Here is a 288,358-nt window from a genome sequence, read left to right as displayed (position 1 = left end):
TGCTCCGCGGCATGTGGGATCTTCCCGGACCAGGGATAGAACCCGTGTCCCCTGCATTGGCAGGCAGATTCTTAGCCACTGCACCACCAGGGAAGCCCGGGAAGACTGACATTTAAAGTGGTGCCATAAAACATGACAAATGCAACAACAGACCAATGTGCTGTGAGCACAGAGAGGAAAATGCATCTAACTGCCTCAAGCACCCAGGCCAAGCTTAGTGACCTGTCACCGTGAAGTGACTCCAAGGAGAGTTCCAGATTTGCTGTTCAAAGACCCCCATTCCTAGGCTCCATCCGAATCTTAATTATTGTCTCACTTCAGGCTCCTTGTTTATTTCCACAAAGAATTAATTTCTCCCTATGAAAAATGGGAACCATAATAAGGTCTGTCCTACCTACCTCTCAGAGTCGATTCAGGAGAAAGCACTGCGGTGCGCTGTGCGCATGAGTACTATAGCAGGGATTCGAATTTGAAGCTAATTTGTCTTCTCGGCTGGGAATCAGGCATGTCTGGAGATGTCAAATGACTTGGTGGGGCAGGCAGCCTACTGGCATCTGTTTTTTAAGGAGTTGGTTTCCCTGAATTTTCATCTGAGCCCTGTGGCGAGACAGGTTGTTTGCAAAGGTTGAAGAGACTGTTGTCACAAGGGGCTCTGTGAGACACCAGGGCTCACGTGATGCTACGCAGGTACCCAGATAACAAAGTGAGGCCTGGAGCTGGGAGCTGGTGGGGTGGAGGTGGGGCAGGAAACCCTCTCTCCATCTCTGCCCCAAACCCAGCACGTCCTTGCTCCATGAGGGCTGCTGAGTCCCCAGTTCTGCCTTGGCCCTGAGTACAGATGCCAGGACCCTTGCTGGCACCAGTAACAGTGAGGAGATGCCTACTTTTGGATGCTTGCACAGGCAGGAAACATCAACCAGCAGGGCCTGGAGCAAAAGATAACCAGGCAATTGACGACTGGTAAACACAGATGAGATACGCCCCCCCCCCCCCCCCCGCAAACCCACGAAATACTCACCGAGATCCGACACCGAATGAGGGCATTAACCAATGAAATCTGATTTATTGTTGTTCATGTGACCTCATTTGTACCCACAGGCTAGGACAACTTGGCTTACGGTTATTTACCACAGTAATAACGTATGTCTCCCTGACAATAGAAGAGGCGATGTCTGTCCAAAGGCCAGCTCCCAGCATGCACTGCCTGCCTCCCCAGGCCCCAGGTACTGTGGGAGGAAGGTATTGAGATGGAAGCCCACTGCCATGACAACCTGGGTTTGGGATTGCTCTTCCTCTCGGTGAACGGGGTAGAGGAGAAAGCAATTTTCCCAAGACCACCTCATTCTTAGTAAAGGTGAAATGACTATGAGGTGTTTATTGAAAGTGGTGGTGCCTGGAAATCAGTACTTGACTCTTGATTTCATAAAGTTTTATGAACCCAGTGACTTCATAACGTTAATGGGCACGAGGGTAGAAGTTCACCTCCTGGGGCCTTCCCAGGTATTATAAGAGCTAATAGTCGGTAGACTGGTCTCAGGCTGATTAGGCGATTGGAACAGTTCCCCTTTTCCTACCGTGAACTTGCTTTTCCTACCGTGGTAGTCTGTATTTTCCCAAGATGGCTACAACAACATCTCCCATCCACATGCTTTCCTTACAGTGTGACTTGACATTTCTCCCATGGAGTGGCAGGGTCTCTGTCCCCTCCCCTTGAGTCTGGGTGAACCTTTGTCACTGTCTTAAGTAGAGAGTACGGTAGAAGTGGAGCTATGTGACCTCTGAGGTTAGAGCATCAAAACGCCACGCACTTCCGCCCAGCTCTCTTGGAACGCCACTTCCTGGAACCCAGCCCCTCTGTTCTGAAGAATCCCAAGGAGGCTGTGGAGAGACTCCTGTGGAGAGAACCAAGGCTCCCAGCCTCCAGTCGAGCTGAGCCTCCAGACAATGGCCGGCAATGACCAGCCAGCCATGTGAGTGAGGAACCCTGAAAGTGGATCCTCCAGATTTTGCTGCCATCCTTTCTTCACGTTGCTAACATACTATTGTCAGCTCCATCCGGGCTGCTCATGATAAGCTCCGCCTTTGGTCTGCGCTATTTTGTTTTATTATAAAATAGGTTTCTTTGCTTTCTAAATCCTACTGGCATTTGCTTTAGAATTTGTCTCATCACCAAAGATTCAGTTTGGTTAATTAATCCCAGCGCTTCTTGAGGGAAAATTGCAGAACTTGAGAATTCCAAGACATTACTTCAATGCCCGTATTCTGAACACCTTTACAAAATTATCAAAGACCTAAAGAGTTGGACTTTTCTCTAAGGGTACCACACCCTAGGACTAGAAAATGACCCCTTAAGTTGACCTGCTGTGTTATATTGGGGGAGATAGACAGAAGGGGGGTTTTTTTATCTATCATCCACGTCCCCTTCTCTTTCCGCCACATTTAATGCGATCCTCAGAAAGCTACGTCCCTGTCTTGCTCTTATTTAAAACAGAGACTCCTCTCATCAATTTCCCCAATTTTAAGTTTGTGAAGTAGGACAAAAAAAAAAAAGGAAGGTCTGCTGTTACACTAATTTCACTTATTCTCACCTCATTTCAAAACCATGTTATTTTCCCTACTGCATTTCTACCAGCTATTTTCTTTGGCAACCTATGGGTTTCCTGCAGAGAGGGGACAATGGGCAAGTTAAGTGAGAGAGATGATTTACGAGGCTTTTTTCCTTTTGCTCTAATTTATAGGAAAATTGTCCTTGCATGGATGACAGGCTACAGCCCACATCACTGAGGGATTCATCATTATGGGGAGGGGGAAGGAATAAATAGAATAATATTTTATATGAGTAATACCAAATATATTTGATGGTAATAGTTCACTTATACCTTGGATATTAGTAAAAATGCCTTTTTTTAAAAACTGAAAGAATATTTGCCTTTATTTCAGACAGTACTTCACTTCTTTTGTAAGCGTTAATTTGTATCTGTTTCAGCTAGGATTATGTTCTACCGCATAAAATAGAGAACCAAAATAAAAGAGGTTTGAAACCACAATCCTGTCCTTTCATGTAAAAGGCAGCCAGCACTGAGCAGTCCAGGGCTGGTAGAACAGCACTACAAAGGTATCAGGACTCAAGACTTCTTCTCTTTCTGCTTTATCATTCTTAGCACATAGTTTCCATCCTCAAGCTGCAGGTGCACCAGCATCTTGTCTGGGATCCCGGAAATCCAAGGAGGAAAAGGGAGAGGAAAACCCATACAGCACCCAGCTGAGTCACCTCCCTTTAAGAGGCATCCCTGGTAATTTCATACAGTAGTCTGCCTGCATCTCGATGGCCAGAATGTAATCACATGATCACCTGTAGCTTCAAAGGAAGCTGGGAAAACATTAGCACCACAGCATGCAGCGGTCTCTCCCTTCTCCAGGCTCCTCTAATGCTTTTGTCTACTCTACACGATCTAATACCCAACTATAGCCTTCTTCTATTGTTCTGGTTCCAGGAGCAAGCAGAGTTCTTTACTAGAATTGGAAGCTCCTTGCGGTAATTACCACATCTCTTTTACTGCACCCTTTACAGTTCCTGGTATGAGGCTCCGACATATTGCTACACCCCAGAACTGTACACGTTCTATTTCTCATTAAAGGAGGAGAATGGAGTTTGGATTGGTAACCAGCAGTCTGATACAATATCATCAATACATGAATCAATACATGATACCTCATTCATCACAGATATTACATTTCAATTTTATACAGTTGAATAACTATTTTTGGATTGCCTCCTCTGTTCCAGCTCCAAATCAGGTACTACGAAGAGTGTGGTAAAAGTATGTCACATGGTAATTAATTCCCTTCAAGGAGCTTACCATTTTATAAAGCACTCTGCTTGCTCATGAAATGCAGGACAGTAGAAGAGAGCTGTCATCAGGTCTTATAGTATATAGTGTAGATAATATGCACTGGAGGAAATTGGAGAAGGGAGGAACTTCTGAAATCTGTGATGCTAATGTTTTCCTGAAGAAGATAGAACCTGCCATGGGAATTGAAAAATATGGCGGACACACATGATGTCAACTTGGCTGGACCCCAAGGCTGAACACTATTCTGGGTTTGTCTGTGAGACGGGTTCTACCAATTCAGCATTTGAATCAGTAGACCGAGTAAAGGAGATTGCCCTCCCCAGTGTGGGCAGGCCTCATCCAATCCTTAGAAGGCCTGGATAGAACAAAAAGGCCAAAGAAGAGAGAATTCTCTCTCTCTGCCTGTCTTCAAGCTGGAACATCAGGCCTCTACTACCCTTCGGACTCAGACTCAGACTGGAACTTACACTGTTGGCTCTCCTGGTTCTCGGAACCCCTGGACTTGGATTGAAACTATCCCATCAGCTCTTCTGAGTCTCCAGCCTGCTGACTGTAGATCTCGAAAATTCTCAGTCTTCATAATTGCATCCCTCAAAGATTCCTGACTATTACAAGTATGCAACAAAACTTTCAGTACACTTAGCATCTTCTAAGCCTTAGGCATAGTGATAAGCACAGGAATACAGAGCTGAAAGACGCATCCCTGTTCCTGAGTTAACTTATGGACCAGTCGTGGGAGAGAGAGGAGAGAAGACAGCCCATGATGATACCATGTGAAAGTGCTATGATGCAGGGATGTACAGAGTGCTGTGGGAGCACAGGGAGGGACCCTTAACTCAGCCGCAGGGAAGGGGGTCTTTAGGGGACAGGGAATGTGTGTCTCAGAAGACTTCCCAAAGGAAGGGTGGAGGCATGTGGGGTATGTAGGGTAGACTTGAAGGAACGTGTTTTCGAGTTTGTTTGTTTTGTTGGAGAGACTTGCATGTTTTTAAAGACTGGGAAGAAAGTGTTGATAGAGAAAGGGAGACACTGAAAGTATTAGAGGGAGGGAAAGTGGGTGAAAGAGAAGGCAGGAGGAGAAGAGATTCAGAGCTCGTGGGAAGAGCTGCGCCCTCATTCAGAATGAGAAATGATGAGGCACACAGGGCTCAGAGCTGAAGGGGCCCCTCCAGCTTCCTCTGGTTTAGCAATCCTAGATTCCCAGTGTGGAAAAGGAGGCACAGAATCTGGGATATGGGGGGAAAAAAACTCACCTAGGGGATAAAGACTGTGGATTTGTCCTCAGAGTCACAGGCACCTGATCATGACCTCTGCAAACTCTCCCAGTGGTAGGACCCAGCAGAGGCCCACGGGGACCCACATTGCCTCTGTTTCCTCTCTATGCTTGCCCATTATGTCTCCCTTTCCCCTCTCTGCTTGGTTTCTGACTGTCTCCTCTCTCCTCTCTTATACACAATTCACTCACTTTTTTGCAGACTCACAAACCCAGTGAGTTTCCTTTTATCATCCAGTTGTTGTGGTTTGTCAACCATTTGTCACCACTGACCTGAGTGGTATAATCCATTCTGGGCCCCTGGATGCTGAAGCCAACCACCTGGGGTCCCCAGACCGCCCCCCGCCCCCCACCCCCCGACTGTAAGTCCATGGATGCTGGTGCCTTCTGAAGTCCCAAAGCAGATGTGAGGGTTCCTACTCGCTCTTGAAACCATCCCATGCAGCTTCTCTTCCCAGGTGCTTCTGCATGTCCAGGGCAACTTGGGAAGGTAAGAAGGGTCACAGAGGAATTCAAAATATTCAGTTGATACATAGTTTCAGTCTGAGGTGGTTTGATTTGTGTGATTTGAAATAAATGCAGTAAGAGCACCATTTATTTCCAACTCTGCAGTAAGATTATTAACTTTTCCTTCCAAAGATAAACTTGATTACATTACTTATTTATACTATGTACATTGCATCAGAGGTAAAAAAATAAATGCATCAGGGTAAAAAAAATCTTATACAGTTTTTTAAATGAGTGTTTTCTTATCCGCTGCTAATAACAGATTAGATTATTAAAAAGGAAGAATTTTAAACATGCAACTCAGCCTCAGGTCTTAGTACTGCTTGTTTACTTTTTCACATTTTGCTAAACTTGACAGACAATCTAGAAATATCATCTCTGCTCACTTTCAATTCCTCATTTTTATCCCAATGCTGTACTTTTGTGTTGAGGTCTATGACATATCAGGAGAGGCCGCATCGTATAGGAGAAAAAAATGGGAGCTTCGCAGCTGCATATATTTAAGTTTACAAGTCTAGTGTGCCTTTTACTAGTTGGGGACTGGGGTTATATCATTAAAGAGCAATTCAGATTTCAGCTGTTTGAATTAGTATATTCAATGACAAATTTACTGGGTGCTCACTGTGAACCAGGCACTGTGCTCTGTGACCACAGTTAATCTGGACAGCAGTCCGATGGAATGGGTATTACTATTTTCTCCATTTTACAGATGAGCAAGGTGAGACTTAGATTAGCTAAATTAAGGATATTCACCAAATAAGCTAGAAGTCAAACCTATGTGTCTGACTCTAAGACAACCCTCTTAGCCATGGTCCCACACTGCCTGGCATGTAGATCAGCTCCAGGCCTAGTAATATCAATAGCACCTGCACAGTAGGTGTCATCTCTAAAGGAAGATGAAGAAATAGAGGTTAGAGAAAACCCCACATCCTCAGAAGGCAAGACCATTCAGCTTTATAGTCCTTCAGCCTTTTCCCTGTCCTGGCCGTACTTCCTTTCTTGCAGGAAGGCATGAAACATTGACCCCATCAGTTCTCTGAAGGATGCAGCCCTCTGTCATTGGGATGGTAAGAGGGACCATGATGCTCAATTTAATTCATGCCTTCCTTATCCCTAAAGGATTTAAAGTAGACTTATCAATTCATATGGCATGTTTCCCTGTTCCTTTATCTTTCACAAAGTGCTAGCATATATTATCTCATTCAGATCTCCCAGAAACCCTGACGAAAATGAGGTTCAGAGGTTCTAAACGGTAGGCTCAAGTCAACAGGGTAATTATTAGTAGCACGAGGGGAATTGGACCACAAACCCTCACGTCTATGTTAGTTACGATTCTTAGCTATGATGGTTTCTCCCTGAGTCTTTAAATGAAACCTGAATACAGTAAGAAGTGGGTGCTTAATTATGGGATCATGACACTTCCTGGCTTGGAAGCCTCTTAGGGAAGCCCACCACTGATGAGGTCTAGCACAAAAGATGCAGGCATTGCCACCTATCTATCCCCAGCCTAAACTTTCTGCATCCTTCACCCCTGCCCTAGCCACACTGTTGCTGACCCAAACTTGAGTCCACTTGCCTGAGTGCAATAAAGCCAATCTACTGACACTCAGTAGTGGTGAAGGAAAATGCAGTGTTTATTGCAGGGCACCAAGCAAGGAGTCCAAGGTAGCTAGTGCTTAAAGGGCCCAAACTCCCTGAAGGCCTTCAGGGAAAGGTTTTTAAAGGCAGGATGAGGGAGGGGGTTTTCGGAGTGTGTGATCAGGTCACGGACATTCTTCTGATTGGTTGGTGATGAGGAAATCAGGAGCCGACATCATCAACCTTCTGGTTCCAACCAGTCTGGGGTCCACATGCTTGTGATCAGCATACGGTGGGGGTTTCAGTATCTGCAAAACAGCTCAAAGGACATGGCTCGGAGTATTATCTATAGCCCTTGAGGAGGAGCTAAAAGCCCTTGACTTTGTCAATGGCTAAACTATCATTGTCTTGCTTGACTGTTTTCCTTTCTTTCTGCATTTTCTCACTTCTCTGATTAAATTTACTCTTTGGAACTCGGGGAAGGCCTAGGAAGCTAAAGTTTTTTCTACAGGCAAGAAGCAGGTGGAGGACGTTTAGCAGGGGTGGGAGGCAGCCTGTTCTGAGAAGGCCCCATAGGGTCCTACTTGGTTAGGACGCTGCCTCTACTCAAGTGATGTCAGAGCAGCTGCTGTTGCAGAATGCAGTGCCCCTTCATCTATCCAGGTTTGCTCTGCTGTTGCTTCTTCAAGGAAGCACTCTTGTCCCCTGCCCATTCTCTGCGTAGAACACACTAACTACTCTTTCGAAGCCCCACGCAGTTATTACCCTCTCTAGAAAACTTCTCCCAAGTTCCTATCCCGCAAAAAACGATTGTGCACCACTTTGCAAATGCTCCACCATGATTATTTGCTTACACATCTTTCTTCCTACTAGAATGAGAGTTTCAAGACCAGTAACCTCCCATTCATTTTAATGCCCACCACCCAGCTAAATGTACCCGGCACACAGAAGTACCTACAAATGGGTTTAGAAGGTTTGGTTATTGCTTTTTAGCTAACTGTATTTGAGTTTCTGCTCTGTGCCAGGACATTTATCGAAATGCTTTGCCTATAATAACACATCCAGTCCTCACAACAACCCATGAGGTGGGTTCTACCATTTTCCTTACCCTACTACTGAGGAAACTGTAAAACTCTACCTAAAAGGAGAGAGATTGGGGAACCTCACTAGTAAGAGCCTGATTTCCCAGTTTCACCAAAAGCAAAAACTGCGATCGTTCTCTTCCTCTACAGAAAGAGCATGGCTGCACGATCGCATCCCCACGATCTCTTTACAAAGGCCTTTGAAACAACACAGTCTGCTTGTATCATATCTTCACCACAGCTTGTGACGGCAATTGTTTTTCTTTACCATGCCTTCAAAGGCCATGTATAAATCTTATAAAACCTATAATTAGACATAGAAGCCCTAGTTGCCTTTCTTTTTTTCCTGGTTTTACTGAAGGTAGTATTTCAGGTGGGAAAAAAAGGAATTGGAAAACACATCCCCTCCAGCATCCTTAGGGAGGTGGGTAAGTACGGAACCCCAGGGAATTTCCTCGAGGTGCCTCCTAATGTGAGCAGAAGGATGGGGACCACTTTCTCTTTCTTAAAGTGGCACAATGAAGATTATATCTTTGGATTGAACAATGTTCCCCTGCCAAGCAGAATTGGAGGGTGAATTAGGATGAATTTTCTTTCCTCTTCCAAGTCCATGAGAGCACCTTATTGCATTCTCTATCAAAGTCAATAAATGTATCTGGTATTGTCTGTGGAAAAAAACAGAGCTGAGCCTCCCTCAAGGAGCTTCAAATCTGCTGGAGAGAGTCATCTAATCCACAGACTGCAATACAGTATTTACTTAAATTGTGGCTCAGATAGGGATAGGAGCAAAGTGTTGGAACCGGTCATAGAGAGGAAGACATTTTTGTGGACAAATGGAGAATGCTTCATGGTTGGGGAATCCTTTCACTATTCCATGACTGAAAAGGAAATGAGCTCACTGGTGTCATTAATCCTCATAACTTCTTATCAGGTAGTTTCGAGTCTGGCAGAATCACACCATTTCACAGAGGAATGCAATATTGAAGGATATAGAAATGTAGAAGGGAGGAATAGAGGGCATAATAATGATGTACAGCATTAAATAAATGCCTACAAAATATCAGATGTTTCACATATATTATTTAATTTAATCAGTCGGAACCCTGCCTGGCCCATTGCACCGTTGAAGAAACTAAGGCTCAACGATGTTAAGTCATCCGCCCAAGTCACAGAGTTCCCAGTTGTCAGAGCCAGGATTCGAAACTAGGTCTGTCTCTTCCGGCTTTGGGTTTTTTTTTTCTATTTCACTATGCTGCCTTTAAAAAAATCATATAAAAGGCAAATAAATGATTGATGTTGTTCTTCCTCAAGGACATGAAAGGAATGTACAAACAGCACAGTCATTTTCTGTAGTAAAATCTTTTAATTATGACCCAAATCACAGCACTGCCGTGCTAAGCTGAATGTGAGCTTACCTGAAGTCAAAGCACTTCACAGCAAGTTCAGTGGCAACAATTCAGCTCTTTTTCTATTAACAAATAGAGAACCCTGGGAAGGAACGTTTTATCCAACTTAGACCAAAATCTTATAGAGTGAGACATTTACAAGGATGCCCGCAGGAGGGGAAAGAAAAGGGAAAGGTAGAGTTTGCAACTTACTAACTTTAAAATTTCACTTGGGAAGCTACTGTTATTAGGTTTTAGAATACAGTACACCCCTTTTGAGGACTGTTTTAGGGAATATTTGCAGGGAGTATAAAAGCCTGAATGCACAGGTTAGCAGGATTGTGTGGCTAGGACCATCTGTCCAGCTTGATGGGTTCAGAACCAAGTCTACAGCCCAAAGGAAGAGTCCATGTTTCAGGCGATGCTCCTGATTCACCAATGGTTGCTTTTCATAAGTAATGAGATAACTCATCTCATTTGTTTCCCAAGGTAGGCGATGGATTCTGTCATTACTTTCAATGATGTATTTACCCTCCATCATTTTTAATCTTTGAGCATTGTGAATATCTACAAAGCACTTTAGAATCACCTGACCCCGACGATTCTAAAAATGCAGAATATCCTAAGCTTTTCTTCTTTTAAAAGGCTCTGAATCAGGCAACGGCATCACAGAACTTTAGTTTATTACCTTGTTATTCTTTGGTGTTACCTTTTTTTTTTTTTTTTTGCGGTACGCGGGCCCCCCACTGTTGTGGCCTCTTCCATTGCAGAGCACAGGCTCCGGACGTGCAGGCTCAGCGGCCATGGCTCACGGGCCCAGTCGCTCCGTGGCATGCGGGATCTTCCCGGACCGGGGCACGAACCCGTGTCCCCTGCATCAGCAGGTGGACTCTCAACCACTGCGCCACCAGGGAAGCCCTGTATTACCTTTTTAATCTTTTGTATGAGACGCATGTGTATAAAATATATGTGATAAACACACACAAGATAGGAAAATTCTAAAAAAAAATACCACTGGAATTGAGCAAAGGCTTCCTCAGTTCCACCTGTGCTCCTGAGTAGGTGACAGAGAAGAATATGCTTGAAGATTCCAAGTGAAAGAATCTTCCAGCACACAGAAGAGGCAGACACAAGGATGATGAAAAAGAGGGATGTCCTGAAAGAAAGTATCCTCCCAGGAGATCCAATAAAACACTGCATTTAAATTAAGTTCAATATTCCTACTAAGTCACTCGTGACAACAATATATCCCGTCTTGAACTAATTTCTCTGTGACAAGATGACAGCCAACTTCATCACATGTAGGGGCAAGAAAAATTCACCAGGACTGTGGAATTCATTGATTCATTTCTTCAACATTTCCTGAGAACCTTCTCTTGTTACTTTGCTCATCCTATCCTTCCAGTTCTGAGCGATGAAAACAGAGGATTGAGCAAAGGGTAAAAACAATTTAGTCCCCAACCTTCATAGTTAATTTGTTAATTATGCATATTTATCACCAATATGAGTATAGCTTCTGCCTCTCTCTGGAATAGATCACTTCTTCACTCAAAAAATTTTGTCAGTGCGCCTTCAGGCCCGAACCAGTAAGTATATCCCATAAGTCTAAAAAGAAATACAGGCGTGCTAAGTCATTTTCATCAAAATCCCAATATATAACTGAAGGAAATTTGGCTTCCAGTGTTGTCTCATTAAGGCAAATGAAAGAAATGGTGACTTACCATAACAAGGTAAATATCGAAAGATAGACGCTAAAATTTTAATGAAAATCGTTAGAGTTTGCACCGTAGGAAATTTAGTGGATATATTCTGAGGATCGGGCTCATGCTTTAGAGTCACGTTGAGGCTAATTAATTTTGTTCATTTCAAAACGGAAGAGGCTAGAGAACAGGGTCCCAGTGACCGATGGGGTTCTTCCAAGTGTGAAAGACATGAGAAAAATGCAAAGATAACCTGGTAGTTTTCAGGGAGCATTGCCATGTTCCGTTACTATAATTTCGTCTCAGCAAAGGGCATACTCAGCATCCAGTGGGTATTTATTTAATCCCTCAGTAAAAATGGAAGCAAATGGCTCTGCTGAGGACTCAGGAGCAGAAGATCTGACCGCGTTGACCGCACAACTGTGCCTCTGAAATCTGGGACGAGATAAATACCAGGGCTTTGAGGTCAGCTCTCAAATGGAGAGACAGGTATGTATTAGGAATATTCAAAATAGTCTTTGAAGCGAGATGGTCTGGCTGTTTGTCTATTGCCCCCAGGTTTTAATCTGCAGTTCCATGTCCCCACTGCCTGGAGCTGGAGGACAAGTAGGCAAAGGGCAAAAAGGGCCAAAGGGCCAAAGCAGACAGACCCTCCTGTCTCCTACATAAGGAGACTACCAAGTTGAGAATACTACAGCGTTTAGAGTTTAGGAGTCAGGTGGGCCGAGATCTTTTGGACAGGTGACTCTTAGTGTGCAATCATAACCATGACATTTTCTTGGGAGCAGCTGGTCTGTACCAGCGCCCCTGAGCAACCACAGACTGGGAGAGTAATATGGGTATTTCCATGAAGCTGAGTGCTGACACTCGTCATTTTCATAATGACTGTATTTCTCATCTCCATTTCCATGGGCCAGCCATAAAGTGTGTAGTGTAGCACAACTACCTGTATGTGCTTCTACTTACTCAAGTTTACAGCTTCTGTACAATACTGGTTAATCCTCCCTTCTCCATGACACTCAGGCAGTAACATTCTAATGCCATCTTTATTATTGTGCAGCAGATGCCATACTACTGCCTACAGAAATAGTGTAGATCACGGAACTAGGGTTTGAGGTCCATAAAATGCAAGGTTATGAATATTTCATTACTATACATTTTATTTCCCTGTCTATTCTGCATCTCCCAAAATGTTGTTTGTTTATTTATTGGCTCACTGTTCACCAGGAATACTTAATTTTTTTAATTTATTATTTTTTTTTTTTGCGGTATGCGGGCCTCTCACTGTTGTGGCCTCTCCCGTTGCAGAGCACAGGCTCCGGACGCACAGGCTCAGCGGCCATGGCTCACCGGCCCAGCCGCTCCGCGGCATGTGGGATCTTCCCAGACCGGGGCACGAACCCGTGTCCCCTGCATCGGCAGGCGGACTCTCAACCAACTGTGCCACCAGGGAAGCCCCTTAATTCTTACTATAAAGTATGGACTGGATCACCAACCCCAGCCGTGTGGTCTGAGCTACATTTGAAAGTAATGATAGATGGTTTTGGTTTTTGTTTTCCTTTTTACATCTTTTTCCAACACGCAAATACTTGACTGTCAGATGACCTCACTAACAGGAGTTTGAACTGCTTCGTCATAATTGCATTGATTTGCAAGCCCCACAAATTGACTCGCACACATATCTCCTGTGAACTACGGCTACGTATTTAAATTTTTCTCAACGCCCCATTGTATCCATCTTTGGCTGAAGTAAGCAGTTAGACTTGGGCTGCAGATCTTGGCAGTGAAAGACACATTGTCCAAGTGCAATTAGCTTCATTCCCTGTGCTGGTACAAATGATTTGTATGAATCAGTGGTCCTGCAAGAGATGCAACCATTATCACCTGCTTCTGAATTTTCCTTTAACTACAAAATTCATATTAGTAAATAGCCAGGGGGATTCAGTCTTAGCAAAATCAGAGCCTGAATGCCATGCATTAAGGTGCTAACTTCTCTCCCGCTATAGGGCATAGTAGATATTAATACAACTCTTTGGTACAGGCTGAAAAATATATAAAATATCATAATTATATCTGCGATTCAGCAATGAAACAATTTTCCCCCTTTCTTCACTGCCATCAGCATAATAGCAGCCTATGGGATTTGTATTTTCTGGCTCTGATCCCTTTTATGGGCTGTAGGGAAAAAAAAATACAAGCAGGTTGGTTTCACAGCTCTGAGAAGGCCTCATGACAGAAATATTGCTTTTAATGTTATTGTCTCTTTCTAGCTTGTAATCCACTCTCTTTGGGTGGAGAGGCTTCTGTGCTGATGTAGTATCACTTCTGTTTTTCTGATAAACCTCTGTGTTCCCTCCTTGCTTCCCCCTCCCATCTGGATGGGGAAATAATTAACCAGCTTTCAGGATCATGCTATGTCATCTATAGGGAGGGGGTTAGTCAGAGGAGAATGAAGTCAGAAGGAGGCATGTCTCCCAGGTTTCTCTTGGAGACGTAAAAGAACATAAGAAAGATACATTCTGAGTGAATATTCACATCCCATTTATTTTGCTAGCCAAGACAAATATCACAGCTCATATCTAACATTTGAAAACATTTTTTTAAATACATTAGAGAAACTTTAATCCATCCAAGTAAAATGATGGATTAATAAGTCAAGGACAGAATAATAGAAGGAAAATATATTATAGAGAATGATGCCTGTGTCAATCTGAAAGGGGCGGAAAAAAAGCTGAAATAGAAACGGGGAAAAAAAAGTGTACCATAGCAACCTTAAATAAAAAACCCTCCTGTAGTTATGCTAAATGTTAATTAATGTTACCCAAGACCCCTATGGTACTGTTACTTCAGAAACAGGTATCTTCAAGCCATCTGAGATTCTTTTTGTTATAACCTACACTGTGAGCATCATGGATTGAACACTAGGATAAATATTCCCTCTATAATTATTGGTAATAATATTCTGTGCACATTTATGTCCCCCTTCATCATCTGTGATGAGGGTAATCCAGTACTTTCTGCATGAACTGTTATAATACCCAAAGCAGCAGGACGGAATATTATCAAGCTTGGGTGTACCGATAGAAAACATAATGTAATAGAGTTCATTTCTGGAAAATAGGCTAGGGATGGAATTTGTTAGAATCAGCCATACAGACGGACACCTGGACCACTCCGAGGTGACTCACTGAAGTGACCATTTCCCAGAACAGTATCCTGTCAGTCCCAGAAAGCCATCCTCAATACAGTTCCTCAGAACTCAGAAAATATTCTGTAGTCGCGATGCATTCTTTAATAAGAGGGGAGGTGATATGAATTCTGTTGTCATCTCAGCCACAGACACTTGTGTAGTTGTGTTCTGCTGGCCATTCTGTGACTCCATTTCATAAATGGTAAAAGGTAGAATAGAACCTTTTTATATTAAGGGAAACCCTCTAGGAATGAAGAGGATTTTTAAATCTGCAAGTTGCCTAGAGATCCCTGGAGACAAATATTTTCTCTAATGTATTTTTTTTTAAAAAGTGAGCACACCAATAGTTTCACAAGCAACAAATCATTATTTAGATAGAATTGTTCAAGATTTCCTATAAAAGGAATTAACTGAAGGGAAAGCCTGGAAGTCACTAAAAAGGACTCAGTTGTAAAATAGAAAAACTGTCATACATGTTGTATGACATTCTTGAACTCTAAGGTTATAATGAAGAGACCATAGTTCTGCCACATTTAAGGGAAAAAAATGTAGCATCTGAAAATTCAAATTTACAAACCAGATCAATTAATGGGTGATTATTCACATTATAAAAGGATTTATTGCTTTACAAATGGATTCCCTGCAGGGTTCCATTTTAATAACTGAGCTCTCTCTGTGTTAGGACTCACTGCCAATTAAAAGTCAATCAGAAGCAAAGATAAAGCGCCCCTGAAATTAAAATGTATGTCAATGGGAAATCATCAGTAGAGTTACAAAAATTCACATTACGTACAACTTCGCAAGGACACGGAATTTTTTTCATAAGCCTTTATTGATCACCTAGTACAAACTCAGCTGGTCCCAAAGAGTCACTGCCAGGAGATCTCAAAAAGTGGAATGAATGACCCCTGTCTTCGGAATTCCTACAATGTGATTGCAGTAGTGTGAAGAGGTTCCATCAGCATTTCTGAGGGGAGGGGACAATGCTTTCTTGCGGAAGTAGATCCTGCACATTGTCAATTCCCTTTCACTAATTGCCAAGGAGGCATCTCTGTCATTGCATAACCACAAAATGCCCTTACACATTCCCAACATCTTTTGTACCACCTACCTACACACCTCTTTGGAGAACCTTTGTGATGCTCAGAAGTTCTGCTTGAATCCTAGGACGTTAGTGCTAGAGGACATCTTAGAGGCCAGGTTCAACTCTTTTGTTTAGGTGAGGGAGATATTGAGGCAAAATGAAGTGAAGTAGCAAGTCTTCCAATGGCCCCTCCAAGAATCTTTCTATCAAATAAATCTCTTTGGAGAAAGTGAGGACATTGGATGTCTACTATCTAAACTCAACTTTTTTCTACATCAAACTCTCTCCATATTTCCCCATGTTTTCCCTTTCTATCTCTGTCCTTTTCTGTCAGTTTTAGGAAAGGAGTCCTCTTATTCTCACTCAGGTTCAGCTTCCATCTCTTTCCTGGAACCTCTCTTCCCAACGGCTTGGCTTCTTCCACTGGTAGGATTTTAGAAGAGAAAGGGTGATAAGTGGAAATCTAGCCCAATGATTCTAATGGCTTTGTGGACAAAGTTCTCTAGCAAAGTAAGGAAAGTCCTCTGCTGGGGACTTAAAGAGGGGAGAGGGTTTGGAGCGGCTGTGATGGGTTCGATAGGGTGTCAACAACAAGATGAGTCAGAGAGATTCTTTTTTATTGTGCTTGGTTCTGTTAAGGTCCAGCTGATGAGATGACACAACACGTTTACTGACCTAGTCAGCATGTTTTCATTATTTTATGCAGCAGCTTGCAGCAGTCTAAGGATGTGAGAAGCGAAAGCGCTCTTGGAAGTCATTCATAGTGGATGAATGATGCAGTATAAGGAGAATGAGGGATTTGGATTTGATAGCAAACGTATCATTGAAATGGCTGGCTGCAAGGTCCATCCCGGAGAAGCAAGGTGACTCAACAGGTGATCTGGATTCCGCAACCTGGAAAGCTTCAAGGAGCCAGAAGGCATTTGACATGCTGACTCTGGTGGTGAGAGAGTGGAAGAAGTGGAGGTGGTGTTTCCGAGGGAAAAGGTCAGAATTCCAGATCTCAAACGTGCAACAGTTTTGCGTAATTGTGTTGTCTCTGGTATGGGCAGCTGGTGTGGTTGAGGCCTGAGGCCAAGTCTGAACCAAGTTATTAACAGAAATGTTAAAGCCTCTAAAAAAACGGTATGGAAAGAGAGAATGAGACAGGTGCTGAAGCCATTTTGTAAAGTAAATGGAAGTGAATTTGAAAAGAATGATTCAAATTTCCATTAAAATGCCTCTGGGACAAAAGATTACAAGAAGATATGCAACAGTTCTCAACTCCCTTCATATTGGTAGAATGCATTTGGGAAACCTAAAATAAGGCTTCATTTACTCACTGAATTTATATTGATGTCGTTATTCAATCGATAGGTAGGTATTTTGGATACAGTGTGCATAGTATAAACAACGGGAACATCAACCCTGTGTCAGACACTGTGCTAAGCAGTGCTTTGCAATTGGGAATAAACAAGTAACCTGTAAAGGTATTTACAGCCCAGTGAAGGAGGAAAAAGATTCAATCTCAGCGGACTGTATAGTAAGTACTAACGGTGTATGCTCACAGAATGAATGCCTGCTCCAGTCTGTAGAATCAAGGAAGGGTTTCTGGATGAGGCAACATCTAACCTGGGACTTGAAAGATAATATGAGTCAAAGAAGTGGCAGGTGATACTGATAGGTGCTAGCAAAGGAAACGGCAAGAACAAAGGCTCAGGCACAGAAAGGAGCAGCACACACAGAGTTAAAGGTATGGAGGTGATGGAAAGTTAGGCTGGGAGGAAAGCAATAGCAGGCACTATGTGCACAAGGACCTCTTATCACTCTAAGGCGTTGTCATTTTATCCTGAAAGCATAGGAAGCAATGAAGAAGTTTTTATACTGGAGGAAGGAGGTGATCAGATCTGCATTTTTAGAAAGCTCCTTCTTGTTGCCATTTAGAGAGTGCATTAGCCTGAAGAGGTGGGCATGGACATATGAAGTCCGGTCATACTAAGTCATTATACCAGTGAGGGAGAGAGGAGACTGGAAGGTGACACCCAAGACTTCTGGCTTGTGCAAGAGAAAGGCAGTGACCCAGATCTTGCATGTTGGAGCAGTCGGTTTAGGCAAAGGGAATAGGAAGATAATAGTCCCGTCTTAAGCATATTGAGTTTGAGGTGTTAGTGGGCTATGCAAGGGAGTGTGGTCAGTTGGCAGATGTGAAGTCAGATCGCGTGAGAGACCTGGGCCTGCAGATGGGGATGTAGTTCCTTCTGGTAACTGAAGCCTTGAGACGGGGAAATCCATGGGAGACAATGAGAAGAGGGTGTGGCAGGAAGCCTGAGGAACTCCACGTGTCACAAAACGCTTGCTTTAATTCAGGTATAAGATTATGCTGGTCTCGCAGTCTAAAAGATCGTAGCCGTGGGAGCGAAAGGATATAGGTAGGTTTCTGGAAATGATGTAGAGGTGATTCCAAACTTAGCGTTTGTGAAGCCCCAGGATGTCTTTCATTACAACAAATCCTTGGTCGACCCAAATGCCTTAGAAAGTCATCTTGTTGTGTTTTCTTTTTGGGGAATGATGAAGCCAGTTCAGGTATCCCAAAACAGAAGACACTGCTAGTTACTAGCAGAATTCACTGCTAGTGACTCTAACTGCCACTAGTCAAGGGAATTTTCTGCAACATGTAGTCACGTAGGGCCTGAGGTTAAATTCTTGAAGTGTAAGCAAGTCTTGAAGGTCCAAGCTGTAATCAGATGGATAGTTTTATAGCAAAGACAAAATATTCATTGACACCCCAGTATCTCAGTCTAATTCAGTAACTGGCTCTTCCTACTTGTCCTCTATTTGGCTGAATATCTGGTTCACTCGGTCTTTTCAACAGCCCTAGGGGAGAGCCTATGCATTCCAGAAAACCAGGGATGTTCTCTCAATCTGGGGGTAAAGGCACCATACACATAGCTTCCTAAAGTCCGGGTTGCTGCATCTCTCTTCCCCGGGTTCCACCCAGTACCTCATTAGCAATTCTCCTTTTTCGGAAGTATTTTCTCAGTCTGGAGAAATGGCAGGTTCCCATTCTCCAGTCACTCCTAAGTGGCCTGACTCTGGTAGACAATGTGTCTCTGGCACTCCCTGTCCCTACCTGAACTAACTCACCTTGGTGTTCTGCCTCCAGGCCCTATGCAACTAGCTTTCTTTACTCTCTAACTCTCTTTCAACTACTAACTCACTCGAAGCTCCCCAAGACACGTATAAATTTTAAGATCAGCATTTTTAAAACTTTACCTCTTCATTCGATAGCAACTTGGGCTAAGAGAGCTCTCAGTTTTCTCATCCATAAAATGGGAATAATAATAAGCTTACTACAGTACCTGACACATGGTTATGGCTCAGTAAATCTTAGCTATCATTCTTATCATTACTAGGGTTGAAGTCCCAACTCCCATATTCTGTGTAATAAAAAGTAAGGTACCTTCTCTCCGACCTCAGCGTTCTCATTTGACAAATGGGGATTATAATGCCTGCCTACCTCCTAAAGTTAAGAGGCTCCTATGGGAGACCGTAAACAAAATTACCTTGCATGTTACAGGAATCTACGGAAATACTACGTTTTTGACGTTTTCTTTTAAGGTAGTACCTTGCCTAGGTGTTATCACCAGAAAAACAACAATAATTGTGTTGAATCCTAGCTCAGGCTATAGAAGATACGAGAAATAGGAAATCTGACTTACAATTCTGTCACACAGCTGCCTTTGATAACGTATGTGAAGGAGGCTCAAAGATTCTCTGACTTTTATTTGAGGTTGAATTCTCGAAATGCTGCATACCTGAACCATGAATACTTAGTTCCCAGTAAAATGTCTTCTCTGAATTATTTCATAATACAAGGCTATTACAGTTAAGAATTAATCTAAGAAATGGCCATGTGAAGCACGTTCTGCCTCATTTATGAAGTTCCCATTGAAAACATTTGTCCATTCTTCTGCTCAGCATTAATAAGGATCTACACAATAAATACCAGCAAAAACTTAATACTAGGACTGAATTCAGTGCCTTTTTACGTACATTTATGATTCTACCTATGATACAGTGAGCACTATGTATCCTAATTTTTATCTTGGTTTATTAAAGGGATTGCACATGGTCTGGAACTGGTCAGCTGACGAGGATTTAGGCTAATTGGGGACAAGCTGATCATTTTTCCCTCTTATAGAATATCTCCTTCAGTTACTTAGCACAGCACTCTTGTCCTCTGCTTACTCATGATTTCTATTTATGTTACCTGGCCCAGGTGTTGCCTCATTTTAACTTCACCTCTCATCACTAACTGGACAAATTCTTTCTTTCCTGCAGTTCAAATCCCTGAGGGAAGGGATGTGATTGCCTCAGCCGAGCACTTGCACATCTGTTTGGGAAGAGCCCCTCGTGGCAGGCCCAACTCGTCTGCTGGCAAACTGGAGACAGGCCACCTGGAACAGGGGACCATTCTCAGTCCAGCCAGGACAGGGCAGACCTGCTGATTCCAGAACATGCTGTCCAGACAACTTCCCTGACTGAGGTTTGCGCTTTTATCTTTTGTTTTATTTTGCTTGTTTGTTTATTTTTTCCTGGTACATAGGAATGTCAATGTCTAAGCCTTCTTTGAGATAAATAGTTTTTAAAACTTAATTGATATATTGACTTAGAAACCTTTTTGAGCAGGCACTAAATCAACATTACAACTCATTTCTCTTTCTAAAAAATAAAAGGAAAACCTAGTTTACTGAGAGGTTTCTTAAAGAATTCTAATTAATTGAGATTTTATTAACAAAAGGCCACTCTGGCACATTCCACAAATGAAGAAGTACCTCTATTTGCCAGTGTTAGTGGTACAAAGTGGCACGGTACATTGTCTGTGCCCTTCCTATTTCTAAGGTCGGGTCTTACAAGTCCTGAGCGATCCGGTGTACGTGGTGGTGTGCCGAAGTCATCTAGGACCAGCTCTCAAGAGTTGGTTGTTAAACTTTCAAGCATTCTGTGAGCTGCTTGTTAAACACAGCCCTTGTTCAAATTCCGTTAAATCAACTCATAATTAAATCACTTATATTAAAAGCATAGGTAGTTAATATTCAAAACTCATCACTTTCTTATTAGTTTATTACATTATCTCTTACCTCTGCTTTTGAGGTTTGTGATGCCTCTTGTACCTGTGCGGTTAAAAGACTGTATGATTGTGTCCTCCTGCAAATCTCTTTCACCTCCATGTGCAGAGACATCATGTTGGCAGCTTGAAATCCCAGATGATGGGAATATTTACACCATGGAAATAGACACACACACACACGCTACAAATCTGCCCTTCCCCACCATGCCTCCTTCCTGGAGAGCCAGTTGTTAAACATTTTCTACCACATCACTGGGTATCTGTTTTACACATTGAAAGGAAAACTTTTATATGTGCTCCAATTGGCAGCAATCTTGGAGTCAGAAAAAGAATACTTTTAAAAAATGTTGGGAACCATTGCTCTAACCCTGTCAACTATCTATCAATCCATTAAACTTGTTCTCCAATAACACAAGCACTGAAGCCTTTCTAGATCACCTCTCTCGTTTAACAGCCCTTCTATAACGTAGAAAATCTCAGAATGCTTTATTTTTTTGAAGGGTGTGGTTAAAGTTCTCTGAAGCTTAGACACAGAAACCCACACATATGCACCTGTACAAAATGCCCAAGTGAGAACGGTGGTACATTCACCACTATGAATAAACTATAATAGAGTTTAAGCTTCTTGAAACAATTACAACTTACGTTTAAATTCAGATGTTTTACTGTCTCATCCACTCTACATATTCTTGAATACAAATGAAGTATCCTAACGTTTTACTCCACATTTTTGATTCATGATGACCTCATTAACCGTCAAGTAAATTCATCCTAATTATAACCTTTTGAGACATTACTACATTAATAGGATGTGGAAGAGGCTTACTGATGGACTATTTCGTTAATACATTTTGCCACTTAAGAAATTGCCAGCGTGGTTTAATGTTTCAAATTCTCTTACAAAACGACTGGACAGAGTGATGGCAAAAGAAAAAAATATATATATATATATATACACACACATACACATATATGACTTAATAACTCTTGGAAAATATATGTACTTGGGACTCAGGGAGGGGGGAGGTTTGTGAGTCTGGCAAACAGGCAAGGTGGGCCTGCCATAAGTTGATTTGTATGATGAGCTAAGGAGCTTCCTAGGCAGACCTCATCCGAATGGAACAGAGAACCAAACACGAGCTCAGTCAGGAACAGAGCCAGGGAGGGGTGATTATGAATACATCAGAGCATCTGTCACTTGGATTAGCTCCTGGCCTAGACCTCTACCCTATGTCTGAGTCCTGAGGCAAGTTGGGATAATATAAGTGAAAATGATAGGACTGCTCAGGAAATCCATTCTAAGATGTTAGAGCACATGCGTTATTGCTTTGGGAACCCTCTAGTGTAACAGAAGTCTAAGAAAAAGAAAAGCACCAGTTCCCCCGCATTTCACAAGGGGATTCTGAACAGCTGTGGCATCTCATGGGTACTTGAGCATTGGTGGAGGAGGAACCATGGAGGTGGTAGCCTGCCAAAGCAGCGGCAGCTGGGCCCATCAGAGGCCACGGTCCCCCCGGTAAGGCAATTGGGATGGGCAGAAATGCATCCATTATCTAGTGGAAGAGGTAGAGGTAGAGATCAGACGTGGTCCACACACCAAGCGCAGGACCTAGAGAGTTGTATCAGAAGAACAAAAACAAAGGTGAAGCATGGTAACTAACTTGACTGACTCCTGAATTCATTGGATATACTACCTAAGATTCTGAAAACTTTGGGGGGAAGGGAAGAACTTGCTACAATTTTGCCTTAGTGGGTGGTGACGAGCTTATCAAAAAGAGTTGCATCTTTTCCTGTCTTGTTAGAAGATTCCTGATGCAGATATAACTCGCACCAAGCCAAGAGCACTTTCTCAGCGAGCTGCTAGGTGGTTGATGCCGTGGAGGTGCATATCAATGTTCATGGATTGTGCTGGTCATTGGGTTACTTCCTCAAAGAAAAGTCACTGTGATCATTTCAATAGGGTTTCTGAAGGGCATGTGAAAATGCTCCCCGTTCTAGTTGTGGAACCACAAGAGTGCCCACTTCTAGGGCTTCCCTGGTGGCGCAGTGGTTGAGAGCCCGTCTGCCGACGCAGGGGACGCGGGTTCATGCCCCGGTCCGGGGAGATCCCACATGCCGCAGAGCAGCTGGGCCCGTGAGCCATGGCCGCTGAGCCTGCGCGTCCGGAGCCTGTGCTCCGCAACGGGAGAGGCCACAACAGTGAGGCCCGCGTACCGCAAGAAAAAAGAAAAAAAAAAAAAAGTGCCCACTTCTTGGGCTGAGGTGCCAGCCTGAAGATCTCTTCCACTGGAGAATTCGGATACCACCTTGGGTACTTGAAGTAGGAGCCACCCCAGCTCCTTGAATGATAAACTCTTTTAAGAGCCATGGGGATGGTCTGTTTTATCTCTGGGAATTAGCGAGAACTGTTGGGAGAACAAAGACAATGGAAACTCTAGGCCAGCTCCCAGATGACACAATTAGGATGCAGAAATAAACCACTCCTACCAACACCTGTCAGGACACCACAGTGTCTTTGTGCAAATTACAAAAAACGGCAGCCTCTCTGAGTAGCTGATTGGCAAGGAGACACACCTTTTTCGGGCTGACAGCCCCTCACTGGGGCACAGCTTGCCAGGCAGGGAACAGCTGCCCATCCCTCCACGCATTTGTGCATTGCACAAAATGCACCGCCCTATGGCCCAGCCCACCAGGACCTGACACGCCGTGAGGGGGAGTTCATGGAATGTACCTCGTGTTAAGTACCAGGAGTAAATCTGGAAGGATGTGCTTTTGGAGGTCTGAGCCAGAGGCTTCGCCTGAACTGAAGCATAAAGAATGTGTGGCTGGAGCAATAGGCTGGGGAATTAGCCCTTCCATCTGGCCCGACAGTATATGCATAGCACTGCTTTGCAGCCCCAAACAGCTGCCAGTCGTAAAGGACACAAAAGGCCCAGAAAATAACTTTTTAGAACCAGAAAATGTCACATCCATGACTGAAAAATTTATTGCAGGCCCGGAAAAGATCCTGAAATTGATGGAGGTCATCTCCTCACAGGAGAGGCCAAAAGATCCTCAGGTATCCTGGCTGCCATACGCTGCTCCAGGGACCTAAGCAAAGGGCAAGCTCATGCATTGCTGGGCTCCACCGTGAGAGTGACCCTGACAGTTGAACCCAGAGGAGATGGAGACTTGGACAGAGATAACATGGATACACAGGGAGGGGCGGAGGGTAGCAAACTGAGACAAAGTTATGTCTGAGTCCTGGGGATCTGGCCTGTCTGGCATATGGGGAAATTGGAAAGAGTGGGCTTGTCAAACTCATATTTGAATGACTCCAAAGATAGAGACGAATATAGGGGAACAGAGAGCTGGACACCAAGCATCTACAGTTAGGGGAGAGGAATAGTTCTGAGAGCAGAGCACTGATCCCCATTGCATTTGCTCTCCTGGCTAGAACCTCATGCACAGGTGTAGGAGTCTGAAGCTGGTGGTAGGGGGACGGGAAACTGGTGGCATTTTCAGTAGGACTTGAAAGGACTGTCCCTGAACTGTAAGACAGTGGTCACAAGTAGCCGTGTTTGTGAGCCCCTAACCAGGGCAGTGTCACAAAAGGGGGCATTCCTCCCTACTTTGTAGAAATCCCTGGCATTTAAGGCATTCCAGGGGGTTGTGGACGTGCAGGTCTTTGGTGCCTTTTGAAGGTGCTGGTGCTGTCCCAAGACAGTGAAGGAGCCATACCTAGCAGAGGTGACCTCAGGCCTAGGGGCTCAGTAGGGCCAGCAGATAGGGCAGTACCCATAGAAGCAGCCACGACTGTAGGAGAAGGTGATCACAGAGCCTCATGGTAAGGGATGGGTTTATTTGTGAGCATATGTGACCTTGGACCTCCAGAGATGACTGCACAGGAAGGTGGAGACTTCGTAGAAGCCTGGCATCCAGCATTCACAAGCCACAGCAAGAGCCAGCAAAACCCAGGGGATCATAGATCTTACTTCTGAGAAAACACATTTATTCCCTGACAATTGGGAGAACAGGCAAAAACTATTATATCCATCATCAGAAATGGTTTCCAGTATCTGAAAAGGGCTTATTACCTTTTTGAGCTCAAACTCTAAAATCCAAAAATATGCAGACCGCTTAAATAAAGATGCCTCATTCCCGGCATGAACAGGCCTCACTCCTCACCGGCCTTATTTGTCCCCTGAACATGCCAAGCTTGCTCTACCTGAGGGTTTTTGCATTTGCTCTTTCCTCTCTCTGGAATGTTCTCCCTCAAGGCTTTGCAAAGTTGGCTTCTTCTTGTCATTCAGATCTCAGCTTAAATCCCTCTTCCTCAGAGAGGCTTTCTCTCCACCCACAGACACACTCTCACATTATGTAGTTTTATGTTTTTAATGACACTTGTCATTAGCTGAAATTATCTTGTTTGATTTTTTTTTTTTTTTAGTTACTTGTCTATTGCCTGTCTCTCTCCAACAAAATGTAGGTACCCCAAAGTTCAAGACATTTGTCTGTCTTATTCCCAGGTGCTTACCCTAGCATATAGTAAGTACTCCTTAAGAATTGTTGAATCAATTAATTTTAAACATTCATTGGCAATTTCTGTGCAATGGCGGGGGAGGAATTACTCACTACAGGTCAACATGAAAAACAGTATCTCTAGACTCTTTATCTTACTCATTTTCTAGGTAAATGAGAACCAGGAAAACTTCTGCTTCAAACTTAGTATATAATTTGCTTATATGCGTTGACAAATCATATTCAAATTCATGTCTCTAACATCTTTGTACACTAACACTTTCCACACATCAATACTTTAACGTTCATTTTGCTAGAGCGTCAGATGTCTCTACTGTTTGGAATTTGCCCATGCTAACCCAGTGCTTTTAAAATGACACACCACGGGCTTCCCTGGCGGCACAGTGGTTGAGAGTCCACCTGCCGATGCAGGGGACACGGGTTCGTTCCCCGGTCCGGGAAGATCCCACATGCCGCAGAGCGGCTGGGCCCGTGAGCCATGGCCGCCGAGCCTGCGCGTCCGGGGCCTGTGCTCCGCAACAGGAGAGGCCACAACGAAAGACACATCACTAATGAGAATTTGTGATCTATGAGCAGTGTGTAGGATAGCCTTCTACTCTATAGGAACACTAAAGCCGTCTGTATACTTTGAGGAAACTCTGATCATCAAAACTGTGCCTGCTTTAAAGATATTTGTATCAGGAGACTCCGTTTCAGGCAGAATTCAAGTTCTTGTCTTGTGTTTTAGCAACTTTGTATACCCACTGGGATTGCTGTCTAATATTTTCCAAGTCCTTTTAGGTGGCTAGTTTGACACCAGATGAGCTTCTAAGACACGCTGCCGAATCATCTTCACTGGAAAATGTTAAGAACAGAATAGGTAACTGCCTACATTAGATTAGCTGTCACATCACTTAGAAGCTGGGGATAGAAACCAATGCAGCCCCTGAGATTTGTCCCAGCAAGGTGATTTTTCTACCTTTGGATAATAATTGGTCCTCCAAAACTGTCAAGTTTTGCTATTAACAAATGAAATAATCTTGAGGGGAAAGAGACTATATTAACCAATATTAGGGGTTGTCTATACATATTTTTTTTCCACTAAGCATATAGCAGAAGGATATCTTGAAGGGACATTTAAGACCAAAAAGACCACTGACTTTTGGGGACATTTCCTGATGTGTTTGGCACTTTTAAAATTTTTGCTTTTTTTCTTTTTTTATGTAAATCACCCCCTAGTAACTAGCATGGGGTATTTCTGAAATTCATTTACTGCGATTGTGTTGTATTGTCCAACAGATTGTTTCTAGTACCTTCTGATGTGTGGCAGCTGTGTTTTAACAGTTCCAAGTGTACCATATGAAAGTAATCAAAGACATTAACACACTAGTGTCTGCAGCTCTGGAGGTATTTCCTGAACGTGGTACTGCTGGGCCGTGCAAAGTTGTACGTAAATTACTTTTTTTTTTTTTTTAGCATGCCGATGTGTTCTCTTAATATATGTAGAACAATCACATGTTTGTGTTTGTATCCCTGTCTTTGTGGCATAGCTATCGACAACGGGCAAGCATACTAAAATCTGTATTCAAGTGCCATTTTTACAGAGCATAGAATATATAACACATTAATCTGTGCAAAGTGATCTCGCAGATTCCCAAAGGAGGAAACAGTTAAAGTTTAGTGTTTTCTCTGATATAGTGTACCCTGGGTAGATTGGTAATGGCTAAGTACGTAGCATCTTAATGTAAGCAGTTATTGGGAAATGTTTCACATACAGTATTTTATTATAGTAAGATTGCGCTGTACTTAAATATCCCTGGATCCCCTCCAAAGCTGAAAGAGTGGAGTTGGGCTACAGAATCTGCTCGTTCAGCAATTGTGTATTATAATGAATGAGGGGAGGGATTTGAAAAAAGTGTTGCTTTGTTTATCGTAAAAGGTGAGGAGAGGTAGGATAACCTGAAGAAAGTATACTTTCAAAGTACTGTTTGTCAATAAAGCAATCAGTTGCACAGTCCTGAAAGGAGATATCGGCATTCCACGTATATTACATAAGCAAGGGATCTGAGGATGAAGCTTAAAAATTAAGACTCCAAATGTGGCAGGTGCTGTCATAAGTCATATTCTAAGATTGAAGTCTAGCTTTTCACATATCCAATGTCAGCACACTTTTGCAATCTTTATCAAGAAATGTAAACTCTTTTATCATTTGACTATGTTTTCCAGTATTTCAATGGACAGAAATGTTACAGATACAGATTTCCAGAGAACATCCCGCCTCTCATTTTAGTGTACCAAGTTCACTGTCCTGGCTAGATGAAGTAATCTTTTCAAACATGCTTTAAATAAGGGGTTCTAGGACTCTGTAGCCAAGAGCCTGCATTTACTTGGCATTCCATTTCTCCCCAGTGACCACTCGTAACAGAGTCTCAGTGTGTCTGGCCCATGTAGGACTTTCACTCTTAATTAAAACAGTGATACCAAATGCTTTTAATGATTCCCCAAATGCTAGTATAAGGCACAGGGTAAATGTTAGAGCTGGGGCCCATCCTGGGGGAACAGCTAAAGTTTGGAACTAACATTTTCCGCACTGCTTCATCCACTGCCTTCCTTTGGCCTCCCACTGGACCTTGCTAGGCACTGGGCCACATCTAACCTTAACTCCTTGCTGAAGGAATCTCTTTGGAACATCAAACACCGGAAGAGTACATTTTCCCAATCAGAAAAAGGAAATGGTTTAAACTTTCATTTCTATCTCTCCATTTTCTGGCTTTCTCCTGGGTCCAACTGTCTTACTTCTTTACCTAGGTAAATATGGAGAAACTATGAAAGAAAGTGTCCCCTCCCCGACAACACCTTGAAAGCTTACACATTATCAGTCTTCAGTGGAGTCTGCATTTAATGAGCACTTACCACCGGCAAATGGCAATACTGAAGATTTCTTTTTCATCTAGACTGAATCCCTATCCTTAGAGGTGTGCATGAATGTGGTCTCCCAGAGAGATGGAGATGAATCTCTTGATAGACAAATAGATGTTGCTTTGAGAGAGAAGAGTTAAGGATTGTCGTACAATACAGAACCCTTGCTGCTTATGTCTCTCATTTCTGAGCCTTCACTTTGTCTGTTCTTCTCAAACAAAGAAAATCAGAAACAGTTCCTGAAAAGTTGCCATTTGGATCAGCTACTTTAATGTACTCCACAAGCTCTTTTCAGGATACTTAGAATGTGCAAGGTACACGTGCTGTGCAGGAGGGAGGCACAAAATGAAAAAATCAAGCACCCTTTCCTCCAAGAGCTCACTAGCCAGTGGGAGGGCTGGGTGTGTAAAGGAATGGACTGAGCTGGCAGAAAAGCTTGGCAAAAGCCCTGAGGTGGACCACGTACAAGGTGGGAACTTCGCAGCACGCTTGGAAACGATGGAGTTGCTTGATTTGGCTGAAGATTAATCTCCATGGAAGAATAATGGGACCAGAGATGGAAGAGGGGCTAGGAATAGGAATAAGGCTGACAAGAAAGCCTAGATCCAGATGATGGGAATTTGAATGCCAGGCTAAGGTTCGACGTTGCACCTGAAGCAATAGAGGGCCACTGGAGACTTTGGAAGAACAGTGACCAATGTGATCTCTGTCTTTCCTGTGAACTGCTGAGGCGGTCTTCAACTGAAAAACTCAGAAATTATTCGGGATAAGCTTTAACAGCATCACCAACATCACGCAAATTTTGTGAGAACACAGTGGTTTTAAAACTAACAGAGTTACACAGAAGAATAGATATACCTCTACATATCTATACATGTATATTGAATCACTTTGCTGTACACCTGACACTAACACAACATTGTAAATTAACTATACTTAAATTTTAAAAATTGTTCAAAAGAATTATGACAGAGAAGGCAGAAATCACATTGAAAACCTGTATTTTCCACCTCTAGATGCTGTGTGTTAGAGTAATGGCTGATCTTAGCACAATCACAGAAGAGAAGAGGTTTGTCTTGGTGTGTCCCCTTCTAATCCACCTCCATCCCTCCTCCAGCCCCTGCATCTCCATGTATTCATTTTCCATCTCAAGTGCAACAGGAAGAAGGGAACTAGCTGTCCACCCTCACCTAACCTAATGCTTTAACGGAAGTAAGGGGCAGGGTACTATATGAAATTAGTGTTCAAATAAGTGGAAGACTCCTTTTGGGTGTGATTCATGAGGGTCAGATTTAAATTTTCTTGCCCTTTCCTCTCCCACCAAAGCAAACTCCATCTGATTGTTTATCCTTGAAATTCATAGGGACCAAAGCTCTTCTGGTGTGCTATGGTTGGACTTAAAATCAGAAACAGTGTAGAGAAAACCCTTGAGCAAATTTATATTAAAATGTAAATAACCAATAGTGTAGAAATCTGCCAGGTTCTCAGTAGGGAATAGATGGCGTGCTCAAATTAGGATCATTTCATGAAATTTAATGAAGAGACTATTTACAGAGTTGTGGGGAAGCCACAAGGGTTAGTGCAGCACTCTGGGATGATGGAAACACAGCTGTTATCAGACCTAGACCCAAGAAAGGAGGGTAGGGAGTGCTTCCTGGGACCCAAAATGAGAGAGTCATACAGAGAGGGCTGTCATGAGGGGAGCTCAGAGCTTTAGACAAGGGACATCATTGGCCCAAGGTGACTCTGCAGAGAGAAGGTCAGGGGAATAAATACCCTGATCTCACTTTTTCCCCTCCCTTCAATCTGTTTCCAGGGCTCCCCATTGGCTGATCTCAACCAGAGCTGGAGGGCAGGGGAGTCCATTGATAAATTTCTTGTAAATCAGCTTTCCTGCGCAGAGTTGGGGAGAAAGTGCAGAATACATTTGGACGGGTGAATGGCATACCAAGCGTGAAGAGGGAGGGAGAAAGAGAAAGTAAAAGCAACAAGCTTGCGGTGAGGGTGGGAAATGTTGCAGAAGGAAGGGCTGAAACTTATTGTTCCAGAGAATTGACCATGTTCTTCCACACATGCGCGTGCGCGCACACACACACACACACACACACACATCATTTTCAAAACTCAGTAAACAGTGTTCGGACTTCCTTGTTTCTTCTAAAGTCGAAGGAAGACATTTTTAGTCGCCCCTCATTCCACAAGATGGACACCCTTCTTGCTGTGAGGAAAACAAGTTCATTCAAATCCAGACACTAATGAGATCATAGTGTGGACACAATTCACTGTGAGGTGCATAGACAGTCTTATTTTTATTAACCAGAACAGCAGATAGAACAAACTATTTCTTCTCTCTTCCTGTAGGGCTGCCTTTCAGGGCATACACAGCCAGCCTCAGATGGAAACCCATGAGTTCGAGTTCCTGGAGTCTTTCCAACATTCCTCTTCTCTCCTCTACCCCTTAGTCCTTCCCCCAAGCAAGGACCTACTCCTCTAAGTCAAAGTTTTAGAGATCCTCATTCTTGGTTCTGTCCAGGGGAGGTGTTTTGAAATTTTTGTTCTATACCTCTTTAATTTTCCTGAGGAGTAAGATAAGATTCTTATGCCTGAAGTCTCTACAAGAGGAAACTTTCTCTTGCTAACAATGAACATAACGTTGAGACATTATTATTCTAAAAGAACCTCTTCCCTCCTGCAGACCTCTCACTCCTCACCTGTACTCATATCCCCACCTCTTCCCCCAAAGGAGTAAAAGAGGCAAAAGGAATCTGAAACCTTGTTTTGTCACATTAACTTTAGGGGATTCTTTTTTCTGATTGTAGTTGGACAATGGATTCCTTGGTTGATTTGACTGGTTTCATAAAATATGTTCATTTTTCTTATATATAACTAAATTATCTTTTTATTCCTAAACATTTTTTTGGTTATCTATAGCTGCAAAGGTCTATGAAAAATGCGGTGGCTTGAAACAATAATGTGTTAACTTCCACAATTTTATGGGTTGTCTGGGTACCTCCTGCTCGAGATGTCTCATGCAGTCATCCGACGCCTCTAGTGGATTGACTATCCAAGATGGAGCTCTCACATGGCTGGACATTGATGCTGGCTGTTGGTTGAGAGATGAGCTGGGGACTTGGACTAGACACCTGTCCACAGCCTCTTATGTGGCTTTCATTTCTCACAGCATGACAGCTAGCTTCTGAGAGAGAGTATCTCAGGGTGAGCCTTCCAAGAGACCCAAGCGGAGGCTGCCAACTTCTTATACCCTAGTGTCAGAAGAAGTCCCAGCATGGCACTTCCACCTTCAAACCTGTCCCCACATTCAAGCAGAAAAGAATTAGACTGTGTCACCCACTTGACGTGAGGAGTATCACGCAACTACAAAAAGGGAAGGAATTGATAATGGCCACTTTTGGAAACCAAAATTTCATCTCTTCTTTTGTGTTTTCCTAATGAAATTATAACCATTCGTTTGTGCCATCATTACTCAGCAGTAGGCTTAATGAGAAGAGTGAGAAGAGTGACAAGGCCAAGCCAACAGTCTCAGCCAGGGGCAGAACCAAGCCAAAGCAGCAGCTGGGCTCTGAGGTACCTCTGCATCCACGTCTAGCTCTTGGACTCTGGGGCATTTCCATGCCTTCTAATCCTGCTCCAGATGAGTGCAGAGTTAAAAAGATATAATCTGCAGTTGTTTCATTTCCATTTTAGATTCTCCTACCCACTAACAGATTAGGGGAGGGGAACTGAGCCAGCAAGTTTACCTCAAGAATTCAGGAGCAAATGGAGTAGGGCCAAACAAAAATGACCCCTCTTCAACCACGGGAGCTGAAAGATAAGTGGGTCTCTCCTCTTTCGATGGCAGATTGGTTCCCCTGCTCGCCACAGGGCAACCTTTGGAGGGTATGAACAGATGAATTTGTACTGATCCCAACTCTTTCACGTACTACCTGTGTGATCATGGGCTAGGCACTTTCCAATTTTCTCATTGTAGAATGAGGAGAATAGCATCTCCTCCAGAGGTGCTAGAGGATCAAGATAAATCGTGTATGAAAATTTTGTGAACAGTAAAGCCTTAGGTACAGGTAAAGTACCGCTAACAGACGTGCCTAAATCAACTAAGGCAAACTTCTCCTGTAAAGGGTCAGATCATAAATATTTTCAGCTTAGTGGACTTCATGGTCTCTGTCGCGACTATTCAACTCGACAGCTTTAATGAGTGTGAAACCAACCTTAGAGGGACCTAGAGATGATCATACTAAGTGAAGTAAGTCAGACAGACAAAGACAAATATATATGATATCTCATATGTGTGGAATTTAGAAAAATGATATAAATGAACTTATTTACAAAACAGAAACAGACGCACAGACATAGAAAACAGACTTATGGTTACCGAAGGGGAAAGGTGGGGGGGGAGGGATAAATTAGGAGGTTGGGATTAACATGTACACACTGCTGTGTATAAAATAATCAGCATCAGCCCCGGTAGCCTAATGGATAAGGCGTTGGCCTCCTAAAATTATCAGCAAGGACCTCCTGTATAGCACAGGGAACTCTACTCAATATTTTGTAATAATCGATATGGGGAAAGAATTTGAAAAGGAATAGATATATGTATAACTGGATCACTTTGCTGTCCACTTGAAGCTAACACAACACTGTTAATCAACTATACTCCAATATAAAATAGAATTTTTTTTAAAAGGAAGCCAAAAAAAAAAAGAGGTAACAAATGGGTGTGGCCAGATTTGACCCTGAGGCCAAAGTTTGACAGCCTCTGGTCTAATGCAGAAGCACCTGGGAAAAGAATGGGAGAAAATTTGGGCCAAGTAAACTGTTAATAATATGTTTATACCTTAAGCTATGGTTCAGATACTAGACAAGGTGAATTACAAATGTAAAGAAATGGGAAAATACTGTTTGATACTAGCCGTTGATACCTGATTTCCTCCTAGAAAGAGAAGAGTAAGAGAAAATACCCTGACCAGTGCCCAGAAATAAAAAGTGAGAATGTGGGACCTTGGCGGTGAGGAGATCTGGTGTGTCTGGTGTGTCTGGGAAGGGAGGAATAATATTCCATTTATTCCAGACAGGAATTGACAGTGGGAGTCTGCATGATTCTCAGTGTAGCCTGACCCTGTGAATGCCCAAATCCTCAGTAGGGTTATTTAACTCATGAAATGTTAAGAGTGAATGATTTGGGTTTTATTTTTCTTTTTGTTGTTTTAGAAACCAGTGAAGAGGCTGGGCCCTCATACCTGATTCATTTGGAGCAGACCCTCAATAATGTTGGATCTTGGAGCATAGAGGCAAAGAAAATCATAAAAGGGTGAGTTCTAGAAATCACAAGGAGCCCTCTGCACTGTCACAAACCATGGAAATGGGGTGCAGAAGCATTTAACCAGGTGACCGGAGGGCAGGGACCCCAGCTGGAGTCTCTGGCAGGAACATTGAGCATATCATGATGTAAGTAACAGTGATTACGGCAGTCTTATAAAACATACCAAACACTTTCTAATAAAATCATAATTAAAGTTTTTGAAAGGTCACTAACCACCCCATTCCATTGATTACGAAGATTTTTTTTTTAAAGAAGAGATGTAAGTGACTGGCAATTTTACATGGCTTTAAATGAAGGTTTATCCAAATTTTACCTTTCTGGGATGAAACTGTTTTCTTAGGTGATCAGTTCTTTTTGTGAAAAGCTCTCTCATAGATCATATTCTCTGCACTCAGATTTCCAAACAGCCCAGTGCCAATTTTGTTTTTTTTAAAAAATTAGAAGTTAGCAATTAACACTGAGCACTTGAAGAAAGAATGTTCATAATAATAAAAGATTCCAGATAACCCTCCATAGAATAGTGACACGTAAATGTGTGTGTTCACGTCTCTGAGAATAAATGGTGCTAAAAGTGTTATGGCCAGCTCTGTGCTCACATATTCTGGCATATACTTGGCATATTATATTTAATTTTTGGCTGTAAGATTGGAGTGAGCCACTGCTAATTGTGACTGAAGAAAGCATTTCACAATGTCTCTATTGTATAAGAAAGGCACTGATAGAGGAGAAAGACTTCTTACTAGGACATGGGTGATCGGAATTTAAGTGTGAATTCTGCTACTTCTTACCTCTGTATCCAAAGTTCCCGCTAGGACTTTACTGGTGGCACAGTGGTTAAGAATCCGCCTGCCAATGCAGGGGACACGGGTTCAAGCCCTTGTCCGGGAAGATCCTGCATGCCGCAGAGTGACTAAGACCGTGCGCCACAACTACTGAAGCCCGCACTCCTAGAGGCCCGTGCTCCACAACAAGAGAAGCCACCGCAATGAGAAGCCCGCGCACTGCAACCAAGAGTGGCCCCCGCTCGCCACACTAGAGAAAGCCCGCACGCAGCACTGAAGACCCAATGCAGCCAAAAATAAATAAATAAATAAATTTATTTTAAAGAAAACCTCCCACTAGATTTCTAAATTCTTACTTTTTAAAAAAGTTTTTATTTCTTTTTTTAAATATTTTATTTATTTATTTATTTATTTATTTGGTTGCACCAGGTCTTAGTTGCAGCAGGCGGGCTCCTTAGTTGTGGCTCATGGGTTCTTTCGTTGCAGCTTGCCGGCTCCTTAATTGTGGCTCACAGGCTCCTTAGCTGCAGCACGTGGGCTCCTTAGCTGTGGCATGCGAACTTTTAGTGGCAGCATACATGTGGGATCTAGTTCCCTGACCAGGGACAGAACCCAGGCCCCCTGCATTGGGAACAGGGAGTCTTAACCACTGTGCCACCAGGGAAGTCCCCCAGTAGATTTCAAAGAGCCTCAATTTCATCGTCCGCAAGATGGTAATTGTACCGATCCTTCATACATCACCTGGTTGCTGTGAGAATTAAATGAGAAAAGGCAAATACAGCTTTGCAAATTGATGTAAAAATATAAGTTCTTTTAAACTGTTGTTTGGGATGATGTTGTAACTAATCGTTAGGTATTTTAAATATATATTTTCAGGTTTCACTTAGTAGGATTCATGAATGTGTGTATTTCAGTATATCACTAATGTATATTCAGCATGATATTGTCTTTCCCTCCAATTCCTTTTCCCAACGTTACCAAAGTCTGCAAACTGATAATGAATGGAATGAAAGCAAATAGCAAGTTGTGCATTGTGTGGTCAACACTACTGGTTGCCTCCCCAAGAGCCATCTTCTCCTCTCCCTGTCAATAGAGCCCAAGTTTTATTCATATATCTGTATATACATGCACATCTTTAGCCCACATTTCAAGGATAAATATTAAGCTTTCAAAGCCAATCATAGTAACCCCATTCCTTTTCCAGTGACTAATTAAGGGATGGGCATGTAGCTCAATTAGGATTGTTGAATGCACAGTAATGAACACTTACTGAGCACTTATTGCACGCCAGGCACTTTTCCAAGTACTTTATATATATGAATGCTAATTCCAACAACAACCCTACGAGGTAGGTTTTGTGAGTAACTTTTGCAGCTCAGAAAACTGAGTGCTAGAGAGGCTAAAAGTACTTGCCTAAGGAAGTACAAAATAAGAACTAGAATACAAACCCAGGCCATATAGCTCGCTGTCCACATTCTTTACTATTATGTGATGCTGAGGTGGAAGTCTCCTGAGGGCTTTTGAAAATGGTATCCTCAATAACAACAAAAAAATATTAAACAGGGTATGTGCTGTTTCATTCTGCTAGACGTCTAATGATTGCATGTGATGCCCAGAGTACTGGCGGCTATCTTGTGACGATGAGGGGGGCTAAGCTGATACACTAAGGATACAAGAATAAAAAGATGGAAAAATCCGGGGTTTTGATATTGTGTTGAAACACTGATTTTACAAACTCTGAGACTTGCCTACTTGAGAACTTTCTATTAGATGAAATAGTATATTTTCGTCTTTGTTGAAACAGTTTTGAACTAGAATCATCTATTGCTTGCAGCTAAACATATCCCAGCTGAATTTACACAGACATGCTGTTAGATATGGTATGTCCAACCAAAGTGATTGGCTTCCCTTTGAAGTAGCAGTTTACTATCACTAGAAATATGTTAAGGATGCTGAAAGGGAATTACAACTTTGGGAGAGTAGTTGAGACAGATTGATCCAAGATGTCTTCCAATTCTAGGTTACTGATTTCAGTGAAATTCTGGTTTTCCCTATCAAGTAGGATCAGTAAGATGGAAAGTGTTAAAACACAATTGAACAACTTTCTGGAAAAAATGTAGATATTTAGAAGATAAAAGGTAAATAAAGAAGAAAAGATAAATTAGTAGAAATGTAGGCAGATCCTATGGTTCAGTTAAGGAAATACAGTAAAAAATAACTTGGAGATTCAGGATGAGCCCAACTTGATTTGAGGACTTGCTTCCTCAGTTCCATCCTTAAAAATCAAGCAAACAAAATTCCTAACTCTACATCAGCTACCTACACACTTCTCTTTTCCCTTTGCCTCTGGCTTCTAGAAGAACACAAGGCCTCTTTCCTAATTTCTCCCAAAATCCTTGTTACTTGGCTTCTACTCCAACTGAACTGGAAGTCCTCAAACAGTGGTCGCTAATAATTTCTTATCTTGCAAATCCTAAGCATGTTTTCAGCCCTTGACTCATCCAATTTCTTTTTGGCGTTTGGCCTCAAATTTCACTTCTTGCTCCACCTTTCATAATCTCTCTGAATAACCTCACTGTCTCCCATTTACACGTGCCCAGTTCTATTTCACCAGCCCAGAGTTTTCTCCTAACCTGGAGACTTCCTATTTACAGCTGTCTCCTGGACAGCTTCTGTATACTCCTGAAAAACAGGAGTCATCTTGGTTCCTCTGTCTCACTCGGCCTCCACATTTCTTACATCTCTTGTCAATTCAGACACCAAACCATGTTCTCCATTTGTCCCTGATCCAGTTCCATTGCCCAGCTCCAGATCTTCATTTCTCATCTAGGCTTCCAAATGGCCTTCCCTCAAATTCTGTGTGGACCACCAGTGTAATAAATCTGAAGCACAGGTCTGATGATACTTTTTCAGTTTTAATGATTCCTCATTTGGTTTGGTTTCCTCAGAATAACACCCATTTTTCTTAAGGTATTGCTGCAACTGGCCCATCCTACTTGGCAGCCTCAGCTGCAGCTATTCCCTCCATGTACCCTCTGGATTACTTATGTGAAATGGCCTGCTTCTCCGTCTCTGTGCTATGCACTCATGCTGTTTCCTTGAGTGAATTGTTTCCATCTACCATTCCTTGGCCTGGCAAACTTATCATATCTCAAGGTATAGCTCAGATTGCACCTCTTCCCTTTATCTTACCCACCACCAGGCAGACTTTTAGGTCCCTATCTGTTTCTATAAACATACCAACACCCAAGCATGCTTGGGGAAAGCAGGAGCTACCTGGATAATGCAATGTATCATCACACCAAGTTCCATGGAAGTGCCCAGGCCTGAGGACTTAACTGCAGCTTAGCTAATGTGTCTCTTCTGGACATCTTTTGATTTGAGACCAGAGAGAGATGGCACTAAATCTCTCTGCCATTCGGGTAGGGGGAAAATGATTATTCTACAAAGAAACAAACTCATCCCAGCGTCATACTGCTGTAAAGGGCAGCATCAGTGGAGCAACTATTTAAAGATTTTTTATAAGAAAAAGTTGTGACCCAATAATTTTATACCTTAACACATTTTTTAACGTGTGTATAAAAATCTCAGAAATCTGGGCTTCCCTGGTGGCGCAGTGGTTGAGAGTCTGCCTGCCAATGCAGGGGACACGGGTTTGTGCCCCGGTCCAGGAAGATCCCACATGCCGCGTAGTGGCTAGGCCCGTGAGCCATGGCCACTGAGCCTGTGCGTCCAGAGCCTGTGCTCCTTAACGGGAGAGGCCACAACAGTGAGAGGCCTAGCGTAAAGCAAAAAAAAAAAAAAAAAAAAGAAAATCTCAGAAATCTGAGGGCTAAAATTAAAGTGCCACCCATATGTTTGTCCAGAAAAATTCAAGAGAAGAAGCAAAACTAGAAGTCAGGACTCGAAAAACTGAGTCATCAAGGACCAATTGTGATCCAGAATTATTGTTTTTTTAATCAAAATTGAACACAAATATCAAACTAACTTGATAGAGAAGATAAAATAATGACTTATTAACATTGATCTGGATATAAAACCACAGAAGACAAAGGCATTCACATTAATATTTTGATTAAGCATTATATGCAGTTCTAGCCGATGCAGTTAGGTAAGAAAAATAAATGAAGTATGAATGAGAAATTTATTATGGCAATCTTAAGATGTCATTATTTATGTGAAAAACTCAAAAGAATCTTTTGAAAGTAATAAAGCTTAGTAAGCTTATTATATATGAAATAAATGTACATGTTAAGCATACAAACTCCAGGACTTTTTCCTATGTATCAGAAATCACTGATTCCCTGTAATAGGGAAATAAACTGTAGTAGTTATAATGCTTGGAGATACAAGTTGAAGAAAGGATAGTTCCTAACTAGAGGGTATTTTTCCCAAAAGCAGAGGTAATACTAGGCATGCAAAAGTAAGAGTCTCCAAATCATTAATAACAGTAAGCAAAAAATACATATAATAGCTAAGAAAAAATCTGCCCAAAAAAGGAAACTATTTCCAGAAAACTGTAAACTTCTACTGAAGAGCATAATGACTATAATAAATGGAGAAACACAACAACAGAAAGACTTAACATTAGAGAAATGGCAATACCTCCTCAAATAATCCTTAAACTTAATGCAATTCGATCGTTCTCAATACATTTTTTCTTGAAACTTAATGATGATCTAAGGCTCACATAAAATCAAAACAAAACAACAAACAAAATATTTTGAGAGATCAGAATAATGAGGTGTGGCTTTGCATTAAGATATCAAAATGTGTTACAAATCTATAATAATCAAAATAATATGGCACTGATGTTATCTTCTAACTCTGATTATTTTTTCCTCTCCTTCTATTCCTCCATAATCCTGAACTGCTCAAAAGCATTATTTTCTGTGAAACTTTCTTGGACCACCCAATTTGGAAGTCACTTCCTGTAACATGTCTGCCCTTCTTTTTGGTCATTGATCTCTTATTCTTGGCTATATAGCAAAATTTGTACATGCCTTTTCTCCCACGAAGTTTAAGTTCCTATGTTTTTATCATCTTTGTCCTAATATGTTTATACCTGCAAGATGCAAACAGTAGTTTTCAATATCATCAATGGCAGAGGGCAATGTGAGATTTAATAAAACAATGATGCCAGGCCTTCAAGGTTAGATCTGAGGACCACGCAGCAGCACCTAGGAATTTAGAACTGCGGAACTGCAGGCCCCATCCCAGATATACAGAATCTGAAGCTGCATTTTAACGTGATCCAAAGGTGATTTATGTGCACATTAAATTTTGAGAATCACTGCCCTAAAGAATTTCATGGAATAAAAATATTTCACAACTCTCCTAAAGCAGTCAAACATAGTTGGAGATCTTCCTGTGCTACAAACGAATAGAATTATTCAAATCTTACATTTCCCTGATAGGCAAAAGTTTAGCGACACCAAAAAGTGCACGAAAGAAATGTGGGTTCAGAAAATGGGATAAAACTAATGATAACAGCAGACTCAGAGGGCATGTATATGGTCATTGTGAAGAGAGCAGTTCATAATTTGGAAATGATTTGATACCTGATTACTTCTCCCATAGGGCTTTCTAATTTCTCTTTCTAACTCTGATCTCCCTACTACAATATTTCTTTATTATCACCTGCCTCATCTACATCTTAACCTGGGCTACCTTAATCTCACCTCCAACTAATTATCTTAACAAAACTGATTCTCCCTTGTCAGGTTCCCCCCGCCCCCGACTCCTATCAACCTAAGTGATAGCCCTCGGATCATCCACTAGAAGGTACGTCCCCTAGCAGCACAGTGCATAGCTATCTGGTTCACTTGTTATATCTCCAGAGAACAGAACAGAAGCAAGTGTACAGCAAGCTTTTGACAACTGAGCAGTCAACAAGTGAAACTAAGCAAAACAAATTGGACAACCTTTATCATTCCAGGTCCTTCCACCTGGAATAATATCTAAAATGATTTGCAGTCAGTCACCACATCTCTTTGGAACAGTGCTTACTTTATCTTGTAAGTTTCTTTTCGTCTATTTTCATTATATCACTACCATCAGCATTACCACCGCCTGGACGATCATAGTGAAATCCCAAAAACTCTCCCTGTCTCCTTCCTCTGGTCCTCTAATCTATCTCCAAGTAACTTTTTTTTTTCAGGCTACTCTTACCAAAAGTATTAAATCCAAACCCTTTACCCTGGCATTGAATTTTTTAAGAGTCCAAACCCAAGCTTCTTCTGATCTTGTTTCATGACTTCCCAAAAGACACCTTCCTTTTTAGCCAAGACGATCTACTCATGCCTCTTTACTATGCATCCCCTGCTAGGATCTATTTTCCCAAAATAAAATGTCTTTCCCTGTCATATCTACCTGTCAAAACCTGCCCATTCCTCAAGACATAGTTCATCCCACTCTCAGTGCAGCCTGTTTTCTGACCACTCTAATCCACAGGATTCATCATTGATTCATTCTGGGGGGTATCAATGATCTCTCCTCTGAAGTGTCATGATGGGTATTATCTGTAATGCCCATCACTTACTATGTGTGTTCCTTTGAACATGTATCCGTCTGCATATATGTTGCACATATGGGTAAATAAAGAGGTCAAATTAGGGTAGCCTGAAATTAAATCCTGCCTTTACCACGTGAGTAACATTAGGGAATGTTCTTCCCTTCTCTGAGCCCCAGTGTCTTTATCTGTAAGAGTACCTACTTTACAGGGTGAAGATATTAAAATAAATCAAATACTTTAAAATCCTCATAGCAAGGTGTCTGGAACATAAAGAGTACTCAGCAATGTTGGTATCTCTTCCCCAGAATCCCTTCCTTACAGTTGGTGCTAACTTATATTCTTATGTATTTCAGTACATCAGAATACTTATTTATTCACTGGTGAATTGATAAAGGTCAGTCTTAGATATCAATACAGACTTTCCACTGGAGGATTTTAGGAGCAAAATTTTTCACTCCTTTTGGACCATAGAGTAGATACTCTTCTGTAAAAGAAAGGTATTGGGAATATGTGAAAGAGAAAGAGAATGTGATTAGAGTCCTATCTTAGATCACTTACTCTATCTTTGATAATGTATCTTGTAAGGGAGTTTGGTTTTGTCATTACAGCTATACTGAGATATGGAGTATGCTGTAAAGAAACTTCCCTGTGTAGCCATGGACAAGTGCTCAACCTCTCTAAGCCTCTCTCTTCACTTAACACTGAGATTAGACCTGATGACCCCTATTGTCCTTTGGATGCTATGAGGATATAGTTGCTTTGCTGTGGAATACTGAGATTGCATCATCTCCTTTATATTTCATCTGTGTAGCACCACTAAAAGAAACACCCTTCATTTGAGTAACAAATTATTACAAGATTTATTTGAGATTATAGAAGAACAATTCTACCAATTGTAAGATATTAGGTTGTAATTCAATTATTATTAAACCCCTAAATTTCCACAGTCATTCTGTAAAAGTATGATGCCTTATATTTTACCAGTAAGGGATAACGATACTTAGTCTGACTTTATTTTGGGAAAAGGCAAATTATTATGTACAGGTTGTGCAACTTACTCAAAATTAACTATTAGCTTAGAGGCCAAAATAAACACAGCCCGTGGATTTCCTAATTTCTATTTCTTAATTTTACTAAACAATACACATGCCCTTTGAGTCTGAATTAGAATTGTTTTAATATGGCAATTGTCAAGCATGGCAGGGTTCAAGTAGGATACTACCACTTTTTATTCAGCAATACAAAAAATGTTTGCTGTTTTTCTATAGCATGCCCTGACATGACAGGTGATACTGTGCTTAAAACTCACACACACATATATTTTCCAGCCAATCAACAGCCATGCTCTAGGTGATACGAGATATGAGGGCATGTCTACACTTGCCTTCGCATAGATCTGCTGGTATGTGGGGGAGGGGAGTAATCCATTGATATTTATTTCCCATCAACCTTATTTCATTGTTCTCTTTAAGAGTCTGTTGAAGGCCAGCGTAAGGCCACCCTGTAGCTGTGGGAGCCCATTTGACAGCCCGTTGGGTAGGAGCTGCAGACAGTCTCCTGTCCCAACACAAGTCCCCAGGCTTCAGTAGGGAACTGCTGAACAAGCCACATGGGATGTGTGGGCCTTCAGAGAGTCTGTAACTCCCAAGTTCACTAGCACTGGATTCAGGAGCTGGGCATCCCATTTACCCCAAAACCTTGGTCACTGTCTTTTCAGCAGTGGCTGGATCTTCCTTCCCCATCTCATCTGTCTCTCGATAGAAGTGTTCAGGTATGAACTCTCCAAGCTTCACACAGGAGCTTGGGGGGCATATGCTCTGCTCACACAGGACTGCCTGGGCCAGCATCCCCTGCATCAGACCCACAGGTAGCCCCCTTAGTATTGCACAAGGTGACAGGGTCCATGTGACACAGGAACACTGCAGGGCACCTGTGCCACAGAGCTACGGGGCACGTAAGATGCCCCTGAGAGAGTCTAGGGGTCTGACCTGGGATTGCTATCCCCCAAAACAGAGGCTCTCAGCAAGGTGCTTGGAGCTGGCCACACAAGGTTCTAGGTGCTGGTGGTTATATCAATGGGCAGGCCTCCTCCAGCAACAGCCAGCCTCAGAAAACCATGTCGGCTGGTCCCCCCAGGAATGAGGCATGACATCAGCTGGGTTTTCAATGTCAACAAAGGCCCCAAGTTGCCATCAGAAACATCTCCCAGCTATCCTTTATCTCTGCAGAGGTATGTGGTTTCCTTTTATAGGTACACTGTTCCACCTAAAAGTCAAGGCGGGTAGTGCCCAAGTGGGTTCTGCAGCAGAGAATTTGAGGGTACTCTTCTCCTTCCTCTGCAGGACACAGGGCCCTGGACACTGGGAAGGTTTTCCTTTTAGTCAGGAACCAAGGACCTTGCCATGTGAACCCTGCTGGGCAGTGTGGAAAGGCTTCTGTTCGTTTTCACTCACTTTACTTGGACCATGCTCTCAGCAGGCTTGGATGAAACCTGAGGTTGTGGACCAGACAAACCTATTAGAGTTGGACCATGTGCCCTCAGCCTCAATGACAGAAGCTGGTTACAGAGGCTAGAAGCACCCGCACGTTCATGAGACCCTTGCCTGTCAGGGTATAGGTGTATCTTAGAACCAACCAGGATAATTCTTGAATGGATAAAAATACTGTCTCTGTCCCTAGAGATTCCTGGATCAGAATGCAGGAAGGGGTGGCGGGGGAGGGGGGCGTCGGGGGGCCGTCCTTTCTTCATTCCCCTCTGCAAAGAAGGGTCAGATCATCAGTATGCTTAAGGAAACAGTGACTTGGCCAATTTCTCTCTCCTATCCTGTGCTGGGCACAGGGGCAAATGATGAAAGAGGGATAGGGCAGACTTCAGCGTCATCACAGATGTTGGCCCACCAGTGGTCAGCCTTGTCTCTCCCTCATCGCCCCCTTCCTTCTGCCAAAGTTAGCAGGCTGGGTGAGTAGGACCCAAAGTTGTGCGTGACCCATCCTTGGGCTGGACACTGTCATCTGGCCAGATAAGCTAACAGGCTAGGAAATCCAGCTGGGCTTGGTTGTACTTTGCCCGCATCTGTTACAACGTATGGTGCCTTCACTTGAAGTGGCTGACAGAGCTATTTAATGTTACAGTTTGTTTGTCTGATGCCCTCACCCAAATACCGCACAGAGTGTCATGTGCTAATGCAAAAAGGCACTGGCAAACAGTCTCAACTTCGTTACAATTCAGGAATTTCGTAAGAGGAACACTTTCAAATTGCATTTGAATGCCACCTTCCCGGGATGGCAGAACTGGATGGAAACATTTGGAGACATACAAATAGGCTTAATAGACTCCATCATTTTGTTCAGGAAGAAATGGGGGCAGAAAGATGAAATGACCCCCAATGACTCACACAGCCACTTAGAACAAGGACTAGGGCTAGAACCCTCGGCCCCTGCCTTCCAACCCAGGGCTCTTCCAGCCCAAGCTGTTTCCACATCTTCAGTTTTACTTCAGCTCCAAAATCTGGCCCCTCGGAACCTTTCCTGGAATTGGACTTCTGAGCCTAAAAAGGTTTAATGCACACTTTTGGGAAGGGAGAGCCACAAGCCCTCTAAGTGATTTTGATCCAGTTTGCCAATGTTTTACACTGTAGGATAATCTGCGTAAACTTCATCAATAATGTAAATTCCTCCAAAGTGAGTTAACCATGAGCTCCATGGTCTTTGGAAAAATCCATGTTATGCCATCACCCTGGCAAAGTTAACAATGCCACAGAGGACGGATGGTAACCACTGATTGCAGTCACCGCTACTGACCATTTTAAGTGTGACTATTTTTAAAATACTGTATGCTTCATTCAGCTGCGCCCTGAAAATGAGAAATTTGCTTTAACTGCATTGTTTTGAATTGCTGAGAGAAGAATCTATCAACCGCAAGGTGCCCTGCTGCTGAACTCAGCCAAAAAGCTGTTAATAACTCCAGCAGATGTTTCAGCTTTTTAGGCCAATAGACTCCCTCCTTCCCTGCCCTCCCCTTTCCAGAATCCGATGCCAGTATGACTGAACTCCCGTTTTCGTGGTTGCCGCCACTGCGGCCGCCGCTGGGGCCAGTGGTCCTGCCGCTGCTGAGGAATGATTCTTTCAACAGCCAGTGGCAGCACAACCTCAGCCCTTTAAGGTCAGGACATTATTGCTTTTACTGTCACAAGTCTAAACCTTCAGGGGGGAAAGGAAGGTAAGGGCAGAGAATCAGGATTTCTGGTTGGTTGTCTGTCTTCATGGCCAGTCACCTTGTTTTGCTTGTCGGTTTCTCCCAGCACTAGAAGTCCATTTCTCAGACTAATCAGAGTGTTGGGCTTGCTAGGCGGAGGGTCGTTCATACACTAGTGACCTTCTTGGTCCTGGAGAGAGGATGTTGGGTTAGCAACTTCACGAAGGGGGCCTCTGCGTGAAGCTCAGTTTTGTGGGGTTGTTTGGCTGATACGTGAGGCTCAGAATGCCTTGACCCTAGCAGTTCTGCAATATTAGGAGTGTGTATTATAAATATAGCTGCATCCCTGTGAGGTAGGTAGAATATGAGGGCATACAGAGCCACCGCAGTCCCATATGGGGATTTGTCAACATCTCCGGACTGGGATAAACCTGACATCTTAACCTGAAATTAAACATATGTTCCAAGGCTTTCGAAATGAGAAGAAATTAGAAAAAAAGAGGAAAGGGGAGACCATAACCCCTCTCCCCACACTTCCACCCCTGCCTCTTACCTATTTGAGAGAGAATGCTTTAAGGTACCCCAGTGGCAGCAGGGTGACCAAGAAAACACAGGTGCACCACATTTATGGAATATCACATTGGCTAGGAACACATCTGAACTGCATCTCTCTACATATTATCACGCAGAGAATTGCCATTTCAAAGGGGGAAAGAATTGAGAGGCAGAATTACGTTCATAAATATTTTGTTTCCTTATTTTGATGCAGCACAGAGGCAGAATATCCAAGACTCTGTGGACCTCTATTGTCAGCTTCAGCGTTTGCCAGCTGTGGTAATTCAACCTCAAAATCTCTGCTCTATGCCGTACTGGCTATAAAAAGTAAGTACTTTTTCTCTGGTGCCACTGTCACCACACTGTTTACATTGTCTCAGCACTGTGTATTTCTCTTTCTCAGGAAAAGCTCAGGAATATGATGCAAGTCTTAAAAAAAAAAAAAGTAATAGATTCCACTGTGACCTGGTTCACATCCTCTTCAGTACACATGCAGCGCGCTCATTAATGTTAATGGAATTTGCATGTATGTACTGAAGGGAAAATACAGTTGCCCACGCCTATGTATTCTTTATTTTCCCATCAGACCAAGCACAACACTGTACATTTAGGAGTCCAATGGCATCTATATCTTTTAATTCTGAAACATAAGTAACTCAGATTAAAAATTATTCATTCTGAAATGTGGTGTTCCCACCAGCAAATGGGATGGGCATTTCTGCTTAGATAACTACGATTCCAAGAAGCCAATACCAGATGATGACTCTTTAGTAAAATAAACAACCAGTGCTGTTATAATAAAATAGGCTAAAAGAAAAACGCAAAAAACTCCCTACTGAATCGGTAGAGAATGTAGTCTCATTATTTTTAAAAATTCCATATTAATCTTCCCATATGCATCTCCAGAGGAGTGAAAACACAAGATGAGAAAAAGAGAATTGAAAATAATCATTGTTGAGTTGAGATTCCAGATCAGCCAGCAGTGAATATTTGTACTAGGCATTACTAAACTATATGGAGATGTCTGAGACCCATTTAAATCCAGACCATATACTTCATTAGGTCTTGAACTTTACCTGGAATCTTCCACTGCAGGAGATGATTTCCAAGCTATTTTGTTCTTGATTATTTCCAGTCCAAGTAAAATGGACAATAAAAAAAAGATGCCTCTATACTATTTCCATGATGGATGTTCATGACCAAAATAACTTCACCATCTGATGTATTTCACAGTTTTAAGTTAAAACAGACCTAGTATAATATGCTCATACATCTGGCTCAGGTGCTGCATTTGCCATATGTTTGTGAAATAATCCAAGGAGATGTTACAATTGCACGTTCCCCTTGGGACCTGAATAAAATGTGCCCACAAAGAGTTACCTAATTATTCATTCTTGCCAACAACATCCTTTCCTAATAATAAGGGGGTGCTTAAAATGAGACAATAGAGCTTTCAATCTTGAGAGATGTCAGTGCCACTTATTGTTTCAAAAACAGAAAGTCTTTTGCATTTTCTTAAATAAGAAAAAGATCCTTGGCCTTTAAAGCAAATAAAATACTCTGCAGGTGGTATATTTGGTATTCTTATGGGAGCAAACTCTGAAGTGCCATCAAGGCCAGTGCTCCCCGAAAGCCATTGGCTGAAAGCCCATGTAGCCACAATGGAAATTAGTGACCCAAAGGTTGATGGTCCCTAAGAAATGGCCCCTCAGGTAATACTACATGTTCATGGAGAACTTTATAATTGGCAAATTGCTTTCATATATGTTACCACATTTAATTTTTACAACAACCTTGTAAAAGCCGGTAAAAAGGTATACCTTATTTGGTCTTGCCAGTTGTAGTACTGATTCTTCATAGCACTAATTAGCCAGAAAGGTGAACATCTTTTTAAAACTTAAAAAAAAAATTTTAGGGCTTCCCTGGTGGCGCAGTGGTTGAGAGTCCGCCTGCCGATGCAGGGGACGCGGGTTCGTGCCCCGGTCCGGGAGGATCCCACATGCCGCGGAGCGGCTGGGCCCGTGAGCCATGGCCGCTGAGCCTGCGCGTCCGGAGCCTGTGCTCCGCAACGGGAGAGGCCACAACAGTGAGAGGCCTGCGTACTGCAAAAAAAAAAAAAAAAAATTTTAGTCTCAACCCATGAGCACTAGTTGCCATAATGCACAATTCTCACTTTGAGCCATTGACAATCTGCTTTCTTTCCTCTTTTCCTGCTGCTTACATCCTTTTATCCCATGACTCTCTCTCTCTCTCTTTTTTTTTTATGATTCTCTTTTGTTTCAAAAGGAATAATTTTATTTTCTTTCAAGGGTTAAAAAGAGAGGAAATTAGTTTAATGATTAAAATACAGGCTAGCCATGAAAATATAAATTTTAATGTAGGCCAGAACAAAGGTCAGATAAATAAATCATGCTCTAGGCCTAGCTTAATCCACCATTAAACCAATTTAAAAGAATGTGGCAAAGATGAAGATATCAGCCAATAATCCTCTAATAGTGTGTTAATTGTATATTGACTAAAGTGACAAACTATGTGAGAGCTGTGTTTCCATAGGATTAGGCTAAAAGACCCTACATAGCCAGATTAGGTTAGAGGTTCTTTTTTCCTGGAATATAAACCTCAGAGTCAAATAGGATACAAAGGATGAGAAACGGGGAGGAGATTGGCCTCTGGTTTCCCAGTTTGTAAATGAGTGTCAGTGCCCAGACGTCTGCATTCAGCATGCGGGTTCAAAACAACAGTTTGTTTGTTTGTTTAAGTATAGTTGACTTACAATGTTATGTTAGTTTCAGGTATACAGCATGATGATTTGATATTTTTATAGATTATACTCCATTTAAGGTTATTATAAAATATTGGCTATATTCCCTGTGCTGTACATTACATCCTTGCATCTTATTTATTTTACACCTAGTAGTCTGTACCTTTTAATCCCCCACCCCTATCTTGTCCTTCCCCTCACCCCTCTCCCTGCTGGTTACTTGTTGGCTGTCTGTAACCATGAGTCTGTTTCTGTTTTGTTACAGTCAGGGTATGGAAGCAACCTAAATGTCCATTAACAGATGAATGGATAAAGAAGATATGGTCAATATATGCAATGGAACATTACTCAGTCAGGGAAAAAAGAGAATAAAATTTGCCAATTGCAACAACATGGATGGACCTGGAGGCTATGCTTATGCTTATTTCACTTATTCTTAGTGAAAGAAGCCATACAGAGAAAGACAAACACTGTTTGTTTTCACTCATATGTGTAATCTAAAAAAGAAAACAAATAAATATAACAAAATCTTAACAATTTTTGATTGCTCAATATATAATATTTTCTGTATATATATTCCCCATGAGAGGAAGAGACAATTATTATACGGAAGTGACTGACTGTTGGTCTCTTGTTGGGGTGAGAGAAATGAAAAAGAAAGTCCATAGAAGAAGTGTGACAAATCACCTTGAAAAACAATACTCCACAAAATATTCCTTGTTCATATACGCTGAGGCCAGGGGGAGAAGACTGTAATAGTTTAAAGGGGCCCATGTATCCTTGGCCTTGTCATATGATGAATCTCAGATGAGTGTCTGAAGAGTCCATGAGAGCTGAGGGGTCTATTATCAGAAATACTGAAACCTATCTTCTTCTTTTTTTTTTTTATTGAAGTAGAGTTGATTTACAGTGTTATGCCAATCTCCGTTGTACAGCAAAGTGACTCAGTTTTATACATGTAGACATTCTCTTTTAAATATTCTTTTCCATTATGGTTTATCCCCAGAGATTGGATATAGTTCCCTGTGCTATACAGTAGGGCCTGTTGTTTATTCATTCTAAATGTAATAGTTTGCATCTACGAACCCCAAATTCTCAGTCCATCCCTCTCCCTCCCCCACTCCCCCTTGGCAACCACAAGTCTGATCTCTATGTCTGTGAGTCTGTTTCTGTTTTGTAGATAGGTTCATTTGTGTCATATTTTAGATTCCACATATAAGTGATATCATATGGTATTTGTCTTTCTCTTTCTGACTAACTTCACTTAGTATGATAATCTCTAGTTGTATCCATGTTGCTGCAAATGGCATTATTTTGTTCTTTTTTATGGCTAAGTAGTATTCCATTGTATGTATATATATACCATATCTTCTTTATCCATTCCTCTGTCCATGGACATTTAGGTTGTATCCATTGAAACCCATCTTCTTGAAGAAGAGTGTCTCAGCAGAGCATATGCACAGACCTCATCCAATCCCTTTCCCAACACCTACTTCAGCTAATTCATTGAAGTAGTTAGACCCTCCTGGTCAAGGATATTCACAACCATGATCTAGAGTTCTGAAAAATGTATGCACGTTCTAGTAGTGTTTGGCAAACACATTCTTATTATAGCATAAATTGTGGTCAGAATGCATTCCAGTCTGTGTCAAGTTGTATGTGTAATCAAGTGGGTATTCCTAATTTTAATTTTGGCAGGGCATGCTTTGAGATTCCACAGGCAAATTTTTTCCCGTTCTTTGAATGATATACCTTTCAAAAATATATACATTTCCTTCATTCACTAAATGTTTGTTGAGCGCCTACTAGTATACTACAAGCTATGCATACAAAGTTGAGAAAGCCAGGTCCTGCTCTCAAGGCATTTAAACAAATGAAGAATCAGACTTGCAAACAAGCAAATACAATGAGATTTGCTGAACTGGGTGATCCACAAAGTTGAATGGCAGATTAAGATAATGCATTTAAATCTGTCCTGGAAAACCTCCCAGAGGAAGAAGAAACATGAATAGGTATTTTCCGGGTAGACAGACGATTTGAAAGTGTATGTTGTGAGTCATGAGAGGCCGATGATCAATTGTAAGCAAGGGAGTAACATAATCAAATTTTTGTATTTGAACTCTGGGGCTACTACAGAAGGGGGATTGGAAATGGGAATTTCTGGAAACTGAGCAAATGTCAAGAGTTGCATTGCAGTGGTTAAGGGAGTTGATGGACCTACTCAAATAGACTGGTGGTCCCATTAGAGATGAGAGTTACGCAAAGAGAAGAATAAATAAAATACATTGTTTGGAATGTGAGAAAGAAGTCAAAGGCTTCCAGGCTACTGGCTTGGGAAACTGGAGAAAGGGTCTATAATTCATTAATATACAACACATAGGACAGAGCGCAGGTTTTGTGGAGTGACTAGGGATGAGCACGAAAGCAGAGAGGAGCATGTTCAGTTCTGGATGTACTGAGTTTGCAGTGCCTGTGGAATGCCCAGGTGGAATGATTTTGAAAACAGTTTGGAGACATGGGACTAGGGCTCAGAATCGACAGTGGTAGGGACAAGATCCCCCCCGAAAGTGACTAAAGTGAGAAAAGAAAATACTTATTTTTAAGAAGGGGTGGAGAAGTAGAAACCAATCAAGGCACCAAGAAAAAGGAGCCAGCAGTGCAGAGGTAAATGAGGAGAGAGAGAGAGAGAGAGAGAGATGTCATGGGAGGCAAAGCCAGAACTTCCAAGAACACGAGAATAGTCAACAGAACAAGCCATGTAAGATGAGAACTAACCATGCTTATTCCATTGGGCGAGTACACGCACAGGACAGTCTCAGTGCAGGGATATGGGGGAGAGCCAGGTTAGAGTGGACCAAAGATACAGAGTGCTGTGAATTCAGAGAGAATAAATCTAGGTTGCACTTTGTAGAAGAATAGCCATCAAAGAGAGAAGCATGAGGATGCTTTAAAAAATGGCCATTAAATGGGGTTTTTTTTTAATTCGTTTGTTTTCTAAATGAGAGGGGTGACCGTATTTTTATGCTAAAGGGAACAACCAGTAGAGCATTGAAGGTAAGAAAAAGACATTATCGATAAGGCAAATTTCCTAGGAAGGCAGGGTGGAATAATATCCACTGCACCAGCGGATGGAGTTGCCTTTGATAAGAAAACTGTTCTTTGCTAGAGATGAGGACAAAGAAGGGATGGCTGCAGATGCAGGTCGGCTTATGGGAAAATGGGTGGAAAAATGAAAAAAAGCCACTCTTGGTAGCTGCTGGTCCCTAGCTTAGAAACAAGGTCATCCCAAAGAGAGAAGATTGAAAGCTTTGAAGAGTGGTGAAGGTTTGGAATCGCAGCCCAGGGAAACGGGAGAAGCACATGTAATAGGACTGCTGAGGAACATTGCGGGAACAACCGAGATTAGTTTTACTCCAGATTTATGGCCTCCGTTCTATATGGTTGTGATTTTTCTTCTTCCTGCAGCAGAGCAGTGCTCAAGAAATGTTTACAGCTGAGGAGGCTCCAAGGGGTTTGCCTGAAGGACATGAAGTCCATCCATCTCTCCAGGTGGTTTGGAATTATACCTCAAGATAGAGGTAAACCATCCAAATTAAAAATAGTTGAACCGTATTGCTCTGGCCCCTCTTATTTGCTTTTACTGAATTGCATTTTGACTTCAGGCCTCAGCTCCTTGGAGGGACTCTGTGACAAACAGCCATAGGCCTACCTGCGTTGTTAGCACCATAGGGGATGTTGAGAAAAAGCAGCCTCAAAGCCATTCATGTTCCACTCAGGAGGGCACAAAGAGTCATTTCCTCTAAACCCAGACGCCAGGAGACAATTGGGTTTTCACGAGTAACAACAATGTGTTCACTTGGTATAAAGCTAGGAATGGTCAAGAGCCTGGTCTTGACATCAAGAATGCTTGGGTTCACATCTAGAATCCATTGCCTATTAGCTGGTTCACCTTGAGCCTTTTACCTTCTCTGTGCCTCAATTTCCTCGTCTGTAAAATAACGAAATATTCATACCTACTTCACAAGGCTGCAGTGAGAAGTGAAACAATCAATGTAAAAGTGTTTAACACTGTGTCTGGCAAATCCTAAAAGTACTCACTACGTATTAGCCAGCTTTCTTGTTGTTATTATCTTCCAACTGCTCTTTTTTGGTTTTGGTTTTGTGTTTTGTCTTCATTCTCAGTGTGGCGTGCATTTGCCTGTATTAATTTACCTCTGGTCTCCACTTGATATTATTTTTTCCCTTTTTCTTCTTTACCCATACTTCACTTATTTCTTATCTGATATCCACCTATCACAGTTTTAGAATGAGGCAGAACATAAGAAAGTGAATTCAAGGAGGTCTTACACCAGTCAATAACTATAATTCTATCTATTTTTGTCCATGTTTTAGGAAAAGTTTCAAAGATGAGAAAAGGGACGTGGAACTTTCTTATCCCACATTTGCATTCAGAAATGCAAGTTTTCTTGAAGTCCATTTCACCTGATATTTACTTTTTTAGAACCATTCTTGATCGGCCCCTACAGGGACTTCACCCTAATTCAACATTAGCTCAAATACTTCTCATTATAAATCAACAACATATTATTTTATTTGCAGAGGGGGCGGATTACTGTAGTTTGAGAAGTGGTTACAGTTTTGGAGAGGATGAGGGCTGGACTTGGGAGTCAAAGGAACTGACTTTGGATACAGCTCTGCTACTTACTAGCTCTTTTTGCCATTGGAACTCTGGCCTCGGTTCTTTCATCTGCTAAGTAGAGTTTACAGTATTGATCTCACAGTGTGGTTGTGAGAAATCAAAAAGGTGCTCAACAAAAATTAGTTGATTCTGTATCTAGCACAAGAAGTGACATTCAAATAGCCATTCAAACTTGTACCTGAAAAATTGGACCAAAGAATTCAATAATTCTTCTTAAATATGTTTAAAGGCAGCCTGAATGTATTTTTCTTACTGAACTTAAGCATTTGAAATACATATACTAGCCTTTTAGGAATGTTTAGTCATAAGTCAAAACAGAAAGCTTTACTTATCTTTTAAGAATATTTAAGAAATTTCACCTTGGTGTCAGAATATCAACTTAGCCTATAATGTCATCGGGGAAACGTAGAAAATATCCCAGATTTAATTCTCTGCTTTCAGCTAAATAAGTAATCTGTGAAACCCCCGATGTACAAATAAGTCTGCTTTATCTCCTGCCTGCTAATAGCTTTGGTTTTGGTTTTGTTTTATTTTTCTTAGTGTTCTTGCTGCTGTTTTTGTTGTTGCATGGACCAGTAAGTACTTGCAGATGAAAAATAGCTTTTGTTTTGTGGGTGTGGGCTGCCTTATCCCAGGTGTTGATATCAAAAGGAGAGCGAAAGGGTTTAGGCTGGCTCTTTAAGGAAATACGAGGACCTACTCCCTTGTCCCCCTTCCCTCTTTCAGGCCAAAAGCTGAAAACCAGAGGGCGTGTGTTGGTGGGCTACTCCCACCATTACAGACCATCCCTGAGAAAGCAGTGTCAGAAGCACAAAAAGAGCCCAAGTACAATGGTTAGTCTTCAAAGGGCCTCATTTATTATATTGCTCAGAGCCCCACAGAGTTGCTCCAAGCTCATAACCGCCACTGATTTCAAAGGGAGCTCTGAACTTGCATACGCTCTGCAAGGCACGGTGTGGGATGAGAAACAGGCTGAGTGGCTTGAAGCCATGTTCAGACATTTTTTAATGTTCGTAAATGTCTTTGGCACCATCACTTTCACACAGAAACCCACTTACCTCCTGCCGCAAAGTGTGAAATAAAGCCATTTTCAAGCCTGGGTAGGGGATAGTCTGGAAATTGGGCTAAATCTTAAAACTGCATGAAGATTGAAAATAGGATTCACAAGCTGGAGCTCAGCTCTCACTAACCCACTTCCAAGCTCAGATCACCATGACACTGTGCTCTGTTAGATACTGTCAGTGCCACCTTTGATGGGTTAAGGCAGTAAAACGTGGTCATCTCAGTAGCTCCCAATCTAAAGGTCCCAACTCTAAGGCATCCCAGAATTGCTGGTCCATAGGATAGGAGAGAAGCATTCTTTCAATTGGGCCTTTATTGAGACCCAACAAGGACAGCCCTAGGGAACCTCAGGTTAGGGACTGGCATTTCCTGCCACACCTCTCTGCCTCAGGAGATGCTGTAAGTCCCCCCTTGGTCCAGGAAGTTTGTGAAAGACAGATGAGGATCCATCAGTTTTTCTCATGATTACCTGCAGAACAACTAGCTGCCTTCCCCAGTTCTGTTTCTGTGGCTCCCTGGTCACCAAGACTAGGAGAAAGAGGTCCCTGAGTGACTCAGAAATCACTTATACTCCAGGAAGCTCTGATACAGGTAATTCTCCAGGGAACCTCTGGACGGTTCCATGAGGACCCTGTTTTTGGAAGGATACAGAAAAAAAGGTGTCCTTTTTTTTTTTCTTTTTAATTAATTAATTTATTTAGGGCTGTGTTGGGTCTTCGTTTCTGTGCGAGGGCTTTCTCTAGTTGTGGCAAGCGGGGGCCACTCTTCATCACGGTGCTCCGTGGCATGTGGGATCTTCCCAGACCAGGGCTCGAACCCGTGTCTCCTGCATTAGCAGGCAGATTCTCAACCACTGCACCACCAGGGAAGCCCCAAGGTGTCCTTTTATGTTCACTGTTCAATAAATATTCCTTAAATCTTGGACAGTGTATTATTTTGGGTGCCATCCTTAGTAAGAAAGAGAAAGTTATTTATTTGGAAGAAAAGGAGTTAAATAATGAGACATTAGGGCTTCCCTGGTGGCACAGTGGTTGAGAGTCCTCCTGCCGATGCAGGGGACACGGGTTCGTGCCCCGGCCCGGGAAGATCCCACATGCCGTGGAGCGGGTAGGCCCGTGAGCCATGGCCATTGAGCCTGCGCGTCCGGAGCCTGTGCTCCACAACGGGAGAGGCCACAACAGTGAGAGGCCTGCGTACCGCAAAAAAAAAAAAAAAAAAAAGAGACATTAGATGTGGTTTTTAGAAATCTAGAGATGCCCTCTATAAGTTTAAAATGGCAGTCTCTTCTCTAAAGTTCATCAGGAAAATATTACTAAGAATTTATCTACTCACATCCTCACTATTTTGTCATTCTTTCAACCAATATTTGCTGCACACCTGCTCCATGCAGACGTAATTCCATTTGCTGGGATTCAGTACTGAACAAAGCAGACAAAAGTCCCCTCAGTTAGCTTGTGTCTGAGTGGTGAACACATAGGATAACAAAATAAATAAGAAAAACTTCAAGCTCATGTTCTGTACACACTGCATGCTGTTCACTTACACATAAGATCTGTGGTCGTAGATGAGACGTAAAAGTAATGTTGTTTGACAAAAAAAAATTTCTCGAGGACAGACAGCAGAAGCAAGAAGAACTAAAATTCTGCAGCCTGTGGAACGAAAACCACATTCACAGAAAGATAGACAAAATGAAAAGGCAGAGGACTTTGTACCAGATGAAGGAACAAGATAAAACCCCAGAAAAACAACTAAATGAAGTGGAGATAGGCAACCTTCCAGAAAAAGAATTCAGAATAACGATAGTGAAGATGATCCAGGACCTCAGAAAAAGAATGGAGGCAAAGATTGAGAAGATGCAAGAAATGTTTAACAAAGACCTAGAAGAATTAAAGAACAAACAAACAGAGATGAACAATACAATAACTGAAATGAAAACTACACTAGAAGGAATTGATAGCAGAATAACTGAGGCAGAAGAACAGATAAGTGACCTGGAAAATAGAATGGTGGAATTCACTGCCATGGAAGAGAATAAAGAAAAAACAATGAAAAGATATGAAGACAGCCTAAGAGACCTCTGGGACAACATTAAGTGCACCAATATTCGCATTATACGGGTTCCAGAAGGAGAAGAGAGAGAGAAAGGACCCGAGAAAATATTTGAAGAGATTATAGTCGAAAACTTCCCTAACGTGGGAAAGGAAATAGCCACCCAAGACCAGGAAACACAGAGAGTCCCAGGCAGGATAAACCCAAGGAGAAATATGCCAAGACACATAGTAATCAAATTGACAAAAATTAAAGACAAAGAACAATTATGGAAAGCAACAAGGGAAAAACGACAAATAACATACAACGGAACTCCCATAAGGATAACAGCTGATTTCTCAGCAGAAACTGTACAAGCCAGAATGGGGTGGCATGATATATTTAAAGTGATGAAAGAGAAGAACCTACAACCAAGATTACTCTACCTGGCAAGGATCTCATTCACATTCGACAGAGAATCAAAAGTTTTACAGACAAGCAAAAGCTAAGAGAATTCAGCACCACCAAACCAGCTTTACAACAAATGCTAAAGGAACTTCTCTAAGTGGGAAACACAAGAGAAGCAAAGGACCTACAAAAACAAACCCATAACAATTAAGAAAATGGTAATAGGAACATACATATCAATAATTACCTTAGGGCTCCCCTGGTGGCGCAGTTGTAGAGAGTCCGCCTGCCGATGCAGGGGACGCGGGTTCGTGACCTGGTCGGGGAAGATCCCCCATGCCGCAGAGCAGCTGGGTCCGTGAGCCATGGCTGCTGAACCTGCGCGTCCAGAGCCTGTGCTCCACAACAAGAGAGGCCACAACAGTGAGAGGCCCGCGTACTGCAAAATAAATAAATAAATAAATAAATAAAATAATTACCTTAAACGTGAATGGATTAAATGCTCCAACCAAAAGACACAGGCCCGCTGAATGGATACAAAAGCAAGACCCATATATATGCTGTCTACAAGAGACCCACTTCAGACATAGGGACACATACAGACCGAAAGTGAAGGGATAGAAAAGGATATTCCATGCAAATGGAAATCAAAAGAAGGCTGGAGTAGCAACATTCATATCAGATAAAATAGACTTTAAAATAAAGAATGTTACAAGAGACAAGGAAGGACACTACATAATGACCAAGGGATCAGTCCAAGAAGAAGATATAGCAATTATAAATATATATGCACCCAACATAGGAACACCTCAATACATAAGGCAACTGCTAACAGCTATAACAGAGGAAATCGACAGTAACACAGTAATAGTGGGGGACTTTAACATCTCACTTACACCAATGGGCAGATCATCCAGGCAGAAAATTAATAAGGAAACACAAGCTTTAAATGACACAGTAGACCAGATAGATATAATTGATATTTATAGGACATTCCACCCAAAACCAGCAGATTACACTTCCTTCTCAAGTGCACATGGAACATTCTCCAGGATAGATCACATCTTGGGTCACAAATCAACCCTCGGTAAATTTAAGAAAATTGAAATCATATCAAGCATCTTTTCCAACCACAATGCTATGAGATTAGAAATCAATTACAGAGAAAAAAACGTAAAAGACACAAACACACGGAGGCTAAACAATACATTATTAAATAACCAAGAGATCACTGAACAAATCAAAGAGGAAATCAAAAAATACCTAGAGACAAATGACAACAAAAACACGACTATCCAAAACCTGTGAGATGCAGCAGAAGCAGTTCTAAGAGGGAAGTTTATAGTAATACAAGCCTACCTCAAGAAACAAGAAAAATCTCAAAGAAACAATCTAACCTTACACCTAAAGGAGCTAGAGAAAGAAGAACAAACAAAAGCCAAAGTTAGTAGAAGGAAAGAAATCATAAAGACCAGAGCAGAAATAAATGAAATAGAAACAAAGAAAACAATAGCAAAGATCAATATAACTAAAAGCTGGTTCTTTGAGAAGATAAACAAAATTGATAAACCTTTAGCCTGACTCATCAAGAAAAAGAGGGAGAGGACTAATATCAATAAAATTGAAATGAAAAAGGAGGAGTTACAATGGACAACACAGAAATATAAAGCATCATAAGAGACTACCACAAGAAACTCTATGCCAATAAAATGGATAACCTGTAAGAAATGGACAAATTCTTAGAAAGGTATAATGTTCCCAGACTGAACCAGGAAGAAATAGAAAGTATGAACAGACCAATCACAAGTAATGAAATTGAAACGGTGATTAAAAATCTTCCAACAAACAAAAGTCCAGGACCAGATGGCTTCACAGGTGAATTCTCTCAAACATTTACAGAAGAGCTAACACCCATCCTTCTCAAACTCTTCCAAAAAATTGCAGAGGAAGGAACACTCCCAAACTCATTCTATGTGGCCACCATCACCCTGATACCAAAACTAGACAAAGATACTACAAAAAAAGGAAATTAAAGACCAATATCACTGAAGAACATAGATGCAAAAATCCTCAACAAAATACTAGCAAACAGAATCCAACAACACATGAGAAGGATCATACACGATGATCAAGTGGGATTTATCCCAGGGATGCAAGGATTCTTCAATATATGCAAATCAATCAATGTGATACACCATATTAACAAATTGAAGAAGAAAAACCATATGATCATTTCAATAGATGCAGAAAAACCTTTTGACAAAATTCAACACCTATTTATGATAAAAACTCTCCAGAAAGTGGACAGAGAGGGAACCTACCTCAACATAATAAGGGCCATATACGACAAAGCCACAGCAAACATCCTTCCCAATGGTGAAAAACTGAAAGCATTTCCTCTAAGATCAGGAATAAGACAAGGATGCCCACTCTCTCCACTATTATTCAACATAGCTTTGGAAGTCCTAGCCATGGCAATCAGAGAAGAAAAAGAAATAAAAGGAATACAAATTGGAAAAGAAGAAGTAAAACTGTCACTGTTTGCAGATGACATGGTACTATACATAGAGAATCCTAAAGATGCTACTAGAAAACTACTAGAGCTAATCAATGAATATGGTAAAGTTGCAGGATACAAAATTAATGCACAGAAATCTCTTGCACTAACAACAAAAATCAGAAAGAAAAATTAAGGAAACAATCCAATTCACCACTGTAACAAAAAGAATAAAATACCTAGGAATAAACCTACCTAAGGAGGTAAAAGACCTGTACTCAGAAAACTATAAGACACTGATGAAAGAAATCAAAGATGACACAAACAGATGGAGAGATAAACCATGTTCTTGGATTGGAAGAATCAATATTGTGAACATGACTATACTACACAAAGCAATCTACAGATTCAGTACAATCCCTATCAAATTACCAGTGGCATTTTTTACAGAACTAGAACAAAAAAAATCTTAAAATTTGTATGGAAACACAAAAGGCCCCGAATAACCAAAGCAGTCTTGCAGGAAAAAAATGGAACTGGAGGAATCAGACTCCCTGACTTCAGACTATACTACAAAGCTACAACAATCAAGACAATATGGTACTGGTGCAAAAACAGAAATATAGATCAATGGAACAGGATAGAAAGCCCAGAGATAAACCCACACATCTATGGTCAACTAATCTATGACAAAGGAGGCAAGGATATACAATGGAGAAAGGACAGTCTCTGTAATAAGTGGTGCTGGGAAAACTGGACAGCTACATGTAAAAGAATGAAATTAGAACACTCTCTAACACCATACACAAAAATAAACTCAAAATGGATTAGAGACCTAAATGTAAGACTGGACACTATAAAACTCTTAGAGGAAAATATAGGAATAACACTCTGACATAAATCACAGCAAGATCTTTTTGATCCACCTCCTAGAGTAATGGAAATAAAAATAAACAAATGGGACCTAATGAAACTTAAAAGCTTTTGCAAAGCAAAGGAGACTACAAACAGACGAAAAGACAACCCTCAGAATGGGAGAAAATATTTGCAAATGGATCAGTGGACAAAGGATTAATCTCCAAAATATATAAACAGCTCATGCAGCTTAATATTAAAAAAACAGACAACCCAATCAAAAAATGGGCAGAAGACCTAAATAGACATTTCTCCAAAGAAGACATACAGATGGCCAAGAAGCACATGAAAAGATGTTCAGCATCACTAATTATTAGAGAAATGCAAATCAAAACTACAATGAGGTATCACCTCCCACAGGTTAGAATGGGCATCATCAGAAAATCTACAAACAACAAATCCTGGAGAGTGTGTGGAGAAAAGGGAACCCTCTTGCACTGTTGGTGGGAATGTAAATTGATACAGCCACTATGGAGAACAGTACGGAGGTTCCTTAAAAAGCTAAAAATAGAATTACCATATGACCCAGCAATCCCAGTCCTAGGTATATAACCTGAGAAAACCATAATTCAAAAAGACACATGCACCCCAACGTTCATTGCAGCACTATTTACAATAGCCAGGTCATGGAAGCAACCTAAATGCCCATCAGCAGACAAATGGATAAAGAAGATGTGGTACAGGTATACAATGGAATATTACTCAGCCATAAAAAGGAACGAAATTGGGAGATTTGTAGAGACGTGGATGGATCTAGAGACTGTGACACAGAGTGAAGTAAGTCAGAAAGAGAAAAACAAATATCGTATATTAATGCATACATGTGGAATCTAGAAAAATGGTACAGATGAATCAGTTTGCAGGGCAGAAATAGAGACACAGATGTAGAGAACAAATGTAAGGACACCAGGGGGGAAAGTGCAAGGGGGGGTGGTGGTGGGATGAAGTGGGAGATTGCGATTGACATATATACACTAATATGTATAAAATAGATAACTAATAAGAACCTGCTGTATAGTGGTTAAGAATCTGCCTGCCAATGCAAGGGACACGGGTTCGAGCCCTGGCCTGGGAAGATCCCATATGCCGTGGAGCAACTAAGCCCGTGCGCTACAACTACTGAGCCTGAGCTCTAGAGCCCGCAAGCCACAACCACTGAGCCCACGTGCCACAACTACTGAAGCCTGCGCACCTAGAGCCCATGCTCCACAACGAGAAGCCACGACAGTGAGAAGCCCGTGCACCGCAACAAAGAGTAGCCCCCACTCGCCACAACTAAAGAAAGCTTGTGCACAGAAACGAAGACCCAACACAGCTAAAAACAAATAAATTTATTAAAAAAAAAGAACCTGCTGTATAAAAAAATAAAATTCAAATATTCAAAAAAAAATTCTGTTTTTGTCTCTCCTCCAGAGGCCTATGAGTAGATACAGCAATATGGACAGATGAAGCATCACAAGTAGTTTCCAGAAATTTATCAAGTCACATCTATCCACAGTAGCATCCCTAAATGTCTCTATCATCAATGTAAACACCTTTGACTAATCTGTCTTCACTTACTGCTATCCCTAAATACTTGATGCACAATGCCAGCCGGCTGCTTCCCTTCTTTCTATCACAAAAGGAGACAACCACCTCTACCCCTAAAACACAGTGTACTTCTAGATTTTCTCCCTTCATCTCTCCTTTTCTTCCTTTAGGACCTGTGTTGTACCAGGCATGGCTCATTCCCATGTGTCCCATCTGAATCACACTGAAAAAATTAATTCTGAATATAGGTGCTGCTAGAAACACTGAAAAGAACAACGTAGAATGGGAAGATGGGAAAGTCAGATTGCTCAGCAGAGTATATGAATAATGCTGCTGCTAATGGCACCGCCTTCCACCTGCTGTACCCAAGAGTTTACATGTCCTTTTACGGGTATAACATGTCATACAGTCCTCTAAAACCCTTGCTTCTCAAAGTGTGGTCCACAGCCCAGGAGCACCAGCATCTCCCAGAAATTGCTAGAAATGTAGAATCCCATGCTCTGCCCCCAGCCTACTGAATCAGACTATGCATTTTAACAAGACCCCCGGGTGTTTTTTACACATGTGGAAGTTTGAGGAGCTCTACTCTAAATAGTCCTGTGAGGAAATAGAAAATATCATTGCCTGTTTTTACAGATAAAATAAATCAAAGAAAACTCGGAGTTAGAGATGTTTGATTAGTTAGTAGGTAACCAAATGTGGAGTCAGGACCAGTGTTCTTTCCATTACATTACAGCCCCTCTTGGAAGGAACTGTCGCATACCTCTTTTTGGGTCTGCCATCACCCAACCCAGCGTTTCATAGCAGCCTTGCACAATAATTACAGCCTGATATTGTCCCCTGGTGGTAAGTAGGCAAATGCTAATCTCCTGCTTGATCATATATTCCTTATGTAGAATGGTCTTGGTGCCTCTCGTCTGAGAGGTCTAAGGTTAATGACGTGAAAGAAGTTTCATATTTAGAAATTTCTCCAGTTCCTTACCAAAGAAGAACATGTCTGCTGGATAACAATTTTTGAGGTTTCTACTGCACATTTCCTCTCCTCAGCTGGCTTGCGTTTCATCTGATCATCTTGGAGGAAAAGGGAAAGGCAGCTGTTACATAGCAAACACTTCCTGGTGTACCCAGCTCAGTGCCCTGTATGTGTTATCTCCAGATTCTCAGAGAGACCCAAGGATTGACTATATTGCCCTATTTTACAGATGTGGAAGTTGAGACTCAAAGGTGACACATGTGGCACTCCTGGGAATCAAGCTAGAATCTGTCCTACACGCTGACCTCTTCCTAGAAATAAGTCTTGCCTGAATTAGCACGGACGGCAACCTAAGGTAGGGGAAGGGACTCTCATTACCTTCAATCTTTTGTCACTGTTGATGATATGGCAGGTACACATTTCCTAAAAGAGAAAAGTAGTTTCCAAATTCCTCCTGGTTTTAAGGGTGAAGTTAAGTAACTGGGGTGAAATCAAAACGGAGAGGAACCAACCAGAGGGATACAAGCTAAATATGCAGAACTTCCCCAGAAGGACGCAAAAATCAGCACAGTAATGTTGCTGGGTTACATACTTGAAAACATCCTTATCGAAACCATGCAAATTGGCTAAAATCCAGACATATGATCTAAGCATGGCCCTCTAAATGAGTTAGTTTTCAATTCTTCATGCTTAACAGAGAAGCAGGGAAATGTCACCATACTCCTTAAGAGAAGAATGAATAGATTTCTCAAACTGGTAGGGCTGAGAAAGGCATCTCCCTGGTTCTCTAATACACAAATTTCCCCAACTGCAGCCCTCTCCACTCTGTCCCAGCTCAGACACGTTGGATTGAAATATCCTCATCTATTACTCTCTGAGAAACTGCAGACAATCTGTGTAGGGATCGCTCTACTGGTCTTAAAGAATTCAATAGGATATTTTTGTGACTCCTCGGATTTTAACATACACTGCAACTGTTTAGGTGGCTTGACATTTAAGGATGCAAACTTTCCAGTCTCTCCTAGAACCATGACACTACGAAAGGGACTATCGTAATTAGGAATAAAACCGTGCAGTCCTCATTAACCAGAAAAGCACTTTCTAAACCTAGGGAGGCCCTACTTTTCTTCCAAGAAAAGTCAGGAAAATGGTGCTGCAAGAGCCCAATAAAGATTTGGGGTCAACTTGTGCTTGCTGGAATTGACTGGGATTACATGAAATGACTTTAAGAAGCAAAGAACAACAAATGCTTCTAGCAGGAGCAATCTGAGTGGGGGAAAGCCTGAAGAATCATGTTAAGCTCAATTTTGTTTAAAGTTTCATTATGAGTTAAGCCTTGATTGCCCCAATTCATTCAGCCTTACTGCATTGTGTTGGAGCCTGTGCTTATTAGCCAGGGACATTATAGTAGCTGGTAGTAGGGCTGCTGCTCTCCTGGTTACAACATGTGACCAACAGAAGGCTTTCTGAATTGAGGCTGGGAGTGGTATGTCCCTAGTGACTCAAAATAGCTAAGGCATGTGTATAAAACCAGGCATAGGTAGTCTCAGAGATGATCGCAGGCTTTGCTTTAGTTCTTTAATCTCCACATCCATTTCTGGCCTGCCAGAACTGTCTACGCTGGGGCGTCACTACAGCATTAGTCACAGGAAGAGCCAAGTGTGTTGTAAGCCTGTACCCTTTGATCCGTGAGGAGATTTGGTCACTCAAACCACCAAAGAACCGTGTTATAAGGGGTTCAACTGTGAGGCAGTCCCATGCACGGGAAGAAGACAAGAACATTCTGAAGGAATTTGATTTATTTGTTTTTCTGCACAGATGCTTGTGATGTGTCTGCTTCCTGGAAAATCAACATCGATTGCAGATAGCAGGCTGTCCAGCTCTTATTCTCTCTTTTAGCTGAAATTCTTATCACCCATGTTTCAAAAGCTAATTAAGCTGTGGTGCAGTTATAACAAAAGGACCCTGGACAGGATCTGGGCCCAAGTTCCTGCTTTGTCACTAAGCAGCTCTGTGGCTCTAGGCAAATCAGCTCTCCACTGGGACGCCGTTGCTTTGTCTTGCAATAGTAATAGCTGTATTTATGAAACACTTTCTCTGAAGTAGGGGTTATGCCACGTACTTTAACTGGATGATCTCGTTTAAACTTCACAAAACCCCCATGCCTAGGTTCTAGTGTTACCTCCATTTTGCAGGTGAGGAAACTGAAGCATGGAAAGGTTGAATAGCTTGTCCAAAGTGACACAAGTTAAATGTGAAAGTAGCAGGATTTGATTGAGTTTCCTGAGCCTGTGCTCTTAACCTCTCAGCTACCTGCTTCTCTCATGGCCTCACTACCCCAGGCCAAGGAGGTGTTCTTGTTCTAGAAATTCCTGACTGTGTTTAGAGATGATTTGACTCCACTCATATCGCTCATCTATGCTCCTGTGTGTTGTTGACTTTTTACAGTTTAAACAGTTTTTGATTTTTTAATCAAAATCCCCAACCTAGTGAAATGTCTAAATGAGTCAGTGAAAAGACCACTTCCTCTAGGATGATGAGTGATTTTCTGCCCTTTGTAAATTAGTCTCTTTCTAAGTGAAGATAATAATGCCTCGCTTATAAGGTGTTTGTGAGCCTCCAAGCAAAATGGCTAGAGGTGGAAAGCAGTGTACGAATAGAATTTGTTTACTAGTATATTTAAATACCAGCTCTTTTGGGGAAGACTTTCTTATACAATGTATTCCCTGTAGCATGGAACACTGTGCCCTCAGAGTTGGGAGATGCTAAAGTGGAGGTCTTGATCATTACTTTGATTGTGGTTTTCAACTAAAAACCAAATTCTTTTTTTATTTAAAAAAATTTTTTTTTATTTTCAATTTTATTTTTTGTTAGGTTGCATGCTTTTAAAACATTTTTTAATGGAAGTATAGTTGATTTACAATGTTGTGTTAGTTTCAGGTGTAAAGCAAAGTGATTCAGTGTTTTATATATATATATATATATATATATATATATATACTTTTTTCAGATTCTTTTCCATCATAAATTATTATAAGTTATTGAATATAGTTCCCTGTGCTATGCAGTAGGACCTTGATGTTTATGTTACGTATCGTGGTTTGTATCTGCTAACCCCAAACTCCTAATTTATCCCTCCCCCACCCTTTCCCCTTTAGTAACCATAAGTTTGTTTACGTCTGTGAGTCTGTGGGTCTGTTTTGTTTTGTAAATAAATTCATTTGTATCATTTTTTTTTAGATTCCACATATAAGTGATATTTGTCTTTCTCTATCTGACTTACTTTGTATGATAATCTTTTGGTCCCTCATGTTGCTGCAAATGGCATTATTTCGTTCCTTAAAAAAAGAAATCTTAAATGCATTCTTATTTACCTTAGCACCATAAATTGGTGTAATAGGAAGAACAGTTTAATGGTGATAGTGAAGCAAAGAGAAGTAACACTTATTGAGTACCTAAATTTGTCCTAGGCGTTATCTCAGTGAATTCCTATCATTGCTCGATTGAGAAAGATGTGAGAAACTGAAATGTTAGGTAGCTTCCATAGGACACATGGCTTTTCATTGAGAGCAAGGATTGAAAAAGAGGTTTATCGGTCTCCAAATACCAGGCTTTTCACCATGTCATGCTGAAGATGAATTCTCTTTAAGCTTTTTGTGCTTAAAAGTCTATCTTTTATATACTGTTCATGTATCATTATATTAAAGTACCCATCTTAGTAGTCAACATTTTCATAGTAAATTTGTGGTGACAGACCATTATGGCATAAATCCAAGAATCATAAAAGTACACATTGGAAAAGACCTTAAAATCATAAAGTTCAACCACCAATCCATTGCTTTTCCAGCTTCTGCTTGAATACCTCCTACTATGTGGAACTCACTGTTCCCAGAAAGTATTGCCACTAGGCTATCCCCTCAGGCATCTCAAACTTAACATGTTCACAACTTAATTCATAAAATAGTTTCATAGTTTTGTTTACAGTTATTGGGGAGCTGGGTCTACCAGAGGAGAGTGAACCCTAAGGGAGGATTATCCTGTCAATAATTAGCTACAGATTACATTTTAAACATACATTCAGTTTTTCACTACACAGGCCAAAGAAAAATGTCAGTGAAAATTGTTACCCTATCTCCTTGGGATTTTCCAGGATCATCTTGTCAGAGTTTAGTGCTTCATTTGCATAGGAGACAATTGTATCAGTCAAGGTTTCCAGTGAGAAGCTGACGGTACATGCAGAGGGAACCTGGGGCCTGTTAATGGAGGGACCCTTACAAAGGTATGGGCAGGGTTCAGGGGAAACAAGAGTCTAGTGAAGCATCCCGGGTCAGCAATAGTAGAGGGCCATTAGTACATGTAGACCTGAGAGCAGATCTCAGAACCCAGGAAAGTAGCCACAGAAGATGACGCCTCCCATTGCCCCCTCACCCTTCACCCACACACACACACACACACACACACACACACACACACACACGTACCCGAAATAACTGTGGTCTGAGGTGGAGGCATGCAGCCAATCAGATGTTCAACAAGGGAACAGACACCCCGACCTCACTATCCCTCACCCCCAGAATCCCTGCTGATGGCTGAGTTCCCTCTGGTAACAGTTGGAAGACAGAAGACAAGTGAGCTTACGAATGCAGTCCAGGAACATCATCCTCCTTTGGGGCACAGAGCAAGGCACAGAAGAGTAGAGAATGGATCTGAGGCAGATGGAGAATTCCAGCCTGACAGTGTTCCATGCAACCCCATGTGTTCTTTGAGCCTTGTTTGTCCTTCTTACTCCCCTCTTGCCACTTATCCCCAGCGTGTGCTCACATTTCCATCTACTAAATCAGTAACAGGATGGACAGCTAGCTTCAAAATACTCTAAGAGGGAAATAATAATGCTATAGCTCTACTAGATTTTGCCATGGGAAGAGTTTAGAGTTTGTCTCTTAGATGGCACTAACTAATTCTAAAAGAAATTGTGTGACCTTTCTTCTATATTTTTGTGTCATAATTAGAAGACCAAACCTGCTAAGAAGTGTACATAAATACACACACACACACACTTAGAGGCTATTTAATCTTCACATATCTAATGAACTTTTTTATTTTTCTCTGATTTCCTTCTAAGACTTTATTTAATTGTTTTTTTTAATTAATTAATTTTATTTTTGGCTGCGTTGGGTCTTCGCTGCTGTGCGTGGGCTTCTTGTTGTGGTGGCTTCTCTTGATGCGGAGCATGGGCTCTAGGCGCGCGGGCTTCAGTAGTTGTGGCACGTGGGCTTCAGTAGTTGTGGCTCGCGGGCTCTAGAGCACAGGCTCGGTAGTTGTGGCGCACGGGCTTAGTTGCTCTGTGGCATGTGGGATCTTCCCAGACCAGGGCTTGAACCCCTGCCCCCTGCATCGGCAGGCAGATTCCTAACCACGGCACCACCAGGGAAGCCCCTATCTAATTGTTCTTTGTTAAAGTTATTAAGCTTTAAACACTGGTAATGCAAGTCCTAAGCTCTGAATTACTAGTCTAATTGCTTTCTCCCTAACTCCAATATGTTCAAAGTCTTGCCTTTTGGGACTTACATCTTAACTAAAGTTTTCTGAGACTAAAGTTTTCTGAGCAAAGGGTCTCAGAACCAGATCTCCCAGTGGGATCTGCTTATGTCGTTGAAGATAAGAGGTCTGATGAACTGAATTCATTTCAGACAAGCCAAGTCCACCGGGAGAAAAAAAGGAAATCCTTCACTGTGTCGCAAAACACTCGAGATGGAGTTGACACAATTTGAATGACAAGTTCAAGGAAATTTTTTGCATCCCTGTCACTCGGATGGTGCTGTAATAGTCTCTTCATAGGTGTTTTGAGCCTGAGGTAGTATTTTTCAGACATATAAATCACATACTAGTCTACCCCACCATGCACATACGACACATTTGACAGTGGAACACTGATCAAGACCAGCACACCTTGGTGATAAAGATGACATGTTCTCATGCAGCACGGGCAAAATAAGGACACCATTTTTTCTTATAAGATAGCTGGGACGGCAGCACATTCACCAGTGAGGGCTTCAGAGTTCCATAATTCCTTAATGTGTGTGTATTTTTCCTCTTAATGTTAGTAGCGTGGCAGGTGTGCTGAGAAATAAGCCTTTTTAAATCATGTACTCATTTATTCAACTATTTATTAAGACCCTTTGCGGCAAGTATAGCAAAAAGGACAGGAAACAGCAGGTAAGATTGTGATCTCTCCTTTTGTTTTGTTTTTTGTTTTTTTTTGCGTTACATGGTCCTCTCACCACTGTGGCCTCTCCCGCTGCAGAGCACAGGCTCCGGACGCGCAGGCTCAGCGGCCATGGCTCACGGGCCCAGCCGCTCCGCGGCATGTGGGATCCTCCCGGACCGGGGCACGAACCCGTGTCCCCTGCATCGGCAGGCGGACTCCCAACCACTCTGCCACCAGGGAAGCCCTGTGATCCCTCTTCTTAAAGAACTTATAGTTTAGTTGGGTGACAATATCGCATCAAAATGGGGGGTAAATTTTGAAAGCAAAATGTTGTCAGAGACTCCATTCCAGTGGCATCTTTTCATGTGTTTCATGCCACAGCCCTTAAACTGGCAAGCATCCGTGAGACCATGTGGGAGAAGACGCTGGGGTTGTGTATGTGCCATGGGTCATGACTGTTGCGATTACCAATTGATCTGGCCTCAGGAACAGGCTCACATCCATCCCATTTCCCAGTCTCATGACACTGTGTCATGAGAGTAGCTCTCACTAGCTCTCACATTGAGCAGTTGCAACAGTCTCCTAATCCATTTCCTTGTTTATACTCAAGAGTATCTTCCTTTCATTCTCCCTAAAGCCATTCCCTAGCATCTCTGTAATGATCTTTGTAAACACGAATCTGGTTGTCACGTTGCCCTTCTTAAATGCTTCACAGTTTCCTGGCTCCACCATGATAAGACTCATCACTGAGTGTGTGGTGATGTGATTCCTGCAGACTTAAACACCCCCTTGCGCCTACACCTTTCCATGGAGTCTGCCCTAGTGACCTCCTCTCGTACACCACATACAGCTTCTGTTTCATGCTTTAGTGCCTCCACGCCTTAGTGCATGGTGTCATTGGGCCTGAGCCAGTCTTCCCCTTTCCCTTCCTAACTCCACCCCTGTTCTGTAGGGCTAGCTCCACTTTTCTGTATCTGTCTCCCAACTGAAAGCACCATCATCTAGTCCCTGGACAATCACAGTAGCTTCCTAACTAGTCTCCACTTCACATCTATTCTTCCCGCCTCCAGTCCATTCTTGACTGCCAGGATGGAGGTAACCATACCCCGTACCCTCTCTGCCCCCTTCCTATCACGCTTAGCATGAAGAACATAATCTTTATCAGGGCCTGTATAGGAAGCCCTCCCAGACCCTGCTTGTCTCTCCAGTCTCAGCTCCCACTTAGGCAGCTTATTCCAACCACAGCAACCTTCTTTCATGCCCTTTAACGTCTTGTTTCCTCCTGCCATTGCCATAGGTTTTGCACATGCTAGTCTCTCTCTGTCTCTCTCTTTTTTGGCCACGCCGCACCACTTGTGGGATGTTAGCTCCCTGACCAGGGATTGAACCCAGGCCCTCAGCAGTGAAAGCACAGAGTCCTAACCTAACTCCCCGTGCTAGTCTCTCTTGCTCCCCTTTCCTACTCATTCCACAGATCCCAGCTTAAGGATTACTTTCAGAAGGAGGCCTTCTCTCATCTCTGGTCTAGGTCAAGTTTTTATTCTGCACTTTCATAGAAGACTCTTCCCTTTCTTTGTAGCACCTACCTCAGTCTGCAGGGGTTTATAATTTATATCTGCCTTTGCCCCAAGTGCAAGTTCCAGGAGGGATGGATGGGCTCTGTTCATCATTGAACACCCAGCCTAGTACAGTAGCAGGCACAAAGGGGACACTCACAAACTTTGAATCAATCACCCAATCCTCCAAGGCTCTCTGCCTTCATGTGGAAAGCCCTACCACTGGTATCACCATTATCACCTGGTCCCCTAGCAGCCTGTGTATGTGTTAGAGCCCACACCTTCGTTCTGTATTATTTTACTTGACAGTCCCTTGAGGACCTCAAAGGCCAGAAAGTGAAGCCGTATCTTAATCAACCCTACATCTACTACACCTAACACATGGGTAGTGAATAATGCATTCATCAATAAGTTTTTCTGAATTGAGATAAAATTCACATAACGTGGAAGGCACCATTTTAACCATTTTAAAGTGTGTAACTCAGTGGTATTTATTACATTCGCAATGCTGTGCAGTCATCATCACTACCTAGTTTCAGAACATTTTCATCACCCCCAAAGGAAACCCCATATCCATTAAGCAGTCACTCCCCACTCGACCCTGTCCCCAGCCCCTGGAAATCATGAATCTGCCTTCTGTCTCTATAGATTTTCCTATACTGGACAGTTCAAATAAATGGAATGACATAGTATGTGGCCTTTTGTGTTTGGCCTCTTTCACTTAGCATATGTTTTCAAGGTTTATCCATGTGATAACATGTATCGGTACTTCATTTTTATGGCTGAATAATACCCCGTTGTGTAGATATATCACATTTTCTTTATCCATTCATCTGTTGATAGACATTTGGATTGCTTCTACCTTTTCACTATTGTGAATAGTGCTGCTACAAACTTTCACGTACAAGTTTCTATTTGAATACCTGCTTTCAATTCTTTGGGGTATATGCTTAGGAATGTAATTGCTGGGTCATATAACTGTATATTCAGCATATTGAAGAACTACCAAATGGTTTTCCACAGAGGTTGCACCATTCTACATTCCTATCAGCAACGTATGAGGGTTCCAATTATTTTTCCACGTCCTCATTTTCTGTTTTGTTTTTGATTATTGTGTTTTTATTATTATTTTCTGTTATCTAAATTTTTTAAATTACTCTTATAGCCATCCTGGTCAGTGTGAAGTGGTACCTCAGTGTGACTTTGATTTGCATTTCCCTAATGGCTAATGATGTTGAACATCTTTTCATGTGCTTGTTGGTCACATAAATCTTCCTTGGAGAAATGTCTGTTCAAGGCCTTTGCCCGTTCTTTGATTGGGTTGTTTGTCTTTTTGTTGTTGGGTTGTAAGAGTTCTTTATGTATCCAGGATACTAGACCTTATCAGATATATGATTTGCAGGTATTTTCTCCTATTCTTCAACTGTCTTTTTACTTTCTTGATAGTGCCTTTGAAGTACAAAGTTTTAAGTTTTGATGAGTTTCAGTTTGTCTGTTTCTTGGTTTTGTTTCTTGTGCTTTTCATGTCATATCTAAGAAACCACTGCCAAATTCAAAGTCATAAAATAATTTAGCCCTGTGCTTTATTTCCCTACAGTTCTTTTGCATTCTAAAATTCTACAATTCCAAATATTATCGACCACCACCTCACCTACTGGATGCAAAGAACTGCTGGGATTTCAGGGGAAACTAGATGTTACACACCCAATTATTAGAATGGACTTTACTTAAAGGCATTATTTTAGTGTTCGGGTTGTGTCCCAAATCTAAGCTTCACTAAGGAGTGCCAGGATGGAATTTATTTATAATTAGACTGACAGATTTAAAATAAAAGTCTTTAAATATATATACCAAGGTAACTTAAAGGACCTCTAAATAAAATACTTAAAGCAAAATTTCAAGTGCATGAAGGCTATTAATATGCTTTTAGAAAAGCTGGGGAAAAACATCTGACAAATGCCAAGCAGTGCCTGGATTAAAGAATGCAACGTTATTCGTGTAGGGGGAAATGTTAACAAATGCTACAAACAGTTGTGAACTGAATACAGGGAAAGCCATCCCAGATAATAGGAAAAGGAAAAACTTAGTTTCTAGTTGAACCCAAAGAAATAGAACATGAAAACTTGCCCTATACACAGTAAATGCTCAGTAAAGAGTTTGTTGGATGCGAAATGAAGTTCCTAGAAGAACAAATGAATACCCTGCACAGAATAAGTGCTGAACAATGTGTTTGTTGAACACAAAATCAAACTCCAGGAGAAAAAAGTGAATGTGATGGGACCAATATAAATGTAAAGTCATTAAGAAACGAAATTTCAACATAGATTACTGATAAGGAAGAAGTAAGTAACTACATTTCAGAGAGTAGCATTTCTGAAAAGAAACAAAAGGAAAGGAAGAGGGAGGGAAGGAAGGAAGGGAGGAAACTTACAAGCCCATAGACACAGAATAGGGGCCAAAAGTATTCAATGGAAAACAATTATTCACATCACAGAGATATAGCCATTTACTACAGGTGGAAGAAAACCCAGTAATCATGTGCTAATGGTCTAGGATTAAGCTTATTGAAATATGTCAACTTAGAGTAAACATACCGTTTCCTCTCCTTTCTTGTCCTCTCCTTTCCTCTTCTCTCCACAGCTTTCCTATCTCCCTTTTGTATACTAAAGAATCGTTTAGCAATAGTAAGAAAGGAGACAAAGATTGTAAGTAAGGATACGAATGTGGGAGTAGTATTGTTCATAACCAATAGAGCTAACAGTTGTTCATACACACTCCAGTTTTCTATTTGTTTAACTAATGCAGAGAGGTCAAATAGAAAGCCTTAAAAATGTTCTATATTATGATTGTTGTGGTGGTTTCAATACTGTAGAGGTTTGTCAAAACTCATTGAATTTTACGCTTAAGTGTACGTTACATCTTAACAAAGCTGACAAGAAGGAAATGGAAATGTCAGCCATAAGTAGGTTAATTGTAGTTCAGGGAGAAATGGGCTACTGACTTCAAGCTGGAGAGAGGGATTTACCAAGCTTGGAGGTCCTGCAAGATAGCTTTCACTGTGAAAAACGTGGAGAGAAAGAGAGACCTATTAACAAGGATGCTGCAGAGTTTAAGCAGATTCTGCAGTCTCTGGTCTCATCCTGGAAACAAAGTCCTATATTTTAGAGCAAAAATGAGATTAATAGCAACAACTGGAATTCAAGGGATTTTGAAAATTATGAACGTGGGATCAAGGTGGTGTACAACAGAAGTTATTCTTAGCTTTTTGTTTAATAACATACATGCCATTAATGAAGATAGGGTGACTACTATCAAAAAACTAAAACCCCAGAAACTAACAAGTGCTAGGAAGGATGTAGAGAAGTTGGAATCCTTATGCACTGCTAGTGGGAAGGTAAAATGGTGTACAAAGAAAAGCATACTGTTATGGAAAACAGTATTGTGGTTCCTAAAAAAATTAAAATTAGAATCACCATATGATCCAGCAATTCCACTGCTAATCCAGAAGAGTTGAAATCAGGAACTGGAACAGATATTTGCACACCAATTTTCATAGAATTATTTGGAAGCCCAAAAGCAGAAGCAACCCAAGTGTCCATCAATGGATGAACAAATAAACAAAATGTGGTATGTACATACCATGGAATATCATTCAGCCTTGAAAAGGAAGGAAATCCTGTTAAATGATTCAACCTGGATGAATCTTGAGGACATTTTATGCTAAGTGAAATCAGCCATTCATCAAAGACAACTATTGTATGATTCCACCTAATAAGAGTAGTCCCATTCAAAGCAACCAAAAGTAGAAGGGCGGTTGCCAGAGCCAGGGCAGGGAAAGAGGAGAAAGGGTAGGAAAAAGATTGGGAGAGACTTCCATTTTCTCAAAATAGGGTGAATTCAAGCAGCCATTCGCATGGGATTGTAGCCTCAGTGTTTCGCGGTCTCCTGTGTTCCTCCAACAGCAGAAGGAGGCTCTTCATAATCTGAAACTCCCCTAACGGTTGAAGATGACTTTAGGTGTGGCATTCAGGAAAGAAGTAACAAAATAATAACAACAGGAGGAAAGGAACAACAGAGAAAATAACTGAGAAGGGAATAAAATTTGCAAAAGTAAAATTAGAAACCATTTCCTGAGTGGGAGAAGAAAATGAAGAATTCAGAATTTGTAAAAGAGACGGGTGACAGGGATTTCCCTGGTGGTCCAGTGGTAAGGACTCTGTGCTTCCACTGCAAGGGACATGGGTTCGATCCCTGGTCAGGGAACTAAGATCCCGCATGGCACAGGCCAAAAAAAAAAAAAAAATTGAGGAGTGACAGAACAGCTGAGCAAGAAAGGAGAACATTCTAGAAAAAAGTGCTGGGACCTGGGGGTTCCAGCTAAGGAACTGAGTAGTTGGCTAGTCAATTTTTGGTTTAAAGATGGAAAAACACCCCGTTTTCTATGTAGCAAATGTTTATTGCCTGAGTAGTAGTTCTGATGAAACACCCTGAAAATTACAATATTTGTAAGCAGGTATTTTATAAGTAGAAGTCATGGGAGTACTGATAGAAATAAAAAAGCAGAAAGTCTTACCGTTCAGAGTCATATGTTTTGGGATTCTTTTTAATAAAAAATTCTTATCTCTTTTGTGTCAGGAAGAACACCAGGGAATAAAATTATTTTGAAAAGAGGCTAGGTGAAGTACAATTCATATCCCCCCCCCAAAAGTGGGCAATAAGTAATTGTATCTGAATAAACTTTCATATCTAGTTGTTTGAGTAGTTACTTAAGCCTTTCTTAAAATGATTATTATTCAGGGGAAATTATTCAGCTGGGATTATCCTTACTTTTTATAACACTTTTCTTTCCTGGTATGTGGCTTTTAGCCAGTCCTCTGATTCTTAGAATGCTCCAAAAAAAAAAAAGATGAATTAAGGAAAAGGAAAGAAATTCAACTAAGTCAATGGGGCTGCTTGGCAGTAGCGAACATAAAACATGTGATTAGGAAGAGGATGAAATGAACTAAAATCATGGCAACTGCTTTTTTCAATAGTACTTGCTATTTCTATCCTCCATTTCCATGGAAGAAGGCAAACTAAAATGGTATGATAAAAATAGCTAATATTAAAAAAAAAAAGCTAATATTCATCAAACTAAGCATATGATATACCAGGGCCATTTTTAAGTGCTTTTATGTATCAACTCATAATCTTCACAACAACCCTGTAAGGAAGGTACCCTGAAAGAGTCCATTGTTGAAGTTTCAGGAATCTTGTGAGCCTATTAGCAGCTTGAAATCATCCATTGTGGGAATATTTATACCCTGGAAATCGACATATATTACAAATCAGGGCTTTTGAGGGGAGAGTGAGTTTTTAAACATTTTCTAGAGTACTACTGCTATGGTCCTTCTTTCACAGCTGGGAAAACTGGGCCCCAAAAAAGGTAAATTTTCCACGGTCATACAACTAGCAGTTGCATCACTTGGGAGCCCAAACTTTAACCATCATACCAAACTGCTTACGATATGACTAAAATGCATCGATCGGATTTACAAAGCCTAGGGCTCTAATTTGGAATCTTCTATGATCCACTGTTTAAGCTGTCTTGAGTCTCAAGACATTTTCTAATAGAGATGTTACAATCTAAGAATGTTTCACATTTATCTCGGCCGTATCATAAATGAAACAGATTATGTGAAAATGCAAAATAGTCCTTGATTATCCCCTCCCTTCCTTCCTCCCTCCCTCCTTTCTTCCTTCCAAAGTTTATGTCTTTGCAACTGGAGTAGAATGTTTGTAAATCTCTTAGGACTTATGGCAGCATTGAAGGAGGACCACAGTGAATTTTCTCACTAATGCTCCTGTACTGCTTTCCTCATTATGTTAGAAAGCAGAACAGATGTGCTGACAGTGGGTATCATCATCATTAATAAATATTTACTGAGTATGCCCTTTGTGCTGAGCTCTGAGGACACAGAGAGGTAGAAGATATGGTCCTAGAGCTTGTCCAACAGGTGGCTCAAGTAACAAGTACAAATTGTTAAAAAGAGAGAAGAGAGTAACCACAGTGGGTGGGTCAGCTGGAGAACACTTTTGCGGGGAGGAAATAGCACCTGGGCTAAAGGAAGCGTCAAAGGGAACATGGGTATTATAGGCAGGAAGAGTGGTTTGAAGGAAGGCACTGGGAAAATTATATTTCCGTGTGCAATAATGAGTGGTACCGTTTGGCCTAAGGAAAGGTTCTATAATAGATGATGAGGCTGGAAAGGATGGATTAATCCTTAAACATGGATTCCCTGTTTAAGGAAGGGCCTTTGAGCTTGACTAAGGAGCCTGGACTTCGTCTTTTGAACAATGAGGAATCACCCAAGGTTCTTAAGCATACAAAAGATGGGTAAAGTAGTGCCATGAATAAGATTAAAGTTAGCCAGGTGTGTAGAATGAACTGGTGGAGAAAATTACTGGAAACAGAGATAACAGTAAAACAATAATCTATTGCGAAAGCTTTTTCAACAAGAAAAATCCTATGGAATAATTCGAATTGTAAGCAAGATACTACTAGAATTACAGACTGTGATTACAAGGGTACAAAAACATATACAATAGGAAAGACTAGGAAGAATGGCAACTTAATTCTAAGAGATTGGGTCCAGCTGGTGGAATTATGGGTTTTTTTTTCTTTAATCAAATTTTTGCTAATGTGATCATAGTTTGTCATTACAAAAGCCACACTAAATTAAAAAAATTGAAAGAATAAGAGGTGCTTGAAGAGGATAGTAATTTTAGATGAAATGATGACTTATGCTTTAGACTTAGTAAGAGAAAGGGAAACCACTCCGATGGCTTTGGGGCAGCTGGAGATACGGGATAGAAATTTTGGGGAGCGGTCAACACTTGACACTGTTTTGTGAGCCATAGATCCTTCTGGCTACATCTCTAGCAACAGCTGTCTCTTCACCAGGGCCCTAACTGAGAGCCATGATGGTTTCAGATTTTATAAGAACACCCTGGTCTCTGGGCTCTGTTAATTCTGCCTCATCCTTTGTCTCCCCCACTTTAGGGGTAATAGTGACTTCTTACTTTTGCTACTCTCGATTCACAAATAGTGAAATTTGCCTTCTCAGCTCTTCCATTACCTGTGTACCAATTTCCTGAATTAAGTTCCTCGGTTTTCCTAGTTGGACCCTGACTGATACAATTCACTATGTACCTGAGTATGTGTTTGTTAAAACAGTTGGAAAGCCACAGTCTGGGAAAATAAATTTGACAACATGCCGGCTGGTGCCGGGTTTATTTCTACAGTTGGGTTTTGATGGCTATTACTGATGTGAAGAACATGAACTAGGAGACTTTTCTTTTCTTTTGTAAAGGGGAACAATGTAGTGTAGTAAAAGGTATCCTGACTGGGAGTGAGCAGAACAAGATTCTAATCTTTCTGGGTGGCCATGAGCAGGCCATTCAATCATGTGTTCTAGTATATTATGCTTACTTTGTGCATGGAACCAGAGGTTCTGAGATTGGTATGTATTTTTTAAACCAGGGTCTACTGTAAGAAGTTATAGTGTTAGCATTCCAAGTCAGACATTGGTATATAGTTTGTGACAGCTCATGTGACCAGTGATATTAGTGTTTGTAGGCTGTTTGAAAGATTAGTCATTATTTATCGAATGATTAACATTAATGAATTGATTAATTAATATTAAATAATGGTTAATTATTAATGATTACCTAGATCATTAAATTATGTTCTCACTATTTATTTTCCTCAGTTGATGAGTAATTATTATGTTAGCATTAGAAATAATAGCTCAGCCTTTTGGTCTCAAGTTCTTAGGAAAATAATCAGCATTGATAGGGGCTGTGGACCTGCAGAATATCAGGTAATGGTGGTTACTGTCACTATTGTCAGTAAATAAATCACAGCATAAAATGAGGTGTCACTTAAAAGGCAAAAGCCCCGATAGGTAGATATATTTTTCAAGTAGTTCGACAAAATATAGGAAAAGTGTGAAGTGTCAACTTCTTTAACGGTCAGACATATCCCCAAACCCTAAGTCCTAAGTATTAAACAGACAAAAAATGTTGTATGTTGTGATGTTTTTTTATCAGCAAATCCCTTATTTTCTCCCATATTTAAGGAAAGTCTATTACCAAAAGGCCACTAATAGTCTTCAAAATAGTAAAATTCCAGCAGACATCACAGTGTCTCTGATAAGGTAAGTAAATGAATATGCACGACCCCAGACCAAATGTGAGTGTTCCCTTTATGTCCAACCCTCATTGAAGTCACTGACTGTTCATCTGAGTTTATCTGAAGGGAAGATAAAAGCTTCCTGCCCAGCATTAAGCCTTGCCCCATGCAAAATCCAGATGCTTACAACCCTTTCACTAAACTTTTTATACTTGTTTTATATATTCATCACTTTCTGGCTGGTAATATCATTGAAAACTAAAATAAAGCCATATTGTTGTGGGATCCATTTTATCCCTACCTGTGGAGAGATCAACTTCTTTTTCCCCCTCAAAGCAGATTATTTATCTCAAATTCTTTAAAGAGTCACCTAAGGTAATTTTAGTGGTTATTTCTGTTTTTATATGTTCCTGGCTTATTTTCTACTCCTGTCTTGAATTATATAGAACTTCAAATATAGGAAAGTGACTGAAATAAGAAAACAGAAGATTGCACTTTTGTGTACTGAACTTGAAGTAAGAATCTGGTGGGTGACGTAATGCAGGTCACGCTGGAAAACGGTTGCACACAAATAAAAGGCAGTGGATGGTAACTGAAGAGATAAGGCCTGTAGCAGTTGAAGGTGGTCTAAAAGTAAAAGGCTGCAATAAAATCTAATAAAACAGCATGTGAGATGGATACGGCATATTCTGCTACCGTGGCGTTTGGTTGAGGGGCTTGGAGATGAGATACAGTGTCACATTGGTACAGAAGCACATTATCACTCAGAGAAACACAGTACCCATCAGAGGGAAGTAAGGACAATGGCCTGCCAAACAAAAGTTAAAATATGTGAACAATTTATGACAATAACAAAATTTTAGACCATGGTTTCATGTTCTGATTCCTAATGTACAACTGCCCAGAGATGTGTCAAAGCCTCAAAGACATGTTGATGACAACATTTATAAAATCCTTTCTTGTCCAGTCAACAATATATAATGGAGTATTATTGAGAAAATCCTTCAGAATGAAATTATCCTGGCTTTGGGCAGTTAGGATGCATTTGAATTATGTAGAGAAATATTGAGTTCTATAAAGTGTTTTTAAGGACAGACATGTTTGGACATATGAAATGTACACACTTAGTTTTATAAAAATTATGAGAAAGATTAATTTCTTACCAGAAAAGTATTCTAGGTCATTGATGCTGCTGATGCCTCTGTATCAGTAGTTCTTACCTCCTTTGAGAAAAATCCCTTTGAGAATCTGATGAAATGTATGGACTCTCTCCGTAGAAAGTGCACATTAGCATGAGCACGAAATTTCGAACACAGTTTTCAAGGGATTCTCAAATGCTCTGAAGATCATTTATATTCCACCCTCCTCCTGCCCCATAATGGGTTAGAACTTTGCATTTATGACAAATTATTGGGCAGTTTTTACATGAGCAATGTAGATCAGTCTAAGTCTGGACTTTTATCAAGTTGGGTTAAAAATTCTGACTTCACCATTTAGTCATCTCCAAGTTGTCTGATCACATTCTTCTTGCAGTTAAAAAGGGGGGGGGGGCTCCCTGGTGGCGCAGTGGTTGAGAGCCCACCTGCCGATGCAGGGGACACGGGTTCGTGCCCCGGTCCGGGAAGATCCCACATGCCACGGAGCGGCTGGGCCCGTGAGCCATGGCCGCTGAGCCTGCACGTCCGGAGCCTGTGCTCCGCAACGGGAGAGGCCACAGCAGAGAGGCCTGCGTACCGCAAAAAAAAAAAAAGGGGGGGGGGGCGGGAAACAATAGGTGGAGCATGAGTTATGTATATTTATTCATAATACACGTGTTCGGTATTAATATATCAAGTGCATTAAAAAACACAAAATAGAAGCTATAACAGAATGAGAGTGAAATGATAGAAAAAATTTAAATATCTTGCTAATCATGATTCTATCATAGAGTCACTAGCTAATATCTCAAGGCAAAATACATGCTTAGGTCAGAATTCATCATTATTGATGGCTAACATATATCTAAATTTCAAGTACTCTTGTATAACTGTGAATGTTTTGACCTATTTCGTGTCAGATCTACCTAGACCGTCACCGTTTTCACTTGTCAGTGTGGCTGGCAAAGAACTCTTAGAGGTTAAAGTGGCAGATTTGATCCTGATTTGATCCTTGCGTTATCGGATTGATCTCAGTCTTCAATTTCTTTGAAGGAATCTTTTTGTTTTTGCGGTACGCGGGCCTCTCACTGTTGTGGCCTCTCCCGTTGCGGAGCACAGGCTCCGGACACGCAGGCTCAGCGGCCATGGCTCAAGGGCCCAGCCGCTCCGCGGCATGTGGGATCTTCCCGGACCCGGGCACGAACTCGTGTCCCCTGCATCGGCAGGCGGACTCTCAACCACTGTGCCACCAGGGAAGCCCTCTTTGAAGGAATCTTTTAAAGCCACTTGTTTTTCGAATATGAGGGTTGACTGGTTAAAACCAAATAACATAATCTGTGGAAACTGTAAACTTCAGGCAATGGCAAGGCCTTGAAAGCGAAAGAGCCAGAGGGGGGGCGCCACCGTCAATCCCTGCCTGTGGCCCTTCTCTTCTGTTATGTATCCTCAGATACAGTATTTGGTGTGTGACCAGTTTACTTGGGACCATGTAAAGGTGCTAGGGTAAATGAGTATAATAAACATTTACAAAGCTCTTTTTTTCTTTTTTGGTCATTACATTTTTTTAATCATTAAAGGAAAAAGATCATTAAAAGAAATCATTAAAGGAAAAAGAAATAAAATTTCTAACGTTCTTCCCAAATCACAGTGAATTACCTTGCTCACTCCACTTGGGAGAGGCCTGCCTTAGGCAAATTACTTACTGCCTCTCAGTTTCTTCATCTGTAAAATAGGGATAATACCATATATCTCATAGGTTTAAATGGATTAAATGGCATATGTAAAAGTATCTACACCAGCAGATACTAGCGTATGATTTAAGGAGAAACAAAAGGGAGCTGCTATTACGATTATTACTACTCTATTTCACAGGTGCCACGTATGTACTCATGTTATTCCTAGCCTAATTTAAAAACCAAACAAAACCTCCTCTCCGTGCTCTTTATATGATAGCAAGAGCTGTAGCTTCTCCTTACCTCCCACCTACCCCCTCAGCCCCCAAAACAAAACAAAACAAACACCAAAAACATATCAGCCTTTTCAGCTTAGAAAAATAACATAAAGATTCTGAACACTTAGTAATCTTGTTCAGTAGCATAATTACCAATAGCTAAGAACTTAGCTAATTACCTGCTGAATTCTAGATGTTAGATCATTTTAATATATATCTCTCATTCTTTCATTCAACAACAAAAAATGTTTTTAAACAACATACAATGTTCTAGGCATCTGGCTAATTGCTGAGGTTTCAAAGATGAACTGAACTTGCTCTACACCCTCCAGGCACTAACCAACTAGTGGAGGATACCAAACAAATAATTGCATCAAAGTAACAAGTGCTATTATGGTACACACCGGTTGCTAAAGGAGCAGAGGAGGACTAGTGGTTTCCTTTGCCTGGGGAGGGCAGAGAGGACAAGGAGGGACCCCTGGAAGGTACCTGGGCTGTAAACTGAGTTTTGGAGGATGTGGATTGGGAACTTGCATTTCATTGAGAGGGAAGTAATGTATCCAATATGGCCCTTTAGGAGCCAGCAGGTAAACCGGGTTTCCCGAGCTCAAGCATTTGGGGCAGATCGATCGATAAGGCTGGCAGAGAGCTGTCCATGCACAGCCTTGCCTGATATGCTAAGAGGTCTGAAATTTATCATAGAATGGATTGGAAATAGACAGCGGCTTTTAACCTAGAGAATGATATGATTCCAAAGAGAAGTGGGGTGGTGTTTTGAAGGACTGGTTGTGGAGAAACTAAATTTATTGACTGATGATTAGAAAAAAGGAGAGAGAGGAGTGTTTATTTCAGTAATAAATCGACTTGCTAATTCTAAACTCTTCACCCAATTAAATGTCGGTTGATTCACTTTGTCAAAGTTTAGTTCCCATTACCGTAGATCAAGTCCTCATTCCTTAAATGGTCTTACTTGCTCCTGTTTGAAGCTAGGCCACATTTCAGCCAGCACGAACAGTTTGCCGAGTGAAACTAGAAGTCTCCTGGCTTTGTGCATGGAATCTGGGAGGGGGGGGTGGTATTGTAGCTAGATGTCAATTTTCAAACCCCAAATTTACTCTATACAAGACGTCAACCACGGCTGACTTACATAACAAGTGAACACGGCCATACAGACCTGAAAAAATGACTTCTCTCCCTTAATGCCAAACTAGAAAGAGAAAAGCAAGTTCAGAGAACACATTATGACTCATCAAAGTCCAAAAGGAAAAGCTTCATGTGAACCTAGCATCCCGTGCAGCTTCCTGGAGTCCTTCTAGCCTCCAACCCTATTTGCTTTTGTGTGATTTTCTGCAAAACAAAAGAATCCTATCATTTATTTTCCTCCTTAATAGCTATTGTTAAATTTTGCTTTCCTTCGGAGATGAAACTCACGCTATATGTTCTACAATCTTCTTTTTGTACTGAGTGAATGGCACTGCCTTTTCATTTCTCCTGAACGTAGGCTTTATTTTATAAAATTCCTACTTGCTGTGGTGCAAGCTACAAACAAGACGATTCTTTAGAGGAAAGACCTGAAGGGAGAAGGTGGTGCTTTCTTAGACCAATGTGAAGGGAAAGGGAGATGTAATATCTATATTTAATCTCTGCTCCCAGTGAAGGATTTTATTTTTCCATACCCACAGTTGTGCATATAATGCATGGATACAAATCCCTCCAAGTACTGCATCAAAATTTTATATGAACTGAAGAATAAACACATGTAACAAAGGGAGTGTTTTCTTCTTTACTTTCCATCTGACAAAATGCCAGAAGGAATGGCTAGTCTGTTCCTCTAGTGTCTCACTAAGATGATCGTTCTCTCTTTGAAATGTGGCATGGCAGGTGAAGGTGGAATCTTAAAGGAATAAAGGGGCACTTATTCACAAGGGAATAAAGATGAAGTCATCAGTTTCTGAAAATTGGCATGTGAGGTTGGCATGCCAGGGAAACAGATTAAACCCCCCTCACCCAAATTAAAACCTTATATTACCTAATGTATTAAGTAAGCATCACCATTAGTTAAAGCCCTTTTATAGACAACTAGGTTATCTGGCTATATTATTAGTTGTAATTTATTAGGCAGTTGGAAGTTATACTTTTTACTACATTACTGATTTTGTTTAAGATTTCTCACCTAATTAATAGTTATACTGGCATATCCTCAGGCAGAAAAGCAAGTTATTACAATAGATTCTTCAGGGCATACTATATTCTACTTCTTTTAGATGTGTTATCTTTTGTTGTCTTGAGGTTCACTTTGGGATAGACAGAAAATTATGAAGCTCAGGTTAACAAGCAAGTAGCAAAGCCTTAGAAAACTGCAGGGTGCATGATCCTTGACACTCCCAGCCACCTGGAAATGGTGCCCTTGCAGACTCTTCTTCCACCAGCAATGGACCAGCAACGTAAACAATTCTTGCCACTTCATGACCACATGCAGCACGTTGCAGCAGTGTTCTTTCCACAGCTTCTTGTCTTCAATATATCCACTGCATAGTTTTTTAAGCGTCCTAGAACTGTATTTCAGACCCAGTTGCTCAAATAGAGGCAATTTTGCAACAGTAAAATGGTGTTAAAATAGGATTTTACTCTAGGGGGGAAAACTCCTCAACCAAATAGTCACAGTGCACTTTGCATGACTAATTTAAGCCATTACATTACAAAATAAGGGATAAAGCATACTTTTCATAACACTACCATATAGGAACAGTTTTAAGAGTCAAGCACCTACATTCACGTGAGGCTAAAATAATAGGCCCCGATTTAAAATCTCCTAACATTCTTTCACACTTCGTAAAACTAAAAATAAAATTGTCTCTGCAAACACTGACCTATTCGTCCAGCCGAAGTACTGTATTTCAAGGAAAATGGGAACAAGAGGTCTCAAAACCGCCAAGTGCCAGCAGTCGGCTGTTTGCCGCCTTAACTGGTCTTAAATGTGGGGTGGAGGCGAAGAGACTTCGGACAGGAGAGAAAGAGAGATTTATTACCCTTCTTAAATCAAAAGCAGATTCCATGCTTCAACTGCCCCCTGACCCTCCCTCCCCGCCCCCACGAGGTTGTTTTCCCCTATTTTTGGTATATATTTTACACGAAGATGACAGGTGAGGTAAGGTTAAAGCGCTGTGTCTGATCCACAAGGGGTTAGGGCGGGTTTATTTATTTATAAGGCGTTCAGCCTCCCGGCTGTTCTTCCCTCATTGGCATTTGGAAGCTTGCAGTTCTTTTGAAAAGAGACAGATTTGGCAGGAATGTTCTTTGTGCCCGCCTTCCTTTTTACGGGGGGAGAAAGAGAGATTTATAATTACAGCCTTGGGGGGTGGGGCAGGGTAGGGGAGAAAAAGTTTCGGGCAGCACGTCGATGCCTGTTTTTTCTCATGGTCAACGCTGTGCCACAAACAGCTTTGGTGCCACTCGGAGCCCTCCCCTCGTCCCCTCCCTTTCCCTCTGCAGGCTCGCTCTGGCAGGCGGAGGCGCAGTTAAATTCCAGCACCTTCTTCACATAACCCCAAACTACTACGCGCTATTACTACGGCTGCCCTCCCTTTCGCTTTGCCTCCTCCGCTTCCCAGCCTCCCGAGAGGAGCCCGGCAGCGGCCTTGGAAGACCGCCGGGAAGGGATAACGGGCGCCCAACTCCATCAGGTCTCCGGGCTTTCTGCGTCCTGCGCAGTTTCTCTGTTCCACGCACAAACACGGCCAGAGAGCCGGCGCCTTGCAGACACACACGGATCCACGCATACAGTAGAGCTGTCTCGATGCACATTCTTGCACACCGCCCCCTCCTCCCCTCCGAGCTTCGGGAGTCGCTGAGCGGGGCGAGTGACAGGCGCGTCCCGCCAACCCGCGCCCAGACGGGCAGGGAAGAGCGGCGCACGGGGCCAACTGCGGCGCGCCTTCCGGCGCCGGTGGAGGCGGTGAGGGTGGGACGCGGGGCGGAGCCGGAGTTTAGGAAGAGGAGGGGATGGCTGTCATCAATGAAGTCATATTCATAATCTAGTCCTCTCTCCCTCTGTTTCTGTACTCCGGGTGACTCACAGAGGGAAGAGATTCAGCCAGCACACTCCTCGAGAACAAGGTAAATATAACTTACAACTCCTTTCTCCTCTTTCCCCTCCCTCCGGCCTCCGGGCTGCAGCCGCGGCACAAACCCTTCCGGCACCGCGCCGCCTTCGCCGGGGATTATTCATTATTATCCTAATTATTATTTATTGTGCATGCACGGAGACCAAAACAAACAGGCGGGCCAATGGCTACAACAAAAAAAGCCCGCCTCCTCCCTGCGGGCCTCAGGTGGAATGCTCTAACAGCAGCTCCCGCGAGGCGGTGGGAGAAACCGGAAAGTTTCAGCCGAACCTTGCTGTTCTAATAATAACAGTAATAATGACTACTTCAAGGAGGCAAGGGGAGGAACATCCCAACAAACCACAGCCTTGACCCTAGGTAGGCAGTCAGCGATGCGCTGCTAACTCCAGGTTGCAACACACACACACTCGGCAAGGGTGCAATCCCCCCATTCCCATAAAAGCTAGGGTGGCGGGGGGTTGGCAGGAGGACCGGGAAGGAGGATGGAAACGCGACAGTTCTTCCAGAGCAGTCTTCCCCGGAAGAGTTGGAAGGCGAGCGGGAGAGGAGGGCGAGGAGCCCGGGCTGGCGGCGGGGCGCCAACGAACGCGGCTGCCACCCGCTTCCCTGGGACTTGTTTAAAGGGCTCCGGCTGCGGAGACGCAAGCGGATCGTGGCGGGAGAAGCCGAAGCTGGCGCACCGAAGCGGCGGCAGCCGACGCCACGGGGCCGGTGCGTGCGGCGTTGGAGGTGTCACCTCCACTTCGCGCGTTCCCTCGGGCGGGGATGGGGGCGCTGACCGGTAGGCAGGCCTTTAGGCAAAGGGGATCCGGGTGGGCGGGGGGCTGCTGCGCCCGGGGCACTGCGGACGTCCCTGCCCCCTGGTACCTGGCGGCCGCGCGGGCTCGGGTGTTGAAGTTCGGGGTGTCCGGCCCGGGCCGCACTGCTGGGGGGGAGGGAGGAGGTCCCGATGAAGGAGGTCGGAGGTGCCTGCCGGGCTCAGTTACCCTGCCCTCCCCCTTCCCGGGTTTGTTTTCTTTTGCTTTGCGTCTTCCCCTAGCTCGAGATGCGGAAACCGCGGGCGTGGGTCGCCCGCTATCATCCGGGTGCTAGGGGAGCCACCGTGGCTGCGGGCCGGGGAGGCCATGATCCGGATAATCCTCTCTGCCTGACTGTCACAAACAGGACCCGCGCGCACCCGGGCAGCGGCCGTGGCGTTCGCCGGAGAAGGGGAAGGGCTGCGGGGGGTGGGGGGGAGGAATGGGTAGGCTGGCGAGGGCGGGAGGCGGGGTGACCGGGAGAGAGCCTCCCCCCAACGATGACACGCACCTCTTCCTTCTCACTCCTTGCTTTCGAGTTTGCTTTATTCCCATCCCAACCTGGTTTACTCCTTTCTCTGCTTCCCCCCTCCATCTAGCCGTCTTCCCTTCCCCCGTTTGTTTTGCAAAACACGGCCATGCCATCTGCAAAGGTGTCGCGATGCACTTCCCCAAATAACCAGTCCGGCGCGCCAGCCCCTAGTCGCTCTCCGTTTGCGGGCGCACACCGAGGCCTCGCAGCCTGGGCGCAGTTGCACCGCGCGGGGCGGGGCGCAGCGGTGCGGGCTCCGGGGGACACCCGCTCCCGGGTCCCGGCGCTCGGCCGGTTTCCGGTACACGCGGGGAAATCGCCTCCCGCCAGTGTCTGCGCGCTCGCCCCCGCCTCCGCCGCCTGGATTGCATTATTATTTTTATCCGGGTTGCAGTTTGCAGCGGATCCTGGTGAGCAAGGGGCTGGCCGGACTGCTGAGGGGTGGAGGTGGGGGGGGGGGGCGGAGGGAAGTTGGACGTGGATCAGGCAGAAAAAAAAAGTTTGGCTGGGAGGCTAAGTAGGGAGGGAGGGTGGGAGGGGGCGGTGAGCTCCCGCAGCTCGCGTCTCGGCGCCCTCGGGGCCGGCGCGAGTGTGGCTGCGCGGGAGTGTGAGTGCGTGAGTGCGCGCCGGGGCCGGTGCGTCGCGAGCAGAGGCGCGGGCAGCCGGTCCTGCCCGCGCCCTGCCCGGGAGCCGGGGGAGGACAAGGCGAGATTTGGTGGCGGGGGCTGGGGTGGGGTGGGGGGTTGGCGTGTGCGTGTGGCTGGCTGTGAGTGTGAGTGTGCGCGCGCGAGCGGCAGAGAATCAGGAAGTCACAGCAGCGAAGCGCACACAGACATGTTTGATCGCCGTGACATGACGCGCGCGAGGGAGGAAGCGGCAGCGGCGGCCGGGGCCGGGCCGCGGACTCTGGCGCCGGCCTAGGGCTCGGGCGGGGAAGACCCGCTCTGGGCCGCTGGCCGCGCTGCCACTGCAGGCTCGGCGAGCCCCGCGACTCTTTTTGTTCCGTGTCCCCCAGGTAAGGATTACTGCGCCGCCGCCGCCCGCCCTGTGCAGAGCTTTCCAGCTCTTTCCCTGCCGGCCCCCTCCGGTCTCCCGGCTCGCCGCGCCTGTAAAGTCAGGCAGGCGGGGGAAGCCGGCTCCCGACCTTCCGATCGATCGCGTGGAAAACTTTCCAGCGGGAGGCACCGCGAGGGGAAGAAGAAGGCCTTGCTGGCTGCTGTCCCTTGTCAGTTCTTCTCCGGGTCTGGGGAGTGGAGTCGCTGCGCCTTGGGGCCGTTGCACATGCAAACTTCGGGCCTAAACGTGCCTCCAACTCTCGCAGTATTTACTCCGACAATAAAATAAATATTCAGAGTCGTCCACTTGGTCCTGCCAGGCGCTTGGATTTTTTAAGAGCAGGAGACAGGCTGGGGAGTCGAGGGAAGTGGGGCTGTTGTGCCGAATCCATTCCTTCTTTAATGTCTGCAGCGGGTGTTATGTAACTTTAGTAGCACATGGGTGCAAAGCCCATACTGGGCTTCCCCCCTCCTTTGTTTATATAACTTTTTGGAGAGTTTTGCAAGGTTGTCTCTTTTCTTTCTTTCTTTCTTTTCTCCTCCTTAACCTGACGGAGGTTGGTGCTTTTGAAAAAGCAAAGCGACCCGGGTCGGTATTTTATGGAGAGGTGTCATCCTTATCTCCTGGTTATTAGGTAGGCTGTGTTCCTAACTATGTGTGATGTTAGAGCATAAGGAAGACATTAAGGATACACGTTTGTCTACCGCACTGAGTGGTTATTTTTAACGTCTATGCGTTACCAATAGCAGAGTTCAAATTTAAACTTCCATTTCAAAGGACTTTTTAATTTACACCTGGCTGTTGGAAGAGAATGCTTGTAGGAACAGAAAGATTGTTGCTTGAGTACTGAGTGGAAGAAAATTCCTGTCTAACCATGTACGTAAGACTCAGAAACCTCTCAGATCTGTACTGAAATAAAAGCCATGCCCAGTGTTACATGTGCGTGTAGACTTATATATGCACATTCAAATGTTTCAGTGATATTTTCCACCATTTTTGGGGGGGACCACTACCCCAGTCTTGTTTGCCTACACTAGACTTGCTAGGCTTCTAGCCTACTTCTAGCTCACTGGTGAAGTGTTAAGAGGTGTGGCAGGTTTGAATCCAAGTTGGTGCATTGTTATGCAAATAGAACACACTTTCTCTTTTAAGAATCTAATTGCCCTTTTATTCTCCTGGACTTTTTTTTTTTTTGAAGCTCCCTGACAACTTGGAATGTTTGCTGCTGGAAAGAGGGGATTTGGAGATGCCTATTAGGTACAAAAGATATTTATGACCTGAAATAGAAAACCAAACCTGTAGACAGCCTCCCCTCTACCTTGCTGGGGGCATTAAAGAGAGAAGCCATATTGTTGAAGAACACTGTAAAATAAATCAGGAGTTTGGGGTATCAGAACCCTTGAAGCATTGGCAGAGGTGAGGGGGTGCTTCCTTACATGCAGCTTTTCTCTCCTCAGTGACATCAGTTACATCCCAGCTCCGGGACTGGCTGCACTGTGGGGTTTCACAGAAAATATTCACCGCCAGAGTGTGTTCAAAGCAGCCTTAGATCTTTTCTTTTGTTCGTTTTTTTAAAGTGGTTTTTGAGCATTTCTCGTCAAGTTTCTTAAAAAGTGCTTTGACCAACACCTGAGGCTTGGAATTGACCAAAAAAAAAAAGTGCCTCTGCACTTGTCATATTGTTAATCTTTGGATTCTGTTTAAAATATTTCTGACACTTTAACCAGAAAGTACCACTTCGGCAAAGAAATAATTATTGAAACCTTTTTTCTTTGATTAAGTTTAAGATAAGTTATTTTACAGGCGAGCATGAAAGCACATACTATGCTCTTCTAGGAGATCATCGTGATACCCCTTATATTCCGGTAATATTTTGACATTTCAATTTGAGGGCTTAGTATGTATTGGAACAAGACCGTAAAAGAGAAGACTTTCATATATTATAAAAGTAGTGCCATCCTCTAGTGTTTTCATGTTGGCTTTTTTTTTCCCTTTAGCAGTCTTCCTTTGTAAACAAGGCCTTTGTCAAACTCTCCTAGGTCAGCAGCTTTTCGATACTCCAGAGAAATAATAAATCACTATTTATGACATCTTGACATGGTGCCATGAGAACAACTGAACTGTCACAAATATAATGCTAAGGAGTGTTTCCCAGCACTAGTATATTGAGGCTGGGTTGATCAGACCTGATTTAGCCACCAGAAGTTTTGATTCACACTGTTTCTGGTCAAGATGATTTTAAGGGAAGTCATGGACAATTTGTTGCTGACCATGAGTGGCCTTAGAAAACTCTACGTAAATGAGCCACATTTTTCTTCTGCAGTATTTCTGGTGAACAGATGAGAAAATTTCCCTGATGTGAAAAGCCGTTTTGGGGAGCTGCTTCTGATTTTTGTTTTGTCACTTTTTTTCTATAAAAGAATGATCATCTCAATTGCTCCTTTTTCTTACATGTGTCCTGTAGTTTGTTTTTGAACAATAGAGGATGCTGAATTTTCTGTCGTCTTTGGAAGTATTTGTTTATGGAACTTTAATCTCTAGCCAGTTAATAAAGTCATGGATCATTCTATAAGTGGTTGGGAATAGAAAATACAGGTGGTGGTAGGTTATTTGGTAGAGTATTTAGGAAGCCCTGGGGTGTTTATTTTTTCTGCATAGAAAGTCATGACTATATTTTCCAGGGAATATAGGACTCTAAAACTTAGTTCTGCCAGAGTCATTATGAAACATAGCATATTTATTTGCCTAAGATATTTATCACCAAGTTAAATGGGATCCTGCAACCTGGGTTTGGAAAACTTTACAACTTTATTACTGTTTATTATTACTTTTTCCCCTCATATTAATATAGCACTTTTTTGGAAAGTGTTTTAGATATATTAGAGATTTTAAAGATACAGTCAAAGATACTTGAATAATTATACTTTAGCAAAACATATAACACAGCTGATGAAATTCAGGAGCTAAATAGTTGAATCTTTTGAATGTTGGATATAAACATTATTTAATTTTAATTATGAGAGAATAAGTAAGTAATTCACTCATTTAGAATGATGCTTTAGATATGAAATACAGGATTTTTGACCGAAATATTTACATAAGTGGTGCCTTTCTGGACTTCATGATACATTATTATGTAACTGAAGCCGACTATGAATTGTAATGTTTTATTAGATATAAGACTTTCAGAACATTCAGTTACCATCAGGGAATATGGCTGTATAATTTTATACTTTTGAAAAGATGACAGTATTCTATGTAATTTTAGGTGGTGTATAAGCATCAGTCTTCGTTTTTGTTTTTTTTTTTGAATTTTATTTTATTTATATTTTTATACAGCAGGTTTGTATTAGTCATCCATCTTATACACATCAGTGTATACATGTCAATCCCAATCTCTCAATTCATCACACCACCACCACCCCCCGCCGCTTTCCCCCCTTGGTGTCCATACGTTTGTTCTCTACATCTGTGTCTCAATTTCTGCCCTGCAGACCGGTTCATCTGTACCGTTTTTCTAGGTTCCACATATATTAAGCCTCGGTCTTCTGCCAATATATCATCTACCTCTCTGCAAGCACTAATATTTTAGAAACCTTTTAGAAACTGACCTAATTGAAATATTGACCCTTTTGTAAATTGATGAATGGAATTCATAGAAGTTGAAATAAATTTGAAGTTTAAAACCCATTAAATATAACTCCCCCCCCTCTTTTTTTGTTTGTTTGTTTAAACTGAATTCAGAATTGTGGAATTAAAGTTACTTAAAAACAGCAAAAAAATCTTTGACCAAAAAGCATCGGGATATATTATCTTATAGGTTAACAGAAGTCCAGGGGAAGTTCTCTATCAGTCTGTGTTAGGATTGTGTTTTCTTGTTTAGAATGACTGTATTTCTTTACCTGCTTGAGGTTGTATTGTCCAGTTTTTACCATCCTACTGGGAGTTAAGTCATTGAACTTGGAAACTGAATGTCCGTGAGGAAAGCTGGGCATGTAATAGCTTTGCAAATATTTGCAACTCTTTTGCCGTTTGCTGTTGTGCTGGATTCTTACATGCACTAAAATGCTATTAAGCAAAGTCTATAAATCCGTAAAAAATGAATGATCTGCAATCGAGAATTTATGTCTTACAAAGAACATGCCTGAACACGTATGAATAGCAAATTGTACACCGCACAGATCAGTTGATACAGGGAGAGATCAGGATGGGCTCTCTTGAGTGCGTGGGGTAGATAGAGTCTTCGAGATGGAGGACGATTGTGGCCAGAGGAGGGCAGGGGTGGGGTGGTGGGTGCTGATCATATGAGATCAGGAGAAAGTCCTGAGATCACAGGGCCCGAGCCTAAAGAAACTGTGAGAAGACCAATGGACCAATTTTGACCTGGTTGCCCAGGGCAAGAGGTTCCAGTTGGGAAGAATTTTCAAAAGATACAAGTTGGAGAAGGTAGAAAGACTTGATTTCCAGGCTAAAGCATGAATGTTTTATCCAGAGTGTGTTGGAGGTTTCTCTCAGAAGTTTGGAGCAAGGGAATTCATGAACAAAAAGTATGTTAGATTAATCTAGCAGATGGTGACTGCAAGTCCAGGGTGGGAACTGAAGGCTTTAGAAGGATCCTCGCCATAACATACATTTTTATACGATAGCTCACAAGGTGTTTTCACATGTAATACTTTATTTGCTTCATATCAAAATTGAGGTAGTGGGCTTCCCTGGTGGCGCAGTGGTTGAGAGTCCACCTGCCGATGCAGGGGACACGGGTTTGTGCCCCGGTCCGGGAGGATCCCACATGCTGCGGAGCAGCTGGGCCCGTGAGCCATGGCCGCTGAGCCTGCGCGTCCGGAGCCTGTGCTCCGCAACGGGAGAGGCCACAGCAGTGAGAGGCCCGCGTACCGCAAAAAAAAAAAAAAAAAAATTGAGGTAGCTGACTACTACTATGCCTGTTTTGTAAAAGAGAACTTGAAATTCAGAGGTCAAATAAACTACGTGGTGATTTATTTTTTAATGGCAGATTAACACTGTAAATGGCCATTATTCATTTTAATTGCAGTGAACTTGAAGGGTTCATGCTTGAATTTTTGTTGCTGCTGTGAAAGTCGGGGAAAGTGGGGCATCTCACTGGTCTGCTGGGGTTCATTCAGCATATAATGGTCAAGTTTTACTGCTAAGTCAACGTGTGCCATCTCAGCCAGAAAAAGTTCTTACAGTATGTATTTCAGACTCTTACATGTTTAGTGTATAAATAAAATTATCTTAGCAGACAGAGATGAAAGTGGCCATCATTGATTCTTATCAGCATCCCAAATGAGGTTGCCTTGCATAGGGGCCTAACAGAACCTAGGAAGGATGGGTGTATGTGTAAATACACACGAATTACATTTCAGGGTGTCACGCTTTGCTACTAGTTTTTGTTGGTTTGTCTGTTTTGGTTTTGACCAATTACCTAGCAGTTTGGGTTCAACTGAATTTAAGAAGTGATGGTTGTCTGTGATTACCTTTGTAACTACCAGTGGACATGGATTTTGGGCTAGAGGGATGCTCTGCCAGAGTGCTTTTTTGTTGAGGAGCTTCTAGTACTTTGGGTTTTCTTGTAAACACCCTGCTTAAAAGAATTTTTCCTTTGTGGAAACATTGGCTGTCCTTACCAAAGAGGTCATGGAATTGCATCACAGGTAGACTCTTCTGAGAAGGCAGCTCATGGTATGTCTAGGGTGATAATGTCAAGAGCCAGGTTCCTGTTAAGGCAGTGCCTGGGGCTCACGGGGCTGTAATTGGCCCCTGAAGTTTGTTTTCTCTCTTGTCCTGCACTGATCTGCTTTGGAGCCCCTGCCAGGTCTGACTCTGGGCAGGGACGGTCCCAAGGCTTTTTATTCCGGTCCCAAGGCTTTTTATTCCAAGTGAGGGCAGCAGCTTGCATCCTAATTCCTTTCCTTGACTCAACGATGCGGAGTTCGCAGAAGCCCAGCAAACACAGCACACTTTTCATCCAACCACTTTTTAAAACAACCTCGACTTTGAATGGTAAACCGCCAGGAATGACAACGAGAAAGATGTTTTCCATGCTTTTCTCGAGTTTCAGGCCAGCCACGTAGAATGTTCACTCTAGGCACAGTGTGGTTTTTATCTGTGGCACAAATCATTTCGTGCACTGTTTAAAGTTGCGCGTCTCAGACCAAGAAGCACGAGGGCTTTGGGTATATTTCACCACCTATCCAGACAACCTTGGCCTCTAAAAAAGAAACTTCTGGTAGATTTATTTCTTTTATCTTCCTTGCTGTTCTTACCTACTCTCTACTCCCCCATCAAGAACAGCAGCACTTGTGTTCCAGTTCTAGAGATGTTGCTACTTCTTGTGGGGGAATTCTCAATTCATTTACAGAGAAAGCTACAGAGAAAACCTTCAGGGTCAGGGGAGACAGTCTGAATCAGCAAACAGACATAAAAAGAACTCTTATCTTAACTATCTCCTGAGCCTTAATCGTTCTCCGTAACAGCCAGAAAACTTGAAAACAACAGTTATTCTTAGGGATGTGAACCGGGCCTAACTTTTATTTCTCATATTCCACCTTCGACCTGTACCCCAAAGTCTTTCTGTAAATGCAGAAGAGATAAAGGTCTGCTGGAGATCCAAGATCACCCCACGCTTCCTTATTACGTTTCGTGAAGTTATTTAAGAGGTGTTGTCTAGTGCAGGTTGTGCTTCCCCCCCAAACTCTTTCTGCGACTAGAAAACACAAGTTGCTAGGAAACATTTATTTATTATCTATTTTTACTGCAAGGCCTAGCAGAAATGGCACCTTCTCCACGAAGCCTCCCTTAATTCCCTTTTCTTGCCTCCGCCCTCCAAGCTGTAAGTCCTCTCTGCTGCCCGTGACTAGAGTGGACACTCTAGCTATACCCCTTCTGGTCTTGCAGGAACTTGCATGTTCTTTTTTTTTTTTTTTTTCTCACTGCTATTTATGGATAAGTCCTGTTTCCCTGTCAGACTTGCAGAGCCCTGGGTAAGCCCTCTGGTCATTTCTGTACATCCTCCATGCCTTGTGCCCAGGGGAGAGCCAGGACAGTTGGGAATAGATGAGTAAAACAGGTCCTCTGGATCTTTGATTAAATATCACCGACCTCTTAGGTTCATAACATTGTCTCTGCCTCATATTCTCTCGAGGGCTTTTCTTCACTTCTCTGTCCCTTCGCACATTAACATAGGATCACAGCCAAATCCCAGTCCTCGTGACATCTCCCATTGTTTCCATCTTTGCTTCTGCATCCTCTGCCTCGCACTTCTGTGCATCGTTGCTCAGCCTGAGTGACAGCTCTCCACACTGGTGGATGGCCTGGCTTGCCTGATGGTGCCGTGACTCGGTATTGGGCCAGGAGTGAAGAGATAAAAAGCTCTACTCACAGATGTGACTTTGGGCAAGCTTTGTGGTCCCTTCCTGCCCTCCTCTTTTAAATGGGGACGTGACCAAATGTGTCCTCAAGTCAAGTCCCTGAAATGATTCTGAAGCACATGGGGTTGTGTTGAAGTATTACTGCAAGTGTGGGGATCTTTCAGCTGATTGGAGCGAGACAGGACGGTAGACGTTCTGTCCTGGTTGTCATGGTGGGACTGGTGACCCTTAAAATTCCATGAAGTTGAACGCCTTTTAATATGCAGATGGGTATGCTGGGGCTTTCTGCAAAGGGGAGAGGAAGGGAATTCGGGCTGAGGGAGGATGTCTACAGTGGTTGGAGTTGTGGGAAGCTCCAACGACTTTTATTTTTAAAAAGCGCACACTCCCCGGTTGTAAAGGCAGGGTCAGGACGAAAAAAGACAGGGTGTACTGCTGAAAAATTCTTGGCTAAGAGCACAGCGGCCTGGCCCTCAGGGAGTGCTGGTGTGAGGTGGAGGGAAGCGTTGAGGGGAGGAGAGGGGCCTGGCAGTGCCGGGGTACGGGGAGGTCTGTGTGCCTAACCTCCTTACACACAGACACGTTTTCTTCCTTATATTGGCCATGTAATTATGGAACAGGCCGTTCTTTTTGGTGACAATGTAAAACTTCCCCGCCCCGCCCCCCAACACAAAATAAAAATAGATTTTGAGTGTTATCTTGCGGAGAGACCTGGCACTCCTGCCCTCTCAAGGTTACTGGAGCCATCGCCTCTCCCCCATCCGCCCTGTGCCTGTCCCCACTGTCCCCACCCCATCTGCATCACTTAATTGGTGCCTGGAAGAAAAAAGAAAGGGGTTTGGATTCCTAGGGAGACCGGGAGGGTGGGTGAGGGGAAGCTGAGTTGGCCAATACTGGACTTTCACCCTTAACCACGGGGACTTAGTAATGACCTGCGCCTCTGCTTGAGACTCGCACCTCTTTGTAATTTACACCCCCGAATTGCTTTACGCTGTGGGAAAGTTTAATTGTGTCTTGGAGCTGCATCATGAAGTTGCCACCAGAAATGAAGAGGAAGGAATAGGAGGCCAGGACTGTGGCCTCGTCTCTGAGAGGTGCTCCTCTGTGGTACGCTTGGGTGATGGTGCCGTGGCGTGAATCCTGGGACAGCCCGGGTCCTGCCCTGGAGGTTCACTGATGAGCGCGCCCACACTTAAGGTTGGAGGAATCGGGAGATGCTGCAAGCCCTGGATAGGCAGATGCAGGGAGCCTTGAGATGCTTCGATTCCAAGCCCAGAGGAAGCTGAGAAACCCCAGAAAAAAAAAACACGCTTTGCCCGGGAACCCCGGGGTTGGTGACAGCCCTGAGGTGGGCAGAACCCAAGGTCTCTGGGCTCCCAGTCAGAAGCCAGAGGGTCACATTCAAGTTGTGCGGTAGTCCAGGTCCCTTGGCTGTGCGGGATGGGGCAGGTTTGCTCCCTTGTTAAACTGTGCTGTTTCTCTGAGCTGGCTTCTTGTTTATTCATCTATGCTGTTTCACGGACACATTCATTAAGTGCATGCTCCTAAAGGTTCTCTTCTTACGAAAATGTTTCCTATATAACACGTTCCTATATTAACATTCTTCTTTATGTCCGTATTCTTCCATTTCCTGTCTCATATGTTTTCCCCCTAAGAAGTTTTTAGTAATTTCCTATAACAAAAAATGATGAGCGTTTCTGTGGGACTGCATACAATTAATTACAACATTCTACGAGACTCCCAGATGAAAGTCATTATACGCACAGAAAGTCGTTGGTATTTTGGGATAATAGATATTAAAATATAAAACATGAAAAGTAGGACTGCCAGGCTGACTGAGCATTTGTATCTTCATTGTTCAAACTTGTGGTATCTTGCCATCATAGCCATTGAAGCCAATTTCAAGGTAAATCATAACAGGAAGTAAGCAATTTCCTTTTATTCACTAAAAAATAAAGGGGTTTATTAGTTTGCTGATATACATGAAAGAACATCTTAACTTGTAGTACCCCTGAATTGACGTCAGCGTCCTAAATTTAAAATGCTGACTGGACATGGGTGGGTGTGTGTATATGTGAGGGGGTGGAATCCAAAAAAAAAAAAAAGGTTACTTCCGCCTGCTTTGTTAATCACAAAGAATAAATAATAACATTTGGCTCTCTAGTGAATTCAGGCTATAATTTACTGTCCAAGCTTCCCTGTTGTTTTAGAAATCACTTGAACTGTGTTCTCTTAGTCCCATCTTGTATCAGCAAAACAGTTTGAGTGATCCCTTGCTTATAATCAGTCCAAAGCAGCCTTTCATCCCTTCCTGTTCTAGCCCTAATTCATTTATCAGATTGGCCAAATTCTTGCCTCCACTTTTCAGATTTCTTTGTTTGAACATACCTCAAACCCTGATTGCTCTCTTAATTTTTTTATTTTTTAAAATTGACTCTATTAATAGTTTGCCCTTGCAACTTTGTCTACACTTCATTCAGATCTTTTCTGAGCACTTACTCCATGCTGGTTGGAGGTGCTGGGGATACAGGAGCTAAGAAGGGCCAGACCTCACCCTCACGGCCCTCACATTTTAGAGATTCCTCGAGAGGTGACGGTAGTTAGCTAAGAATGGAAGTAACGTGGGTTTTTTGTTTTTTTCGTTTAATTTTCCCTCTAACCTCTCATTTCACTATGGAAAGAGCCCTGCTGTGGGTGACCCGGCCCCTATGGTCTAATTTCTTCCCTGCTACTAATCACTGGGTAAGCAAGTCCACTTAGGATTCTGTAAGTTCGGCATCAGAAGAGGTTTTGTGTGTACAGGTGTGTGCCCCCAGATGACATAATATATCACCATGACTACCCTGGGATCATTCATCTCCATCAAAATTCAGAAAACAGCTTATTTACTCATTTTGGCTGATATCCAAGATCCCGTCGTACCCACCCCATGAGGCAGTTCCCCGGTGGGGATGCCAAGAAGTCTTGGCACATGGGTGATGGAATACCGCTTTGCTGGAGAACCGGAATTTTCATACCACGTCTCTGGTGGGCCCCGATCCAGGAGTCATGGTTGATGTCTCGTGTGAGTCTTGGACCCCAGAGAGGCCCGGGATGAATCCCTGCCCTCCACTGTCCACGTGGTCTTTAATTAATTACCTGGTGGTAGGACCACATCTTAACCTGCCCTTCTGTTCGTTTCTGCTGGAGTGGAGGTGGCAGGGCCGGGGAGTAAGGCTCAGTAAGAGAGGCTGCTTGTTGTGCCAGGCACAGAGCTATGGTTTTACACGTACCATCACATTTTAGTCTCAGTGCGTCATTGCCTATGCGGCTGTGTGAACCCGTATTTGTCTGACTGCCATTAACCTCTTCTTTTCCCATGATTGGCAATTCCCTTTCATCCTCAGTTTATGAAATTGTACTTGCTCCCCCTTTTAACTCTCTAGAATTCTGTGAAGTTTGAATGCTTATTGACTTATGCAAGTGGGTCTTGGTTGGGTATTTCTTGAGGAGGTGTATATTTTAATGGCTTTGGGGGGTTAATGCCTTGTAAGGTGCCCAAGTAATGAAGAGCATCTGTTGGCTTCAGTAATAAATTTTAAGCTTGTTTAGAATTCTCCTTATGTCTTACATTTGAGTTTCTCCAGTGAGCCTTTTTTTGGATCTTAGATGATTTATATCTTTCCGGGGAATCATTTTAAATAAGAGGTCTTCATAAAGACTAGGGCAGATGGATATATCCACACTCTCTCAAACATCCGGGCTAGACAGGGCAGTTCTGTTTGATGTTTGTTACGGAAATGGCACCATCTAATACTAACAACTGTTTTATTCTGATCGTAACATCATGTTTAAAACATTCCTTTCTCTTCTTTCCAACTCAGTATCACTGTACTGACTGGCAGAGTCAGGAGAAGTAGATGTCCACGCCCACAGACCCTGGTGCGATGCCCCACCCAGGGCCTTCGCCAGGGCCGGGACCCTCTCCTGGACCAATTCTTGGGCCCAGTCCAGGACCTGGACCATCCCCAGGTTCCGTCCACAGTATGATGGGGCCAAGTCCTGGGCCTCCAAGTGTCTCACACCCTATGCCGTCGATGGGGTCTGCTGACTTCCCGCAGGAAGGCATGCATCAAATGCATAAGGTAAGAGTTCATTCTCCCATCCATCCATCCATCTTCTGAGTCATGGATGGCTAATAATCACTGATAACTCCCCTCTCTTTTTTCTACTATTGTTTACAAGAGAATCAAGCTAGGTCTTTCCCTTATCTTGTACATGATTGAAAACATACATTCCAAGGCTCTTTTATTGTTACAGATGTTGCACCAGTCAGGGAGATCTGATCTTGGCTTTTTAAAAAGTGTTAGCTACAATATGCAGCTCTCTCTCCCTCTCTCTCTTTTTTTTTTTTATTTTTGGGCCACGCCACGTGGCATGTGGAACTTCCCTGACCAGGGATCAAACCCATGCCCTCTGCATTATTGGAAGCATGGTGTCTTAACCACTGGACCACCAGGGAAGTTCTACAATATGCAGTCTGACAGATCCTATGAATTGTGGGTTGCAGGTATTTTGGCTTGGCAAATAAGTATATTAGTGAATAAGTCTTGCTTTTTTTTTCCAACTATGTATGTTAAGTACCATATATCATCCATGAATGAACGTATTGAAAATTATTCTTCCCTAAAAAGATCCCGTAGTTCCCAAAGAATAAAAGGAAAATGAGTCCTTTCCTAAAGGATTTTTTCAAAAAAGGTTCGATTGCAATAAAGTAGTTTTTAGGGAATTCCTAAAAATGCACTTTGCTCTCTGTCTGTGAAGTGGCTTTATTCTGGTTTTGGAAGAGGGCTCTGATTTTGCAGAACCCAGGGCCAGTTGTTTGTTTCTGGACGAAGGTTATAATAATCTTCCATTTATGAGATTCGGGTTGTTGCTGTTGGGATGAGCATAACGGTATGACTTGGGCATTATGCCTTTGCAGGAGATGCAAAGAAGAGAGAATGGCCTTTTGAGAAAGCAAACGTGATCCTCTGTGACAATTTGCTCTGAGACGTAGCGATAGCCATAGAAAATCTATGGGACCATTGTATATTACCTGAAGGTTAGGCCTGAAGAGATGTGTAGAGGTTTTACATCTTTTCTGGGTGACATCACAGGTGGACAGGGTGGTGGAGATGCCTCTTGATGTTAAGCAGGCAAGCTGTGGGAGATACTGGTTTGAAACAGAAAGGTTACCGCAGAAAAGAGCAATTCTTCCCTTTAATTGTGTAGGACTGGAGGCCAGTTTGGGGTTTTTTGTTTTTGTTTTTTTTAATTTGGGGCTGCATTGGGTCTTCGTTGCTGCACACGGGCTTTCTCTAGTTGCGGTGAGCGGGGGCTACTCTTCGTTGCGATGCGCGGGCTTCTCGTTGCGGTGGCTTCTCTTGTTGTGGAGCACAGGCTCTAGGTGCACAGGCTTCAGTAGCTGTGGCACACGGGCTCAGTAGCTGTGGCTCGCGGGCTCTAGGCACAGACTCAGTAGTTGTAGCACACGGGCTTAGTTGCTCCGCGGCATGTGGGATCTTCCCAGACCAGGGCTCGAACTGTGTCCCCTGCATTGGCAGGCAGATTCTTAACCACTGCACCACCAGGGAAGTCCCTGGAGGTCAGTTTTAAGGTAAGGCATTGCAGCCCAGAAGGGAAGATTCATGTTTTGCAAATTTTGTTATTTGATGATTTTCAAATCAGAAAATTAATATATGCTTATTTTGAAAAGTAAAACCATATTGACATAAATAAAAGAAGTGGTTCACCCCCGGTAACAGCTTATTATATATGCTTTTTACACCTTACTTTTCTCCATCTTCAGTAAAAATACCATCTAAGCACAGGTATGCATATTCAGGTATGATTTTAAAAATTTTCCCTTTTACCATAATAGCATCGTATCATCACTGTTAATTACTCTGAAACAACATCTTTTTCATTTAACAACATATCATGGATAGCCCTATAATATCCCCAAGTTCTCTCCCTGCTTTTTTGATTTCTTTTAAACACATTTTTAGCTTGTCAGGTATGTAGAGAAATAAAGTTGCACGTTTTCCATATCACATTCTTTAGGAGACATATTGAACATATAGACATATCGAAGTCATTAAATCATCTTGTGTTCATATTAATTTGGGAAGTATATTATAGACCGGATCTGTCACTTGTTAACCTTAGTCCAAGCGGGTTAAATAATTTCAGAAGGGTTTAAGGATGTTTCACCTCCAAAATGAAAGATTTGAAGGAAAATATTTAGCTCACCTCTATTACTATTTAAGCATTTAAAAGTTAAACGTATGCATGAGTGTATTGGGTTAATGTTATGTTTTTGCCCCGGGTTGTTTTTATGTATAAGTGTATCTTCTGATCCCTTCTGTTCCGTTATCTAGCATCTTTGTCACATTTTCTCCTATTCTCTGCCCCCATCAATGCTCTTTTTTGTTTTGTTTTGCTCTCATTCTGCAAGTTTTGCATTTTCTCATCCTGCTTTTCCTCAGCCCGCAGTCCCTCAGATAATTCCCTGGGTGAGGACATGGTGAAGTGCCTGGAGTTCACACCTGCTGACCAGATGCCTTCACTTTCTGAGAATCTTTTTATAGGCAGCTTTATTCCTTGTCTTTCTCCTCCGTCTCCCTCTGAGCTTCAGCTTTTTGCTTTTCAACATTACTGGAAATAAATAAACAAGTGGCCTAAATACATCTGCTGTGTTGCTTTGATTTCCTCTCTATTATTACTATTTAACAGACTCAGAGACACTCTTTATACCAAATTCTTCCCATTTTTCTTCTGAACATCCTCTTTATGGTAAATTTCTCCTCTTTTCAAGTGCATGCTTTTGACTCTGCAGAAATTAACTTTCCTTTCTCCAAAACTGCAAACACTCATACTTTCTTGCTTGAAGTCATTTGGTTTCTATAAACTCCTGGAAATATTCCTTTCAGGCTGTTTTGAAAATTGCTATTCCAGTTTGGGGAGGAATAGACTTTTCCTTTCTCAAACACATGCTCCATTGCCCAATTCTGGATTGGATTAGTGTCAATTCAATGGCTATTTATTGTGTGTCTGTTGTGTACAAGGCCTCAAGTCCTGTTTCCAGCCCCTGTGTTCTTTATTTTTTTCCAAACTCTGCCGTTAACCTTTTTCTGTCTTCCTCCCTCTGTAGTATAGCTTCATCTGTTTCACCCTCTTTCCCGTTCAGTATTTACCCCCATTCACCGCTCTACCCTGTCTGTCCCTCTTTTCCCAACTGCCTTGGAACTTTCTGCTTTCAACTTTTAAACTTTCCATGGTTCCTTCCCCTCTGATGAAAAAAAGCTACCAAAAAATAGATCATCACAGACGTTTCAAAGAGTCTTCCTTCCTTCATTCAGACTTTGGACTAGCTTCAACCTATGGCAGGTTTCAGGACTTACGTAAGAGGGTATGGAAGAATAGTTTATATTTGTCTACCTTGTGAACAGAACTTCATTTTTATTTTGCAGGTTTTGACATGACCAAAAACATTTCAACTGTTTAAAGCCTTAACTTTTGACTTCACAGGTAGTTTTGCTGATCCTATTGGTGTAGTCCTTTTTATTTTATTTTTTGTCCCATCTATGAAATCTATGTAAATAGTAATATATGTAAAATAAATGCCAAAATATATGACTATCATATGGGTAATAGATGATTGCGTCACAATTTTGAAGACTTTTTAGGAAGGGGTCTTAAAACACCAGATAGAAATATCATGCCTTAAAGAGACGTCTGACTGATATTCTGTAAATGTTTCAGCCCATTGATGGTATGCACGACAAGGGGGTTGTGGAAGATATCCATTGTGGATCCATGAAGGGCACCGCTATGCGACCTCCTCACCCAGGAATGGGCCCTCCCCAGAGTCCGATGGACCAACACAGCCAAGGTTTGTGTCTGCTACATACCTGATTTTGGCTCTGTACCACAGTCTTTCATCTTTCCTATTGGTTATTTTAATTATGACTTCCAGAGAACGTGTTTAAGGAGGATGGAATCCAGCCGGTTTCTTTTCCCTGTAGAAATCTCCCCTTATCCCCACCAACACAACTTTATGGTTGATGTGGGCAATTTTCTTTGCAAAATCCTAGTAGTTTTACTGGCCACCATGTGTCCAAGCACTCTGCAAAGTGCTTTGTGTACTTCATGCAGAATCTTTACCCTGAACTTGTGAGATAAATTATATTACCCCAGTTTTATAGATGGAGAGGCTAAAGCTCTGAGAATTTACTTTGTTTTCTTAAGTTTGCACATCCGGTAAGTGACAGGGCCAGAAGGAGACTCCAGGTCTGCCTCCCAATAACAGCATAGATGTGAAGGTAAGATGAGCCACCCGTGTCCCTTGAATTGTACACTCCTACTTTGTAAGGTGGCTTTTTCTGGCAGTGGAATAACCTGTCATTGCTGGTGGGTGGCTCTCTTAGTCTCTTAGGGCTGCTGTAACAAATTACCACAAGCTGGGTAGCTTAAAACAATAGAAATGTATTCTCTCAAAGTTCCGGAGGCCAGAAATCTGAAATCAAGGTATTAGCAGGGCTGTGATCTCTCTGAAGTTTTTAAGGAAGAATCCTTCTTTGCCTCTTTCTAGCTTCTGGTGGTTGCCAGCAATATTTGACATTCCTTGGCTTGTAGATCTGTCATTCCAATCTCCGTCTTGCTCTCCACATGACGTTTTGCCTGTGTGTCTGTGTGTGTGTCCAGAGTTCCCTCTTCCTATAAGGGCACCAGTCATTGGATTAGAGTCTACCCTAATCCAATGTGACCTCATCTTCACTTGATTACATCTGCAAAGATCCTATTTCCAAATAAGGTCACATTCACAGGTACCAGGGGTTAGGGTTTCAACATTTCTTTGTAGAGGACACAGTTCAACCCACAATAATGGCCAAATCAATGTATGGTAGATTTCTCTTCTTTTGGGTGCCTTTTCTCCTCATTATTGAAGGCATATTAAAGATGTCTCAGGGGCTTCCCTGGTGGTGCAGTGGTTAAGAATCCGCCTGCCAATGCAGGGGACACGGGTTCGAGCTCTGGTCCTAGAGGATCCCACATGCCGCGGAGCAGCTAAGCCCGTGCGCCACAACTACTGAGCCTGCACTCTAGAGCCCGCGAGCCACAACTACTGAGGCCGCGAGCCACGACTAATGAGCCCACACGCCTAGAGCCCATGCTCCGCACCAAGAGAAGCCACTGCAATGAGAAGCCCGCGTACCGCAATGAAGAGTAGCTCCCGCTCGCCACAACTACACAAAGCCTGCGAGCGGCAACGGAGACCCAATGCAGCCAAATAAATAAATAGAATAATAAAGATACCTCAAAGTCTTTTGGATGCAATGTAACCTCTTTTCAGAATCATTATATGGACATTTCAGCATGCCAAGGGCATGACTAATCCAGCACTAATTAATGTGCTGATATTCTAATTCAAAGTTTATGCTTTATGTGTTGTTGTATATACTTTTTTGTAATTTAATGTATGTGAGTTTTTTTCTCCATCCATGATCAGACATCCATCAATCCAAGGGAAGATTTTTGACTGTGAGGGTTTAGAGAAATGTATTTGCTTTTAAATACATATATACATTTATATAAAAGCGAGTCATGGAGGCATAGGAGTGCATCTTTACTAATATTCGGGCAGGTTTTTGAAGATCCTGGACTCTGATCTGAATTTTGATGGCAGGCAGGCGTAAGTTTTGCAAATGACTTGTAAAATCTTGACCATGTTAGAAAAGCAGGCTGAATCATTGGGACTTCTTGAGGTACAGGAAGAAAAGAATTTGACCCATTCAGTGTTAAGAATGAATTGAGACGACACTTCCAGGTTTATCATTTAAATTCTAAAGAGCCAGGTGTGTTCACAGAGCTAATGTAGATCTCATTTTAATACCTGGGAGGTATAGATGAGTTATATTCAGTGATTCTCAGAGCTAGTGGTGGCTCTGTCTGCTCCCAGCTTTGCAGTACCTCTAGCAGTGGGGCCCTAGGAAGACTCCAAAGGAAAACACTTGGAATGCGTGAATTATAAGTGAGCATTTTTACTTTTATGTATCTTAAAATTTCTTTCATAGCTCAGTTCCTTTCTTCAACTACTAGAATGATGATTTTTTCCTGGAATCTCCAATACTTGGCACAATGTCTAGCACATAATTGGAAATTGAGTAAATTTTGTTCAAGTAGGTAGAGAAGTGAATTTATGTATTCAAAAGTGAACACTTTTCAATAGATCTTAATTTTTATATAATTTCTGTAAGTTATAATTACTTTGGAATGCAGAAGTCTGCATTAAGTTAGATGGAATCAGAACTAGCACGTAATATTTTTCGCTGTAATAGTAAAGTGCCTTGTAAGCTGGGGAATTAGTGATTTAAAATATGTCTTTGAATAAAGTAGTATTGGTATAATGCAGTCTTAGTCTATATAATTATCTAAAAAGAATTCAGACTCCATAATAGCATATATCTTTAAAAACCCCGTCGTAGGAAGCCATTTATAAACACACAGGTACAGAGAGGTGTGGTATTGATCGGAAGACTGCCAGCTTTAACTACCTAGCAACCTATTAGGTTATTTTAAGGTATTGGTTGAGACGCAAAACCATTTCCTTCAATAAATACTGAATTGTGTACCTTATGGTCCCAATGATAACGTTGTTTATTTTTAGTCCATTGGCTAGAAAAAGCCTTTAAAGGCAAGTATATAATATTTAATGTTTGTATGTGTGTGTGTGTGAAGAGAAAATTCATATAAAATTGGCACTTAAAAATTCCAGTTTATTAAAAGGAGAGAGGTGATTGCCTCTCTCTGAGGCAAGGTGCGCCTAGGGAGATAATGGCCCTTGAAGATGAGGGAAGGAAAACTGCCAGTTTTTGACTACTTTTTTTTTTAAATGAGCAAATCGAACCAGATTTCAAAAAAGAGCAGATTCTGTATCAGCACAGTCATCCTGCAGACAAAGGCATTTCACTCTCAGGTAATTTCTTCACTGTTTTCTCAACTGAAGATAATTATGAAAATATATTATGTTGTATCATTTAGATTCTGATTTTCCTGAAGTTTTATGGAATGCAAGTCATGTCATTAAAAAAAAGAAATCTCTCTCACTTTAGCTGAAACACTGTCACATTTTTAATGTCATACTGTGATAGAATGATTCTATTAACCTCCCCTATAAATTCTAGGCAACAAATTTTCCCACCCCCAGTTTCTTCTTCTTTCCACACTTGAGGGAGAATTTTGTTGTATTGATTAATTCTGGAAAATGATTTTTATTCCACTCTTAGTTTCTTAGCAAATGTGAGGTAAAATGAATTACTGTACTTAATGTGACTGCCTCATCTTCGTAACTTTGCCTTGCCAGGAGTTCATAGCTGAAAAGAGCAGATTTGATGAACAGCGTTGCACAGTTGCCTTTAGATTGGATCGTCTAATGTTTTGGTCTGTTGTATTAGGCATCCTGTGACTTATCATGGGTAAACTATAATTGATGATGCCCTCAGGAAGGAGGATGGACTAGAGGGCAGGAGACATGACCCATTTTAACACCTGGTTGTATCCCTTCTACCATGAAAATGTCAGTAACTATAGTAGGAAGTTTTTCCTCCAGTGGTAGATGCAGGGTTGGTCAAAAAGGTGTTAGGAAGGTGCTTTCCTAATGAACAAACTACCATTTTGCACCAGCATTACTAATAGGAGGTGAATGTTAACCTCATTAAGAAGGAAGAATGTTAATGATGAAGTTAAGTGTATGTTATCGATATGCTCTAAATGTTTATTGTTATAAATAACAACATGCTGGAATTTAAATTTCTGCTTGTCTTGCAAGCAGATTTCAGGGGCATTTTCTTGGCTAACTTTTATGACCAACTAGAATCCTAATGGCTGCGTGATTTTTGTGCTCCCTTGTAGAGTAGGGATTTGGGGAATGAGTTAGCAGTTTTTCCATTTCTCTTCAGGGCAGGATTACTCTGAATGGAGTTCTACAATTCACCAATTGATAGAACAAAACCTACTCTTGTCTTAGAGGATCAGGCTAAATTTGTTTCCCTCTCCAAATGGCAGTTTGAGGTAAAAGTAACTGTATCCTTTATTTTCTCTAGTCTTGTGGATGATGTTGATGAGTCCCCGGGCAATGTGGGTCAGATATTCCTGGGCCGCTGTGATTCCGCATAGATGCATAGAGCTGTCTTGGCTCAGATTTGACAAGGGTTCAAACACACAGCAGCTGCCTAATAAACACCCATGTGATGACCTTTAAAATAAGTGTGATGCAGGTGCATTTATTAAAGGCAAAGCCCTTTAATCTAATGTTTTACTTGTGTCTTAGGACACCTCTGAGTTGATGAATTACACTCAGTTTGAATTGAAGATAACCTTCTGGACTGCAGTAGGCCACTCTGTCCTCTCCTTCCCCTTGGATTTCCCTTCAGCAATGCTCAGTCGTGTGTTTTTCTAGGCATTCTCCGTCCAGGCTGTACAGTTCATCTCTTGAAATAAGTTCCTTGAAATTTTTGTGCATTTTGACTTTTCTTTCTTAAGTAAAGTCTTCTTAACTTTCCCATTTAGATCTCTTGTAACCGAAGCAGATTACTCTCATTTTTATATTGGATCGTAAATGGTTCTAGAAGATGTTTGAAACTTTCAAGCCTTTAATTTATTTTTATAAAACCAAATTAATATTAGACCATGGAAAGAGCATATGCCTTGGAATCAGACAAACCTTGGTTTAAATCTTGGAGCTACCAAGATCTGATTGTGTGACCTGGGGTAACTCGCTAACTCGCTGAGCTTCCCTTTCCTCATTTTAAAAAATGAGGTGACAGTACATATCTTCTGGGGATGTGGTGAGGACTGTAGAAAACATGTATACTCCACTCACTTCCCTCTAGTTCTTATTACCATTTCTGTGCTCCCACCAGCCTTATATCCACTGGCCAGTCTACCATCTCACCTTCAGTCTACTTGAGTCCGCCTTACTCACACATGGCAAAGTCCCCGGGGACTAATGATCCCCAGAGTCATAACCAGTGACCAGTGATGGAGTGTAAATACCCCAGCTCCTTCCCTGGGATAATTTGGAGGCAAGTTATGTGCCTTTTTATCCCAGAACTTGTGCATGAGATTAATCTTTAGGTACCCACTACAGCAACTGGCTTAATCATGCACCCATTACTGGCTGCCGTCCCTTCCACGTAGCACCTTTCCACACCCCTGCCAGTGCCCCTGTGCCTTCCAGATAAATCAGCTCCACTCAATCCTTCCATCAGTCTCTGTTTCCAGGGAGGACTCAGCTAAAATAGTATGTACAGTGCCTTGCTTAGTGCCTACAACGATGGAGGCCCTCAATCATGGCAAATTATTCATAAAGCGCATTATAATAAACCAAGTAATATCCCCATGAGAGACTCATTCCCCACTGCGACAGAGCAGCCACCTTCACGTTCTGTTCTCCAGGTCGGGCTACTTTTAACGTATAATACTGTCCCCTGGTGCCCTTCCTTTAGGTGTACGACAGCCACTACCAGTTTACTTTCTAGGACACATATGGCTGTCCATCACTTGAGATGTGGTTAGTCCCAGTGGAGACAGCGTCGTAACTGAATAGGAAGAAAAGAACATAAAATCTCTCTTTAATAATTGTTATACTTTGAAATGATAATATTTGGGCTATGTCGATTTAAATTATATATTATTAAAATTACTTTTGCCTGTTTCTTTAAATTATGCATATATTTGATATATATAAGTTATAAGTTATATAAAAGCCCATAATTATTAAGTTACCTATGCTTTCGATGTCTGTCCATCAGTGCTGTTCTAGAAAATTATCAAAACGTTCGGGAATGCTCCTCCTTCTGGGTCGCGGGGGGCAGCCTGTGACCTCTCCTTTTGTGTTTCATTCTAGGCTACATGTCGCCGCACCCGTCTCCGCTGGGAGCCCCCGAGCACGTCTCCAGCCCTATATCGGGAAGTGGCCCAACCGCACCGCAGATGCCACCAAGCCAGCCAGGGACCCTCATCCCAGGCGACCCGCAGGCGATGAGCCAGCCCAACAGGGGGCCCTCGCCTTTCAGTCCCGTCCAGCTGCATCAGCTGCGAGCTCAGATTTTAGCTTACAAAATGCTGGCCCGGGGCCAGCCCCTCCCGGAAACGCTGCAGCTCGCGGTCCAGGGGAAAAGGACGTTGCCGGGCATGCAGCAGCAGCAGGCGGCGCCTCAGCCGCAGCCGCCACCGCAGCCGCAGCCACCGCCGCCGCCGCAGCAGCAGGCTCTTGTCAACTACAGCAGGCCATCTGGTAGGTTCATAGGCAACCAAATGAATAACGTGATGGTCCAACTCGGACGAGAAGGACTGCTAACTGCACAGAAGTCTGGGCTGGTGGGATCAGCTCAGGGCTGACGTAGCCTTCTGTCGCACCTCCCTGGCTCCCTTGTCTTTGCTTCACTTAGTTGACCACGCTTCTTGGTCTCCTCTGCCTACGTCCTAGAGCAGTGCTTCTTAAACTTTGCAGACTCTGGCACAAGCCGTGGCTATAAGCACAAAGCCCCGTGATTTCGCATTCTCTTTCAAGCGGTGCGAGGTTTGTCGGAAGCCCGTCTACACACACCCCAGGTTAGGAACCCCTACACCCCGTGCGTTCCGTTGCCAACACGCACGTCTCGAATCTGCTCTCCTTGAGCTATTTCGTGTCTGTTTATTTATTTATTTATTTACGTCTGTCCCTTTTTGTGAAAAGCATCTGGGGAGGCTTCCAAAGAAGCATACCTGCGGTAAAGGAATTACCAAGTAGAAAATCAGAGACAAAGGGAAGTAGAGATCAAGGTCAGGGAGGTTGGCAATGTGGGTGGGGGGGAGCTACAGGAGCTGCTGCATCTGAGCTTCCAAGGTGACTCGAGTTTCCTGGCAGTCAGGAAAGGAGACAGGGTCAGGTGCCTGATACTCACCACTCGGAAGGAAGTTGCTTACCAGTTTCTCAGTGGACGCAGAGTCTTTTCTAGCATGAGAGTATAAAGTAGCTTTCCCAGGTGGGAACTTTTTAAAAAATTATTGTTATTATTATTGTAAGGGGCACTGCATGGTAGAGGCATTGGTAACATTTGTTCATAACAAAGAGAGTAACAGAATCCACATGGCCTATTTCCCATGTGCCCTGGCATCAGATCTGAAGCTATGACATTATATAATGGGTTGAGATGAGGTAGTCCTTTGTACGACCTTCTGGTGGTCTGGCTTGATCCCACGGATAGAATTCAGAGCTCCAAGGGGCTCTAGGGTGATCGTCCATGAATGTTGTTTTCTCTGGGAAGGTTTTGGTTAGCAACTAGATAAGCACAGAGTTTATGGTTGTATTCTACCACAGTTTTGAATTCCAGAGAATTTGAATCTTAGGGAATTTGAATCCCAGGGTGCTTCCTTGTCATTGACACCCTTTCCTGGGAGTGGTTCCCTCTCATTTGGGCAGGCCCTGACAGCGGATCATTGCAACTAGTTTGGGATATCGGTCTTCTTCTTAGGTTTTGGGACTTAGACGAAGGGAAAGAGTTCAGATTGTTATTATTTTTTTTATTATTCTACCTTCTGAGTTTGTAAATGTTTCTTTTCTGGTAGAGGAAACTCTTAAGGGTTGCCTACTAGAAGGATAAACGCATCTTGTTAATTGTAGATGGAGCCTTAGGAATGGTTTTTTTAAAGAGCAACAAAGTATCGCGGCATCTCTAGGTTTCGGTGTGTTCACCACAGTGCTCTGGTAGGTGGAGGACCCCGTGGGACCAAAAATCAGAGACGGAAAATGTTGTACAGGAAAACCATGCATAAAATGGTAGTTTGAACACTCAAGTGTGTTCAGAGGCTTTAAAACTGTAAAAACTAGCTCTCAGGAATGCAGCCAGAGAGAAGCAAAAATGTATGTATGTCTATGCATGTGTGTAGCTTGTGCTTACTGAGTGCCTGCTAGCTTACCTTGTACTCCACGCTCAGTAATAAGTACCTTGCATGTGTGGCACATCTGGGGTATGGAGAGTCAGGATTCAATGCCAGCAGTCTGACTGGAGAGCCCATGGCCTTATCCCCTTCCCCATCCTGGCTCCTTCGTGACCAATAGGCTCATGACAAGGGAAAGACTCTTTCCCAAGCTCTGTGTACCAAGTGCGGGCATTTCACTCCTGTGCATAGGAAGGAAAAGGATCTCTGCTCCTTTCTGAGAGCCTTTTTATTCATACTCTAGACACGGTGTCAGCAACATTGGTGACCTTGATATCCTGCATCTCAGTATATGAGGAGCATTAACTAAAGGAGGTCCCAGTAGAGGCTGAATGGTCATAGTCAGGTTGTTGGTAGTTTAAGGTGGAAGGAGCGAAATCTGCGCCTCCCAAAAGGTAATCGTGAGGGACCATGTCACACAGGCATACTTCCCCGTGCATCGCAGCTTGTCCTGGGGTATCCCCTCATCATGGACCTCAGCGAGGCTTGTTATTTTTAAAAATGACCTACGAGGGCTTCCCTGGTGGCGCAGTGGTTGAGAGTCCGCCTGCCGATGCAGGGGACACGGGTTCGTGCCCCGGTCTGGGAAGATCCCACATGCCGTGGAGCGGCTAGGCCCGTGAGCCATGGCCGCTGAGCCTGCGCGCCTGGAGCCTGTGCTCCGCAATGGGAGAGGCCACAACAGTGAGAGGCTCGCGTACTGATAAAAAAAAACAAACAACAACAACAACAACAAAAAATGACCTACGCACAATAGGAAAAGTTTCCAGGGTATTGTTCAAGAAGGCAGCACGCTAAGTGATTTTGTTTGAGAAACCCTTTCAGCCAAAGTCACCACAGTGAGATCAGATGACGTAGTAAAACTTAAAGGATGGATTTTCAGTTAGCCGGACACTTGTATATAACAAATACTTCACATCCTAACCAACACAATCCTGGGTGCATTTTCTGGATCATTTCCAGAGAAGAGGGCTCCATTTTTTTTTTTTTTTTACCCAATGCGTACATCTTCCCTCGCCAGGGTCCTGTCATTGTTACTCACTGCTCGTGTCTTTTGTATTTCCAGCAGTCATTAGAAATGAAAATATTTGGGTGGATAGTGCCAGAGTGGGCAAAGAGGCTGTGGATAAAGGAGGAAAGAGGATACTTTCTTCAAATAGAGCAGACTCATTCCTGCCACTGGGAGGGGGAGGTTACATTGCTCATCTTGCCCCCAAATCTCAGATTTCACAGGGAGATGATGACCTTACTTGACAAAGACACTTTTTTTTTTTGCATGGGTATTTCGGACAAGGCCAAGGAAGACACAAAAAAAGGTTTTTTAAGTTAATGTTACTTGTATTAATTGTTTATCCCCCTCCTTTTCTTAAATAAAGCAATATAATTGCTTATAAATGCCTCTTCTAATATTTCAGGAAAAAATCAATTTAAGTATGTCAGCTTCACTGGTGGTAGCTGTGATTCCATTTTTCTCTTGTCCCACTTGCCAGTGTCATTCATGTGTGAAGAGAATCTTTTTGGCTGGGGTGATCTGCCTCAAACCTACTCCAAAGTTATCATTCACCACAAGTGCCACCACCAGAGAATTACAGTTTGACTGGCGGAAGTGTGCACTGAACAAATAAATAACTCTGGTCCTTGCCTGCTATGGGCTTCACTCAAATCAAACCCAGCGTTTTTCTTTTAAGTTTGATTCCTTTTTCTTTTTAGAGACTAAAGCAAAGTTCAAAATAGGAACTGAAAAGTTTTGGGTTTTTTTGCGGTGGGTAGGGAAGCCTTCATGGTAGAAAGTGAGAGATATATTGGTGATTTTTTTCAGTGCTTGTCCCTCTCCTGCTTCCCCCTCTCCTTTTTTTAGTTATCTAAAATTTCTTCGTTTGCTTCATGTAAGCATCATTATTACATTTATTTTTTTCAACCTCTGGAAACCACTTAAATCCTTGTCTAATACACAGACTTATTTGCATAAACATCCTTCTGTGCAGAGGGTAAAGTGGGAACTCTGTACAGAAATTCTGTACATGTGAGACTTAGGTAATTTAATAAGTTTGTTTACCTGTTTCTTAAATTCAGGCATCTAATAAAGATCCCTCCCCCCAACACTTAGCTGCAGTGGGACACCCCTCAGGAGAGACAGGGCGTATACCTACCTTGACTTCTGAAGTGAGGACTGACGGGAAAACAGACACATTTTGTACCTCTGACAATTCAGCCTAACTTGTTTATATTGGCAAGGGAATAGGAGATAAGCTAAAGAATGTAATTTGTCCTCCATCTGAAGATATCAGGGCGTGAGTTCTTATCGTTTTGCAGACCATGAGTGATGCTTTCTGTTGATACAGAGAAAATCCATTCAGGCAACTCAGCTGCCTGAAGGACAGGCAGAACACCTCATGGTTAGGTAGTTGTGTTCTGGGCATGTCTAATTGCAGCAAGCTGCAGTCAGTCCCCTAGCCTCTGTAAAGAGAAGTTTTTATATAATCTGTTGGAGGGAGGATAAAATAGACCCAGGCAGTAAATGAACTTGCAGTTTTTAGTTAGAAAGGAGTTTGCTTCTGACTGATGGGGGATTAGCAGGAAGCACATGGCAAGCCGACTTATCTGAGTGTTTGTGCTGAGTTGTATTAAACTGTGGAAACATTTTGAAGTTTGCTCTAGAAGAGTGCACTTCCAAATTTGCTGGCTAATACAGTACCAAATTTCCTTGAAAGCCTTTCTTTTGCTGTGGAGCTTTTCTGAAAAGCTGAGTGATTAAAACTAGGCTTCTTTACCTTGGTGTCCTTGGTGGCAGTAAATATGACCAGAGCTGAGGGTTGGGCACGTAGCCGCATTGTCTCATTGAATCCTCACTACCACCCTGTGAGGTGAGTACTGTACTGTTATTATCCCCATTCTACTGACGAGGAGACTGAAGCACCAGGGGCTAAGTAACTTGCTGAGGCTCACACAGCCCGTAGGTGAAACTTATCAGTTATTTTGGAAAGACACAAGGTGAACCTTGCATCTTTTGGAGTTGTAGTCCTTTTGGAATTGGAGATTTGAATATCCAAGTCCACGTTTGGGTCTCTCTGGCTTCTCAATTTTAAGGGTCCTTCAACCACATAAGGATGTCTCTGTATTAATGGACTAAAGAAGCCTAGCTGTGTGTATGCATCAGATCTAGTCCACAGTCATGGGCTGAAAACGGCTAGATTTGGAACCAGGGATATCAGACATGCTCTGGATACGTCCCTTTGATCCTATGGTTTTAAAAACAATGACTTGAATATACCTCGAGGAGTTGGCACACACTTCTACATAAGTATTTACAAGCCATAATGCTAACGAAGAAAACGCCCAGAGTAAGTGAAATGTGTACACTATTGCACTGGTATGGCTTTTATTGATGACTTACTTAAACTTTGAAAGGAGGAAAAACACTTTGAGAACTGAATTTAGGGTAATTAGTATGATATTAATCTTATCAGTAACACCTGGATTTTCTTTTTATTAAAGGGCCTCAGTGTATTAAATCTATTATTTGGTGTGCTCATACAAATTCTTCCAGTATTTTTAACTACCAGTTTCTTGAGCTTATTAGGGAAATTCATAGAATCACAGAGAATTAAAGTAATTGTTAGAAATCTCTATCTCCTCTCTTTTGGCTCAAGCAACCCAGATAAAAAATATCTACCCTGTTTTAAAGGCCTCGAGGGAAAATATAATAAAAAAGGTCCCTCCATATCTATTCCAATGCTTAACAACCCTAAGATTTAATGTTTAGAAATTGGTTTCTTACATATGGATGAAAGAAACTAAATCTGAAATATTATGAAAAGCTATGCATTATGTAAAAGACCTCCCATTCAGAAAAAAAATCAGAATGTACTTAGCTGAAAAGAATCTCTTTATTATAATAGTATATCTACAGTGCCTAAAACAAAAAAAAACAGAAATGCATTTTTGCCTCCAGAACTTTTCATCAATGCTAGAACAAGGGCTACAGATTACCTCAAGAAGTCTTAACTAGCCCTAGGTCTTTGGGAAAGTTTTACCTAATTTCAGAAGGAAGTGAACAAAAGACCAACAACACTACACACACACATGCTCACAGACACATATACTCACACTCACACACACTGTAGAAGCACTTTCTTCTAACTCTTCCAATTCCTCCTGTCAGAATGTTTGCTATCCTTGCATTGTCATTTAAGCCCACTTCTAACTGGTGTTTGCTGGAAATTGAATAAATGTGTCTACTTTTTCATAATGTATGTCTTTGTATGGTTAATTATTAAGTCGCTCTGAAGTATAGAGATGATTAGTTTTGTTACCATTTAATAATTTTAATATTTCTCCGGAAAGATATAGAAAGCACTTGGAAGAATGCCCATGAGAGGTTTTAACATCTGCTTACTGAGATTTTTTTTTTTTTTTTTTTTTTTTTACTAACCCCTCTGGTAGCATCACTAATTTTATTTATAACTTTGAAGTAAGTAAAAATTCACCTAAGAGGAGAGATGGAACACTTATTTTAGGTCCAGACCTAGCAATCAATTTAAACTCCTGAAGTTTAATGTGGGAAATTGCTTTAAATTAACTTAAGTGCATTTTGATAAGCTTAATGATTGCGTATCCCTTTATTCTGATAACATGAGAAAAACGCTCTCTTGAATCTTAATATTTGCTAAGTTTTCTTAGGTGGAATGAGCAGATTCTTTTTTCCCCCTGCACTGAATGTTTTCAGAAATATTTTCTAATATGTAGTAAAAAATTAAAGTTCCCTAGATGCACTGATGAAGCCTGAAATACAGTTTATAGGTCATTTAGGGAAAATGTGTGCCCCTTTTAGTTCACGTCAGAGGACTGGCGAGCTGCTGCCTGTACTTGTAAAGCATGGGTTCTAACAGCAGGGCTCTTCCACGCTGGGATGGAGGGGGCTTGTGGTGTAGTTTGCGAAACGTGATTTTGGGACCACACCCAAATTGCATCCGACTGGTGGGTGATTCCCTTGCTTTTTCAGAACCCTGAATGCACCTGGAATTATTTTTAAAATCCCGCTGTAGACCTACACTAGAAGCTGGCTGTCCATTCCTTAATCAGTTTATTACCTAAGAGTCATTTTTGGGCCATTTCCCTTTGGGATAGATGCCAGCTTCTTGTCTTTATTTTTTTCTTTTTTCTTTCTTTTTCCCCTTTCCTTTCCCCTCCCGCCTTCCTCATCTTCCTCCCTTCCCTGCTGTTTTCTTCTCGTGAGACCTTTACTTGTCCCCATCGCCGGGCTCGCAGGGGGCAGCGGGCAGGCCGGGTATGGGCACGGGGTGCCTTTCCTCCCGAGCTGCCCATGTCGCTCTTGTCCCGCAGGCCCGGGGCCGGAGCTGAGCGGCCCGAGCCCCCCACAGAAGCTGCCGGTGCCCGCGCCCAGCGGCCGGCCCTCGCCTGCGCCCCCTGCAGCAGCGCCGCCGCCCGCGGCCGCCGTGCCCGGGCCCTCGGTGCCACAGCCGACCCCGGGGCAGCCCTCGCCCATCCTGCAGCTGCAGCAGAAGCAGAGCCGGATCAGCCCCGTCCAGAAACCGCAGGGCCTGGACCCCGTGGAGATTCTGCAGGAGCGGGAGTACAGGTAATGCACCTGCCCCGGGGGTAAAGACGCTGTATTCTGGCAGGTACCACCCAGCCTAGGGGGTCCGGCGTCTGCTGGTGTTGTGGTCATTCTTTTCTGTGGGACCAGGGAAAGGCCTAAGGGAAATTGCAGAGACCAAGACTCAGGCTTGAGAATGATTTTAGAACAAAGTCTCAAGGGAAGAGTTTCTTTGCCACTGGGATGGGGGTGAGGACGCTCTTCTGGGGGTTCTAGGTTCCCAGGACTGTGCTTTTCACTCATTCAGTCAGAAAACTTTTATGCACCCCTATGACATGCCAAGATCAAAAGTCCAGCCCGGAGTTCCTAAAGATCCAGGAAGGCCGTCAGCCCACACTTAGATTATGCACTTTCCTTCTGGTTTGTCAGTTTGTCCTTGAATGGTGACTGTAAGCGGCTCAGATGTTGAGTGTTCTGTTGGCCTAACCTTCAGGTTAATGACACATCTAGTGATACTAAAGCGGTACTTCAGTAGCATGATACAATGTCTTCTTTGATTGAGTTCATGCATTTGTTGGTCTGTGGCTTGGTCTAGCTTTTGGGCTAGGCCCTATGTAAGTGTCTTCCCATGGGGTCCTTATTTAAACTCTTACTCCAAAAACTTCATTTTCACCTGATTTGGCCCATTTATCTAAATCAGGGATTGGCAAACCTTTTCTGTAAAGGGCCCTAGAGTTTCTGTCATAACTACTTAGCTCTGCCCTGATGGTGTGAAAGCAGCTGTGTTGGCTGTGTTCCAGTAAAACTTGATTTATGAGAACAGGCTATGGGCAGGGTTTGGCTGGCAGGCTGTAGTTAGCAGATCCTTGATGTACATGGTTAATGTCAACCAAAAAGAGAGTCCAGTAAGTACTGAGTCAAGATAAGATGAAACGAAGATCACGGTTTTGGGAGTTAGCCAGAAAGCATGCTCTGCCACTAACTAGCTGTGTTGCCTTCCTCAAGTTACGTCGTTTTTCTGTGACTCAGTTTCCTCCTATGTTAAAAGAGGGTATTATAGTATCTTTTGTAGGGAGAAGATAAAATGATACAAGGACTTTCAATACATATTAGCTATTATTATTATTTCCCAAGTATGATTTAAGTTAAAAGACAATTAGGTTTAAAAATTATAGGGGATGTTAGTAAATAATGTCTAGGAGCCCTTATTTTAAAACATTACCTTACTGTTTATTGGAAAACACGTGACTTATCTGTTATTATATTAAAATACTAAGTTACCAGCTTTAAGAGTTATTTTGAAAGAAATCACAGTAACTTGCCATTAAATGTGTGTACCTTTTTGGATGAAGAGTATAACTTTATTCTCACTGCTATTACTAATCCTCAATTAAGAGCTTTTATTTTTCTGTTTTCAGCTTTTCACATATCCCTAGAGAGCTAGATACCCATCATCAATTGATATTTCGGTGTTAATAGGCAGATTCTGTTGGGTGAATAATCGCAGTGTGGTATAAAAGTCAAATATTAGCCCTGTGTACTCGTTTGGGGCAGAAAAACTATTCATATGCAGTCCTTTCTTTATGTTGCTACTGAATAAAAAAGTCAAAAGTCTTTTTTTTTTAAAGACAGTAAATGAGATAGAGGGGTATCGTTTGGTTACTCTGAAATTCTGACTTCCTAAGAGCTAACGTTATTTTCCCACCTTGAAGGTACAGAGCTACCAGTCCCTTTGTTAAATCACATGAACTACCCTCGTAACACAGACACTATACCTAGAAATACATGCGGATTTTTCCCCCTTATTCATCCTATGTTGTGTGTGTGTGGGTGGGTGTGTGCGTGTACACGCTTACTGACTCCTAAACCTTCTTTTTTCATTTTTACCAGAATTGTATTTGCAGGCCTTTCTTGTAATGAGCTCATTTTAGCACTTCTTTTGAAAATGATCTGAAGGGATGGTCTCCCAAAGTATTCAGTATTAATCGGTACTATTTAGCCTATTCCAGTGTGTGAAAAGCTTTTGTCCTCCACACCTGTGTCAATTAAAAAAAAAAGTATCTATCAGTATCTTTTATTTTTTTTATTTTTTTATTTTTTAAACATCTTTATTGGGGTATAATTGCTTTACAATGGTGTGTTAGTTTCTGCTTTATAACAAAGTGAATCAGTTATACATATACATATGTTCCCATATGTCTTCCCTCTTGCGTCTCCCTCCCTCCCACTCTCCCTGTCCCACCCCTCCAGGCTGTCACAAAGCACCGAGCTAATATCCCTGTGCCTTGCGGCTGCTTCCCCCTAGCTATCTACCTTACTACGTTTGTTAGTGTGTATATGTCCATGACTCTCTCTCGCCCTGTCAAAGCTCACCCCTCCCCCTCCCCATATCCTCAAGTTATCAGTACCTTTTAAATTGCAAGCATTGCAGAAGGTGGTGGAATGGCTCTTTTTCATATTATTATTATTACTTGATAAATGTCTCCTCTTTTTGTTAAGCCGCCTGGCTTTTGAAGTGATTGATTTGGCAAGCCTGGGTTCAAAAAGCTGGTGGGTCTTTTGGCCTGAAGTCTCCCGTGGCCATCTTGAGAAGAAGCTAAGGTTTACACTAGCAGGGTTTTGTAGGGGCATCTTTTGTCTTCTTCAGTTATAGAGCAGTAGCTGGCTTCTGCCTCTATGAAGATAAATTGTCCAGCTACAGAGATTAGTTATATTTATCCCTTAAAAAGGGTTAGATTAAGTCCCTTAGGCACTTGTAAAAGACAGCTAAAAAACTCTTTTCCTTCTGCCCCTCTTTGAGAGAACGGCTTACTACCCTTTACCACTGATAGGAAGAGTCCAGTGTATCTTTGTCTCCTGATTGAGGATTTGAGCAAGGTCTTTAAAAAAGTCTCTTTTATAATTTCATAAACTTGGTTTGAGCAAAAATCACCTGTCAGAAATTCTTTAACAGATGTTCGTTTCTTTGACCGTTGTAGTATCACTTACCTTGTCTATGAAAATTGAAAGGAAATTGTCAGAATCTTAATTTTTTTTACTTTTAAGTCACTTGGCCGCTTTTCCTTGTTCCTCATAAAATCAGAATTTTGACAAATTCATCTTCTTTTTTCAGTAATAGCATAAATAAGTTTCTGCATATGAACACTTTGCCTCAGATCTATACAAACTCTTCAGTTAAAAACATTTTGTTCTCATTTAAATTGGATCCTTTCTTTTAGACCATCCTTTTCTCATGGTGGAACTGTACCGCTTTTCTCTGTAGTAAGTGTCAGTGACTTTTTTTTTTGGTGTTTTGGCATGCTTTTTCGGCCCTGTCAATGTGCCTAACTTCAGTTCTTCCATCTAGGATTAGAGGGTTGGTCAGAAGCGCTCCACGAATTATCACGTTAGCATGTAAATTACACAGATGTTTGTGTGAGAAAGAAATATATTTCACATTAAAAGGAGTTTATATCAGAAGAGCATCTTTGAATTAGGCGAGCCCTCTTTGGTATCAAGTCAGAATTTAGCATGAAAACAGTAGTATAGCCTCCTTTGCCTCAGGAAGCCAGCCTGGTCCCTTACCGTGTTTTTTGTCCTGCCCTGGTCTCCATTACAACCCTGAGAATTCCTTCTTAGAAATCACCAAGAGCCGCTTCCTCAGCAGAGTTGCCAAAAGTCAGCCTCCCTCTCTCTCTTTTTGAAAAGGTGTCACTCAGCTCCTGGAAGGAACAAAATGTACCAGTGTCATTTTCTCTTCAAATCACTCTCCTACAGGAATCATAAACTTCTCCTCTGGACCTGAACAAATATCTGTCGCCTTTAATGGAACTCTTTTTCTTGTCAGAACAGTAAGCCCTCTTGATTTACTGTTCAATCTGTATGAAAAACCTGAGCGACCTAATTCTGCTTCAATTTTCTGTACCCGTGAGGACCCTAAATGAGTCTCCCGCAGTTATGCAGTATTACATCTGTTGTTGTTTCGGGAAGTTTAGAATCCTGAATCTATCTCCTTATCGGGCTACCTGCTGAATCCCACTGATGGGAAGATGAAATTGTCTGGAGAGGCGCATTATTTAAAACGAAGATTTCTATTAACCACCACACACACGCAAGATAAAATTCTCTACGTAAAAAGAAGCCCCTCCTGTACCTTTGCTACTCCCCACACACACACACCGTGTGCTGAATCGAATGCATACAATTTTACTTTGGAATCTACCCTTCCTCTTCTCCTATAGTTTGCACGTTTGCGCTTTGAACTTCTTGCCTCCCTTTCATAAAAGAAAGATTCTTTTGTGCTGGGGAATCTGAAATTCACTGACAAATTACTAGGCCCTTTGGGGAAGCAGTCATTTCAGGAAGAAGTGCACCCCTCCTAACCCCTCACCCCCTCCCATGCCCAAGTCAGCCAAGGCTCCATCTACCCCACTCCACACCTCCCCACCTCCCTACTTCTCCTCTCCGCTCTCCAACTCCCCCCTCTCCCGGTTCAGTGTGATTTAGTCTCTACACGGTCAGCCCGGTTGTCCTAAGATTATTTATTTAGGCCTAGTTCCATAGTCCTTTAGATGATTAAGGAAAAAGCAGCCATTCTTCTAATGTAGCACCTGACCCACTTTGTCAAACAGAGTAAAACACAATACCAAGGGATAGTTTGAAAACGTTCTGCGATAGGCAAATGAAAAGGGTCTGCAATAAATCTAGAACCAAGGAAGCAGAATAACCATATCTCACCCTGCTGTAGTATCTAAATTTCCTTTAGTATGGCCTTAACGCTACACAAGTAAAATGATCTTGGTTTAGTTTTTTTCCCTTTAAATTATGTATTTGAGAAGAATCTGTAATAGATTTTTCTCTTAATATCCTAATTGTTAAGATCCATCACCTGTTGCTCTATTTGGGAATTTTTGGTTATGTGCGTATTTAAGAAATTGAATTGGCTAAAGAAAGTAAAGGTTTGTTTCATACAAAGAAAAATTTTAAACTGTGATGAGAATCCCATGAGTATCGATAGTAAAAGGAATGTGGAGGAAAGTTGGGAGAGTCTGAACAATTTGATCAAGAGAATAAATTGATGAAAGTTTATTGTTGTTGCTTGAACTAACACATTTTTAGTCTGTTGCGTGGTTAAACCATTTAAAAGTACTATTGTTTGTGTTGGTATGCATAGTTGAAATAACACACAATAATAATATTGTTAGTAATAACACATTATGATGATAAATCATTTAGTAAATCAGAATTAATAACACATATATACCAAATAAAAGAGGAATCTGTCAGAATATTATTGTCAATGAAGTCAATGAAAAATGATGCATTACCCTTACTATCATTTTTAAAGTTTTGAAAAAGATGATATTTTATTTCTCTACCAAAGCAAACAACTCTTAAGTTTTTAAAAACGCCCTCATTTTGATATTTGGGCTATATGAACTATTAAGATATTTTGCAACATCTAAGTCACAGAAGGTTTTACTTTTTTATATCAACAGACAGCATCATAAAGGTTGAAAAATGCATAATATTAATTTTTAACAGAATCTTTAATTATCAATTTTTATAGTTGAGTTCCAAGGGAGTTTGCAGTTAGGAAGTATATTTGAATTATCTGCAGTATCGTTGCAGTGGTGTTTGTGTCAGGCCAGTGAGGGTTCCAGCCTCGGCTCTCTCCTTTACTGGCTCTGTGAAGTCCACATGTTTCTTAATATCTCTGAACTTCAGTTTTCTCTTCAATAAAATGGCGCATTTACCTTGTAGAGGGGTGTGTGTGTGTGTGTGTGTGTGTGTGTGTGTGTGTGTGTGAGAGAGAGAGAGAGAGAGAGAGACAATTAAATTGTGCTTTAAATGCACCTAACTTAGTGGAGTTACTATTAGTTTAGTTTAACTTACTACCTTTTACTGTTCTTTCTTTGTCGAAATCTATTCCAAGACAGTTTTGCCCCAAATTTGGGGGGAGGTCATTCTAAAAATAGATTTAGATGGCATGTAATTATTTGTAAGAATAGAATCCAGGTGAACCCTAAAACCAGTTTCTATGACTAACAGTAATAGTATCCCAAATGAATAAAGTAGCAAGTCTTTTATTTTCTATTCTGCCTGTATTGTGAGGAAGTACCTATAGTTCTATTTTTTGATGATGTCCAGAATGAGACTCCCCGGCAGTCCTTTTCTGGAAACTCTTAGTTTTTAAAAACTGTTTACTATTTACTGCTGCTCCAAACCTGATTTTTAAAAATGCCTAATTTGCCTTTTCTTTTCTCAAGCAAGCACTGCTCGCAGAGGAAATGGTTGTGGCTGGTAGTGCGCTCTCTCTCTCTGAATGTTTTGGGTTGGCTGGTTTCTGTGACCTCAGCACCTAACACTGCTCTTGTTCACTCAGCTTTACTGGCTGTCATCGTCAGCACCTTGGCAAGGAGGGCAAATGGCCCCATTGCCTTAGGACAGAACTAGAAGTTAGAAAGAGAACTCCGTCGTCTCAGCTCCGCACTCTGGCTGGCCAGGCGTTCGGGAGCAAGTCATATTTTCCTGTCTCATTTTCTCTCTCTCTTTGGAGGGAGCCATGGGGCTTGACTTTCCTCCTAGATGTATTCTGAGCCTTCCTTCCTGGCTGTTAGAGAGAGGCTGTGAAGAAGGCCAAAGTGTTAAGTAATATAGCACCTGTCTGCATTAATGCAAAGGTAGCTTTTCTCTGTTTAACATCAGATAATCTAGTTGGGTATCAGAAATCGGCCGTCAGTATCTGGAAGGTGAACTTAAACCTAAGATTGTTGTCTATCATTTAAGACCAGACTGTAATGTATATTTCCACCTTCCCCCTCCCCCATTTTATTATCTCCGTTAGACTTCAGGCTCGCATAGCCCATAGGATACAGGAACTGGAAAATCTCCCTGGCTCTTTGCCACCAGATTTACGAACCAAAGCAACCGTGGAACTGAAAGCACTTCGGTTACTCAATTTCCAGCGTCAGGTAATACCTTTTCCCCAGCACATCTGAGGTGCAGGAAATAAATATAATTGTTCCAGAGTGTGATCTGTGTGTTTCCTTAAGTCGTTCAATATTGGTATAAAGATATAAACTTAGTAAAAGACTGTATCTTTTCGACCAGCAGCACAGAACTAAAAGTAATGAAGACTAACTGCTTATTATTCTGTTTTTCTCTTCTGTACATCAGAGACATTTTTTTCTTCCATATTATGGTTTCCAAAGTCAGAGTTATGGCATTTTGTTACTGTAGATGAAACCTTGAGAACAGATGGGATAGCTCATGTTTGCCTTTATGGTTTCAAAGAAAACAGGAAGGTGATAGATCAGAGCTTCTTTGTAAAGAGAAATGTAAAATCCTAGCCGTGACTATGAAAATCATTTTAACAAATAAGAAAGCCACTCAACTAAATAGCTCATTGTTTATAGAAATACATAAAACTGGTTTGTAACTGTTGATTATTCGTCAACACCTACTTTTGGAGCATTTCATCACATCAGACCCCCATATTTGACTTATCAGTGAATTTGTATCTATTCTTGCTATGTTCTTAGTAGTCACTGATTAAGAAAGGCTAGCATAGGGGCTTCCCTGGTGGCGCAGTGGTTGAGAGTCTGCCTGCCGATGCAGGGGGCGTGGGTTCATGCCCCGGTCTAGGAAGATCCCACATGCGCACGAGCGGCTGGGCCCGTGAGCCATGGCCGCTGAGCCTGCGCGTCCGGAGCCTGTGCTCCGCCACGGGAGAGGCCACAGCAGTGAGAGGCCCGCATACCAACAACAAAAAAAGAAAGGCTAGCATAGCGATCTATTTTATAATCGCTAAATCAGTAGGAAACTAGTGGAATGATGTAGAACTAATTTTCACTTTGGCGAGTTTTGCCTTCTCACCCCAAAGCTTCAGGTCCCCTGGTCGTCACACAGCGGCATTTAGCCAAAGGGGAAAAGGAATGCTTCCTCGCCAGTCAGGCGGGCTTGTTTGGTGAAGGTCTCGGGGCATGCAAAATGAATAATTAATGACTGAAAGTAGTTTGGAAGTACTGAATTACATGACTTGGTCTGTTGGAGGATGTGAGTAAAATCACAAGGCCATCCCTCTTGCTATTGTCATATGAACTTGGAAATACGTTTTGCCTTGTTGGTTATAATATCACAAGAGGGGCATCGTGGTGGCTGGTGGCTACTTGACCGTAGGTTTGTGAGAGTAGATTAGAGCTTAACTTAAAAACAAAAAAAGAAAGGAAAAAAAAAAAAGAAAAAACTTTCTGCACTCCATTTGCTTCTTTCTTACAGGTAACTTCATAAAATGCCTTGATAAACTGTTTAATAAAATTTTGTTAAATGAGTATTTTCAGGAATAAGATTAGATTCAAATTAGCTTCACTATGCTGGATTCTGATTGGTTTCTGGTTTTTGCTTCATATTATTGAAAAATCTGTTATCTGTGAAGTGTTCCAATGAAATTAGCTGTAATGGATGCTGATTTCAGATTCAGTCGAATTGCTATTTCAGTGCATGTTTCCACCCCCCACCTTTTACCACCACGTAACATACAATATGAATGAAATACTATATTTCTGATCTAAAAGAAGTCCATAATACAGTAAAAAAAAAAAAAAAAATTAAGTATCTTGCAAAGAATATCATTGTTAGGAGTGGGAGGAAGCCCAAACTAGTATTTCCCGTCTTTTACATGAGATGATGAATTAGCACTGTTTGCATATCTGCAGCTACTTCACATGAGCAGGAAGTAACTCTTCTATTCTTTTTTGCCCAGCGTTGTTCACGTTAATCTTTAAGCACAAAGAGAAAGTTAGCATGGCACTTACAATGAAGTAAAAAAATGTAAAAAGCTTATTAACTAATTAATATCATTAGGATAATTAAATAGAGTGAATCAATTTATTTAAAAGCCAAGACATCCTCTGCTTACTTACTGATTTATTTTCTTTACTGTTAACAGTGCCGTACTTGCTCCCTCTCTGAATTTTTTGGAAAGAAAACTTAGAGCATCTTTGAAAATACCATATACATTCAGCATGATGTAGTCCCTTTGTTTCCTAAAAGGCCAACTGTGATGGAGAAACTCAGGGAGTCACCATTCGGCTCCACTAAATGGAGGGCAGGGGACAACGGGGGTCTGGCCTCCGTCTGGGGAGGTGTTCTAACTGCTCCCCTCTTGACAGCTGAGACAGGAGGTAGTGGCCTGCATGCGACGGGACACGACCCTGGAGACGGCCCTCAACTCCAAAGCATACAAACGGAGCAAGCGCCAGACCCTGAGGGAAGCCCGCATGACGGAGAAGCTGGAGAAGCAGCAGAAGATCGAGCAGGAGAGGAAGCGTCGGCAGAAGCACCAGGTACTTGGGCCTGGGCTCTGGGTGCCCCGCCGTTCACAGAGATGCTAACCAAGAAACTGGGCGGAGTCAGAACCACTGAAAAATGGACAACTGCGGGCAGTGGGGACATCACAGAAAGGATCCTGGGAACTTACGTAGTCCAACCACACCATTTCATAGATGAGGAAACCTAGGCCCAGCCAGAGTGGTAGGTGACCTCCGCAAGGACGCGCAAACGGTCAGTACAGGATAAGGGGGTGGGGGGGACCCTGCTTTCTGAATTCCAATCACGTGTCAAATTCATAACCCCATGGGATGCTGCTGACTGGGTAGGCACAGGCGGGTTTCCTAGAACAAAGTCCTGGGGAAGAGGGAACTTGGAAAGAAGAGGGCAAACCGTTATTTTTATCACAGATATAAATGTAGTATCCTGGGCTTTTCAAGGGCCCAGTTGAAGGTTTCACAGGGGCAGATATTTTAAAACATTCCTTTCTAGGGATTTGGAAATATTTTGATGTAGGATCTGATCTCGTATTGTAATCCTGTGAATTTTACTTGTTTTTCTGTGCTTATTTTAGGGCCTTGATTAAGTTTTGTTTTGAAAAGTGTTGGACTTAAGTGTCAATAAGGTTATAAGTTTCCCCTTCTTTATTTAAAAAGTGGATACAAAAGATGTATGGCAATTTTAGCTTCCTATAAAACTTCTTTTGAGGGACAATTCTAAGGTATTTAAGTGAGAGCAGAAGAAACACTACTTTTGTAACACGCTTCTCCCTGGAAACACCCGTCTCCCTGAGGTTTATCTGGGAGTGATTTGCTTTAAATTTTATCATCACTGTTTTGCAGGTCTCTCTCAACCTTTGATCTTTCCATTTTCACGTGGCCACACCCTCAAGGCCGGGGAGGCTTCTCTTCCACCGGCTGGCACCAAAACGAACTTTGAGAGGTCATCTTTCCCACCACTACATAGCCCACACCTCAGCTATGGAGACACACCAGGGCACCTGTCCCAAAATAGGTTCTAGTCCCCCGTGGCTGTTCAATACACAGAGTTTCCCTGTACTATGATGAAACCTCAAACGACATTGGGAACTGAATTTTAAGCCTTCTCTTCTCCCCGCTTTGGATCCCTTAGGAATACCTGAACAGTATTTTGCAGCATGCAAAAGATTTTAAGGAGTACCATCGGTCTGTGGCCGGGAAGATCCAGAAGCTTTCCAAAGCAGTGGCCACTTGGCACGCCAACACTGAAAGGGAGCAGAAGAAGGAGACCGAGCGGATTGAAAAGGAGAGAATGCGGAGATTGATGGTAAGGGGCCTGCCTACAGGAACCCAGGAAAATGCCCCCCTCACAGCCATCTGCGCTGAGAATGTTAAACATGCTGTAGTAGAAGAAGAGAGTAAAAGCTGCTTATCGAATATACTAATCCATTCCTTTGAACTTCACAGGGATGGAGTAAAAATACCTTCCCTTTCCTAGACAGTGCAGTGCCACAAATCTAGGGCTACCACTGATGAGTATAGGGTTTCCATGTCCTAGGGTGGCACTGTTATTCAGATGATAGCTCTTTTTTTTTTTTTTTGCGCTACGCGGGCCTCTCACTGTTGTGGCCTCTCCCGTTGCGGACGCGCAGGCTCAGCGGCCATGGCTCACGGGCCCAGCCGCTCCGCGGCATGTGAGATCTTCCCGGACCGGGGCACGAACCCATGTCCCCTGCATCGTCAGGCGGACTCTCAACCACTGCGCCACCAGGAAAGCCCCAGATGATAGCTTTTTACATAAAGTCAGGTACTATATTTTGCAGGAGTTTTGATCACCAGACCTGGAAGGATGGAAATGGCAGTTCTTTTTAAAGTGTTGCCTCTTTGAGACTAATGACACAAGTTGTTTTGAATGAATATCTCATGAAGTTGTGTCTTGGAATCTAAGAAGTTCTCTTTTTTTGAAGCCGCTGGTGCTTCAAAATTCTGGCAGAAATTTTTCTCTAACAGTTTAAAAAGTGATTTTTAAGTTAATTTTGAAATGCTGCTTTTTTGATCATAGCCGTGTTATTGTCAAAGGCTATTCATGGGTCATTTCATTTCCACCGTTACTTTTTAATGGATATATAAACACAGAAGGAATTGGTTTATATCACTGGCCTGCGTATTTGAGTTTATTGGCCATTTATTTTTGGAATCGGACCTCAGAGCACACCGTGGATTTTAGAAAAGTGTGTGTAATGTATATTGATAGGAGATGTGCAGATTCTATCCGGGATGTAACGCCTGGGTACTGGATGAAGATAAAATCATTAGCCTCAACCCATAATTATGTCCCTGGAAAATTCCAAATGACATAGTCTTCCTGGCTGGTATTACGGTTTGCGTTTTTTTGTCATTAATTTTTTTTGATTTCGGAGAGTGAACACCATATTTTAAAAGGCTCTGTGTCCGGGGTCTACTAAGTCTTACCACCTTCTCCTACCTCCCTCTCGTTTTTTGGGAGGGAGGGGACCAGGAGATGGCTAACTAGCTGGGGAGACCATTTTATAGTATTTGAGCAGGGAACAGTCAAATTTGTCTGATTCAACTGAAGTGAAACTATATTAGAACTTCAGTAACAGATTGGCTTGACACTAATGATTAGGCATTTGCAAATCATTAATTTTCGCAATTAAGTGATGGAATATACAGATAACCGAGACACTGAAGTTTTTTTTTATCATTCTTTCTTCAAGTGAGATCAACCATAACCAAAAGCAATTACAGTTATAATAGCATTTGAGGTTCATGCTCATCCATGGGGCAGACAGCAGCCAGACGGAGTGACGAGGCTGCTGTTACTCAGGCAAATGCTGGAGGGACACCCCTGCACTGAAAAACCTAAGCTTCTCTGTAAGGAGCTGCCTCATAAAAGATTTTGCAGTGTGTTCCTTTTATCCTGCATCACACGAGGAAGATATTTTTGAGATGTCCTTTTATTGGGATGTATAAAAAGATTTCTCTGGAAATGACCCAGAGTGCATCAGTTTTTATTCCATTTAACCTCATAATATTGCTTAACAGGAGGTAGAAGTGGGAAGTACTGTGTCTGTTTTATGGCTCAGCACTGTCAGGCTTCAGGTGCTAATGACTTGTCTCCAGTCATCTGGGCCCATCATGCAGTGCTGACCTGTGACCAAAATCCCTCCCAGTCAACCACATTTTTTATAAATTCATTTATTTATTTAGTTTTGGCTGCGTTGGGTCTTCGTGGCTGAGCGCGGGCTTTCTCTAGCTGTGGCGAGCGGGGGCTACTCTTGGTTGTGGTGCCCGGGCTTCTCATTGCGGTGGCTTCTCTTGTTGCGGAGCACGGGCTCTAGGCGCGCGGGCTTCAGTAGTTGAGGCACACGGGCTTAGTTGCTCCGCGGTATGTGGGATCTTCCCAGACCAGGGCTGGAACCCATGTCCCCTGTGGTGGCAGGTGGATTCTTAACCACTGCGCCACCAGGGAAGTCCTTGTAATGCTTTTAAGTATAAGAAGTTATTTGTTCAAAACCTATTTCAGTTCCTTGCCTCTGGAAGTACTTATTGAAATATTTATGAATGAAAAGCTATTATGTCTGGAATTTGCCTCAGGACAATCCAGTTTGGGATTGCAGGGAGGAGGTGGGGGAAGGGCTGCAGCGAAACAAACGGGAGTCATGGGGAGTTAATTTTTGTTGCTTGGTGTTGGTTATATGAGAGATTATACTACCTTCTCTACTTTTGATTATATTTGACACTTTCCAAAATATAAAGATAAGAATAAGTTTCAGATGGTGAATCCTCAAATTTTAACAGTTTTTGCGCAGTTAAAGGAACACAAAAGAATGAAAAGTTGGCTCAGAGTGCTTGATCACACCACACAAATAGTTATGTGTGTTGACCTTGCCGTGAACTCTGGTGTCCCGGGGCATAGGCATCGTACCTCCGTGTGTTCCCTATTCCCAGACAGGGTGCGAGAACTCGGGTGGCCGGAATCATTCGGTGTGCTGCGCGGACCACCGAAGTTCAGACCATCAAGGGGAGGGATGAGTGGAAAAAGGTGTCGTCTGCAAACTTTTATTATGTTCTGATCACGCTCTTCTTTCCTTAATAGGCTGAAGATGAAGAGGGCTATAGAAAACTGATCGATCAAAAGAAAGATAGGCGTTTAGCGTACCTTTTGCAGCAGACGGATGAGTATGTGGCCAACCTGACTAATCTGGTTTGGGAGCACAAGCAAGCCCAGGCGGCCAAAGAGAAGAAGAAGAGGAGGAAGAAGAGGAAGGTGAGCACCTGAGTGCCTGTGGCTGAACCGGGGACGTGTGGTTGCCGACCAGTTTTAGGCATGTCTTGCCCTTTAATGAGTACTTCCTACCGCACTAGTGGGAGACTTAGATGATTATATCGCAAACATTGCTGATATAAATGGGTTGACGTACTAGGTGTACTAGGCAACATTTTGGAGATGGCGGCATGATGGACAGGATGTATATTTGGCTTGTATTTCCACTGTTTCACCCAGCATTCAGAAACTAAGTACACACGGTCAGTAGAAAAAGGAAAACCATGGGCACAAAGAAATGTTTGCTCAAGTGCAATGCCAGCGAGGCAGGGGACTGCTGAGTTAAGAAACTGGAGTGAAAATGAAGACGAAAATGCTATGTTCAGATTGAAAGGAGCCAGAGGAAGATGGAAGAGATAGCTTTGGGATACTTTTAGAACATATTTCAGCCTGTTTCTTTGGACAGACAGCGATGCCAAGATTGTTCGCTCAGTTCAGCTGCCCCGGTTTTACACTAAGGTAAATGTGCAAGTCAGGGTTTTAGGTCATTACAGAAAACAGTGAATAGTCTTATGTAAAATAATCCAATTTATCATGAGAAACGAAGGGGTAAGATTTAGAACCTCTACTCTGCAGATACTATATCTCAATTCAAGGGTAACCTGTAAATGTAGAGCCTCTTTGAAGCTTAAGTAGTCTGCTAATATAGCTCTCGGTGGATGTTTTGTTTTCACGGTCAGTTCTGATTGGCCCAGGTATAAACATCGACAGGAAGTCTTCGTTAGAATTGTGAAGATTGAGGATTGGTAGCGTTTAATCATGTCTTCTCTGCACTGAATAATTGCACAAAATGTTTTTCAAAAAAATAATTAATTTCATGGCTCCTGAATTCTCATACCTGTTTCATAATTAAGGAGGAGGAATAAGTGATTGAAAAGGCGCCTTCTGCACCTGATTTCTTTAGTATAAGATAGCTTCCCTTATTGTGAAGGTGAACACGGGATGAGTCAGGGCTTGCATTTCGACATTTCTTTGGTGAGGAATACCTCATTTTCTTGTCAAGGTCGCATTATAGACTTTGCAAAATTCCAGCTCCCAATTTCTGACTTAAAGTTGACACATGGCAAGCAGATAACAATTCTGTCATATTCCATAGGTGGACCCCATGAAATGACCATTTTAGTTTTTCCTGATCCTGAGGCATATTTTGCAGAGACTGTCACAAAAAGGTCACTGTTAGTGTTTTTAGTACTACCATTCGTAGTCTGTGTTTCTTTGTGATTAAAAGCTAATGGCTCAGATATGAGCTTCTGGCTTTTAATTAATGGACTGCTGCAGTAGTATTAGATTGTTATATCATCATAGGCAAAGGAAGATACATGATTGTGTTGTAATGATTATGCCTTTGTTTTTATGTTAATCTGTACAGAGCAGGAACCTGTCAGTATTTTTCCTGATGCTGCCAACACTGCATCATCTGTAGGTTGACTCTCTACCTCCAAACTCTTGCTTTCAGGTTTGCTCATAGCACTTATTCTTTCTGTTTCGTGTATTTGCTCAGAAAATATTAACTGAACACTTACTATGATCTAGGCAGGATGCTAGATGCTGGGGGAGAGAGAGTGCAAGTGGTGAGGAAAAGCACTCTTGCCCTCTTAATTAATTAGAGAGAGAGAGACAGACATTAATCAAATATGCACCCAAGTATATAATTATAAACTGTCATGAATGCTGTGAAGGAAGGCGGGGAGTAAAACTGGGACCTGGTTTCCTGGCAAACGAATAATAGGTACCCAAGCGACTCCAGTCTGCCTGGTGGCTGTCTCTGGGCATCTTCCGCTGGTGAGCTCACATGATGGAATGTGCAGAATTATTAGTTTATTAGCAGCCCTCTCCCTCTTCCCTGACATGCTCTCAGGATGCCTCGCATCTGAGCTCCCCCTGCCCTCAGCAGGACCAAGGAGATCAGGCCGTATTTCCTTCCTGGGCCATCTTGCTGGGAGACCTTGGATAAAGAAAGGACAAAAAGAAACTGGGCTCCTTCCTAGACCTTCCTGAAAACTGTCTCATGGGGTTTTAAGACTTAGTTCAGAGTGAGTTACCCAATTTTAGATGTACCTTAATTCAAGTGCAAAGAAAATGGATGCTTTCAAAAGCTGATTATTTGACACTCTGGATTACCTGGAGTTCTTCTTCCCTCCATTAGAGTGAATGATTGAGAGTTGTTTGTTCCAGCTTCTCTGTGTCAGGGAGGGAACCTGCATGTGGACACTTAAAAATTCTGTGCTGTCCCTTTTAGCATTTCCCATAGAAGTGAATATCATGCTGTATCTATCTGCAGGTTTTGTTTTGCTTTTTTTTCTAATTAAGTAAGGCATCCCTAAATCTTTGTTTTGAGAAAGCTTCTTTACTCAGTGAACTAATAGCATTGAACTGGTGGCAACACTTGTAGGACAAGGTACAGGTAACTTCAAGAACTGTGCCGTCAAAGATAAGTATGGTGGACCTTGCAGTTTAATTGGAAAAGGGCTACTTTTTTACTCAGTGTTAAACTAGCGTATCATTTTTTTAAGGAATTGCCCTGTTGTAACAGAGAAGGCCTTTTTCTTTCTTGGGGAGTTGATCAGGTTTACTTGGTGTTAGTGAATAACGGAGTGGGTTTCCTTTAACCTCTCAGGACCTTGCTTAGTTTTGCTCTTCTCACCATCAGAGCCGCTTCTATGAAGTATACATTTATAAATCATTCTGAAACTTCTCGATCTCAACCTGGCCTTCCATTAACGCCCTTGAAGTGGAAGAAAAAGAAATAAGCTCTATGTATCTACTTAGGTGTTAGAGGAGGAATAATTTTTCAAGTATTGAAATATCTGATTAGGTGACAGCAGTCTCTGCAGTGTGACAAGGTGAATACACGGTTATGGGTACTTAGCATGACCTGGAGGTCTCCATCCTCTGCCATGCGAGCTCCCTTATATCTACTGGGGGACTCCAGGTTGAAATGGCGTCGTATGCAAATAGGATTGAACGTGCTAACTTACGAAATTGGACTACTGTCTAAAGCACATTGGTACGCAATCTCTTAAATTCATAACTGCGTAAGAAAACATAGAACACTAATTTGCTCTTATTCCCTTGTAGGATATTTCATTAAGAGATCTGTTACCCAGTGCTTCAGTCTCTTGATCTGTAAGAAGGTGATAGGGACAGGACCTATAGCCTAGATTTGTTGTGAGGCTCACATAGGAAAGTTTATCTAAAGCACTTAGAACGCTCCCTGGGACATAGTAAGTGCTCAGTAAATATTAGTTGTTTTATCAATCAATTCTGTGGTATAGATGTAGGATCGTGATTGTTGAAATGTGGTTATAGGTTTTTCTGAAAATAAAATCTTCTTTTTCCCCTTACTGTATGTTCTCTGTGGTGTTGAGAAAATAAGTGGCCACCATTTTTTTTCTAGGTGAGGATCAATTAGATATTATTAGGTAGAATGTCTTTTAGGACAATGACAGGCTCCTTGGCTGTGGAGGCCTGCAGCGGGAAATGAGGATTTCTTATTTTTGGCAGACTCTGCTTCCCTCTTCCTCCCCAGATCCTAGAAAGAGAATTTTCTAATTATTTGGCCTATAATATCCAAACGATAAGGTATTTCTTACAGAGATTTAGGGTATGTCTTTCCTTAAGCTGTGGTTGGGAGCCCATGCCAGCCCCCTAACCCACACACCTACTGCTGAAAAGTCTGGTCATTTAAGAGGTTCAGCTTCCCCAGCTATTGACTTCAGGCCAAAAGTAAAGTACAAAGTATTTAATCCCCTTCCCCCAAATCTTTCACTGGGGTGTATACCAACAGAACGACACCCTTGGTATTTATTGTGACATTTCTTGGAAACCCATGATACTAATGAGAACGTAGAGAGTCCATGGGGGAGCGCTGTGTCCAGTGACTTTTTCGTCATGGTCTTTCTTTCTGAAACTTATTCTGTTCTCTTTCTCTCTCATCAAACACTGTTACACGTGCATCTGTGATGTTTTGGAGGGGGGACCTTTCTGGCATAGTGTATGGATCAGTATAGTGATAGGAAGATAGCCGACAATTAGAGAAAAGCCCCTCGGTATAATTTTCAGTGAAAAGAGCATCAGGTGCAAAGTAGTAATGCCATTGAGGCATTTATTTTAAATTTGAGTGACTCTCCAGTCCTTCTCAATTCTTTTATCTCCTTTCCCCAAAGATGATTAGCTTTTTGCAGTTTGCCTCCACAAGGAGATTTTTGTAGGTGAAAGAAAGGTTCTAAGGCAATCCTGGGCATTTGAGTGTAGTGACTATTGTAAAGGTAGGTGAACACGATGCCATGATGGTTAGATTTATTTGATAAGTTCAGTGTCAAAATGGGTGAAACCAGAAATTTGGATCAAAGTCCAGCTTAACTGGATTGACCAGTTACTTGAGTCAAAATGTTGGAATTGGTTTTCTCTGCAAGGCCCAACTTAAGTAATGTGCAATTGCCTGTTAATTTGATATTCTTGGGTATTTTTTTTATTGCCTGATCACCTATCTTAATGCTCACAGGTCCTCTTAAATGACAGTAAAAATAACCCAAGCGGTTTCTGAAAATCTTAAGTTTCCCTCGAAGCAGAATGAGTCTTTAAGATGCCAACACATTTGAATGATGTTTCAGCATATTATAACACCTGCTGGGGGATAAACTGTGTTCACTTTATAATATAGATTGTAAAATATTTGGTACAAAGCTGTTTTCTTTTCAGAGTGAGGCTGTTTGTGTCCTGTGTTGTGGTAATCTGCATAAAGTACCCCAGTGAGGCCCATTTTCTTGAATTCAGCTTCCACAGGGTTTTCATGTTTGGGGATATCTTTCCCTCCACACAGCGTTGTTGATTATTTTATACAGCCTCTGCAAGGAAAGTGGATAGCTGTGCACATAGCTTTGTTCATGAACATCCCTAAAGGAAGGGTATGAATTGACATCAGCCTTAACCGGGAAGCCAGATTGTCTTTCGTTAGGAGTAATTTGCTTCACATCCGATTCCATAATTACATTCCTCCCTCCCCTCCATGAGGGTAATTAGTTCTCAACTTTTTGTGGATAGGAAGAAGCCAGTACAGAGTTCCTTATTCCTGATTAGTGGATGAACTGCAGTCGGTTTTGTTTTTTTGTGTTTGTTTTAATCAGTGGAAATAAGCTCAGGCATCAGCCGGCAACATTGATAGGATGTGTTTGCAGTCACATGCTACCGATTCACTGTATATGAGATTCTCTCAGGCAGCCGCGGCCCCATCAGCTGCAGGCCATCCCACCAGGTGCTCAGCGTCTGTCCCAGGTTACTCCAATATCGTAGTACCGGTCACAATCTGTTTGGAGTTGACCTTGAGCTACGCACAAAGGGAATTCCGGCAGCGGAAGAGAATTGAGGGTTAAGCACTAGTTTGATGTGAGAATGTGGATTTCTGAAAGCGTACCAACCAGAGATTGTCCCCACACTGAAGGAATTCAAAGCATGATGGGAGAACTTGACACCTCTTGCTGCAGAGTAGACTGCCATCTGGCTTCCACCTCCTAGAATAACATAGCCGAACTGGGTATAAGTACAGGGCACGCAAGGGAAGGTCTCATAGAGCACCAGTTCAGTGAGGAACGTGTGTGTGCTCTTAACTCTTTTATGACTTGCACATATATTGTCACCTAATTAAAATAATGTTAATTGATTGCATGTATGCTAAGTGGAAAGTGTTGTTCTTGGCGCATTCATTCATTCATCCTTCAAATATTTATTTAGTGCCTTTTAAGTGCCGGGACCCCTTGTAGGTATGGGAATACATGAGTGAACAAAACAGACAGAAATCCCTGACTGCGTAACCGTATGAAGCAGTTTTCAGACAGTGCTATAGCCAGTTTTATATAGACATAAAAGAATAGCCCTCGGACTATCACTGATTCTTTTACATTGTGGAAATTGACACTCTCAGTGGATATTACATGTAACACTGGATTGTACATATTGAAATAACGATCCAGCAGCAGCTCTATGAGGTAGGGACCGCTGCTGTCCCTGTTTTACAGAAGAGGGAACCAAGACACAGAGACTTGGTCGAGATCACACAGCTAAGTACTCTTGCGCTTAGTGACAGAGCTGGCATTCAAACGCAGTTCATCTAATTCCAGAGCTGACTTTCTTAAGTCTGATATTACATTGCTTCTCAAATTTGATACCAGATAGAAATTTAAAAATTAGTTTAGAGGAATTTAAGTAATGGAAAGGCCTGATTATGAGGCAGTTTTTAGATAGCAGCCTATCTAGTCTACGGCAGATTCACAGAAGAGTATCCTTTAGAATAGTTTTGATTCTGTTATTTATGGTCCTTCAAGCTTTTTAATGTCCTATTCATTGAAATAGTGATCCAGTTCCACTAGCTAGATATTGGAAAATTGGCTTATTCATGGTCTCATCTGATTTTCTTTGTTGGCCAGATTTGTAGCTAATTTCTGATTTGTATGGAAAGAATGGTGGGATTAATTGACTTTCTCCCATTAATTAAAAGAGTTGCCTGAATATAGTGCCTGAGAATTCCAAAAATGAGATCTTCAGGGAGGCTGGTAGCAGGGACGGCCCCTTTTCTGAGCCTTTCTGCCATTGTTCTCTGGATCCCTAGCCCAGACATAGGGATGCTTTTCCATGATGGTCATTTCTTTTGATCTTGTAAATATTTTCAGTTTGGGGTGACATAAATAGAAAATTAAATTCTTGGGAAATCATAACCAAGGAGAGCATTTCATTTCCTACTCTTTGGTAGAAGTGCTACATTTTTTTATGCCTTGTGTTTTGGCCTACTTATATACATGTATTTTTTGCAAGAAAATTATCAAACAACTATAAAATTTCAGACATTTATGGGAACTGCCCTTCCTCAGTATGGACAAAAGGCTGGATTTTCACCACTAAACATTTTCTGTAAAAGCTGTTTTGTCAAGAGACAACTGAGTTATTTTCATGGGAAGCAAAAATGTATTACACAGTCAATGCCTTAAGTAAACAAAGTGGAGTTAATATTGATTCTGTATCATTATGTATATTTTTAATTAACTAAAGAGCCCAGGGGAGGAAAGCTCATTTTCTTAAATGTCTTGATAAAGGAAATGACTAAAGTTTGTTTGTTTGTTTGTTTTTCTTCTAATCACACCACACAGAATAACTTTAAAATAAGGATTTTGTAAAGGTGATGTTAAGGATTTCACTTGTCGAAGAGGTCGTTATAAATGTAAGAAAGTTTAGACTATCTTGTGTCTCTTGCAGATGAGGCTCTCTCGGGTATGTACAAAACGCGACATAATCCTAGCTTTTCATTTAGGCTGCCTTTGAGACACATAAAGGTTAATGGGCTAAGATATTGGAATATTTAAGAAATGGAAGATGACAGAATTTTTCATGAGATCACAGTATCTGCATCAAATTTCCCCATATACCCACTGTGGAAATACTGTATATTATGAAAGCCAATTAGGTAGAATGATAAAAATTCAGAGAACTCAAGAATTTTGTATGATTTTGCATTTTTATAACCCAAGAGCGGTTCAGAATTCATTCTTGAGGGGACATTTTTAGACAACTTGCTAAGGGAATGGGAAAATTGAGCTGATTACGTCAGGATTTGTCTTCATAGTGCCAAACACAAGGACATTGGGGATTCTGACCCCTGTCCCGATGCTGCCACATCTTAAGCTGTTGGGGTCCTGGAAGACACAGTCCAGCCATCTCTAGTGGGCCAGGCCTGAGCCATACCCAGCTTTCACTGACCCCCTGCAAGTTGCCAATAAAGTACACAGTTCATCTTGTCTCAGAGAGTGAGGAGAAACACAAAGAAAAGGCATTAATTCCTAAGCTTTGTTGGATGATGATAAGCAGTAATGAATTACTGTTGTATACCACCAAGTTGCCATGAGGTCCTTCCTGTACCCACTTTCTTGGTTTACATGTAACATTTGACATTGTTTTGCAGAAGGCTGAAGAGAATGCAGAGGGGGAGGAGTCTGCCCTGGGACCAGATGGAGAGGTAAGGGATTTTGCATCCATTTCTGCTGTGTTCTATTGAATGATACCCTGCCATACCTTGCTGCACCATTCTCTGTGTATACTGATTTTATTTTGTACTCTGCTATTCTTTTTTTTTTTTAACATCTTTATTGGAGTATAATTGCTTTACAATGGTGTATTAGTTTCTGCTGTATAACAGAGTGAATCAGCGATACATATACATATATCCCCATATCTCCTCCCTCTTGCGTCTCCCTCCCACCCTCCCTATCCCACCCCTCTAGGTGGTCACAAAGCACCGAGCTGATTTCCCTGTGCTATGTGGCTGCTTCCCACTAGCTATCTATTTTACGTTTGGTAGTATTTATAAGTCCATGCCACTCTCTCACTTCGTCCCAGCTTCCCCTTCCCCGTGTCCTCAGGTCCATTCTCTACATCTGCATCTTTATTCCTGTCCTGCCCCTAGGTTCTTCAGAACCATTTTTTTTTTTTTTTAGATTCCATATATATGTGTTAGCATACGGTATTTATCTCTTTCTTTTTTTTTTTTAACATCTTTATTGGAGTATAATTGCTTTACAATGGTGTGTTAGTTTCTGCTTTATTACAAAGTGAATCAGTTATACATATACATATGTCCCCATATCTCTTCCCTCTTCATCTCTCTCCCTCCCACCCTCCCTATCCCACCCCTCTAGGTGGTCACAAAGCACCGAGCTGATTTCCCTGTGCTATGTGGCTGCTTCCCACTAGCTATCTATTTTACGTTTGGTAGTGTATATATGTCCATGCCACTCTCTCACTTTGTCCCAGCTTACCCTTCCCCCTCCCCATATCCTCAAGTCCATGCTCTAGTAGGTCTGTGTCTTTATTCCTGTCTTGCCCCTAGGTTCTTCATGACCATTTCTTTTTTCTTAGATTCCATATATATGTGTTAGCATACGGTATTTCTTTATCTCTTTCTGACTGACTTCACTCTGTATGACAGACTCTAGGTCCATCCACCTCACTACAAATAACTCAATTTCATTTCTCTTTATGGCTGAGTAATATTCCATTGTATATATGTGCCACATCTTCTTTATCCATTCATCTGTTGATGGACACTTAGGTTGCTTCCATGTCCTGGCTATTGTAAATAGAGCTGCAGTGAACATTGTGGTACATGACTCTTTTTGAATTATGGTTCTCTCAGGGTATATGCCCAGTAGTGGGATTGCTGGGTCGTATGGTAGTTCTATTTTTAGTTTTTTAAGGAACCTCCATACTGTTCTCCATAGCGGCTGTATCAATTTACATTCCCACCAACAGTGCAAGAGGGTTCCCTTTTCTCCACACGCTCTCCAGCCTTTATTGTTTGTAGATTTTTTCATGATGGCCATTCTGACCGGTGTGAGGTGATACCTCATTGTAGTTTTGATTTGCATTTCTCTAATGATTAGTGATGTTAAGCATTCTTTCATGTGTTTGTTGGCCATCTGTCTGTCTTCTTTGGAGAAATGTCTCTTTAGGTCTTCTGCCCATTTTTGGATTGGGTTGTTTGTTTTTTTGATATTGAGCAACATGAGCTGCTTGTAAATTTTGGAGATTAATCCTTTGTCAGTTGCTTCATTTGCAAATATTTTCTCCCATTCTGAGGGTTGTCTTTTGGTCTTGTTTATGGTTTCCTTTGCTGTGCAAAAGCTTTGAAGTTTCATTAGGTCCCATTTGTTTATTTTTGTTTTTATTTCCAACTTCTCTAGGAGGTGGGTCTAAAAGGATCTTGCTGTGATTTATGTCATAGAGTGTTCTGCCTATGTTTTCCTCTAAGAGTTTGATAGTGGCTGGACTTACATTTAGGTCTTTAATCCATTTTGAATTTATTTTTGTGTATGGTGTTAGGGAGTGTTCTAATTTCATTCTTTTATATGTAGCTGTCCAGTTTTCCCAGACCCACTTATTAGAGAGGCTGTCTTTTCTCCGTTGTATATTCTTGCCTCCTTTATCAAAAATAAGGTGACCACATGTGCATGGGTTTATCTCTGGGCTTTCTATCCTGTTCCATTGATCTATAGTTCTGTTTTTGTGCCAGTACCATACTGTCTTGATTACTGTAGCTTTGTAGTATAGTCTGAAGTCTGGGAGCCTGATTCCTCCAGCTCTGTTTTTCTTTCTCAAGATCGCTTTGGCTATTCGGGGTCTTTTGTGTTTCCATACAAATTGTGAAACATTTTGTTCTAGTTCTGTGAAAAATGCCATTGGTAGTTTGATAGGGATTGCATTGAATCTGTAGATTGCTTTGGGAAGTATAGTCATTTTCACAATGTTGATTGTTCCAATCCAGGAATATGGTACATCTCTCCATCTGTTTGTATCATCTTTAATTTCTTTCATCAGTGTCTGATAGTTTTCTGCATACAGGTCTTTTGTCTCCTTAGGTAGGTTTATTCCTAGGTATTTTATTCTTTTTGTTGCAGTGGTAAGTGGGAGTGTTTCCTTAATTTCTCTTTCAGATTTTTCATCATTAATGTATAGGAATGCAAAAGATTTCTGTGCATTAATTTCGTATCCTGCTACTTTAACAAATTCGTTGATTAGCTCTAGTAGTTTTCTGGTAGCATCTTTAGGATTCTCTATGTATAGTATCATGTTATGTGCAAACAGTGACAGCTTTACCTCTTCTTTTCTGATTTGGATTCCTTTCATTTCTTTTTCTTCTCTGATTGCTGTGGCTAAAACTCTAAAACTATGTTGAGTAATAGTGGTGAGAGTGGACAACCTTGTCTTGTTCCTGATCTTAGGGGAAATGGTTTCAGTTGTTCACCATTGAGAATGATGTTGGCTGTGGGTTTGTCATATACAGCCCTATTATGTTGAGGTAAGTTCCCTCTATGCCTACTTTCATGAGGGTTTTTATCATAAATGGGTGTTGAATTTTGTCGAAAGCTTTTTCTGCATCTATTGAGATGATCATATGGTTCCTCTCTGCTATTCATTTTTAAGTAAAAATAGTAGTACATTAGCATGGTAGAAAATTAGAATAGTATGAAAGGGTACACTGAAAAGTAATCTTCCATCTCAGACTGCCAATCAACTGATACTAAGTTTCTTATGTACCACTCCAGAAATTGTCTGTGCACATATAAGCATGTGTTTATGAATATACAGAATGTGGAAAAATCTTAAGTGATTCTATAATTACATTTTCCCCGTCGATGATACAGAAGCAGAAAATATGACCCAGTTTCCTTCATTTACTTTGAAATTTCGTAACTGTAAGCCAAACAATTTGCGTATTTGGTAGCTTATTTTTTGCCACTTTCTGTAGGCTTACCCTGTAGCCTCTATTTGTAGATTCAGCGGCGTATTTCTAAATTTTATTTTCTAGTATTTCCAATATTCTGAACCACGAGAATACAATGATTGATTTATTGGATGTTTTTTTCTCTGAAAACTCAAAAGTTCTTGGCCAGTGATTCGCACGAGCAGGCATCCCCCCCCCCCGGAGCGAGCAGGATGGGAAGGGCGTTTGTTTCAAACTTCCTTCTCCTTTCACAGATTCTGATTAATCTGCCTGGAGGATTGGGGCGGGTGGAGGGTTGTCTCTTCCCCTTCTGGAATTGCAGTGCACACGAGAAGTATTATGAATGTGAACAGCCTGGTGGCAGGAAAAAGGTTGAAACCACTATTCTGTGCAGAAATCTCTTGAACAATAAATGTTACTTAACCACTATAATTCATCACAAGGAAAGAAAAGATCGGGATAAATGTCTAATGTGTAAGAAACACTCAGTGGGCTGTTACGGGGGAAGAATACTATATATTAGAGCACTTAGAAACAACTCTAATTTGTAAAAACCCACCCTTACTTAAGCATGCCTCACATCAGTCTGTAACTAACAAGCACACAGGGAGAGATTTAACGTGTTAGTGTGATAGCTCTCTTATCTCATGTTATCTCCTGGGAAAATAAGCTCCTGATCTTGGGCCTGTGACATACACTTTTGTTTTAATCTTAACACATGTGTTTTCTGTTTGCTGAAGTGGGCAAAGTAGATGTCTTACCTGGTTTGTTTTGAAATAATGTTCTGATTACATTCTGCTGTGCTCATTCAGTGTTTTTGCCAAAGTTCTAATTCCAGCTACAGTGATTTCCAGTTTTCTTTGAGGCATGACACAAACAATAAAACAAGCTGCATTATAATAGTTCAAGATAATGGAATATGGTTTTTCCAAGGGAGATGGTAGCGAATGGTAGATTTCCTACTTTATCGCGTGAGCCTGTAGATGACCTTCTACGTTAACAGGAAGAAGCGTTGTCTTGACACGCAAAGTAGCGGTGTTCACAACCATTGCTTCAGCACACATAAAAGGAAAAACTGTCTGGAGTAAGCCTTCTCTTTTTTGTCAGGTTGTTTTTGTGGATAATTGCTAATATATTGTTTCTTATTCTGACAGTGCTTTGTTAAGGGAGAAGGGGGAAAGAACCAATATTTGGGGGGAAGGAGGTGGTCATTTCCTATAAGATATTAGAAGATAACCTACAGTATACTGCTTTTCCTATCATTTTAATTTAGCTCCAAATGAGAGTAATTTAGAAAAAATTCTTTGCAATTAATGGGTTGCCTAAACGTCTCACCTGGGGGCCTGCTCCTAGAAGTACAGTCACCCTGTTATCAGTAGCATTCATTTGCATAGGATTACTCCATTTTTAGGCCTTTTTAAACAGTTTGTTCTCTGAAGTAGGTTAAGCACAGCCTCTGCAGTTTCACTTATTCTCTTAATTTCCTGAGCAAGCCGTATTTCACTGAGAGTCTAATAACGAACTTCAGCTCAGACTTGTCAATTTGCTAGATTTCCAGTGAGCAGAGCCTTTTGCTTTATCACAGGGCCCCATGGTTGGGCTTGGTACCTGGTGGTTTGGTTTTGGATAAATGACGTTGTTTCTGCAGAAGCCAAACCAGCCATAATGAGATGATACAAGTTACAGTACCTTTTCCTTTTTTTCCATTATTCTCTCTGAAACCATGACTTTGCAGTAGTCCTTATCTGGAGGGGATTATTTGGGGGTTGGGGGTTCTTAGCTGCAAGTGACAAAAATCAACTCTGCCTGATTTAAGTAAAAGGGAACATATTAATAGGATATCGGATGAGTCATCGGAACTCTGGAAGCCTGGAGAAGCTGGCTGGGGACCGCGCTATTATTCCAGTGATACGTTACCGTAGTGTACCCTACAGCCGCTTAGTGAGGACATGGCCAGCCTCGGGAGTGGGCACAGCCAATACCACTGCACTGGCACTGCTGCCGCTGTTGTCTGCCCTCCTACCAGTGTGCCTGTTGGCCCCCGCTTCCTTCTGGGTCCTAATTCAGAGCCTTGGTGAATGAGCCCAGCTGGTGGAGCTTAGGTCTTGTGCCAGTTCCTTTGCTGCAAGGGAGGCTGGTGTTTTCAGTTTCTTTGGTAGGAGGTGACCTCCCACTTCCCACCAGAACTCATCAGGGGATGAAATTTCTAATCGCGGGAAAGGATTTCAAATGCTGGGCAGCCAAAAGGCCGAGAGACATCCAGCACAGAATTGGGAGAACGTCTTAACCCGAAGCGGTGTTATGTCTTTTCTCCTTTCTAGCCCATAGATGAGAGCAGCCAGATGAGTGACCTCCCTGTCAAAGTGACTCACACAGAAACCGGCAAGGTCCTGTTTGGCCCAGAAGCACCCAAAGCAAGTCAGCTGGATGCCTGGTTGGAAATGAATCCTGGGTATGGCACTAAAGCAGAATTATTGGTGTTCTTTGACTTTTCAGGTTTTTGTGGTCCTTGTAGAATCTGGGAACTAAAATAGCATGACCTTTGCTGAACTGCTTAAAGTTATTACCTGCGTTTGTATATAGAATGTGCCATATATTTGTGTATAAACACACACACACACGCACACACACAGTTTTCTGATTTAAAAAGCTAAGCCTCCTCTCCCTTCCCACTCCTTTTCTTGTAGTTACGAAGTTGCCCCTAGATCGGACAGTGAAGAGAGCGATTCTGATTATGAGGAGGAGGTACGTATATATCTCTGTTTGGAGTTCACTGGCTGGAAAGTTCACGGGGAAGCACCTGTGTCCTTCTGTCTCTTCGTCCTCCAGTTTTGGCCATCGGGTGACAGCTGAGGCTGAGGGTTTGACAGAGCTTTGCTGGTGCATTGCCTAGTAGCGCAGTGACCTCTCGGGGGCTCCTGGCGAATGTGGAAGCTTGGTGAACTCTAAATTTATTTGAAACCAAGAAGAGAGAAGCTGGCATTAAATTGGAGATGGCAGAAAGGTCTTCTGAGGAAAATTGGAGATGGATTACTTGGGGAAAGGCAATTCCATGCTTCTAAGTCATTTACACTGAGGGTTAACAGCCTAAAAATGTCTGAAGTTATTTAGTCCTTGGGCCTGTTTGAAGCTGTAAGTGTGGAAACTTAGACCAAAAGGGCAACATGCACTTGGTTTAATGGGTTAATTGATCCTCTTGGGTTTTTTCTTTAAATGTGATTCTTCCTTGAATTCTTTGGATATACTTGTTAGCCGCATTTGTCAGTCTTTTGGAAGGAATACTCAATATATCCAGAACCTAAAATGGGAATCTTGGATACTTTTAATAGAAATTAAGGAATAATAAAGGTATCTTTTAGATCAACTTTAAAATCCTTAACAATTACAAATAGAAGGATTAAAAGATTATTATCTCCTTTATTAGAGCATTGTTAGTGTATAGTCATTAAATCTGGTGTTTACCAGTGTAGGGGAATCTTGGTTCAAAGAATGCCATGGCCAGAGCAGAGCAGCCTTACCAATAACAGCTCACCAGAATTTTAAGACCGTTGTTATTTTCTTCTGTTTTGTGGACCTGTGTTTTCTAAATTAATCTACCGTGGACACTTACTGCTTTTGCAAAGAGGAAAGATAATAGAAGTTGCTTTTTTTTTTTTTTTTTTTTTTTAGAAAAAAGCATGCTGTTAACAAGCAAATACTTTTGGAGGCATGCTTTATTTTATTTTGTTTTTTTTAATAGGCTACTCTTTCTCTGAGGTACTTGAAACTTACAAAATCAATTTTTAAAATGTCTCTTGTTTACTCGGATGAATGGGCCCATAAATTCTTCCGTCGGAAGAATCTTCTCGTTGAGTCTGAGAGCCAGGGAGGGACAGAGGTGAGGTAGAGAAGGCTGCTCAACCCACAGGTGCCCTCCTGAGACTGGCAACTGCAGACAGCTCTAGAGAGCTGGGACTAGAGTGAACTCTGACCTGGGGGTCCGGAGACCAGGTCCCCATCTCATGGCGAGTCATGTCCCCCCTCGGTGCTCACCTGGATGTGAAAGAGCTGTGCCAACTCCTCAGTTTACCCCTTGTGGCTCAGTGATCTGTGGTCATAGATTTGATTTTCAACATTACTATCATGTCAGTTTGTATTGTTTCATTCAAGCCTGATGGAAAAGCGTGGTTCTCTTTAAGCCTACTTTTAAAGGAAACTCTCCTGGATCATCTGGAAAGATTCAGCCTTCAACACCAGTGGGTAGTAGTGGGCATTATGGATATTGAGTGAAGCTTTTCAACAGGCCAGCAGAACGAAGTACACAGTTGCGAGGTGGGGAGGTGATGAATCCTTTGCCATGTTATTGACAGTTTTAATCTAAATAGCCTGAAATGTGGGCTGTGAAGTGGCCACAGAAAGCACACACAGAAGGCCATGTGCTTACAAGCTCCAGTCTCTCCACTGTGAAGACGTGTGGGACCATCAAAGGCCCACTGGCATCATCAGAGACAAGGACAATACTTAAGATCCCTTCAGTTGGCTTTGGAGAGAAGGGTATAGAAGGTCACCAAGTTAGCAAGAGCAGATATGGTCTACAGGACTCTCTGATGACCAAATAATGATAAATATCCATCTTTCTGGCATGATTTTTACATATTTATTCTTGGGAGCAAGGGTTCCAGGGGATCCTCAGAGGGTTCCTTTTGTTCTTTCATTCAGTGATGTAAACAGCGATGGAGAGGTAGGTATTGCCTGGTGGAAGTAAGGGTTAAGTTTACGTCCTCCCTCAGTTGTGTGCACCTCACTTGTGAAGTAGAATGCTATTCACTCTCTTTTCAGAAATCGCCAAGCCTAGGGATTCCCTCGTTAAAACGGAATCACCCCCATATCTTTGTTCCGTCCCCAGGATGAAGAGGAAGAGTCCAGTAGGCAGGAAACTGAAGAGAAAATACTTCTGGATCCAAACAGCGAAGAGGTTTCCGAGAAGGACGCTAAGCAGATCATCGAGTATGTGTCTCTCAGAGTTTTGTCTCTTGCAGATGCATTTCGTGAGGGTTGCGCTTTATGGATTTTCTTTTAGAGAAGTTTGTCTAAGGAAGGAAGCCGACCTCACGCCCATGCTCCCCCCGAAACGCCGCCGTCAGAGGCCACCAGACTGTCCCACTGCTCAGCTCCCCCCTTGTGCCCTCCCCCACTTCATGACTTCCTCGTTCCTGGGCTCCTCGCGTGTCACGCGCTTCCGTCCCACGTGGAACCTGCCCCTCCAACTGGCTGCCTTTCCCGCCTTCCTTAATGGTGCCAACACCCGCCCAGAACCCCAAGTGAGAAACGTCCTCGTTGCAGTAGCTGCTCAGCCACTGATTCCCCTACCCAGCTGTTTTCTTTTTATTAATTAATTTATTTATTTTTGGCTGTGCTGGGTCTTCGTTTCTGTACGAGGGCTTTCTGTAGTTGCGGCAAGTGGGGGCCACTCTTCATCGTGGTGCGCGGGCCTCTCACTGTTGCGGCCTCACTGTTGTGGAGCACGGGCTCCAGACGCGCAGGCTCAGTAGTTGTGGCTCGCGGGCCCAGTTGCTCCGCGGCATGTGGGATCTTCCCGGACCAGGGCTCGAACCCGTGTGCCCTGCCTTAGGTCTCAACCACTGCACCACCAGGAAAGCCCTACCCAGCTCTTTGCCTGTGTAGCTCTAGTGTTAAAATAAAACTGTGGTGAAACACTGTGCAAAATAGAACATTTTAAACTGATGAGATTAAAAAAAAAAGAGCAGAAATAGACATTCTCATATTTTCTCCTTTTATTCCAGGGCTGTGTGCCCACTTCAGGAACCTTTCTTTTATTCATCTGCCCCCAGTTTCTTCACTGAAGGTTTTCAAGACCCCCCTCAATGGCCCCTCACTGCCTGTAGAATAACTCAGTAGTTGGTTAACAAGACACAGAAAATGGAAGACGACCTCTCCTCTTTCCTATCTCTTTAATGTCACCTTTGGCCTCCCTCTCACCTGTCTTCCAAGTTTTAGGCGGTGTTCTGTGGATAGGATGTATCTTTGTACTTCAAGGGCCTAGGACAGCTTCACTGGCAAAGTGTGAACCTGCAGGCGTACGATTCACACTCATAGCAGTCACTTGAGGTCGAGCGGGCCTGCGTTCAAATCCTGACGCCACCACCTTTCATGTGACCTGGGCAAATTCGTGAACCTCTCTCAGCCTGAAGTTCTCCACAGGCATGAAGTGGGGACGGTAACAACAACGTCTACCCTGCTTGCTTTTCGCGAGGATTACAGATAATATGTTTTAGCTGCCGGGCGTGAAGTAGGTGGTAAATAAAGCTCTACTTCCTGCAGCTGTTTTCGGCTCTCCATTCATGCACCAACTTCTCTGTGTGTGACTCTCCACTGTCTCTGGCCCAGGACAGCTAAGCAAGACGTGGACGATGAGTACAGCATGCAGTACAGTGCCAGGGGTTCCCAGTCCTACTACACGGTGGCGCACGCCATCTCGGAGAGGGTGGAGAAGCAGTCGGCCCTCCTCATCAATGGGACCCTGAAGCATTATCAGGTAACTGGCGTGGTGTGTGTTTTCTTGGCAGGTGTCAATCTGTTACCTGCTTTTGATTAGAGTGCGTTGTGCGCAGGCCCGTTGCTGCAGAGAGCTGACCACGGCAAACATTTGGGGCCGCATTGCTTCTAATATGGCGATTCTCTCCACTGTGCCCGTAATTCTTGTTTTAGAGTGTTCCATTTTACCGTCTTCCCTAGAGCGTACCCATTTTCTCTTCTATGGCTTTGGGATGGATTGTGTTTTCAGAAATCCTGGGTTAACTTTTGGAACCCCTTTACCGCGGATCTCTTTGGAATGGAAAACCCAGCCACATTCTCTGAGTGTAGGGAACATCTGTGCCTCTTTTTCAAAGTAAGTGAAGTATGTATTTCTTCAAAAATGTCAGTGGCGTCTGTAGTTTAACACTATGGACTCAGCTACCTAGGAGTTGCTATCTACCATTTACATGCTTTTTTTTTTAAAGACACATTAGAGTGGTGAGCATCCCTGCTTTGATGAAAACTACGCTGTAAGCATAACGTGTGTTTCATTTCACCTGTCTAGAATGAGGTCAGCTCCTGTCTTCTACCTCCTTCTGCTTCACAGTGTTTCCCAAAGTGTGTTCCTTGGAACATTTGTCCCATGAGATAGACCTCCAAAAGAAAGGGAAAAATAGGTTCTGTGGTTAAATAAATATGGGAAATACTGTCAGCTAGAGCTTGGATTACGGTATAATTTACTATTCCAAATTTGGATACTTATGAGAATGAACAGTGACCCTTATTACTGATCATAGGTGTCACCCAGGACTTCCCGAGCCAACCAGACATCTGGACACTCTAGCAATGACCCTTCTTGGTAATCCATGGTGTGCGTCAACACACGCATGGGCTCTGCAAAAATAAATGTGTAAACTCTAACTGCATATCAGCATCCTGCAGTGAAATATCTTTAACTTTGTATTTCCCAGATTTCTCTGACTACCAAACTTTCTTTTCATGTATCATATACCTGTTCACATCCTGTAAAATTAGGGCCCTTTGGAATATACTTTAGGAAGTATATGCTTTAGGCCAACAGTTCTCGAACTCTTTGAACTTGGATCCACTAAACTCCTAAAACGTGGCACTGTGTTGGCTGCCACTGCATCAGGGTGAAGGATACAGAGGCCACTACTACAGTACTGCCTTGATCTGTGTTAAAGTGCCAGCAGTTTACACCCACTACTGCTTTTGCATCATCCGTGCAAACGTCAACACAATATAAAAGGCAAATAATACCTCAGTGTTAATAAGAAAATCATTTTGACCTTGTGGATCACCTGAAAAGGTTTTGGGGACCCTCAGGAGTCCCTGGAGCACACTTTGAGAACCACTGCTCTGGCTGTAGTAGGATCATGTTTTCTCCAAAGACCATGCTACTTTCATGAAGTTCAAAGTTGTTTTCATCTGATTTGGCCTACCTGACATTGATGTTAACTTGTAGTTGGTTCTAATGAACTCTTGTATGTCTATATATGGCAGGTGCATTGTTAGATTATTCGTGAATAACTTTTAACGCTACATTGATTTCCTCCTGCCATCCAGCACCTTTGAAAGCATTCTTTGTCACTGTCTTCTCAGACCTACCTCCTCCTACTTCCATATGTGAATTTTTTTTTTTTTTTTTTTTTTTTTGCGGTACGCGGGCCTCTCACTGTTGTGGCCTCTCCTGCTGCGGAGCACAGGCTCTGGACGTGCAGGCTCAGCGGCCATGGCTCACGGACCCAGCCGCTCCGCGGCATGTTGGATCTTCCCAGACCGGGGCACGAGCCCGTGTCCCCTGCATCGGCAGGCGGACTCTCAACCACTGCGCCACCAGGGAAGCCCTCCATATGTGAATTTTATGGCCTTCTTCCTCTACTGGGCTGCTGTAGATTTCCTGAACATACCTCACTCTTCCGGCCTCCGGGTTTTTGCTTCATGGAGTTTCTTCTTCCTGGTCTCTGAGCATCCATGTCTACCTGATGAAATCTTTTTTATTTCTCACAAACGAACTGAAATTGTGGCTCAAAGCCTTCCCGGATCACTCTATCCATGAGTAAGCTTTCTATCGTCTTGCTCCTTGACAAGTTTTTGTATTGAAAATAGTTACTTAACCTTGACATAGCTGAGGCCTTCCTGCTGCTTCCTGGAAAGGCACGTAAGCTTGGCTCAATACTCAACCCCTCCAGTTCCACGGTCTAGGAAAGTCCAAATCACTTCCCACTTTTCTTGTGAATTTCTAGTCCCCTCTGCTGCCAGTTTCTGCTTCTGTTTTATCTGGGATTAAGACAGATGCAAAATTCAGCCCCTTTGCCGATTTTCATTAAAAAAAAAAGAAATCCACTACCACTGAGTGTCCAAATGTTTCTGGCACTTAGCTGACTTTCCTCAAGGTCTGGTGCTCTTGGGATCACGTTGCAGGTGCGCATCTCCTCCCACCCACCACTAAGAGTTCCCGGCATTCCCCTTCTGCCCCTGTGTCTTTTGTGCATCCCCGTGGGACCTCTTTCAGTCCCTCTCATTTCTTGGTGTTGCTGCTCTTCTGCAAAAACCTTTAGGATGATTCGGAGTCTTGCATGGTATGAGGTACCCTAAGTGCTTATCCAAGTATTTCTTCAAACCATTGCAGTACTCTTCCCAAGAAAAATTCTGGCCCATACAATTTTATATGTATGACACTGGCACTGCCAACCACGTCTTGGTGCGTGAATGGCTTATCGGGTCCTCTTTGACTGCCAGCTTCTGAAGGGAGGCATGCATGTTACATACCTAGGTTTCCATCTGCTATAGCTCCTTGCATGGTCCATTTAACAAATATTGAAAGTAAAAGAATCACTTGCTTTGTTTTTAGATAAACCAAATTAAAATTAACATTTCCCTAAGCATAACTTCATTAGCAAGCTAAATTGACTTTAGCAATTATATACAGATAGATAGATAGATAGATAGATAGTAAACATATATATATATATATATATATATAGAGAGAGAGAGAGAGAGAGAGAGAGAGAGAGAAATATGATCCTATCACTTAAACCAGAATCTGTGATATGGTGGTGGAAGGGAATTAGTGGTTGGAGAGGGAAGTTGAACAATGTTGTATTTTCACCCAGACTTTCTTGTGTTTAACATGGAAATCCAAAGCTGTGTCTCTGGTGCTGTGCTTTTGTTCTTTAAAAATATGTTGAACATGTTTCCAGGCAGTCAGCTGCCCTTGGGGAGCACTTACATTGCAAAGTTTCCATGTGATGCCTGGGAGCTTTCTCCGCCAGGAAGTGCCCTCCTGTGGGCCCAGCAGGTGCCCCTGGCTCCCTGGTCACTCTGCGTCCTCGCTTGAGGGGATCCCACCCTGGGGGGCCGGGAGGCTCTCCGTCACCAAGAAGCCTGTTTCTAATGACCTGTGATCTTCTTGCCAAACCTGCCTTCTGGTTTGTTTTTCTTTAATCCTCATGGTGGCTTTTTGTGCTTGGAGTGGTTGGAATGGATTTTCGTTTGGGTTTTCTTCATCTATAATAATTCTAGAATGTCATGTACTGTGAAATGCTAAGTAGGGATGAACGGCAAAGCTGCTTAAAGTCCCCCCAGTATGCTCCAGCCCATCATTTCTAAACCTGATTAGCACTCAGCACCTGCCAAGCATCAGGGGTGATTACAGGCTCATGTATGAAATTCTCTTTGTGTTGGTGCTTCCCGTACTCTCCTACTGTGGGAAATCCAACGTACAGCACCGAGGAGTTAAGAAGTCGCAGCCTCACTTGCTTTGTATTAGTATTAATTACCTGTGCAGATCTTGGATAATTGAAGCAATTACTCTTCATTTCAGCTCCAGGGCCTGGAATGGATGGTTTCTCTGTATAATAACAATTTGAATGGAATCTTAGCTGATGAAATGGGGCTGGGAAAGACCATACAGACCATTGCACTCATCACGTATCTGATGGAGCACAAAAGACTCAATGGCCCCTATCTCATCATTGTTCCCCTTTCGTAAGTAAAGCCATTTATTCTGCAGTTATCTTTCTTTATGTTGGAGCTTGCCCTATTCATAGTTTGTCCTTGTTTTTCCCTTAAGGCAGAATTGTAGCCTGTAGTGGGATTATCAAGAGCATATAATCCGGATTTAGGTTTTCTTTTCCCACCCTTTGATTGGCTACATAAGCACAGGATGTTTTTTCAGCCCTTAGCATTGCGGTCTACACAGCCTGTACGCTGTGCAGTGGGTCTCATTCTTCATCACGCCTAAAGTGGCTCATGAAGCTGAAAGGTTTTGACTTTTTTTTAAGATTTCTTTGATTTTTTTTTCTTTTTCCATTTCCAAAATGTTATATATATTCAAAAATTATATATTCTTAAATCTTCCTTTAGTGTCCCTCTTAAAGCAGAATCTAAATCAAAATCGTAACTATGAATTTTGCATTAAACCGCCCTCAGTACTCACAGTTTATCTGCAGTGACTTTGTCGCTTTGTAAGGATGGGTCTTCACTGTTCTCCGTTAAATTCCCGGTGCCTCGCCCGCTGCATGGCTCCTCGTGGGTCTTTGGTGGATACCCCTGAGGGAAGGGATACCTGTTCAAAACCGCCCTCCTTGGATGGGAGTGTGTCTCTGACTGTGGGTGTGAGGTTGCAGTTCTGTTCACTGAGATCCTCTTCTAGATCTCAGTGCTGATTACAGACTTGGGCCTTGAGAAAAAATATTGTTTTAGTATTTCCTTCAAATTTTGTCTAAATGAGAGTTATTTACAGACCTCTTTAATCCGTATTATTTGAATCCATGGAACTTAGATACCCTTTCCATATTATCTACATCTTGAACATGTATTTTGGGTTTTATCTATGTTTTGCATGTTCTGACTCATATGTCACATTGATGCTTTCAGGGATTTTGCCTTTTAAGGCATTTAATATTTTTCCCCTGCCCCCTCTTGACAGATTTATTTCGTATGTTCATGTGCTTTTGTCGTTTCTTTTTCCTGACTCAACTTTTCTCTGAACTTTATATGGCTGTTTCTAAAGAGTCCCCAAATCGCTCTGGTAATTGCTGTTTTTCAGTATTAAAATTAAGATGTTTTTTGCCATCTATATTCATGCATTCTTTAATTTTTTTTCTCTTATGAGATTTCGTGTGAACCCACAAACAAACTTGTCATGCTCTGTGGCAGCTTATTTCTAACTTATCTCTTATTTCCACACCTTTAAAATGAATATGCAGTTGTGCTATTTTACATTCTCTAGCCCCTTTCAAGGTGAGACCTAAAAGTGAGTAAGAACGTCTTTTTAATCACAGATTTTTCTACAAATGTCTCTCTGTATTTTGTTTTCTTTTGTTCTATAGGACTCTATCTAACTGGACGTATGAATTTGACAAATGGGCTCCTTCCGTGGTGAAAATTTCTTACAAGGTTTGGCATCCTGTATTTATTTTTTGCTTTTCCACATTTATATATAGACCCTATTTTCTTCACTCCCTATGCACATCTGTGAACTGTATCTGGTTGTAAAGTTTTGTCATGTACATCGTGTACTAAACAGTGAGAGTTAATCATCCCAAGAAGATTACTGTAATAAACCATAATTACTTTCAGATAGTGAAATGCAGAAGAAAATTGTTAATTATCATATTGCGAGGTTTCTGATGAGGGTAATACAAATGACAAATATCACACATCCCGCGTGCTGCTGCCATGCCCACTGTTCCTGCAAAGTTAGACAATTCCCCGGGCGCCCGGGCGCCTGCTGGACGCTCCTGTAGAAATGGAGCCTTTCAGCGGAGCAACGGGTTCTCTGCTACCTTGGGGTCACCATAATTTCCTTTTCTTTCTCCCCCGCTTCCCTCGGTCTGCAGTGGGAAAGCTTCTCCATAAAGGTCTGAAAAGTGTCCAGACGTGTGAGCAATTTTGCCAAGCACTTTCTTCCTGGATAATGGATCTGTATATGATAATTGCATGTATGTGCAGTCCTTAGTCACATGCCTGGGCTCCATTAAGCCTGAGCAGTGAGAGACAACGCACGCCTCCTTCCATCGGGTAATATACATCTGTATTTTCTTCCCATTCAGGGCACCCCTGCCATGCGTCGCTCCCTCGTCCCCCAGTTACGGAGTGGCAAATTCAATGTCCTCCTGACTACTTACGAGTACATTATAAAAGACAAGCACATTCTTGCAAAGGTATGTTTAAAAAAATTATCTCATCTCTAATTATGGACCATCGCAACTGGAGTGTAAAGTATTCCCCAAATTATACTCACTAGTATAATTTGCTCATTAGGTGGCTGGTCTCTCTCTCTCTCTCTTTTTCAGTCAGATGTATTTTGGTCATGCGTTTTTCACTTTATGTATGCTGGGGTTTTTTGTGTTTTATTTTGGTTGTTGTTGTATGTCACTGATCCTGGGACTCTTACCTACCCTATCCTATCATAGTTTATGCGCTTACATCTCTTTAAAAAATTCACCTGGGGGCTTCCCTGGTGGCGCAGTGGTTGAGAGTCCGCCTGCCGCTGCAGGGGACCCCGGTTCTTGCCCCGGTCTGGGAAGATCCCACATGCCGTGGAGCGGCTGGGCCCATGAGCCGTGGCCGCTGAGCCAGCGGGTCCGGAGCTTGTGCTCCGCAGCGGGAGAGCCCACGGCAGTGGGAGGCCTGCGTACCGCAAAAAAAAAAAAAAGAATTCACCTGGGTTCCTTCAACTCTTTTTTTCTCTCCAACAGCCCTGAACGTCGTGCTTATGGAAGAAATAATTGTTTTTGTTGCCCTGGGATATTGTCAGCAGCGTAACGTCATTTCTCTTGTGTCTTTGTCTCTCCAGAGATGAGTAGGCATTTCTCCATATGGTCTTCTCCATATGAAGGTTTATCCCAGCTGCAGTTTCTGTGCTATTCCTGTTTTATGTTTTTCCTGGTGAAATAATGGGCTATTATTGTTTGAATTACTCTGGGCTCTTTCTGTGACTATTTATTTGGAGCCGGGAAAGAGTCATTTTCTACCTGTGACCTACATGTCTGCTAACCTGTATGTCCTAAGTTGTCCTTTAGCCAAAAACTAGAGTTTTTTTCTCCATTTATATCATCTTGTCTCCTAATATATTCATGTAGAATGATGGGAGTAGTTTCTGTCATAGAGGAAGCATGAAAACTTAATTTTTTTCCCTTTAGTAATTTCTTTTACCCTGTGGTGTTTTGAAAGCATTATAATCTGAAACTAAGTTATGGTCAGAATCGAACAGAATCACTGTTTCTGGGGTGTGTTCTATCTCTGCATTAAACCTTTGCTCTGGGAACAGAGTTCTGTTCATGGCCTCCTAGGAAATAACATAAAGGAAATGGGCTCCCAGGGGAGGTTTGAGATGGCACCAGCAACAATACTGTGTTCCTCTTCCTCATGCTCCAAGATGAATTTGGCAGTGTCAGGAATGACGTGTTTTCAATATAACTGTGGGAATGTGTTTGTACATTTGAGATCCTTTAAAGAAAATTCATACCATGTCTTCTGCATATGTATTTCAAAATTCATCAGAGACGCCTGGTAACGAGGTGTATTGCTTTTATTTGTCACTGGAGAAATGAAGCTCTAGAAAGGGGTAGTAATTTTTTTCTGAGTGCAAGACCTAATTAGTAGTAGACCCGACAGCAAAATCATAGGCCTCTGATTCCTTGTTTATTATTTCAGAAGCTAAATTAGGCAGGGAAGTAGATTTAGAATATTGACTTAAATACATTTTTATCTCCTGGCCTCTTTTCACGCTATTGGTAACTTTGGGACAATTGATCGTACAACTTTAATTATTCTTAAGCAATTTTCTTAGAGGTAGCAGAGGAAGGAAAAAAATTTTAAAACCCTGGGAGTTTCTTTTACCCGAACATCCCAGCCTGACTGATGATTTTTTATTCCTTTTCCCGGGACTTCACTGGTGCTTCTAATGAGGAAGGAGAGGACTTTACAGAACGCTTTGCCGTCTCCCTCCTCTCTAAGAGCTTTGCAGCGGGATCCAGGGACATCTGAGCACCAGATGCTTTTCTTGGCCATTACCGCTGTTTTGTGGGGAATGGATAGCCTTAGTGGGATATTCCTCATTGTTCTCACTTTGAGAAACAATGACCTTGGAGAGGGCTGAAGGGTCAGATGTGAGAGGGGAAGGGGACTGTGTGTAGACTTAGGAAGGAAGATCGTGACATATGGTCACATTTTTAATTTTTGAAGTGATAGTTATGCTGGTGGAATATATTGTGTTTAATTCTGAAGTTTTGGCATAAACAGAGGAATGCTATTTTAGCACTGCCCTCTCTGCCAGTAAGTCTCTCCTTTCATTTTAGACCTCTTGAAATTGGGGTCCTAGACCTGGCAGGTAAGGAGTATGTATGAACTAAGAGAGTCCGGGTTGCCAGATCTTCTAACGTTTTAAAAGAAGCTGGATGTCCAGATTTTTATGTGAAATGTTCCAACTTTTAAATGTTAGCAACTAAGTTCAAATTGAAAAAAAAGAAATTAACAAAAAAAAAAAAACCACGAGCCAAACCCTGAAGGTAGTAGTCAGCCAAGGCAATAGAAAAAGGGCACGAAGCCAGAGTACTTCCGCTGCAGGTGCCTGCTGACGCCATCTTGGAGAAATCAGTCATTAACCTGAGCTTCAGGTGAGGAGCTATATTCTCTACTTACTATGAGCAGAGGTAACAGAGCCATTAAATCTGGCATAGCTGACATGACATAACATTAATAGAAGGAGTATTGGATGGGGAGACACAGGAGCTAATTCTGGCCCAACTATTTCATTCTGGGCCCAAGTTTCCATCTTTGTGAAAGGGTAATTTGGAATCACATTCTATCAGTCCATTCCATTACTACATAGTACACGATGATCTGTCAGGTACGGGAAATAGACTGTTAAGATTCTTCTATGCTAAGGAATCTCGTGTCATAGCTTTTACCAAGCATGAGTTCTTTGGTTTTCCGCATCACCACTTGCCTCTTAGAAGTAGTTGTGTTTTCCCTTGTTCACCGCATGTTGGTCCTTCCTCTTGTGTTACAGATTCGGTGGAAATATATGATAGTGGACGAAGGCCACCGAATGAAGAATCACCACTGCAAGCTGACTCAGGTCCTGAACACTCACTACGTGGCCCCCAGAAGGATCCTCTTGACCGGGACCCCCCTGCAGAATAAGCTCCCGGAACTCTGGGCCCTCCTCAACTTCCTCCTTCCCACGATTTTTAAGAGCTGCAGCACATTTGAGCAGTGGTTTAATGCTCCATTTGCCATGACTGGAGAAAGGGTACTGGCCCAACTTTTGTTTTTCCCACTGCATGACAATGAAATGAAACGAAAAGACCTAAAGCCGAGAGCACTGGAGCCACAGAAAACCCATAGGGTGGTTCACAGTGTTGTAAAGTATCAGGAAGCCGATCAGTGGATGTGTGTGTTCTCACTCCAGAGATATTTTTCCATCCAAAGAAAATGGATCTAATAATGGATGTAAGATCTAGGACCTAGGGTGTCCTAATCCCATTGTCTTTTGCCAGTGTGTTAACCAGGCCAACAGAGGGTGTTTCTGGCTGGTGGAATGCTTAACTGCTACAGGCCACAAGGAGGATAAATGCAGAGATATTTGTTCAGTCTATTTAACCACAACTCAACCAACCGAATATAAACCTTAAAAAGAAATATTTCCTTGTTATAAACTTGGGCTTCCCTTTAAACCATTTCCGCATTAAGAGTTTGTACGTGAAACCAAACTGGTTTATACTAATTTTCTTTACACATTGTAAGCCTCAGTCTTGTGTGTGTATAAATACTCCTCAAACCCTGGAGTAGCCATTTTCAAACTTCTTATTATCGTTCCTTCCACTATAGGAACGAAGAGCCACTTAACGTGCTTTAGGGAAATTTATGTTGGAACTATCTGGCCCTTTAATTTTGAGATGTCACAGGTACATTAGCCTTTTGTTAGGAATTCACTGGCTTGCCCATTTGGAGAAGGTAACGTCAATCAGCTCTGCCCCCTAGAGGTGAATAGAGGAAGGTGAAAGAGAAAGCGAAGGAGTTATACATAAACAGGACTGAACTTGAACAAGATCAGAGCAGAGCAAAGGAGGATGCAGGTAGAGGGGCTTAGAAAGCCACCGACGTAATCTGGATCCACTCTTGTTCTCTTCAGGTTCAGGCCCTGTTCCCCTGGTATGTTTCTGCATCTGAGACAATCAAAGTTAAGAGCCTAACTTAATGCTTCAGTTTGAAGGAAGAACACATTAACTATTGCCCTTTTACTCGTGTTCTACCTCAGCCTTTAGTCAGCCTTTACTGCAATCATATCCCATAAAATTCTGAGCTGTTAACACTCCTGATCTAAAAGTGATGGCTCTGGGCCGTTTTCTACAAAACTCAGCATTCAGACCAAGACACCCATTTAGAGGCTGTTGTGTTACCACCTGGTAGGAAGGTGGGAACAGCATTCTCAGGTGTACATGATGGGTATAAACCTAGCCTTAATGCACATAAAATTTCAATCATATATTGAAACCAATAATAAATGTAACATGAAGAGTCGTTGCATGAAAGATCTTTGTTTTTAAAAAAGCAAAAGATCAAATTCATCTAAGGTTCTCTCATAGGTGGACTTAAATGAAGAAGAAACTATATTGATCATCAGGCGTCTGCATAAGGTGTTGAGACCATTTTTACTGAGGAGACTGAAGAAAGAAGTTGAATCCCAGCTTCCAGAAAAAGTATGTTGCAAATTCAAAAGTTGTGGTTTCTTCCCCTGCCAATACATTTGGACTACCTGCCCCTGAAATTGTGTTTCGGAAACAGCAGGCATGTATTTTAGTTCCAGGTAACTGGGAAATATCTTAAAGGATTTGTTGTTGTTGTTGTTAGATGGAAGCTAGGGGATTTAATGTAGAGAGAGAAGGGAAATTTTAGCATTTCATCTTGGTTTCCAAAAGTTTGGGGGCAGATTTTAAAAAATAACCAAATTCATTAAGTCTCATTACATTTTAGCTTTAACTTACATTCACTTAACATTACATGAATTAACATTCTGTTTTAACTTTAGATTTTTTCTTTTTACTAACCTCGTTGAGTTCACTCTTGCGGGCGCCATAGAAATGTTCTGCTTTGAGCCACATAAGCCTTTGAGTTTGGGGCTTGTATCAGTACCAAGGGACGTGGTAAACATTTGCCAGGTTTCCCGGTAATGTGTTTACTGTTGGATGCTTGGGATGTCACGGTTCTGATAGTAAGTGAAAAATAGGGTTCCTGCAAGTTACAGACGCATCATCTAATTTAAGTTCCCATGAACATTTTAAAAAATATTTTTCAGATGACTTTTTGGACACTGATTTTTCAGTGCTTTAGAATGTCTTTTGAGCCCTTAGCTCCACATTTTGGGGTTGGATTTGGGTATTGGTTTAATATGTTTTTGATCATAGTTTGGAACCGCACACACTGGAGTTCTACGTTTCATTCTCTTAAAGATAGATTGTTTGGCATTGTGCAGTGTTTGTTGCATGAGATAGTTTGATGTGAGTTTTCTCTTTAGGGGAGCCAATTGTGAAATGTGTGTTTCGCATCATTGTGTTTTAATGACTCTATTTTTTGAACAGATTGGTTCATCCTGCCCAGTTGTAAGTGGGATTGGCAAGATACTATACAAAGTTGATCACTTTGCTAAGAGAGAATTTTGATCCCTAAGCCCCTATTCATTAGCAGTTGGAAAAAAATTAAATATTAACACGGTTCTTACACCATGTTTATCCCAGCAAAAACCTAAATATCTGAGTATTTTATTTTGCTAGTGAATGCATCTTGGGGATTGAATGCCGTTGATATTTCTTTGACTTCGTGTGGTCTTGGCATCCTTGGGTAACCCCCTTTCTATTCAGTATGGACTTCAGTTACAGAATAAGCTGGGGAATGGGTACACTGGTCATGTGGCTGCCTTGAATGTTACTGAGATCCTGCAAGTTATAGAGACGGAATGTTAAAGATTTTAATTTGTCCCATACTTCCTTTTGTTTCTTTAGAAGAGCTATAAAATAAAAGGCAATTAACTGAAGTTCTTCATTTATTCATTCCATAAAACTTCTTAATCTTGTTACTCGTTACTCTGAGCCAGTCTTGAATGGCTAATATAGATAGATATTTTAAAAACACATTACAAGTTGAAAGTATGCCCTGCTTTAAGAAAATCCATTGTATTAAAATCCAAACTTTTGCAGCATAAGGATTATGGGGTGATTGGTCATATCACAAAGGGATTCTTTGCTTTACTAAAATATTTATTCCACAGCTCTTTTCACAAGAAGACTTCCTGAGTATTGATAAATTTAAAAAATCTAGGATTAGATTTTCAAGAGCATGTTTCCGACATAAAGTACACACGTACTGTTTAATATCCAGATTTTTATATTGGAGGTATGTTAAACACCCTGTGTGTGATATACAGGCATACCTCATTTTATTGCACTTTGCTTCATTGCCCTTCATAGATACCATGTTTTTTTCCCCCCAAATTGAAGGTTTGTGGCAACCCTGCGTTGAGCAAGTCTGTCAGCACCATTTCTCGGCATATGCTAATTTCATGTCTCTGTGTCACGTTTTGGTAATTCTCGCAATATTTCAAGCCTTTTCATTATTGTTTTATGTGTTACGGTGACCTGTGATCAGTGATCTTTGATGTACCATTGCAAAAGGATTATGACTCACTGAAGGCTCAGATGATAGCTAGCATTTTTTAGCAATAAAGTAGTTTTTGATTAAGGTGTGTCCAATTTTTGTAGACAGTGCTGTTGCACACTTAATAGACTATAGTATGGTGTAGACATAACTTATATGTGCTAGGAAACCAAAAAATTCTTGTGACTTGCTTTATTACCATATTCCCTTTCTTTCGTTGGTCTGGAACTGAACCCGCACTGTCTCCAAGGTATGACTGAATTATCTGTCTACCTTTACCTGGAGGCAACTTGGTGGAGTGGAAGTCATGGGCTCTGCCCGTCAGAGTGGACCTGGGTCCCCACTGCATTCTCCGTCTCACACTAGCTATGTGAGCTTGGGCAAGTCTCTTAACCCAGTGGGTGTCAGTGTTCTCATCAATGAACTGGCAAATAGACAATAGCTGCTTCACAGAAGAGGACTGAATGGATGCAGTACTCATAGCACTATGCCTGGCACGTGGTAAGGGCTCAACTGGTGACAGCTGCTACCACCAGAGTCCTTACTTTCTACTCACACTGCCATTTCTGTTGCTGACTTCTGGTTCTGCTTCCCTATTCACTTCAAGTTCTTTCTCACTGTTCTCTGGTCCTGGCACTTTCTGTGTTCCTGCCCCATCTCTGTCCCCATAACCTTTTCATGGCGAATAGGGGAACTGATCACTTGACGTGTGTACGTAGCTGTTATTGATGTGGTTTGGCCAGTTTTCACTCTTTGCTCTTTCTACCTTGTTAGGATTTTTTTAATCTGGGGAAGATTGGCCATTTAAGTGTCATCCTTGGGGGTAAGGAGCTTTCTTCTGCCACCATCTGCTTGTAGCCACAAACAACATATATGTCTTTCTCAGGCTGCATAAGGAATCTAGAAAGGAATTGTGGCCGATGGCAGGAAAAGGCTAAATATTTTATAGAAGTGATGCTCCAATGTTTTCATGAAAAAGAATCAGGGAAGTGGATTTCCATTTTATTTTTTAATTTACGTATAATAAAATTCACTCTTTTTGGTGTATAGTTCTGAGTTTTGACAAATACATAGCTACGTTAACTCTACCCACAATCAAAATACAGAACAATTCTGTCTCCCAGTCCCCCCGACCAAAAATTTCCTAGTGCTCTCACTTTTTAGTCAAACTGTCCCTCTACCCTTAGCCTCATGCAACCGCTAATTTGTTCTCCATCCCTGTAGTTTTGCCTGTTCCAGAATGTTGTATGAAGGGAATCAGACAATGTGTCTCATCAGACCTTTTGCATCTGGTTTTTCATTTAGTGTAATGAATTTGAGATACATCCAAGGTGTTGGGTGTATCATTAATTGGTTCATTTTTATTGTTGAATAATATTCTATTATATTGATGCACCAGAGTTTGTCTATCCATTTAACTGAAGGAAATTTGGGTTGTTTCTAGTTTTTGATGGTTATGCATAAGTCTGCTATGAACATTTGTGTATAGGTTTTTGTGTGAACATAGGTTTTCATTTCATTTTAGTAAATATCTAGGAGTGGGCTTGCTTGGTCATATGGTAAATGTACACATAACTTTATAAGAAACTTCCGAATGGTTTTCTAAGGAGTCTGAACCATTTTGTCGTCCCGCCAGCAATGTATGAGCATTCCAGTTCCTCCACATTCTCCTCAATACTTGATATTTTCAGTTTTTAACACTGTTGGCCGTTTCAATAATTGTGTGCTGATAACTTGTGACTCGTCTTCATGTGTTTATTTGGCATACATGTGTCTTCTTTGATGAAGTGGTGCTTGAATCTTTGGCCTGTTTTTTTCCCAATTATTTCTTTTCTTATTGTTGCGTTTTCAGATAGAAAAACTCTTAAAAGTACAAAGTACCAGCCCTAGCCCCAGTAATTCTGTTCAGTATAGTGGGAGTGACCTCAGGAGTCTGTATTTCCTCAGATGAAACCAAAGCAGGCATAGAAGGGCCACAGTTTGATAAATGCAGTTCTACTTCATAGAAAAATTAGTTTTAATGAATGAGTATTTAATAAAAATTAGTTTTAATCAATGAGTATTTAATGACTTAATGAGTCTAATGAAACACCTAATGAGCAAGAGAATATACTGTCTCCAGGCCCCTCCCAACACCACCACCAAGCTGCTGGCATAAGATCCATTCCTTATACTTACGGAAGAAGCGCAATTCATGGAAAAGGGATTATATAAAACCTAACTTAAGCTAAAGAAAAATTGATTTTTCGATTTAGCTCCCATTTGAGGTTGTCTGTGCTGACTTTCCCCTTTGTATAATCAAGATCCAACTGTACTTGCCATTGGCTGTGTGTGTGTGTGTGTGTGTGTGTGTGTGTGTGTCTAAATATGCTAAAATATGTATACAATGTCTGAGATTAACTAGAGGTTGACCTACCTAAAATCGACCCTGATTTTGATATAATCTGTATAAAACCACAAAAAAGCATTGTTTAGATGGGCAGCTTTTATATTCATTATATAAAAATTTAGAATGCTTGATGTAATTAATCATCACTTTGTTCCTCTCTTGCCATAGATTCTAGAACCTGGGACTTTCATAAATTTAATCTTGGAAATCTCAATTCACAAAGTGGTAATATATCACACACAGTAGTCTGCATTTATTGGTCTAATAATACCTCCTTTTGGAAGGGAAATTATAAGTGAGGAGTAGCGTTTAGGGAGAAACTATGAATAAAGGTTGAAAACTTTTACAGGGTTATATGGGAGGAGAGTCTGGGCCAATATAACCGCCCAATTTAGCTCCCTGAAGGGACCAATTTGATCATTACTAACATAAGGAGTCTTAGGAGATAACTGTCATGTCCATGAGGCTGACACCGCAATTTTACATATAATTTGAAAATAATAGTCCCAGTGGCTCTCATAAGCCTAACTTGTTGGGAGAATCATCCCTGTTAAAGAGTCATAGATTTTATTTCCTTCAACACCAGCATATTTTGAGGAACTTTCAAATTCATGCCCTAATCAGGGACCATCATGTTTTTTGGAGGTGACCCAGACCCAACAGAGTTTGAGATGGCGTGATGATTACAAAGACTTTCCTCTCCTTGCCACTGTCAGTCTGCATGTCTACTTTAGAATTCTTCAGTCTGCCCTTTTCTCAATGCGTAGCTCTGATGGCTTGATCTGTGCGCTGCACTGCCCTTGGGCGGGGCTGGAAGGTGCAGGAGCTGTACCAGAAATTGGAGGCATGGTGTGAGATGTCACTGACCGATGGCATGACAATGAAAGGCAGCATCATCCACCCCATCAGGAGGAAGGATCCAGGCCTTCGAGTGCTTTAGGAGAGGGGTCCCCAGAGCACACAAGGGTGTGTGTGTGAGTATGTGGGGAGGTGCTTACTAGTAATCCATTGAGGTGTGGGAAGAAGATTTTAGAGCTTCCATTTATATTACTTTTTCTCTTAAAAATAAAAAAAAATAAGCTTTATTAATTTAACATACAGATGGACACTGGTACCCGTGTGGTATGTATGCACATCAGAAAGTCAGGATACCTTGCTTAGACTGTATCGGTTATCCCGGGCGGGAGTGTGACGGGAAGCACCTCCACCTGGGGCATCAGATATCCGCTCACCGTCACAGCCTGGTTCCTGCGCTTTCTGCCTACTGTGAGCATCGCGGGTTTCCCCGTATCCAGATAAAAGGATTTTAGGATGATCTCATTTTAACTAAACTGACACCCCCGGCCCTCAGAATGAATGAAGGGCTTTAAAAGATTCTGCAAAGGATTGCAGGTTGAAAACAAGACGGATGACGTAAGCACAGATGGACGGTAGGAAAAGGGCAGTCCTGCCACCTCTCCTGTTCCTAGTGTGGGTTTTCACCAGCCCCATTATAACCCCAAAAATTAGATGTCATCAAATTGGCCTCTTGAAATGTAGATATAAAATCAACTGCCTTTAACATTGACCCCTGTCCTAAAGGTAATTTGTGTTTTGAGACGTTAATGTCGGCGCGTGCATATAATTCATAGTTAAATATATGGGCATGTATTGGGAAGAGGCGCTTTCATGTCTTCCTGGTAAGGAACTGCCATCAGAAAAGTTTAATGACCACTTCTTTGCGGGAAATGAAAAGGAAGATTAACTTTGGCTGATAGATGTGATCGGGGAAGATCTTCCAGAGAGCCCTCGGAGAGAGTAAAATTTGGAAAGGAAGCCCTAAGACTAAGGACCCTCACCCCAGGCCTGGGGGAAAGTACAAAGACAAACAAAATAGCTTGGACTTGTTTGGGAGGTTACAGGGAGCAAACGTAAAATATAGTCGTGAAACTTAGGATGGCGATTTTGATGATGTGTATCAAACTAGCTTCTGGTACCCCCGAATGGTGCTTGGTAGGAGGGCTGGGGGGAACATCACCTTCCTACAGCAGCCATCAGCTTCTAGGGTTGAGCTCGCATCTCTGCTGACTTGGCCCCTCTGGGGGTGTTTGACATCCCTCTCTGCATGGCATCATCGTGCATGCCTCCTGCTTCCCAAACTCCCTCCCCTCCAGCTCTCAGCAGCAGCTAAATGATGGGAAGGAGGTTGAGGGTCCAGTCCCTCATTCTGGTTCTTCTGTCTCCTAACGCACTCACAAGCAAGCCTCAGCCCTCCTTTCCACATTCAGGAAAGTGTGCACAAGCTGGCTGGCAGGGAGGCCCAGGTGAAGGTGAACCATCAGGGCAGAACTGGGAAACCTAAAAGTCTCCGTGGTCATCCTTAGCATAGAGCTTAAGGAAGTCGAGTCTGGTTCGATCCTAACTGCACCATTAAATAGGTGCGTCATTTCAACCCAGTCACTTAACCTTTCTGATGCTCAGTTTCCTTATCTATAAAACTTGAACACCACTAAATGTAACTCTCCTACAGCTCTTGTGTAGTGAAATGGGAGAGGGCACATAAAGCATTTTTGCACGGGGCCTGGTCCATAGAAAGAACTCAATAATACTAGCCCTTGGTGTCATTTTTATCATTATGCTTGTTAAAGTCTGAAGTTGTTTAACATTTTTCTACACCGTCGTCCAGTTTCGTGGAGAGTTAACAGCTCTTGAAAAAGCCGAAGTACTTTAAAAACATGCAGCATCAAGTCTGTGGAGCACAAAGCCTGTACTAATAGTGCATCCTTATTTATTAAGCTTGGAGATGTTTTTTCCACCCTGGCCAAGAAAGTCATTGAAAACTAAAACAAGTCTATGGCAGGTCACTTGCTTTTCTTAACTTTTCTGCAGAAGAATCCACCTTTCTCTAATCTGATTTGGTGCATCAAAACAAGTAGCAAAAGGCTATTAATTGCGGTTCTGGCTGGCCTGACAGGTTCCTTCTAAAGCAACAATCGAATGAATATTCAACTTCTCTTCATCTGTGACCTCCTCGCCCTGGCCCTCAGAGCTGAAAATAACCTGATCATTTTTAACCAGTTTGTTAAACATTAGGCAGCTTGCTGATTTGCTTTTAATCACGTTCTGCAGATTTCTAGGCATTAATCTGATGTTTATTAGGAAAAGTTCACATTTGTATTCTGGGGATTTTTTTTAATAAAGAAAAACAATAATAGGAAATAATCAAGGCAGATTGTGTGCATTAGGAGCGTGCGAGAAGTATTGCAGGTGTGTATGAAACCACCAGCACATGAATTCCCTTTCACTGTTTTAAATTGGATTTTTCTGTTATTTCAGAATGGAAGCACATGTGGCCTTGCCTCTAAAGAATATGGTCCTAAAGTTGCATCCAATTGGGGATTAATTCCTCTCTTTTGCCTGTTATCCTCACTAGGGTAGTATCCTCTCATCCTTCAAAAGCAGAGGGTAATTACATATAGTCAACCTAGGGCTCTCATGAATCTCCTTTTCAGATCGGTATTGGGGGTAGCCACCTAGGACCATTTAAAAAATGTTTTCCAAAGAAAATCAGAGGTTATTGGCCAAGCACTGTTTTTCCTAAAACTGTTCTGTTCATAGGAAAGGAGGTATAGGTGGGAAGCAGAGGAAATACTATAAAAAAAAAGAAAAGAAAATACTCTGTGTGGAACATCTTTGAATTTGAACAGTTTGCCAGCCTCTCTCTCTCTCAAGTATGGAACAAGGCAAAGAAATGTCCGAAAACATGACCCTAGTGTCAATGGTCAATGACATACAGCCTTTTGAAGGTCCCTACAGTATAATGGTACCTTTAGTAGTGACGACTGTGGTCCTCTCCATCACTACCACCACCCCACCCCACCTCCTCCATGAATCCAACAGGGGGGCAAGAGAGATACCTTTGTGGTTCCAGGAGTGCCACCAGCAACCATGTCTCAACAGTCTTCTTAGAACAGGCACCTTCTCTCTCCCGCTCTACTTACTGTTCTTTTTCCCCAGGTTGAATATGTGATCAAGTGTGACATGTCAGCTCTGCAGAAGATTCTGTATCGCCATATGCAAGCCAAAGGGATCCTCCTCACAGACGGTTCGGAGAAAGATAAGAAGGTACGTTGTGAAAGATGTTGCAACTCAAGGTGCTGTCATGTATCTTCTTGGGGCTCTGACACTGGATACTCCTAGGAAACATCCCTGCTAATGCTGATTTGTCGAAGCAAATTACTGGGCTTTTTCTGGAGCTATTGTTGCTGCCTAAGAAAATCTCTTAGCCTCTTACCTGCAAACTGCAGAGGAGCAGTTAGAAACGAACACCATCTTGGTGTTCGTATCACCAAAATAGTTAGCTATGCTCATGTCATTTCTGCACGGAAGATAGCTGCCTAAGGGTGTGGTGGTATTATAGAAGGTTTCACAATCCAGTTTCATTCCCTGGGCATGACAGTTATTTCTCAAAGCCATCCACTGGGCATAATTCCCTCCTCTAGGATAAGTTAGTCACAAGGAAGATGTTATATCTAATTCAGAAACAACTACGTAATAGTAACAGGAACTTTGGACCGCAAGAGGTGTAGATTACCGAGAAGACCTATGGCCCTTTGCTGTTTCTATAGAAGCCTATTTTTTTTTTTAATGGGAAATACCTGATCAATTAGTAACTTCTATTTTCACTCTCCTCTACTTGTTCTTAGGGGAAAGGAGGCGCCAAGACACTTATGAACACTATCATGCAGTTGAGAAAAATCTGCAATCACCCATATATGTTTCAGCACATTGAGGTGAGTCTGCGTTCTCTGTCGTGACCCTGATCCTTACTGTGCTATTCCTACTGATACTATGCAGACAATGTTTTTAATACAAAATAAAAGAGCGTTAAAACGTGTGGAAGTTGAAACAACATGGTCTGATGGCTTGAAGAGCAGAATTAACAAACATGAATTTTCTAGTTATGGATTCTCATTGGCACCAGACGCTTGCGCATCTGGAATTTTATAACCAGGAGGTTCAAGTAGTGAGAAAATGCTGTAAGCTATGGCTCATTATGTGGGTTTGGGTAGGCGCTGCGATTTGCCTTGTTATAGTAGGAGCTCCGAAATGGAAGATAATGATAAATACATCCAGCTTCCTCAGAAGGATGCTGTGGAAAATATTAAAATAATGTATTTATACCCGTTGAACAGAAGGATGTTCTCTGTAAAAGTCACTGACTTTAGTCTGTTACTTAGATTTGTATTTTTTCCTTTCTGGCCTCTTTCATGACAGTGTAGATACAGGCTTTTATCCTGAGGCTCTGGTCTCTAGGAAGCTATTTTTAGGGGAGAGGACGTATTCTGCCCTGTTCGCTACATGCGAATGAGTTTCCTAAAGTTGACAATTTCACCCCAGCAGGAGCCATCGACTTGAGCAGGAAGGAAAAGGGGCCACAATTGTAGCCTCCACTTTTCAGTGTTGCCGCAGAGGCATATGGTCCTAGCGGCAGTTACTTGCCAGGGCACTGCTTACTTTCCACTACAGATGAGAAGGAGGCATGGGGCAAGTCACTGCAGGCTCCGTGTTGGCACCAGCTTATTAACAAATAAATACACAGAAGGTTTTAGGAATTTAACTTTCAGGAGCATATTCCTGGAAATGAGACTGAAATATTCTTGACTTTGAAGATTCTTTTTTTCTTCCTTCTTTTTGGTAATCGCGCTTGTTAGGTGACAGTATATATCGCACCTCTGTCCCTGTCCTGGAGTCCTATCCCACCTGTGGTGGGAAATTAGAAAAACTCCTGACACTGTTATTGCCTCAGGGGCAGGCAACCCTTCCTTTATAGAGTAAAAGGCCCTCGATACAAGTAAAATGACAACAGTAAAAGGAAGGAAGGATGGATGTAAGGAAGGAAGGAAGAAAAGAAAGAAGGAAGAAAGGGAGGGATGGGAAGTTCCCACCAACAAGCCTATTTAGACACATAGTAGCAGAATCCACTGTGTGGTAATAAGTCTGTACCCCAGGTCACTTTTGACTGTGACTTGGTGTAAGTCACTCATAGCTACTTGACTTGTCATCAGATGGTAATAGATTATAGGACTGGCAGGAGGATAAACTTAAAAAAAAAAATAACGTATGAAGTGTCTGGTAAACCAATAATGTGATAAATGGGCTGTAAGGTATCCATGAGTTAGTGGGGGGTACATGTTGGGTTGGAGGAGCCACAAAAAAAAAAAAAAAAAAGATCTATTGATGAAAATGATCGGGGTCATGTCAGGTCAACCTGTCACCCACTATCTTATTTTTCCTAAAAATAATTTTAAGATATTTACTTTGTAAAAGTATAGAGGAGTTTGAGGACTTAGAAATTATGAAAGTTAGGTGTCAATCTTAACTTCATTTTGGTTATCGTACCAAGATGAACCTCTGAGACACACTGGGCCGTGTCAGGAAGGGAGAGGTTGTCAAGCTTCTATCTGGAGCACCTGGGGAGGGAAGGGGGGGAATCAAAGAAGCTAGGTCTAAGTAACATGTCCTCCTTTGCCTGCACATTGACATTTTAAGTAGCAGTCAATAGAAAGAGAGACTTTGATTTGCAATTTTTTTAATGTAAAAAACTTTCAGGAGCACATTCCTGGCAATGAGACCCACAGTTATTTGCAAAGGTATCACAGTTGTGAACCAGAGATGGTGTGTGCATTTTGCTTTTGTCTTCGTTTTGTTTGCTTACACACCCTTTGTTCATACTACTTCATACTAGAAACCTGGTCTCTGGATTGGGCTCACTGCCTCCCTGGGGATCTTCAAACCAGAGAAATGAAAGCCGTGTTTTTAAAATGCTGCTGATACCTGACCTTATCACCATCTATCAACACATAACATCTGAGAGTCAGATGAGACCCAAATCTCTAGTCAGGAATGGCACCTGTAGAGACGAAAGGGTAGGCTTGGAGTCAGGGTAGGGTTTTTAGCTGAGGTCCATTGGCGTTAATTTTGCCGGCAGGGCAGCATCCGGAGGGGCTGGGCCTGCCATAAATGATGAGCATGTTTGGGAGCAAAGCCCAAAGGGAGGATCTGGTCCCCTTGGAGGAAAGCTTCAGTGATCTGGGAAGGAAGGGGAGCAGAGAAGGGAGACAGCTGGTGGTTAATGTGAAGGTGTGACGTGCTCTCCTCCCCACAGATGGTCTCCCTTCCCATAAGGAAGGAATGCGAAAGTCACATGGAGAACAGCAACTTATTTCTTCCACAGAATCAGTGAGGAGGGAATTCTGTAATTAAGTTCTGTGTTTTAAAAGTGGAAGCCGGTCACCTGAGGGGTGGTATACATTTAGAGCCTTATTTATAATACAGAAAAGCACAGTATGGAAGGGATGTTAGGATTCCACCAAACTAAGATTTACAGTATGTAGTACATAAATAATCATTACTTTCACTGTTAACTATTTCCACAGTGTATTTATGTGTATATATTAATCTTGATTTGCTTGTATGAAGCTCTTCCTCTAGTCTAGACTCTAAGCTCCTTGGGGTAGCTACTTCATTTTTTTCTGGATTCCCAGTACCTGCCTACCACAGCCCTGGCCAGTCAACACTTAATCACTGTTTGATGAGTGAACTAGCCCTATCATCTCAGTATGAGAGCCTGGAGACTTGCAGACTTATGGCATACGTTTCTGGCAGAACTATAGTCTGAATTCAAAGACTTTGAGTTTCTGGTTCATTGTATAACGAGTGTTTGCTTACTTATTCATTATCTTATTTAACTGTGCTCTAGAAATAGATAGGATGACCTCACTAATAGAATAATCATTAAGTTAATAATTACAGATCCGTTTTTGAGAATCATTTTCTTCTCTCTCTTTTAAAGGAATCCTTTGCTGAACACCTGGGCTATTCAAATGGGGTCATCAATGGGTAAATCTTAATTTTTTTTTTCTTCCAAAACATAGTTTGTTGGTCCCCCCTAACTTTTCTCTCTGAAGTGTTTCCTATCACACACATACATACCGCCAGCCCCCTCAGCCCTCCTCTCTCCTCAGCAGAGGGTACAGAAGTTGTTAACCAAAATGATATCAGCATTCCCTTTTACTTTACTGGCATAAATTACTACATGCCTTGAGCAAGTGGCTATTCAAAGGACATAGATCTCCTTTAATAGACTTAACAGTGTCCTAGTGTTCTAAAAACGTTGTCAGAGCTTCAAAGGGTTCTTATAACCAATAGTGTAGCTTGAGCTCAAAGCGAGTTTACCATAGGAAGTCTCAAGTTGATATTCAACATTAACGTGTATGAGAGGAAAATGTCTCATCTGCTGTGCATATATACACCTTGACAGTAATTTGTTAGCCTATGGTCTGTATAAGAAATAATTTTTCATTAGCAGTGGACGTTGAAGAGATGCATGCCTACAACACAACAAAACCGAATGTTGCATTAATAGAAAGTCTCTGTTTTGCTTGTGTGGCACCAGGGAAATTTTTATTTTTAGGATAAAGGGGTCAATTCTTGGATCCCAAGGGCAGACTGTGTTGCTCTCCTTTGTCTCTCCTTTTCTCCTTTTCTCTCGGTCCTTTGTTCACTTCTGGTGCCATCAGGTTGGCCAGGGTTGCATATTGAAAACATGGCCTTAGGGGGTGTTTGGAGGACAGTCTCAGAGTAGGGGATGGATGTTGGGAAGACTTACACTTGAAAATGTCTGTTCTGTGTGTCATAAAATCAACTACCAATGATACGTTTCAGTATTATAGACCAGACTGCACATGCACTGGGGAGTTTTCCCAACAACATCACCCCTACAACTAAGTTTTAATAATATGACACATCTTTTAAAAAGATGTCATATCTCGTCACCCCCCTGTTTAAAACCCATCATTGGCTTTCTGTTGCACTTAAAGCTAAAATTAATAGAGCCCTACAGGATCTGTCCCCCCTCCCACCCTCTTCATCTCTGCTGTCATCTCCCAGCATCCCCCTCTGCCCCCCGACTTAAGCTTAAGCCACACACACCATTTTTTCAACTCTTTAGACTCACCAGGCTCTTTTACTCCTCAGGGCCTTTGCACATACTCTTTCTGCTTCCTGGAATCTCCTCCTCTCCAATCCTAAGCCCACCTTTTTCACCTGGCTGCCTTTCGCTTATTTCAGGTTTTAGCTAAACTGTTAGCTCTTTAGCGGGTCACCTTTGATGCTCTAAACCAGTGGCTGCCAAATTCTTTTCTGCGAAGGGCCAAATCTCAAATGTTTGCACCTTTGCTGGCCAAAAAGTCTCTGTTGCACCTGCTCAACTTTGCCGTGGTGGCTTGAAAGCAGTCCATAGGCAAACAGAAATGAGTGAGCCTGGCTGTGTTCCAATAAAACTTTATTTACAAAAACAGACAGCAGTCCAGGGGCTGATGTTTGGCCAAGCACTGCTCTAATGTAAAGAAGATGTCACATGTTGCTATGAGCGCTCATAGCAACTTGCTATTTTTCTTTTTAGGGCTTATCACAAGTTGTTAATTACCCATTTGGAAGGCAGGGATTCTATTTTGCTTATACACATGCCCAGCAGTGCGCTTGGCACATAGTAGGTGCTCAGTAAGTATTTCAATGAATCTTAAGTGCCCTAAATTAGTAATTTTATGTACTTAATAAGTTAGGGATTTTAAAAAATGACAACATATACATATATGCATGTGTAGGAAAGACAGAGAGAGGGAGGGAGAGTTGAGAGAGTCAAAGTATTAGGTTTCCTTTTCTTTCTAGAAACTGTCATCATACCTAGAGTATATAATATACTTTTTATGGGTTTTCTAGAAATATATTTTATTTTTTCCGTGCAATAGCCTCAGTTGCTTCGGAGTGGACACTCATTCACTCATTCATTCATCCATTCATTCATTCTGTAGTTACTTATTGAGTGTGTACTATGCACAAGGCACTATATGAAAAGCAAAGCTCTGCTGGATCCTTCAAGAAGACAGCAGTAATACTGTCTTCTTGTTTTGCATTTTTGGGTTCAGGGCTGAGCTGTATCGGGCCTCAGGAAAGTTTGAGCTACTTGATCGTATTCTGCCAAAATTGAGAGCGACTAATCACCGCGTGCTGCTTTTCTGCCAGATGACGTCTCTCATGACCATCATGGAGGATTACTTTGCTTTTCGGAACTTCCTTTACCTGCGCCTTGATGGTAAGTGTGTAAGGAATTAGGCTCTGAAGCCACACAACCCAGAGTGCAGGGATAATGGGCACTGAGATCGAATTCCAATCTCAGCCAAAAGGAGCGGTAAAATTCTTGAAGAATTAACTAGCAGGGTGGGGTGCAGCTTCTCTAGACAGCAGTCTTTATATCCTCCAGCTTAAAATAAGCTGAAATTATTTGTGCTGCTCTTTATCTCACGTACAAACCATGTACAAATGGACTTAGGATCACTTATAAGTACCACAATTAAAATAAGCCAAACTAAACTAAAATTGAAAAACTCTCCTTGCCCTTAGGCTTGTCTGTTACCTGTGCACCATATAGAATACTTTGATAAGCCTTTAGCTTTCTCTGTGAAGGCATATTTTAAGGGGATAAAGGCTATGACTCCTTTCTTCAGTGACACTGTTGGAGTTCATTTAAGATTATATCTATCGTTAAAGCTTCTCTCTTTTTCTAAATAGAACATATCTACATGCTACGTTAAGAGAGAGGGCTTCACTCTTTGCTGGATTTTGCCAACTATGTAGAATATTGGCCTGATTTTAAGAGTGAAATTTAAATACCATGTCCTTAAAAAATTAGTCAGAAAATATGAATGGAAGAAAGTACGAATTTAGGGATACTTCCTAAATTGCTATATGGTTTGGGTGGCAGCTCTAGCATTTCAGAGATTAAAGGCATCAAAATTTTCATACTATGGCAGGGGTAACATTTTCAAAGAGTAGTAAGTAGGGATAGGAGCTGATGCATAGGCCGGCTGGTGTTGAATTCCTGCATGGTGTTACGAACACCGACTTTTATCCAATGCAATATTCAAGTTATCGTCAAATGGGAAATTTAAAGTTTATGTTCCATTAAAAGGTGTGGTTTTATTTTCAATCCAACATTTTCTCCCCCTTTTGCCGTGAATTAGATATAACTGGATATTTACCAACCTCGGACCTGCCCTGTGTTCTCTTACTTGAGTTTTCAAGTGAATTCTCTATATGGTGTACCTCTTAGGGCCTTATTAACTTTTAAATTAATTATACCTCTGACAGACTTGATTTTTTAAAAATCTTTTTGCCTCTCCTCCTTAAAGTCACTGAAAACAGAGGAATGGTTAAGTCAATGTTAATTCTGAATTCATGACACAGTTACGTCAACCACAGTCTGTCTTTTGGCAAATCTGCCTGTGTCTCATCTTCTGACCTGATGCATTGGCTCCTCCCTCTCTGTGAGGGGTAAGTTCAGCCTTCCGTCAGCATTCTTCCTTTGAAAGGCAAGCCCTCCTTCACTGCTGCTTGAGTGAGGGGGGTGGCGGCCAGCTCTATTTTCCCTGGATGTACAGCCCCCCCAGGTGTCCTGTAGAACTGTTGTTTACTATTCTGTGGCATTTCGTTTGGAATCTCAGCTCTCTTGGGACTGTGACCTTGGAATGTTCGAGTCTGGGAAACTGGCAAGAAGTGATTTCCTTGAAACAAATCTCTCTAATGTGTTCTTACCAGCTTGAGAGAGTGTCTTTATTTTTATTTAATTTTTAAAAATGTTTTGGCTGCGTTGGGTCTCTGTTGCTGTGCGCGGGCTTTCTCTAGTTGCGGCGGGCGGGGGCTACTCTTCGTTGTGGTGCACGGGCTTCTCATTGTGGTGGCTTCTCTTGTTGCCAAGCTCGGACTCTAGGCGCCCGGGCTTCAGTAGTTGTGGCTCGTGGGCTCTAGAGTGCAGGCTCAGTAGTTGTGGTGCGTGGGCTTAGTTGCTCCGAGGCATGTGGGATCTTCCCGGAGCAGGGCCCAACCCCGTGTCTCCTTCATTGGCAGGCGGATTCTTAACCACTGCGCCACCAGGGAAGTCCCGAGAGAGTATCTTTAATATTCTGTTGGTTGCTGTCCTTATTGTTATTAACCATAATAGTCATAAAAGCTAATGTTTATGGAAGACCTACTACATGTGGGATGCCAGGCTAAGCACTTCATGTGCATTATTAATTTAATTTTCTCAACAAACAAGCTTCTGTTATCCCCTTCTTACCAGGTACAAATATGATCCCATTTAACAGATGCGAAAACAGAGGTTTAGAGAGATGAGTTAACTTGCCATAGGTTACACATGAAGCAAATGGTGAAATCAAGTTCTAACTTAGATGTCTCTGATTCGAAATTAGTTTAGAATCAGTTTTAGCAAATCCAGCAAGATTTATTCCATCTCTGAAAATGCAGCTTGCTTTCCTAGAGACATTTGAAGACTGATTTTGAACTGAATTCATAAATTGTAAGTTGGTTGATTGAAAATGACCAGGCCATTACAAGAGAATGTGCTACTCACTGATCCTACCATCAAAGGCCTTACCGTTAGGTTGGAGGAGGCAAGTAAGCAAGTTCCATTAAGTGTTACAGATGTCATTGAGAAGGCTGCATGGGCTTCTACCTGGAAGAAACAGCAGCCATTTGTTCTGGGGTTAGAGAGAATTGATGGCAAACAGTCGACATACACATGGATAAATTGGTACACACACTGCCAGCTGTACCACCCTCTTAACCCAGTTGTAAAAATGACTTCAGATTTTCATTGCTGAATTTGATGTCCCAGATTTTTGACCTCAGGGGAAAAATAATTTGATGACAGTTAAGTAGATTTTTTTCTGCAGAGATTATGGTTGCATGAATAGATTTAACTACGATTCCATTATAGTCTTTGTTTTCACTGGAAATGATTTTTGAGTGAGAGCAAGTGATGAAGTTACATCCCAGAAGACAACATTTTCCAAAAGCAGCTGAAAGTAAGTTAAAGTGACTAATCATGAAAGCCAGGCAGTGTGTTCCTTCTGGCAAAATCTGCAGTTTTCATCACAGTTGCCCTTATTATTAATTGTATGCTTGGTTATGTTCTACATTAAAGCCTATAAGAACGTGGACTTGATACACTTTAAATCCTGTGCCCACCTACAAACAGCATTTCTTTGGCTGGGGCTAAACCCTGACACGGTAGTTTGACTCTCCTTGAGCAGTGTCCCAAAGATTGCTCATGAACAGCAGAGATCTTGGCTTGGAGAACCTTTGACTAATGGACATGGTAACCCAGCAAATTCTGAACCTTGTAATAAGAAATGCCATAGCTTTGCATGAAAAGTGATTCAATCATATTTTTTCCTGGCTTTATAATGTGTCAAGTTCCAAGCTACGTATATGATTTAAATACACACCAGATAATATGGTCCGTCTGTTTGCTTGAAGTGTCTAGCATAGGGCCTAAAAACTCTTCTGACCAGATAATTTTGATATCCCTTTTGTTTTTCAGTGCTTTATTTTTCATTTAGTGTTATTTCATCCCAAGTACGCATATCCACTAATTAGTTTTATTTATATCTTAATGCATGTAATTGTTAACTGATTATTTTTCAGTTCAGTGGATCAAAAGTGAACTTCTACCCTCTTAGTATACAGATGCACAGTTTTTGTACCCTGATGTCAGAAAATAGATACAGTTGGTCCCTCGTCCCTCAGTATCCAAGGCGGGGGCTTGGTTCCAGGAACCCCACAAATACCAGAATCTGCAGATGCTCAAGCCCCTAATATAAAACAGTGTAGTGGGACTTCCCCGGCAGTCCCGTAGTTAAGGCTCTGCCTTCCAATGCAGGGGGCGCAGGTTTGATCCCTGGTCGGGGAACTAATATTCCACATGCCGTGCAGTATGGCCAGAAATTAAAAAAACAGACAAACAAGCAAAAACACCAGCGTAGTATTTGCATGTAATCAATCTGTGCACATCCTCCCATGTACTTTAAACCATGTCTAGATTACTTATGATACCTAATACAATGTAAAGGCTATGTAAATAGTTGCTGCTGCTTGGCAAATTCAAATTATGCTCTTCCGGAACTTTCTGGACTTCTTAATTTGGAACTTGGAGTACTTTTGATCCACTGTTGGTTGAATCCCTGGATGATGCACAACCCATAGGTACAAAGGGATGACTATACCATTATCTCTGGGAACTCCTTCTTTCCCCATTTTGGAAGTGTTTGCTTTTTTTGTTTGTTTTGTTTTTGTTTCTTTGGCTTTTCCTTCACTTTAAGGCAGAGGGTAAATATGTGAACCAGTAATTTATGTGAGTAATTTTTTTAAAAAATCATTGCACCTGGGCAAATGATGTAGCAAAATGGTTTCATGATAGACCAGAACATGTCTTCCATTAGCATCGTGAACAGATAAGTTTATCGTGATCTCAGAAAGCCAATTCTGAAAATAAGAGAAAAAAGGGCACCACTTGTTTGAAACCTCGTTTAACAAAACACATTTCACGTTCCTCCCCGCAAATCTAAATTCTTACAATTCATCATTGCAGGATTTGACCAGGTTGCAAAACTTGAAATCTGATTTGGAAAGTAGAATGAGCTCTAAAGAACATTGCTTCATTGAATGGGGACTCCCAAAGCCCCTTGTTTCTAATCCCCGTTTGCTGTATTCAGGAATGTTCTTTTTCCCTCCTCGGGAGGGTACTTACTGTTTTTATTAATATGAAAAACAGATCTCCCCATGTTTGGGAACTTGAACCTCCACAGTAACTCGATTCCATTAGCTGGAGTCACTTAGATGTTTTAATCCTCTGAAATAAATTTTCGGTATATTTTCATCGTAAAAAAAAAACACCATGTAGAAATAATATTTGTACAACAGGTAGTTAGGGACTATCATGTAACATACATATATATGTCCCAGTAGCCTAAGACCTTTTTCAGAACTCTGCAGCTACACTTTTCTGGTGAAATCTATTCAGATGGAATATGGTAGGTTTTTTTCCTTTCCACAATGCAGTTCATGAAATGGCCAGGTAAATACATTACAAATACATTGTATGTGATTGAGGGGCTGATTTGGGATGCAAGTCTGGGTACCTTGGTGCCCTAAAAGTGAGTACCATTCTCTGGGGTTTCATACTCTCTGCTTATTCACTGTTTTGGAGTCTCATCAGATACCATGGGGTGAGCCATCGCCAGGTGTATTACATGATGCTTTGTATGGTTATAGTTTATAACTCAGCGGAGCAGAATGTCAACATGAGAAACCAACTGAGAGATTCCTTTTTTTTTTTTTTTTTTGAGTTATTTTGGCTTCAAGTCTTGCTAACAAGGATAAAAATGTTCCGTTCACATTTTATGTTTTTACCAGCCAGATCATGCTCAGTAGCCATCTGAATGGTAAAATATAGTAGAAATAGATTTACTTTTGTTTCCATTCCCTTGGGCATGAACAAGTCCTTACTCTAAAGCCTATTGGCAAAGTAGCTTTAAGCCATTATAATCAATCTTTTAGGCACGTGTGTGTGTGTGTGTGTGTGTGTGTGTGTTAAATTATTTGGTGTTTTCAAGCATAAAAATAAATTCAGAGGGGGCTTCCCTGGTGGCGCGGTGGTTGAGGGTCCGCCTGCCTATTCAGGGGATGCGGGTTGGTGCCCTGGTCCGGGAGGATCCCACATGCCGTGGAGCGGCTGGGCCCGTGAGCCATGGCCGCTGAGCCTGCGCGTCCGGAGCCTGTGCTCCGCAGCGGGAGAGGCCACAACAGTGAGAGGCCCGCGTACCGCAAAAAAAAAAAAAAAAAAAATTCAGGGAATGTTTCCACCAAGTTTTAGGTTGACATAAGAATGTTATAGGATATGTAAGTTTCACAGATGCCCAGTCAGAATGTTTAAACTCTTTTCAACATTTTGGAACAATGAGTAGTAGACAGAGTATTCCTTCTTATTTAGAGAAAAGTCTCTTACTATCTCTCTCTTTTTTTTTTTTAATTGCAAGATGTTCAAAGTTCCTTTCAAAAGTGCAAAAACCTTAGGGGATTTCCTCACCAATACTAAGAGGAGTCTGAGTCTGTTTCTTAAGGAAGTAGGCCTTTTTGTCTAACTCTGTGACATTTTCAGACAGGAGTTAATTGTCAAATTTATTTTTCTTATCCCCTCAGGCACCACCAAGTCTGAAGATCGTGCTGCTTTGCTGAAGAAATTCAACGAACCTGGGTCCCAGTATTTCATTTTCTTGCTGAGCACAAGAGCTGGAGGCCTGGGCTTAAATCTCCAGGCAGCTGATACCGTGGTCATCTTTGACAGCGACTGGAATCCTCATCAGGTGTGCATGTCTCTGACTTGGGTGCCCAGGCCTTCCTTCTGGAGAGGAACTGAAAGACTAGCAGTTCCCTCCCTCATATACGTTTATGGGGCAGAGCACATTTCTAAACGAGTGGACCATTTTCTCAAAGGGAAAATAGCCCGGCACATTATTATGGCTGTTTGCTTATCTCCCTTGGAACATAGATATTGAGATCTCTTGCACACGCCTTTGTTGTACCTTTGAAGAGTTCAAGTTTGGGGGACAAAGACTCAAGTTTCTGCCTAGTTTTAAGCCATCCCCCCACCCCCCTACCCCCCTACCCCATCTCCTGGGATTGCCGCTGAGCAAAGCATATTTGGTTAAGGATAAATCAAAAATGTTCCAAGGGCTTCCCTGGTGGCGCAGTGGGTGAGAGTCCACCTGCCGATGTGGGGGACACGGGTTCGTGCCCCGGTCCGGGAAGATCCCACATGCCGCGGAGCGGCTGGGCCCGTGAGCCATGGCCGCTGAGCCTGTGCTCCGCGACGGGAGAGGCCACAGCAGTGAGAGGCCCACGTACCGCAAAAAAAAAAAAATGTTCCAAGATAAAAACAACATAAAACAGCTAACATTTATTGGATCCTCACTCTATGCCAGCCTTTTTTTTTGGTTGTTGTTGTTTTTTTTTGCGGTACGCGGGCCTCTCACTGTTGTGGCCTCTCCCGTTGCGGAGCACAGGCTCCGGACGCGCAGGCTCAGCGGCCATGGCTCATGCGCCCAGCCGCTCCGCGGCATGTGGGATCTTCCCGGACCGGGGCACGAACCCGTGTCCCCCGTATCAGCAGGCAGACTCTCAACCACTGCGCCACCAGGGAAGCCCCTGTAATTATTCTTTATTATGTTGAATCAAAATTAACACACATGGATGAAATAGGGTTTATTTGACATAGGTTGACAGATTGAAGATACAGGCCTTAAAGTTGCTAACTGGAGGTCGCTGCTAAAGTCAAAGATAGAACGTATGAATGTAGGATTAGCACTAAAACCCCTCGGGATTATCAGGACTCTCATTGCCAAACTGTTACGAGAAACATGGGTTGGCACTTTATTTTATTCATTTTAACCCATGAAGCTGGAGCTGTGTTGTTATCACAGAATGGTCAACCACACAGTTACTTTGGAGGTCCTTTTCTCAGGCTGTGTTCTTGTCTACAGCTATAATCACACCTAAATCAGTATGATGGGCTTTCAGACCACTGAGACCTCATTGGTGAATAATCCATTCAGTGATTACAGCGCTTCTTTCTTCGTCGTAATACCTCCCCCCCATTTTTGGCTTAGGGGCCCACAGGCTTACCTTGCGTAAACTTCTTCAGCCTAGAAATCGTCATTTTTGCTATTTTTCAAATAGATAGATCATCTTACATTAAGGGTTTTTTGTCTTGTTTTTTGGGTTTGCTTGTTTGTTTGTTTATTTTGGCTGTGTCGGGTCTTCGTTGCGGCCCGCGGGATCCTTTGTTGAGGCATGCGAGATCTTTCGTTGTGGCCCACGGGCTTCTCTCTAGTTGTGGCGTGCGGGTTTTCTCCCTCTAGTTGTGGCACGTGGGGTCCAGAGCACGCGGGCTCTGTAGTTTGCTGCACGCAGGCTCTCTCGTTGAGGCGCACGAGCTCGGTAGTTGTGGTACGCAGGCTTAGTTGCCCCGCAGCACGTGGGATCTTATTTCCCCAATCAAGGATCGAACCCGCGTCCCCTGCATTGGAAGGCAGATTCTTTACCACTGGACCACCAGGGAAGTCCCTAGATAGATCATTTTAAACATACCAAAAAAACACCACTGCTGCCACCACCAGCAAAAAAAAAGCAGAAAACTAATTGCTGTAAGCACCCAGGGGTTCAAGAACTTGTTACCCTGTTGGTAGATGGTCCATGCCCTCTACTTCCTCACCTAGCATATTCTGCCGCCACCTGTACCTTAGTGTTTTGTGGGTTATCAGCATCTTCTAGGACAGGGGTCAGCAAACTGCAACCCAGGGCTGAGCCTGGCCTGCAACCTGAGTTTAGACCACCTGAAAGCAAAGAATGGTTCTCACATTTAAAAGTATAAAAATGTAAATTGAAAAAGAAAGAGAAACGATTATCAGCCTCTTGGTGAGAACAGTCGCTCAGTGTTTGCTCTTGGCCAAGATAGCCTGGACTGTTTACCACTGGGCCCATTCTGGAAGCAGTGTGTGACCCCTTTTCTAGGAAATAATCAGGAGGTTGATGGCACAGAGCTTGCCAGCATGGCTGCTGCTCAGCCATTCTGGGGAAGATGTGTGGAGGGAGATGACTGAGCTCAGGGCTCGAACAGAAAATGAAGTTTAGGGTTTCCACGCCGCCCCCGCCCCCCCCTTTGGATTTTAATGACCCACCTCACTTTCTCCTCTTTGGAAAATAATCTAATTTGGATGAGTCCCAGCTGTATTCATGGTTCAGCTCTCCCATGTTTATAGTCACTTCTTCAGATATCTTCTGAGGAAAACCTTTTGCCTAATTAGTCATTTAATTGTAAAGGTCCCTGCAGCAAAGACAGGTCTCCTGGGCAGACTTCGACCTGTTGTCTCCTTGTGCTGTCTAAGTGACCAAGAAACTCATCTGGCCAAGACGATGGTCTTACAGCTGTGGCAGGGTATCAGCTCTGTGCAAAAGAGGGTGCCAGGGATGCAGGATGCAGGGGACACACCTTTGCCCTAAAGATATACACGGGTCTAATGGGGGACACATGGAAACAGCTAATTAGCACTGGAGAGATCATCACCTGGACCAGAATGAACAAAAGTGATGTACCAAGAAGTTTTTATGGCATAGCCTTAAGATTAGGTAACTCTGCTTCATAGCTTTACGATGGTTTTTATTTAAAGATTTCATTAAAACCTTATTTTTTTATTATAAGAGTAATGTACATTCAAAGCAGAAAAAAATTGCCAAACCACATGAAAGTAAAATGAAGAAAATTTAATAACACCTATAATCTTAATACCTGCAGATATAAACATTATTAGCTTCTTGGTATTTGTCCTTCCTGCCTTTTCTTGGTACAGATAAATGTATGCACATAAGATCATAATGTACATACTCATATAACTTGTAGTTTTCAGTTATTATAGCTTTATGATGTATCATTAAGTTTTCTAAATGAGAGTATAATTTTTAATGTACTATGTTGTATATACATAGAGTAAAAAACTGTAATTTATTTAACCAATCTATTATTGTTGAATGTTTACTTAATTCTGCTTTTTAAAAAAAACATTATAAATGATATGTAATGCTGAGAGGCGCATCCTTACTGTAAGTCCCTGTGCATATCCACGATTATTCCCGTAGGATACCTTCCCAAGAAGTGAAATTTCTGAGTCAGGGGCCATACCCAGTTTCAACACTTTTGATACATAGTGCTAAATTTCTATGCCCCCAAAGTTGTCCAGTTTACTACTCCGCTAGCAATCCTTTTCATTCCCCGAACTAAAGATTGAGTCTTTGATGGAATTAGATCCCAGGAAATTTGCTACATGGGTAATCATTGTATGAACAGTGTGTGTTTATGTGTATAATGTATGTGTGTATAATTCAGCGATGTCTTAAAAATCATCTTTAACGCCTTCCTTTAACCTTGCAACTTAGGGTTAGTTTTAGTTAATATCCAAGTCATAATTCTGACACCAAATTTATTTTTATTAATTTTTTTTTTTAGTTAGGGACAAATCTGATGGTGAACCTAGGGACAGATTAAACACACACACACACACACACACACACACACAAACACATCTTGAGACCTGGATTTCAAAACCTGAGGTGTATTTCAGTTGGCTAATTTGAACCCAGTTTCCCTCAACTAGGAATGACCTTGAATTTTTCCGAAGAAGGTAGCTTGTATATTTTGAAAATGTAAGCAGAATCTTGCATTAGTGAAGGTGGGTTAAAGAACGCTTCCATAGTTCCCTCTTGGGTGGGTGACCTGTCTGCTAGGCTAATCCAGGCACAGTGGCCCTCAAACACGTGGTTTTCTCAAACAGGACCTGCAAGCACAAGACCGCGCTCACCGCATCGGCCAGCAGAACGAGGTCCGCGTGCTGAGACTCTGCACCGTGAACAGTGTGGAGGAAAAGATCCTCGCAGCCGCCAAGTACAAGCTGAATGTGGATCAGAAAGTGATCCAGGCAGGCATGTTTGATCAGAAGTCTTCAAGCCACGAGCGGAGGGCATTCCTGCAAGCCATACTGGAGCACGAAGAGGAAAATGAGGTATCCCAGAAAGCCAAGTCTGTGAAATCAGTGATCTTGTGTCTTGCAAGGATTGGGAAGAACCTCTTTGTTCTTTAAAGAATTTCTTGGGCTGGGGTGAATTAAAATGAATGAATTAGCTGCTTTGTTACACCCCAAGCACAAAAAGCCTGTGAAACATCCAAACGAGTGTCTAAAAAGCAGTTGCTAGAGGGACCTGAAGGCTTGGCCATCCAATGCTTCCCTGGTTTCTGCCGGGAGGTGCAGCCTGCATGCTTGATTGTACTGTAAGTGCTGCCCTCTGTAGGCCAGATGCAGAACCGCAGAGAGGCCACTGCAGGAACAAAATTGCTAGATGAGACAACACAAAGCTGGAAGGGTCACCCCTTGCCTTTTCTTTCTCCATCCTTCAGAGCCCTTTGTCTCTATTGCCTTTTTATCAGGGATCACAGCACTTGAGTGTGTTTGTAGGATAAGCCCTCACAGCTGTCTTTAGCTCTTTGAGTCATACTTTTACTGGAAAAGAGTGACGTTAACCTCCACTCCAAATGCTCCTGTAAGAGCTGACCAACGGCTGAGAAAATTATTGGCCAAAAAAAAAAATCTCTTTTTACTTGCCAACATTGTTCGAAGAGTGCATTGATTATGTTTCTCTCAGGGGATCTTTGGGTAGCTGTATTTTTTTAGATTGCCAGTCTTAGTAATTCTATACTAAATTTTCATCCCCAGATGGATTTGAAATAGATTAAAAGACATAGTTCTTATGTAGTCTAGAAAACTGAACAAAATACCAGTGCCAGTCCTTACCATAAAATTGGCTTGGGATGGACAAATTTGGTTTGGCGTGCCCATGTTCGTAAGTGGAAGAATGGGTTTATCTTATCTATTCATGTGGAATATACTATTTTCATTGCGTATATTAGATATACAGTTGACCCTTAAACAACACAGTTTGAACTGTGTGGGTCCACTTTCATGTGGATGCTTTTCTGTAGTAAGTACTACAGCACTACATGGGTCCAGAGTTGGTTGACTCCATGGGTGCAGAGGAACTGTGGAATTGGACAGCCGATTTTCGATTTACATGTAAGATATACATAGATTAACCCCAGATGTTCAAGTGTCAACTGTAGTTTGATTTTGCCTTAAGTAGGATGTTTTTGAAATCTTCTATAAATTATAAACCAAATTCTTTCAAAAATCTCATGTAGTTTTTTTTTCTGAAATAAGTGGAAATGTGAAGTAGTTCTTGATATTTAAAGTCATCCTGAAATGAATCTTTTTGCAAATTGAAGAGCCCTTTTCTGTTATACCTCTTCACTTGTCAGTCTTATATGTTTGATTAGTTATCTATTAGATTTCACTAAAGTGATGAAAAATGCATATGCACATACATTCATACATTCACGCATATTTTTAAAATTTTGATCTCAAATAGTTTACCATGTCTGATTCTGCAAGTTGAATATTTGATACAGATTTGATTCTCAAAATTGAAATAGTTGATACAAATTTAGAATCAGATTTTCAGGCGATTTTTTTTGTTGGTATTTACACACATGGAAATTTTTAAAATGAAATACTAGGGTGAGTGATATATACTGTCACAAAGCAGGTGTGGGCAGAGCTGATACTCAGCCAGGAGTCTCCATGATGTTTTTGCTTTTTGTTTTGTGTAGGCCTTGTGAAGATAGTCCCCAACCTGGTTTAGGTGGAGTGTAGGGTTGCCTGGAGCTTTCCAAACTTCCTAAGCCTCAGGGAGATGTTGATCCCTCCCAGTCCTGAGGGTCCCTGCAGGACATTTGGCCCTGTCCAAAGCATCCATAAGACATTTGGTCCGGACCAAAGGGTCCTCGATATTTGATCCTATCCAAAACCGCTTGCCAGGGACCAAATATACTCATGGATGTTTTGGATGGGACCAAATTTCAAGAACCTTTCGGCGTGAACCAAATGTCTTATGGACATTTTGGACAGGACCAAATGTCTGCTAACCTTGTGGGCCACCAGGTGGGGCCTGCAGTGCAATGCAGCGCCGGTTGCTTCTAACTGTGAGCAGCCTGGCTGGGGCTCCACACCCCTTCCAGGCTATCAGTTTGTCAGACAAATGTTATCATTTTCTGGATGGCATGTGTCCTGATGTGAAAATGTTTGGGGACACTGATAGCCTGCAGTCAAGGGCTCTGGTCCTGAATATCAGAGGCACCATCACCATGGTTGACGGACCATGGAACACTCGGGCACAAGGAACCCAGGAAGATTTATTGCCCACTTGTTCTCTGTGAAGGCCAGGCCACTGTAGACAGGCTTCTTGCCAGTTTACAAGAGCATCTTTTCATCTTGGGCTTGGGGGAAGTCCAACCCCACACTGTATAGGTGATGAGGGGATAACGTGGCCCTAGGAATAGGGTGGGCAGAAGCAGGACATCTTTTCCCCAGTGGATACATTAACCGAATTCTTTGTACCTTAAAATCTCAGCCCACTCCCAGCTAGTCTATTTCTTTGTCAGATGAAATGTAATAATGTGTTTAGACAAATTGCCTTCCATCTAGAGATGAACTAGCATAGAAATTTTTACACAAGTAATTCTTATCTTGAGTCATCAGTTTTTACTTTATTGAATTGCATTCATTTCTGACACGGTGCGCAAGACATTATCTTGAGAACAGGCAGAGTCATCTCATTTAAGCTGCTAGGCCACCCGTACTCTTTCTAGAACAGGTTGCCTTGTTTTGAACGTATGATTTGGGAAATTGGATGTTTGAAGTTCTGGGTTTCCCTTTCGTCCCTCTGCTGATACATTGAAACTCCCCATTTGATTTTTAACAAGCTCACTCAACATATGATAAAAATAATTTTGGGCGGTAAGTTCTGTAGTATCTGCCCAACTTTTACAATCTTTTTTTTAAAGTGTGAAAATCATAGCATAACATTTCTAAAAAATTTGAGAACTGTTGGTTTCTGAGGAATTTTCAGAGCCATAAGGTGCCTTGGTCTAACATACTGTCAAATGAAAATGTGAGGCCTTAGGTGGTTGCTTTCTCTACCTCATTTAAATGATTTTCATTAAGAAGAGTTTTGTGGAGGTTTTGTTATTGCTACCTTTTGAGTTGTCGTGACTACAGCTCTAACATTAGCGTAACAGTGCCCACCGAAATACATATTAAACATATTTTAAAGGCTATGTATTTGACACACACACACACATATATATATGATTTTTATGGTCTTGCTTGGTGCCTTGTCACTAAGTTTCACATACTCATGTCCTTTGTAAAGCTTTGAAAATAAGCATTTACGTTGGGGATAAGGTTAACAGAATTAAAAGAATTAATATTAGGCCCTTTCTCATGGGGATTTCCTTATTTAAATCCTACATCTTCTCTGCGAAGGAAATGTCATGCCCAGTTTACAGATGAGGTCATTGAGGCGGGGAGACATAACTTGTTCTAAAAGTAAGGGAATCAAGATACACCCCTGCCCCGAGAGAACCAGTATGTCTTAGAGAGTACACCACCTTTCCTCCCTAAACAGATTTTGCTCTGGGAAGATGGTTTGAATCGCTTGCAAAATAATAATGGCAAGTACTATACCCAGTGACCCTTCTGTTTTCTTTCTGGCTTGAGAAATGGGGTCCCGCTGGTCTGGAGGACTGATTCACCTTACTTATCAGTACCTCAGCCCAATTGTCCAGCCTCTCTCCGGAAGCCTGTTAAATTGTTCTGTTCTGGTCTTAACCCCAGGAAGAAGATGAAGTACCCGACGATGAGACTCTGAACCAAATGATCGCTCGACGAGAGGAGGAATTTGATCTTTTTATGGTAACGTTACAGAAAATCATGGAAACAAATGCCTCATTCCTCTCCCTCCTTTTCTGTTAAACACAAGATGTCTGGGGCCTGTGTGCCCTGGCCAAATTTCATTTGTGAAGCCTGGGCCTTTCCTTCAGTTCAGAGCCTGCAAATTGCCTGGCTTTAGCCTGCAGACATATTTTGTTTGGCCCATGCCATGTCTTTTTTAAAAATTTCGAATCCGTTGCCAACGCAAAAAGAATCCTGATTTCTGGCTTCTCGTGAAAACTGAACATGGGCAGTAATACCAGGCCCACATCTCTCTATGGAAGCGTTTGGCTAGGGCTTCGCAGCAGCTGCGTCCTCAGGACAGGCCGTGTGGTCTACAGCCTACCACAGACACCCCCCCCCCCCCGCCCCCACTTCCAGCTCATTTCTGATCCTGGCCAGCATCCTTCAGGAAACCTGCCCTGCTCCTCTAGGTAGAGTTCACAGCTATTCCCTAGCTGTCTCCTTAGCAATCAAAACAAATATGCTCCCTGGGGGCGCAGCAGGGGGGCGGAGAGCAACTAAAATGACATAGTCCTGCCTCTTGTTATTGTTGAAGAGAGCCTGCTTAAGCAACCTTCCAGATGTGCATCAAGGTGTAGACTTCACTCAAAGATCATAACTGGTTGCATTTCACTGGTACAAAGCAGATGCAAAAGAACCTTGACATTTGACCGTTTAACATCCATGGTTTCAACCTTGATGTTCCAAGATACGTAGTCATCTGCAATTTTGCTGAAACCCGAATTTGATTATGTGTGTGGCCTGCCTCAAGGTCAGTAGGGAAGGGAGCAACCCCCTTGGCTGGTGAGGGAGGCCCTCAGAAGTCACATTTGACTGTGTTCTTAAGGCATTTGCTATAGCTATTTATTTATCTCTGTATGCACAACACTCAGAACAGTTTCTGGCACGTAGTAGTTGCTTAACAAATATTTATTGAACGAATGGTGGCATTTGCAAAATTTCAGGCCTTGTGAGGAGGTCAGGATGTACAAAGTTGCAAGGCTCCCCCCCAATACCTTCAGTCATTTTGATCTTTCTAACATTTAGCCTGACCGTGGAGTGAGTAAATAAATGTGAACTGTAACTCTGTGGTCGAATGCTGAGGAACCCCCAAATCAGAGGTCCCAAATTTGAAGCCCCCAGGTCTCAGACAAGTGATTTGCACGAGTGAAGCAAGTGGACAGGGGTGAGGGGATGGTGGTGAACGGTGAATGGGAGTTGCTTTGTCTCGGGGGGACAGAGCCGCAAGCCCCATGTAGCCAGAAATTCCAAATTTTCAAGAGAAGCTAGAAAGTGAGGTTTTTATATTCAGTCTCTGGATTTCAAAATGTTTGCAACTAAATTCAGTTTTTTATTAGTATTTAACACTTCAAGCCAAACAAAATACGACCCTGGGCCAAATAGGACCCACAGGGTTTGCATTTTCCACCTCTTTAGCCTAGGCAGTCTGAGAAGGGAACCCCAGCTGCATGGAGGCTGACGTTATTTTTGTGGTTTTGTGACTTTTGGGAACAATGATTGTGCTCACACACAGTGATTCAAGATAAAGGACATTTAATTCTTTCTCTGGAAACTTTTAGGTAGCCATGGGAATAAGTCCTACCCTGGGATGTGTACTTTTTTCCCCTCCTAAGTGAACCATCCCACCCAGCCAAGGCCATTTTGAAGAGAAATAACAGAAAAACGACTTTACCAGCATGTTCAACATAGGGTGTTCATAAAACCTAAATTTCTTAACTCATACTGCCAATCACCACCTTTATAGATTATTCTCTGTTTGGGGAGATTAGAGATACACGTAGGAAATAGACATCTTTTCTCTCTTTGAGGAACTTATTAAAATGTAGATTACTAGGGAACACCGAGGCAAGAGGCCCTCAGCTTCCTTGGCTGATCACTGATTGGCAATAATTCAGCACCGCTGTAGCCTCAGATACTCTTGAGGCCCTTGGAAAGGATAAGCTGTCTGCCATTATACAAATTAGATTAGGCCCAGAGATGGAGATTTCCATCAGCAGCCCTGAAATAAGAGAAAAAGAGTACTTCTCTTTTCTGCCTTTCCGGCTGGGTATTTGTAGAAATTGAAAGCCTCAGGGAAAAAAAATTGGATGTCTGGCCAAGGCACAGTCTTCTTTTAATTTGGGAATATCAGGCTTGGAACAGGTGAAGCTGGTTAGGGAATATACTTCTCTGTAGGCATTTTGATTTCGTGAATGTTGTGCTTGTTTCTTAAAGGTTGGCTTCTCATTTCTGGATAATACAGATTTTCAGTTCACTTTGGTTTGGTTTGCTTTGTGTTGGTTTTTTAAAATCTTCTCATCAGCCGGCTGCCTTTGGCCAATTCACTATTCATTAGCACCTCCACCAGGGGGCAGGAAATGAAATTGAATCCTTGCCAGTTCAGTCAGATTAAAAACTGTAGTGAGAAACAATGGAATGTGAGCCGGATTTGGAGTTGGAGTATTTAAACTCTTTATCCACTGTTACAAAAACAAAAAGTTAGCTCCCTATATAAAATTAATACAGACATATTATTTGATTTCATATCATAGGCACTGTAGTTAAATAACACACGTGAAGCAGATTGTCTCTTTAAAATAAAACCTGTCTTTCGAACATTTTTCTTGTTTTCTCCTTTCAAAAAATGTGACTTCAGAAAGTTATCTCTTATACCGATTACCTGTGAATTCTACCTAAAAGAGATCTTTGACAGGTCAAGATACATATCTGAAACGTTTTGCTAACTTGCAAACATGAAGCTTTCAAGCTGCCCTGCCCCCTCCAAAGGCAACAAGTACTTTTAAAAGTAATTGTACTTGTTAGCATAAGGTTATTGGGTCTTAAGACAAACATATTCATGTAGTATCTGAATACTTAATTATGCTTAGTTGAATATCAACTTCAGAGTTTGTACTGGTCTTCTGCAAGCGGAAATCTCTGGGAAGAGATACAATCATGAGAACTTTAAGCTTATTAAAAATGGCATCAAAAATATTTTGGGGGGTCTTTCCTAAAAGAAAAGGCAAGTGCAATTTATTTTCTTTTGTATTAGAAGAGATTTATTTTCTCAATTGTGGCCTAATGCATGGCATAGGTCATTTTACAAGTCCTCGGTATAGGAAATGGTAATCATATAACCAAAAATTGAAGTGGCAGTATTTTGTCATCTCTGTGTAGTGCTGTAACAAAAAAATGATTTTTCTTGATAGCTATCTAATAACTATTAGGAGATTACCGTGAGAAGACCCTCTTTAGATTGTGCTGTTAACAAGGCATCCTCTGTGTGCTAATTATGAAGGTTTTGTGGATCCCATTTCTGAATCCAGAGCATTGGAAGGCAGGATTAAGAGCAGCCTCTCCAGCTAACTATAGCATATGACAGAACAGAACGGCCACATTTATCTACCAATAGGACTCCACCATGCTCCAAGCCTACCCCATCTTGGTAATACAATGATTTCCAAAAATGTTGAAGCATAGTTTAAGTAACTTTGAACTTTAAATAGATTCTAGAGGTCGAATTTGGATTTAAATAGAAATTTCATTTACATTTTGTTACCACTCTCAGCTCTTAAGAAAAAATTAATGTTGAATCCCTGTTTCAGTACGGTAGAACTGAAGGAAGAAAGAGGGAAAAGGTAAATCATTTAATGGTTAATGGTCTGTTCGCTTGTAGAAAGGGTCTAGCCAGTGATAGATACATATAACGAACGTATATAACAATTCAGTGGAGGTTTTATTTGTTCTTCTTTAACTATCAAATTGTTTAGTTATAGGTTAAAGGCAAGTATGTGGCACTTAATTTATTTACTAGCGCACTGGATTTTAAAAAAAGAAAGCAGGAGGTGGGGAAATAGGCATTTTGAAGGCTGTTGAAAGGAAGCCATTTCACTTATATCAGTTGAGATGAGATTACCTTTGAGGTCTGTCACTCTGTGGCATGATATTTTCATAAGAGCTAAGCTTTTTGAAAGCTAAAGAATTGAGGGACATTCCTCTCCCAGAGCCCAGGGTGCACTAAAAATTCAATGCATTCATGGCCAACTGATTAATAAGCCAGTTATGTGCCTACATGTCTGAGTCCAACCGAGGGTGGCTATTTTATAGTGACGCTGGGTGGCTGGTTTTTTTTTCCTGGCTCTTTAATTAAAAGCATGAACCCTATTGAGGTAAAGGAAATTTTCTTAATGAACTTTCCCCTTTATATGCTTGAAGAATACTTCTATACCAGTGCAGCAATGAGTTGTATCACCAGGGCTCATTTTTTTTTTAACTCATTTTTATTTTTATTGCGGTATAGGTGATTTACAATGTTCTATCAATTTATGCTGTAATCATTTTTATTTTTTTTTATTTATTTATTTTTGCTGTACGCGGGCCTCTCACTGTTGTGGCCTCTCCCGTTGCGGAGCACAGGCTCCGGATGCGCAGGCTCAGCGGCCATGGCTCACGGGCCCAGCCGCTCCGCGGCATGTGGGATCTTCCCGGACCGGGGCACGAACCTGTGTCCCCTGCATCGGCAGGCGGACTCTCAACCCCTGCGCCACCAGGGAAGCCCTGCTGTGATCATTTTTAAAATACATCCCCAATTTGAATTTTCTCACTATTACTTAAGGGGAAGCTTTTGCACCCACATAGACTAAGAAAAGGAATTTTTTAAAGAGTATTTTTTTAAGTGCATAAGTAAATTTCAAAGATGGGTACAGGGGAAGGGAAGAGATTTGGGCCTTGAGGATGAGCTAGAACAAGTCAGCCAGGATACAGAGGCTCCGTGGGAGAAGCTGAAGGGACCCTGCAGCCATAGGAGGTGACTTGTGAAGACTTATGTGCTGCAAGTCTACACTGTACCGAATCCCCTTTCCCTTTGGTGACACTTCTGTTCATCCCTCCAGCGCATGGACATGGACCGGCGGAGGGAGGATGCCCGGAACCCAAAACGCAAGCCCCGCCTGATGGAGGAAGATGAGCTGCCCTCCTGGATTATTAAAGATGACGCCGAGGTGGAACGGCTGACGTGTGAAGAAGAGGAGGAGAAGATTTTCGGGAGGGGGTCTCGCCAGCGCCGGGACGTGGACTACAGCGACGCCCTCACAGAGAAGCAGTGGCTGAGGGTAGGTGTGGCTTTCTCGAATTCTTGCTACGTGGAGTGTTGTTGGCTCAGAGAAATCAGGGGCCTGAGGCTGGAACTGTCTGAGAGGGACCAGTTGCCCATAGAAGGGGAAGGGCCTCTTGAACATAGATAAAGTCATTCTGCTCTTGCAGTGGAGTCATTCTACATTTCACGGCAGGGCCTTGGAAGATAATGAAGAATTGTTTTGCAAGAGCAGAATTGGCCTTTGGAAACACAGGGTTATGAGAGCTATGAGACCCACTAATGTTTTATGACCGATCGCCTGGTCATGCCTCACTCTCTCGGAGTTAGAATCAAAATGTGGAAGAGGGCCTTAGAGGACTTGTTAATTGTCCCCCCTCATTTCATGGTCTTTAATCGGAGTTTCACTTTTGCAAGTCTCGCAGAGAGAGCGTTCAGGACAGCGGCCTCTTCTACCCGCGTTATTTCCTAGACCCGAAGAACATTAGCGCTGGAAGGTGCCTTTGTACTCTCTTGGTTTTACAGACGAAGCAGTTGAGGCCCCGAGAGGTTAGGTGATTCCGCAGGACCACACGGCTGGCTAGAAATAACAGAATCAGTGAGCGCTGATGTATATGGGGGCTCGATGTCAGCTCAATCTGATCTGACCGTCGCCAGCGCAGACTAGGGCCTGGGACTCGGGTCACTGACACTTGGAAACAGTATTCTGTACTTTGGGGGTTTTGTTTTTTGTTTTCTCTGCTTTGGAAAATGTCAGTTTCTCATTTTGACTGAGGAATGTTATCTCCTAATGTTCGAGCACAGAAATATCAAAATGCTCCTAGGAGCCACGTGTGTGAGTGCCGAGGCCAGTGTGAATCTTCCCTTTGAAGGTTTAGCCGTAATTTCCGTTATTGGGAGCAGACTTAGTGCCAAGATAGAACGATCAGGGATGTGCGCTCCAGGCAGCGCCGGTAAATGCGTGCTGGAAATAATAAGGGTGGTTCGGTGAAAACCAAACAAAATAGAAGCTGTTTTTGTGAGTTGTTCATTTTATTGAAAGGGAATATAGTTCGCAAGCTTTGTAAAACATGGATTTTAGGACCCGGGCTGTAAGTAGGTAGGTGGGTCAAAAAGCGATGGGGGAAGTATTGTAAGATTGGATATCAAAGGCGGACAGGTCTTGGCACCATTTGAGATGTGACTTACTCAGGATGTTGTATGATGAGAGAGGCATGACCTAAATTTCAAAAAGATTGAAGCCTCTGGTATCCTGAAAAGAAAGAGACTAAGAAAGCATGGCTCATACTTACGGTTGAGCAATGGCATATGATATGTAACTTTTGTGTGACCGTTTTACTGTCGCATCCAAATATTCCAGTGGTCTCAGAATATGGTTTTATGGATTTCTTTTGTTTCACTGTTGTGAGGTTGCAGTTGTATAATTAAGATCCATTCTATAATGGGAAGAGGTTTACTTTAATATTCATTTATGAGCTTGGGAAAATTCTTTTCCCTTTCTCTTTTATGTGAGCAGTAATTTGAATACCTGGAATATTACGGGCGATGAGACAACAATCTAGGCCAACATTCTAAGGTCAGTCTTTATATATGTATAACCTCTAGACACTACAAGCAAAATAATCTCGTTTATCGGGCAAGAAGGTGGCTGAATTTATCATTTTTTCAATAATCAGTGGCAAACACTCCTCAAAACATAACATTATGAACCTTAGGAAGTTTTCAAGGTTAGAATACCTCATTTTTTCTCTTCATTCGGTTTATATCACTGAGATTAGCACCATGCTGACACACAGTAGACACTCAATGAATGCTTGTGAAGTTGAAACGATAACCTTGGAAGAGGAAAGTGGAAAGTTTCTAATTTACCAGTAATGTTAGGATAGTATCTGTGTATCTAGTAGACTTCCTTTTTTTTTTCTATGTGGTGTTTCTTCACTGGATTCACATCCTCTTGTCTATAACGTACACGTCTAAAAATGGAAAACTAGTTTGTTTTACAAAACTACACCATGAAATTGATGTTCATAGTTTTCACCTTAAGGGGCCTTGCAAGATACCAGGTCACCCAAGAAGGACGAAACTGTTCTCAGTACAGCTTTATTGTAATACAGCTTTCTGTAATCCAATCCTCAGGGAAATGTGCATCCATGTTTGGTGTGAGCTGGTAACTTGCTGTTAACCAGGCCGTGCAATTAATGCAGAATGCCTCCTGGCCTTAGCATTCAAAACAGATGCTTGCAGTCGTTTGCTTTCTTGTTCACCAGCAGAAATCCTGTTTAATACTAGCCTGTTACGCTTTTTGTGGTAATAAAATGTTATTCAAGGTTTCTCATGGGCCTGGACGTGCAGAGATCGTCTCCACCGGCCGATGATTGAACACAGTGGGCGAACCTAGGCAACGCAGCCTTGAAAGGGAGGTTGGCCCGGACTGTTGCGTGAGAAATGCCGTAGCAGGGCTGCAGTAATTCTCCTTTCTCCTGGCAATGTTGTACCAAGATGGCTTGGTAGAGGCATCGCAGACCCATAGAACCCCAGAGCTGGATGGAGGCAGCTGAATGGGACAGCTCCGCACCCCGTGCTTAGATCACATTGTCTGCAGCGCCCCTGCCAAGAGGCTGGCCATCAGTAGAGGAGACACTCTGCATTTCGTCTGCATTTTGACCCCTCCATGCTCAGCCCCAGCTGTTAGTTCTTCCTCCCTGTGAACGAATATCCTCTTTCCTGGTAGCTGCTCCTCGCTGGTTCTCATCCTGTTCCCTGGGGTGAACAGAACAATATTTTGTCTGTCCTTAGCATCACCTCCCACCGGATGAAACGTTTGAGGACTCATTTGCAGTTCGAATGAACTCCCCTCCCCTCCTCTTTCTTTGGAACTTGCCTCATCCTTCAGGGCCCAACTCAAATGCTCCCACTTCTGTGATGCCTTCACAAGTAAATACTAATTGCATTTCCCCCGGGCTCTTGAATTCCTTGGCCTGTTCTTCTGTCACGGCTCAAATCCAACTTCCTAGTATTCTTGGTAGTTGCCGACATACTTGCTTTCCTGATTTGTTGATACGCTGGATCTTGTTAGGACTTCTGTGTGCAAATAGTCAGTGCCCATGGATTGCCAGATTGAAATAGCCCTGGATTGATGTATAAGAGAATAGCCTCGGGTAATGTTCACTTCTGCAACAGACGGACCTAAACATGCCCTATTTGTGGGCCTGTCCAAAAAAGTAGAATTTTGTTTCGCACATACAAGTCCAAGCTGGGTGTTTGTGGTTGGCGGGGGCAACTGTTCTCCACGTGGACGTTCAGGGATCCAGGCTGAAGAGTCTCTGTCCAGCTTAGTCATCCCTATCCTTGTGAGCTGGAAGCGGGGAGCACAGCATGGAGTGGTGCGTGTTGAGTTCTAAGGACCAGGCCTGCCTGGATCTCTGTCGCTTCCGCTCGCATCCCATTGGCTAGAACTCGGGCATGTGGCCACATTAGCTGTAAGGGGGAGTGGGAGATGTGGTCTGTCTGTGAGCCCAGGAAGGTAAGATTTTGGTGATGAGGCTGCAGTCGTTGCCTCAGAACACTTAGGTTGAATTGAAGTGCTATGGCCACTTTCTGTGAAAATTGTATTATGGTTTCATCACAAACAGGTTTTATTATATAATCATAGTATGCTAAAAATTCCCACAGTGTCCTTTAGACAATCTGTTTAGTTGGAAGACTTAAAAAAATTGTTCTGTATTCATGTTATTTTAAATGAAGAGGATCACAGTTTCAAACACAGCTCAGTTTGTTTGTTAGTTTAAGGCTTTTAAAAATTGTTTTGGAATCTCAGTTTCCATTGAGGAAACCTAAATTTCTTTGGTGTTCGCCAGTCTCTGGTGAACTTCATCTTTTGGGAATAGTCAGTTCAACGTCCATGCCCTGTATGCGCTTCTCTCCTCTCCTCGGAGTTCCTTCCCATCTTCCTCCCCAAGGTGGCGTCTGGATAGAGGGAGAAGCTAGGGTTTCATCATGGCATTGGGACAGGCATCCTGTCCTGTGGATCTCTGCTGGGCTCAATGCAGAACTACTGGTCTGTTCTGTCCCTGGAGGTCTTGACGTGCAGCTGGTCCCACCTTATTCTTTTGGCGTCTTTGATGACGTGTGCTGTTAAGGTCTGGGGTCCCGGCCCGAGTCTCTAGTGGTCAGCTTTCCTGCGCTCTGAAGTCCCATGAAGACTGTCAGCCTCTCTCTGGTCTTGTGGTGCTGTCAGCTCTTTTGTGCCCTCGTTGGGAATCTTCAGACTCTTGGTTGCTTGCTACCCACTGTGCTAGAACAGGCAAGAGAGTTCAGCCCCTTTTTGTAAAAATAGCTGCCTCACCACCAGGGGCTTGTCAGGCCTGAAGCCTCTAGAATCTGATGGTCGGGTGGGTCAGGGAGCTCTTTAAAACAAGCAATACAGAAACGTCTTACTTTTACAAGTTCTGTCAAAGTATCTGACCATATGAATGCACAGTGAGGGACCCTCCCAGAGCCTCGGGAGGGGCTTGTAAAGTGAGAGTCCTAAAGCTCACGCTTCATTAATGCCTTCATAGTAAATGTGCCCCCGGATATTTTTATAGCCTCATACCTCTTGCTCCCTGCACCAACCCCCCCAAATATACCAGGCTTGGAGCCTGAAGGGTGAGTATTCATTTCAGCCCCAGCTAGGTGTACTGCAATTCAGTCCTGGCATGAACTACCCAGAGTTAGACCCCACAAGTTGAAGGGCTCAGTTTCCCCAAGAAGACTGGGCTCACTTCCGATGCCAGCCACACTTTGGGCGTCCCTGCGCCACCTGCACTGCTGACTGACGGGCTCTGAGTTCAGGGGTTCTCATGACCCCCTCAGGTTCAGTAATTTGCTACAATGAATCACTTGGTCAGGAAAGCACTACGGGTGGTTACAGTTTTATTATGAAAGATACAAATCAGGAGGACCAGCCAACTGAAGAGGGACGTAGGATGATCTCTGGGAGGGGACACAGTTTCCCTGCCGTCTCCTCATGGAATCGAGGGGCATCCCCGCCGGGCACATCAGTGTGCTCACCAACCAGGAAGCTCCACTGAGCTTCAGTGTGTAGAGTTATTACTGGGGTCTCATCCGCATGGGAGGGGCTGGCTCAATGGCTTACAAATACTGCAGGCAGCAATATTCTCAGGGCTGATCTCTCACCGCTCTTCCTCTCAGCTCCCTTTCTCCCAGGGCAGGAGGCTCTCTATCTTGCCTTCCTGTCTTACAGCAACTTCCCATACACACGTGGCCCGGCTGTGGTGCTCTTCACTGTGGCTTCTAGAGCAGTTCTGGGGATCCCTGCCCACCTGGCTTAGCTCCTGATTACAAGGAGCCTTTGGAATTGAGGGAACTCCTCTCCATCAAGGAAGCCTGATTTAGACTGCTGTCTGATGGTAGACTCGCAAATCCTCTTTTGGAAGTCAGTGGTGTCATTTCATCTTTTTCGTCGTCTTTGCTTACCACGTTATCTTCATTCTCCTCAAGGCAATAGGTGGCTCCCCTGAACAGGGAATGGTCCCTTTAGAAAGTGTGGAAGAGAATACTAATGGTGGTTTTAAAGGTATTTACGTCCGGGCTTCCCTGGTGGCGCAGTGGTTGAGAGTCCGCCTGCCGATGCAGGGGACACGGGTTCGTGCCCCGGTCTGGGAAGATCCCACATGCCGCGGAGCGGCTGGGCCCGTGAGCCATGGCCGCTGAGCCTACGCGTCCGGAGCCTGTGCTCTGCGGCGGGAGGGGCCGCAACAGTGAGAGGCCCGTGTACCGCAAAAAAACAAAAAATTATTTATGTCCATTACCATTTTATAGCTTTCCCATGGGGTACCCAAGGTGATAATAGTGCTCTTTTACGTATTTTGTGTGTGTGTGTGTGTCTGTGTGTGTGTGTGCATTTGCACATAACCAGTGATTGGCTCACGTTGATAATTTCTTGGAAAAACATCTTTATTTATGTGTGAGGGCAAGCATTAGTAGAGCTAAATTGGCAGACATCTGATGAGCCCAAGGGGTCAGGTGTTTTTGGTTTACCTTCAGCCAGGTGTGCACGGGCTGTGATGTTGCTAGTATTGTAATCATGGTTGAGGCAGGAGCTCTGTAAAACTGGGGTGTCTGTAAGACTAAACGGTGGGAGGGTGAATTCCGGAATGCCTGGTTTTTCTGTTCTTCCTGTTCCTTTGGTCCTTCTGCCAACTTCAGAATCCTTCCCTTCCTAAACATTTAGTGACATCCCAGAATTTAATTGCCAAGTGACTGATTCGTGCCCTTCAGCACTTGAAGATAATTGGAATGCAATCTAAATTACGTGCTCTGTACAATATTTAACTGCCAGCCTGATGGAGGGAACAAACTTTGGAATATGCTTTTGTTTCACAGTCGATCTGATGTCTCAGAACTGTAATTTGGAAAGGTTCTTGTTTGCTGGTGTCTCTCACTGCGGTCCTTATGTATGAGTGTGAGGGTGCTTCTTTTGGTATACTTTATAAGCCCCTGGTGATGGTATAAGCTCTGTTTCCACAGTGCCCTGTACTGTCGGGTCCCAAACGGTGTTATGTAAATGATGGGGGTAAGACTCAGATCTTTAAATCTCATGATAGACACAGCTAGTTTAGAAGCCCCAGGATTTCCAGAGGGACCTTGAGGAAAGACAGCACAGAATATCGTTTTTCCCTTCAACCAGTCTGTCACCAGATAAGAGCCTGAGTTTCCCACAATTTCGGCGCCTGAATGACATCTCCATAGTTAGGTCTACTGACCCCCGAAAGGATTTTTGGGGTTTCCCCTTCCCACAGCTCAAAGTGGAGAGAACAGAGTAAGAGACTCCTGAACCATATAATAATAGAGGGAATCGGTAAAGTAACATGTAACAGGAGTAACACACAAGAGTTTACCTGTATGTCTTGAAAAGCTACCTAACACCAGGTTGGAAATGCAGGATGAGGTCCCGTAGTCAGCTTTCCACTACCACCAGCCTGTGCTAAAACCTACGCGGGGAAAAAGGCAGAGAAATCCAAGGAAAGGTAGTCACAAAGAACTGGAAAAGGTACCGAGAAAGTTTAAAGAAGTTGGGATTTCAAACAAAATATTTGAAATTCTGTTGAAATGCACAATGAGAAATAACAAAATATTTCCTCATCTATACGAAGAGGATTTTTCTCTCTCTAGAAATCTTTGAAACAGGATAATGTCTCCTCTGTTTGGGCTGGATTAAGTACGATATGATCCAGCCTGAAACCAGACAGGGGCTGGAATCACCTAGCCATAATCACAGCTGAGAGCATCAGTGATTCTTCGAGATGTCCTTTTCTCCCAAAAGACCTCATTTTATACGGGCAAGGTTTTGGGGGATCCTTTATCTAAAGTATAATGTGCATAATACCTTTAGTATTTTGCTTTGTCACTTTGTATCATCTTTCCTTGCTTTTTGTTAAAAGACATAAAAATTCATTTTCTTTTTCTTTTACCAAATGGCATGTTTTAGCTTTTCAACCTGGGTCATCAGATTTACTGGGGCAAAATGGCTAGCAAGCTGCATTTCCATTTTTATACACAAGGGAGAGCTAAGGCCCTAGAAAATGGATTGGGTTTTGCCAAATTCAAGGTCCTTCAACACTTCAGGAAGGAAGTATTGAACTAATTAACGGTGGTCAGAGTTGTGAATTGTCTGGGGGGGGAAACATCTGACAGTAGTAGAAGAATTTTGATAACTTTCTGTAAGTTTTATTTTATTCTTCAGTCCATTGGCTAGATCGTTTTCACAGCGATTGGACCTGTTATGTTCCCTTTGGTCAAAATTCAGTAGGGTCAGTTTAATAGAAGAAAGTATCCTCAGAGGGCCAACTAAAATACTAAATAAAGGCGAGAAGTGAGAGAGACCTGTTTCAATTGATTCTTAAAACTGTGATGCATGGAAATTCAAGTCTCAAATTTTTAACCATTTGAAATTGGGGTTCAGCTCTGAAGTCTAACTCAGACATTGAAAGTAACCATGGATCGGGCTTACAGATACTAAGGAGCCCAAATAAATTCACGTTATCTTTAACCACTGCATAGAAATAGATGGTTTTAGAAATATATGTGGCTGCTTTTCTGAATCCAGATTTGTTTTCTGTTCTGTTCTTTTTTACTTTTTTTATCTTTATCAATAAAGCTATGAAATCGTTTATTTATTTATTTATTTTTGACAAATAAAAGGTGTATGTACATAAGGTGTATCATGTGATGTTATGCTATAGGTATACATTGTGAAATGACTTCATTCTCCCAGTGAGGCTTGGGGAAGGTACAGTTTTTTTAAGAAGTTAGAGACAGGGCAGGGGACTTTACTGTTACGGTGCTCATGTCTGGGTGGGTGTCAGAACTATGTCTTTGATGTCTATCTCTCAAGGGAGTTTAGGATTGTGGATAGGAGATGAAAACCTTAGTATCTGATGAACCAGGGTTCAAATCCCAGCTCCACCTATTTTGCCCTGTGACCTTGGGTGCCTCGTGTAACCTCTCGTAGCTTCCTTGTAGAATGGGGAGAATACTAGCTCATTCTTCGTAGAATTTTCTGAAGTTTAAATGTGTGTAACACAGAACTGGGTATATAAAGATTACCAAAAAATAGCTATGAAGGAAAAAATATTAAATTATTTCAGAGAAAAACCTAGGTGATAAGAAAAGAAGAAATAAAACAGTTCTGTTGTATGTCTCAAATGCAAGGTTTGGGGCAACAGAAGAAAAGTAAAAGGGGTGGAGAAAGAGGCCCCCATCCTCATTCATAAGTGGGATTAAGGAGGGGAACACGTTTCCTTGCTGAGTCTGTTATGGGACATGGCTACAGGCTTATTTATTCACCTCAAGCCCTCCAACCTGTACTCACTCAGCTATCAACTCTTTGCATTCTGGTTTTCTGCTTCCTCCATGGCTGCAGGAAGAGCACAGGGCTAGCGGTCAGGAAGCTGGTACGTGGGTCCCTGCCCTGCTGCCAGCTAGGTATGTGATCTTGGTCAGGCCTCTCGATCCGGGGTGGAGTTGCATTCTCTTTAATGTGCTGGGTCTCCTCCACCTACCTAAAGACAACCTCTGAAATCACGTGAATCTGGTTTCCTTTTCCTTCTTACTGTGCTTTCAGTAATGATCATCCCCTGCTTTCTGATCAGTGGGTCCATTGATGGAGGCTGTTAAAAAGCGCATTCCATTCAACACCCATTTATTGAACATTGCGGGGCATGCACGGGGAGAATGGTGTTAGTTGTCAAGCTTGTGTTCCCCACCGTGGCTGGCCTGCCTTATTAGTGCGATGAAGGGCCAGATTTGAGAAATGCTATTAGAGATAATATTGCACACTTAGCCACCTTAAAGAGCTTGTCAGGAACAGGTCTCTAGGTGTATACAGATGGGAGTTAATAGAGATTAAAACGGATTGTGAGATGAACTAATTTTGGGAGGGCTTTCAACTGTTCAGGAAATCAGCATAGTTTAAACAACACGCATCCTCCTTCATGTTAGACTTTTAGTGTCATGTCTCCAGGGATGTTACTTATGAGTTTCCCTCCTCCCATCCTCAGACTCTGGAGGACAGAAGGGCAGCTGCTCTTTGGCACATGGTATGGCCTCCAAACACGGTTGGCAATGGCATTCATCTCCTGGCTATTTCTGGGAGACCCGAGCCTCCCTAACAGCCACACCTGTGCTCCTCGGAGTTTCTCGCCACCCTGCTTGGCCTCCCGTGGAGGAGAAATACGGCGTAGTGTATCCCCCATCCACCTTGACAAAAGAAAAAGGGATTGGGGGATTTAGGTACCAGAACGATGAGTTGAATGAAGCATGTGACATTTGCAGACTGCTGGTGTTTTAGAGAATAGCTTTCCTCTTTGTTCAGGACAGTTCAGGTGGCTATTCAGAGAGGTCAGAAGGCGCTTTCCAAAGCACATAGCATCTCTGATGACCCCCTACCCCCAGCGCCGCTCCCCACATCAACCCCTCCGGCAGCCTCCCTCAAGTATAATTGAATCCAAGCACTTTAACACAGTCTCCAAGGCCATGGCCATCTGGCCTCTGCCTGGCCCTCGAATCTCCTCTTCTCCTCTTGCTCTCTGGGTGGCTGCCACACTGGGCTGTCTTTCTGATCCTGTGCACTTCCAGGAAGGCTCCTTCCCAGATTGTCCATGGTTGTCTCCTTGTCTTAATGGTCGCTTTCCAGACAGACCCTCCCTGACTACCCTAGCTGAAAGAGCCAGGCCCTGCCGGTAACTGTCACATAACCTGTGTTAATTTCTTTATCGCCCTCGCCACCATCTAAAGGTTATCTCATTGGCTTCTTCCATTGGTACTAAGCTCCAGGAAAGCCAGGGACCGTGCCTGTCTAGTCCACTGCCATATCCCAGCACTGGGACAGTACCTCATGCATAGTAAGCACTCCATGAATAGTTGTGAATAAGTGAATGTACCAGCCAGAGATGAGGGCTAGGGGAGAAGGTTTGGTCCCACTCCATGTCCTTTTGGTTAAGTCAGTAGAGTCCTGTGTTGTTGTTGTTTACCAGTGTGGATCAAGGTAGAAATTGCTGGCATTCTTTCCCATTAGATTCACAATCTGTGTCTTCATGTAAAGATCTCCACCTAAAAGAATGCCAAAGGCATGTGCAGTTTTGACATAAAGTGTTCTTGAGCTTTTCAAGAGTTTGAAGGCTCTGTTCTAATTTCAGAACACACTGATGAAGATTGTTTAAATACGCATAAAAAATACAACCATTGCTTCAACCCAGCTATTCCTTGGAAATTCTCCTAGATTTTACAACAGCTGTCTTCCAGCTTAAACCCTCATTTCTTTTCCAACAAAAACCAGATTAATATATCTAACTCAAAATGAAAAGGCGAAAAAGTACTAAATTAATTGGGTTTTCATTTCTATTTTTGTACAAGAGAGTCTCCAACGGAGAATGCTGATTTTAAGTATAAGACCATGTACCTTTTATATGGCTTCCTTTCTTATTTTCTATTAAAGAATGTTGAACTGTCGGAATCGTGAGAAATTGTAGACAGGACCATGAAACTTTGCTCCAGGCAAAGCTTGATTCTTGTTCTGCCACTCCTACTGAAATCCAATATTTAAGGTCTCTATGGTCATATAGTCCATCGAAAAAAGTATATTCCTAATGCAGGACACCGTTTTTTAAAAAATATCTTTCCCTTGGGCCTTGTAGAATATTTTCCAAAGATTATTTAAAATGATATCCTCAAAACTTCAGCTTTACCGAGGCTGCCACTGGTTCTGTTCTCTTCCATAGTTTGCCTCTCCTAACTTAGTGGAATGCCAGGCCTCAGGGCATCAGGATATCAGGGCTCTGGTCCCAGATGTGTTATTGTTCGGTTGTGTGACATCTTGGATAAGTCAGTTCACCTCCCTGCGCCTGTTTTCTTGTCAATACATTGGAGTCATGAAGTAAGAGATGGGGGTGAGGAAGAGAGCACAGCCCGTCTCTCCTGCCTGCCCTTCTCTGACTTTGTCTTTGATGGCCCTAGAAAGGACTATGTGGGTTTGCCCTGGTCTGGCTCCAGCTGACACTCAACCGCCAGGAACGAAAACTCAGAAGGGTGTGGGTGAGATTTTTCTCCTTGTTCTTAGCCAGGCTTTCTCTCGAAAATGCAGCCTGACAAGGGGTTCTATAGCATGTTGGTGGACTCAGTACCTGATCTAGTGTACAGGACAAACTGGTTGTTGGTAACATTTGGATAGTTGAGCTGAGTCCTCTGTGCTGACAGTATATGATGGACAGGATACCAGCGTGGTAGAGCCAGTGAAGGGAATACCTACCTGCCACCGGGGGCTGCTGTCTCTACTCAGGTAGCTGGGGGCTTCAGCAATTCTGTACAGACCAAGACCAAGAATTTTCTAGTTCTTTGCCATCAAGAAGAAATGACCCACCTTGCCATTTTGTTTAATCCCTTGTACCAAGCAGAGTACAAAACAGCTGCTAAAATGGATCTGTTTTGTTCATTGAAACGCATCAACTCTCCTGCCACATTATCAAGACCAAATCTGTTTGCATTTACTTTAATTAAAAAGAAATACACTAATGTCATGGGACATTGTTGGAAGGTCTGGGAAGGATATTGTGGCGTCTAACAGATTACATTGTTAACATTCCAGGGGAATCCCTGGCATGAACATGTGTTTTGCAAAAGAGTTAACAAACCCAGTTTAGGGGTTTTATTTGCCACCATTTTATCGTGTTGCACCAATCTAATGAATGACTGTTTATTAGTAGTTTTATGAATTGTATCTTCCTGCGTTTTTATAGTCAGCACGCAGAACACCCGGAGCTTACTATTTTTTAAGAAAAGTAAAGTTTAAAATAAAGTTTATTTGGAGGGATTTTCTCCATCATAAAAGCATAATGAGAAATATGGAAGACGGAGGGAAAGAAAATAGAATCACCTGAGATCTCATTGACCTTCGCATACGCAGGTTGGAAAAGGAGCCAAGTAAAATCACAGACAGGGATTACTTTGGTGCCATTACGTTCAGGATTATTTTTAACCTGTTATGAGGCTTGGCTCTTCTGTAGAGTTTCAGTAAATCCCAAGCCATGATGACCATCAAGCCCCAGCCTGTTGTTGGTAGTATTTGCATGTCCTTCCATTCAGTCTTAAGAACACCCTGTTTTCCTGGGCACCCACTGCCAAGGGACTGACTTTTTTTTTTAGGACCATTAAAGCACACGTGGGGGCTTGCCTTCCCACACTAGAATAGCGAGTTTTGCTTCTTCTCATAAACAGGGCTTTTATGTCTCCACTTCAAGTTTCACAGGCTGTTTTCCCCTCTCTTTTAAAGACAGCTTTCCAATTCCACCAAAAAGCTGTTAGAACTCAGTAATAAATGAATTCAGTAAATTGACAGGGTACAAAAAATACAATATGCAAAAGTCAGTTGTGTTTCTGTACACCAACAACAAGTTATCAGAGAGAGAAATTAAGAAAACAGTCCCCCTTAGAATTGTATCAAAAATGATAAAATACATAGGAATAAATTTAACCAAAGAGGTAAAAGACCTGTACACTGAAAACTATGCCACTGGTGAAATAAACTGAAGAAGACACAAAGAAATGGAAATTTCTATTTCATGCTCATGGATTGGAAGAGTTAGTCATGTTAAAATGTCCATATTACCCAAAGCAATATATAGATTCAGTGCAATCCTTATTCATTCCAATGACTTTTTTTTTTTTTGAGTTTTTGTGGTATTATATTTAGTTATCTTGGCTGGTTTAATCACATTGTTGTTGTTTATTTTTTGGCTGTGCCACACGGCATGTGGGATTAGTTCCCCGACCAGGGATTGAACCTGCGCTCCCAGCATTGGAAGCACGGAGTCGTAACCACTGGACTGCCAGGGAAGTCCCCCAATGATATTTTTCACAGAAATAGAACAAACGATCCTAAAATATTTATGGAACCATAAAAGACCCTGAATAGCCAAAGTAATCTTGAGAAAGAAGAACAAATCTGGAGGCATCACTCTCCCTAATTTCAAACTGCATCACAAAGCTGTAGTAATCAAAACGTTATGGTATTGGCATAAAAACAGATACACAGATCAGTGAAACAGAATAAAGAGCCCAGAAGTAAACCCATGCATATATGGCCAATTAATTTATGACTCTGGAGGCAAGAATATACAATGGAGAAAGGAAGGTCTCTTCAATAAATGGTGTTGTGAAAACTGGACAGCAGAAGGATAAAACAAGACCACTGTCCTATACCATACACAAAAAATTAACTCCAAATGGATCAAAGACTTGAATGTAAGATCTGAAACAATAAAACTCCTAGAAAAAACCGTAGGCAGTAAGCTACCTGACATCAGCATTGGTGATGAATTTTGTATCTGACTCCAAAAGAAAAGTCAGTAAAAACAAAAATAAACAAGTGGGACTACAATGAACTAAGAAGCTTCTGCACAGCAAAGGAAACCATCAACAGAATGAAAAGACAACCAACTAAATAGGAGAAAATATTTGCAAATTATATACCCAACAAGGGGTCAATATCCAAAATATATAAAGAACTGATAAAAATAACAAAAATATATCTGATTAAGAAATGGGCAGACGGTCTGAATAGACATTTTTCCAAAAAAGACATACAGATTGCCAACAGGCATATGAAAAGATGTCTCATCATAGAGGAAATGCAAATCAAAACCACGGTGACATCACTTCTACCTGCTAGAATGGCTATTCTAAAAAAGGCAAGAAATAACAAGTGTTGGTTAGGATTTGGAGAAGAGGGGACCTTCCTGCTGGTGGGAACATTAACTGGTGTAGCCACTATGGAAAACAGTATGGAGGTTCCTCAAGAAATTCAGAATAAAACTACCATATGACCTGGCCACTCCACTTCTGGGTATTTATCCAAAGGAAGCAAAATCACTATCTTGAAAAGATAATATGCACCCCCATGTTCACTGCAGCATTACTTGCAATAGACAAGATATGGGAACAGCCCAAGTGTCCATCAGTGGATGAATGGATAAAGAAAATGTGGTGTGTATATGCGATGGAATTCTACGCAGCTGTAAAAAAAGAAAAAAGAAATCTTGCCATTTTCAGCAACATGGATGGACCTTGAGGGGATTACACTAAGTGAAAGAAGTCATACAGAGAAAGACATACCATATGATTTCATTTATATGTGGAAATTAAAAACAAAACAAATGAACAAACAAGAGAACAGAATGATGTTTGCCAGAGGGGAGGAAGGTTAGGGAGTAGGTGAAAATGGGTGAAGGGAGTCAAGAGGTACAAACTTCCAGTTATAAAATAAGTCATGGGGATGGAATATACAGCATGGTGACTATAGTCAGTAATATTGTAGAGCACACTCGAAAGTCGCCAAGAGAGTAAAGAGTAAAAGTTCACATCGTGTGGTGATGGATGGTAATGGGACTTATTGGCGGTGATCATTTTGCAAGGTATAAAGATGCTGGATCATCATGTTGTACACCTGAAACCTATATAATGTTATACGTCAAATGTACCTCAATAAAAATTTTTTATAAGAAATAAAGATGACTTTTCACCTCTATCCTGTTACACAGTTGGTGTGTTGTTTTTTTTTTTACTGTCATTAAGTCAGTTCACATCACACCATACCCCTACCTAGGACTGAGTTCTTAATCCAAGTTTATTCCCATAGAATTTTCAGGACTTTTCTTGAGCCAAATCAGACCCTTTCTCTCAGTTCCTGTATGTCCTCTCCCTTCTCTGTACCAGACAGTGCTAGGCTGAGTGCTGTAAATACACATCGCACCTTAATCCCCTTACAGACTTGGAATAGGTATTATTTCTCCCATTTTACAGATGAGGCACTAAGCCTCATAGGCCTGGAAGATGGTTTCGGGATTTAGCATTTAGTTTGTGTTTTTTTGTCTTTTTTTTGTTTTTTGTGGTACGCGGGCCTCTCACTGCTGCGGCCCCTCCCGTTGCGGAGCACAGGCTCTGGATGCGCAGGCCCAGCGGCCATGGCTTACGGGCCCAGCCGCTCCGCAGCATGTGGGATCTTCCCGGACCGGGTCACGAACCCGTGTCCCCTGCATCGGCAGGTGGACTCTCAACCACTGCGCCACCAGGGAAGCCCTAGTTTGTTTTTAAATATTGAATGTTGAATGTATTGCCTTTTAGATTTTGAAAATGCACATCAGGGCAATTCTGTGGGAGCATGGGGCTTGGTAAAAGACAAATCCCATCCCAGTTCACAGCCCCTTTTACCCACTCAATCTACCTCCTCCTGGCCTGCTATTTCGGCCGCCGCTTGAAAAGGTGCAGGAGCTCAGGTCAGATCAGCACCAGGTGAATCTCTTGATGACCCTGGGAGGACCCGCTGCTCGAGAATGTCAAGACAGCCTGCTGGACGGGATGTAAGACACACCTCGTGAAGGCTGTTAGCCCCACCACTCCTCGAGAAAGACCTCCTTTGTGGGCTTCCCTTCTACCCAGCAGCGGGCTCAGGGCTTTTGGGGACTCAGGTCAGTTTCTCTACCCTTCTTGTTGCCTTGTTTCTAGCGGGGCCAGGGCCCCTGCCTTTCTCTTCCTTAACCTGTTCACTTGAGTTGCCCACACAGCTGTGCCTCTGAGCTGAGTGAGAGGTGTGGATCTTGATGGCTTGTCCCGCTTAGAGGGTCCTTTCTGCCAGTGGGGTTGGATATCTTATTTAAACTGTTTAACTCCCAAAGCTGGAGCAAGGCAGAAGATTGTATAATTACCAGTTAAAATAGAGGCAGTTTAAAGAGGTGGGCTGCAGCAGGGCAAACAAAACGCAAAAATCTTCATTTTGCCCCATTGATCTGGCTTAGTTTAATTTGCTGTATAATCCTGTAGCCTTTCCTTGAACGGTAATCTTTTAAGCCAGACCTTAGAATGTACTTCCCTAGTAAAACCCTGTCATTTTGAGAAGGAAAAGGAGTAAACAATAAAGACATAATTTTATTTCAGCAAGGTTTTGGGGTCCCACTGGTCAGCAAGGCATCAATCTAAATGCCTTGGGAGGCTATTTTTATTTAAATGACTTTTTAAAAAATTCCGAAAGAGATTTCAGACCGATAGGAGATTCAGACATATTTTAAGACAAAGCCAAAAACTCATACCAAGCAGATTTAAATAAATAGTGAATAAAAGTACCTGTGACATACTGTGAAAGTACAGGGGAAAGAGATCAAGTACAGTATTATGAATGAAATGGCATTTTAGCCATTTCTGAAAAGATGAGCACGATTTGGGTAGGAAAGTGGGGTCAGGAGGGGCAGGGTGCCTGGCTCAGCGAGCCGCAGAGAGACATGGAAACGTGACTCATGCTACTGTGACCCTGTATTGGGAGCTGAGTCTGGAGTGGAAAAGAAAAACTAGGGTGGAGGCTATGCATGACCAGAGAATCTGGGCTTTATTCTCTTCCACAGAAAGAATGGCAAGCCTGAACATTTCTGAAATCTGAGAATGAGTGATGTGTCCCTCCATTTAAATAGAGAAAAGATAACCTTTTGCATTATAAAGGATGAATTTAAAGGGCCCAAGAGAGAGGATGAGGGAGACCCCTTAAGGGAGGCCATTATACAATATTTGACCCTGTGAAGGGAAAACCAGACCAAGGGCAAGGAGACGACTGTTGATCAACTATTTTAGAGGTAACTGCGGTGGCTGACAGGACGTGGCATATAAGAAGGGAAACTGATGATTTTCAAGGTTTTAAATAGAAATTCAGGATAATTGGGGGGTGGGGGTAGGGAATGCTGCTGCTCTTCAATGAAATAGAAGGATCCAGAAGTGAAACATTCGTTCTGTTGGAAGAAAAGTGACGGATTTAATTTGGCACTTTTGGTAGGATATTGGACATCCTGATTGGCAACTCCAAAGAGAAGGCTAGGCTAGAGAGAGAATATTTGAAACTGAGTGCCTTGAGGTCACACTTGAAGCCAGGGGCAATTTGGATCTCCACGGAAGATTCTACGTCCAGAATACGGGATTGGACTCCTCACAGGTACCGGCCATCAATAGTGAGGGGCTGCTCAGAGAGCCCTCGGCACACGGAGGATCGTGAGTCTGTGTCCAGGCTGCTCGGCAGAAGGCACCCCCGTCTAGGAGCCTTCACGGGGTGTGTCTGATAGCCCCTCTATGAGAGCGGTTTGGAAGTTCCCCAGCAGCAAGTCCTCCCAGGCTCGTTAAGAGACATCTCACCTGTTGCTGATGACGACATCAGCCCTATTAGTGATGCCTGCTGTGTACTCAGAAGGGGCGGCTGACCACAACTGACTGCATATTTACAATCAGTGAGAATGAAAAAAAAAGAGGGCCTGAGGAAAACTTGGGGAATCTTTATTTTAAGGGAAGGAAAATGTGGTGAAAAAAGGTAGGAAATCCCAAGACTGGAGCGTTTCAAGGAAGGAGAGATTTTAAGTGAGGAGCAATGGAAGAGAAATAGAATAGGCTTTAGAGGAGATTAATAGATATGGGAGACAGGAAACTTTGGGCAACTTTTGAAAAATATCAGTGTCCTGGTTGCCAAAGGAATTTTACTGTGCGGTCAGGAAGTAGAGTCGTCAGTATCGATGACTGTACAAGTTGATAGTAAAGGGAACGTGAGAAGTGGGATGAGAACCTGAGAGTGATGTAGGGAAGACAGGGTTTGATGCTACAGTTGATAACTGTACTTGAGGGTTCACAGAAACGTCTAGAACAAATAACACTTGAACTCAATCGTAGTATTCAGTAAGCTGGTAGATACCTAGGAGCAGTTTTCCCAGGGAACCCTATCTAAACGTTGAGTTTGTGTTCGACTGTATTTATACTCCCTAACTTTTCCCTCCCGGTACTGTGCTAGATACTGTAGGGGAACTGAGAAAAATAAGGCGTGGTCTCTAAAGGGGGGGAAAAAAAAAAAAAAAAAGACCTTTCACAGGTGGAGAAGATCTGAGTAGAGGGTGGATCACTGAAGCAGGGACCACAATCATGGATACGAGGGTTTGGGAAAGACACTCCAGGTGAGGAGTGTGAGAAATCACAAAGACGGGAAGAAGCGTGGCATGCTCTGGAAGGGACGGGGCTTGTGATCCTTGTTCTGCGTGTGTTCACATACCAGGAAAGAAGGCAGGTCAGAAGGGGGAAGATCAGGTCATGGTGACCCCAAGGCTCCAGGCATGAGACTTGAATTGATTCACTGAGGAAAACTTAAGAACGCGAATAGTGCGGTCACGTGATGTAAGGGGTATTTAAGATCTGACCAATGGGTTGTAGCCCATAACGACGTAGGAAATCCTCAGAACGGAGCTGTTACGTCTCAGTGCAGGGGAGAAAAGGACTGGATGACCAAAAAAACAACAAGCAAGCTAATAGGACATTCCTTGTGACCCCTATTCCAAAAAGGAAAAAAACCCAGCAGAAGCCGCCTTGACTGAAATAATCAGAGCCAGTAGCCGGTCTGTCAATGAAAATATTAGTTAAGGTGAGAAAATGATACGTCACTTGTATGTAGATGAAAACTTTAATGAAAAATGTAAGGTATATCTGTTTGATACATTTTTGATGTAAGGCTGGGGTTTCCTCTGAGCCTGCTTACTAGAATGCGGTGGTCTATCTTGCATAAGTGCCACACATTATTGTATCACTTAGGATTTCCAGCATTGCTGTTTTTAAGAGTGAGAATCTTTTTTTTTTTTTTTGGCGGTACGTGGGCCTCTCACTGTTGTGGCCTCTCCCGTTGCGGAGCACAGGCTCCGGACGCGCAGGCTCAGCGGCCATGGCTCACGAGCCCAGCCACGCCGCGGCATGTGGGATCTTCCCGGACCGGGGCACAAACCCGTGTCCCCTGCGTCAGCAGGCAGACTCTCAACCACTGCGCCACCAGGGAAGCCCAAGAGTGAGAATCTTTAAAAAAAAAAAAAAAAGAACTTTTAGCTTTATTGCAGTATAAATGACAAAACTGTAAGATATCAACTATACATTGTGCTGATTTGATATGTTTGCGTTGCGGAAGGATGCCCCTCGTTTAGTTAATTAACCCATCCTTCACCTGGGGAGAATCCTAGTACTAACAAAACAAACTGAGGGCAGGCTCTTCCCAAATTATAGGAGTCTAGTCCTTGCCAAATTCCGCAGTATTTTGATTTGTTTTTAAGCAACTAGTCTTTTACATCTTAGATTGTACTCACTGTTTATAGAAATAAGAACCCTATTTCTTTTCACAACTATATTTAATTTTATGTAATATCTAATTGAATTATGTAGTTCCAATAACAAGCATAACTGGCATCAAGATGTTGGGCAACACAGTTGGGTGTTGGTACAGAGGCAGGTGGAGAGAGCAGAAGGTCCATGCTGTGGGTAGAGTCTTGAGTGGAGGTCCATTGAGGGGGCCTTCTGGTTTCCCTCAAATTTTCTTTTTTTTTTAATTGTAGTTATGTATAATTATACAATTATTTATTTATTTTTGACTACGTTGGGTCTTCGTTGCTGTGTGTGGGCTTTCTCTAGTTGCAGCGAGCGGGGGCTACTCTTCATTGCGGTGCGTGGGCTTCTCATTGCAGTGGCTTCTCTGTTGCAGAGCACGGGCTCTAGGCACACGGGCTTCAGTAGTTGTGGCTCGCGGGCTCTAGAGTGCAGGCTCAGTAGTTGTGGCACATGGGCTTAGTTGCTCCACGGCATGTGGGATCTTCCTGGCCCAGGGCTCGAACCCGTGTCCCCTGCATTAGCAGGCGGATTCTCAACCACTGTGCCACCAGGGAAGTCCCTTCCCTCAGATTTACTCAGGTGTGCACCTTGTAAAATTTCTCTAGATGCTTTATTTCTGGAATGTATTTTAGGGCATGTCTTTTACATAGGAATGCCACTGCGCATTAGAACCCGTCCCTATGTTGGTTTGCCCCATGCAAATTGCTGACCATGTGTTAGTTGCCGGGATCTCTGATTCTGCCCGTGTTGATTTCAGCTGGGGATTCCCAGCAAAACTGCTAGTCCTGGCTTAGGATACCACAAAGCTATGGAAACAGCGCAAGGCCAGAATAGTGCTAAGTGTGCTTACTAGTAAACCCTGGTCATATTTACCTCTGTACTTGTTTGTTTGTGCTTTAAAACTAGAGATTCATTTTCAAGTTTATTGCATTGCAAATTGTGTTTGCAACATGTGTATATTGCTTAGCTAACTGGGTCTCAAAATTCTGTTTTAGCTTTATTTTTAGCTTTATTGACTTGGCATTAAATAAAGCAGGACAGTCATATTTGACAAATAGCCTTGTGTATACTTAGAAGTACCATACAGATACAACGTGAGCAAATCTAAATCTGAAATTATTGTACATTTCCCAGTTGGCTTCTCAACTTTAACTGGAACCAGACATTCCTCTACTGACACTCTCATAATGTGTGTGTGTGTATGTGTATGCATGTGTATGTGTGTGTACATATCTGTATGTGTGTTCATATGCATGTATCTATATAGCCTAACCAGATACTTGTGTGTGTTGTGTTTATGGAATTGTGGCCTCCTTGAGACCAGCTACTCTCTCCTTCACACAGTATACTCTTTGCATATCCTGTTTGTTTCCTGTTATCCTTTTTTGTTTCCTGTTTGTTCATCGTTTATAGTAATAACATCTCAGGCCTACGTGCTACCTCATGACCTTCATTCAGCTTCAACTCTCACACCAATGTGGAATGCTCTTTCACATTTGTAGTTCAAATTCCTAAGGGAAGTGAACTAACTCAGCCAGTCACTCTCACTTGGGTTTATGCGGAGACCCTCAAGCCAGGCCCTGCACAAGCCTAAAGACAGCCCATCCTAAGAACAGGGGCCCATTCCCAGTCCCACAGGGTGAGACCAGGGCAGGGAGGAGTTGCCTAATTTAGAACGTAAATGCCAGGCAGGATGTGCTGAGGGTAGGACAGTTTCCCTTACACTCTAGGATGGCGTGAAAGATAAAGGCTGCTATCGGTTATTCAAAGGGATGTTTTATATATATACAAGCAGTCTTTTCTTTGCCCCATTGCAACATGTACAAATTTCCATTACTGTGATAGCGTTAAGAAAATCAGTCCCCCAACCACAAATTTCGGTTATCATATGTATTAGTTTGCTTGGGCTACCATAACAAAGTACCGCAGACTGGTTGGCTTAAACAACAGAAATTGATCTTCTCGTGGGTTCTGGAGGCAATAAGTCTGAGATCAAGGTATTGTCAGGGTTGTGTGTCTGTGTCCTAAACTTCTCCTCTTAGAAGGACACCGGTTAGAATGGATTAGGGTCTGCCCTAATGACTTCATTTTACCTTAGTTAACCTCTTTAAAGGCCCCGTCTGCAAATACAGTCACATTCTGACTGTATTTGGACCTCAACATAAGAATTTTGCAGGAGGACACAATTCAGCCCCTAACACTGTGGTATACTAACTGTAAATTATGAGCTGTGCTGCTAGCTCTTCAGTCCACAAATCACTATATAAATAACAGATGCATATCATGATCAGTGACCAATCACATCACTTCTTCCAAAGTGTGCTGGTGATTGGTCACTGAGCATCTGTTGTTCAGTCCATTTACAGACAGCAAAGCATGCGGTTGTGGTGCCTCCTCATGTCCCAGTGATAAACCCACAAAAATAATCAGGAGAGGAAAGTGAGCACCAAACGTGAAAGTGGAGCAAAGAGACAAAAAGTAACAGCACAGGAAGTGAAATTGGATGTATTTAGAAGATTTGAAAAGGGCAACATCAAGCTGAAGATAGGAGTCCTCATGAAACTACAAGACAAATCATACTGGAGAAGCCCGATGAATATAAAAAGCAAGCTGGAGTCACCTTAACGTATTTTAGTGTAAATCGCACTAGGAACATGAAGCCACTTATGGTTGAATTTGAGTATTTACTTTGGATTGAATGAAGACTATGACAATAATAAAAAAAAAATCCAATCAGTTTGCCTAGTGTTCGGGCCGAAGTGTTGAATTTAGTTGCCACATTGAAAGAAAATGATAATTACAAGGAAGCTGGAGAACATACTACTGCCGGTAAAGGCTGGTTTCATCATTTCAGAAATGGGCATGAATTGATCATTGTTGAGTGGGCTTGGTGGTGCTGCCAGGGCACATAAGGGCATGACTGTGAAATCTGCACCCAGGTCCCAAAGATTAGTTAAAGCAGGAGCTTGTGATGATCACAGATGTTTACTGCTGATGAGACAGATCTTTTTTGGAAGAGAACCATATCAAGAGCTTAAGTGAAGAAAGATGTAGGATCACAAAGTGGCCTTTGGAATGGAATCCGGATATTCGGCCAGAGGAACTTAGTGAAGGCGAACTTACCGAAATAATGAAGAAAATGGTTGTGATGAAGAAGATGAAGATGTCCCAGGGGAAGTGACACCAGCCGAAAAAAAGAGAAAAGTTCACCTTAAGGGAACTGAGAGATGTCAAGACTTTGAAAGGGCAGAGGATAAAATGCTGAAAGCGGATCCCTGGCAATTTGCCAAGGCTTAGAAAAGACTTGCTCTGTATCCTAAGCTATTTGATGAAAAGAAAAAGAAGCCAAGTGCTCTCCAAATCTTCTTGATACATTTTCTGCCATTTTAATGTCATATTTCTAATGTTTTGAATTAGTGTTCTAAATACTCATTTTACTGTTTTTCATTTCCCTGTACATGCATAACCCACAGTAAGAGTTTTTAATGCTTTGATACAAGTTTGTCAGTGTCGTGGAATGATCATAATTTTCCTATTGATTATCGGAATGACTTGGTTCGGTTTCAACTTGCACGGTCATTTGTATGGTCCCTCACTTCCATGCAAAACAAGGACTGCATACGTGTGTGTGTGTATGTGTGTGTGCGCGCATGTGTGTGTATGTGTGTCTGTCTGTCTGTCTTTGCTGGAAGTCTTCCTGAGATGTACCATGGGATGTTTTTATTTGTGTTGTTCACCTAAGCCTAAGCGTAATTTAGCCTTTTCCTGATTCAGAGTCATCGTCATCCTTTGTGCTGTAAAGCAGAATAACCTCCAAGTTAGAGTGTGGTTTATGCAGCCAAACTTCCAGATTTCACGTCCTGGGTCTGTGACTGATTTAATTTTTTCTTTGAAGTATAGTTGATTTACAATCTTACGTTAATTTCAGGTGTACGGCATGGTGATTCGGTATTTTTACGGATTGTACTCCACTAAAAGTTATTACAAGATAATGGCTGTAATTCCCTGTCGTATGTAGTGTATCCTTGTTGCTTACCTATTTTATACAGAGTAGTTGGTATCTCTTAATCCTGTACGCTTGGTCTCTCTGTGCCTCAGTTTCCTCATCTGTAAAATGAGGACAATAACAGGATCTCATAGGGTTGTTGTGAGGGTTGAATGAGCAAATGTGTATAGAGCACAGAGTGCCTGGCCACGTGGTGAACAGTGTGCTAGCTGCTACTCCTGCTGTCAGTGGTGATGGCGGTGGTAGTAGAAGGATTCAGGATGCCATGTATCTTAAGATGTATTGAAATTGATGGGCTTTCCTTCCTCTACGAAATGGCCTCAAACCACTGTGCTCTTGATTTCTTGTGTTGCTTTACTTATGTGGCCTCCTCCCCTGTAACCTGGCTCTTGGAGGCCTTCTTTACATCTGCCTCGAGCAGAACAAGCACCCTACTCATAACCCCCGTCTCGTTTGAATTTCATGCTTTAACCGTGGTGGGTTTACAGATGAGAGAATTGGTCTTGTGCTGGTGGCCCGTACGCCTGGGTGAGGGCTCCGTTCCTCCTGGACGGCCTGTCACGGGGAAGCCCAGAAGAGCACTGTTTATTTGTCTCCAAGACTTGCACTTTGCCATTTGTCATCATCTCCAAATGAGGTTATACTCCTTATCACTGTGTTTTACCTATCTGTCTCAGAAGCATTAAGTTATTGTTTGTAAGCATTGACATTGTACCTCAATCTGTTACCTTCTTTTGGCATGTCTTCATTTTTTTAGTATCCTGAGAACCTCAAAGTACACAGGTGGCCCAGGCCCCCCAGAGAAGCCCTGATCTAGAAACAAGCAGGTGGAGTTTTGGCTCTTAGGGGTTGATAGGAACTGGATGTATGGTCTCAGGGTAAGAAAGCAGAAGTGTATTTCTTTTAATTCTCCACTGTTGCTCTAAACCTCTTGCAGGCTCCCAAGTTCTCTCTTGGGTTCTGTGGTTGATTCCACCAAGGGTGCTGGAGCGAAGCACGTGCCTAACTCGCAAGAACCGAGGTGTTAATACATTAGGTTTGTAATGTGGTAGGGTCTACGGGACCAAAGGTTTTGGGGGGCCACCCTCCACTAAATCCAAGTCATTCTCTGGATCGAGTATTATGCTTAATACTGCCCAAAAGGTCCATAGTTGGTCTTGTGGCTGAAATAGTTTTTATAGTCCCTCTACTTTTTCCTCTGCCCAACCTCAAATTTCTTTTACCTGAAATATGTGCTTATCTACCTTGTCTCATCTGTATAAAGTGTGGTTCCCCTTTTCCCCTCCTCCTCCAGGTGTCCTTATGTGGCTTCCTTATGCCATTAGTGGGGAAAGAAAGAGCCTTGGGTCATTTTTGCAAAAGTGATCTAAAGTTGTCAAACAAGAAACTGAAAAGCTCTCAGTACCAGAAATTCAGTTAAACTGAGACTCCATCTGCTTTCCCTTAATGGCCAGCGTTGTACATTTCAGCCCCCAACTCAGGGAGAGCTGGTATCCGGGTTGCCTGACAAATGAGTGAAATAAGAAATGAGGGTCTTTTAAATTATCATCAGTTAATTGCACCCCAGAGGAAAAAAAAAATTTTTTTAACTATGCTAAAATCCTTAGCCTTCAGATTAAGCTCTTTCATTTGTTGAGTGTTTGAGGCATTTGTTAACAACAGTATAAAGTCTGTGTACAGGTATTTCCTTACATCATGGATATTTCCTTAATAACATTGAATGAGTGAATAATTGAGGACTTTGGAAAAGGCTTCTAGTCATTGGCCAGGACAAGACCAAACGTGCTTCTTGTTGAAATACTGTAAGGTTTGAGTTTGGAAGGAAAGCTAGCAAGATTTCACTAGCATTGTGTGTTGAGGTGTTAGGATGCGTATGAACCTGCAGTTGTTGGGGATTTTTCCTTAATATTGAATTTGGTTTCTTTTTCGGGGACTTTTTATTGGGGTAAAAAACACATAACGTAAGATTTACTATTTTAACCATTCTAAGTTTATATTTAAGGACATTGTTGTGCACCCATCACCATTCTCCACTCCAGAACTTTTTTCATCCTCTCACACTGAAGTTCTGTACTCATAAATCAGTCACTCCCTGTACCCCTATTCACTTGTTCCCTGAGGGCCACTGTTCTCCTTTCTCACATAAGTGGAATCGTACAATATTTGTCTTTTCGCGTCTTATTTCACCTCTGGAAATTTGATTTTATGCATACTTGTTTAACAGATTGCTTTGAGGGGTGGTAATTGTTGACCTCAAAAATGAAACAATTATTTTACCAGCAAAAATGAGCTTGTTCAGGAATAGCAGAGAATCATTATTCAGGACAAGCATGCTGTAACAAAAACCACAGGCAAGTCCAACAAACAAAGGAGAGGAACGTTATTTTATGGAGAAAAAGGAGGAAGTTGGGAGGGGTTGTTTTGAATAAAATTCCAATGGGGGAAAGTTCAGAGGGATAATGTTTTCTCACTGGCTGAGTTGCTGGGTTAGTAGATTTCTTATAAGAGATGCGATGTACAGTTGACCCTTGAGCTATGCCGGGGTTAAGAGCACTGACCATACCAGCAGTCAAAAATCTGTGTGTAATTTATAGTCGGCCCTCTGCACCTTCAGGTCCTCTACACCCAACTTGGGATTCAACCAAATGCAAATCATGTAGTGCTCTGGTACAATATTTACTATTGAAAACAATCATTGTGTAAGTGGACCCGTGCAGTTCAAACCCATATGTTGTTCAAGGGTCGCCCATACATCTGTTCTAGTTGGGTCTTGTAACTGGTGGTTCTGTCCTGTTGATGATTCTTCTCTTGGGCCCTGTAATTGGCAGTTCTTCCTGTAATTGACTGTGGAGTGGGGCTTTGTGAGGGCTCCCCCTTGTGGCCTCCTGACTCCATTTTCATGAGGCTTCCCTTTATTTTCACATGATAATCAAAAACTTAACAATTGTCCAGTTTCAGCCGTGGGTCTGAAATTCTGCATCCGAAATTGTTACTGTCTTTATTAAACCGAGTGACTAAAATGATGTGGCGTTTTGATCAAGAGCTCCACGTTCAATTTTTTGTTGTTAAATATTCCTATTATAAGAAAGTTTCTCATACAAGAAATCTTAAATTTTTCTTAAAAAGTCCACTTATTGGTTGTTGCCGCTGCTGCTATTAATAGCTCTGATTGTTTGGAGGTTCATTACCTGTATTATTTGCTTCCAGGTCTTAGCAGGGCTTGAGGGAGGTTTAGTCTCCCTGAATACTGAAATCAAGTTTAGTGGTCCCCAGGAAGCACTGGAATTGACATGTAATTAGCAACAATCCTGTCTTTACTGCTTAGCCCTCAGTTCTGTAACCTTCACCTCACAGCCCCCGCAGCATCCTAGTCTTCTTCTGCAATCCAATTAGGGTCCTAAGGAAGGAGGACCCCCAGAGCGGGAGGGGGGGGCGGGGGAGGGGGGGCGGGGGGGTGGGAGGTGAGAGGGAAAGAGAGACCTTGTCAGGGGAGCAGATATTTAAATTTAAAATACTAAATTTCACATTTCATATCCAAGAGATGCCCCATGCATTGTCCAGAATTGCTCTTGAATTGCTCCTTTCATTTTTTCTTAAGATGGTGTGTTCCACTGTAAGGGCTGTGCCGCAGCGCTTGGTGAATTTGGAGATGCTGAGTGGAAAAGACAACCACAGTGAAACAATGCGCCCGGAGTTGGCTTGTGGCTTTTGTTTGCTTGTCCCTGTTTACCTATTCATAGTCATGGATCCCTTCTGCTGCCGCCTGGTATTGTGGAGTTACATATGATAGCACCCCACTATACCACAGGTTGAGAAGAGCAAAGATAATGCACACTTTCTGGACTGTTCATCTTTCACTAAAAGATGTAGTGTGTGTCAGGATGACAGAGGGGCACGGCTGGACCCACGTGCAGCTGATTCCCGGGTCTGCTGTGTGCTCTGTGAGCTGCAAAGTGTTTCCTTTAAAACGGCTAATCCTGCACGACCATCTCCTGCATTTTGTTATCAGAACCTAGACACAAACACACACACACACACGCTGCTTTCTTAACTCATTGGGGAAAGAGCCACTCTGTATTCATCCTTGCACATCCTGTGTCATGATCATGTATTCTTAAAAAAAAAAAAAAAAAAATTGAAAGAGAAAGAGAAAAAGAAAAGGGGGGGTGGGGGTGGAGAAGGTTGCCATCCAGTGGAGGAAAGAGTAATTCCCAGCTTCATTCAGGAAAAAACGCAGGCTGAAATATGCTTAACTATTTTAACTTGGCTGGGGATTTTTATCACCAGAAGGGTTTTTTCCCTAGTGGCATCGGGACCCAAATGGGTGCCATGTGCCTTTAAGGGAAGAAGTGCCTCACCAAACTTCGCTGTAGTTGTGTCTCACCGTTTGGGTAGGGAAGGAAAGTGTTAATTTCTTATTTGTACACTTTTTTTCCCCCGACTTCCTTCCTATTCACTTCATTAAATCTAGAGGCAGTTCAGCATGGGAGCCGTCTGTATGTTGAATTAGGGCTCGCACTCTTGCGCAACACGTCACCAGTCGGAAACTGGGGGTTTGCTTCTGTGATTTATTTCAATATTGTGCTGGTAAAAGGTTTGGAAGGGAATTCTTTGTGGGGTAGTACTTGAGCATTGTGTAGCAAGTTTTGTGTGTGTGTCACTCGCCCCTAGCCCTGAGTGGTGTCAGTGAAGCCAGTTGAATAAATAATTTTTTAAGGAGGAGAATAGTTTAAAATTTTCCATGCATAATTTTACTTACAGGCAGGAGTAATCTTACTCCACTCGAAGTGCGAAAAGCACGGGGAAATATTTAGTGAATTGATTTCCATTAGAAAAAGACCCTTAGAAATCCCTGAACATAAAGCACTGCATATGGATGTGTTTGGGGTCTTTGGGGAGGAGGGAAGATGTTTTGTAGTTCTCTGCATTCCTGCATAAAACCTTAATTTAAGGGGAATAATGGTCAGTACTTTGTGTGTTTCCTTATGATTCCAAAACCTAAATTTACTAAGAATCTGCACGTATTAGCAATTGTAATAAAAATCGTTTCACTGGTTCTTTTTGCAGTTTAATTTGTTTTCGCTTCTTAGCTACTCCCAGATTTAGAGACTGAAAAGTCCAAATATCACAAGCTTATGCTTTGTTCCTTTTTTGCAAAATTAAGGGGGGAGGAGGTAAAGTAGAAATATTCTTTTCACAGCTTCCCCCTCATCATTTATCCCACAGAAAAGAAAAACAATGAAAAATTTTACAGCATGAAACTGAAAGTGAAGTGTCACAGTTGTTCGGGATTTTCTTTAAAGAGAATAACATACTGTATTAAAATATTTGAGAACATGCACATTGCTTTTACTTACATGCATTTAATGAAAAAGTCTTTTATCCAAAAAAAAAAAAAAAAATTCCTCTTAGACTGCTCCAAAACCATGCAGCCTATTTTTTTTCAAGGCACTAAAATGAGCTTTCAAATACAAAAATAAAAGCATACCTGGTTTTAATTTTTAAAAAAATAAATTTGAATATTAATTTGTTTTCTTAGTGGCTTAATTGTTCAAATGCAAGTAAGAATCAGAAACCACCTGAGCTAAAATCTCTAATTCTGCTGCCTGGAATAATAAGGGGGGGAAAAAAATATGATAAGTAGTTGTCAATATTAAAACAGGCTGAAGGAGGAAGGCTTCGGGCCTTGTAGTGGGTAGAATGAAACAGCAGATTTGAGTATCCACAATCCTTTCAGTATTAAATTTTCAGTCAAATAAAATTACTTGTATATGAAAACATAGCCTTTCCCCAGCTCTCTTTTTTTTCCCGATCAGCTGATGAAGAGACTAGCAGCTCGCTGCTTTGCTGGCTTGTTAATTTTATCCCCACTAACTGTGATTTCCGATAGCCGGCCTGCCGATAGTGGTAAGGTAAATATCCTTTTTCGTTGCCGTCTTGAAGATTCAGTAGAACTACATCCCAGGCATGTGTAGGTGTGTAACACATCAAAGCCGGTGTTCTCCGTATTTCTGTGTGTAACTGGGTGCTTGAGGAGAGCAGTACCATTAACTGTTGACAAGCCTTGCATGCTGTATTTATTATTAGCATGTTCAGCCTCCAAGATTTGCGGGACAGTTTCCTCTTCTTGATCTTCGCTTTAGCTGCAGTGTGTTTAGCTGTATAGTGGGTGTCCTGCTTTTAGGCAAATGAATGTTAATGAAATAACGTGGAGCTTTTTTTTTTTCCTTTTTCTTTTTCCTTTTTCCTCATAACCCATCAGACCTTGCCTCCTTTTATAGTGGTTATCATCTGAACACTGTAGGATCGTGATGGAAATTGTCTTTTGATTATTAAGGCCTAGGCTCAGACTGTCCCTTTAGGATTCTGTCTGTGTGCATGTTGCTTCTCTGGGGTTGCACGTTGGAAGATGCATAGAAAACCTTTTTTTTTTTTTTTTTTTTTTTTTAAATCCCACTGGCATTTTTAACATGCCAGGTTGTTTTGTGTTCTGCACCAGGTTTTCTTCACAAAACCTTTCTTTTTCAGAAGGCATTGTACATAAGTGAAAGAAATTATGTCTGGGCTGTAATCACTCTTTATATTGATTGTTATACTCACATGATCATAAATATTAGCCATGTTTGGTGCTGTGGAGAAATGAAGGTAATTGCCTGATGAATAGAGCTCTTTTCAGCCACGAGACATACTGGAGGCAATATTAAGGGGCAGGAGGAACAAATAACATCACTCATTTTGTGTAAGAAACCAATCTCGAAATGTAATTTCAAGGTCTTTTTAAAAATCTTCTTTTCCATGGTCAAATTTTCTCTTACCTATTGTTGTTTTTTTCTTTGCAGTTTTTGTTTTTGTTTCTGTTTCTTTCCCTTTATTCTTCTTAAGTTTTGAGATTTCCTAGGGGGAAAAAAAAGTTTAAACTTCTGGGTCTGTCACATGGATCTTTTAGCCATTTATGAACAGGTTTCTTTTTATACCTGGTTGTTTTTATAGCTATTTTATTATCTCTCTGCATTAGTGCTGCTGGCTCTGGTTTAAAGCAAGCGTTTGCAGGTAATTGGAAAAAAGTGTTTTTTGTTTGTGTGTGTGTTCTTGATCTGGATGGTTTAAGTGCGTTTACCCAGGAATGTGGCTTTGTACTTCCTGTTTCCTTGTTTACTAATTGCTACGTTAGAAGAAAATCTGGACGGAATTTTGATTTTGTGTTGTGAATCACGAATAAATTGATGTTAAACCTCAAAGAAGAGAAGATCAAAGCTTATATGATTGTAAGGATGTAGTCTTAGGGAAATTTCTTCTTCACTCACCCCTTTTTTTGGTTTCCCTTTTACCTTCTACGGTAATGAGACAATAAAGGTCTTTATCTTATATTGAGCTGAAATGTCATTTGGTTTTAGTTATCTTCAAACACTTAAATGTATAGATCTTTTCATATTTGTCACATTCTTTGCTATTAGTGTTTCGGGCCTTCGCCTATTTTGCTCATGAAACAGACTTGGGTTAAAGATGCATTTATCCAATATGGTGGTCTTCTGTTTTTTCTTCTTACTTCACTGATTACTGTTAACTTTTACTTTTTTTTTTTTTTCTGTTGTTAGTTTCATTTTATTCGACTTATGTAAATTGTTTTCTTTTCGGTATTCTCTCGTCTTGAATTTTTCTCCTTCGTTCCCTATTAACAGGCCATTGAAGACGGCAATTTGGAAGAAATGGAAGAGGAAGTACGGCTTAAGAAGCGAAAAAGACGAAGAAATGTGGATAAAGATCCTGCAAAAGAAGATATGGAAAAGGCCAAGAAGAGGAGAGGTCGCCCTCCGGCTGAGAAACTGTCACCAAATCCCCCTAAACTGACAAAGCAGATGAACGCTATCATCGATACTGTGATAAACTACAAAGACAGGTGAGCGTTTCGTTCCTTCACCTCCATCATCTTCATCAAGACCACAGGTAACGCTGCCTGCAGAGCAAGATTTATTAAGGTGTATGCTGGGTTCTAGGCCCTTTCTACCTCCTGTTTGATGGTTTTTGCTCCAGAGGTATCAGTAAACTTGTACTCTATTCAGAGAGGCTGCTCTTGATATTTTGTGTAATAGTTTACCAGGTGTTATTTAAGGTATTTGGAAAGAGGAGTTTAGATGACCAAATGGAAGAAAAAAAAAACCTAAGCTGGAGAAGGGTTCTTTAAGGATTTCCAAAATACCATCACTGATGTGGAAGCATTGGAAAGAGAGTGAAATTATACCTTTGGATTGAGGTGTTAGAGGAGAAAAAGAGTCCTATCACATATTTAAGGTAAATGTTCATGCTAGGACTTTGTTTTAAGCCAAACCGAAGCTTCCATCAAAAATACCTTTCCTTCTTTCCTTCCAAGACACTTGAATTTCTGAGCACTTGTTTGAGCCATCTCCCTCTTTTCTCATAACCCTACCTAGACAGGATGGTTTTTCAGCAAATTTCCCTCTTTTTCATGGAACTTTTGAATGTGAACCTTGAGAAACCTGTACTGGACACTATCCCCAGGCCACTTTTAAACAATAAACAATATTTGAAAACCAAAGTAAAGATGTTCTTGGGTGTCAGGCAGCCCTATATAGTCGATAAACTAGTTAGGCTACATTTTGGTTGGTTGATTTGATTTCTACTCAGTAATCCTGTGATGCGGTTTTAATAGGAAGATGACATCTCACTTCAGTTGAAAAATTGAAATTTTTTTTCCTCTAAGTTACATAGTGGCATGAATCAACTTTTCGTTACCAAAAATTCTTGACATTCACTGGTGTTGCTCTATATAACTGGAATTGTTTACTACAAATAAGTTGTGCTTTTAGTTCTTCGTGGTAATTTTAGTTGCATGTCTTCATCCGAGGAAGAAAACCTCATCGTGAAGATTAAGTAGTATAAAAAGCAAGAAACTTTCAGTGGGGTTTTACTGACAGCTCCTTAGAGAAAACATAAAGACTTTTCCGAAATGGTGAAAGGGACATAGGAGCAGATGCGTGTGGAAGGGTCAGAATTTCTTGCTCCTCTCTGCCTACCAGGTCTCTCAGGTTCCCTGCTTACTATTTTCACTATTATTTTCCTTTTTTTTTTTTTTTTTTTTAAAGTCATTCCCTTTGAGCATTCTAAAATGGCCACAAAGGGCAGCCCCATTACATTAGGTTTGGATAAGCTGTTCACTGACACAGGGGAATGACAGTAATCTAGGAAGGAAAATTTGGCCACGAGATCATTCTTTGCCCAGATGAACATGCCAACTTCCTTGTAAACCCGGAGTCAGTAATTCTCTCTGTCAAGTTTCTGTTCCTCCCCAGCTGTACTGGTAGATTGGCTGGAAGCAGGAGTAGTTTCCAGGAAGCCAGGTTGGACAGTTACACCTTATTTTATCAGCGCCTGGTGTAGAGAAAAATAAGCAGAGAGTATCACTCTGCACATACCTCTAACTTTTTGCCTTTGTCCCAGGAGAGTGAAAATGCCTGTGGCTTGGACCAGGTGTGCCTTGATATCTAACAGGCATTGTGTTCATTACCTGCTGAGTGAGCCTAGGCCTGCTGTAACACTGAGAAGAGCCAAGAAAGTCCTTGGAGGTTTGAAAGCCAGGCCTTTTATGCCAGGTGATGGCTGTCTCCTCCTTTAATGGTGTAAAAGGAGTCACCAGCCAGTGGACCACGTACTGCCAACAGATGGTTTTATTTCATGTTTCTCTTTTTTTTTTCTTTTAAGCAAACACATAAAGCTGGAGAGAGTTCTTATAAAAACGTCAGGGTTTCCCCCCTCCCCCCATTTTTGGAAAAACCTAAAAATCTGGCAGCACTCTACCTAGCCTTCCCTAAGGTAACAGTAGGAGTGGAACCCACACCCCAACCCGTTGCAGACTGTCTGCTCTAGGCGGCCACCATCGCCGTCGCTCACTATCGTCCCTCCAGTATGGAGTGTCAGTTGCCATTTATCATCGTGTTTTTCGCACCTGGCCCACTTCACTCCTTTATATCACCTGCTGGCTCCGTAGCCTTTCAGGTTTGTGATTTCCTGACGCACAGGGCTATGGGCTGATGACTTCTCCAGAACCCACCCCCAAATACAGACTAGTATGATGTTAGGTCTCTTTAACCTCAGCTAAGCATAGCGCAGTAGTTTAAGCTCTTGTCTTGGTTGAACTACCTGCATTTGAATCCTGTCTCTACCATTTGCTACCTGTGGAGCAGCTGGGCAATTTACTTAACCTCCCTGGTCCTCAGTTTCCTAGTCCACAAAATGGAATGATTACTGTACCTGCCTCTAGAGGCATTAGGAAGATTTGATGAGTTAATATAGCTCTTTGAACAGTTTAATTATTAATAATCAGCCTTTCAGACGATTTATAGCAAATCAGGTAGGTGAATGGAGCTCTGAGCACTATAAAGAAAATGTCCTTGCTCGTACGGCTTTCATATTGTTATTTCCAAAACCAGAAAACATAGCTTCACTGGGAATGATGACTGAGCATGTCTTTGCTTGTACTATAGGGAGAGGCTATTTAAATATTTCAACCTGCAGACACTGAATCATTTGTTTGTTTTCCCCCTTTCTCTGGTTTTATTTATTTGTTTTACTTTTCCTGAAAGTACCCTGGTAAGGCCCCCCATTCTATTACTGCCCACGTTTAGGTACTTCTGGGAAGTATGTTCTAAATTCTCCACTGCTACATGTTTCATGTATATTTCGTGTTAGTGATCCTCTAGAAAAAAAAGCACTTACTCAGTTTGTGTTTTTTATGTCTCTTACCAAATTTGGTGCTCAAGTAGGAGGTACTCAAATTAGGAGGGCCTTAATTAGATACATCATATTTTTGGTTGGTTTTAGAAAATGCTGCTGAGAAATGTACTTCGCCATGTGTTGAGATTTTTGCACCAGTAAAGTCAGTGACTAATATAGTAACTCAACCTACCTGTGAAAGAAGTACCACCTGGACTAACCTCCTTCCCATCACCTCAGTCAAATGTTACAGCTCTGACAGTCATGTACATTAGCAGCGTATTAAATAAGAACTGCCATCTATATTTAACTGATACATAAGAATTAATTAGCTCTTATGAGACAGTTTTTTTTTTTCAAACTTCTTGCATGATTCTGGGACAGATGTATTTTTATTGTTTAAAAAGAACTAGGATAATTTGTGTCTATTTATTGCCTTTGTTTTCAGTGCCAGTCCTAATTTTTTTTAGCGGGATGCTTTTTAAAAATGTGACCCCCTCTCCCCTCCGAGAGCCAATAATTCTGTGTGATTCACAAATGTAAAATTTTTCTGCGGTAATCTCTACTAGAGGTAGCACTGATCTCTTGTTACCGTTCCCACCATTTTATTTCTCCAAATAGAAAACTTGATATGAAGTATTATTGGAAGGCTTTGTTTTGATTTGTTAATAAGCATGGTTATGTAGAAGGCTTTTAAAATTATATTCTCCCTTTATATAATATTTAACCTAAGATCTTTTTTCTCTTGGAAAAGGGATCCATCCTAATTTGCATCTGTACCCTTTAAAATTGCCCCTGTGAAGAGATGGTGATGGTGAAAAAGCAGGGTCTGGGTTTGGTGGAGCTATTCCAAGTCTAGAGACATGGCTTACAGTTCCTTGGATAAGGAGGGAGATTCCTAGAGGGATTCTTAGTGTTTGAAGGGGTTTTAGCTCTACCTGGTCCAGTTTCCCAGATGTGTCCCCCTGCATCGCCTCTAGCAGACCATCATCTAACCTTGTGCGGACATGCCCAGCGTTAGCTCACTGTGTCAGGAAGCCGTTTGCGACACCAAAGGACAGCTCTAAACACGACAGGCATTTCCTATATGAAAACAGACTCAGCCCTCTGACTTCTAGCTTTTGTTCTGCTTGGAACTTCAGAGCGTCAATCTGTTCTCATTCCGAGAAATGTCCTTTAAAATATTCATAAACGTATCTGCCTTAGGACATTCTCCTTCGGGTTGTAACACCTCACTTTGCTATCTGAGTGATGCCTGGACTTCCAGCCATCCCAGTACCCCCCAACTCCACCCCGCCCTTAGACACATTTTACTTTCTTAGTGTCCCATGGAAAACATAGCACCCAGAACTCCAGAGGTATTCCGATGGCGGCTAATTGCAGGATGGCTAGCCTTCTTATTCTGGACACCAAAACTCTGTTAACATAACTCAGGAGCGTGTTAACTTTTTTCACCAACCTTGATTCAGAGTTAACTCACGTTGAAAACACGACTTCTTGAAAAACTCCCTCTCCCGCAAAACATACACACAGTTCTTATCTCACGTGAATGCTGCCAAGGTTAGCCTTTCAGCTAAACCTCTGATTTTTTTTTTATCCTGTATCGACTTATTCCTATATAGTTTCATCTTACTGATTTTTGTACCACCATTCTAGCCTATTGATGTAACACTGATTATTTTATGCCTTTTTTTAAAAAGCAAAACAAAACCACGTTTACTTGTTTTCCTAAGTTGTTGTCATCTGAAGATTTGCTATAAGCTATTGCGAAGAAACTTCTAAAGGGCAAAGGACAGGTCTTCTCTGACATGCCCCTGAAAATCACTTAAGGTTGACGTGAATCTATTAATCGGTAATCTTTAAAGTTGATGAACCGTCTGTGAACTCACATGACCATGCTGTCATGTCACCCACATTCATCTATCCTTTCTCAAGGTTATCAAAAAAAGCTAAAACCAAGATATACCGTGTTTGTGGCCTCTCCAGTCCATCAACCTAGAAACCCTGTGGAAAGGATGAAATGAGGTTAGCTTGCCATGGCTTTTTCTAAGGGACCCCCTACCGGTACTTAACGATGTCATTTATCTTCTCTCTGTAGCCCTGTGGCATCTGAATAATTTCCTCTAAATTTTGACCAAGGGTCCACATCAAGCACAGCCGCCTCGAGTTTCCCTTCTCCTTTTGAAATTGGACACTTAGTCTTCTGATTCCATTTCTAGTCCCTGTGATTTCTTAAACATCATTAGCAAAAGCAATTGACACACTCTTTCAGGATGTAATTAGTTTGCAACTGGACACTTGAACTCATCTGAAGCTTCCTGATATGCTCTATCAACTCTCCTATCAGTAGCTTTTGTTCAACATTTATTATGCCTTGCTTTTCAAATCTGAGCGTCGTTCATGTTCCCAAAGAGTCTGGAAACAGAATATGAGGAGGTTATCATCACCTCCTCCCGCTCTGACCAGGAGGAGTGTACTGCGAGGATGGGCCTCGCTGTCTGCAGAGGGTCTGGACTTCAGGTGCAGCTCTGAGGATGGACAAGGGAAGCGGCGGGGAGGCGCTGCCTGACCCTGGCACACAGTGGGGCAGCCAGGCGTGGCCAAACGGCTCCTTCCTCCCTGATACCTGATGCCCTTCAGCCTCTGCTCTCTTCCCGGAGGCTAGACTGTCTTCTTCTTGCCCCTCATTTTAAGAAACACTGATGACTTCCCTAGGAATGGTGGAAGGCCTCAGCTTCTTCTGAATCTTAGCTCTCCCCACATTGTAGAAAATCATTCACTGATCCTGGAAATATTAATTGTATTATTCCCCCCTTCTTTCCAGCCCTGAGGGCCAGAGGGTAAAAAAAGACTCACGGTACTTACCTCCACTAGCTCGCCATGTGGTAGAGGAGATAGCCCGGATAGTACTGAACAGGCAGGTGGCCTGGGAGATTCAGGGAAGGTGGGGTCACGTGAGCCCCTTAAATAAGAATATAATAATATTATCTTGAGTCTATGGTCTCTTTTGGGGGGGAAAATATATATATGTATATGATATATATATGATATATTTATATATATGATATATATATGATATATATATATATATGATATATATATTTATATATATCACTATCACTGCATTTACCGGGGAAAAGAGAGCCGGCGTTTTACCCCGTTACATTATAGTACCTTTCTAAGGACTTGGGAATACTGCAAACCTAAGGACTAAGTGTACTTGTTTAATTCCTGTACACGAATTCCTATATACAGATGGAAAGTCATTTGTAGCATTTCCCTCGTTTAGAGTAAGGCTGAGCTACTGTCTTAAAGGCCCACATATCGTCAACCCATATTCCAGAAGGGATGGGCTCTTACTTTAAAAAGTTGGCCTTTTCTTTTTCCAATATTATCTCCCCAAAGTGCTTTATCTGAAGCGTGTTCAGGTATTTGTGATGTCGAAGGCTTTCCCTCAGTTATCATCATCCCGAGTCTTCCATCCAAGGTGGAGTAATCACACCAGTGTCCACACTGTCTCTTTAAAATTGATTTGTAGTAACATACATTTTGAAAGCCAAATCCATACCATCATTTAATATGCTTTTTTGTTGTGTTTGTACTTCTTTTTCAGTCAGATTGCTGACCCGTGTAGGTCTGTCCCCACATACTCCTTATCAGAATCGTTCGAAAGCATTCTGTTGGAATTTCCTTTGATCAGAGCCTTCCTTCCCCGATGAGGTGTAATCTCCGTTAGTGCCAGATCATAGAACCATGCCCACCTCTCTCTCCAAAGTATTTGCAGTATGTCCTGTAACATGTCTACAGAATGCTCTTCACGACTACACATTCTGAGACAACACGGTCTATTTCAGCTTCGGTATCCCCTTGGTTAACACCCATCATCAACTCAGGGTCCCCAGTGTGTTGGGAGAAAAGTGGTCCCAATTCTGTGCCTTATTCCTAACACGCCCTTACATACAGAGTTTCCTCAGCATTTCTCCCAGGCCCCCCACCACTTCTGTGTCCTCACCCACCGTCTGCCTCAGGTCCTTTACCATCGTCGCTGGCCGTGCCTGGACGGCTGCATGCTGCCTGCTTCTCCTCCTGCCTCTGATTCATGGATCCCCTCTCGTCAGTGGTTACTTAACCACTTTCAGTAGCTTCTCATTGCCTACCCGATAGTGACCAGACTTCTCACCGTGGGAAAGATAGCCTTCCACAGCCTGGCCCTAGGACCTTCCCAACTTCATCTTCCAACGTGCAACTCTCCCTTGTATGTCAGACACTCCACCCGATTCTCTGCTTTCCCAATATCGCCTGTACTTTTCGCCTCGCCACTCCCGAATTTATGCTCTGCACCTTCTGTAGTGTCTCCTGCTCTCCCAGGGCACAGTGGGTGAGGTCTCTGAGGAGGGATGTGTAAGTGGCCAGACGTGGGCTGTGTATGCCAACGGCACCGTCTTTGCCTGGAGTAAGATCTAGAGAGGATGGAGGGGTTTCCCAGGGCGCGACACCCCTCTCAGCCACTTCTCTGCCACCACACGAAGGAACGCCAGTGGTGCAGTTGCAAAATCCTCAATGGAAGGGGCTTCCCTAGAGGCCTGGAGAAGGAAGGGCCAGAGACCTCACGTGGTGGTTGTCATTTCCAGTTGAAGATCATTAACTTGGTGATCTGTTGGAAAAGAATGGAGGTCTGGGAAGGAGAGCTGACTACCTAGATGGTGTTCAGAAACCAATTTAGGCTGTGGTTCGGTGCACCCTCTGTGTGCTGGCTGCTGTAATAAAGTACAGTATCCCGTTTAGGGTTCACAACCATTTTCTGAGGTATTATCCCCATTTTACAAGTGAGGAGCTAGACTCGGATAGGCCGAAGCTACTACACTGCTAAGGTCACCCCCTTACCCCCGCCAAGCAAACGCTGCCTTTCCTCCACTGCTTCTAGAACGACGGATGGAAACGTGTGGAGGGAAATGAGACCAGAGTAACAGGTATTTACGCGTCCGGGAGAAGCAGGAAACGTCCCCAGTAATCTTCCCAACAGTCCCCCGAGGTTGGCAAGGCAGGTAGGTGAGGAGACTGAAGCTTGGAGCGTGAGATGAATTACCCGAGGTCACCAGCCTAAGAGGAAGGAGCCGGGCTGGGACGAGGACCCAGGTCTTCTGACTCTAGTGTTCTTTCTACTCTACCACAGGTGTAACGTGGAGAAGGTGCCCAGTAATTCTCAGTTGGAAATAGAAGGAAACAGGTCAGGATCTGTCTTGTATTCCCGGGTCTCTAAATACAGGTATCCCTTGGTCCACCAAACAGACTGATTTCCTAAAGACTCGGCCTTTGGAAGCAAATTTCTCCGGTGGCCTCCTGACCACCCCTCCTTGGAGTGGGAGGTGGAGGCACAGATATTCTCAAACACCTGTCGTGGCTTTTGAAGTTTTTGTGCTGTGTTGTAATTTGGGCGTGTCCATCCTGTAACTGCACTCCTTACAAAGGCATCAGGAGCCGCCACTGAGCGGGACGGTCCCCCAGCATCACTCGGCCATGGGTTTCTGTTGCTTTCCCCCACCGCTTCCAGCGCAGCTTCTGTCTTACGTCCCACGGGCCTCTTAACTCCATGCTGTCTTGGTTTTGAAGCTTACTGAGAAGCACCTGGGGTGCCGCATGCGCGTGCCTGCCCTGTCTGAGGTTGTGGAGTCAGTCACGTGTGCGGAGGGTCTGCGCACCAGGTGGGGCTCAAGGCGTGACTTCTGGGCTTACCTGTCCTGTGCGGGCTTAAGCATCCTCGGGCAGCTTGTTTAACCTTTGTGTGCCTCTGCTTCTGTCAAGTGGGAAGCAGAAGTGTTTTTTTCCTAGAGATTTTGCAACACTGAGATGATGACAGTTGAGGCAGAAAGAGGGATGTGCGTGATTCGCCAGGGTTAGGAGTTGTCATTAGTATACTGAAAGTAACATTTCTTTCCCCCTTTGGGTCAGCCGGTACTTTAAAAAAAATATCGATCCAGTACTTTGCCATCCATATTCCACTTTTGTCAACTGACTCGATGACGTCCTTTATGGCACTTCTTTCCCCCCCTGGTATAGGATCCAATCTAGGGCCAGGAGGCAAAAGAATTGAAGCTGTGTCCTGTATTTCAGAATAAATACCATCACTAGTTGTGGCCTTCCCTTTTACATAGGGAGATTAAACGTGGGGTGATTTGTACCCATCCATATCTGTGCGGAGGTGAAACTGGTGGGCAAGATTGTCAGTTTTGGGTATTTCTTATTGTAAACAGTGAGCAATCCTGGAAGCCAGACACACAAACTATACTGTGTACTAAGAGGCATCAAGAATGGTGTTCTGTTTTTGCCATCACGAGAAAGAACTCAGTCTGGATTCGAGTTTCGGAACTGAAACAAGAAACGCTTGACTTTTGGGGGCTTGAAATAATGAACTACCAGGGTAAATCTTTCCAACTCAACCACGTGGGAAGGAGGCTTTATGGTCTCTAAAAGGCATGATATAGGCTAAACGCCCAGCGCAGTGCACAAGGACAGGCCTAGGCTCCTTCACCCCACATCCCCTCTTCCATCAAAATAATCATGTGACCATGAAAAGTGGATTAATAACGTTAAAGGGTATTAAGAGCCCCCAGTGTCATGCCTCGGCTTTCTGAGGAGACGATATGACCATATGTAGTTAGGATCCAGATAAATCCTCTTACTGAAGACACATTTAAACTGCAATTTCCAGAGGCATAGAAGGGGCTTGATGTTTGCCTCCTCAGGACTCTGCGGAGTCTGTCTGGTCCCGTACTGTCACATATGCTTCTCCTCCCCAGAAACCCGAGTTTAAGACATGTTGTTCAGAGCTTGCCTTATGATTAATTTTTAAACATTCTTTAAAAAAAAAATCCCTCCATGTGTTCAAAAGCACTGAGCATGTTCTATGTGTCAGTCTCTGTGTAAGTATTGAGAATGGGGGGGGGGAAATGAGTAAAATGGAACCCCTTAAAGCATAGTTGGAAAGAGTTATATAAAGGAATAACGCACATCTACGGTATGAATCAAGTGTACACGCCAGGTGGGAGGGTAGGAAGGGGGAAAGCAGAGTCAGCCGGTGGCTTGTGGGAGGAGTAGAAATCCCCCAAGCAGATGGAGGTGAGGGGGTGGGCGGAGGCAGCCAAGGTGCTGAGACCCATGTGTGTAGGTGGCCAGGGAGGAGGTATGGAAAAGCAGGACCCCTTCTAGAGACCACACGTCTCTCAGTATGACTGGGTCCTCAGGTGCAAGGGAAGAGGGGCATAGCATTGGACATGGCGATGGGGGTGAAGGCAAGAGAGCAAAGTACTCAGAGAGAGGTATGATTGACAGGACTTAGGGCAGACCAGATGTGAGAGGTGGAGGAGAACTTTTTAAGGATAACTTCTGGTTCTGTGTCCTGAGTGGTAAGTGAAATTTACATTTACAGAAATATGGCTGAAAAGAAAGGTGGCACATGGTACCCAGCCCTACATACTCCATCCCAGGAAATCTAAATTCCCTCCATGGCTATTAACAGCCCTTAGCGTCGTGATTATGTTGTTAGTATTGACTGTCCCTTCAGGACCGGCTAAGAAGCTGTTATAGTCAAAATTTAGTTTTAGCAACATCGGCACCAGACATTCGGCATTTCTTTAAGTGCGGGAGGGAGGCTGTGACCGGATGTCAGGCTCAAGCCCCTTTGCATTTAATTAGATTACAGAGAAATTGCCATGAAATACAAGTGTGACCAAGTGGATACACTTAGAGAATCTTAGTTCTAGGTGAAGAGCCTTTCTTCGTTTTTTTCTGTTTGGATACTTAGGGCTCAGCCACAGGGTTGGCAGTCTGTCTTGTGTACTAGCAGCGTGGGGAAGTCAGAACTTCAATTGATGTCCAGGGTGACGCTTCCCCGGAGTATAGTCCTCAAACTCTAGTCCTGGAGCTTCTTGGAGAATTCCCAGCGTGGTTAGAGGCTCTGGGAAGTTTTGTGTAAAGTAGCCTGCTGAACTTTGTCTAACCCAGCATTCCCCAAACTCATTTGACCAGTGAAGCCCCCTTTTCAGGGAACACTATTAATAATCCATTAAGCTCATGTTTCATGGAGCACATATTGGGAAATGCTGACTTAGAGCTCAGAAGTTGCACTTAGTCCAGAGAGAATCAGCTCAGGGAAATGCGGATTCTAGAACTTTATTTTGTCCTTCTTAAAAGTATTGATACTTTCAGATGTGTCCTGGAATAAGCTGCTTTGACTCCTAGTGACTTGACACTTAAAATGACGCTCAGCCAATTGTACCCACGTACAGCAGGTGGGCAGCCCACAGATAAACGTGGTCCATCTGCTTTCTGAGGCACAGAAAGCCTCCTCGAGGCTTCCAGCATCAGCCTGGCCCAGGAGCCCAGGGTCTCTGCCTCTCCGAGCTTCAGGACAACCAACATAAATGACCTCTCATTTATGAGAGGAGTCCCAGCTGGAAACAGCAAAACTGACTTTCTTACGGGGCTGATAAACTGTCTTCATAAGCACTCTCTGTCTTTTGAGTTAGAAACGGATTGCTCCGAAAGAGGGCAGTTATTTGGGCATAAGTGTTCTTGTGTATTCATGGGGAAGATATCTGCCTTGCTCCTTTAGAGTCGCACCTCATATGTCTTCCTGAAGAATTGCCTAAAACGGCCATTTTAGGAAAATGCAGCACTCAGGGTGCCTGCTACGACACACGCACCCCTTTGACAAAGTGACATTGGGGATCTGCAGCTCACGTGGAGAGGCATTTGATTTTGTTTGCCTGCAAAAGCTTTGTGGTTTTGAGTTTGATCACAATTCAGCCAAAAGTTCCGAAGCCTTTTTTTAACATTACGAAGTTAGAGACCCGGGGAAAGACCAAAGGACAGAACCTTCAGTGGAAGGGAAGGTGTGTCCTTACCTTTTGAAAGGAAGGCATCCTCTGAGTCACTTCCGGGTCTCCAAGATGAGGCGACAAAAGCTGATGAAACAGCGTGACCAGTGTGTCTATCACACTGAGACAGGTGGACAGTTAGGATTCTGTACCTCTACCTGCTATGATGAAGTGTCGAGTGAGAAAAAGAGGAGAAGAATCTAGGTGTCCCGAGTCAATATTTCTAAAAAGTCAGGTGACAGACGATAAGTCTTCGCAGTCGTCTCCTCAAAATGCTTGTCTAAATAAACGAGTAAATAAACAGTACTCTCTGAATCTCCTGTCCAGGTGATCACCTCTGACTTGCAGTCATAAGTTCAACGAGAGAATTCTGAAGGAATAAATAGGGACTTCATACAGTAGATTCTGTTGGTTGTAATATAGTAAATAAAAAATTTGTGGAATTATTGTTCTATTACTCTATTTATTTGGCCTTCTGTGGGAGAGTTCAGAGGTGCCAGTTGAGGAACTGTGCTGTTTATGGTGATGTAAATAAAGGTCGGTCACGTGCCCCTCGGATGACATTTTTCTGGGAAAAATCAAATTAGATTTTTGACTTATAGCATGTTTTCAAAGAAGGCAACCCATAAAAGTGTTTGAGGACTACTTTATTTATGGATGACAGTATGGTTCCAAATTACATTAGATTGTAAACCTTCATTTTGTTGAACAAGAGTACCTTATTATTAATGTTTATTTATGCTCTGGCATTTCTCCTTCTGGTCCTTAGTTCATGCCCTTTTAAAAACCTAGCTGAATGTGTATTGCATTTACAATTTGATGTCCTGTCATTTTTGTGTTTTTTTTTCCCATTGAATGTCATAATGAGCATTTTTTTCTGTTCTTTAAGGCACCTACTTTAAAAATACATAATTTTAGATTCTAGCCTTCCATTACTTGTTTTCTTCCCCCGATTGTTTAACATTTTGGCTGCCTTAAATTATTTTAAATAATGCTGTGATGAACATCTTTACATGTACATATAAAACAATATATATATATATCTTTATCCATATTCCAGCCTAGAGTAGATTACCAGCAGCAAAACCGTACATCAGAGTGTGATTACATTGAAGACTGTTGTTAAAGCCTTGCTCCTTTTCTTATTGAGCTGAGCAAGCCATTTAAGCCTCCTAACATGGGGGCATTTACCTTGCATAAACCTGATGTAACCTCATTTTGGTTGGTAACTCAGGCACATTAGATACCTAGTCCTTAACACAACCCTTGGGGTGATTTTTACAGCTATCCATCCCATATCAAAAGCAAGTCAACCCACATCCCATTCTGTTTTTGCTGTTACATCCTATATGCTTCAAGAAGTTGCGAAGTCGGATTTCCAAGCTTGTTAGGAGTCATCAGTATTGTCAGTCAATACTCAGTAAGACTCAGGTGAGAGACCTCAGTAGAGAATGCAGAGTGCGGGTACTCTGACACCTATTCTGTGACTGGCTCAGGTTTCTGGGGGCTTTCTAGATATGCAGGGTGCTACTCAGGTCTAAGTGCATTTTGAAATGGTATTTTTTAAGCCCTATAGGAATCTGACCCTGAAAAAGAGACACGTATTCACCTACTGCCCTCCAATGCTGACCCAATTTTTATGGGGTTTTTTCCCAAAATGATTTCCTATGTTTGATTCCTTTAGGACTGTAATCGTTTTCTGTAAAACGTTTCCAACTACAAATGGGTATTCTAAATCATGACGTCATTTCCTTAAGGAGGCAAGATAACCACGTTTTCATATTCATTAACTAACATAAACAAAACCTATGTCAGCTTTAGTTAAGATCACTTTTCCAGGAGTATCTATTAGGAGTTCTTGTCAACAGATCAGCTTCGGTAAGTAAAAAGACAAATCATAAAGCAGCCAAAAAAAAAAAAAGGACTCTCAACCAATATTATGAAAGACATACTGGCCAGCATTTTAAAGGAATAGGTTTCTAAGCTACTGTTACAGTCTTATGCACTCTTCCAGCTTTACCTAAACTGTAATCAAAGGTAGAGGTGATATTTATGTGATATTTATAATGTCTGTAGTCATTATTTTAAAGTCATAATAGTATAGATGTGAAATTCTTGCCATTCGGTTTGTGGAGGTAATTGGAGAAAAATTGGTTCCCAGATGAAGCATAGCAAAGCAGATCTCGTGTGTGTGTGTGTGTGTGTGTGTGTGTGAGCTCTACATGCAGGGTTTGCAAACCACCATTAACATAGTGGCATGTAGGGCTTTTCCATCGCATACACCATGACAGCATAGCCAGGTGTCCCTTTGCCCTTTCGTCTCTGTGGAGAGGAAATGTGTTTGCCCACCAGCACCTGTAAACTCTATTAAGTGCAGTGGGTTTTCCTGTATATTTGTAGTTTTAGGTTATTCTCCTCGCCCCCAGCACCCTACGTCTTATCAGGGTCACGTTTCTCATTGTGGTAGATCGTTGTATGAAATAGATCTGAAATCAGACCATTTTGGAGGAGGGGGACAGGTATCACTTTTGTCATGGCAAACAGTACACTTTGAGATAACAATTTATACTTAGGCCTTAAATGTGTAAAATGACATAATGGAAAATACCTTGGGGGTAGGGATAAGCATTTCAACAGAAACGGAACACCTTTTGCAAACCGTTGTACAATTAGTCCATTGTTCTGTACTTAAAAAAAAAAACTTCCTGGCAGTGAAAAACAAGTATTTGAAAAGGTATAATGAAAAAGCATTTGTGCAGCTTAAGTTTGAGAAAGAAATGCCAAGAATTCAAAAGTCTGTCAGGCTGCTTCACTTCCTTTTTCTTATTTACCTTTTTTTTTTTAACCTTTAATTTAGGGAAAGAATAAGTTACCGTAGCAACATTAGCAAGTGGTCCTGCTACCTCAGTGCATTCTGTAGGTTATATAAAAGCTGGATGTCTTCCAGGACCACCTGACTTTTCCTGCCCAGGGTCGCCATCAGAACTGTCCCCTCTGATAGAGATGGGGGAGGGGTTTTGACTGCATGTAAAGTGTTCTCCGTGGAGGAGAGAAAAAAACCCAGCATGCATAGAATTAAGTTCTGAGCAGCAAGGTACCAGGAGTTGTTTAATATTGAGGAAAACTTCTTCCATCTTTTTTTTGGAGGAAGGGTTCTTGATCCTGAATGGATGATGGAATATTTGAAGGGAGAAAAGGATAGAGAACGTTCTAACCGTGGAGTGAGAGGTGGGTCAAGCCTGGAGACTTGGAATTTGTGATAAAGGGGGGATTGGCCGTGGGCCCTGGGGGTACACAGGAGAGAGGCTGTTCTGACCAGAAGAGTCAAGTCAGCAGTACAGTCAGGGTTTAGAGAGGAGGAGTCAAGGAGGGCTTCGAAATCCAGACCGAGGTGTGTGAGTGGAGATGGTTCCAGCGGAACCACGAGAAGACTTCCTTACATGGCATCCAAGCCCTCCTTCAGCTCAGGCCCTTGGTTCTTAGCAGGGGGAATAAAGGAAGTGAGATGGGAATATTAAGCCAAGGAACCTTTATTTTTAAAACCGAATAAATTTATGTCATTTTACAGTATTGGCCCTGAGTCTCAGAACATTCAGCTCTCTCCTTTGTGAGCACAGATAACTGTGGACTTGTCTCCTTATAGGGTCTAGAATTTCTGTGTCCTAAGAAGAGGACATCAGACCAAGATTGTCTCAGCCATTTTGCCCCTGTTGGAAAGAGCTCTATCACATTCTCAGTGCAAACTGCTTCTTTCTTATTTCACCAGTAGCACAGGTGAAATTAAGAGTACGTCCATCACAGGTGTACAACGCAAAGATGTACTTGTAATCCGTCAATAGAAAAATGACACCATCTGTTGGTAATGCAGAAAATGACACTGAAGATGTCATTGAGGGTCAGCTGTTAAATCCCGAATCACAAAGAGGTCTGACTCTCTGTTGCTAGGGTATAAAGAATGCTAATTATAAAGAAGTCACTGATACAAATAGAAGAATGAATATCTATAAATTCCTCTTATGGCCTTTCAGAGATTCATTTACAGACCGGTGAAATGTTTGTGTATTTAAGTCTCAGAATGGGAGAAAGAAAAACAGACCAGAGATTGTGGCCCTATGCTGAAGGTGATAGCAGATGAAACAGTTTTTGTCATATACTGTGTGGTATAATTTATGGCGGTACAAATGCATTTCTCAACCTGGAAGGGGTTGGGGGGGGCGGGTAGGGGTGGCGGAGGGTAAGAGAACACCTTGGTTCTTGCCATGATAATCTTAAAATCCAGTTTCCTATTAAACTGCAGTCTTCTTATGCCTCTTGTGTTGGCCCCTGGTTTTAGTATTCATGAGGCCCATATGTGCATTAAAAAATAAAATAAAACCCTGACCCAGCATCACAGAAAAACTCGCCCATCCCTTTGACAGGCTTTTCGGTTAATTTATGCAGGCCCCTTTGCACTTCAGCATTTTCCCCACTGGTTGCTAGGCAACCATTTGAGTTAGTGCGCATGCCTTTTTTATGATAAGTGTCATTATGATTATTTTCTAATTATATGACTGGGACTATAGATTAAAACAGCATATTGTCACTCCTCCTCTGCCGCTGCTTCTAGCATTCTCACACACTCCTGGAATCACCTTCCAAAATTTACCTGATAGCGATTTATGGGGTGTTTTGTTTTGTTTTGTTTTGTTTTGAATATTTCTGCCTTCACAAAGGAAGTAGAGATGGCATCGTAAGGGAAAGGAGATTTTTTTGTGAAAAATGACTGTACTGTATCTCCCGAGCTGTTATTGATCTGGATAGGCTGAGTCAGATATTAGGGTCCTGAACCTAAATTATGAATACCTGGTTCCTTTGACCATGTCTGCTTCTAACATTAAGTGATGTTAAATGCTTACATTGCTTTATAGTCTGTTTCTCAAAGTTACAAAATGCGAAGCGTTCGTTGCTATTACATGTGCTTTCAAGTAAAGCTACCGTGAATTTGCGGGGAGGGTATAGCACTGATCCTAGGAACAGGAGACAGCCACACTTGCTAAATATGTTTGTTCTTTTCAGCACAAATGACTCCATACACACAAAATGAAGTTAGGCAAGATGAAGGGGTTCCACTGGCAAATAATCATAAAGGTTTGTGTAGTTCACAGTGTGGAAAAAATGCCCTAAGAGGAGTAAGACTGAAAAGACAGTCCCTGGTACATACGAAAGCTTTTCATTTGAGCTTCCAGAGTATATTCTAACACATTATTTTCTGAATATAAAGTGGATTTGAAAACAAAGGGATATGGAAATAAAGTTTTTTTTTTTTTTAACCAACTCAATTACTACTCATTTAGAAATGGAATTTTTGGTGGAATGGGACACTTTAAATATTTGTATCAAACTGAAGAGAGGTTCACTCTGAAAGAGAAGTCCACAGTGGCCTTCCCATATGTATGACAGAAGTGGAGATCTACTGGTATTCTAATGTCATTTTGAAGTTAGCACTGGGGGCATTGATCTCCCATACAGTTGTAGGATTTTCTTTGATTTGAAGAGCCCCATGTTTCTATGCATGGGATGTCATTTGCTTTTTTGACATTTTTCTGAAATAAAATACAAGTTTTTCTCTGTAGTGCATGATCTGTTATGTTTTTGTTCGTTTCTCCCCTGCCCCCCTACAGTTCAGGGCGACAGCTCAGTGAAGTCTTCATTCAGTTACCTTCAAGAAAAGAATTACCAGAATACTATGAATTAATTAGGAAACCGGTGGATTTCAAAAAAATAAAGGTAGATCTTTTGTTTACGAACTTTATTTTTTAAGTAAATAAAGTAGAAGTGTAAATTCATTGAAATGACTACAGTTAGGACTTGACAGTGGTAACCTATCTGACTGCCACTGACACCCATGCAGGGCTTGGCACTAAAATGGTCGGGACGTTCTTGTGCCTTTGAATGTATGTTATGAAATCAATATACTGAGAGCTCGTATTGATTATATTGCCTTTTTTTTTTTTTTTTTTTTTTGCGGTACGCGGGCCTCTCACTGTTGTGGCCTCTCCCATTGCGGAGCGCAGGCTCAGCGGCCATGGCTCACGGGCCTAGCCGCTCCGCGGCACGTGGGATCCTCCCACATCGGGGCACGAACCCGCGTCCCCTGCATCGGCAGGCGGACTCCCAACCACTGCGCCACCAGGGAAGCCCTATATTGCGTTTTATTTGAAAAGTTTCAGACTCCTTCCTGGATCCCACTGCTCTTCCTGGTTCCCATCATATGCTCCTTACTCCCCCTTATAGGAAAGGAATACGCGTGGGAGGGTGGTCTCTGTTTATGACACCCCCTGGAGTTGTGTAGCCCCACCTCCCTGGCAGGACTGTCTACTGGGAAGACAAATGGAAAATCAGGCTTTGTTAACCAAGTAATGATTGTTGTGTTTTCCACCACCGCCCTCCCCAACTTTCCTCCGTTTTATCCAAAATTTGCATCAGGAAAGAATCCGTAATCATAAGTACCGAAGCCTGGGTGACCTGGAGAAAGATGTCATGCTGCTCTGTCACAATGCTCAGACGTTCAACTTGGAGGGATCCCAGGTGAGACATGTTTAACCTTAAACACGCTTTGTTCTTTTAAGTTAAAATTTTTCATTTGCTACCGTCGCTATTATCCTGGCAGAAGAAAAGGAGAGATAAAAGCCTGTATTTCCATGCTACCTATGTAAGTCAGTTGAGGCTTTGGCATTTTCAAGCTAATGCCAGCTCCTTTGTACCATAGCTATGCTAGTTCCTACTTGTGCTTCCCTTAAAGGCTTGGCTTTTAATCAGAGGAGGAATTTAAGTTAATAAGTTAATGTAATGCTTAAAAGCTAGAGGTACAGTTTTTGCCTTTACAGAGATGGTGTATTTGGTTATACTTACCTTGGGTTTTCTGACTGTAAACTTTGCATCAGGAGCCAAAACTGCTGTTTTGTTTTAAAACAAAAAATATATAGAAAAAATAACCATCGCCTCTAATTGTTACAAAAATGCTTTTTATCAGGTCAATTGCAATTCTCTTTACTCCTCTTCTCTGTAGTTAGCAAGTGTAAGAGTAAGTGACACTATGAAAATAACTAAGATGGCCGAGGACACTTTCACTTTAATTACACCTCAATTCCACTCACCTTTTGTAGGGACTCCCCTTTTTCTATCTATGCTCTCATACACATGAGGCAGAAAGAACCAGAAGAGAGGTCAGTGTGTCTGCCAGCCGATGCAGAGTCAAGCCTCTTTCCGGATTGGGCTTGTTTTTATCTTCATGTCAATTCCAGTCACTAAATTGGAGAATGTGGGACTCCTCAGAATGTGCCTTGAACAGACCATACCTTTCCAGTTAATGGGAGTTAATAGAAGTATTATTTTGACCAAAACAATAGGTCGTGAAAGCAAGCCTTTTTCAAAGAAATGTGAGGTGAAAACTAGGACGCAGAGAGTAAATATAAGCGTCAACAAGCAAGTCTTTTATGAATGACCGCTTACAGTTTGTGGATAGATTTGGGGGTTCTTTATAGGACTGTGGCAACATTGTGATACACACCCTGTCCCAGACAGCCTCCCTGTCTGTCTGCCGACACCCACTGCCTCACCCCTGAACTGGGGTGACAAATGGCCTCTTTACTGGCTTCCCTCCGAGGCCCTCCCGGATGCTGGCCCATCTTTCTGTAACCACCTTTTTATCCTGTCCATCTACTGCCCACCAAGCCTCGAGCTTCCCCATGTACTGTTAAATTCTAGAATGAATTTAATCGCTGGAGTTTGCTTTCTAAAGTCATAGACTAACTCTTTGGCCTCATTTCCTGCTGTTCCTCAACCTAAACAGTTCATGGTCCAGTAACGGTTCATGGTCCATAAACACCGGCTTCCCCAGATACACATGCAGTTGTAGGAAAGAATATGAATACAGAGAGAGCCTTGACATCGTCCCAGGATGGTAACATCGTCCCTTGTCATAACCAGGAAATTGGCAATGGCACCATCCCGGATGCATCTTTGTTTTACTTTGGCCGCCCCACCTTTCTCCTTGCTCTCCTTTTCTAAAAAGACCGTCTCCTTTCTCATGATCCCTGGTGGGACCCTCCTCACCCTTTTAATAGCCAGCTCAACTCTAGTGTCCCTGGCAAATTCTGCCCCAGTGGCCCCATCCCAGTGTGTCATCTTCACCATTTTTAAGTGTACAGCTCAGTAGTGGGAAGTATACTTTCATTATTCTGCAACAGATCTCCAGAACACTTTCATCTTGTACAACTAAAACTCTGTAATCATTCTGCCAGACACCATTCTACGTTCTGTTTCTTTCTACGAATTGGACTCCTCTAGATAGCTCACATAAGCCAATCAATCACTCAGTGTTTGTCTTTTTGTGAATGGCTTATTTCATCTAGCATCATGTCCTCAAAAGTTCATCCATGTTGTGTAGGCTGCGGCAGGATTGCTTTCCTTTTTAAGGCTGAATAATACTCCACGGTTCGGGTAGACCTCGTTTTGTTTCTTCATCCCTCTATCGATGGACATTGGGTGTGCTTCTACCTCTTGGCTACTGTGAATAGCGCTGCTGTAAACATGGGTGTGCATGTATCTCTTCAAGACCCTGCTTTCAGTTCCTTTGGGTATATATCTAGAATTGGCATTGCTGGATCATATGGTACTTCTATGTTACTCTGAAATTATTTCAACTGCATGTGGACTTTTCCTATAAGACTATGTCTGTAGATTTGAGTTTGGTGTTTTCCTGCAGGCATAGACAATAACGTTGATGTTTCTACTAAAATTCACGTAAAATAACGCTGGTGTGTGGCACAGGGAAGAAAAGAGCATGCTGCGATGGTGAGTCTCGGGCCCTCAGCTTGAGGTGTTTAACAGGTGCCACTTTGACCCTTCAGATCTACGAAGACTCCATCGTCTTACAGTCGGTGTTCAAGAGTGCTCGGCAGAAAATCGCCAAAGAAGAAGAGAGTGAGGACGAGAGCAACGAAGAGGAGGACGAGGAAGAGGAAGACGAGTCAGAGTCAGAGGGTGAGTCCGTGTGGTTTCTCCACTGGTTTGGCCCTGGCCGCCTGCATCGCTGTTTCCACAGATGCCAACAGAGCAGAGTCAGGCACATCTGGACTCCAGGTCTTGGGGTCTCTCGTGTCCTAGCTGGGCCACCCCAGGCCGTATACTTAACCCTGCTTGAGCCCAGTCTCCTCCTCTGTGAAACTGAAGTACTAAATGTGCCCCCAGTCATGCGAAGAGCTTAGCACAGGGCCAGGCTCACAGCAAACACGGAATGTTGCCTTTGGAAATCAGTGTAATATACATTTTCTACCAGCATGGCTGTTGATACCGCCTATCTGTTAACCTAGCACAGTGGTTCTCTCTAACCTGGGTGATTGCTGGCGTCCACCCCTGAGTTTCTGATTCAGTAGCCTGCGGAAGGGGCTGAGAGTCGGCCTTTCTAACAGGCTCACAGGGGACGCTGATGTGACTGGACCCAGGACCACACTTTGAGAATCACTGCTTTAGAAGATAATCGTCAAACTGTGGTCCATTTTGTCCATCATGGATCAGATACTGATCCTGTCTTTATCTTGATATTTTATTCATTATGGCTCTGTTTGGCATGAGTTTTGAGGTGTTTTGTTTTGTTTTTTTGAGTTTTGAAAACATCGCACTGAATAGTATTTATCTCGATTACCGAGTTTTGGTGCCCTCTTAAACTTTGCACCCAAGGCAAGTATCATATTTCAAAGGTTTCGGCTGCCTTGAAAAGTCTAAAATTTCTTCTTACCTAATTAAGTTTTCACCCCATACCTCCTCGCAAAGTAGTAAATCCTAGTAGTTTGTAGTCTTCTATGTAAAAGTTTAGATATGCTTTACCATTTTTTATTAGATTTGTTTCTAATTACATACTTAGCTTAGAAAATATTTTTAAGAAAGGAAAATTTGTATAAGTCCATCACCCAATATACATTTAACTCCAGTTGCCTTCCAGTCTTTTTATATACATAAATATTTTATTTATAAAAGTATAGCACACTGTTTTGTAGCATGGTTTTTCTACTACAGGTATTTTTCCATAGCAATACATATATTAACATCCATTAATGAGTGTACCAAAACATAGTAATCTCAATCCAAATAACGCTCTCCTGAAAATTCTAACCCGTAAACCACGGCACACACTGTAAAAACATCTGACGCATACATATTGCTGCACAGAATGGAGTTGGTATCTCGGTCAGCGGTGTACGTACGTGTCTGTTTCCCCATACCCTCATCTGTTCTCAGTATTATTCTTTCTAGTGATTCTGCCTTTTAAGTATTAATTTAACCTCTTTCAGTTTCATATGGTTACTCCCTAGTTTTAATATGGTAGCATTTGATGTTTTAGTCTACTAAAGCGTATCTTAGCTAAACGTTTCCTTGTTTTAGAGCGAGATTTCTAATCTGTTCTCAAATAGCTACCCTTCTTATCCCACCTATCGGTTGAGATACGTTTGCTCTAATCTCTCCGGAGACTTGGTATGTTAACTTTCTATGGCCTCTCTAACAAATTACCACAAACTTAGTGCCTCAATACAACTTGCATTTATTATCTCACAGCCCTGTAGGTCACGGGTTTGCTGTGGGTCTCTGGGCCCAAACCAAGGTGTCACCAGCCTGCCTTCCTTTGTCGGGGCTCCAGGGGAGAATCCACTTCCTTGTGTCTCTTTCTCATGTTGCGTCTCATTGACCCTCTCTTCGGCCTCCTCTTCATCCACATTTTTTTTTTGCTGTTGTTGAGGTATAATTGACATATAATAATAGGTTCCGATATACAGCATAATGATACGATATATGTCTATATTGGGAAATGATCACACCTAAATCTAGTTAACATCCATCACCACACATAGTCAGAAAAAATTTTTTTCCTGTGACAGGAACTTTGAGGATCTACTCTCTTGGCAACTTTCAAATATGCACTACAGCGTTATTAATTATACTCACCATGCTGTACCTTAAACCCCACGACTTATTTATTTTATAACTGGCTATTTATACCTTTGGATTCCCTGCGCCCATTTCCCACCCCACCTCTGGCAGCCACCCTATCTGTTCTCTGTATCTGTGAGTTCAGTTGTTTTCTTTTTTTTTTAATTTCACATATAAGTGAGATCATACAGAATCTGTCTTTCACTGACTTATTTCACTTAGCATAAAAGCCCTCATGGTCCATCCATGTTGTCGCAAATGTCCTTTTTTTAATTTTTAAAAATGTTTATTTTGTATTGGGGTATAGTCGATTTACAATGTTGTGTTCGTTTGATGCGTAAAGTGAAGTGATTCAGTTATACGTGTATCCATTCTTTTACAGATTCTTTTCCCATATAGGTTATTACAGAATACTGAGTAGAGCTTCCTGTGCTGTACAGTAGGTCCTTGTTGATTATTTTAGATACAGTAGTGTGTATGTGTTAATCCCAAACTCCTAATTTCCCACCCACTGCCCCCACCACCCCTGCCACTTTTCTTCTTTAGTGTCTGTAAGTTTGTCTTCTAAGTCTGTGGGTCTGTTTCTGTTTTGTAAATAAGTTCATTTGCATCGCTTTTTTAGATTCCACATATAAGCGACATCATGATATCTGACTTACTTCACTTAGTATGATAATCTCTAGGTCCATCCATGTCACTGCAGATGGCATTATTCTGTTCTTTTTATGGCTGAGTAGTATTCCATTGTGTATGTGTACCCCATCTTCTTTATCCATTCCTCCGTGGATGGACACTTAGGTTGCTTCCATGTCCTGGCTACTGTAAATAGTGCTTCAGTGAACATCGGGGTGCATGTGTATTTTCATATAATTAGGTTTTTCTCCAGATATGTGCCCAGGAGTGGGATTGCTGGATCATATGGCATGTAGATGTCAATCCCAGTCTCCCAGTTTATCCCTCCACCCCATTTCCCCGCTGGTAACCATAAGTTTGTTTTCTACATCTGTGACTCTATTTCTGTTTTGTAAATAAGTTCATATGTACCATTTTACTGAGATGATCATTGTAAGTTTTAGCCTTCATTCTGTTAATGTGTTGTATCATATTGATTGATATATTGATGTTGAACCAACTTGCATCCCTGGAAGAAATCCCACTTAATTATGGTATATGATTCTTTTAATGTATTGTTGAATTCAGTTTGCTAATATTTTGTTGGCGATTTTTGCATCTACGTTCATCAGGGATATTGGCCTATAATTTTCTTTGCTTGCAGCCTTCTTGTCTGGTTTTGGTACCAGCATAATGCTAGCCTTGTAAAATGAGTTTGGAAGTGTCCCCTCCTCTTCCATTTTCTTTTTGTTTGTTTTTGGGTTCTTTTTTGGCAAAAATTTGAAAAGGATAGGTATTCATTCTAATTCTTCTTTAAATGTTTGGCAGAATTCACCAGTGATGCCATCCGGTCTTGGACTTTTGTTTAACAGGAGGTTTTCGACTGTGGCCTCAACTTCCTTACTAGTAATTGGTCTTTTTCTATTTTCTTTGTGATGCAGTCCTGGTAGGTTGTCTGGTTCTACAAATGTATATCTGTTTTTTTCTAGGTTTGGCACATAATCGTTCATAGTAGTCTCTCGTGATTCTTTGCATTTCTCTGATAACAGTTGTAACATCCCCTCTATCATTAGTGATTTTATTTGAGTCCTCTCTCTTTTCTTCTTGGTGAGTATAGCCATGATTTGTAGCTAAAGATTTGTTCATTTGTTGTTTAATCAATCTTTTCAAAGAACCGGCCCTTAGTTTCATTGATCTTTTCTATTGTCTTTTTACTCTCTATTTTGTTGTTGTTGTTGTTGCTTGTTTGTTTCCAGTTTGATCTTTGCTGTTTCCTTCCATCTACTAAGTTTGGACTTCATTTCTTCTTTTTGTAGTTCCTTGAAGTATAAAGTTAGGGTGTTTTATTTGAGATTTTTGTTTCTTGATGTAGGCATTTATCACTGAACTTCCCTTCTAGGGTTACTTTTCTGCATCCTATAAATTTTGGCGTGTTTGATTTCCATTTTCATTTGTCTCAAGGTATCTTTTAATTTACTCTTTTGGTTTCCTTGCTGAGCCATTGGTGGTTCAGTAGAACATTGTTTAATCTCCACATACGTGAATTTTCCAGTTTTCCTCCTGTAATTGATTAGTTTCATGTCATTATGGTGGAGAAGCCTTATTGATATTTCAATCTGCTTAAATTTATTAAGGCATCACATGCCTCACATGGTTTTGAGGCATCACATATGATCTGTCCTGGAGAATGTTTCATGTGCACTTGAGAAGAATGTGTATTCTGTTGCTTTTGAATGGAACGTTCCATATATAACTGTGAAGTTCCTCTGGTCTAGTGTGTCATTTAAGGCCAGTGTTTTCATATTGATTGTCTGTCTAGATGATCTGTCCATTAATGAAAGAAAGGTATTAAAGTCCCTAATATTATTGTATTGCTGTCTATTTCTCCCTCTATGTCTGTTAATAAATGTTATGTCCTCTTTTTGTATTGACCCTTTGCTATTTCTCTTATTACAGTCTTTAAAGTCTCTTTTGTTTGATGCAAGTATAGCTGCCCCAGCTTTCTTTTGGTTTCCGTTTGCATGGACTGCCTTTTTCCATCTGCTCGCTCGCAGTGTGTGTGTCTTTAAAGCTGAAGTGAGTCTCTTGTAGGCAGCCTATAGATAGGTCTTGTTTTTTTTGTTTGTTTGCGGTACGCGGGCCTCTCACTGCTGTGGCCTCTCCCGTTGCAGAGCACAGGCCCAGTGGCCACGGCTCGCGGGCCCAGCTGCTCTGCGGCATGTGGGACCGTCCCGGACCGGGGCACGAACCCATGTCCCCTGCATCGGCAGGCGGACTCTCAACCACTGTGCCACCAGGGAAGCCCTATTTTGACTGTCTGGTGCCACTCACTTCTGGACTGCAAAAAATCTACCCATAGTCTTCTGGCGGTGGGGGGTTGCCCTTGTAGGTAACAAGTTGTTCATTTTTCTTTTGCTGCTTTTACAGTTCAAGTTTTCACATGTTAATTGTAGTATGTCTAAGTGTGGGTCTCTTTGGGTCCCTCTTATTTGGGACTCTTCCTGGATCTGGATGTATTTCGTTCTGCAGATGAGGGAAGTTTTCAGCCATTATTTCTTCCAATAAGTCTTATGCCCCTTTCTCTCTCTTCTCTTTCTGGGAGCCCTACAGTGTGAATATTGGTCCACTTTATGTTGTCCCATAAGTCACCTTCACTCCGTTTCATTCTTTTCTTTTTGCTGCTCTGATTGGATGAGTTTCAGTGCCCTGGCTTTGAGTTTACTGATCTCTCTTCTGCTTCATCTTGTCTGTTGTTGAACCCCTCGTGTACTTTTCAGTTCGGTTATCATATTCTTCAGCTCTGTGACTTCTGTTTGGTACTTGCTTGTAAAGTTGGCCATTGAACAACACAGGTGTGAACTGCATGGGTCCACTTGGAGGCAGATTGTTCGTTTTTCAATAAATACATACAGCAGTACTATACAGTCTGCAGTTGGTGGAATCTGTGGATGCAGAAGCCCAGATATGGAGGGCCAACTGTAAAGTTATACACAGATTTTTGACTGCACAGAGGTTTGGCGCCCCTAACCCCCGTGTTGTTCAAGGGTTAATTGTGTTTTCTCTTTGAAGTTCTCACTGTTTTCATTCATTCTTCTCCCAGGTTCAGTGAGCATCTTTATGACCATTATTTTTAATTCTATCCATCAGCTAAGCCATTCATCTTTGTTTCATGAAAGGCTTTTTTCCTGAGGTTTTATCTTGTTCTTTCATTTGGAACATATTCCTCTCTCATTTGGAACATATTCCTCTCTCTATTTTTCTTGACTCTCTCATTTGATAAAACAGCCATCTCTCCCAGTCTTGAAGGAGCGGCCTCACGTAGGAGACAAAAACTTTATCCTTCCACCTACACCCTGACTCTTCCTTGTCTCTCACACCTTTGTGATTGTCCAAGCAGCCTACATGTAGTGGCTCCCAATAGTGGAGGGTGTGCCAAGACCTGTCAGTCAGTGTCTTAGAAGGGAGGATCTCAACTCCTAGATTCAGGCTGATTGGAAGCCAGACCCTCAGGCAGCAGCTTTTTAAAGTTTGCAAATATACAGTCCAGTGGGACCACAGGCCTAAGTCCCACTGACCACCAGAACCAGGCAATCTGAAGGTATCCCCTGGACAGCACTCGCAAAAACCAGGGCACCGGGCGTGTGTAAAAGCTCCCCTCCAAGAGACACTAGTGCTCTGGAGTGTGGCAGAGGGAGAGTGCAAAGATAGCATCCCCCCTCTGCCTGCCAAGTTCTCTGGAAGGGATGACGGTCAGCCCTTAGATATGGGTTAACTTAGATGCCCGTCCCTAGGCCGATGCTTTAAGATAAGCAAATAAGCCTCTTTTATGTGAAGTCTGGGTGCCTCTCCATCAGCTGACTTTGAGCTGGGTCCTGGGGCAGGTGAGTCTGAGCATGAGACTTTTACGAGCCATTTCTGAACTGGCTGTAGCCCTGTGGGTCTTGTGGACACAAGCTCTGGTTTTCAAAGCTAGGTGTTTTGGGGGCATCCCTCAGGCGCTAGTCTTTAAAAGTTGGGGTGCCTGATGTGGGGTTCAAACCTTCACCCCTCCTAGAGAAGCTTCAGGTTTTCAGTTTCTTTCCAGTTGTGGGTCACTGCACCAAGGATGGCATTTATCATGAGATTATGTATCAGCCTCTCTGCCTTTCTTAGTTGCCTCAGTGTGGGTTTTTCCACATTTGTCCAATGTGTAGGTGTCACTGAGCTAGTTTTTAGGTCTTTTTCAGAGGAGGTTGTTCCATACATACCTTAGATTCGGTGTGTCCGTGGGAAGAGGTAAGTTCAGGGTCTTCTTATGTCACCTTCTTAAATCAGAACCTCATCTTCTTCCACTTTGAAGGACTCGTGTGATGAGATTGGGCCTAGCCTACCTGGTTAATCTAGGGTAATCTCCCCATCTCAAGGTCAGTGGAATCCCTTTTGCCGTGCAAAGTAACATATTCGCAAGTTCTGGGAATTAGGACATGGACGTCTCTGGGCGCCATCACTATTGTGCCTGCCACCCTGGTTAACTGGAACTTGTCATAGGTCTGTGTAGTGGTGTCATAGAGCCTTAGGATGCTGTTTAAAGGGCCCATCTGATGGTCCAGTTTATTAGCCTAGCTGCCCATGGCAGCCTTTCAGGTGGGTTTTTTCGAGGGGCATATCCACTGACTCACAAAGCCTGATAGCTTTTGAGTGTCCCACACTCCAGTGAGTATTTAGATTATGTTCTCGAGGATGTATTTTCTTACCTTCACTGACAGTCTTCTGCCCTTTCACACCTCCCATGGATTTCCTGTACTCCCATGTCAGGAAGAGCCACACCTGTGTAGATAAAGATAGTTCACTTTTTATTTCCAAATTACTTTTTACATTTTTAAAGGTTTTCACAGCTTCGTGCATTTCCATTGATCGGTAGACTTTTGCATCCCCAGTCTTTTCGTCAAGTCCCCACCTTATAGCTTATGAAGCAGTAGACATTTGGGTGTGATATACGGAAGCCTGGGCTAGGAATACTGTTGTGAGCACTAGGATTTGCCAGCCTTTTGCAAGCCCTGTTTGGGATGGGGGAAGGGCATTTGCTGCCCCTGCACTTCAGTTCAGAACATCTCTGCTCTCATCTTTTTTGTTAGCCTGTACTTCCATGGAAGACTTCACTTCTGGAAACGTTTTATGGGTCCTTCCCCTTCACAAAAGAAGTCTGGAAATTTCTCATCTCTAAGATTCTTTCTGGAGTTGATTCTCTCCATGACAACATCTATTTCTAGGTTCCTTGAGACCCACCAAACAGAATATTCTAACAAAACTGGTTTGAATGAGAGACTTGCATTGTCAGTCACTTCATCATCCATCCCTAAAAATGCTGCTCTGTGGACACCTGTCCCAGAACAATGCCAGGGAACAGATTTTCTGTGAACCTTGGAATGTGCACCTCTAACTATGGTACAACACTTGGACTCCTTTCTTCCATGTGTTTTTATTTCTATCCTCAGAATAGCCCTGTGAGAGTGGAAGTGGGTGCCATCTTTCTGTATGTGTATATACTTGAATTCTTTATATCTCTCTATACAGAAATTTGTGGAATTTTATGTCATCTATCAATAGAGAGAGAATCATACACACACTTTATGTCATCTATCAATAGAGAGAGAATCATACACACACAGGGATGCATATATTTTCAAATATTGAGGTATACTTCTTTTTCTGGAAATAATCACCAGAAAGAGACCAGTAGGGTGAGAGACTAGAGATGGGGAAAGAAACCTTTCAAATTCATTTGTTGTGTTTTTACTTTCCATTTTGTACCTTTCTGTACTGTTAAAAATATTCACCTGTGAATTTTCTTTTTAAGTCAACTGAAGTTATTTACACAGTAAAAATCATTGGCTTTTTTTTTTTTAAACCTTTTACACTTATGTATACTTTTTAATGTCAAAGTTCTGTTTTAAAAAATGCCCATTCCTCTGTTGATGGACATTTACGTTGCTTCTGTGACCTGGCTATTGTAAATAGTGCTGCAGTGAACATTGGGGTGCATGTGTCTTTTGAAATTATGGTTTTCTCTGGGTATATGCCCAGCAGTGGGACTGCTGGGTCATATGGTAGTTCTATTTTTAGTTTCTGAAGGAACCTCCATACTGTTCTCCATAGTGGCTGTATCAATTTACATTCCCACCAACAGTGCAAGAGGGTTCCCTTTTCTCCACACGCTCTCCAGCATTTATTGGTTGTAGATTTTTTCAATGATGGCCATTCAATGGAATATTACTCAGCCATAGAAAGGAATGAAACTGAGTCATTTGCAGAGATGTGGATGGACCCAGAGTCTGTCATACAGAGTGAAGTAAGTCAGAAAGAGAAAAACAAATATCGTATATTAACACATATATATGGAATCTAGAAAAATGGTATAGATGATCTTTTTGCAAAACAGGAATAGAGACACAGACGTAGAGAACAAACGTATGGACACCAAGGGGAGGAAGGGGGGGCTGGGATGACCTGGGGGATTGGGATCGATATATATACACTATTGATACTATGTATAAAGTATATAACTAAAGAGAACCTACTGTATAGCTCAGGGAACTCTACTCTGTGCTCTGTGGTGACCTAAATGGGAAGGAAATCCAAAAAAGAGGGGATGTATGTATACGTATAGCTGATTCACTTTGCTGTACAGTAGAAACTAACAACACTCTAAAGCAACCGTACTCCAATAAAAATTCATTATAAGAAAATATTTTTGTAATGAAAAATTTAAAATGCCCACACCTCTCCACACGGTAGGTAAGGCCACCCTCGCTGTCCTGGTTAGGAAGATCCCTGTTCATCCATTAGACCTGGAAAGGACCCAGCCCAGCTTCCCTCTGGGACCTCATTCCTTCTTGTTGCCCATTTAGGGTGACTGTGTAACTTATCATGCAAACTTAGACATGTTTGCAAGTGAAAGGGGTGCTAACTCTAACTAGATAGGACAATGGAGAACAGGCTTGAATCAGTCCGAGAATGTTCAGGGCACTCGGGGTTGTTGGGTTTGTCATCTGCAGGTAGGCGATCATTTTCCTACCCGTAAAAAGATTACCATATGCTAACACAACATATATATGGAATTAAAAAAAAAATGTCATGAAGAACCTAGGGGTAAGACAGGAATAAAGACACAGACCTACTAGAGAACGGACTTGAGGATATGGGGAGGGGGAAGGGTGAGCTGGGACAAAGCAAGAGAGAGGCATGGACATATATACACTACCAAACGTAAAATAGCTAGGTAGTGGGAAGCAGCAGCATAGCTACAGGGAGATCAACCCGGTGTTTTGTGGCCACCTAGAGGGGTGGGATAGGGAGGGTGGGAGGGAGGGAGACACAAGAGGGAAGAGATACGGGAACATATGTATATGTATAACTGATTCACTTTGTTATAAAGCAGAAACTAACACACCATTGTAAAGCAATTATACTCCAATAAACATGTAAAAAAAAAAACAAAAGATTTTCCTGTGATTGATTCCTCATTGCTGTGTGTTTTGGTTTTGTTGTAGCAAAATCTGTTAAGGTGAAAATCAAGCTCAATAAAAAAGATGACAAAGGCCGGGACAAAGGAAAAGGCAAGAAAAGGCCAAATCGAGGAAAAGCCAAACCTGTGGTGAGCGATTTTGACAGCGATGAAGAGCCGGATGGAAATGTAAGTGCGGCTGCCTTGCCTGAGGTCGGGACACTCTCCCCACATCTGTCTCCCTCTCGTACTCCCAGGCCCCTGCCAACCTCTATGCTTCATTACCCAGAAATGAAAATGTAAAGATTTGGTGTTGAGGGATGTGAACTGAGCTGCGTGATTTGAAAACAAAGAATTTGGGGTTTTGTTTATTGCCTTTTGAATAGTCTTCAAAAGTGAAAAACTTAATAAATCAAGTTTCCTTTTCCCCTTTCATATCTTCCCAGTGCCTACTTACAGATAGAGATTTCTCCACGGCTCGTTAATATTTTATATCCATAACACCCAGCATAGTGCCTAGGATACAGCAGTATATAGAGGAAATAATGATTCCATGGAAGACTGACACTAAGTGGGATGATAGAGTTACTTTGGGGTTTGAGTTGCTATTTCAGGTGCCGTGCGGAAAACCCAGATGCATCTTTAAGTACTTAGAGGTGTTATTTTTAATATTTGAAAAATTCAGGGAGCCCTGATGGAGCCAGGCCCTGACATAAGGACCTTTCCAGGTGGCACCGTATTCAGTGCTTATTAATATTAGCATCCTAAGACAGATGTCACTCTCAACGTATTACAGAAATCAGTGCTTAGGTTATGTGTGTTTTGCCGCAGGGCATGGAAGTAAATAGCAGAGGCTGAATTCAGACCCACAGAGCATTAACTCAGTCTGGTGCACTGTCCCTGACTCTGTGGTCCACAAGGTAGCGGTGCCTGGCACAAGCTTCTAATATAGTGCCTTTTAAAGGGCCCTCTATTTCTTTCACTTTCAAGAGGACCTCAGGGTCCCTACCCCACACCCCCCTTCTTTTTTCTTTCTGGAAGGTTAATTTTCCATGTTAGCGCCTATGCTAGTTTGATTTTCCTTCAACGTGCTGCTCTCTGGGTCTGTTGAAAAGGTTCAGCATTCTTATCCCACCCCACCCAGCCTTTAACCCTCGACACAAGCATCTTCAAATACATTTAAAATCCTAGGTTTTCTTTAAGTAGACAGCAAATGCATGGAATTGTGGATTTTCTAAAAACGCAGTGCTAAAATTAGAACTCAATAGCCATGAACTTTCCACGCCCAAGTGCAATAGAGCAAAACACTGGCACAGACAGCGGGCATTGCTTTGGGATTTCCAAGCGGGAGCTCCCCTGTTCCGCATAGAGGCTGTCGATGCCTCTTTACTGGGAGGGTTAACTGTTTCCAAAATGTCATTTCTTGTCTACATTGCCTCTTGATGGCTTATTGTCTTTCTTATTTTTACTTTTAGGAACAGTCAGAAGCTAGTGGGACTGATGACGAGTGATCAGTATGGACATTTTTTTTCTTGGTAGAACTGAACTCCTTCTCCCCTCTCCCGTCTCCACTCAGTGAGTTCATTTGTCATATGGGCACTGGGTTGTTTCTATATCATTATCATCTATAAGCTAGCTTTAGGATAGTGCCAGACAAACATATGATATCATGGTGTAAAGAAACACACGCATACACAAATCTTTGTAACATATTGTGACCAAATGGGCGTCAAAGATTAAAACAAACAAAAAAGCTTTTGATGGAAAATAATGTGGGTGGATAGTATATTTCTATGGGTGGGTCTTGGTAACGGTTTGACTGTGCCTGGTTTTATCACCTGTTCAGATGAGAAGATTTTTGTCTTTTTGTAGCACTGATAACCAGGAGAAGCCATTAAAAGCCACTGGTTATTTTATTTTTCATCAGGCAATTTTCAAGGTTTTTATTTGTTCGGTATTTTTTTTTTTTTTACACTGTGGTACATATGAGCAACTTTAATAGGCGATAAATGTTAGACTTCACCTACATAGACATTTTTCCATTTTATGCTCTATGATCTGAAAAACACGCTTTTTGAATTGTATAAGATTTATGTCTACTGTAAACATTGCTTAATTTTTTGCTCTTGATTTAAAAGAGAAGTTTTGCTGAAATCGCTATTGAATATTGCAATCTATATAGTGTAATGGATGGCTTCCTTTGTCAACCTGATCTCCTGTGTTACCCATGTGTATTGTCTCCTTCTCCCTCAAGTGTACTTAATCTTTGCTTTCTTTGCACAATGTCTTTGGTTGCAAGTCATAAGCCTGAGGCAAATAAAATTCCAGTAATTTCCAAGAACGTGGTGTTGGTGCTTTCCTAATAAAGAGATAACAGCTGAGCTCAACAAGCACTGCCTCTGGTTTTCGAGTTCTAAGGGACCGAAACCCTGGTGCCTGAGTCACCGTCTCCTGCAGAGAGCGGGGCAAGCTCTTGCCGCAGCGCACGTGGTGGTAGGAAAAAAAGTTAAGAAGACCGAGAGAGAGAGAATCCCCTGGGCTGAACCAGGTGTGTCGCAAGGGAGAGGAGTCTGTTGCTTTTGGGACTTTGAAACTTATACAACAGGAGAGATGCTGCCATGGACCGAGTCACACTAAGGCCCTGCTCAGCCTTTTCTAGTGGCTTAAATTCTATTTACTTGCCAGAAAAATCTACAGGTGTACCTCAGAGATATTGCAGGGTCAGTTCTAGCCCAGCAAAGTGAATGTCACAACGGAGTGAGTCACACGAGTCTTTTGGCTTCTCGGTGCATGTCAAGTTGTTAGGTTTGCACTCTACTGTAGTCTGTTAAGTGTGTGCATTATGTCCGAAAAAACAATGTACATACCTTCACTAAAATCTACCTCATCACTGAAAATGCGGACCATCGTCTGTGAGTCATGGTAGTAGTATCAAAGATCACAGATCACCAAAACAAATATTATCACAATCACCCAAAACATGATACAGAAGCATGAAGTGAGCCACTGCTATCGGAAAATGGCACCAATATACTGGCTGGAGTCAGGGTTGCCACACACCCTCAATTTGTGAAAAATACAGTCAGTACAAAGTAGCACAGTAAAGCAAAGCGCCGTATGATGAGGTATGCCTGTGTATGGTAATACAGATTTATACTGTTTGTTTTGCATGGAATAAATCTATGTTCATATCGATTTAGAAAGATCTGAAAAGTGCTCAGTTGAAAGACTGGTTCCGTAAATACCCATATACCCTCCTACTAAGGTTCACAATGACTATAATCTCCCTACCTCCCACCCCACCCACTTCTTTTTTTTTACATCTTTATTGGAGTATGATTGGTTTACAGTGGTGTGTCAGTTTCTGCTTTATAACCAAGTGAATCAGTTATCCATATCCATATGTCCCCATATCTCTTCCCTCTTGCATCTCCCTCCCTCCCACCCTCCCTATCCCACCCCTCCAGGTGGTCACAAAGCACCGCGGCTTGTTTCTTAACTAAACCATCTGAAAGTAAGTCCCGACCATCCTAAACGCTTTACCCCTAGATACTTCACAAATCTCCTAAGAACAAAGGCGTCTCCTGGCTAACCACAGTCCTTCTTCCATAGCAAAGGGAATTAACAATAGTTCCCTAGTATCTCATATACGATCCATAGTCACATTTCCTCAGTCGTCCCCAAACTGTCTTGCATTTGTTTTTAAAAGTTTACAAAGAAGCCTAGCCAAAGCTTGGCACATTCCTTCTTATGGACCCAATGATGACAAGGACCAAAATGCAAGAGTATTCGCTCATCTCTAATGGATCGGTGAAAACTTCATTTCTTAGAATTGTCTAAGGACAACTCTGGGGTTCTTACTTTCATAATAAGAGGAATTGCCAATGTATCTTTCTTTGAGTCTTGAAGGAAGTTTGACCCATACAAATTTTTGTGTGCAGTCCTCCCGAGAAACTTTTGTCCTAAGTGTCCATTCAGGTCTGAGTTTCCAGTTAGTCTGAGCACTACAGAATGTGTTGCATTTCCCTTCTTGTTTTGTTTACAGTTTGCTGACCACAGTAGGATTCTAGACTCCCATGAAGAATAAATCACATTAGTTTTTCTTAGTGAGATGACCTGCTATCAGTTCAAAGAAACAGTCTTATTTCACTGCTTCCGTTTTTGTATTTCCTATACTTTATGTACTCCTTGGAATCTCTTCTCAGCCTTAGAGGTATTGCTGTTCCAAGGCCATCCAAACCATTGTCCTTACGGTGTAGGATGTCCATTGTGTGAAGGATGTTTTCTAATTTCTCTTCTGCTGTCTTTGGTATGTTGTTCTCCCAGGCCTTAGTAGAAAGGCAAGGCAGGAAGGTGGCTTGCACAACAGTGGTGAGCTGGCAGGGAGCGTGATCAGGTGTGAGCAAGTGGCAGGCCATCCTGCGTCTGCACATCTGCCTATTTTTAACCTGGTCCTGGCAGCTGCCTTGTCCATTTCCAGTAGGTGAGCCCACTGGTAGGCTTAGGTCTTTCCAAGAGCAACAGTTTTCTAGGAACGGAGGAAGGAAGCTACGAGTATCAGGCGATGTACTTGATCCTTTACTAGAATTATTTAATTACAAGAAACCTGGGGAGAAGGCATAGTTCTTATTCCCTCTTTACAAATAAGGATGATGCAAACGGGAGACTGAATAGCTGTGGCCAGTGTACCAAAGCAGAATCTGAAAGTAAGATTTCTTTGCCTCTAAAACCCATATTCTGGGGCTTCCCTGGTGGCGCAGTGGTTAAAAATCCACCTGCCAGTGCTGGGGACAGGGGTTCGAGCCCTGGTCCGGGAAGGTCCCACATGCCACGGAGCAGCTAAGTCCGTGAGCCACAACTACGGAGCCTGTGCTCTAGAGCCCGCTCGCCTAGAGCCCGTGCCCTGCAACAAGAGAAGCCACCGCAATGAGAAGCCCACACACCTCAACGAAGAGCAGCCCCCGCTCGCCACAACTAGAGAAAAAAGCCCACGTGCAGCAACGAAGACCCAACACAGCCATAACTAAATACATACATACATACAAAAAACCCATATTCCATGCAGCCTCCCTACCTCCCCAGCGAGTGAGGCCTGGAACTGATCTTATCGATAAGTCCCAGGCACCCATTTGCTTGGCACTTGCTGACCCAGCCAGGCTTACAAATGAGTCTTGGCTTAGGTCTCTGGTTGCTGTGGCTGAGAATGGCACTTTTAAGACCCAGTTTTCTTGGCTGGGCTCCTCCGCTACCCTGGCTCTTTCTTCTTAGTGACAAGCCACTCCACAAAGACCAAGACCTTGTCTTTCTATTCAGCTGCCATTGGACCCTCAAGGCTACTCAGATCCAGCTGACTTGGATAGCACTAATGCCCTCCAGGTGATTCTGATGTGTGATCAAATTGAAGGAGCCCTGCTAAATCCATGAGACTCTTAATCCCCATTATTTCACTCCTGGGGAACAGTATGAGGCCACGCTGATCCTCATCTTGATCTAGATCACTGGTACAGGCATATACATCCATCACACAGTTGTCACTCTAGTGAAACCACCATAAACGGGAATAACTGAAAAGGATGAATATTTTTTCTCTCTGACACAGCTTTTCTGTCATATATGTTACCAGGAAGGAAGCTTCAATTGTGCTTAACTTGAACTTCATTCACACTGATTAAGTATATAATACTTGGGAGAAATATTTTTGGTCTCCTTAGCAGAAGGGTAGAGACATATTCTCTCCTTATGAATAAACGTAGTTCCCGTGAGAATTTTATAGTAACAGTCAATCTCACTATACAGCTATCTTGGAGGAATGGCCAAGTATATTCCTCTTCTTAAAATTTACTAAATAAGAGCTGTGTCAAACCAGATAAAGCAAATTTTTTGTCCTTATTCATTTATACTGTCATACGAATCTCAGGGTTTCAATCTCTGTTGTATTTAGGGAGAGGTCATCAAAAATGATGAGGTGTGGGCTTCCCTGGTGGCGCAGTGGTTGAGAATCTGCCTGCTAATGCAGGGGACACGGGTTCGAGCCCTGGTCTGGGAGGATCCCACGTGCCGCAGAGCAACTGGGCCCGTGAGCCACAACTACGGAGCCTGCGTGTCTGGAGCCTGTGCTCTGCAACAAGAGAGGCCGCGATAGCGAGAGGCCCGCGCACCGCGATGAAGAGTGGCCCCCGCTTGCCACAAGTACAGAAAGCCCTTGCACAGAAACGAAGATGCAACACAGCAAAAATAAATAAATTAGTTAATAAACTCCTACCCCCAACATCTTCTTTAAAAAAAAAAAAAAAATGATGAGGTGTAGGGTGAGAAACAATGACCCATAGGTGTAGAATTGCTAGATCTATGTCCAGGTGAGCTGTATTCATTGGTGTGGTTTAGGACATTGAGCTTCATAGGGGGTGGAAGTGACATGTTCCAAATGACTAAGCCCTTTATGCAAAAGGTATCTGTATTCTGCATCATTTTCAGTAAGGATTTTCCAAAGGGATTTTCCAAGTTGAATAAAGCAAGACAACAAAGTCAAGACTAAGGGAAAACCACTTTCCTGTTTATAAACACTGGTTTCTTTTTTAACATATAAACTAGAAAGAGGTCTCTTGGTCTTTTTAGTTTTAATTTATTTTATTGAAGTATAGTTGATTTACAATGTTGTGTTAGTTTCTACTGTACAGTAATATATATATAATATATATTATATATATATTATATAATATATATATATACACACAGAGGCCTCTTTGTGAACCCAAGGACTGTTATGAAGCAAGGCTCACTGTGGGATTATAAACCTCAAAAAGAATGGAGGTTCATAGTGCCCCCAGCATATATATGCATTTTTTAATTCTCTTGTAAAAACTTTAATTAAATTCCTCTTCCAAGATTATAAAATAGACATGTATTCACCACCACCAGTGAAATAATGCAAAAAAAATTAATTTAGAATTCACCCCTACCAGGCAATCGGCTTTCAAAGACTGGTGTGGTTACTTCTTCCTGTTTCTTCCTGTTCACACAGAATGATATACACTGTCAAATGTCATTTCCCCAGCTATCCCCAGTGTAACCTGGTAATAAGATGAAGCTGAATTTATTGCTTACTGTGGTAAGGGAGACCACCACCTTGATGGAGCTTTGGTAGTTTATTTGAGAGGGAAAGTCAAGGTTGGATTTTATTGAAATTAGATTTAAAGTGTCTTTCAGTGTGGGAATTTGGTTAGGACAGGGTAGCGATCATGGTATAATAGTTTAGGATTGGTGGAAGGAGTAAGGAAAGGATTTTGAGGGGGAAATCAAAGAGTCTTAGGGCACAACTATCAATTGTGTTGCTTTCCACTGAAGAGCTGATGTGTCTTACAGGAAGCTCGTGTAATGAAAAATAGTTATTTGCCGGGGCAAGACTCCTGTAATGTTTAAGTTGTGCTAATGATGACAATGGCATTATAAAGTCATGTTAATGTACAATAGATAGTAAGCTGTGTAGGGGTTGAAAGTTTGGGTTTTTTTCTTTTCTAAGTACTGTACTGCTGTCTGCAACTTGCCTTATTTTCCTCCAAGGCAACAGAGATTAAACTCATTTAAATTTTTTTCTGTTAGGAGAACATTTATTTTCAGATTTCTTACAAAATGAACATATGCACATTGTAGAAAATGTGGAAAGTAAGAAAAGTACAAAGGTACAAAAAGTACAGAGAAAGAAAAAAAAAAAACCCCAAAAAACACTGATACTATTACCACGCGGAAAGAAGCGCTTGAGATTTCCAATATCTTGTCTAGCATTTAAGGAGCTTGGAAGTCAGCTCTCCCATTAACACAACAAGAAAAAAGCTGAACAAACAAAATCAACAACACTTCTTAGATCCACCAGAGAACTGAGGTCATAGGGTAAACTGCTACCCGCCAAGCTGAAGAGACAGACAGGCAGATATAGAGAATCTCGACCGACCTACTGGAGCTGAAGGCCAGCAGGAAAAAACTCTTGGTAACCATCACCAGGCTAGGAAAACCTAATCTGTAATTAACGAATTGCTAGAGGCCTCAGTGTGGACAAGTTTGTGAGTTAAACATACGAGAGGCGTCCAGTCTTAGGAGGGCCTCCACACTTTCATGAGATTTCCCTCCGGGAACCCTATTACGTTCTCACGGTACAGACAGGAGAAAAATTCCCCCTCACTGTTTGAGAGGAGGGAGTGGAAAAGTAGTCATATTTAAATACGCCTTCTTAACAAGGCCTGCCCTTAATAGAAACTATTTTGCCAACGTGGAAGAAGGGCAATACCCAACTCCAGTACCCACTAGCCTTCCTGTCTCTCCTAAGGGGGGAAAAAAAACAAATCTGAGAAGCACTTGTGAAGGTCATAGCCCCAGGGGCTCACTAAAACACTGCAACCGAATCATAGGACTGCAGAACAGTTCCCCTGCCCCAAGAGCTCACCACCACATCAATGTCTCCTGTACAATAACAGGGTCGGTCATACAGCTCAATGAACTGTGCATCTCAGGTGATATTTTTGAAGAAGGTCATTACAGCATGCTAAAAGTATCAATTCTCCAGAAAGGATCACTCTTAAAATTTTAACTTACTTCCTTTCCATTTTCTCCTGTTCATAGATTGATTAACACACGGTAACATTTTCCCACTTCAAAAGCAGAGTTTTGGCAATTACATACAGTAATGTATGCAACTCCACAGTCCCTGACATAGAGCATTTTCCTTACCCTAAACAGTTTTCTCACACCCTTTTTCGGTCAGTTTCTTACCCTGACTGCCAGCTTCAGGACAACCATTGATCTGCTTTCTGTCCCCATCGTGCTGCCTTTGTTAGAATCTCATATAAATGGAGTTACACATTATGTAGCCTTTTGTGTTTGCTTGCTTTCAAGTACTATAATATTTTTGAGGTTTATTCATGTTGCATATGTATTCTGTGACTTTTTATTACTGAGTAGTGTTCCATAATATGGCTCTCCCACAGTTTATTTATCTGTTCACTAACTGATGGACATTTGAGTTGTTTAGTCCTTGGGTATTATAAATAAGCCTGCTATAAACACTGATGTACAAATCTTTGTGTGAATATGCTTTCAGTCCTCTTAGTTGAATACTGAGGAATGAAATTCCTGGGTTATATGGTAAGGATTTAACTTTAGAAAATAATAGCAACTGGATATCTTTGTGGGGGAAAAAAAGAAGAACCTCACCCCTTGCCTCATATCAGACACAAAAGTTAACTCAAAACGAATCAAAATGGATCTCAAACTTAAAAGTTAAAATATATTTCTAAAAGAAAACGTAGGAGAAAATCTTTATGATCTTGGGTTAGACAAAGATTTCTTAGGGCACAAAAAGCATGAAACATAAAAGAAAATATTGATAAAATGGATTTCTTTAAAATTAAAAACCTTTGCCCTTTGAAAAACATAGTTAAGAAAATGACAAGGCAAGCCAGAGTAGGAGAAAATATTTGCAAGCAGGTATCTGAAGAAGAGCTTGTTCCCAGAATATATACAAAGATCTCTTACAATTCACTAAAAAGACACTGTCCAATAAAAACTAGGCAAAAGATTTGAACAGACTCTCCACAAAAGAAAATATATGGCCAATAAGCACATGAAAAGTGCTCAATTTTCTTCACCATCAAAGAAAAGCAAAATAAAACTACAAAGAAATGCCACTACACACCCACTGGAATAGCTAAAATTTTTAAAAGTTGACAATGGGAAGTGTTGACAAGGATATGGAGCAACCAGAACTCACACCTTGCTGGTGGGAATTCAAAATGGTATAATCACTTTGAAACTCTTTTTTTTTTTACCATCTTTATTGGAGTATAATTGCTTTACAATGGTGTGTTGGTTTCTGCTGTATAACCAAGTGAATCAGCTATACATATACATACATCCCCATATCTCCTCCCTCTTGTGGCTCCCTCCCTCCTACCCTCCCTATCCCACCCCTCTAGGTGGTCACAAAGCACCGAGCTGATCTCCCTGTGCTATGCGGCTGCTTCCCACTAGCTATCTGTTTTACATTTGGTAGTGTATATATGTCCATGCCACTCTCTCACTTCGTCCCAGTAACTATATGATGTTTCCATGTATGTGTGTGTCATAATTTAGATTGCATTTGCTCTTCTAATGGATATTTGAGTTGATACCAGTTGGGATTTTTATGCCGTTATAAATAATTCTAGAAAGTCATTAAACCCACTTTACACTTCTTGTTTTTTGCAGTTTTCAGAAACAATATTTATTTTAAGCATAATTTCAATGTATCACTTCTTTTTTTTTTTTTTTTTTTTCCCTGTACGCGGGCCTCTCACTGCTGTGGCCTCTCCCGTTGTGGAGCACAGGCTCCGGACGCACAGGCTCAGCGGCCATGGCTCACGGGCCCAGCCGCTCCGCGGCATGTGGGATCTTCCCGACCGGGGCACGAACCCGTGTCCCCTGCATCGGCAGGTGGACTCTCAACCACTGCGCCACCAGGGAAGCCCCTTTTTGTCTGTTTTTAAAAACAAATTAGCAGAGTTACCTTTAAGTCACGGCTGAAAACATTTCCCTTCCATTTACATTGCATTTTAATAAAAAACAAAAAACTCAAGGTGACTGCTTTGCTTTCTCAGTCATATTTATGCTTGATCAGTTAAGCCTTCTCGGCACTTATTTTCCTAACACTTCCATCCATCCTCTTCTTTTAAAAAGGGCCCTCCAGGGCTTCCCTGGTGGCGCAGTGGTTGAGAGTCCACCTGCCGATGCAGGGGACACGGGTTTGTGCCCCGGTCCGGGAATATCCCACATGTTGCGGAGCGGCTGGGCCCGTGAGCCATGGCCGCTGAGCCTGCACGTCCGGAGCCTGTGCTCCGCAACGGGAGAGGCCACAACAGTGGGAGGCCCGCGTACTGCGGGGGGGGGGGGGGGGGCCTGCAAAATTACTTTATCTTGCCCTTTTCTTCCCTTGAGCCCTTAATTTTTTAAAGGAGATTGTGAATTTAAAGGAGGTGCTTATGCTCCTTAATTTAGTTGCATGTGAAAAGGGCTTCTTCAGAAAACCGAGTACCCATATTTCTCCCTGTCATTGAACTTTGTAAGACAGTCAGGATTCCTCTTGATGTTCCAAGAAGGCAAAGTTTGGGAACTGCAGGGCCCTGAGACCCAGTTCTTTGCCCTAAGCTGGCAAGAATCTCAACACAAGATTATCCTCCACCCCAGGCTCCTAAAGAATTTTCTCAGCCTGGTAGCTCTTGTGGAAGTTGGCTCCTAAAGGTGATACTAGCTATAAACTGCCTCTCTGTGGTGAGGTTGTGAGTTGACTGTTTCCTGAGGTTTCATAGAAAAAACACAGTTTCACTCTTGTTGATCAGGTTTGGCATGTGGGACACTTGGAGTGAGTGTGACCCCAAGGGTAAAATCCACCAGAAAGGGACACCTTGATAGTAATAACTCACATTTAAATAATTCCAGAGAATTTATATTTATTCTAGCATTTTTAAGGCTGGCTTATTTGGAGAAACAATGGAACTCCAGTTAAGAGCTTTCAATACCACACTGATTCAAGCATGGGCCCCATATATAAATAAATACTACAGATGGTCCCAACTCAGGATGGTTCATCTTTACAGTAGTGTGAGAATGATACGCATTCAGTAAAAACCATACTTCGAAGTTGGAACTTCGATCTTTTCCGAGGCTAGTGATAAATGATATGATTCTCTCGTGATGCTGGGAGGTGGCAGCGAGCATAGCTCCCAGACAGCCATGAGATCATGAGAGCAAAAACTGATACACTTACAATTATTCTGTACCCATACGACCAGTCTGTTTTCCACCTTCGGTATAGTATTTAATAGATTACATGAGCTATTCAACACTTTATTATAAAATAGGCTTTGGTTAGATGATTTTGCCTAACTATAGGCTAACGTAAGGGTTCTGAGCACATTTCAGGTAGGCTAGGCTAAGCTATGATGTTCAGTAGGTAAGGTGTATTAAATGCATTTTCGACTTATGATATTTTCAGCTTACAATGGGTTTATCAGGACATAACCCCATTGCAAGCTGAGGAAAATGTGTACTTCCAGAAAAGGACTAGTCTAGTAGAACCACCGTAAGGCACAATGTGGTTTCTTTATCCTGTAACAGTGTTAGCAAGGGATTGTACCATATTTGCAGGGCATGGTGTACTTGAGATGTCTGATTCTGAACACACTTTCCTCCAGTTTCAATCATCCCATATGACCCTACAGAATTTCTCCAGATTTCCTAGGAACATTTCCTAAGGATCTGAGTCCTTAATAAACAGCCTAAAATAGGAAGAGTTTCCCTGGAGTCAAACGCCAGTTTCCATTGCTTTCGGTCTATTCCCACTTTTCAGCCTGTGACTCTCCTTTGATGATTTTATTTTATACACAACATACTGAGGGTATTCCACGCCGGGTCGTACGCTTACCGCAAGGGAAAATATCAAGGAGAGTAAACTCCAGTACCTGTTTGCATCCGCCCTAGAACCAGGCACCTTCTCTGCCCACTCCACCACCCCTACTCCTTCCTCCACGGCCAGGGACCTTATTAAAAGGAGACAGTCCATCTTAACACTCCGGCAAGTGGTGTCTCATCACCCACTGAGTGCCAAAGTCTTTGGCCTTCTTAATAAGGCTGAGCAAGTGAAAAACAGTATCTCTTCTTGTTTCCATCCTTGGACTTGGTTCTAAGTCGTTTCACTGTTTACTCCCAAACCAGCAAGCAATCAGTGCAAAGGATGTATACCAGATAAAGAGACAAGTAAATCAACACACCAGGTAAAGATACCAGCACATGAACACACCACTCTGTGGCCTCCTTCAGTGGCTCACGGGCATGTATCCAAAGTTCTATGGTCAACACAGCCTAGATAGAGAGGAGCCCACTGAGCAGAGCGGCTCCAGTCCCCACAGTTCTATAGGCTGTGATAATAACTAGAGATATTCCATGTACATGCAAAGTAAATACAAATATGTCGTATTTTATCAATTCTAAACCTTACATTTTTTTCATCTTTGAAAGACACAATGTCTTTTAATCTACGCTGTCATAATTTTGATTGGCAACAATTTTTCTTAATGATAAATAAAATAATACATTTACAATGGATGGTGTCTTAGAGTCATTAAGATATTGTGTATTTTTTTCTTTTCTTAACATGCGTTGTATGTAGCAAAGTGATATAAAGTCTTCTACAGCTTTTTCACTTATCTTGAAGAACATTCATATCAGTGCATAAAGAGCTGCCTCATTCTTACTAACCACTGCACATATTCCATTATGTTGTTATTGTAGCTTATCTAAGCAGTTCCATGTTAATGGAACATTCTGGTGGTTTCTAGTCTGTGTTTATTCATTGTTGCCAAAAATGATGAATGCTATGAGAAGACAGCCAAGTGCTATGGAGAAAACTTGAAGGCTCTGTAGAGGATGTGAGATCAGGTTTGAGACTGAACGGAGGGTGAGACATGGGACAGGTCAAACTGCTCCTGGGATTTTAATCTGGGCACATCGTAGGAAAGCCACTCACCATCTTCCATTGGAAGTGTGCTAAAATGTGCAGATTTCAAACAATCTACAAGAAATGTCTGCCCTGGAGCTTCTTTTACTTGCCCAGAGCTCACTTAGTGATCAAAGTTTAATGCCCATTTCACTGTCTCGAAAGGACATTGGACACAGTCATTACTCATTGCCTTCTTCAGGCTGACATAGGGCCCACGGAAATAGATCTGCAAGAGGAGATATTGAAGGTCTTTAACTATTTGATGATGATGGTTTGGATGCGACTGAGAAACATGCAGTGGGTTCCTAGAGAGAAGTGAAAGCATGAATGCTCAAGAAGGTCGACCAGGGTGAAAGAAACTAACAAAATGAGGAAAGTGAAATCAAAGTGGCCCCAAGCTTAACACATTTTATCCAGCCTATTCTGCTGTATTCAGCCTTCAGGATACCAGGATTTGAAATTAGTACCCGAACACCTGCATTCCAGTTCCGAATGGAGGCTGCCTCACTCCTTAACTCAGCTCCTTCTTCCCCATTCCAGTCCCCCTTGAGCAGTGAAAACAACTGAAGCTGCTTATAATGTGCACTGCTGTAAGCTCTTAGATAGATAGGAAGGAAGGAAGGAAGGAAGGAAGGAAGGAAGGAAGGAAGGAAGGAAGGAAGGAAGGAAGGAAGGAAGGAAGGAGAGAGGGAGGCTCATTTAAATCTTCACAACAATTTTATGAAGTCGGCACTATTATTATTCCTATTTTACAAATTAGAAAAGAGTCTTAGAGAGGTGACCAACCAGGATCACTCATGGAGCAAGTAGTGGAGCCAGGATCCAATCTCCAGGCCAACCAGCTCCCACCGTCCTTGCTCCTTACTAGGACTCCAACTAGAACCTCAACCTGCCTCTCAGTGGCTCTTCTCTGGACTGGGCTGCACGCTCCTTAGAGGACACAGATTATACTATTCGTCTTTGGGTGAGCCCTTCTCCCCCACCCAGCTAAGCAATATGCACTGAATAAATATATGAAATAGAATGCGTATGATGTGCGTGCCAGACCAGAATTCGCCCCTGGCTTGCTCCATTCACTCTCTCTGTGCACAGTGCAGCACCCTCTACTGCATAAGTCACTCTCCAGTCAGCGTCCATCCGAAACATCAGTCTAATCACACCTCTCATTAGCTTCGATCATTTCAAGGTTTCCTGAGGGCAAAGTATAGGTCTTTAACGTAGCTGACAAAGTCCCGTAAGGCTCATCTCCACATCACTGCTTCAGCCTCACTAACCCGCACTCCCTGGCCCAGAAACCATACTCTAGACTAGCAGTGAGCAATGGAAATAACAATGGGTACTAAATATTCTGGTTGCCGTATTTTAAACTGTGAAGAGAGACAGATGAATTTAATTTTAATGATACATTTGACTTAACCCAATATGCTACAAAATACTATTTCAACATGTGATCAATATAAAAAATTGAGATATTTTACTCCTTTATACAAAACCTTTGAAAAGCAGTACGCACTTTTACACGCAGAGCACGTTTCAGCGTAGACTAGCCACATTTCAAGTGATCGCTGGTCACGTGTGGCTACCATATCTTATGGCGCAGCTCTAAACTATGGTTCTCAAACTTTAGCTGCATCAGAATCACCTGGAGGGCTTGTTAAATCACAGATTGCTGGCTCTGCCCCCAGTTTTTGATTCGTTAAACCTGAGAATTTGCAATTCTGGCAAGTCCACAGGCGATGCTGATGCTGGCCTCTGGACCACACTTTGAGAGAACCACTATTCTAGATCAGAGATTATAAACTGGTGGCCACAGGTTGCATCCAGCTGCAAGACCATGTTATTTGGACCACATAGTGTTTTCTTCTTAATTAAGTAATTAGCAACATTTAAAAATAGCTCGATTTCTCATAAAAAGCTAGACTCCACACTTCTGTTGAAAAATGTGTAAATAATGTAGGGCTGTATTTCTGCCTGGCAATAAGCAGCAGGAGACCAATCACAAGGGCCCTCTCTGGAAAGGTCTTGAAGGCCCACTTCACTCTTTTACAACACTGAGGCGCCCATTGTAACTGGGTTGGCGTCTTCAAACCTTGACCTCCTGAATTCCTCCCAGTACCTAAATACATCTAGCTCTCTCTTGCCTCTGTGACTTTGTACATGTGGTTCTCTCTGTCTGGAACATTCTTACCAACACCACCACGCCAACCTGGCTAACTCCCCCTTACCCTTCAGGCCTCAGTTGAGATGCCACTCTCTCCAGAAAGCCTTCTCTGCTCTCCCCATGACCGAGTATAAGTGCCTCTTCCGGGTGTTCTCATAGAAGCCTTGCTTCTCCCATCAAAGCTATCAGACACCGCTGTAATGTTCCACTAGCTTACCTGTCTTGCTCATCATTCTACAAATTTCCTGAGAGAAGGGAACAATTTCTTTCTTATTCACCACTGTATCCATCATAGTGCCTAGTCCAGTATCGGATTGACGCGTGGTTGGTGTTCAATAAATATTAGTTGACCAAATGAATGAACAAAGACATAAAACAGCTAGAACAGCTCTAAAATAATATTGCCCAACCTTTGATTTTTCCCCTAGATGGCTGCAAGGGAATCTTAGCTTTCTTCCTAAGTCTAGAGGCAGCAACAACAAAAAAGCAAATTTAAAATTTTAATTTTCTCTGAAAACTGCAGTGCAAAAAGAAAAACAAATTCACACTCCTTAATTATTTAAAATACTCCACGAGGTTGAGCTTTGTTTCACCCTGCTTAATGTGCTGAAAGCCAGAAATAATGAAATTAAACACAATACTGTTACATTATCGACTTACAGTCTCCTGCCCAATTTACTGTATGACCTGTATATCAGCTGCCCTGTACCATCATTTTACTGGTTTAAAACAAACAGAAAATTCTTTCCTCAGACTAAAAGAGTCAGTATTTTTCTAGAGATTCTTGGAATTTGGCACAAAAGTTTACAGAAGAGAGAAGAAAGAGGAGAGCGAGAGAGATTGTTATTCCATATCCACACTAGCCAGTGGACTGGGCATTTAGGAAATTCATAAAGATATAAAAGGTAGAAATTCTGTTCTTAAAGAGCTCGTCATCTACTAGGGAAGATAAGTCATGGACACAAGTAAGTGTAACGTAAGATAGGAAGAGGCAAGTGTCATATGACAGGTGAAGAATGTCGTATGAGAATTCAGAGGGAAAACGTTCTTCCAGCTTGGGGTGAGATCTGGAAATCTTGCAGGGTACAGGTCACATCTGACCTGATCTTGCATTAATATTTCAAAGATCTATGTTCTTCAACAAATTACAGTTCTTCTCAAGTATGTTCAAAAATACATTTCAGTCCCTTTTTCAAAATGTTTAATACATGAGAAAGTAAGTTCGTTTAAGAGAAAAAAGTATGAAGACCCTGCAGAGCAGGATTTTAGACCTAGCTTCGCCAGGAGCTAGTTTGTGACCTTCAGAAGTTTCTTCATCTTTCTGGACCTGAATTTTCTCATCTCTAAACTGCGCCGATAATAAATGATCTCTGAAGTCCTTTCTGGCACTAGCATTCAATGAGTGTGTCTATATTCGAATCCTTTATGCTGATTAGACTTTTGCGGTTAAATGCAATTAGTTTTGCTATGTGCTTCACGATAAATTCAGCCTTTGCAATTCATTATGCATAGAGGCAGTCATGTCTTATTGCTAAGGAGACAAATGAATTATCAATTTTATATGAAGAAAATGATTAGAGATTATGTGTCTGGAGGGGAGGGGTAACTCTTACATTCAAAACTGAAATAATAACTTCAGAAGTTCTTGAAAAGACTACTGAAATGTTCTTCGGAGTCAGATAATTAAAGAAGGAAGACTACATGACTAGGTTCCCAGATGCAGCAGAAACAGGCAATGCATATCATTAAATAGATGGTATTTCATTAGTCCTGACCAGGTGAAGGGAGGGGGAAAAGGAAGAACATGCTGATATATTTCGTTCAATTTATTAAATCCTTGGAAATGGCATTCAATCTATTTAAGAAAATAGAAAATAAGAAAATCTATTTGAGTCTGCTAATGAGCACGACCAGAATTTGCATCCTTCCTTGTTTACTTAACACCTATTTGTCACTAGTGAGGATACTTGCTTTAAAGCGATGCTCAAACAAATGAAATTAAGTAGTAGCCCAGGAGCAGGTAGACGGAAAATCAGCTGGGAAGCCCCTATGTAATATCACTCACCAGTGATATTTCACTTAACCTGGCTATCTATAGACCAGCTGGTACTCAGTGACACTTCACAGACAAAGATGGAATTACTCCCAGTCATATCAAAACTCTCCAAGAAGCCAGCCTGTGGACATAAGAAACCTCAAATTGATTTGTTATTTTTAAGAGTCAGTTGCTTTGCCAAAATTTGAGAACACAGGAAAGACTCCCAAACAGTGGGATGCCTAAAACAGCACTGATGTTTCAGTGGCTTTCATTTGGAGCTACAATATAAACAGAGTCTTCTCTCTGATCCATGGAATAAAAACAAGTCAAAAGCATGAGGAAGTATTCAGCTTAGGAACACCCCGGGCCTTAGCTGCTTGTGCATCCAAGCTCAGGCACTGGTCTGACTGCCTCACAATGGGTTTGGCAGTTAAAGCAACCATGGCCAAGAAGAGGGTAGAACCCAGCAGTAAACATGGTCTGGGGATTTGGAGAAACAGGACCAGGACACTGAAGGGCTAGAGTTGTCTGAAACTGATATTAAATGAGTTTGCCCACAGACAAAGTAAAGAAAGCTAAGGTGGAAAACAAAAAGAGACAGGACCAGAGAGGTCAGCCAAGGTCATAGAACCAGCGAGCGACAAGACAGTGGATTCAAGTGCATTGTCCCGGCTTCTTACTTGCTTCACTGGAAAAAGATGGGCACGGATTTTATTTAACTTGGAAGAGAGAGTGGCATGGCAAGATTTGGAGACACACAGACCTGACAGAATCCCAGTGAACTGTGTGGGGGAAACGAGGAGATGCACTTAGCGTGCCTGGCACGTAGATGACACCCAACGAGTATTAGTTTTCTGTTCTTACCACCACCCGCAATCTATCTATCCAATGGCAAACCTTACTGAGATGGTTTCCATTTTCACTACAAGGTTCAAGAATAATCTTTCTTGACAATATACGAGCACAAGACAACCCATGTTTGCTAAATAGTGATGCATTCTTTTTAAGCTTTTCACCCATTTTTTACCAAAGAATGATTATACCCGCTTACTTTATTTTAGCTTCCTCTGTACTAAGCACAGGTCCAAGTGTTGTTCTAGAATTAACCCTCGAAATGAGCCTGCAAGGCAGAGAGTATTACGCTTTCTATTTTTCATATGAGGACGGCACACACGGAGGATTAAACAACTTGCCCAAGGTCACTCAGTAAATGGCAGAGCCAGAACTCAAGCAGACAGTGCGGTGCCAGAACCCTACCCTGTTGTTGATCCCTCTGCAAGGCTGCCTCCCAACAGGCACGTGTTATTCTTTATTAAGTGCACAGAACGCAGATCTAAGACATTATTAATCAGGCCAGAATCAACGGAAACACAAAAACACCTAAGCTCACTTATCACCAACTTTAGAGACTAATTAAAATTTATCCTGGGGAAAGACTATTTCAGAGCGATTGCAAATCCTCAACAATACAATAAAGGAATTGGCCCGTAGCTGACAATGTTTCCCCCTTTTCACCAGATGCTTATGTTTCCATGAATGAGCCTCAAAAAACAGTTCAGTGTATCACATGTTATCCTATATATATTATCATTCATTCGACAAAAATGTTCCTAATATGAACAGAGTATTGTGAAAGGCATGCTAACACATGTAGGGAATGAAAACAAACAGGAAATATGACTTTGTCCAAAATACTGAGAAATCTGTGGTAATTACTATAGTCACCATGATACATGAAATAAGATATCACTATCTCACTATAATTTTTGGTTCAGTTCAGCACAGCAAATATTTACCAATGAAGAAATTTAAGGGGAAGGTTTTTCCATTTAAGAAAACAAACTTCAGGCAGCTTTAAGCACCTTAGAAGCACCATTTAATCATAATAATAGATATCCTCTCTATTAATAGTTATTCAATATAAATGCTTGCTCCTAAGCGTCCATCAATAGATGAATGGATAGAGATGTGGTATATATACACGGTGGAATAAAAAGAATATAGATATATACATATCTACGTGTAACTGAATCCCTTTGCTTTACACATGAAACTAACACAGTATTATAAATCAACTATACTTCAATTTTTAAAAAACAGGAAAAAATGTCATGGTTGCTATATTTTTGGGTGTCTTGCCAGCCCATCCCTCTTTATTTGGAACTTCTCTTTTACCCCAAAGCCCCAGTGGAGGGGTGAGCCTGGATGGCCATTCCTCTGGCCATGACCAATTGAATCAACATACGGACTCAGCAAAGCCAACTGAATTCTCCTTCCCTTGGGATTTTCAAGTAAAGACACAGTGGCCATATTGAGGTATTGCTGGAGTTGGGCCAATGACAGAACCAACAATGAGAATACAGAGAAATTAAAGTAGGAGAAAGGAGCAGGTGCCCACAGAGGTTTGGGGGCAAGCGATCAGACCCCTCAGAATTCCTAACTTCATAGTTTCAGTTCCTATGCGACCTGTTTGAGGAAACAAAGATCTCAGACTCATAATTTTAAAACTATCACTTAGTTACTTCTATAAATCGCATTGCTCACAGAAAGCAGGGAACTGTTCTTAGATTACCATGTGATCAGCAGGGACAAAGGCCCGAGAGATGCTCAGGTAGAGGGGAGAACTTAGGTTACTCTACTTGAATGGGGAAGGCAGGACCTGAGGTGACAAGTTAGCACATCTTAAAAGGGCTATTGCAGTGTTAGTCATTAAAATATTATAGATCTATCATTACATTGAGAGTTTCAGCTTCTTTCTCTACTGACATGGAGGACAGACTTATTATGGATAGGTTGATTTCTTTATCTACCTTGGTTATTAGTCCTTACATGTTCAGTAAGATCATCTCTTGTAGCCTTCCATTACTTTGCAATCTTGGTTTGGGTTCTCCCAGAAGTAGACCTGAGACAAAGATTTGAGTGCAAGTCGTTTGGGAGGTGATCACAAGAAGCCCCAGCAGGGGAGTGGGAAATTGAAACAAGGAAGGGAAGAAAGCCAATACCATGTGTATTAATGAGAAGGTGACTGCTGTGGGCTGCTGGGGTGCCATCCCACTGGGGAACCTCTAGGAGACGATGTAGAACGTGTCTTAGAGTTGTCCTATCAGAACAGTGAGGAGCTGAGGTATTTATCCACCAACTCTTGCCTGACGTTGTTTGAGGCTCCTTTGCAGAAACTGTCAACTTCTCAACACTCTGTCCTGTGGCCAGAGATAACCCTTCGATGGACTTGCGGTAAGAAGCTATCAGCATGTAAGAATCAACAAGGGGGATGTGGGAAGGGCACCCTGAGAGCATGTGTTATACTCACCCCTGTCTCTTTATTTAAGTTAGAGTGAATGCCTCTTCTTTGCAACCAAGCACTCTCTTACTAGGAGAGTCCCACTAGAAAAGCCTTTGGTAGCAGAGTTTAATTTATGGTGTTTCTTTAAGGGAATAAACCTTCACTTCAAAAAACGTATCTTTCATTCATTCTAACTGGTCTCCCCTCTCCCAAGCCCCCACTGTCTGAATTAGGGTCATTTTATTGCAAAAGTTGATTCTACATTGTAAAAATTTCAGTAAAAAGTTACAGGAAGGGAACTGAAATTGGACTTAAATCCAATGGGCCTGACAGTTGCCTTCACTAGCAAAGTCTCCTTGCATTAATTATTTATAGGCTGGTGACAGTAGTGTGTCATGAATTAAAATAGCTGCACAAGCCATCCATCTCCCACACAAAGAATTAATGACAACGCAAGACCAGACAGAGATGGCTAGACATGTGATATGCAAAGTCTCTTAATGTTTACTATAAATAATAGCAAGAGGGATCGAAGTCAATGAGAAAAGAAGTTCATTTTCCTGTACTGAAAAATGGAACTGACTCAAAAGACCAAGGTTCAAATGTTGGTAATTTATAATCCTACCTCAGCATTACTCTTGCTACTACAAGGCAAGTCATCACTTAACACTGCTATGTATTATTAAAGAAGCACGTTAACCCAACTATTGCTTCAAGCGATAGATAATGACATAACTCAAGACCATGCAGAGTGAAGGCTAAGAATTACCAGGGTGTTGCCCATTGTTTGGAACCGAGGGCCCAATAATATGTTCGTTGCCTGATTGAATGAATTAATGACACGTGCTAGCCTTCCGATCTAGGGAATTTCAGCTGTAGGGAAGATAAACAAGGCTAATAAATGACTCCTCTATAACATCTTTTGGAAACCAATTACATTACACTATTTTAATTCACTCATCTAGAATCCTCAAGAATCTGTGGATTGAAATGGACCGCAGAGTATAGTGGGGTACAGTGGATAAAGGTCAGGGACTACAATAAACGCTGCCTCTAATTATATGGGTAATCTTAGATATATCACTTCCTCTCTGTATTGTACTAATTGAGCTCTATTGATCCTTCCAGTTTTGTCATGCCAAGCTGTGTGTCATCAATTCAACCCTTCACATCATTCTTGGTTAGAAGAGTCAGGCATCATATGTTACAGTGATAATCAAGATACGGAAAGCCCTAGTGCTCAAATGTTTAGCCCTGACTACTAAACCCTTAAGGTAAAGAAGATTGCCTCTGGTTCTTGCTTTGTTCTGTGATGGGCAATGACCTGCAGTGAAGCCCCCAAGCCAATGGAGATTGAAGAGTCACTTCGATGGTCTTTCTGCAGTGAGGAGTCTTACAGGGAGAGGCTTCTGGTGGCTTATGCCTCACCTCACTCTAGTCAGCCTTGAGGCTTCTAGTCACAGCTCCCAAACTGGGACATGGGATGCTCTAGCTAAGTTAGTACATCAGTAATTTTTGAATAGCTTGATAGCCAGAAGTGGTTGAGAAATCACTATATTCAAACTTTAAGCAGGTTCTCTCTTTTTCTGGAAGCCAAATCTTGAATTCACCTCTGGGAGCCTGTGGTGACTGGGAGAAGAAGGGATGGGGAAGATCATGTTTTCAGACTTTCTGTCTTAGAAAGCGAAAACCTTAATGATTTGAGGTTTGAGACTGGAAGGAGGTCAGTGTTCTCTATCTACCATACTGGGAAATTCTGTCTATGGGCAGGACTGCAGATCTGAAATATACTTCCCTTACTTAAAAAAAAAAGTACATTTTAGAGCACTTGTAGATTCACAGCGAAACTGAGCAGAAGCTACAGAGATTTCCCATGTACTCTTTGACCCCACACGTGCACAGTCTCCCCCATTATCAGTATCCCAACCAGAGTGGTACATATGCTACAATTAATGAACCTACATTGACACATCATTATAACCCAAAGGCCACAGTTTACATTAGCATTCATTCTTGGTGGTGTACAGTCTATGGTTTTGACAAATATATAATGCCATATATCTACCACTATAGAATCATACATAATAGTTTTGCTGTCCTAAAATTTTTCTATGCTTTGCCTATTCTCCCCTCCTTCCCCTTTAACCTCTGACAGCCACTGATCTTTTTACTCTCTCCATAATTTTGCTTTTTCCATAATGACTTAAGTTAAAGTCATACAGTATGTAGCCTTTTCAGATTGACTTCTTTCACTTCGTAATATGCATTTTAGTTTCCTCAATGTCTTCCATAGCTTGATAGCTCATTTCTTTTTAGCCCTGAATAATATCCCTTTGTTTGGATGTACCACAGTTTATCCGTTCATCTACTGAAGGACATCTTGGTTGCTTATGAATAAAGTGAATATAAGTAGCTATAAACATCCATGTGCAAGTTTTTGTGTGGACGTAAGTTTTCAACTCCTTTGGGTAAATACCAAGGAGTGCAATTGCTGGATCAATGGTGAGAGCATGTTTAATTTTATAAGATAATGCTAAACTATCTTCCAAAGTTGGTTGTACCATTTTTGATTCTCACCGGCAATGAATGAGAGTTCCTGTTGCTTCACATCCTCGCTAGCATGTAGTGTTGTCAGTATTTTGGATTTTGGCCATTCTAACAGGTGTTGACTGGTATCTCATTGTTGTTTTAATTTACGTTTGCCTAATGACATATGATCTGGAGCATCTTTTCACATGCTTATTTGTCCTCTGTATATCTTCTTTGGTGAGGAGTCTGTTAAGGTCTTTTGCCCATTTTTTAATCAGGTTGTTCATTTTCTTATTATTGAGATTTAAGAGTTCTTTGTATGTTTAGATAACAGTTCTTTATCAGATATGTCGTTTGCAAATATTTTCTCCCAGTCTGTGGCTTGTCTTCTCATTCTCTTGACATTGTCTTTCACAGAGCAGAAAAATTTAATTTTAATGAAGTCCAGCTTATCAATTATTTCTTTCATGGATCTTGGCTTAGGTGTTGTATGTAAAATGTCGTCATCAGACTCAAGATTATCCAGATTTTCTTCTATGTTATCTTCTAGGAGCTCTACGGTTTTGCGTTTTACATTTCGGCCTGTTTTACATTTAGGCCCATTTGAGTTAATTTTTGTGAAGGACATAAGGTCTGTGTCTAGATTTATTTATTTCTGCATGTGAATGTCTAGTCGTTCCAGCATCATTTGTTGAAAAGACTATGTCTTCTCCACCGTATTACCTTGCTTCTTTGTTAAAGATCCATTGACTATGTTTATGTGTGTCCATTTCTGCACTCTCTATTCTGTTCTATTTATCTATTTGTTTATTCTTTTACCAACACCACACTGTTTTGATTACTGTAGCTTTGTCATAAATCTTGCAGTCGAATAGTGTCAGTCCACCAACTTTGCTCTTCTCCATCAATATTGTGTTAGATATTCTGGGTCTTTTGCTTCTACATATAAAATTTAGAATTATTTTGTCAATATTCACAAAATAATTTGCTAGCGTTTTTAATTGGGATTGTGTTGAATCTATAGATCAAGTTGGGAAGAACTGACATCTTGACAATATCGAGTGTTCCTATTTATGAAAGTGAAATATCTCTCCATTTATTTGGTTCTCCTTTGCTTCCTTTCACTGGAGGTCTGGAGTTTTTCTCACACAAATCTTGTACACATTTCTTTATATTTATACCTAAGTATTTCATTTTTTGAGGTCCTAATATATATGGTACTGTGTTTTCAGTTTCAATTCCATTTGTTCATTGCTGGTATATAGGAAAGGGATTGACTTTTGCTTATTAACCTTGTATACTGAAACCTTGCTATACTTGCTTATTACAGTTCTGGGGGTTTGTTTTGTTGTTAATTCTTTTGAATTTTTTACATGACAATTATGTCACCTGTGAACAAAGATAGTTTTGTTTCTTCCTTCCCAATCTGTGTACCTTTTATTTCCTTTTCTTGTCTTATTGCATTAGCTAGGACTTCCAGTCTGATGTTGAAAATGAGGGGCCATCTAGTGTTGTTCCTGATCTTAGTGGGACAGCTTCAAGTTCACCACCATTACGTACAATGTTAGCTGTAGAGTTTTGGTAGATGTTCTTTATCAAGTTGAGGAAGTTCCCCTCTATTCCTAGTGTGTTGAAAATTTTTATCATGAATGGGTGTTGGATATCGTCAAGTGCTTTTTCTGTATCTACTGAAATGATCATGTGATTTTTCTTCTTTAGCCTGTTAATGTGATGAACTTTTCGTTTTGTTGATTTCTCTCTATTGATTTTTTTCAATTTTATTGATTTCTACTCCAATTTTTATGATTTCTTCTTACTTTAGCTTTAATTTTATCTACTTTTTCTAAGTTATTAAAGTGGAATTTAGATTATTTTCTTTTTTTAAAAAACATTTATTGAAGTATAGTTGATTAACAATGTTGCGTTAGTTTCAGGTGTACAGCAAAGTGATTCAGTTATACATTTATATATAAATACCTATATTTTCTTTTTTTACATTCTCTTTCATTATAGGTTATTACAAGATATTGAGTACAGTTCCCTGTCCTATTCAGTAGGTCCTTGTTGGTTAACTATTTTATATACAGTAGTGTGTGTATTTTAATCCCAAACTCCTAATTTATCCCTCCCCCAACCCTTTCCCCTTTGGTAGCCATAAGTTTCTTTTCTATGTCTGTGAGTCTATTTCTGTTTTGTAAATAAGTTCATCTGTATTTTTTTTAGATTCCACATATAAGTGATATCATGTGATATTTCTCTTTTTTTCTAATATGTGCATTCAGTGTTATATATTTCCTTCTCGGCACTGTTTTTGGTTAATGCTACAAATTTTGATAAGTTGTGTTTTCATTTTCATTCTGTTAAAAATATTTTTAAATTTCTCCCGAGATTTCTTCCTTGATTCATGAATTATGTAGAAGTGTGTTGTTTAATCTGCAAGTATCTTGGGATTTTCTGGCTATCTTTGTGCTACTGATTTTTAGTTTTATTCCATTGTGGTCTGAAAAGAGACATAGTATGATTTCTATTCTTTTCTATTTGTTAAGATGTATTTTATGATCTAGAATGTGGTCTATCTTGGTGGATGTTCCATGTGAATCTCAGAATAATGTGTTTTCTGCTGATGCTGGATGAAATGGTCAATAGCTGTCAATTGCATCCAGTTGATTGATGGTACTGTGGAGTTCAACTTTGTTCTCACTGATTTTTTGCCTGCTGGATCTGTCTACTTCTGATAGAGGAGTGTTGAGGACCCCAACTATAATAGTAGATTCATCTATTTCTCCCTGCAGTTCTATCAGCTTTTGCTCGCATAGTGTGACACTCTGTTGTTAGGTGCACACACATTAAGAACTGTTATGTCTTCTTGGAGAATAGACCCCTTTATCATTACGTAATGCCCCACTTTATTCCTGATAAATTTTCTTGTTCTGAATTCTACTCTCTGAAAGTAATATATTTCCTCCCATTTTCCCTTGATTAACATCAGCATGGCATATCTTTCTGCATCCATTTACTTTTAATTTATAGGTGTCTTTATATTTAAAGTGGGTTCTTGTAAACAACATATAGTTGGGTCTTGTATTTTGATCCTGACAATCTCTAGTTTTTAACTGGTGTATTTAGACCATTGGCATTTAAATTGATTATTGATATAGTTGCATTAACAGCTTCCAAATTTGCTTCTATTTTCTATTTGTTGCTCTTTTCCTTTGTTTCTACTTTTGTCTTCCATCCTTCTTCTGCCATTTGTGGATTTAAATGAGTGTATTAAATGTTTCTATTATTTCTCCTTTCTTAGCATATCAGTTATGCTTTTTTTTTTTTTTTACTTTTTTTTATTGTTTGACCTAGACTCCGCAATATTTTCAACTAATCCAAGTCTGCATTCAAATAATACTATACTGGTTCACGGGTAGTGTAAGTACCCTATAATATAATCCTAATTCCTCCTTCCTATCCTATGTATTATTGCTGTTATTCATTCCCTATATATATGTGTACATATAGCAATATATATGAGCACATATTTATATGTATATATAAGCAATACATATTGCAATATACATATATGAGCATATATAGTTGAAAACAGTGTTGCTATTTTTTTTAAAATAGATCTCTATCGGAGTATAATTGTTTCACAATACTGTGTTAGTTTCGGTTGCACAACAAAGCGAATCAGCCATATGCATACACACGTCCCCACATCCCCTCCCTCTTGAGCCTCCCTCCCACCCTCCCTATCCCACCCCTCTAGGTCATCGCAAAGCACCGAGCCAGCCTCCCTGCACTATGCTTGCTGCTTCCCACCAGCCAACTACTTTACATTCGGTAGTGTATACACGTCAGTGCTACCCTCACTCTGCCCCAGGTTCACCCTCCCACCCCATGTCCTCAGGTCCATTTTCTATGTCTACCTCTTTATTCCTGCCCTGCTACTATTATTTTGAACAAAATGTTACCTGTTAGATCAATTAAGATTAAGAAAAACAGAAGTTTTAAGCTTACTTGTGCCTTCTTTTCTTTTCTTTATGTAGATCCAAGTTTCTGACCTATATAATTTTCTTTTTCTCTAAAGAACTTCTTTTAACATTTCTTGCAAGGCATGTGTACTCCCTCAATTTCTGTTTGTCTGAAAAAGTCTTTATTTCTCCTTCACCTTGAAGGATGATTTCACAGGATACAGAATTCTAGGTTGGTGGTTTTTTCGCTTACTATTTCAATATCCCACTCTACTCTCTTCTTGCTTACATGGTTTCTGAGGAGAAGTTGGATGTAATTCTTATCCTTGCTTCTCTACAGGTAAGGATTTCCTCCTCCCCTGGCTTCTTTCAAGACTCTTTGCTTTGATTTTCTGAAATTTAACTATAGCATACTTAGGTATAGTGTGTTGTTTTTGTTGTTTTTTGTTTTTCATTTATCCTACTTGGTATTCTCTGAACTTTCTGTATCAGTGGTTTGGTGTCTTACATGAATTTGGGCAAATTCTCAGTCATTATTGCTTCATATATTGCTTCTCTTCCTTTCTATATTTCTTCTCCTTCTGGTATTTGCATTATGCATGTATTACATCTTTGGGAGTTGTCCCAGTCTTTAGATATTGTGTTCTAGCTTTTCTTATTTTTTTCAGTTTTTTTCTCTTTGATTTTCACAGTTTTGAAAGTTTCTACTGAGACATTCTCACACTCAGTGATTTTTTCTTTAGCCATGCCCAGTTTACTAATGAGCCCATCAAAGACATCCTTCATTTCTGTTACACTGTTTTTTGATATCTAGCATTTCTTTTTTATTTTTTCCTTAGAATTTCCATCTCTGCTTACAATGTCCATCTGTTCTTGCATGCTTCCATCTGTCTACTTTATCCATTAGAGCCCTTAGCATGTTAATCATAGTTGTTTTAAATTCTCAGTCTGATAATCCCAACGTCCTTGCCATATCTCAGTCTGTTTCTGATGCTTCCTCTCTCTTCAAATTAGGCTTTTTGCCTTTTAGTATAGCTTGCTTGATACTGGACATGATGTACTACGTAAAAGGAACTGCTATAAATAGTCCTTCAGTAATGTGGTGGTGAGGTGCAGAGGGAGGGAAAGCACTCAGTAGTGCTACGTTTACCTTTCAATCTTCTAGTGAACCTGTGCCTTTGGACTGTGAACTTCACAAATGCTTCTCAGTCCCCACCTCCAACCCTTAGGTGGGACAGGATGGCTAGAGTAGGATGAAGTTGGGTATTTCCCTTCCCCCAGGTCAGTTAGGCACTGATTAAACCCCAGAAAGTTAGCATCTGGTTAGTTTCTCTTGACAGCAGGCCTTAAGAAGAACAGAATGCTCTGCCATACTTAAAAATGGTTTCACCTCTCCCCACCCCTAGAAAAATTAGGGATTTTTCTGTGATATTCACTGTGAGAATCTGTTCAAGCTCCTAGAGGTTAAGCTCACAAAAGTGTGGAGACCAGCCTGTGATGAGGCCCCACTGGAGCTTTTAGCTCTCAGACTTGTCTACACTGAGCCTCCAGAAAATTCTCAATTATAGTGCAGGTTTTCCTACACCAGCACGGGTTCCTGTGGAGGTGTTTGCTCATAGGCTTCTGCTCCTATAAGTCATGATTCACTGTACTTGCCCATCAGTCTCTCCAATTTAGGGAGCAGCAATTTTCTCTGTGAGCACACCTCTCCGACAGATGTAAGAAGAGTCGTTGATTTTTCAGTATATTCGGCTTTGTACTTGTTGTTAAGATGAGTGGTGACTTCCAAGCTCCTTACATGCTGGACCAGAAACCTGAAGTCTCCTTCCTCTACTTTTTATTCCTCTATCTGCAGAGCTCAGAGATCTGGACTGTGGGTAGGAGAGGCATACTTAAGGCACTACTGTTAGAGGGAGATGAGCTGGCCTCTGCAGTATGGTAGGCTGCCTGGCTCCAAGCAGAGAATCCTATGGCATACCTTAGACCTACCATATCCTGTATCTAATTTGAAGTTTTTCCTTCCACTCATGATTCCTCCAGTTATTCCCTAGCGTTGAGAAGATTTTTCTAAACGTTACAGCCCACTACTTTCTACACTTTGGAGAATTAAGAAATGGGCTAAGGACAGCAAAGGAAACCATAAACAAAACAAAAAGACAACCGACAAAATGAGAGAAAATATTTGCAAACGATGCAACCAACAAGGGGTTAATCTCCAAAATATACAAACAGCTCATGCAGCTCAATATCAAAAAAACCAAACAACCCAACCCAACAATGGGCAGATGATTGGAAACTGGCAAAGGCAATAAATCAGGACTTATCTGAAGGGCTGACTTACCACCACACCACTGGGTATACATATCACAAGGATACACACATATCACATGGATAGGCATATATGACACGTAACCAAAAACATAAACAAATTCCTCTTATAAGCCACAAATATGTTAAAAAATACTCCAATGTCCAACAAAGTATAAAAATACAAAGTATAAGACTGTGTAATAACTTTATTTTAACTACTTTCCCTCACACTCAGCCTATATCTGGTTAAAAGATCAAATAAAAAGATTTCTTTAGAAGATACTTGCTATAGGACTTCCCTGGTGGCACAGTGGTTGGGAGTCCGCCTGCCAATGTAGGGGACGCGGGTTCGATCCCTGGTCCGGGAGGGTCCCGCGCGCCGTGGAGCAGCTGGGCCCCTGCTCCACAGCTGCTGAAGCCTGCTCACCTTGGAGCCTGAGCGCCACAGCTACTGAGCCCGTGTGCTGCAACACTGAGGCCTGCATGCCTGGAGACTGTGCTCCGCGGCAAAAGAGGCCACAAAGGTGAGAGGCCTGCGCGCCACAGCCAGGACCCAGCGCAGCCAAAAAATAAATAAAATTAAAAAAAAAAAAGAAGATACTTGCTATACAGTGTTAAATTTTGGTATAGAAAAATGCTTTGGTACTACTATGTAAACAACATTATGTGATAGGTCCCTCTCAGTCCTAGATCTGCTATGTTGCTAAAAGAAAAATACTGATTTAAAAAAAAAACCCAACCCTGAAGAAAAAGAAGGGCAGATGATCAAAATAGACATTTCTCCAAAGAAGACATTCAGATGGCCAAAAATCACATGAAAATATGCTCAACATCACTAATTATTAGAGAAGTGCAAATCAAAACTACAAAGAGGCATCACCTCACACTGCTCAGAATGGCCATCATCAAAAAGTCTACAAACAATAAATGCTGGAGAGGGTGTGGAGAAAAGGGAACCCTCCTCCACTGTTGGTGGGAATGTAAATTGGTACGACCATTATGGAGAACAGTATGGAGGTTCCTTAAAAAACTAAAAATAGAGCTACCATATGATCCAGCAATCCCTATCCTGAGCATATATCCAGAGAAACCCATACTTTGAAAAGATATGTATACCCCAATGTTCATTGCAGCACTATTTACAATAGCCAGGACATGGAAGCAACCTAAATGTCCATCGACAGAGGAATGGATAAAGAAGATGTGGTACATATATACAATGGAATATTACTCAGCCATAAAATGAAATAATGCTATTTGCAGCAACATGGATGGACTTAGATATTATCATACTAAGTGAAGTAAGTCAGAGAAAGACAAATATCATATGAGATTACTTATATGTGGAGTCTAAAGAAACAATACAAATGAACTTATTTACAAAACAGAAACACACTCACAGACTTGGAAAAGAAACTTATAGTTACCAAAGGGGAAAGGTGGGGGGCGGGATAAATTAGGAGTTTGGGACATACACACACTACTGTATATAAAATAGGTAATCAACAAGGACCTACTCTATAGCACAGGGAACTCTACTCAATATTCTGTAATAACCTATATGGGAAAAGAATCTGAAAAAGAATATATATGTGTGTGTGTGTGTGTGTGTGTGTGTGTATGTATATATATATATATATTCCAACACAACTTTGTAAATCAAATATACTCCGATATAAAATAAAATTTTAAAAAATAAATTAAAAAGAAAAAAAGAAATACAAACCTGATCATGGCACCACCTACTAAAAGGACTTCAGTGGCAAACCACAATTCTTAAGACCAACGTCAAAATTCTTAACACAGTTAATAGGACCCTGTGTAATCTGGCCCCACCCATTCCCCCAGCCTCTTTTCATTGACAGTTTCTCTAATTGTCTACATTCCTGTCTGACTCGTGTTGTTTCAATTCCTCATTTACACCATGCTCCCTCCTGCCACAGGGCATTTGCACATGATGCTCGCTCTGCTTGGAATGTTCTCTCTCCCCTCTTCATGCAGAACCTCCTGCTCATCCTTGAGACCTCAGTTCAAAACTCATATTTTCGGAAAGCTTTCTCCAATTCCCCTGATGAGATGAGACCCCACTGCTGACCCATGATGCATGCTCATAGTACTGCACACCTCTGTAGCATTTCACATGGTGGCAGTTTTAAAATTTCTACTTATTCATAACAAAGTAACACCTGAATACACTTTGAATAAACCTAACACAAACAGAAAGCCACACTTGAAAAATTTCGCTTCTTGGTCTTTCACATGATGAACGTACCCATGTGTGTTCAAGGTCAAGTAACATAATTCCCAGCATCCCAGAAGCTCCCCTTTCCAGTTGCTATACCTCCCCTTAAGGTTAATGACTACTATTTTGATTTATAACACATACGTGCATGTTTGGTCTTTAAACACTCCTACAATTCACATTAAGCATGAGGCCCCATACGCCCCTTCCCACAATGAGTTTGCTATGTATCCTCTTATCCCTTTTCTGAGATGCACACCTACACATAAATTATGTATACTTTTATCATTACATCATAATTTCATATTTGTGTGACAATTTCTTTTCTATCTCTGCCACCGAACTGCAGTCTCTGCAATGACTTCATTTTCTCTCCAGCACCTTGTACAGACTCGGCCACAGTGTACACTCATCAACGTGGTGAATATATGAATGGTTATGCCAGGTGCTGGGGCCACCAAAGTGAACAAGACAAACAGGTCCACTGTCCGCACCCTCCTCCAGCTTATAGAGTATAACTGACCAGAAATTTGTCTTAAAGCCCTCCAGAAGCGAAGCTCTAAAGCCACAGTGGCTGCCCTTCCTCCCAGAGTCAGCCCCTGCCTCGGAGAGCAGTTCCCCGCTGACTGACACACCTACCTTGGACCAGTTAAGGGGGCTTTCCTTGACTTCCATGCTCTCCACCAACTTCCACTGGGCTCAGCTGCAACTCCAGGCCCTCTGCGAAGATGCCCCTGGCTGGGACCTTCTTTCTGCCTTCAACCCACAAAGCTCAACACATCCCCTTGACTCAGCTAGCGAGACACACGGGGTGGAAAGTGGAAGGGGCAGGAGTCAGAAGACACGGGTTCAAGTCCCAATGCTTTCACCTTCTGGCTGGCCCTGGGCAAATGGCTCTGCCTGTCTGGGCCTAAGTGTCCACATTCATCAAAGGAAGCAGCTGAACTGACAAAAATTCTAGGGTTCCTTTTTAGTGCTAATGTCCTGTGATTTTTATGATGGAAGGTGCCTGTGCATAAGAGTAGACAGCTCACCCTTCTACAGATAGCCTGAAGTCCCAACGATGATTTAATGCCCCCGAGGGAGGCTTAGCACTTCTGAAGC

At 42.0% G+C, this 288,358-nt stretch overlaps 1 protein-coding gene across 8 annotated transcripts; it reads left to right on the top strand.

Moving 5' to 3' along the window:
* Positions 1-85,456: 85,456 nt before the first annotated feature.
* SMARCA2 (SWI/SNF related BAF chromatin remodeling complex subunit ATPase 2) lies at positions 85,457-257,545 on the top strand. Of its 8 annotated transcripts, none has more exons than XM_022573582.3 (34): positions 85,457-85,579; positions 99,224-99,484; positions 103,146-103,275; positions 109,291-109,680; positions 116,709-116,964; positions 123,749-123,875; positions 126,075-126,248; positions 127,363-127,536; positions 130,330-130,500; positions 138,506-138,559; positions 144,145-144,275; positions 144,511-144,568; positions 146,709-146,809; positions 148,145-148,358; positions 152,187-152,350; positions 153,697-153,763; positions 154,420-154,530; positions 157,383-157,625; positions 158,962-159,075; positions 167,412-167,519; positions 168,101-168,187; positions 171,250-171,296; positions 173,384-173,550; positions 179,496-179,659; positions 183,680-183,907; positions 187,631-187,708; positions 192,622-192,840; positions 224,220-224,437; positions 232,442-232,495; positions 241,805-241,910; positions 242,610-242,711; positions 245,036-245,168; positions 255,251-255,393; positions 256,680-257,545. In XM_022573582.3, the coding sequence occupies exons 2-34, from the start codon at positions 99,260-99,262 to the stop codon at positions 256,713-256,715; spliced, it is 4,794 nt and encodes a 1,597-aa protein (XP_022429290.1). In that variant the 5' UTR covers positions 85,457-85,579; positions 99,224-99,259; the 3' UTR covers positions 256,716-257,545. The 8 variants fall into 8 exon arrangements, with proteins under 8 accessions (XP_022429290.1, XP_089769384.1, XP_022429291.1 ...); XM_089913258.1 differs by lacking the exon at positions 85,457-85,579 and adding an exon at positions 86,203-86,298; XM_022573583.2 differs by lacking the exon at positions 85,457-85,579 and adding an exon at positions 86,906-87,326.
* Positions 257,546-288,358: the final 30,813 nt, after the last annotated feature.

This window comes from Delphinapterus leucas, chromosome 6 (genome assembly GCF_059928025.1).
Source record: "Delphinapterus leucas isolate spDelLeu-1000000601 "Yukka" chromosome 6, BTC_Dleu_Yukka2, whole genome shotgun sequence".
NCBI classification, from domain to species: domain Eukaryota; kingdom Metazoa; phylum Chordata; class Mammalia; order Artiodactyla; family Monodontidae; genus Delphinapterus; species Delphinapterus leucas.
This window is presented reverse-complemented; position numbering and strand designations above follow the sequence as displayed.

Coding starts and splice junctions, on each gene's coding strand:
- SMARCA2 (XM_022573582.3), top strand. CDS start 99,260: ATGTCCACGCCCACAGACCCTGGTGCGATGCCCCACCCAGGGCCTTCG. Junction 103,276..109,290: donor GATGGACCAACACAGCCAAG/GTTTGTGTCTGC, acceptor GTTTCATTCTAG/GCTACATGTCGCCGCACCCG. Junction 167,520..168,100: donor GTTCGGAGAAAGATAAGAAG/GTACGTTGTGAA, acceptor ACTTGTTCTTAG/GGGAAAGGAGGCGCCAAGAC.